This window comes from Phascolarctos cinereus, unplaced genomic scaffold, assembly GCF_003287225.1.
Source record: "Phascolarctos cinereus isolate Bilbo 61053 unplaced genomic scaffold, phaCin_HiC Scaffold_5;HRSCAF=322, whole genome shotgun sequence".
NCBI lineage: Eukaryota > Metazoa > Chordata > Mammalia > Diprotodontia > Phascolarctidae > Phascolarctos > Phascolarctos cinereus.
Window position 1 is genome coordinate 383,589,970 of NW_027555958.1, and position 288,358 is coordinate 383,878,327.

A 288,358-nucleotide genomic window follows, 5' to 3' on the forward strand; every position below is an offset into this window, starting at 1 on the left:
AGTCATCTTAACATGCTGTAGACCTTGGGAGTCAGGCATATGTGGTTACAACTTGGCCAACCCATTTACCGAGCACACCACCCAATGTACACCAGCACCTTTGAGAATAAACAAGTTGTACTTTTCTTAAAACGTCATAAATTTAAACAATTGCTTTCTTTCACAAATTCAGCCTCAAAGGCAATGTATATTGCAGTGACAACCGCAGTCTCAGTAACGTTTTGAACGTGTGTATGGCAGGAGGATCTTGGAACTGTTCCTGTGGATACTAAGGAACTTAGCAGTAACTCAGGACACTAGACATGGAAGAAGATGGCAGTGGCCGCTTGTATTTAGAAAGACCCAAGGCTCCCCCAGCTAGTGCCAGCAATGTTTCCCCTCCCTCTCCCGTTGCCCTTAGGGGATTTCCTTTCCTGTCAAGGCTGCCCTTCATGTTTATTTTAAACAGATTCCACCCTCATAAAAATGTCAGGAGGGGTGGTAGCCCACACAGGGTGATTTGTCCTGAGTCTGCTCCCTGCCAGCAAATGCCCCTGCTCCTGTGATACAGGTCTGCGTGCGCTATCCCTTGTCACCCCAACCCTTTTCCTCTATGGTATTTAACGGTGTCAAGCTAGATTTCCCATTAAAGGTGTTTTAGAAACTGCCAGTGCAGAGCCCCTCTCACTGAAAGAGACACTTGTCTTAGAAATCAAACTAGCTCATTTTTATCTATTAGCTTCATGAGGAGTTTCTTATGACTAGAACCATCGAACCAATGAGCCAAGCTCCTCCATCAAATGTTTCATTTAATGGTGTATTTTATTACAGTTCAGCAACCCAGGAGGCGACATATTTGCGTGGTGTGCGAAACTCCTCTTAAAGGCGGGCAGTAAAACTTTCCACACGTCAACTGCTTGCTCAGTGAATGGGCGTTTCTCATGCTCCGTCAATATCAACTCGGGGCAAGTCAAATGGGAAAAATCAGCGGGCTTCTTCTCACCCCTGATTGCAGTTGTTTTGATGAATTGCTTGGTCCGTATAAAATTAATGACAAAAATGCAATGATGGAGTCCTACCTAGCTTTTTGAGTTCCTACCTTCCCAGAAATGTCCTACAAACCTCATGGAATTGTGCCAAAAAGCTGTTAAAAAAAAAGACCACATTTCTAACCCATTTCAACGGCATTTCAATCCTGAGCTAGATAGTGTGAGTATTATTATGCTCATTTTATAGAAGAGGAAACTGAGACAGAGAGGTTTTGAATAGTTCAGACTCCGACGATCAGAGAGGGACATAAGCCAGTACTTGTATCTATGTCTTCCAAATCCGGTACTCTTTACACTATACCTTCTTGCCTCTCCAGTTTAATCATAATTTGGAATTAGAATTTTATCTTCCTTATTCTCAGGAGGAGCCTCTATTTAATTAAGGAACCTTCACCTTTGGATTCACTTCTGGGGAAGTAAAAGCTGGGAACTAGACTGTCATCATGCCTTTAATCTAGGAAACCTAAGGCACAGTAAGTAGTCCTAGTGTTTGCCGTTCCTACAACATAGATGTGAATTTTTCTCTCCCCGAAGGGAGGAGACTTTTATTATTCTTATCATTTAGATGCTCTTTGATCTCTCTTTGCTCAACTGTAGAGATTTTTAAGAATACAAAGGATGAAAACCATATTAGATGAAAAAAAGATTGATATGATTTTCTAATTGACTAAGAGGGATGTAAGCCTTTGAAGAAAAGAATCAAAGAAACAAAAATTACTGGCAATTTAATATTTAAGCTGTTTGTTCCCAAAGCCATTCTGATAAAGGAGAAAGAAATGGAGATCCACATTCTGAATGAAGACACCGTGAGCCTTTCCACTTGGGAGAATGGCTTTGGAAAACAGTATTTTTTAAAAAAATGACTCCATAGCCTCAAATTGATTTTTTCCCCCCAGCTACATTTGTTCAAGTTAGTAGCAAGCCAGCCTAGCATTTACAGACTAAGGAATTTAAATAGGTTATTTCTGTTTTCAAGCATAGATTTTTTTTCCTTTCATATCTGGGTTATCTTCACTTAATTATTGGAATGCTGAATATTCTGTCCTAATAATTGAAGGTTCCTGACTTTTATGTAAGTGAAGGGAAGCCTAATGGATACAAGGGAAATTCTTTCAGCCTGGTTTTATTGGTTTTCCCTTTAAATCCATTTGTGAGAAATTATGTTTTTGTAAATAAAATTGTGCCTTCAGTTTCATCTGAATGGAATCAGGTAACCAGATAATTTTATTGGGGCTTAGGAAACACTAATAATGATGTATCCTTGTTCTTAGAAGTTAGGTAATATGAGGCAATGACTTTCTTACCCTAGCAAATATATATGTAATTTTAATAGAATATCTTGAAATAATGTAGTTTTTTTAAAAAAAGTTTTATTGATTCCTTTGTTTTTATACTATAGTAATTTCTAAATACACAGGCAGTTCTGCTATAAAAGACATTCATTGGCCCCAAACTATGGAAAATATGCAATATGAAAGTGTGCTATTCACATTTGCTATGCCAAATGGTGCTATTCAAAATTGTGCTATAAAAACCATGGAGCCCATGGTGTGTATGGGAATTGGGAGCATAATGCTCAAAAACTTCGTCAGTAACACACACACACACCCCTACAAATATAGGAACCTAATAAAGACTATTGAGCAAGTTGGGAAGCTGTAATTTCCAGTTGGAGGACGTGGCAAAAGGGAGTTGGAGAGGGGGTGGTATAGACCAGCCCTCCTATGGCCCTTTACTTTGTTTGTTTGTTCATTTGTTTATTTAACCTATTTACTTATTTATTTACTCATTAGTTTATTTACTTACTCATTTATTTATTTATCCATTCATTCATTTATTTACTTATTCATCTACTTATTTATTCATTCATCCATTCATTTATTTATTTAATCAATTTAGTGAGGCAATTGGGGTTAAGTAACTTGTCCAGGGTCACACAGCTAGTAAATGTTATGTGTCTGAGGCCAGATTTGAACTCAGGTCCTCCTGACTCCAGGGCTGATGCTCTATCCACTAGCTGCCCCCAATATTTTATTTTTACCTTAATTACATGTGAAAACAATTTTTAACATTCACTTTTTTTTTTGAAACTTTCCTCCCCCCCCCTTTTTTGTTTGTTTTTGGGTGAGGCTATTGGAGTTAAGTGACTTGCCCAGGGTCACATAGCTAGTAAGTTTCTGAGGCCTGATTTGGACTCAGTCCTCCTGACTACAGGGCCAGTGCTCTGTGCCACCTAGCTGCCCCTGGCCCTTTACTTTGACAAAGACCTGCAGTTTGCTTGTGGAAGTGAATGTCTGTAAGGTTGCAGCTTGTGAGATACTGTGAAGTGGCACAGTTTTCTCCATTCTCACTGTCTCTTCTGAAGAAATCTCAAAGGAGCAAGTTGAAATTCACGATATGCACAAAATGTTCCTTTCTGTGTCAATCGCTTAGGAACAAATTGATGTTTTTGAAATGTGTTATAGCAAAACTAGCTGTATCTTCTTCCTCCACCATTGAACCCTTTCTAAAATGAAAAATATTGGAGGAAAACTGAACAATACACCGACAGCAGCTTGACAACATAACCTGTATTCCTTATCCGTAGTATTAATGTCAGACCAAGTCAACCAGCATTTATTAAGCACCATCTATGTGCCAGACATTGTGCTAAATGCTGGGTATCACATTCCTCACCTATAGTAAATCACATTTTATTCATATTGAGAGGAGGGAATTGTTTTCCATCTTATGTTCTCTAGGATACAGACTGGTCATTACAATCAATCCAAGTTCAGCTGATTTAGAGTAATTTTCACAGACCTATAACTAGCTGCAGACTTCCAGGAGAGATGATGACCTCTAATGATTCAAGCCTGGCCTAGCTTCTTTGAGAAACACCTAATGACATCAACAAAACTGAAGAGACACAACAGTGAGCTTCTCTGTTTTTCTACTACTGGACCAGGAGATAGTCTAAAGCCTGTGGATGTCCTGGTAGGAGAGCTTAGAAGGGGACTCAGCCTGAAGTCAAAGTGGTCTGTGGTAGTGGGTGGGCCTGACCCCAGCTCCAGGTCTGGCTCTTGGAATAATTTCAACTAGAATTCTAAGAAAGGGCTACTAAGTGGTGCAGTGCATAGACGGCCAGGCCTGGAGTTAGGCCTGAGTTTTCCTGAGTTCGAATCTGGCCTCAGATACTTACTAGTTGTGTGACCCTGCAAGTCATTTAACCCTGTTTGCCTCAGTTTCTTATCTATAAAAAATAAGCTGGCTAAGGAAATGGCAAACTACTCCAGCATCTTTGCCAAGAAAACACCAAATTGAGTCCAAAGTCGGACATGACTGAAATGACTGGACAACAACAACAGAATTCCAGGAAAAAGAAAGGATAGTCAGTCAATAAACATTTATTAAGCTGCTACCATATGCCAGGCACAATGTTAAGCAGTTGAGATACAAAGAAAGGCAAAAAACAGTTTCTGCCCTCAAGGAACTCATAATCTACTGGAGAAAGGCTGCAAGAACTGGAGGAGAGGGAAAGGGGAGAAGGGAAGAAAAAGAAGAAATTTACATGATAATGATATATTTCTCATTATTTATTTATATATTTATTATATTTTATGTATTTATTTTTATTATATTTTACATGTTTCTTATACATTTAAAAGGAATGGCAAGTTGTATATAATAGACTTGCAGTTTCATGTGCAACCATCTCTTTTTTTTTTTATCATACTATGCTATGGAAATGCTTGTTTTATTCCATAAATTAAAAATAAATAAACATTTTTAAAAGGGTATATGGAAAACATGAAGGAAGGGCTGAAACAAGAGATGAAGAATGAAATCAGAACACTTGGAAGAAAATAAACAGCTTGTAACAGAAAGTGTTCCCTATTAATGCAGGTCTTTGGGTTATTTCCAATTGATTCAGTGTATATCTTTGTACATATCTCGTTTGTATATAATTATTTGCATGTTGTCCCTTCCATTAAATTGTGGGCTTCTTGAGGTCAGGGACTATTTTTGCTTTTGTGTTTTCAGCTCTTAGCACAGTGCTTGGTATATGGTAGGCACTTAATAAATGCTTCTTGTCTCATTGACTTGAAAACCTTACCTAAGTAGTGGAGCAAATAAAATTCAGTAATTCAGTGACATTAGAACAAAATGAAAAGGCTGAAAAATTAGAAGAACTCATATACTACCAGAAAACAATTGAATTGGAAAATGGGACAAGGAGAGATAACTTAAGGATCCATTGGACTCCCTGAAAACTCTGGCCAAACAAAAATCCTGGATATCGTGTTTCAAGGATCCTAAAAGAAAACTATTAGAAACAAAGGTTAAAGTAAAAATAAGAAGAATCTATAGGTCATCTAAAAAAAACACCCTAAATTGAACACACTCAGAAGGGTCGTGATCAAAATCTAGAACTTCTAGGTCAAAGAAAAAAAATACTTCAAGCTGCCACAAAGAAAATGATCAACATGTAATTAGCAGAGGCAAAATGAGACCTTTCCCCTTGATCAATGACATCAAGTTGGGGGACATGCCTTGTCCTCCTTGTGACTACCATCACCTTGCCATTGCCAGCTTGCATGTAGCCATCTGCTCCAGGGTCCCATGGCCATAGTCCCCTCCTTCTGGATCCATCTCCCCATATGAGGTTAAGGGACACATACTAAGTTTCCCCTATATATTCTCTGCTCTTGAGCTTTCCTCTTCCTCCCCCAATCAATTATTTGTGTTCCTGGGGGAAAAATTCTCATTAGAACTCCATTAAAAATTATTGCAATATGTATATAGTCTTTTGCTTCATTTTTCACCAGTTCATAGAATGATAAGCACTAAACGATTGCAGCAATCACCTAGTCTAAACTCCTCATTTTGAAGATGAGGAAAGTGAAGCCTAGAGAAGATAAATGATTTGTCATACAGGTGGTGCATCTAGGATTTGAAGCCAGGTTCTATGCCTCTCAAATAAGCTCACTTTCTACTAGCTAATCATTTTATCTACTAATCTACTAGCTAACATTTTTAAAGAAGTGCTTTACAAACATGATCCCATTTTTTTCTCACAACAACTCTGGGAAGCAGATACTCTTCTTATAACCATTCTACAAATGAGAGATTAAGTGACTTGCCCCAGGTCACACAGCAAATAAGTATCTGAGGCAGGATTTGAACTCAGATCTTCCTGACTCCAGATCCAGAACTCCATCCATTGTGCTATCTAGTTGCTTCCTTCCTAGAGGTCTTCCCATATTTCTCTCAATTCCTCATATTGATTATTACTTAGTATATCAATTATATCCACAATTCACAATTTGTTGAGCCATTTTCAATTAGGGGTACCTACTTTGTTTCTTTTAAAAAATTTTTTGGTCTGGGCAATGTTTTAAAGGAATAAGTTACTCATAGGTGTGCCTAGAGGGGATGCCACTTACTTCTGAGCAGAAGGGGACAGTCAATAGAAATGCACAACCGAGGGTAAGCAAACACACCTTGGATGTAATCTAGGCATACGTATGCTTAGCTAATGCTATTTGAGGGCTGTCGGTATGAACCTCCTTTCCCCAACCACTTGTATGAAATAAAGCAGGTGATAAGATTTCTCTGCCTTTTAACAGGTGGAACCTGCCATTGATGAAGAGAGAAGAGCTGCCATATTGGGGGTTGTGGGCATACAACATCTGATGGCAGTGAAGAAAAAAGATACTTACTTAGCATGAGGACAAATAAAATATCTATGTGCCATCTCAACAGAGCTAACTGTGTGAGGGATCGGGCTAAGGAGCCTGCAGCACTAGGGACAGGAAGTTTGGGCTTTGGAACAAGGTACAGAAAGTGTCCAGTGGTGCAACAGAAGTGAGGGTATGATACTGCATTCCCTACTTTGCTAGTGTCTTCCTTTCCTGATGAAAGTAACTCTACATACATAAAGTGGAAAGTTGTTGACAAACGAAAATGTGGAGGCTATGATAGGGCGACTTTCTGGGTGAGTGTACTTTGTCTGTACTTGCATTTCCCCAGTGTAATACTTGGGGTGATCCTAACTGATACTGCCCCCTGGGAGGGTGATTCTGTTGTGATCTGTAAAGTGAAAACACTGGACCTAATAACAATAGCTAGGACTTATATAGTACTTCAGCATTTGCAAAATACTTTATAAATATAATTATATTTTATCTTCATAACCACATAATGATGATGACGATGATGAGCCTCATAATCATAATGTCATTGTTCAGTTAAATGGATTTCAATCTCTTGAAAATTCCTGCTGTCCTTGTATATAGATCCTTTTTGTTCAATTATTTTCAGTCATGTCTGACTCTTCATGAACCCATTTGGGGTTTTCTCGGCAGAGATACTAGACTGGTTTGTCATCTCCTTCTCTAGCTCATTTTACAGATGAGGAAACTGAGGCAAACACGGTTAAGTGACTTGCCCAGGGTCACACAGCTAGTAAGTAGCTGAGGCTGGATTTGAACTCAGGTCCTCCTGACTCTAGGCTCAATGCTCCATCCACTGTGCCACTTAGCTGTCCTCACAACCATAATACATAGATGCTATTATGGTCACTCTTTTACAGATGAGGAAACTGAGTCAGGGGTTAAGTTAATCACTCAGGGTCACACAGCTATTAAGTATCTGATACAAGATTTGAACCCAGATCTTGTATCTGACTCTAGGTCCAGTGCTTATGGTACCTAGCTGCTTAATAAAACATGGATAGTACTAAGACCTTTACTGCCATACAGTAGGAGAAGTACCTAGGAGACACTGTTTTCTCAGGAGCCACCCTCTGTAACAGCTGGGAGTGGAGAAGAACAGGGAAAGATGGTGGTAGGAGGGATGTTCTCTCTCCTCGTCTCAACCTCCCAACTTCCCCGGCTTACTTCAAGTTCCAGCTAAAACCCTTGCTTTTAGAAGAAGCCTTTCCTTCCCTCTGTCGAACATCCCCAGTTTATCCTCATTTGTGCATAGTGGTTGGCATGGTGTCTCCACTACTGTCTCAAAGGGATGGGTGAGCTCCTTGAGGGCAGGCTCTGTCTTTTGCCTTTCTTTTACTCCTCAGTGCTTAGTACAATGCTTGGCACACAACAGGCACTTAATAAATGCGTTTGACTGACTGACAATAGAGAGAAGTGGCAAGATCAGGGTGGTATGTGACCTTCTGCCCCAGCCCTATGGGTGACAACTCCCTGAAGGAAAGGAGCACTGGTATGACATTCTCTCCAAGCCTGCATATTAAACATTCCTTCATTCAGCCAGTACTTAATGTAATTATTTGGGTAAGGCACATGCACAGAAACAAAATTATAGCCTGTTGAGACTAAAATGTGCCTTAAAGTTCAAACCTCTCAATTTAATTGCTAAATTGTTTAGTATGCAGAGAATTTATAGATGGGGAAATTGAGACCCAGAGAGACTGTGAGGTGTCTAATTTCATATATTTAATTATAATTCAAGGGAATACATGATAATCACAAGATGGTTAAAAATGTTAAATGAGCCTAACAGGATGGTGAGATCATTTATGATTGGTGTAATCAAGGAAGGCTTCACATAAAACTTTTGAGTTAAGCCTTATAAACCACAGTTAGGATTTCAACAAGGGCCGGTAGGTGGCGCACTATATAGTGTGTTAGGCCTGGAGTGTGGAAGACTACTCTTCCTGAGTTCAAATTCAACCTTAGACACTTACTAGCTGTGTGGCCCTGGGCAAGTTACTTAACACTATTTGCCTCAATTTCTTCTGGAAAGGGAAAGGGCAAACTACTCCCAGTATCTTTGCCAAAACAAAACAAAACAAAACAAAACCCAAATGGGGTCATAAAGTACTGAACACAAATGAACAAATGCTTTTCTAGTCTAATTCTCTTTAGTGCTGACATAATCAAATCAGTGCTCCCCTTCTAGCATGTTATCTCCATTGGAGGAAAAAAGATTACAGGGAGAGGCTATTGTTAGAGGTAGTCAAAATAATATTATGGCTAAATCCTGCTACTAGTTTACCTCTCTGATGGGAAATGACACCATTTCATTAAATACTCAGCCAGCTGACCAATAACCTTGCCTGGTTAAGCGTCAGATGGCTCCACATTCTGGACTGACCAGGCCCAATTTTTCCTCTTTCTGTTACGACTTACTCTGATTAATTTTCTGCTTATGACATGGCATGTATCTTATCTCAAGACCTTGATTTTGTTGCCATACCATGGTCTAGTTCTCCAAGAACCAGCGGAGGACTCCTTTAGGCAAGAGTTTATGAGAGTTAAATTAGCACTTTAATGGTACCAAGGCTTATTTTGAAAATTTGTTGCTTCTGGGGTACCAGAGGAGTCTCTAATGGCTTAGCTCATATTCAATATCAGCAAGAAATGAGACTTTGGCAAGTCACTGAATGGTTGGCTCAAGGAGGTATGCTTTGCCCTAACAAGGAAACAGTGACACTTAGCTTCTTTGCACTCTGTCCTCCTCATCTTCATATGGAAAGGCATCTCATCATTAGGGAAGGAAATGGTGAAAAGACATGATGACTCATGTGTTCATCAGAAACCCACTGAGACACAGGGGCTTTTTATGCTGTTAGCCAGAAAACAGGGGCCAGTCAGGTCCAGGACTGCTTTATTTCCTTTTAGGAGAAATGAATCCCTGTCTCAGGAGGGAAGGAGGAAAATTGGCCTAACCTATATTACAAGGATGTGCTGGTAGCTACTAGTCCTGTCAAATATCAGTCCTGAAGGGTATTAATTGGTTCTCTCTTTTCTTGGGAAGATTGTTCTGAATACCATGTGCTAGAGTTTTCATCCTCACATTTAAAGTCTTCCAAATTCTGGAGACTTTTGGTCTGCATTAGGATTTAGTCTCATCTAGTCAAAATCCTCCTTTTTGGGGGTTTGTCAGGCAGAAACATAGAATTGGGAGTTTATCTCAGAAACATCCAGAAAAAGGAGAAAGTTGATTATTGGATGCTGCTGTTAACTGTCAGGAAGTTAGAGGTAGAAGGGACCTGAAAACCTATCTAGTCTAACCCTTTCATTTTGCAAAGGAAGAAACTGAGACCTGAAAAAGGGAAATGACTCAAATTGGGAGCCTCATGACACCCCAGACACTTTTATTTTCCTTTTCCATGCTGCCTGTGAGAGCTACATAGAAGGACTGACATTGGGGACTTCTGGGCCAGCTCTATAGAAGCTTACCTGCAGATTCTTGACTTTGCATGGAAAAATCGAATGCTTGATAATTATCATAGTAACAAACACGATGACTAATAGCTGTGAAGTACTTTAAGATTTGCAAAGTGCTTTCCTCAAAAATTAAGCCCAAACTACTGTAGAATATCATGCTGACCTGGACCTGCTTCTGAGTCAGAATTGGAGTGGTTTGTCCTATTTATTCAACAGTCAAATGTTCTGTTGAAATTTTTCTTTGCAACTGGAGTTCTGACCCTGGCTGTTTAAGCCATGGGAAATTAGACCTTTCTGACATACGGACCATACAGTGATTTTTGAATGAGCCTCCGAGCCTCACCTGGACCAGGGTTGCCTTTGTCTCTAGCAGACAAATTACATTGCCTCAGGATACTGGAAGCTAGCTAGGTCCCTTTAGTTCTTTCCCTGTCCTCCACCTGGGAGATAGAACCATAGCATGCATCACTGAATAATTCAGGAAATAGATTCATAGATTGCTAGAGTTAGAAGGGACCTTATTACAACACCCTCATTTTACAGATAAGGAAGCTGTTACAGAGAGGGTAGGTAAGTGACTGGCTGAAAATCACACAGCTAGTTAGTGGCAGAGTTGAGACTCAAACCCAGATATCTGGACTCCTAAACCAGTTTTCTTTCCACTATAACAGATTTAGATCCATTCCTCCCCCAACTCTGAGAGTATAATGATTTATCCAATAATGAAAGATTTACAGTGTAAAGGGCAGGGTATAAAACATCCCAGTCCCAATTAATGTAACTAATAAGATGCTTTATAACCTGATACCTGAGAAAGCTTCATTGAGTTAGATAACCTCTACATCTGTCAAAGGTATAAAATGGGTGTGAATAATTCTTAGACACAAATGAAGAGCAACTTGGTTAATCTAGTTGGGGAAGAGTGAAGTGCTTAGGGCTATTGGGTGAAATCAGATGACAAAATATATTAGAATTAGTTGAAAGAATTAGACGTATCTCTAGATCTATGTATAGCAGAGAAGGAAATTGTCTAGAAGCATTCTAGCAAATGTTTCAGGAATCAAGCTTCAGCGAGGCCCTGGATCTCTTTGAGTCAGTTTCCTCATGTAGTAATGGTTGAACTATCAATCTCATACTGTTGTGTCTTTCTTTGTATCACCAACACTTAGCACAATTCTTGGCGCATTGAATGTACAGATTACATGTTTGTTGAGTGTTTAACTGAATAATTGACTGAATTGCTTCTTTCTCTCTTTCTTTTACTTGTTTCTTTCACTTTAGTCTTTCTCCGATGCCTTTTCATGATGTAGAGGTGCCATTATGTTCTTAATGCTATACTAGTGGAGTACAAGGTTGGGTAGGTCCTACCAAAATGGAAAGGCCCTGGGTATGGGTCAACAATGGAATATGTTCCTGTGATCTAAAGACCAGCCATTTTAAATTCAGAGAGGTTCATTACTAGAAGGTTGACCAAAAGGCAATGATTTTTTTGAACCCAACAATTCATGATGTACTAAGGTGTGGAGGGGTTGTCTTTGAGTGAGGTGTGTGTGTGAAGTTAAGCAATTTATAGTGAAAAGAAACCAAACCAGTCACCCTTCAAAGGTGTAGAGAAGTGAATGATTTGCTCAAGCAAATTCCTTGTTAATATATTGCTTACTAGCTTTACTCAGCAAGTAAGTGACAGAACTATACTCAAACACAGATCTCCTCTTGCCTCTGAGTACAGGGCACTATACTGGACTTCACCTTGTGACCTGTCATAGAATCTTAGAGTTGGAATGATCTTGTTCAACACATACCAGAACAGGAACCTGCTCTAAAACAAGTGGATTAAGACAAAAACAAGCTTCTAGTTGAAGACCTGCAGTGAGTTGGAACTCACTATCTCCTGAAGTGGTCTATTCCACTTTTGGACAGTTTTAGTACCTGTAAAAAGGGCAAGTAGGTGGCTGAGTGAATAGAGCGTGGTGGTTGGAATCAGAAAGACTAATTCTCCATGAGTTCAACCCAGCCTAAGATACTTACTAGCTTTGTGATCCTGGGCAAGACACTCAATCCTGTTTGCCTTAGTTTCCTCATCTGTAAAATGAGCTGGAGAAGGAAATGGTAAGCCAGTCCAATATCTTTGCCAAAACAAACAAACAAACAAACCAACCAAAAAACCAAACCAAGTTGGACACAACTGAACAACAGTACCCTTAAAAGTCTTTTATGATAGCCATGTGCACAAGAAGGACTAATGAGGGTTAGGCTGTAGTATCTTTACATAGCTTCCGAACAGAAATCTCTGATGCTAGCCATGAGAGATGTGGGTTAGGTTATAATAACTTTGGGTAGATTCAGAACAGGTTGAATGACCAGACTCAAAGACTTAGAATGCATTGTAAGAGTCATTAATATTTCAACTTGAAAAGAGGCTTGTACGATAGTAGTGTATCCCTGGAAAAAAAAAATGAGTGTATCCCTGTGCTGTTTGACATTTTAATCAAAGATTTGGATGAAGATACAGATGGCATGCTTATCGGATTTGTGAGTGACACAAAGCTGGGAGGGATATGACATGTTAGATGATAAGAGTCAGGAACCAAACCACATCTCAACAGGCTAAAACAATGAGCCAAACTGAACAAAACAAAATTTAATAGAGATAAACACACAGTCCTTTCAGTTGTGTCTGACTCTGCAACCCTGCTTGGGGTTTTCTTGGCAAAGATACTAGTATGGTTTGCCATTTTCTTTTCCAGCTCATTTTACGGATGAGGGACTGAGACAAACAAGGTTAAGTGACATGCCCAGGACCACCCAGTTAGTAAGTGTCTGAAACTGAATTTGAATTCAGGAAGATGAGTTTTTCTGATTCCAGGCCCATCACGTTATCCAATATGGTGCCATCTAGCTGCCCAGAGACAATCTATGATGTTGTTAATCTTCTCCAAGTTATCAACTTTCAGTTCCTTTCCATGTTGCTTGTTTAACAAGATTTCCAGTCCCATCACTGTCTTGGTTGCTTTGATCTAGATGGTTTCTAGTTTGTCAGCTTCCTTAAATGTGGCAATTGGGATTGAACACTTATTACTGGATCTCACATTGGAAGTAGGCTCCACCCACATGGCCCTTCTCTCTGATTGGTTGGTTCCTCTCAGAATCTCCATTTTAAGTAGGACACTTAGGCCACCCATCTTTATTCCTCCCCAGGTTATTCTCCTGACTCTCATCTTGGACCTTCTCCAACAATGCCCCCTCCCTGCACTGGCTACCTTGCCCCCTTACTTTAATATGTTGTCTTCCCAACCATTAGGATGTAAGCTTCTTGAGGGGAGGGACAGAAGTATCTGATATTAGCTTTCTTTCTGTTTGTGTTTTTATTCCCAGAGCATAGCACTGTGATTGTTACATTAGGAACTTAATAGATGTTTCTTGACAACTACTTTATAATAAAATCAAGATTACACCTGAAAACCCCCTGCATTTTGCCCATTTCAGTGAAGGCACATGACTCTAGTAAGTTCAAAAGAACACAAAATGCCATTTAGGATCTCTAGGCGCTCCTTGAATTACTCTAAAATTCTTCATTTGTGAGAGCAACAATTCGCTTAGCTTGTTTTTCTGTTGCCTTCCTTGTCTTTCCTCTGCTAGGAAGCCCTGTTGTATTTCAGATCCCATTTGGAAAAGTTTTCCGCAGTGCTTAAAAACAGGAAATTGGCATCTAGATGAAGCATAAATCAAAATGTGGATGGAAAACCCCTTCTTTTGACTCTCAAAGTGCCACCTACGTTAAGCAGCATTAAAATAACTCTTAAGATCCCCTGCCAGCTGCTTCCTCTACCTAATGTTAGTACAAGAAGTTAGGGACAGAGTAGCTATGCTGATAAAGATCGAGCAGAAAATTGCATAGTACACCGGAGAGCAGTTCAAAACCTGTGAGTTGACACTTGACTTGGCAGCAAAGCTCACTTCCCAAAGGAGATAACAAAGTGACAAGTTTTAGACTAGAAGGAATTACATTTGTTCTTCACCCAGTTTATACAAAATGCCTTTTCTAAAATCATTGTATTTTGTCAATGTGACAGCCTCATCACACAATCCCTTTGTGTTCCTGTATTGCTTTCAACTAAAACTTTTTGTCATTTTTTAAGGCATTGTCATTCATTCTTCTCTTACCTACCTCACTTTTCTCCTCCTCCTCTCTTCCTTACAAATTCATCTTCTGTCTTCTGTCCTTCCTATTCCCATTTCTTGTGTGTGTGTGTGTGTGTGTGTGTGTGTGCGCGCGCTCTACATTCTGCTTCCCCTGCCTGGAAGTGATTGAGATATTATTTTCCCCAAGCAATCTGCATCCTCCTTTCAATTTTTTTAAGATTAAAAATACTTTGTTGATGATTTTCATTTTTTACTCCACAATCACTTCCTAATATCATGTCCAGAATATTCCTTTATATCAAAGAAACTTTGGTTTAAAAAAAAAAGCCAACCAACAATGACTTTGTCTGATGATATATTTGCAACATTATACACCCATAGTTCACTTATATTTCATACCTATTGTTCACCCCAGCAGAGAGAAATATGTTTCATCATTTGTAGCCAAGATTGGCCATTGCATTAAATATGATTTATTTTAAAATATTTTTGACTTATTTATGTTTAACATTCCTTTTTTAAAAAAATTGAGTTCTAAATGTCTAGCCCCCCCAGAGATGGCAAGCAATATGATGTCAATTATACATGTAGATTATGCAAAGCATATTTCCATATTAGCCATGTTGCAAAAAAAAAAAAGGAAAGAAGAAGAAAGTGAAAAAAGTATGCTTGAATCTATACTCAGAGCTCATCATTTCTCTCTGGAGGTAGAGAGCATTTTTCACCATGGGTCCTTTGGAATTGTCTTGGATTATTGTATTGATCAGAGTGGCCAAGTCTTTCACAGTTGATCATTGTTATGATTTTGCTGTTCCTGTGTACAATGATCTAATTCTGCTCACTTCACTCTGCATCAATTCACGTAAGTATTCCCAGGTTTTTCTGAAACTGCTTCTTTTTCAGTAAAATATGATTTCCAATGTCATCTAATAATAGTCAATACACATTTATTAAGTGCCTACTATGTGCCAGGCACTATGCTAAGCACTTTCAGTGTTATTTACATTATTATAATCATTGTGAATATTGTTCTTTTCATTTTGCTTTTTTTATTGTCCTGAAAAAAGGCAGGTAGATTGAGTGCTAGACATGGAGTCAGCAAAAACTGAGTTTGAATCCTTCCTTAGCCACTTAGCTGTATGAGCCTGGACAAATCATTTAACTTCTGTGTGCCTCAGTTTCTTCGTCTGTTAAAAGAGGGAGTTGGATTCCATGACCTCTAAGGCCATATCTAGTTCCAAGTTTGTGATCTTTTCATGTTTCTCTGAATTCCTCATAGTCATTATTTCTTACTTAGAGTACCATAATGTGGGGTCATTTCATAGACTTCAGGTTGTTCAGCTATTCCCTACTCACTGTGCACCCACTTTGTTTCCTGCCATTTATTACCATACAGATGACTACTATGGCTATTTTGGTTTCTTCCTTTGAGTATACTCCCTCCCTCCCCAAAATTCTTAGCTTAGTAACAAAACTTCCTCAGCAAGGTTACTGCCTCTGATATCCATATTTTAGTGATAAAAATGAATCAGTCCATGTGAGTCTTTACAATATGAGAATTTAAAAAAAAACACCCTGCAAACATCAGAAAACACTCCCCAAACCTGAAAATAAACAAAACACCCCTAAACCAAAATATAGAAAACCAAAGTGATGTTTTCCTTTTGTGTTTGGTTATATGTTAAATGGAGCACATTCCAATTCTAGTACTAGGCTAGTGATAAAGGATTTGGAGAGGCAGCATGGTATTGTGGGAAGAGTATCGGACTTGGCATCATGAGTCCTGTCTTTGACATATACTTACTATGTGACTATGAACAAGTCACTTTACTTCTCTGTTCCTCAGTTTCCTAATCAACATGACTTCAAACATCCATGATTTCACCAGCGTGGATCTTCACTGTACCATCACAGTCACAGAAACTTCTTACTTTAGGAGATGATTTTTGTATTTCCTGAGGCTGAACCATTTGCTATCACACCCCTTAGCTACCCTGTTGACAAGCCTCTTTAAACATGGCAAGGCTGGTCTTTGGACAGCAGACATTCAGTCCACTGTCAGGGTTGTATTCACAGGGTTGTCTTTACCTCTTCTTAAAAAATAGAAATAACTTATTCATACTAATAATAACCTCACTTGGTTGTTGTAGTAAAGTATTTTATAAATCTCAAAGTAGACCTATGCAAATATGAGGTAGGTTATTATCATGTGCCAACAATATGCTCTCCCCACCTGGTGTGGTGGGCTGGAAACATGTGGCTGGCCCAACCCCTATGATAATGATGTTGCCAGGAAGCCTGCTGTTCCTTTTGCTCTTTTTTCATCCCTCCTAGAAGCAGGATGGAGGGGAGGACTGGTTAACTCCCGAGCTAAATGATCATATCTAAATGTCTAGTGTGAAAGACTTACTGGTTTCTACAGACATAAAGGATGACTCATAGCCAGTACTCAAATGATGGTCCAAAAGTGTTATCCACTAAAAAAACTGAATACAAGAAATAATAACAAACTGTTCAGTGAGCACAAGGACGAATTATTTACAGAGCACAAGACCATCAGTTTTGCTATTTGATAGACCTGAACTCTCATCTTGTTGAGCAAGGATGGATCCAGCTGCAATGGATAATGGATTTTGTTGTCTGTTCTGTTTTCTTCTTCTTCGGCTAGGCAATGGGGTTAAGTGACTTGCCCAGGGCCATACAGCTAGTAAGTGTTATGTGTCTGAGGTTGGATTTGAACTCAGGTCCTCCTGAATTGAAGGCTGGTACTCTAACCACTGGGCCACCTAGCCGCCCCTGCCTGTTCTGTTTCGAAAGAAATAAAGTATGGTATGTTTTTCAAAGTGGAAGGAAACATGGCACAAGGAAACATGATACAGACAGCGAACAAGAAGGTGGAGATGGAGTGAAGCAATCCCAATGGAGCTTCTCTCTTCAGGGGCATAACTAAAGCAGAGTTTCACTCCAGGAGTCAAGTTTAGAGGCACCAAGAGCACTTGCAGTCCTTGCTAGGATCCTAGAGCTAGAGAAAGATGGCATTGCAGAAGCCATTTAGACCAGCTTCTTCATATTATAACTGTAACTAGGCTTTGCTGTATGCTCAGACCATCTAAGATGGAGACCCCCATGTGGGAGATAGCAGGGACCTGCCTCTGGGAGAAGACCTCTTGAGTTCTGCTACTATATGGCCTCTTTCCATTGGCTGTGTAGCCAGAAGTGGTCCTGGGATTGGCACAAACACATTCTCAAGGGAGTAGAGGTCCCATTCACCTGAAGGCATGGGCGCCATGCTCTTAGCTGAGTGTAGGGAATGGATCACCTTCCCCCTTCCACCTTTTAAGTCCTACTCCCCTGAGAACTGGGCTTGGGGTTTTGGTCTTTTACTTTTGTCTTTTTCAGTTGTAGGCACAGGCAGGAGAATACGTGGACCTTTCAGTTTGAGCTGTAGCCACCTTGGAGCCAAGATTTGGCCGGATGTTGCTGTTAGCCCAGGGGGGAAGTCTTGAAAATCTACTGTCTTGGGACATACGCCCAGGGGGCTTTGAACTTGGGACATAGTGAGACTGATGCTATGTAGGAACTGAGTTAAACTGTGAACCTAATCCCTTCTGCTCCCCAAGTATAGAGAGGATTATTCCCCCAGGTGCTGGAAGGATGTTTAAATATTTGTTCTTCTTGTACCTTTGAAGCCAATATTTCCTTGTAAAAGCTACTATGACTTAAGTGGTTAATTGGACCTGGAGTGTAGGGGGAAATTGAGAGAATACAATTGGTGGGAGCTTGAGCTATTGGCAGAGATACTAAGCCCCTCTGAGAGTCCCAGAGAATCCTGTGGGAAGGACAAAATGTAGCATACCTAGCCTTCAGACAATGAAGGTCAGAGTAGTCACTGTTACATAAATGAGGAGACAGACCCAGGGAGGGTGCTCCTCACCCAGGTTTACTCAGATGAACATCAGAGCCAGCAGTTGAAAGGCCTTCTAACTCTGAAGTCACCTGTATCACTTTGCTTTAGCTTAAAACAACTGAACTTAGCATATGATTTGAAAGTTTAATTAGGTAAAATATCCCATGTCAGTTCCTCCCCAGAGTGCCGGGCTCACCCTCTTCTCATGCATGAAATCTTCTTCACTTGTGTTTGAAGGAGCATTTCATGCCATTTGTCCTGGGTGCAAAACTTGCTAGCGATGGATTTACCTCACTCACAGTAACTCACAGTAGCATTCAGTTGTTGCAAGGGTGGGTACCCATTTTTCTTTTGGGAGAGGCAATTGGGGTTAAGTGACTTGCCCAGAGTCACACAGTTATTGAGTGCTATGTGCCTGAGGCTGGATTTGAACTCAGGTCCTCCTGACTGCAGGGCCAGTGCTCTATCTCCTGCACTTTCTAGCTGCCCCAAGATACCCATTTTCTTTGAGGCATAGGGTCCCCAGGGAAGCTGAGCATTCTCTTTCCATTCTTCTCCCTCCACTGATGCCATTCCAGCACAACAGGCTATAATCTTGAAGGCTGCATCGTCAAGGGAGGATGGGAGAATGGGGCTGGGGCATTACCTAGGGAACTTGGCTTCCATGCAGTCCACACAATGGTCCTAGGAACATTTGACACTCACACAACACAAAGCCACAAGGCCGGAACAGAGGGGAAATAAAACCTGCTAAGGCAACACTCAGGGGGAATGTAGCACATGTGTTTCCACACTTATTTATAGTAGTGTTACCTTTATTGCTGAAGATTCTTAACATTTTATATACATTTTTTTAGGGGAGGGTGGGATAGGGGATTCCATGGGACAAAATGTTTTCTCTTTTTAAACAGCATTATTTTTGATTTACACAATGCCTAAGAATTTAGCCACATAAAATATTTTTTTCATGTGGCCTTGTGATAGAACAGATAGTATATGACAAATCACACATGTGAATTAACTGAGCTAGAACAAAGCTGGTCTATAGAACTTCCTATGGGTATGATATGGCCAGGCTAATAATAGAGCGAAGAAGGGGGCATACTTACTATATTAAGAAGAGGCACTGTCAAAGGGCCATGTGGACACTGGTCACTCCCCTAAATTCTTACAGTGAGAAGAGGATGTTTGTCTTGTAGACATTCCCAAAGCACTCACAAGTTGGCACCTGCTTAAGCTGTCAAAAGGTTTTTAATGGTCTGTACTCATTAACAATCAGCACCGGGGTTGCAAACCAAGTCCTTTTTAAAAAACACTAGAGCCTCTAAAATTGTACCTGACACCATTGCCTCCTTTCATGGGCTTAGCTGAATGCTGGTTGGACGATGTGAATAGTGATCCTCTGCAGTCGCTCCACTTGGGCTTCCCGAGCTTGTCTATAATAGGTCTGTTTTTGCATTTATGTTTTGCCAGGTGGCATATGGCGAATTGCATCCTCCCTCCCCCTCATCAATCCTCCCCCAATTCAGTGACTTCTTATCAGTTTGTCATGCAATTAATTTCACACTTCTCTCTTAATCACAAGCAGGAAACATCTGTTTCAGAAGTCACAAGTGGAATGATTGACATTGAGCATAGAGTTCTTTCTGCAACCCTGTACCCCCTTTTACACTGTTGAAAACAGAACAGAAGGTGGACGTATGATGCAAAGCAGTGGATGAGTGATCGCCGGTTTAGAGCTCTAAGGGAGCTTAGAGGTCATCTCATCCAACCTCCTTCTTTTACAGAGGAAACAACTGAGGCCCAGAGGGGTTATATTGTACCCAAACTCACAAAAGTAGTAAGAGAAAGAGGCCCAATTTGTTTTTTTGTTTGTTCTTTTGGTTAGGCAATGGGGTTAAGTGACTTGCCCGGGGTCACACAGCTACTAAGTGTTATATGTCTGAGATGGATTTGAACTCAGGTCCTCCTAAATCCAGGGCTGGTGCTCTATCCTCTGTGCCACCTAGCTGTCCCAAAGAGGGCCAATTTGAACCCACGACCTTGAACTCTAAATCCAGTGCCCTGTCTAGCACACTGTGCCCCCCTCCCCAGTTTCTCCCCATTGATCATGTTGTATCTGACTACAGAAATGCAAAATGGTTTCCTCATCTGGTACAAAATGAGAGCTAGTCATTGGAAATAGACAGGAGCATAGGTTTGGGAGAGAATCCAATTGACGTTTTGTTTTATAGAGGGCCTTTCTAATGGTGGGGGAGGGCTGTATTACAAGAAGCCAGGGTAGCTAGGCGGTGCAGTGGAGAGAGTGCCGGGCCTGGAGTCAGGAAGACCTCAAATGAGTTCTGAGTTCAAATCCAGCCTCAGTTACTGAATAGCTGTGTGACCCTGGGCAAGTCACTTAACCCTGTTTGTCTCAGTTTCCTCATCTGTAAAATGAATTGGAGAAGGAAATGGCAAACCACTCCAGGGTCTTTGCCAAGAATACCCCAAATGGGGTCACAAAGAGTTGGAAAATGACTAAACAACAATAATACAAGAAACCAGCACCTGTTCATTTGTTTTCCCAGGTTGATTCTCTCAACTCTTGTTTCTCATACCACGTGGGCTATGTGGTGCGATCTCTATTCTCTGGACACTGCCATCATGACTAAGCTGCCCTCTCCCCCTGGAAGTTCCCTAGGACATCCATCTGTCCCTGCTGCTCCATTCTCCCACTAGTGAGCTCCTTCTAGACCCTCCATTTTGAGGAAGGATTAGCCATCCTTCACTCCTCTTCCAGGTCTGCTTCTGGCTTTCTGAAATTTGTCACCTTGCTTCCCTTTCCCTGCCCCCGTGATACCCTACCTATTCATTTCCTTTTTATGTGTCATCTTCTCTCATCAGAACTTTAACATCTTGAGAGCAGGGGGTGGTCGCTCCTTTTGCTTGTATCTGTATCCCCTGTGTTTAGCACCACACCCGGCACATGGAAGACACTTCATAAATAAGTGATTGTTGGCAGGATTAACACTATCAGGATATCTAGGTTATAGTTCTAATCCTACCATTTATTAGCTATGTGATTTTAATCAAGATATCCTACCTCTCTCTTTTTCTAATTAAACAATTTATTTATTTATTTATGTTTAGTTTTCAACATTCACTTCTGTAAAATTTTGAGTTTTAAGCCTCCCCCTTCCCCAAGATGGTGTACAATCTGATAGTATCCTACCTCTCTTGTCTTAGTTTCCTCCTTTGTAAATGAGGCAAGCAAGACTATATTTCTAAGGTTGCTTCCATTTCTATCCATAGCATCTCCCATAGGTAACATGAGGACATCATTGGGTGGCTCAATAGGGGGCAGAATACTAGGTAGTGCAGTGGATGGAGCACCGGCCCTGGAGTCAGGAGGACCTGAGTTCAAATCTGGCCTTAGACACATAACACTTACTAGCTGTGTGACTCTGGGCAAGTCACTTAATCCCAATTGCCTCACCAAAAAAAAAAAAAATAGGAGGTGGAATAGATATCTCTAACCTCTTCTTCCCCCGTCCTACTCCAAGGGATAATGAATTCCTGCCAAGAAGAGAACTAGGAGGTTGGGGTGAGAAGCTTGGCCATTCTGTTCTCCTGAGAGAGAAGTGGTACTAGGCTAGAATTATATCTATCTGCTCCCTAAAATGTTCTTAGTTCAGGGGATATAGTTTTCAGGTTCTAGTTAATTTCTGATCACTTTTCTGTAATCCAAAGCTTGATTCCGTTCCCACCAAATACTAATTCCACAATGAACACACGCAGCAAGTAGCAGAGAAACCCATTTATCCAAGTCCAGAGCAACATAGAAATCAGAGAAAGTATACATGTGAGAATATATATCAGACAATCAGATTGAAGGGGTTCCCCCATTGGGAGTAAGGTGTGTGTGTGTGTGTGTGTGTGTGTGTGTGTGTGTGTGTGTGTGTGTGTGTGAGACAGAGAGAGAGAGAGAGAGAGAGAGAGGGAGAGACAGACAGACAGACAGAGACAGAGAGTGAGAGAGACAGAGACAGAGACAGAGAGAGACAGACAGAGACAGAGAGACAGAGACAGAAAGAGAGAGAGAGAGAAACTAAATCTTACCTAAGGGAAAGTAGCCTGAGGTTTCTTTTGGGGATAGGGTGATAACAGAGACTTAGCTCCTCTCATGTCAGCTTCTCCTAGAGTCTTATTTCCCCCTCAGCAACTTGAAATGAAGTTGACATCATCCATTTTTTCTCTGGAGGTCAGATGCTTCCAAAGCCTGAAGAGCTTAGAAGAGACATGAAGAGCTGCTGGAACTCCCTCTTCCTCTCTCTCTCCACAAAGGAGGAGAGAGTCCCATACCAAAGGACTTTGAGATTCAAGTTACATAACATACTATTAGAAGGCATATAAGGCATCACGATATCCTCTTCATGAATAGGCATCCTATAATTTGAACTAATAAATAATAACTAACATTTATATAGTATTCAGTATGTGCCAAGACTTTTATTGATGAGAGAAGAGTCGATTTTCAATTTTTGCAAACGGGCCATTCGAATCTATTCTGGATTTAAAGACCTGGATTTGAGTCCTAGCTCTGCCACTTGTGACCTCTGTGACTTGAGACAAGTTATTCAATTTCTTTGGTTCTCCATTTCCTCGTTTATAAAATAAAGGAATTGGATTAGATCTCCTCTAAGGTCTGTTCTAGCACTAAAATCTATGATTGCTTGCAATATTTACACTGCCAATACTGAGACCTATGCTGCCAACAACTGGAAAAGTAGAATAGCTCAGTATGAACTGTTCTCTGTACCTATATGTATATACACGCACTGGAGATGTATCCTGGTAAATGTTTTATAACTGGTTCTCAAAAAAATATGTATTATGAACTTTTAAGTTGAATCTGTGTCATTAATATTTTCTCCATCACTTTCTTAAATCTAGAAATCAACAAAACAATAAATCAAACCTGATTTAGTTTGCTGATTTCTGAGGTATAAATTGAACAATTAGCCTTTGTGAGCTTGCGCTGGTTCCAGCATATGACTGAAACTCAAACAGAAAAGATTTGGGTGTTATTTCTATGAATCTCTTTGCTCTTCCATTAGTGCATATAATTGAGAGTCAACTATCCTATACTAACTATACTATTTTAACAGTTTTAAAACCCAGGAGTAGGTAATGAATCATATGATTTCAGAGTGGAAAGGAACCTCGGGAGCCAACCAATATACCACTGAGTTATCTGCTAATACGATGAACCTGCTATCTGTGCCCTGATCCAAGTTGTTGATAAAAAAGCTAAACTGTATGGTGCCAAACACAGATCTCAGGGATACTCCAGTGGAGACTTCCTTCTAAATTGACATAGAAGGGGGCAGCTAGATGGCACAGTGGATAGAGCACTAGCCCTGGAGTCAGGAGCACCTCAGTTCAAATCTGGCCTCAGACATGTAACACTTATTAGCTGTGTGACCCTGGGCAAGTCACTTAACCCCATTGCCTAGCCAAAAACCAAACAAACTAAATTGACATAGAAATATTTATTAATAACTACTCTTTTTTATCTGGTCATCCAGACAGTTCTTTCTTTCTTTCTTTCTTTCTTTCTTTCTTTCTTTCTTTCTTTCTTTCTTTCTTTCTTTCTTTCTTTCTTTCTTTCTTTCTTCTTTCTTTCTTTCTTTTTGTATTTAATATAAATTTATTTATTTTTAGTTTTCAACATTTACTTCCAGAAGATTTTGAGTTCCAAATTTTCTTGCCATCTTGCCACTCCCCCCCCCAAGATGGCATGCATTCTGAATATCCCTTCCCCTAGTCTGCCCTCTCTTCTATCTCTCCCCCCATCTTTTATCCCCTTCCCCTTCTATTTTCCTGTAGGGCAGGATAGACTTCTGTACCCCATTTCCTGTATTTCTTATTTCCCAGTTGCATGTGAAAACATTTTTTTTAAACATATGTTTTTAAAACTTTGGTTTCCAAATTTTCTCCCTTCCTCCCTCCCCACCCATCCTCATTGAAAAGGCAAGCAACTCAATATAAGTTATACATGTGCAGTTATGCAAAACACTTCCATAGTAGACATGTTGTGAAAAACTAACTCCATTTCCCTTAATCCTACCATGCCCCTCCCATTTATTCTATTCTTTCTTTTGACCCTGTCCCTCCTCAGAAGTATTTGCTTCTGATTACCCCCTTTCCCAATCTGCCCTCCCCTCTATCATCCCCCTGCTCTCTTGTCCCCTCCCCCCTATTTTCCTGTAGGGTAAGACAGATTTCCATACCCAATTGAATGTGTATGTTATTCCCTCCTTAAGCCAAATCCTATGAGAATAAGATTCACTCATTCCCTCTCACCTTCTGCCGTTTCCCCTCCACTGTAAGAGCCTTTTCTTTTCTGTTTTTTTTGTGAGATAATTTACCCCATTCTACCTCTCCCTTTCTTCTCTCCTAGTATAATCCTCTCTCATTCCTTAATTTTATTCTCCAGATATGACCCCTTAATCTTCAACTCACCCTGTGCCCTCTATCTATCTATCTATCTATCTATCTATCTATCTATCTATCTATCTACATACATATAATTTTTTCCTCCAACTACCCTAATACTGACAAAGGTCTCATGAGTTATAAATATCATCTTTCCATGCAGGAATGTAAACAGTTCAATCTTAATAAGTCTCTTATGATTTCTCTTTCCTGTTTACCTCTTCATGTTCCACTTGAGTCCTGTATTTGAAAGTCAAATTTTCTATTCAGCTCTGGTCTTTTCATCAAGAATGCTTGAAAGTCCTCTATTTCACTGAATGACCATTTTTTCCCCTGAAGGATTATACTCAGTTTTGCTGGGTAGGTGATTCTTGGTTGTAATCCTATCTCCTTTGCCCTCCAGAATATTATATTCCATGCCCTGTGGTCCTTTAATGTAGAAGCTGCTAAATCTTGTGTTATCCTGATTGTGTTTCCACAATACTTGAATTGTTTCTTTCTGGCAGCTTGTAATATTTTCTCCTTGACCTGGGAACTCTGGAATTTGGCTACAATATTCCTAGGAGTTTTCCTTTGGGGATCTCTTTCAGGAGGAGATTGGTGGATTCTTTCAATTTCATTTTGCCCTCTGGTTCTAAAATATCAGGGCAGTTTTCCTTGATAATTTCTTGAAAGATGATGTCTAGGCTCTTTTTTTGATCATGGCTTTCAGATAGTCCAATAATTTTAAATTCTCTCTCCTGGATCTATTTTCCAGGTCAGTTGTTTTTCCAATGAGATATTTCACATTGTTTTCTAATTTTTCATTCTTTTGGATTTGTTTTACAGTGTCTTGATTTCTCATAAAGTCACTAGCTTCCAATTGCTCTATTCTAATTTTTAAGGAAGTATTTTCTTCAGTAATCTTTTGGACTTCCTTTTCCATTTGGCCAATTTTTCTTTTTAGGGCATTCTTCTCCTCATTGGCTTTTTGGACCTCTTTTGCCATTTGGGTTAGGCTATTTTTTAAGGTGTTATTTTCTTCAGTATTTTTTTGGGTCTCCTTTAGCAAGCTGTTGACTTGTTTTTCATGATTTTCTTGCATCACTCTCATTTCTCTTCCCAGTTTTTCCTCTACTTCTCTTCCTTGCTTCTCAAAATCCCTTTTGAGCTCTTCCAAGGCCTGGGACTGATTCATATTTTTCTTAGAGGCTTTGGATGTAGGAGCTTTGACTTTGTTGTCTTCTTCTGGTTGTATGTTTTAATCTTCTTTGTCACCAAAGTAAGATAATATAGTCTGACTCTTTCTGCGTTGCTTGCTCAAGTTCCCGGCCAATTACTTGAGTTTTGAACTCTTTGTTAAGGTAAGAGTCTGCTTCCAGTGTGGAAAGTGTACTGTCCCAAGCTTCAGGGGTTTGTATAGCTGTTTTCAGAGATACTTGTAGGGACCTGTAAATTTTCAGTTCTTGCAAGGTGGTATGATAAGGGGTAAGGTGGTTACGCCTTTCCTGGCCTGTGCTCTGGTCTGTTAGTGACTACAAGCACTCCTTTCTGTCCTGGAACTGTGAGGAAGGTTTCCTGTCCACAAGCCACTACAAGCTCCACCACGCCAGCGATCCTCCTCGCCCCAGGACCACCGCCCAGAACTGTGACCCAGATCCAAGCACAGGCAAAGCAAGAGATTTCTGCCTTAGCACTGGCAAAGAGATCCCTGCAATCCCTCTCTGATCATCCACTGGATTCCCCCTCAGTCTGTGGGCCAGAAGCTCAGGACTCAGCCACCCCCTGCGCCGTGCTCTGTGCTCTGTGCTCTGGAATGGCTCTGAGACCTAGCTCCTCTCTCACCACAGAAACAGACTTTTCCCACTGACCTTCTAAGTTGTCTTTGGCTTTTGTGGGTTGAGAGGTCTGGAAACCACCACAGCTGCCCATGATTCAGTCCTCTGAAGCCTACTCCAGGTTCGCTACGGCCTGCACCCCCACACTGCACTGCGCTCTTCTCACTGCCTGGCATGATATACCTTTCTGATCAATCACCCAGATTGTCTTAGGCTGGAAATTTGCTTCACTCTGTCTTTTTGTGGGTTCTGCTGCTTTAAAATTTGTTTAGAGCCATTTTTTATAGCTATTTGGAGGGGTTTGGGGGAGAGCTCAAGCAAGTCACTGCTTTCATTCTACCACCTTGGCTCCGCCCCCATCTATACAGTTGTAAAGCCATTTTATATTATTGCCAGCACCACATATCTCCATCTTTTCTATCTGATAGCCTGGGAGGTTTGCATCAAATGCTTTGCTAAAACTGAGGCAAGGCATGTCACAGAAACATAGAGTCATAGAATTTCAGAGTTGGAGGGGCATCTTCAACCATCTAGTACAACTTATATGTGAAAAAAAATGACATCCAACAAGCAGTCATTCAGCCTTTGTGTGCAGACCTGCATTAGAGGGGAAGTCAGAGCTTCCTGAAGCAGCTCACTCCTCTCAAAGAAAACTGTAATTCTTAAGAATTTTTTTTTTCTTACATCAAGCCAAAATTTGCCTCTTTTTAGCTTTTATCCATTGTTCCTAGTTTTTCCCTCTGAGGCCAAACAGAATAAGTTTAATCTCTTTCACATAGAAGTCCTTTAAAAACTTGAATGCAGCCATCATATTCCCCATGAGTCTTCTTTCCTCAAGGTTAAATGTCCCAAGTTCCTTCAGTTTTCATTATGACATGACCTTGAGACCCTTCGCCATCCTGGTTGCACTGCTCTGGACTTTCTCCAGTTTACCAATGTCCTTCCTGAAAAGAAATGCTGGGAATTGGACACAATACTGCATGTATGGTCTGACCAGAGCAGAGTAAAATATAGGACTATCTTAACCTCATTCTTGGAAGCTCTATCTCAATGCAAGGCAACGGCTTCTTTTATCAGTTGCATCACAGTGTAGACTCATATTCAGCTAAACTTCCAGCTATTTTTTCCAGACAAACTGCTTTCTAATCATGCCTTTCCTGTCTTGTACTTAGCAAAGTTAATTTATTGAATGCAGGTATAAGAATTGCTAATTTCCCCTTATTAAATTTCATGTGTAGCATCCCTTTGCAAACCCATTTTTTTTTCTCTTTCCGTGCAGGTGGACTACTCAGGGCTTCTTAACGCCTTTTCACTGGTGACCCCTTTTCACATTTTGGCAGAGTTTATTGACATTGCATAGTGTGGAGCGAAGGCATGCACAGAGCAAAGTGTGCATGCCTTGTGTTCAGAACCAAGGCTACGGTGAAGTTGCGTGATGCAACATAGGCAAGTGCTACCAGAAGCAGCCTGGATTCATTATGCATTTGATTTTTAATCAATTTTTGGTCATTTTGCGTTCAGAAACCTTTTATTGTTGCCAAATTTTTCTGACCACATATAGAGTTGCAACCCACAATTTAAGAAGTGCTGGACTATATGATGAGGATATCCTTTTCTGCTGGAGTATCTATTCCTATTGATCTTTAATAAAATGCTTTCTGTTATGCCTCTTTTCTTTGTTTCTTAGACTTCCTCACAGAAGTATGTCTTCCAAATATATATTATTCCTCTTCCCTTTAATTTCCCTCTTCCCCCTTCCTTTTGCATATGGTATACACTTCCAGAGCTATAGTCCTATCATGAGTTTCATCCCTCCATGTCTAGGTGAAATCCATGAGGTATGAATTTGCCTCCTTGTATTAGCACCTCTAGCTTATATTGCTTGTTACTCATATTTTGTGCATTCTTTTTTTTTTTAAAATTATTTAGCTTTTTGGTGAAACAATTGGGGTTAAATGTCATGTGTCTGAGACTGGATTTGAACTCATGTCCTCCTGACTTCAAGGCCAGAGCTCTATCCACTGTGCCACCTAGCTGCCCCTTGTGCATCTTTATAGCCATCTAAAGCTAGTTTTTTAAAAAACTGGCTTTTTAATTACATTTTGTTTCATAAACTTTTGGGTTTTTCTCCCTACATGGCAGCTACGTTTTATTGCATATAGCTTGATGCATATAGATAAGCACTTTTCTTTCTTACCCTTCCTTTTCAGTTTTTGTTTTAAATTAGATTTGTGGCCCTGACTTACCTTTATGACCTTATGTCCAACTTGGATCTCTGCTCATCTGCATTATGGTTAGACTCATCTATTTATTAGTTTCTCCTCCCCAACCCAGGGTTATTTGTCTCTGTGTTTTGATGCAAGTCTTCATTAATAGCAGATCTAAGACCAGAACCTGAATCAATGGATAGTCAGGTCAGTATGCTTTGTGTTTTGGAGGATTTTTTCCCCCCATGGATTGATTTTCTATATTGACATAAAATAATATATTTAGTAGGCAAACAAGTTGACCAGCATTTGAATGACAAAATATATGTATGTGTTTGTCAGTGTTTTCCTTTCTACTGTGTTTCCTTTATAATTTAAAAAAGTATTTTAATTTGTTTCATTTGTACTTTGATCTCCCAATAATGGAACGTAAGGTTCTTGAGGGCAGAAATCATTTCATTTTGCTCTTTATATCATCAGTGCCTAGCATAATAATTGGCACATGGTAGGTACTTAATAAATGTGGATTGACTGGTGGAAAAAATGTGACCTGTTCCTCAAATTGCCTATGTTTCCTGAATTTTCTAACTTATTGCCTTTCTCTTGACTTTATCCTAGGTTTGATGACCTGATCTATCAGTAAGAGTGATTTACAGTACTCACTGACTTTCTGATTGAATTGAATAATTGAGGAAAAAAACCTGCTTTCCTGGAGTACGTCTGGGTAACTGTGCCTGGGGTCATTCCCATACGTGACCTGAACTCACATTGACATGGCCACCATCAACTGCAGCACCTCAAGCCTGGTCTATTGTAATAGCTTCCTGGTTGGTCTCCCTGCCCTGTCTGTCCTCATTCCCTTCTCTCCTCCACTTAGCTACCTAAGTGATCTTAAAGCTAAGGTCTGACCATGTCACACCCTTATTCAATCAACTCCAGTGGTTCCCCATTTAATTAGAATCAAATAAAAACCTCTTTGTTTGGCTTTTAAAGCCCTCTATAACTTTTCTCCTTCCTATTTCCCCAGCCTTTTTACTCCTTACCCCTGTATTCTGTGATCCAGTGACACTGACCTCCTTGCTATTCCTCCAACTGGAAACTCCATCTCCTGACTCCAGGCATCTTCACTGGAACTCTGTCCCTCCTCATCCTCACCTCTTAACTTCCTCGGTTTCTTTCAAATCCTAGCTAAAATTTTACCTTTGGCAAGAAGGCTTTCATGATCCCCCACCATTCTGTTGCCTTCCCTCTGTTGATTTTTTCCAATTTACCTCGTATTTATCTTGTTTATATAGTTATATGTATTTTGTCTCTCCATTAGACCGAAAGACCCGTAAGGACAGGGGCTATCTTTTGCCTCTTTTTGTATCCCTTAGGGCTTAGCACAGTGCCTGACACATAGGTGACACGTAGGTGTTTAAATAAATGTTTGTTGACTGTCTGAAATGGAATCAGCTAACCAAAGGGACTGGCGGGGGTTGTTGGAGTATGGCCCTTGGTTAATAAGCAGGTTTCTCTGCAAACTCTACCTTTCTCCATATCAACTTCAAAAATCTAATTATGCCTCATAATTATTTCAGCAATACCACTGGGCACCGCTAGTTCCTAGCTTTTCTACAGACTAAACCACAAGAAAGGTTTGATGTACCCGTGGATTATTAATACCTAACTTGAGGTAAAACAAATGCTTATGTGAGGTAGTTAAAGTATTGCTAGAATATTTATGTTGAGTGACCAAACTACATACTTCCTGCTCTGAGTTGAGGAAAATTGTTCTTTAGTATTCCAGGAAAATGTCAAGATCACTAAGTATTGTAGCATGTCGACCTGTGCTATGCGGAACAAACTCTCTGTATGTTTCTAATAAAAATATACCTCAGACGTCGCTTCAAACCAAATGTCAAACTTAGTTAAAGGTACAAACCTCTTCAAAGTTATGGGGACATTAACTGTAACAATAAAATGTACATCAGTGTTAGGGATTTTTTTTCCCTTGGGTAATGGGGCTGCTGGATTTGAAAATCTATGTGGGTGTTATTCTGAATGATGGAATTCAGGTGGTTTGGTTTGTTAAATGACCTTTTGTATTTGTAGCTATTTTAGAGTGGTTAGACAGCAGAAAAAGACTGGATTGGAATCCCCTCCCCCATCATTACTTCTTAATTTATAAAAACAGTTTCATATACTCTTTCAAGTAAGAGAATTAGGCATCAGGCATTGAATTTGGTCTAGGGTTATTTGAGTCCAGTGGAGGAAAGTAGCCATGCTGCCTTTTGCAAGAAAGACCTCTACTTGAGCTTTTTCTCCTCTACTTAAACACAAATTTGGATGCAATTTTATGAATGACTGTAGATATACAATAAAGGAAAAGGTTTGGATTTTTTCTGTAATTTACTATAGACATATGTTTTTTCTTCTACTCCTTACCAAGACTATAGTAGTTGTGATGCAATTAGAACTGTTAAGAAGGAATTCCAGCACCTGGAGTCAATTTCACTGGAAGATTAGGTGTCAAAGATATGACCCTTCCTTGGCACGTGATTATTTGAGGTAATCTAGAGACAGAGGTTATGGGAGTGGTAGTCTGGGGTAGACAGCTGGGTGGTGGAGTAGATAGAGTTCTAAGCCTGGAATACGGAAGATGAGTTCAAGTCTACCCTCAGGTATTTACTAGTGATGTCACCCTGGGCAAGTCATTTAATCTCAATCTGCCTTAGTTTCCTCATCTGTAAAATGGGGATAATAATAGCACCTACCTCCAGGGTTGTTGTTAGGGTCAAATGAAATGACAACATGTAAAATGCTTTTCAGATTTTAAAAATGCTATATAGATGCTAGTTATTATTGTTATTAATGTGCAATGGTAGTAGAGAGAGGGTTTGAAATGTACTGTGTTATGGGAATCCTTGTTCTATTCCATAAATTAAAAATAAAACTATAAAAAAGAAAGAAAGTGGAAGGGAAGAAGTTTGCTAACTTCTTTTCTTAACCTGTGTCGGGGGGTGCAAGAGAAAGAGCAGTTAGTTTTGGAGAAGGTTTCAAGAGATGCAGTATCTTCAGGTGAAAAGCAAGTTTCAATGAGCAGCAGAAGATAGAAAGAATGAGTGAAGGAAATTGTGTGCTTAGAGATGATACCACGAGTATTACATAAATATTAGGTGCTATGATTAAGTATTAAAAAACTCTATTGTGAAATAATATTTTCACACATGAGCCTGCCAATATAGAGGATAGGATCTCACTTTGAAGGTCTATTGAAATTGATGACAGAGGCCAAAAATAACCCCAAACAATTAGATGATAGTTTCTCCTTTCCCAGAATCACAGTGGCAGAAATGAGAGTTGGAAAGGATCTTATTGGACATCTAATCCATCCCTTATGTCAAAGGATTTTTTTTCTTGGTGAGGCAATTGGGGTTAAGTGACTTGCCCAGGGTCACACAGCTAGTAAGTGTCAAGTGTCTGAGGTCACATTTGAACCCAGGTCTTTTGACTCCAAGGCCAGAGCTCTATCCACTGCGCCACCTAGCCGCCCCCAAAAGAATTTCTACCGTTCATACCTGATAAGGGGGTGTTTAGCCTCTAAGGGTAGATTTCTAAGGAGAATGGAGAACCCACTACCTCTCAAGGTAACCCATAATGCTTTCAGCCAGCTCTAATTGTTAAGAAGGTTTTCCTGATATCAAGCCGAAATTATCCTCTTTGTAACTTTTACTCATGGTTCCTGCCTTTAAAAAAAAGGAAGCAAAATTTAGTAAATAAAGGAGTATGGCTTTCTGGGGAGAGATGACTTCAATATACGTGTTCTAGTGAAGCTGAAATTCTTGTTTTTTGTTTTTACAGTGGGCATATACTTTCTATCCTCTAGGTTTGTCTATGTTGTGATAAGAACTCCTTAGAGTGATTTTGGAACTTCTAATAAAAAAAGATATTCCTCACTTCTGGGACTAATAGATAGGAAATCTTGTGTTCTCACTCTGACTAGGTTATAGGGATAACAATTGCTTGGTTAAAATGCTTGTCTTTTTGGGAAAAAGAATTAATGAACCGTTCTATCCTGGGGGAGGTTTGCTGAATTGTATATATGGAATCATGGCACCCCAGAACCTCAGAGTTAGAAGACAATTTCCCAACAGGTGTGTGGGCCCCTTTACAGGTGAACTTTAAGAATGTCTCCACTCTTCCCACTGTGCTGTGTGAACTTTTGGGAGAGTACAAGATTTTTTTGTTGCTGTTTTTCTTACTATGTTATTTCATTAAGTACCTTTATTGTGACTAATTGCATTCTTTGACTGACTGTAGAACAGTAAACACATCAGTGGGGGCTCTTGAGTTATAATTTTAAGGAGTATGGACCCATAGTTACTTTGAATGTAGGGTTTTCATCCCCTGTGGAACCCAATCTGTAAGTGTGATTTGGGGGGGAATCCCCAAAAAGTGCTCCCCTCTTCAAGCCTTTGTTAAGAGTTTTGCCTTCTAAGACAGCCCATTTCATTTTTGTATAGCTCTAATTACTATACCATTTCCCTTTTCATCAAGTCTAAATCTGTTTTTCTGCTACTCCTCCTCATCCTCCTAGTTCTTTCCCCTGGGATTATTAAGGATAAGTCTCTTCTCCTTTCCCATGACAATCCTTTAGATACTTGAAGATAGCAGCCTTAGTCCTCCATTCTCAGGCTTTTTTTCTCTCCCAAACTAAACATCCATTGTAGCTTCAAATAATCCCCATTGAGTACTATTCTGGGGCAGCTCTCCATAGTAATAGTCACCTCTGCCTGGAGCCAATGGGAGAAAAGAGTCAGAGGATTTATAGCACATACTTTATTTATTTTCAATCATAATAAAATTCCAGTATAAATATGTGTGTATTGTATCTGTATATATAATGTGCATTATATATACATATATATTACACATATATATGTTGAACATGGGCAAATTTAGTTTGCCTTAGTTATGTTTTCATATGGGGGTTTCACATAATCATTTCTGTATGTTCTGGGGTTTCTTTTCCTCCCCCTCCTCTCTACCTACTTTCTGCCTTCAGGCTACTGAACAACTGGAACAGAATAGAAACCTGGTACAAAGAGTCTGAGTGAAAGAAGCAAAGAATCATATTCAGGCTTGATGATGTAGGGGAAAACTTACTAATAATGAGGGACATTCCAGGTAGAATGGGTTCCCCCAGAGAATAATGAGTGCATTGCCCCATACTGGAGGTCTTAGAGCAAAGAGTGCCCACTTATTGGTCTTATTCAGGGATGGGTTAGACTCGATGGCCCCTGTGGTTGAATAATCTTCCTTGGAAAATGACTTTAACAATCCTTAGCAACGTTGAAAACCCTGTTAGAACTCTAAGTATGGAAGCCAACCAGCAGGACCCTGTTTTCCTGTTGACTTCCCGTCCTGATGAAGTTGTGCTAGCCTCAGTAAGTGCCTGCTTAGTGTTGTTCGACCAGCAGGAAGTTTACTCTGCTGTCACTCCAATAAAAGTTACTTTCAGGGGAAGCTACCAGCAGTCCGGCGCTCATCTCTGTCATTCCTGGCTGCCCTGATGACTCCTGGGACAAACTAAATAGAATGCTTTGTGCTTCTTTGATGATCGGTTACACAAGAATAAAAAGGTTGTCACCAACAATTAAAAGGGTCTGAGAAACAACTTTGTTATGTTAAAGGTCATCCAGTTTCCTGCTCAGTCATATGAAGAGGGTGAGCTAGGTGATCTCTCTGGTTCTTTCTAGTGTTAAATCCTATTGTCCTATGATCTAAAGCTTAGTAAGCCACTAGAAGGGTAGGGAGGTGCACATGCACGAGCGCGTGCGCGCATGCGTGTCTTTGTGTGTGTGTTACTCTGTTTCCACAGAGCAGCAAATTCTTCAGGAAGCTATGTTGGGTAGGTGCTGGGTCATATGTCCATTCATTTGTCACCTGAAGACCTCATGCCCTGTTTCATGGATGGTTGTTACATTATTGCATTGCACTGAATATTTCATTTCCAGGAGAACATAAGCTCTTTGAGGACAACTTTGTTTTAATCTTTGAATCCCTGGCATCTAACATAATGCCTGGCAAATAGTAGGTGCTTAATAAATGCTTGTAGAATTGGTTTGAATATATCTGACCAAGTTAATAGGTTTTTCCATACAAAAATAGTATCCAGAAAGGGCAATATTTTTTTTCCCTCTTCTTAAATCCTATTCAATTAATTTGATCTTTCAGGTGTCTAATGCAATGAAAGTTTCATAAAAACAATTTTAAAATAATCAGGCTGGGCATATCAATATTTATTGAAATACTGAAAAAAAATTCCATTGGTGTTGAGAAACTCCTGGCAAAGAACTGACATGACAATATGTATTTCACTGATACAGTAAGAGAACTCCAACAAGTAACTAACTGCACACTCTACCCAAGGCAGCTGCAGAACATCTGTAATACAAATATTCAGACATTACAGATTGTCTGTTTACAAACATAGAACAACTATGGTAAACCAGCCAAAGCCCAAACCTTTTCATTTTAGTCTGCTTTTACTAATATGTCCTGTAATTGATAAGGCAGTCATTAAGTAAGTAAATGTCTGGTTACAAAGTGGTTAACAATTAACATTAGAGAAATTGAGTTCACAAACTTTGGCAAGCTGGAGGGATTCTCAGAACCACAGACACTGGCAAACATACATTCTAGTTTACCTGCTTCTGAACTTTCTGTTTCCATCAGGGTGGATACAAAATTTGACTGGTGGCTGTTGTCGCTGTTTTAACAAACCCTTCTGTCACATTCCTCTCTAGTGAGATTGTAGCGCTTTGTATATAGTTTATAACACACTTATATTTGACATTTTTAAAGGTTTTAATATTCAGTGAGGAGCACTGTTAGAAAAAATAGAATTTACAGAATGCAATGCATTTGTCTGAAATAAAGAAACCAAAACAGCTCAAAACAGAAACAATCCATAAACCCCTCACCCATGTTGTACATATATGAGTGGACCCACTTTACAGCTCACTGATAAAACAATTGGTCTCCATATGTGACTGGGTCAACTTGGTATAACTAGAAAAAATTCATTTTTCGTCTCTTGGATATGCCATTTTGCTGAGCTATTTTTCTGGGGTCCTTTGAACTGTTTAGATCAGAATGAGTGGTTTGAATTGGCAGTAGAAATACAGCAAGGAGTCACAGATGTTATACTTTGCTAAGTTTGTACCCTACTCACGGACAAAATATTTGATCTGAGTCATGAAGGTGATGAAATGGACAGCTTTGAATGACTAGAGAAGCAGGGACTGATGTCTTTGGTATACAATGTACAATGCTTGGAAAAGAATTTAAGGTGAAGAGCCCACCTCTCTAAGTTAAGATCACTTGAAACAGAGGAAGCTACAATTCATAAAATTTACAACAGATTTTAAATAAACTACCTTGAAGATTAGGAAGATTTACAGGCATTGAGTCAAGTGACTGATTTTCATTCATTAAGACTCTTGTATGTCCCTGAACTATATATTCTACCAACTTGAAGACATGCTACAGTAAACACATATATTTGGCTTCTTCATTCTTGGCTATATCTTATACAAAGGGGAAACTAAGGAACAATAAATTAGCATCATAATTGTCTACAGTTGAAACTATGATATACAATATAAATAAACTATTTGAGAGCCAGCAATATTTATGAGAAAAAAAAATTAAGGGACTAGGAGGTTTCTTTCTTCTTTTTCTTTTCTTTTTTCTTTTTTTTTTTTTTACAGTTTCAGCAAGTGATTGTGCAGCCAATAATCTTTTAAAAATTAGAGTTTAAATGAGATTACCTTTTGATTTTAGTGTCTCACGACATACAGTAATTAAGAACTGGTAAAAAATAATTACCAATCAGAAAGCGACATCAAGGGAACAACTGCGTTTGTGATGTGTAGTATCACAGTTCCCCCCCACAGGACCTAAAGAATGTAAACACTAGGTTTTCTTTGAATGCAAAAGTAGTAATACTTTATTTTAAACATTTGTTGATCCACACCTGCACAGTTAACTCTTGGGATAGTGAAATAAGGCAAGACTTTCATAACTGTGACTTTACATGTCATAATACTGATATCTTCATTTGGAAAGAGATTGTTTGTAATTGTCTTTCACCAATATTTGTTCTGCAGCAGACTTTGGTCTACTTAGAAATGGCAGTATCACTCTTCTTTTTGTCCTCTTTGTCAAGCTTTTAGTTACTTTCCATAGTCTTCACCTCTCTCACTCCCACCCCCAACACATATTAAAAACAAATTCCTTCTTTCCCACCTTTTGGCAATGTTCAATTGCTATGAGACTAAATGATTTGATTTCCACTGGCTTTGTGTGTTAGCTTGAACAACCTAGAAATGCTCTTTGAAACCCAAGCACAGATTTTATTTTAACAATTTTTTTTAATGAACTACAAACATGATACTGAAAAGACTGATGTGCTCTAACAAGCCATTTGGCACAAAAACTTTGTGGATACCAGCACGTGGTGATGTCCAGATGCCGCATCACCACTACAGCAGCAGAAATGGGTCTCCTTAAAGCTTTAGCTTTGGACCAGTTGAAAAGCATGTGAAAGCATGTTTTCCTGTATCATGCTGACATGACCAGAAGAGGGATACTGCCTCCATTTTTTTAACAACATGTACACGTGACAAAACAAACTTCAGAACATATTAAGAATGGCAAGCTAACTTATTCCTAGACTGTTCATACTAGCGGTTTGCAGGCCTGACAGGTAGGCTTTTTATGATTTGGTGGCATGGCTGTTGCGTGTGTGGCCTTCCACAGGTCTTTGCTTTCCTCCTTCTTTTAAAATAGGTTTCTGCATAGAGAACACATCCATGATCACAGAAGAGAGTAGGTGTTGGGTCCTTGGAAGGATAATGCAAAGGATGCTGCCGGAAGGTACAGCTTGCATCCTTTAGAATCGTTTTTTATTTCAGCTATCTGGTGAAGGAATTCAGTGCACGCAAATCCCCCCCCCCCATTACAATAGCTTAATAGCACAGGTCAATTTGTTCCTAAATTTCTTCATTTAGTGGAGATTAGTTTAAATATACAAGAATTGTTCTGTCCTTTCCCATCTGACATGATGATGTTGTCCACCTGCAAAGTTCATTCAGTTTCAATTGTAGTGTCTTATATTCCTTTGGGGATGTGTAGCATTTGATTCACAGTTTGCAATACAAATACCCTGATACATCAGTTATTTACTATTAAGTATTTGATTATTATACCATTTTCTCAGTGTTTGAAAACCAAGTTTTTAATTAGTGTTGCTTGGAGCAGTTCAGAGTATTTCTTTCTTTTTTTTCAGCTTTTTTTTTTTTGAAAGCAGAAATAAGCTCTTAGGGGGCGGGGGAGAATTATGCTCTCTTTGCATGCAGCATTTCAATGAGGAGGTTATTACATGGCACGTCCCCATTCAGGTGTTTGTAGTAGAGGTATTCTTCAGCCTGCATACTGATGGCCCGGATCTCTGGTAGCCGGAGGAGAAGCTGCCCAAACTTGTCCGTCTGTTGTGGGTAGTTGCACATTGTGTAGTCCAGCAATGCAGCATTCACTTGTTCTTGAACCCCTTCCACCAGCTGGAAGTTCTCAAGGTTTTTGACATCTGGATTAAAAAAAAAAGTCACACCATTTCAATTGCATTTTAATTCCTGTTTACCAAAGCCTTGTGTTCAGTTAATGGGTGTATTTTCCTCCTGACATAAAGCATACTTTACATGCTGCTGAATATTCAGTAAATCCCACTCACCAGGCTTCTTGGGGGAAAAAGGATCACAAAAGAAGTGGAGCAGAGTATCTTGTTGAAATTCTGCATATACCTCAAATCAATTAGACACCAATGGATTTTGAGCAAGGTCAACTCTTTTCATATCTTACAAAAGGGAAAGGTTTGTGGATTCCTAAAGTAGAGGGACCATAATATATTGCCAGCAAATGAGTCCCCAGAGAAAGACCCATCTTAACCCAGTATATTACACAATTCATATAATTCTGTATTAATTTTTCTGACCCAAGGTGAAATCTGTGGCCAGGGTATGATGTAGTTAATTCTAATAAAAAGTGACAGGGTTCTTGTTTCTGTTTGACATTTTCTAAATGATTCTGAAAGCCTTTGACTTGTCTAACCCATGCTAATGAACCATCTGGTACACTCCAGTGACTGCCAACATAATCTTCCCTACGAGAAACTCTCTAAAATATGTATCTTGGTGACTAATGATCTTTGCAAAATGAAAGCCTTGTCCTTTTGGCAAAATAACAGGACAGGACAGTGCCCTTTAACCTGATACTGGCTTCTCCAGTTCTCTCTGAGCACCTCAGCATTCGTATAGGGAATGTGGGCCCTGGAAGTTCATTTTGCCTTAATCCAAGTGGCCATCTATAGTTGTTTTAGGGCATCTCTGTCTTAGCGGGACACTATAAATATTGAAATAAAAGACAGAGTAAGACTAGCTCACTGAAAATTTCTTTGATGAAACACCACTTCTGTTGTTTATTTATGCAAACAGCACCCCTTGCATCCAGTGTGTATATAGTATGCAAGAGATGTGTAGTTATATACACATGCAAATAAATCCAAACATGCATGTGTGTGAAGTAAGCAGATGCAGGCCCTCTCTCCTTCCAATTACATAAAGATAAATAGGTAAGAGTTAGGGTGATCTGATCCTGAGGCAAGATCAGTGGGGCTCTTGTTGAAAGCTGAAATGCACAAAATCCAATCAACTCTGTTAATGGTTGTCAAAGGAACCATTACTCTCTTGTACATGATTTTGCATTATTTGACATTAAATTCATGTCTGTGTATGTATATATGTGCATTTACTTTTCTCTGTATCCATACACAACAGGGTTGGTTTACAGTTGCTGGAGAAATGTGTCTAGAATGATTTGGGTGTTTATATTTTTAGCTATAATTTTGCATCAATGTGCCCTCCATCCCTCTTCTTCAACTCTCCACCTCAAATTAAAAACAGTGAGGGAATTGAGTATTAAGGTAAATAAACATAAGTAATGTGAGATGCAGAGTTGATGTTTATTTCAAAGCCAGGATGGTAGGATCAAATTTGTTGTCTAAGTGGATTAATGAGATCCTCAAATAATCACTGATGCAAACAAAGTCCACTATTAGGATGACTGCACCTCAGTATGGTATTTAAACTCCACAGACAAGTATCAGAGTGCATTGTCAGGATAAAACCACTGTATTAAATGATCAGATAAGATATGTGAATGGGTTTTGCAGGCCTTAAAGTACACCATAAATGTATTATTCCTACTCATCCTACTTTCAGTTTATCCAGATACACAAAAGTCACTCCTCACTCTACAATGCAATTCTCCAGAAGTAAAGACATAAAACAGTATTTATAATTCTTCAAAATGCCAGGAAGCCTGAAGAATTCTCACACCTATATCCCTTACTAGAGACAAATGCACATAATTATACTCAGCTAACTCCAGCAGACAAAAAAAGATATTGTCAAGATCCAGATGCCTTTCTGATTATGAATGATTCCCTATACCATTTTTTTCTTTCAATTAAATATTTTCTTCTTGATTATATATGAATCCTCAATTCAACACATAATATGAAATTTGTGTACAGTTTTTAAAGACATATTTCATTCTTCATTAATTGCAAAATGAAACCTCTCACGCATTCTAGAATTAGTCATCTTACATTTGGTTCCTCTGTGTAGGCAAGGCTGTAAAGATTTAATTTTTCTAAGTATGTGTGTTTTCAAAGACACACCAGAGTTCTACTTGGCTAGGTACTGTCAAATGTAAGTGATAAAGGAAAAAAAAATACTTGTTAGTATGTTTCTGCTCTAGGTATAATATAAAAACTCTAAACTATGGCTCTCCTTGGGCTCTTGACACTAATATTACAAGCAGGTTCTACAATGCTTATAAAGTCTTGCTTTGCTGATCACTGATATAGGACAGTCACATGGCGTGAGAGTAGAAGGGGTAAATGTGACTTTGAAATCTTGAAATTTCCAGCTGAAGTTCTGATTCCCTTCTCAGAAAAATTCACTCCTCTGCTCTTCACCCATCCTACAGGAGACAGGATTTGACTAACTTTTAAGAACTGTCTGTGGGAGGATATAAAAGAAGACAAGTAATATCAAATGCTACAGTGACTTTGAAATGAGTTACTTTTAATGATGAAGTGAAATAATGGTTTATGTTACAATGAAAGAAGTTCTCACAGGCAAGACAGAAGAATAGTCAAATGGGCGACTTGGGAGGGTGTGGGAATTTGTTCAGCGGAACATGTGAGATAAATGAATAGTGGCCCATTTAAAAGTGAGCATTTGAAACATGTTTTCTTTGACAAATGTAACTCTGAGGATTAGTTGTGCATTTGGGGGAGAGGGGACAGGTTTCATGCCAACCTTAAATTCACACAGAAGAAAACAAAAGGACTCCACTAGTAAATGAACTCTGGGTTTAAAAAATTATTTACTAATAGGCATTTGAAAAATCTATTTTTAAATTTTTGTTTGAATAATGGCTGACAAGCAGATCAGGCCTGGTGATTTTACTTCCAAAGCCTGAGAAAGTATTCAATTTTTCCTTCTTTTGCAATCAATGAGCACTTATTAAGTGTCTAATATTTGTCAGGTACTCTGATTTCACATCATTACTCGAGGAGAAACATGCAATTTCTGTCCACTGAAGCCAAATTCTCTTCAATTCAATTTCCACTGAAATCCTTTTGACCTGAGCTCATGCACAACTGTGTGTCTTCACTCTCAGGCAGTTGCCATGGCTTTTCTGTTACCTATAATAAGAATCATGGAGCTAACTGTACCATACAGGTATGTTGGCTGAATGTACTCTTTGGCTGTTTCTTTCTGTCTCCACAGGTTAAGGAAGTTGGGATTTGAGGCATCCATCCCAAAGTTCAAGCAATCGGGGAAAAGAGAAAAAACACGGCTAGGTCTTGATTCTGAATATTATTTGATTACAAGAGTTAAATTTGTTGGATAACTACTTTTTTCTTAACTTTATCTGGATGGAAATAAGCTCATGCTACATTCAATTAAATGTCTGGAACAGTTCTCATATCATTTGGGAAGAAGAGATATATGACTATTCCTATCTTGTAAGAACAAGATGTAAAAAATTTTCATTTAGGGCTTCTTGGAAAATTCTGTATTTTACATAATAGATCCATTCCTGAAAAGTTGCTTATAAATCAAAATTTCATAAAACAGACTTAAAATGCAATGGGGCAATCTGCTCTACTGATGTCCTCCTTCAAGCCTCATCTTGGGTTGGAGGCGGTTCTGTGTTCTCAAGAGTGATGCACAAGCATCTGCCAATCAATCAATCAATCAATCAGTCAATCAATTGCTATGTAACATGTTGGGAGCCTGAGACGCAAAGACAAAAATCTGCCCTCAAAGAAATCACATTGAATAAGTGGGAATAACACATACACAAATAAGCAAAATAAATACAACCAGGTTCTGATTAGTGCTAATAACCAATCATATTGAAGGTGCATTATTTAAATTTCCAAGATATAGTTTCATTATTTACCATAAATATTATTTACCAAAATGATTTACTGTTATTTACCAAATATATTTATCATATTTTACATAGTTACAACTTCAAATACTGTGAATTTGAATACATAATACCATTTCATGGGATTCATTATTCTCACTAATCAGTACCTGGTTGTACATACAGCTAGGTAATTTTTAGGAGAGGTAATTTTTAGGAGATTAACAGCTATGGGATTAGGAAAAATCTTAGGATGTGGCATTTGAGTGAAATTTTGAAGGAAAGTAGGAATTAATTTGAAGAGGTGGAGATGAGAAGGAAGAGCAACGTATTCCAGACTTGGAGGAAAGCCTTTGCAAAGGCACGAGAAATGGGATGCTGTGATATGTGAGGAACAAACAAGAAAGCCAGTTTGACTCAACCTGAAGGGTATCTGAAGGGGAGTAATGTATAATAAGGACAGCTAGGTGGGGCAGTGGATAGAGTGCCGGGCTGAAGTCAGGAAAACATCTTCCTGAGTTCAAATTTGACCTGAGACACCAGCTATATGACTTCTGGCAAGTCATTTAACCCTGTTTGCCTCAGTTTCCTCATTTATAAAATGAGCTGGAGAAAGAATGGCAAACCACTGCAGTATCTCTGCCAATAAAACCCCAAATGGGATCACAGAGTCAAAAGTGACTGAAAAACAACAGAAAATGTATAATAAAGCTGGAAAGGAAAGTTGGAGTGAAACGATAAAGAATTTTCAACGCCAAATAGAAGACCTTGTCTTTGATTCATAGGGAGCTTTTACAGTTTATTGAGCAGAGAAGCAACATGGAAGAGTTTTGAGCAGTGAGCTCAATCTGTTGCCCCAATTTTGTTGTTGTTCCGTTGTTTCATTTGGGTCCAATTCTTTGTGACCCATTCTTTTTTGAGTTTTCTTGGCAGAAATACTGGAGTGATTTGCCATTTCCTTCTCCAGCTCATTTTACAGATGAGGAAACTGAAGCAAACAGGGTTAAGTGACTTGCCCAGGGTCACACAGATAGTAAGTGTCTGAGGCCAAGTTTGAACTCAGGTCTTCCTGACTCCAGGCCCCATACTCTACCCACTGTGCCACCTAGTTAGCTGCCCTTGCCCAAATTAGTGTAGATAAAATCAGAGAGACTTACCAGCAGACTGACTACAGAGTGATTGATTGTTTTGGCTGTGGCAACTCTAGAACTTCATTCAGTAATAAGCAAATAGCTGTGATCTGTGTTGGTGGAAGGCATAACCACACTAACAAAAGAACAAGTCATGGACGTTTTGAAGAAAGGGACTCCTGTTAGTCAAAAGAATCCTCAAAGTAAACACTTTTGCATGATGAATCATCTCTGTTTACCTGTTTCAAAAAAGTGGATTTTTTTTTGCACATCAGTTTTGAATAAAGCGCTGTATGTACCCTGACATGGCATGCTGGCCAAAATCACTTGGAAATTACATAATTCAGATTCTTTGGGGTGGGTCAGTGTAGAATGGCAACTTGTGTTGGAAAAGTCATGACTTTCAACTCCTATCTAGATGGCATGTAAAACCCTAAAAATATGAGGGGCAAAGTGCCACCCCACAGATATCATCTCTAGTGAAGTGGTTTCCAATATAGTTTTTTTAAGCTGTTCGCTTCGTCTCCCCTAGAATCTAACAACTCTTTAAGCCTGCATGCTGTTGGAATTATCATTAACATACAAATCACAATAATATTGCACTTACATAACATTTGCAAAGCAACACATATTATCTCATTTATAACTCACAACAACCGTGGGAGATAGGTGCTGTTTTATCTCCATTTAACAAAAGGGAAACTGATGTAGAAAGAGATGACATGACTTGCCCAGGATTACATCAGTGAGTATCTGAGTCAGGATTTCAATCCAGATTTCCCCCTCTCTAGAACTGCTAACAGGACGCGATTGGATGTACCCCCTTTTGTAGAAGCTGAAAATGCTAATGATTTCCTTTAAATTGTCCATATTCCAAATCAAATCCCTGTGGCATTAACCTTTTAATGGTTTCTGAGATCCTTGGGAACCATAACTAATCTAGAAAAGGATTCCGGCAGGAGGAGAAATTCTCAAAGGAACTGACAATGAATTGTTTGAGAAAACAAAAGCATAAATTCTGGAAAACTAATTACATAGTGGTGATTCCTTAGAAAAATAAATTTAAGGGCTGACGAGCATTCAGTGTGCAGTTTCCATTTGGTACTGTGGTGTATCACATCTGGCTTGGGGAATGAGACTCATGATCACGAGAAGCAGTGATTTATTGATTTTTACAGGACCCAAATCCTCCCAAGCCTGCATGGAAGGTTTTTTTTTTCTCTCCAGCATCACAAGTCTCTTGCACTTAGGGCTTTGCACATTCCTTTGAATTTTATGTATGCTCTATTTAATACAAATTGAAAGCATAGATTGTTGAACTATAGCATTACACATTCGGAGTTATAAAGGTTAGAAATTGTCCATAAGTAGAAATAGGCACCCACACACCAATCTCTACAGCCTTTAAATTTTGATAACTAGAAAGAGCATTTTGTGTTGCTACTCTAGGTAACAATTCCTTATCATCTATTCTACTTTATTCACTCAGGGACTAATTACCAACTTTTTACATGAAACAGCCTTACTATGAGCTCACAGTGGGGCACGCAGATTTTTCCATCCTTATTGGAGAGTAAACCCTTAGGTCTTCTTGAATATATTACGTGTTTTACAAGGCATTGCACTAGCTCTTCTGTCATGCATGGAATTTATGTTCTCTCTGAAGATGAAGACACTTTTTTTTTTGGCTCCAGAGGGGTCAGTAGCAGCATTTTTCTTGCTGGCACAGCCTGTAAATATGCCCATTCAATGCTCTTTTTTTTTTTTTCCGGTTGGAACCTCTGCGTTGAAACAAGGACCTTTAGCCTGAAACTTCTCAGAGTCTCAGCTGAAAAAGATAGATTCATAATTCATTTATACATATATGTGTGTGTATATATACACACATATATGCATATACACAAATTTTCCGAAAGCGCAATATCTTGCTTTGCCCACCTAAAAAGTGCGTTTCATAGAATCATGAGATGTCAAGTTTCAAAGGAACTTGCAGAGGCAATCTCATCCAACCTGTACAAACAGAAATCTCTGCATATCCTTTACAAATAGTCAGTCACCATTTTGAAGAGTTCCAGGTAAGAGGAGTCCATTACCCCCCCCAAGGCAGCCCAATTCTTTTGGACAGCTATAATTGTTAGAACTCCTCCTATCCCCCAACATTGAGAATAAACCTGTCTCTCTTCCATCACTGCTTCTTGTTTTACCATGTGGAACCAAGCAAAAGAAGTCTAATCCTGTTTCCTCTTGACAGCCCTTGAGATACTTGAAGATCGCTATTATATTCTCCTCCAGTCTTCTCTTATCCTGATGAAACTTCACTGATTCATTATGATTTACAGACCTCTCATCACCCTGGTCACCGTCCTCCGGGGATGCCCTAGTTTTTCAACTTTTCAGTCTTTCTCAAATGAGGAGTTCAGCAATGAATACAACATCCTAGGTATGGTCCCACCAGGGTAGAGTATGGTAGGACCAGTCAACAAGCATTTATTAAGCACCTACTACATGCAAGGTATTACGCTAAATGTTGGGGATACAAAGAAAGGCAAATGAGAGTCTCTGCTCTCAAGGAGCTCACAGTCCGATGGAGGAGACAATATGCAAACAATTACATAGAAACAAGATCATACAGAATAAAATGGAATTAATCCACAAAGGGAAAACACTAGAATTAAAGACCATTAACTTCTCTCATTCTGGATATTACATTTCTATGAATACAGTCCAAGGTTGTGTTGAAAATAAGCTCTATAATGTATAAAGACAGTGAAGCTTTTTTTTCTTCGTGAGACTTTCAGAAGAATAAGATATGACAAATAGTAATTTGTCCCCAGAGAAGGCTCACTGATTTGACAACTCCTGAAGTGGGAGAGAAATGCCATGACATCGCTGTAAGGACCTGGATACTAATGTTAAAGAGTGGTTGTTCTGAATAAATTATGTAAATACTTTCCAGGGAAGTAATTTTTCCTTTCTTTTTTTTCATGCGTGTGTTGTGTGTGTGTGTGTGTGTGTGTGTGTGTGTGTGTGTGCTGAGTAATGTTAGTTCTATACTCTTGAAGTGTTCCTTTTTCTTCTTTTTCTTTTTTGGGGGTGGTGGTGGTGTATTGAAATGTGATTTCATTGGCATAGGGAACTCCTAGTATAAAAGTTTGTCTATCTTTCTACCAATGCTGACTTCAGAAATTTATATATAACTTATTATTTTATTTGCCTGAGGGCACTAAGAGGTTAGATGATTTGCCTAGGGTCACACAATGAGAGTGTGGTGCAGTGAATAGAGCACTGGCTTTTGACTCAGGAAGACTAATCTTCCTGAGTTCACATCTGACCTCAGATGCTTATTAGTTGTGTGACCCTGGACAAGTCATTTAACCCCATTTGCCTCAGTTTTCTCATCTGTAAAATGAACCAGAGAAGGCAATGGCCAATCACTCCATTATCTTTGCCAAGAAAACCCCAAATGAGGTCACAAGGAGTTGGATGTGACTGACACAATTGAATAACAACAGCCACAGCGATATAATGAGCATATGTCTGAGGCAAGACTTGAATCCAGGCTTTTCTGAGGTCAAGACTATCTCTCTATTCACTTCACTGTTTTTCCCTTGCTAGTCTAGCTCCATATAGCTATTTCCAATCAAATCAAAGTAATTTCAGATAGTCTTTAATGATTAGGGCAAAGCACATACATGTGCTTACATACATGGATTATTCCTTCATTCACAGCAAATCTTCACACTCAGGGCTTCAAATATTCATGTATAATGTCCTTTGGATTAAAAATTCTGCTGTAAATCATTTGTGTGTTACCTATGATCCAGTTCTTCCAAGAACACTTTCTATTATTGGGAGGACCAAAGTATTATATTAATAGAAGATTACATGATTAAAGGATTATATTATTAATAGAAGATTACATGATTATAATCATATATTTGGATTCCCAGGGAAGTTGAGAGCTCTTAATTCATATTGGTAACTGTGGTGCTATGTTGTAGAATTTGTTGTATGTTGAGGGTTTTTTCTTTTTTTTTGATTTAGTTGCCCAGTGCTCATCTCACTGCCTAGTCCACATTAGCCCTTTAACAAATGCTCATTGGTTGATTGGTTGATTGTTTGTGGTTTTGACCTCCAATTCCATTGGTAAAGGGAACTGCCAACCTGAAAACTATCTGCCGATGTTCAGAGAAGACTCACCAATCGAGCTGTCGGTCGATGAGCACATGTTACTGGTCAGGCGCTGCCCTGGTCACTTGGTGCGCAAGGACAAAAACGAATAGTCTCTGCCCTCGAGAAACTTACATTTCACGCGGGGAGATAACGTGCACACATGTAAGTGTACACGAAATGAATCTGTAGCTCAGAATTTCAGAGCGCCATCTGTTGTCCACGGGCACTCAGCTAGTGTGTGTCTGAGGTAAGACTAGATCCCAGGTCTGACTGAGGACGAGGGGGACCTACTATCCACTAGGCCTGCTACCTCTCATGGTGTGTTGACTGTGTATGATCATGAAAGGTAAATGCAAGTATTTGAACCTATTTTATTCCACATAGACATGAAATTCTCAAGGTACAAGGTGCATTATTTTTGAAGCTTAGAGTCATAGATGGCATAGCTTTCCCTGAACTAATTTTCACGTAAAAGGAAAATAAGAATTTAATTGCTAAGCGGTAAAAAGGATGAAAAAATTCTTACAACTTAATCAGGGCAGACAAAATCTAAGCTAACTTTCTTAAACTATTTAAGAAATCTCTACTTGAATGCTGCTACATTATCTCCTATTGAGTATACGCTATGGGAAATAAAACTTCATACCATCTTTTCTAGATTATAGATGCTGTACACACACACACACACACACACACACACACACACACACACACACACACACACAGTTTTTGAAATCCAAACCAGTTGATGTTGATGGTTACTGACTAAATCTAGAATTAATAACAATAATTACAATTATAACGCAACTTTACATAGTGTCCAAAAGTCTGAGGGCAGTTTTAAACTATTAAAACTATTTAAGCTATTAAAACTGCCCTCAGACTTTTGGGACACCCTCTATAACACTTTCACTCATGACAACCCTGTGAGCTAGGCAGGTGAGTAATATTATCCCCATTTCACAGATAAAATAACTATGCTCAGAGATGTTACAGTACTTGCCCATGGTCACACGGTAAGTGTCAGAGTCAGAATTTGGATGAAAAATCTTGCATTCTTTCCATTACATCATGGTATTTCTCTAAAAATGTAACTCATTCTGTGCTTTAAGCCTTAGAAAGTGCTTTCTTCATAACAACTTTGTGAAGTAGATAGTAAATATACTACTTCACAAATAAGAACATTTAGTTTTCAGGGGGCTAAGAGAATTGCGCAGGTTTCCATGTCTTACAAGTGGGGTGAGCCCGGACTCAAATCTAGTGTTACTGTGACTTCGCTGTGGTGCTTCCCTTCATGAATAACATTTATCAAGTATTTTTTTGGTAGGCTTGAATGTGGAATAAGATTGGGTACAAATTTTTATCCTTGTTTCCATTCTGACTTTAGTTAATATCAAGCTAATGTCAACATTATCTAGCCCTAGATGATGAGTCAGGTTTGAACTTTAGCTCAGATCCATCCACAAAATGACATGTACAGTGAATTTAATATTTTAAGGACTGGTGATTTTGTTAGAGGCATTTCTTTAACTAAAGCTGTTAAAGGGTCCTCTAAGTTTTCACAAATTACATCTGGGAATTGCTGTGTCTAAAAAAACCATCACTGTGTGATGAGCCTCTCCATACTTAGCTCAGCTGGTCTTAGGACTACAAACATTTGGTCTAGTTCTAGGGGGGTGCCTGAAGCCTTTCCAGATTGGTAGCACCTGCCAAAGCTCACACTCCTATTGGCAAAACCTTTGAGAACTCAGTGTTGTAGCTACTCCCTAATGAGGTATAAAAATGGGACTTTAGGGGAGGCTGTATAATGTTTACATAGAGAGAAAGCATGGTATAGTGGGGAGAGCACGAGTCTTGAAGGCAGGAAGCTCTGGTTTTGAATTCCATCTCTGACGCAATCAGTTTCTTGAAAGAATGGACAGTTCATTTTTGTCTGTGTATTTCCTGTGCCTAGAACACAGTTGTAGCTTAATTAATGCTTGTGATTGGTCATGTGACTTTGGATAAGTTACAGAACCACTGTGAACCTCAGTTTCCTCATCTGTAAGATGGAAAAATTGTGGCATCTTTCTCATAAAGCTATTAGGAGGATCTATCCAGATATGCAAATCTTAAAGTATAATATATATACATGTACACTTATTACATACATCCATATATTATACATGTGTGCACGTACATATCTATATACACACATACATATATACACATATGTGTGTGTGTATATATATATATATATATATATATATATATATATATATATATATATATATATATATATATATATATATGTGTGTGTGTGTGTATGTGTGTTTGTTGTTTGGTAGTTTCAGTTGTGTCCAATTCTTCTTGACCCCATTTTTAGGGTTTTCTTGGCAAAGATACTGCAGTGATTTGTCATTTCCTTCTCCAGCTCATTTGGCAGATGAGGAAACTGAGGCAGACAAGGTTAAGTGACTTGCCCAGGGTCATGAAGCTAGTAAGCATCTGAGGACATATTTGAAGTCAGGAAGATGAGTCTTCCTAATTCCAAGCCCAGTAGACTATCCACTGTGTCACACACACACACACACACACACACACACACACACACACACACCCCTCTCCTAGATTATTGCCTTGTTGTAGTGGAGAGACTTGCATAGATCAATGAAATTATGAGCTATGCCCTGCAGGATTACCCAAGACAGACAGGTTATCGTGGAGAGTTCTGACGAAAGGTGATCGACTGGTGAAGGAGATGACACTCTCCAGTATCTTTGCCAAGAAAATCCCATGGACAGTGTGACTTTTGGACACAGTGGAGGACAGAAGGGCCTGGCATGCTATGGTCCACGGAGTCCTGAAGAGTTGGACACGACTGAATGACTAAACAACAACAATGTGTGTGTGTATATGTGTGTGTGTGTGTGTGTGTGTGTGTGTGTGTGTGTGTATGTACGTTGTCTTGGAAGAAAATTACTTTCTTGCAGCATGTGCTCCTTGGGTAGAAGAATATTTCTGTAGGTGATTTCGTAAGTATTAGTGGGAGAGAGAACTTAATGTTGTAATATCTAACAAGAATGCCTGATTCAATCACAAAAAATATTTGAGATGATAAGGTCACCTTCCAAGCTTCAATTCATATGTATGTGTGTGTGTATATGTATACACACACACACACACACACACACGTATATATTACTAATTTGGGGGACAACTTTTTCCATGTCACAATGATACAGAATACAAAATACTGCAGATTCCTACAGTGTTATATCAGTATTTGAGCCCAAATCAAGGAATGTCCCTCAAGGTAGCATGTGTTAGAGCACTGAACTGAGAGTCAGAAAAACACTTCATCTTATTTCTCATTTTCCTTCTCTGTAAAATGAGAAGACTGAAGAACGTTGCTAAGATCCCTTCCTAATTTGCCATTCTGTACCTATGGTGGGACTGTGAATGGAAGGAGGAGAGGAATGGCAGAAATGATGGTCTGTAGATGTAAAGGAATGGTACTATTGTGCCATAAGAAATGCTAAACACAAGGCATTTAGAAAAACCTAGGAAAACATACATGAACTGATGCAGAGCAAAGATATCAGACTTAGGGAAGCTAGAGAACCAAAGCCTATAATAATTCAAATGAGAACCACATTAAAAGAGGATAAAAACTCAGATCAAATGCTATGCTTAATATCTGTTCCAACTGGCAGATGTCACAGCATTTTTCCATCCTTTTGGTAAAGAGGTATTGGTTGGCTAATATGGAATATTACTTATGCTGTCATGGTTGCTACATCGGATGGTTTTGTTTTAATGATGGTTTGCTTTTTTCTTATTGTTATAAGAGAGAGTACCAGGAGAAGGGGATTATTTGGAAGTGATAGTGGCATAAAAAGCTAAAATGCACTAATAAGAAAAAAGAGAAAGTAAAAATCCAAATCCAAATCAATGCCTGCATTGCAATAATATTAAGAAATAGTTGTACTACTCTGTGATCCTGCACCCTTAGGCTCTATGACTTTTTATGCCCACAAGTATCCACTCCTGTTTTTGCTGATGTATAAATTACCTGAATTCTTTTAAGTGTCCATTTTGTTTACACTAAAAATTACATTGCTTTTTTGCTATGTTTTGTTTTCTTTATGGTCACAGTTGATCTTGCCATTGGCCATTGCAATTTGGCAAGTGAATTAATTGCATTCCTGTGTAGTCTGAACTCCCCACACTTAGAATTCTAGTAAGTATATGAAGGAAGCATGCAGACCCTTCAAAGGGAGCCCCACATTTATCATGGAAGGCTGAATTTAATCACTGGTGAAAACCTTTAAGGGTCATACTCTGCTGTGTTCCATATCTTTTCAGTGAATGAACAGGATATACTATTGGAATCTCAAAATCCAGAATATAAGTACTTAAATATTTTGACAATAGAATCTTAGTCTTGGTTTGTTTCTATTAAGTAGTAGGAATTTGTAGCTTGATACACATGACTTCTTCCCAATTAACTCAAGTTTTTATTTTTTTCCCTCTCCTATGTTTCTCTTTCCTATCAACTCCACGTCTGATTCTATTTTGGTTGAACAGGGGTTTGTTTTGAAACAGAATGAATGCCGAACCCCTGCTGTGTGTTGTTCTTTGTTGGCAGGGCTATCCAAACAGGAATTAGGGCTGTGTGTTGTCATCATAACCCTGAGCGTGTGTGTGTGTGTGTGTGTGTGTGTGTGTGTGTGTGTGTGTGTGTCTTGCTAAAATGCTTCCAATTCTGCATGCACAGGAATCATTTTTCTTCAATATTTTCTGAATGATCGATACTTGGCCAACTCATAGACAACAGAGTCCCATCTACTATAGGTTGCCTAACAGTTGGCTTGCATTAAGGTCAGGAAATAATTTGTTCACTTGGATGCAACCATTAACACACATCTCCAAATACAGACCTCCCAATAATGGCTATTCTCTTTTAAGAAATCCTGATTATTTCATTTATGAATATTAGTGCTAAAATAAGAACTTTATAGTCATAAATGGTGTTATTCAAAATTTCAAGACAAGATGTCCAGGACCTAATCCTTAAAGTTTTCCACCAGAAAAGCTCTTAATGAAAATCAGTGGGAAATTTGTCTATGCAAAATCAACTGGGTCAGTCAGTCAACATTTATTAAGTGCCTACTTCATGCCAGGCACTGTGCTAAGTGCTAGGGATACAAAGAAAGGCAAAAGATAGTTCCCGAACTCAAGAGACTAAAGGAAGAGACAATACATAAACTACTATGTACAAACAAGATATATTCAGGATAGACTGGAGATAATAACTGAGGGTAGGCACTAGCATTAAGGGGAATCAGCAAAGGCTTCTTGTAGAACATAGGAGGGATTTTAGCTGAGACTAAATACCAAACTGGAGATGAGAAGGGAGAGAATTTCAGGCATGGGTGACAGCCATTGAAAATATCGGAAGTTGGAAATGAAGGGTCTTATATAAATATTTTTTGAACTAGATAAGTTAGGTCTGAATTCCATGGCAGTTTCCAAACATCTACTGAACACAGATTTTCATTTTTAGTTTGCATTAGTTTACAATGTAAAAGAAAAGGCAGATTCCCAAAATTTTGTAAACACTGAATTCTCTCTCCTCCCCTCCCCATTTCTGACATTTTTATAGATTATTCACTATATTATTCACTTCAGTTTAATTCTAGGCAAGTCACTTAACCTCTCATTATTCTTAGACAGCTCATTAATACTAAAAATTGAATAGAAAGATGCTGACTTGCATTGGTAGAGGAAGTTTCCTTACCACAGAGTTCCCTATACTAAAGAAATCACACATCCAGTTATTTTGGTTTAGTCAAGAACTAAGATGTGACTGAAAAAACCAAAACCAGAAACAAAAGCAACTAACAACTTGGTTAAATGCTACATAGGATAAAAGAGAAAAATAGGCATCAATTTTTTTCTTCACTAAAAAACTGTCAAGTATGGGAGGAAACACTGGAAATAGGGTAAATAATTTAGAAAAGAACAAGTCAGAATCTAGCTAGCCCAAACAAAAGAAATTGGTTATTATTCACACATGGGTAACAATTTCTGGTGAAAAATAAAACATGAAAACAGCCTAGCTGTGCCATAACCCAGAGAAATAATAACCAATGAGCTTGTTTTGTGACTCATGTCAGTTTTAAAGTACAGTGTTACCAAAACATCTGCTTGCCTCTTGGTTTCTTTCTCACCAATGTACCCCTGCTCCCATTTGAAACAAGGTAAATTTTTTTTTACTATAGTTATTAAAAATCACCAGCATGAAAAACTCACAACTTTACTGACAAACCTTTTAGTGAATTTTCCCCCAGGTCTTATTTTGAGTGGAAAAATTCTGTGTTTTCATTCAGATTTGGATTTTTGAATTTGAACTAGGGTGTCAGTGAGTCAACAAGCATTTATGGTGTGCCTACAATTTGCTAGGTGCTGGGGATACAAAGAAAGGCAAAAGACAGTCCTGGCTCTCAAGGAGCCCCAAGACTAATTGGGAGACAACATAAAAACAACTATGTATGAAAAAGTTATATACAAGATAAATTGGTGAAAACTAGTGGAGGGAATGTACTAATCTTCTGGTTCCATGGGGCCTCATATAAAGGACATCCTGGAAAAAGAAATTTGAATCCAAACGTTTCTGTAAAGGGCAGCACCCAGCCCTCAAGTACTTTATGATCTAATTGGGAAAAAGGGAAGTGTATTCTAAATGACAATAAGGAGTTAACGTAACAGTTCAAGATCATAATAGCTGTCTGGGACAGTTCTGGAATAAAGGGGAAAAAACCTTAGAAAATGAATTTGCATGGTAGTTATTCATTTATGAGATTGATTCTGCTTCTTTCTTATACATCTGGGCAGTTTCTGCCAGCACATTGCAGCTTTTAACACATCTGGTGTCTGCCTTCCTCTTCACAAATGGACAGTTTTGGTATTTAAATAAGGGAGGAATTTGTCATTCAGGGATTATACAGAATGAAGCTAATTTTCCATGGTGAAAAGACACTTTGCTGCCTTCAAAAAATATTTCCCATTCTTTCCAATACCCTGTCTGTGAAAACAAATCCAACCCAACCATACTTTTATCTATAGTTTGTTTGTGAGCTAAGTACTTGTAGGGTTTTCCAGAAACCTTTCCTTATTCTCCCACTTATCAGTTATCTTTCCTTCTTGAAATTTCCTTCTGTTACTTTGTAAATATACTTCAGATTTACTCACTCACATAAATGTTGCATCCCCCAGTAGAACTCCCAATATCCATAGTAAGCACTTAATAAATGAATTATCTTCTCTTTGAGATGTGTCTTTACATAAAAAATCCATTTCCAGACATAGAGTTTAACCTTTTTATAGCTATACTATGAGCAGAAAAGGTTATTTCAGCTATAGCAAAGTTTATGAATTCAAAACGATGATTGTATTCTTTGAGCAAGTACAGTATGTGGAAAGGAGAATTAAGGGACAACTTTGGCTTGGTCAACAGATGTTCAATCTGGTCTCTGAACTTTGAAAAAATAATTTCATAACTGAATTTCAAATATAATTGCTTTCCTTTGTAATCCTACGTATTTTATTTTATTAACTTAAAAACATTATTCTGGTAAGGCTATATAGGTTTCACCAGACTGCCAAGTAGGTCCATGATACAAAAAAAGGAGAAGAACCCTTGATTCTAGTGGAAGTTTTTCTTATCTCTTGCTGCAAACATACATAATAAAAGCTTTGTAACATATTTGATTAAGGACAGCTATAGAATATTTCATCTATGGGAGGTATATATCTATACTCTGCCATATGTATAGGGTCCTACCTGAGATTAAAAGCCTTCAGCTAGGGCCATGTTAAGAGTTATTTACCCTTCTCTCATCATTACCCTTGGACACTACTGATCACCTTCTCCTCCTCGATATTTTCTTCTCTCTGGGTTTCTGGGACACCATTATCTTCTGGTTCTCCTCCTACCTATCTGATTGCTCCTTCTCTGTCTCCTTTGCTGGGTTCTCCTTCAGAATATGCCCTCTAACTGTAGATGTCTTATAGAGTTCTGTCCTGGGCCATCTTCTCTTCTCCCTCTATACTACTTGGTGATCTCATCAACTTCTGTCTATGCTGATGATTGCCAAATCTACCTATCCTGCCCCAACTTCTGGGCTAACCTCTGACTGCACATCTCCAATAGCCTTCCAGATATCTCAGAGATGTTCAGTAGACATTTGGTAGACATCTTAAACTACATATGTCCGAAACAGAAGTCATTATCATTTCCCCTACCCTCCCCCCACCTACTCATTACTGTTTAGGCGACACCATGCTCTCAGTCTCAAAACCTAGGAGTTATCTTTGACTCCTAATTGACTCTCACCCCAGATCCAACTTCAATCTCTTGGTAATGCCTGTTGATTTCACCTTTTCAACATCTTTCAAATATACTCTTTTCTCTGCTCTGACATTGCTGTTGCTCTGGTATAGGCCCTCATCACCTCATGCCTAGATTGTTGGGATAGCCTGCTGGTGGGTCTGTCTGCCTCAAGTCTCTTCCCACTCCAAACCAGTTTCCAAAGTGCAGTGCAGGTCTGGCCATGTCACCCCAACAAACTCCAGTGACTCCTTATTGACCTAAGGATCAAGTATAGAACCCTCTGTTTGGCTTTCAAAGCCTCTTATAACCTAGCCCCCTCCCACCTTTCCAGTCTTCTTATACCTTACTCCCTGACATGCACTCTTCAATTCAGTGACACTGATCTCTTGGCTGTTCCTCCAACAAGACACTCCATCTTTCTACTCCAAGTATTTCTTTTGACTGTCCCTCATGCCTGGAATGCTCCTTTCTATCTCAGCCTATTGGATTCTCTGGCTTCCTTTAAGACCCAGCTAAAGTTCCGTTTTCAACAGGAAGCCTTTCCTAACTCCTCTTAATTCTGGTGCCTTCCCTTTTAATTATTTCCTATTTATCCTGTATATAACTTGTTTGTATATATTTGTTTTTTGTTACCTCCCACATTAGATTGTGAGCTCCCTAAGGGCAGAGAATGTCTTTTATCTCTTTTTGTATCTCTGGCACACAGTAGGCACTTAATAAATGTTTGTTGATTGCTTTGTTGATTGATTGATCTACATAACTGTAAGATCCAACAACTTCAGCCTGAGAGAAAGCTGGATATTTTGACCGAGAGTTTGGAGAAGGAGAGAAAGGAGGTGAGGATGAGACTAAGGAAGCTATTGATACTGATGGGGTGTTTCAAGTTCTAGAAATAGGGAACCTCTAAGAGTAGGACCTACAATTCCCCTAGCATTTTATTGGAGGCAATATTTTTAGGACTGGGCCTTTTAAACCATTAAGAGTAAGAAATTGTATCATTTTAAAATTTGCTTCCTTGGTGCTTGGCACTGTGCCTGACATATAATAGGTGCTAATAAATATTTATTGATTGAGTTTCTAAAATATAAAGAGATTTGCTTTGGAAAGTAGTTTTAGACTGTTGATAAAAGATGTCCAGCATCAACAGCAGTCAACAATAGTGCCCACCACTACCTCATTATTTTGTCTTTAATTTATAGATATCTAATTTTGATTTACCTATGTACATGTTGTCATCCCCTCTCCTCCCACTCCCTGGAGCATGTAAGCTCCCTGAGGGCAGGGATTATTTTGCTTTTGTCTACCTCTAGCACCTTGGACAGTGCCTGTTACAAAGAAGGTGCATAAATGCTTGTTGAATGAATAAATGGCTATTAAATGGATAGGTATGTGAAATTAAAGCTAAAAGGGACCTTAGAGATCATCTTCTCTGATCCCTTTATTTTACATATGAAGAAACAGATCTAGGGAAGTTGAATGTATTCCTTAAAGTCTATTGATAGAGTTGGAAATATTCCATAATCAGGTCCTAATTTACTTTTCCCATCTCATATTATCCTCTTATATAAACCTTATTCTTTAATAAAGTTCTGCTTTAAAGGCAGCAAGATTCAGTGAAAGAAAGTATTGGATTTGTAGTCAGAGGACTTGGGTTCAAATTCAGATTTTGCCACTTAATAGCTATGTAATCTTGGGCAAGTTACCATCTCTCTAGACCTCAGTTTTCTCATCTGTAAATATTAGGGTGTTGGATGAGATCACTTGTAAAGTTGCTTCCAGTTTAAGTCTATGATCCATCTCGCTCCCACAACAGCCCTTTTCTAACTCTTCCCTCATTCTCTTCGCTCTCTCCAGAATATCCTTTCACTTCCTTTTGGCTCATCTAAGTTTTATACATTCATCAAAATCCAGCACAGAGCTCACCTTTTAAAGAATAAAAGCCTTCCCTGGCTACCTCAGTCATGATGTCTTGTCTTTCCAATGACATTCTAAGCTCTCTGAGGACAGGGATTGTGTCTTATACTTTATATATTGCTCAACATGCACCAGAGTACCATTGACTTGTCAGGAGCTCAATAAATACTTGTTAATTCATTTGATTTACTTACTTGTACTGGGCTCCCATAAAAGTGAGGCACCATATCCTATTGGCTCATCTACCTCTCATATTGCTTCTTTTCTGTCTCCCTTGCTAGCTCTCAATCTTCTACATGACACCTTAAGGAGAAAATTCCCCAAACTTCAGTCCTCCACTCATTTTTCTCTCTCTACTTCTTCCCTTGCAATCTCTTTCACTCCTGTAGGGTGATAAACTCTCTATGCAGATAAATTAAAAATCTATGTGTTTTGCCTTGGCCACTCTCCTGAGTTCTGGATTTGTATCTCTTACTATTTATAGCATACCTCTACCCACCTTTCCCATCAGCATCTCAAAATCAAAATGACCTAAACCAAGCTTATTATCTTTTTCTCCAAACCTGCTCCTTGTCTTGATCTCACTATTTCTGCTAGTGGTACAACCATTCACTCATTCTTCCATGTTCAGATTTTTTGGTGTTATCTTTAACTTTCATCTTCCTCATTTTTCATATCCAAGTTGTTACCAAACCCTATTGATCCTGCCTTCTATCCCACATCCATGCCCTATCCTCTTCCTACTATTAACACACTAAAACAAGTTATCATTACTATTTGCCCAGACAGTCACAATGGGTCTTCCTACTTCTGCTTCTCCACATGCAAACCATCTTTCACACTGCTGCCAAATTTATCTTCCTTATGTACAGATTCCTTTTTACCTAAACTGTGCTTTGCCCCCCTGCTGCTTGTTTAATTCCTGCTCATCCTTTAAAATCCAAGCTAAATGTCACCATTTCCTCTTGGGAGTTGATCATGATCTCCCTTAGATATCATGCAAATCATATATTGCCCCAACATTCATCTATCAAACAATAATGAAAACTGCAAAAAAAACAAAAACAAAAACAAAAAAAATGCATGTTATTTTGAATTAGTCATTTATACATGCTTGTGTACCTGTTATCTGAAGACCAGCCTAGCTGATTTCACAGAGCCTCATAGCCAGATTTGCCAGAGGGTGACAATTTTTGGCCACAGCAAATCAGGATGACCCACAAGCATTTGAACTCTACTATGCTGATATTAGAGAGAAAACTCACGTTGAAGAAACTAAAGATCCTTGAAGTATTGAAGGAAGAAATTATTTGTATAGGGTATCCCAGAAGTCTTAGTGCTGCTTTGAACTTTAATAGCCATATATGCCCTGTGTACGTGCCATTTGACTCTCCTAAAATATAAGCAAAACGAAGGCAGTGATGGAATGTGCTTTATCCAAACTTTTTATCTTACCAACAGTTGTATGGCATATGTGAGAGTTAATTAATTTATGTTGAATTGGATAGCAAAGGGAACTTAAGATGGCTAACATGATATCATGTTTAGTTGGAGTAAAGAAGACTTGAGTTCAAATCTGACTCCAGCCCCTTTGTAGTGATATGCATGTGAGCCCCTCAGAATCTCAGTTTACTTACCTATAAAATGGCCATACTAATGCTTGCTATGAACACCTCACAGGGCTGCTGTGAGAAAAGCACTGTGTAAATTGGAAAGCGCCATGCAAACGTGAGCACTTACTATTATTCCCACCCAGCCCAAAGTGTAATGGGACAAAATAACCCAGCAACTATAGGTTTTCAACAGTGGAAAGATTGGCATTGGAATCAAGGCTGAATAACATCAGATAAGCGAGGAGAAAAAAAAATAGCAGGTGGCATGTTTTTCTGTGAAAAGTTGGATTTGATATCCCAAAGCAGTAATTTTGCCATTTCTGTTTTGGTCTCTCTTCCAACTGATGCCTCTTCCTGGCAATGCATCAAATGACACATGCATTGGCATCATTCCATTGTATATATATTGTTCAAATCAGTGATTTGTTTCCCAGAATCCCTAGTGATGAGATTAGGGAGGGAAGGCCGTGCTAAGGTTTCAGAACTGTGGATTGAAGCAAATCATATGTTGCCCCAACATCCATCTATCAAACAATAGTGAAAACTGCAAAAAACCCCCAAAAAACAACCCCCCCAAAAAAATCGCATGAAGAAAGAAAGGAGAAAATAAATTCCTTTGCTAGTATATGGATGGAATATTTTCAGTCAGGAATAGATGGCCTAAAAGGATGTAGGATGTAGGAATAATTTCCTGGTCTCCCCCCTCCCCCCTCCAATCTTTAAATAGATTGCCGTTTAAAGCAGAAATAATAAGAGCAAATACAAATGGTTCTTGGTGGACTAGGTGGCATATAAAGTTTCAAGTTCAGCTGCCGGGAAAAGCCGAAAAGCCTCTGGAGGAGTGAGCCATATCCAAAGACCATCTGTCTCTACAGAATATGAAAAATCCACATTCATAAAAAAACACAATAAAACAGTTCTGTCCCAGAGAAAAACTGCCCGATCCATTCTTGTAGTCACTTCACAAAACATTTTTTTTTGAAACCCAAGTTTGCTTTTGATTTCTATTCAAGAACTTTTGCGGTTTCTGCAAAGTTTTCTTATTCTATTAGAATAAGATAGGGGTTCAGTTTGTTCAGGTGGCAAGTCCAGACTATGAATAAACCAACGTTATCATATGAAAGAGAATTAAACAGGCAGATCCAAGTGGGGATATATTAAGCCAAATTTAAGCTCCAGTTGTTGAATTTAGCCTGTACTAGGTGTCTGGTTTGCCTCAGGATAAATTCAGCTTTCCAGCTAATCGAATGAGGAAAACTGCCTCAGGTATGATAAAATTTACAAGAGAGCTCTGTCGAGCAGTTCTTGTTAAAAATATTAGCTTAAAGGCATTCTTATGGTCTTTGGGATAAAGACTGTATTTGCATTTAATTATTCTTTTTCAAACTTTTATGAATTTGGATAAAATATTAGCTTAGCCAATTAAATTGTTATTTTTCTTTGTGCATAACTGCTGACTTCAGCTTCCCTTACTCATATTTGGAATTCTCTGAGTTTCTTGCTGAAATTCTAAGTAACTTCTTATCAGAAGAAAAGATAGTAAGAATCTATGCTTAATCGAAAAGATGTGATTCTTAGAATAGGGTAAGAGTCACTATAACATGTCTACATTTTTTCAGCCTTCTTCAAATTTTAAGCCTCCACAGATACAGTCTTCTGAATATTTCTGCCAACATAATCAATACTCCTTCATAATTCAGCATTTTAAAGAAACCTCTTCCTTTAAATTGTGCATGTTAGTCCACAGTCTGTAATGCAGTTAGGATTGCCAACAGCAGCTTCCTGTTTCTGGAATTGGTTTTTCCATGGAAGGGTGGGTGAATGGGCTGTTCTTCATCCCTAAGGTTTTATAGCATGGAGAATACTAGCTGGTGCCCATAGCCCATGAAGGAGAATGGTAAAGTTCCTTTTGGGAAAAAATTAACATGAGTCCAAAGAATATAAAAATATATTTTTCCTTCCCTCCTTCCTCCTTCCTTCCTTCCTTCCTTCCTTCCTTCCTTCCTTCCTTCCTTCCTTCCTTCCTTCCTTCCTTCCTCTCTTTCTTTCTTTCTTTCTTTCTTTCTTTCTTTCTTCTTTCTTTCTTCTTTCTTTCTTTCTTTCTTTCTTTCTTTCTTTCCTTCCTTCCTTCCTTCCTTCCTTCCTTCCTTCCTTCCTTCCTTCCTTCCTTCCTTCCTTCCTTCCTTCCTTCCTTCCTTCCGCAGATGACAAATGAGGTTGACATAGACAGATTCACATGCTTATGTTCTATTGGCACATTTATGAGCCCATTTCTGGCATGGAAGAAAATCCTTTTGGCTTGGCTGTTGAGTGCCCTGATACCCTCTTTTCTCTAGTAGCTGATTGGACAGTCCATATCATATGATTTCCAGGCAAATTCACCCTTCTGGTAGCAAATACAGTCAAGTTTCCAGAGAGGAAGGTTCAACATTACAGGATGTGCAAACATCCCCAAGAAAATCCTTGCTTCTCTCTCCTCCCCCTACCCCAATAACTGTTGAAGAATGCAGTGATGGAAGAATTCCTTGGCAATTGGGTGGCTCAGTATTGGACCTGCTTTCCCAAAGTGTATGGTATGAAGGAAATCATCTGTTGTACCAACATCTTTATATTCAATGATAATGATAACTGCAGAAAACTTGCATGGACTAGGAAAGGAGAAAAGCTTCCTGGCTAGATTAACAGTGGATTAACTAAAATGAAAGTAGTTGTTGTCCTAGGTTCTAGGTCTTATCCCAGCCAAATAACAGAGAAGTTTTAGTGATGGGCACAGGTATTTAGCAGTATTGACTGAATTCAATTTGACAAGCATTTGCTAAATATTCCATAGCCAATTTTAAATCAGAATATGAAGCTATCTTAGAGTAGTAGAAAAAAAATATTGATAAATTAAAAATAAACAAACCACAAACTGGCCAGGCTAAAGAAGAGAAGATGGGCAAGAAGTGTTGTCTTCAGTGCAGTAGGAACAAAGCAGTTGCTCTCTAGGGCCTTTTCCAGCTCTGATATTCTAGGATCATGTGAATAAATAAATAGTGAGGAAAATTCACAAAAATACCTCACTAATTAGGATTCTACTGACCAGAAATTTGTGATTATTTGGATATGGTTTTTTTGATTGGGAGTATGAAATAATTTTTCTTCTAGAAACTTTTCTTTACTAAAGAAGGGGAATTCTAGTCTAAAATCAGTGGGTTTTAAAAACTGAGGACCCAGGAAATTAGGAATTCCTTTCATATTCCTTCAACCTCTGAGACCAAGGAGTAATAGTAGTGGTAGTAGAAGCAACAGCAGGAGCAGCAGCAGTAGCAGTAGTAACTATCATTTTATATAGCACTTTAAGGTTTGCAAAATACTTTACAAATATTTTTTCATTTTATCTTCATAATAACCCTGGGAGATAGGTGCTACCTCCATTGTATAGGAAGCTAAAGCAGACAGAGGTCAAATGCCTTGTCCAAGGGTCACATGGCTAGTAAATGTCTAAGGTCAGATATGAACTCAGATCTTTTTGACTCCAGATCCAATATTCTATCCACTGTGCTACCTGGTTACCTCATAATGTCTATAGGAGCAAATATAAAATCATCTGTTTGGCTCTTACACTTTTATAACTTGGTTCCTTCTGGTCTCCACTCTCTGTACTGAATCCTGTAATCAGTAACACTGTTCGCCTAGTTTTTCTTGCATACAAGTCTCCTTTTCCCAACTGTGAACATTTCACTGACTGTCCACCATGCCTGGGACTCTCTGCCTCCTCATCTCTACCTCCTGTCTTTCCTGGCTTTCTTCACACTCAGCTGAAATCTCATCTTCTGCAAGACTTTCTCAGTCTTCCTTAATCTTAACACCTTCCCTCTGAGATAATCTCCAATTTATTCTTGTTTACATAACTTGTTTACATGTGGTTATTTGCATGTTGTCTCCCTTATTCAATAGCGAGTTGTTTTTGTTTTGTTTTTTGCTTTTCTTCATAGCCTTAGTGCTTGGTACAATGCCTGGCACACAGTAGGTGCTTAATAAATACTAGTTATCTGACTACCTAACATTAGTAGTCTCCCACCTTTGCATAGAGGGGAAGGATGTTATCTTTTGTTTGGGTTGGCTTGGTCATTGTAATTCTATAGCATTCAGTTTTGTCTTTTGTTCTTTATTTTTATGTTATCTGAGTCATTCTGCATATTATTTTCTTGGTTTTTCTTACTTTACTCAGACTCAGTTTGTGTCTTCCCATTCATCTTTAAATTCTTCATATATGGCATTTGTATAGCAATATTCCATTCCATTCAGGTGCCAAAATATGTTAAGCCATTCCTAAACCAATGGGCATCTCTCTTGGTTCCAGTTTGCTCTCCAGAAAAATGCTAAAATGAAGGTAGTAGATTTTTTTTTGTATTTACAGTATATGATTATAAATTGCAAAGGCAGTGCCACACATTAGAGAGCTCTCCAGATTTGGCTTCAGGAAGAACTGAGTTCAAATCCTACCTCCAATTTTTCCTGACTGAATTACTTTGGGCAAGTTTTGCTTTTCTGTCTCTTTAGAACTTATCTCCTAAGTTGTGGATGCATTACCACCTCCTTTGGCAGAAGAGAGTGGAAGAAGGGAAAAAAGTCATTAGCCAAAGAGGGAAGTTAGTTCATTAGTTATTATGGCAATGTTCAAGATGATAACTTTTTAATCAAAAAATAAAAGATACAGATTTTCAGATGTTCTTTAATGGTCCTAATGAAATATTCCAAAATGGGGGGAGTTTCTCACCCTGATACTGATGATATGACAGATCCTTTTCCAAATGTGACATGCAATTTTTTTGTTACTAATAATTTCTAAGTAATAATACCTCATGTTTTTTATACTTTTTATGTTTTCTAGGAATATTCACATATTTTTAGATTAGTTCTTACAAGACCCCTGTGAAATAGGTAAGAACAGTATTATTCTCTCCATTTTAGTGATAAGAAAGTGGAGACCTAAGCATTTACCCAAGGTTACACACTAATATTAGTGTCAGAGGTGGGACTAGTTATCCAGGCTTCCTGATTAAATCTGTTGTCATTTCCCCTCTACTACATGGCTATTTTATCATTTTTTACTCATTATTGTTCTTTGTGTTTTTACAATATGTTCTGTACTTGAATAGTATAATTGTATTTCTTTAAAACATTTTTATAACTTATAATTTTCACTGTCAAAATGGCCTGGATTATTCTGAATAAGGCAAGTTTGTTGCACTCAGTTTAGTCACATTTACTCTAGTAGTAACATAATGTATGCATTTTTATGCAGATATATTTGAAAGAATGCTGAATTAGAAGCAAGGAGACCTGCTTTCTTGTCTAACTGTCCTTGAACCTGGCATTAATCACTTGGGTTCTCAGTTTCTTCCTAAAATGAAAGGATTTCAACAAGATACTCTCCAAAGTCCCTTAAGCATCTGGTATGTTATAATCCTATGACGGAATAAGTTTTATGTATGGGTTTCCCCCGCCCCCGCCCCAAGACAAAGGACTTTATTATCTTGTAGAGTATGGAAAAGCGCCATTGAAGGGCAAAGTAGAATTTCTATTAGTTATGACATCATTTCCCTTATCTTATAGAAAATTCTGCTTGGTTAAGATGAGGTTAGAGTGAAAGAAATCATTTGATTGTCCAATACTTGCTTTAAGAAAAAAAAAGGAAAGAAAATAAATGACAGGTCCTAGGATTGGGGGGAAGGGAAAGATGTGGAAGCAAAGAGAAATTCATTGGTGAAAACTGATTATCTAATGAGGTCATTAAAGCGAAGTTCTTATCAATTTTTGGACATAATTTAAATTAATAATTCATCCAATTGCCTAGGGACATGTATTTTTATGTGAAAGACAGCAAATCCATAGCACCAATTTGTTTTGTGTTCATTTGAACATGTGGTAGAACAAATATCATGAACAGTCAATCTTTAACTGTGTGCATATTGTATCCCCAAAACTATCTTTATTTTTGTACCCACAGCTATTTTTTTTAAGGCTAAGCTATGTTATACAAAAAAAAAAGGTATTTCCCATGGGATGGTATTAATTTTCACTGGATTCCAAGTCAGGAAGACCTGGGTTTAAGCCCATCTCCATTTAATCTCTCTCAGTTTTATCATCTATAAAATGGGAATAATAACATTTTGTTGTGAGGAAAATGCTTTGTAAATCATAGCAGGCTATAAACATGAGTTATTGTCATGTTTCAAAGTTTCATACACAATGCAGTTGATTGGCACAGTGGATGGAGAGCTGGATCTGGAGTCAGGAAGACCTGAGTTCAAATCTTGCCTCAGACTCTAATGTGATACTGGGCAGGTCATTTAACTTCTTCCAGACTCAGTTTCTTTATCTGTCAAATGGGGATAAAAACATCACCTATCTGGATGTTGTGACAATCAACTGAGATAATATTTGTAAATCACTCTAGAAACCTTAAGGTGTGAAATAAATGCTAGCCATTGTTGTCATACATAAGTTATGAAATAGCATAAGCAACTCAGGTTATATGAAATTTTATATTAGGAAATAAAATACATAGAATGAAAGAGAGAATTGCATGGTGGCCTTGGAGTCAAGAAGGACTGGGTTCAAACTCTGTGTTTGGCAAATAATAACAATGTGACCCTGGAACATCAGAGAACACTGGCTCTGGAGCCCATGGCCCTGTGTTCAAAATCTACCTAAATACTTAATCTCCTTAGACCTCAGTTTTCCTATGTATAAAATGAAAGATTGGACCAGATGGCCCCAGAGGCTCCTTCCAGCTCTGGTGATATTATGATCTACGACTGTAATGCAGGTACTTAACCACTCGACATCCCAGGCAGGGCTACAACTCCTAAATGTCTGATGAGTTGGTGATCTCCGTCTGTTGCAGGGTATTCCATAAAAGGGTTCCGCATTCAAATTACAGGTCATTCAGTTAATAAATATATATTAAGTACCTACTATTTGTCAGGCATTCTGCTAAGTGCTGCAGAAACAATAGCATTTGTTTAATGCTTTTTAAGATTTTCGATTGGGGTTGTTCAGTCGTGTCCAACTCTTTGTAACCCCATTTAGGGTTTTCTTGGCAAAGATACTGGAGAGGTTTGCCATTTCCTTCTCCAGCTCATTTTATAGATGAGGAAACTGAGGCAAACAGGGTTAAGTGGCTTGCCTAAGGTCACACAGCTAGTAAGTATCTGAGGCCAGATTTGAACTCAAAGCCTCCTGACTCCAAACCTGGCCCTCTATACACTGCACCATCTAGATACCCATAAGGTTTGCAAAGTGGTTTACTAACATTATCTCATTTGATTCTCACAACAATTTTGGGTGGTAGATGTTATTATTATCCCCATTTTACAGATGAGAAAGCTGAGGAAGAAGAGGTTAAGTGACTTGTTAAGCGTGAGACAGTTGGTAAGTGTCAGAGGCAAGATTTACATTCAGGTTTTCCTGCTGCCAATTCTATCGTAGAGTAGAGTATTGTACACACTGTGGTGTGTAGCTGCGACTGAGGTTGAGACAAAAGAAATAGATTGAATATTCTTACACTTAGCAATTACCAATTAAATTTCAAGAAAGCTTGGTGGCCTTTTCTGTGGTCTCACAGTCAACTCTGGGTTATCCAGTGCATGAATTATCCAGGTCTACTTATTCTCCTTCCTCCTGAACAATCTCAAATCATACAAAGCTCTGTCCCACCACCTGAAAAGTGGCACTTCAAGAACAGTTTCTATTCTTGCGAAAAGCAAAATTTGTGGTACGTTTGTGTGCATGTGATGTCTCCTGATTGCTATCTAAAACACATTCACTTTGAAAAGAGGCATTTTCTCTTAGTGTCCTATTTCCATCAGGTCCTGAATTTTGTCATTGGGAATTCCCACTTTGCTTGCAAATGTTTCAGTAGCTTGCCAGAGTTCCTGGGATTGAGTGAGGGATGGGTTGTTCTGGAGATCGCCCAAAGGTATTATAACTGCTCTGGGGATTCCTTCACCCTCCATGAAGCTCTTGGGAATCTTTACCCTGAAATATGTGGACAGAGCTCAGAAGACAAGCAGCTGGCTGGGGTTTGAGGGCAAAGACACAGTAGGCAGATGCCCTTTTTATTCTCCAAGTGGACACTAGATTAAATTTTGTGGTTGTCTGTTGGAAGTGTCTCAGTTAACCATCATTTATTAAGGGCCTACTATGTGTCTGGCACTGTGCTAAGTGTAAAACACTGGCATAAACAAGGATGGTACCAGATGGGTCTCAGATTTAATGTGTGTCACAGTTCAAAGAGTCCCCAAATCAAAATTGCAAGCCTGCACCCGAACAAGGATTCTTTCTCAGTCGGTGAGTCAACTAACATTTATTAAGTGTCTACTAGGTGCCAGGGACTATGCTAAGTGCTGGGAACATAAAGAAAGGCAAAAACAGTTCCTGTTCTAAAGGAGATCACAGTCTAATGGGGAGACAACATATAAACAATGTGTAAATAAGATATAAAGAGGATAAGTTACAGATAAGCTCAAGGTGGGGAAAGGAACCAGTATTAAAGAGGCCTGGAACAGCTTCTTGCAAAAGGTGAGACTTTAGCTGAGTCTTGAAGGAAGTCAGGGAAGTCATGAGATGGATTAGGAGGGAGAGTTCCAGGAATGGGGCATAGTCAGTGAAAACTGTAAAGAGCTGGGAGATGGAGCCAAGTGTCACTGGAGAGTACCTAGGGCTGGGTAAAGTATGAGAAGACTGGAGAGGCAGAAAGGGACACCGTTATGAAAGGCTGTAAGAGCCAAACAGAAGAATTTATATTTGATGCCACCTCATAGCTAGCTGGGCAACTAGGTGGCATAGTGGATAGAGTGCTGGTACTGGAGTCAGGAAGATTCATCTTTATGAGTTCAAATCTGGCCTCAGACACTTACTACTTGTGTGACCCTGGACAAGTTACTTAAAACCTTTTTGCCTCAGTTTCCTTATCTGCAAAACGACCTGGAGAAGGAAATGGCAAACCACTCCAGAATCTTTGCAAAGAAAACCCTCAATTGCGGTCATGAAGAGTTGGACATGACTGAAAAATGGCTGAACAACACACAGCACCCACCTCACAGTAAAACCTGAAGCTTGGTAAAATTGTGCTCTTTTTCCCAGAGGTATGAGGTGTTTGATGTAGCAACATGCAATCAAATTTCAGTGGAGCTGGTCAATGAGTGGACTCATGATTTAGGACCATAGTGTAGGTAGAGAATGTTGATTCATTAGAATTCCAAAGTGAATACTGGAGGGATAAAGAGAATTTCCTGCTATTCCCCTGGAATGATTGCTACTGCCTATCAAACTAGGGAAAGGAAGGAGGGAGGTCACTGATGGGTCACCAAAAGGAAACATCTTTTTTCTGACTTTCAAAGTGGCTCCCGATTGATAAGATATGCATGCAGAATAATGCGTGTATGGGCAAGATAATGGCAGAAACAGGTTTTGCTCTGAGGTATGCTAATGGGACTGTTTTGTCATATATTTGTGCTCCCATAATGAAATATGTTACTTGGTTGAATGAATGCACAGCTATGCTGACTTTTAAAAAACAAAAACAAAAACAAAAAACCAGAAAAACCTCAGTTCTGGAGAATGGCTAGGATTGCTAGGATTGCCAGAGATGACAAGCATAACCCAGCTGTTGGGTGTCTGCTGTCCTAATTACCTCAGAGAGCACTCATGAGGGTCAATGACTTGCAGAGTGGACCCTCTCACCCCTGCCATGCCTCCTGGCATGCAGACTTCTGAGGAAGAGTGGATAGCTAGTTCCTTGCAAAGTTGTTGCCTTCATAAATGTAGCATGAGTAAATGCTGCTATCAGTGGGAAGTCCAGCATAGGAAATAACACCATCTGTGACGTAAAGACTAGACACAGTAACTCCCAGGCTTAGCCGCTGCCTCAGCACATTTCAGAGTGGATACAAATGTTCAGGGACCCTGCAGAACAACTTTTCTGAGAGGCAATAATACAGAAAGCATTTCAGTGTAATTTTCATTAGTGTAAATATGAAGATACAGAAGAGAGATTATTCAAACCAAACCAAACCAAACAAGTCTCAAACCCAATTAGCAATGAAGCAACTTAAATAATTCACATTGATTCATTTATAATTCCATCTGTGGGAAAATGCCCTGAAAACAATTGTTATTAAAAGCAATAGAAAAAAGAGAGCTATCTGTTCAAAGGTTTTCACAGCAGTGTTTTGTGTCATTCCTAAAAGGCCTGGCAGCAACCTAAAATGTTCAGTAAGAGAGGAATAGTTAAACAATATAGCCCATTTATATAATGGAATGTTATAATGTAATTAAGATGGAAAAAATGAATTTAAAGAAATCTAAAGCAAAAACCTCTATAAAGCAATGTCAAACCAAAAAAACAGAAACAGGATAGAGTGCACACTAACAATGACCACAGTGAGAGGAAAAGTGAATGAATTTGAATTGAATTGAATTGAAATTTGATATTGAATTGAATGAGAAGGGATGGATTAAGACTCCTGATGGAGATTTGGAGCAGTCAACTGAAAAGTGGTTATATCTTATACATCATAATTAGCTTATATGTAAATAGTTACTAAGCAAGTTTTTTTGGTGATGCTGATATTCAATATTTAGTTTCAAGTAAAAAATTTTGAGCCATACTTCACCTCGATCCCATATCTTTCCCCTTTTCTCTTTGTATGGGGAGTTGTAGGGTTTTGGATTTTTCCTTTATTTTATTTTTTTTATTTCCTGGATTTTGATTTTTTATTTATATGGGGAATTCCCTCCATCTATGCAGATGGGCAACTTATCTATAATTTCTGGTTTTAGAGAGTAGCATGGGGCACTGAGAAGTAAAGTGACTGGTTCAGGGTCACATAGCCAGCTAGTGTGAGGGGTAGGATTTGAACCCAAACCTTCCTGACCCTAAGACCACTGTCACACTGTCTCTTTCATATCACAATGTATATCTCAAACAATCTTTTTCTTTCAGTACTTTAGTTTTATTGTTTTTTTTTTTAAAGTTACCAGGGACCCAAATGTCATGTAACTAGTCATCTGAAGATAGACTTGCCCATGCCAACTATATTTGATTTGCCACTCTTTGCCAGTCTCCTACACATGTGTGAAACATACATGAGCATGCATATAGAATGTCAACTTAGAACAATTCACTTTTCCTGCAGAGTATGTTTCATGAGTAGAAAAAAAAACTACTTGATAAGAACTTCTTACAAATTCATGAAAGGAAGGCAATATTTAAAGTACTCATTTGCTAGGCTATCTGGATCAAATCACAGGAAATAGTCAAGACAATAAAGGCACTTCTCAAGTGTCAACTAAAGACATTGCCATATAATTTTACTAATTTTGAGGACTAGTTTTTTCTATTCATACATGATTCACCAAACAAAATGCTATCAGTTATTGACACTTATAATTATGCATAATCTTTACTAGTATTTTAGCTCAAATTGAGATAGAGGCAAAGACCAAACTAGAGATATGAAAGGTAGTCAGCAGCTGGGGGCATGACATGCAGAGTGGTGCATGAGGATGGCTTCTTAATGAGATTTTTAAATCACAACATAATTTTTGAATGCACATATTTTTAATGCCAGAACATTATAATTTCTTTGACAAATCTGTATTTATTTTGTGATAAATCAAGTTGCATCTAGTGGTTTCCAGTGAAGCTGTGAATAGAACCTCCTGTGCATAGAAAAATGTAGGAGGATGTGAGGTCTGTAAAGGAAGGGACTGTTTCATTTCTGTCTTTGTATTGTCTTTGTAGTTCTAGTGCCTCGTACAGTGCTAGGCATGTAGGGGCTAAATAAATACTTATTGAATGAATGAATAAGTGGAATTTCAATTTTCAAATGGGGAGTTAGAATTCTCAGACTTTGCCTAGGGTGCACCGATGCCTTGTTTCTACTCTGTGTAGAGGCAGAGTGGGACTATCATGGGACACTGACTCAGAATACTTGAGGTGTAATTCCAGCTGGCTGCCATTTTTGTGGCTGGGGTTAAGTCATTTAACTGTTATGCATTCATTTTAGTTTTTTGTAAAGTAGGAGTGGAAGGTCTTGATGAAAAATTCTTAACCTTTTTTGTGTTATGGACCTCTTTGGCAGCCTATGGACTCCTCAAATAATATTTTTAAATGAATTAAATACAATACAGAGGACTACAAAGGCAGCCAATTATACTGAAATGCAATTATCTACATATATTTTAAAAGTTTATAGACCTCAGCTTAAGAATCCCTGGGTTAGATGATCTCTAAGGCCCTTTTAAGTGTCTCGATGACTATCACTACTTTCTTCAATTCATCTGCCCATCTATGCTCTCATTGACACAAGGTATATAATATTCTACTGTCACTGTATATTGTGGGCCTTTCATTATTCAGTTTGTAGGCAATTATTAAGTGCCTGCTGTACGCAGGTGTTCACTCCCTCATAGACACACAAATTATAGAGACAGGCTTTTGAAAACCAACTCCTCTGCTGGGGAGCTATCTGAATTTATGGCAAACTTGTTGTTACTGGATTTTCCCATTCATTTGATCCTAAAGTGCTTGGAACAACTCAGCTGGAAAGCCCCATAATGTGTATAACATCCTGTCCTGCGTCTTCCTGTCACAGACGAGTTTGCAGTGCACACTATAGCATGCAAAGAAAGCCCTGGGATGCCGAGGAATGCTGAGAGTGATGCAAGAGGACATATTTCCAAAAGCAGCCCTGGGGAAGCCAGGAGCATTCTGTATTGTGGCTCATTGAGGCCAGAGAAAGATTGTTTATCTTGGGGAAAATCAGTTGGGCTTTCCTGGTAAGGTGAAAGCTTTTTTAAATTTTTTTTGGCTTAAAGTGTAATGTACCAAGATGAGTGAGATAGAGAACAGATATATAATATTGTCATATAAATAATGTAGATTCTAGAATGACCATTAAAAAACTCCCAAATGCAAACCATTTTATTTAGTTCTATGATATAGCAAGAAGAAAATCATCATAACAAAAAAGAACCAGATGTAAAATCTCCCCTTCCCCCCCCAATTCTTAATGAACACACAATTATCCTGGAAAATATTCCTTAGTAAATATCAGAACAATTTTAAACCATGTAGCCAATTTAATCACTATAAATGACATTTTTTAATCTTACTGCTAGTATTCATTATTCAGAGCCTGCTAATTACAAGGGCTAATCAGATCCTTACCTTTATGACCAGATCCTGATTGGCTGAGGTCATTAAAGAACTTCCTTTTGATTGTAGAATTGCATAATCAAAGTTCACCTGATGAAAATTTCACATTTTCCTCTAAGGTGTGTCTGGTTTGGGATGACTGATTTTTTCACGTAGATCTACTCCTACAGAGCAAATCTTTTAGAATGTTTATCACTAAACATATTACCTATTCTGAATGACCATCATAATGGCATTATGCCAAAAGGGTAATTCCAAATGCTTACATGGTTTTGAGACATGTGGATCCATGGGGGAGAGGAGAGGGGAGAAAGTTAGGAAAAAGAGAAAATGTAAGAAAAGAAAAAAGGCGGGTAAAAGGTAGAATAAACAAAATGGATAGAAAACTTGAGAAACAGATCTACGAAAATGCTTTCAGTCTCCAATGAATTAAACCAAATGCCTCTGACTCCGACTGTATCATGTTTTCAAATGGTTCTTTTTGAGATTTTTATTTGATGGGGGGCAGTTTTCTAACGTGAGTCTAGTTTTTATCTCCCTTCCTAATATCCCTCACCCCCACCAAAGTTGAATTTCTCCTTAGGGCTATTTAATATTTGTTAAGAAGCTTTAAAACTAGCTACAGGCAAAAATTCCTAAATTCTAGCTGATCTGTGTCCTCGAATGATTATTTGTGCTTCTCAGATTCATAGTGCCCCCTTTAATGATGGGTGTTTTCACAAATAGGTCAAAACAACAAAAGGTACAAAACCTTTCTATGGATTGCTGCTGTCAGAGAAAAATCTACTAAATACTTAGCTGGGCATACAAACAAATGGCACTGACTGCATATGTCCCTAGATCATTGAGAATGTGGATGCTTAAGATCAGTTCCTCACCTTAACCCTGCTCAAAAATACCATAGAGCCTATAAAAACCTTATTAAGATTTGCTTTGGAATCGTCATATCCATTTTGTACAAATTGCTACTGAAACATAAGAGAATTCCAGGGGCCTTGACCATATCCGAGACTATCTGCTCATACATTTTGTTTTTCAGCGTTCTTGATTTACATTCACTAATTGGTCGCTAATGCATTCCCAAAGGCGAATAAAGAGATTTATTGCTTAAGAACCAGACCTCTTTCCAAGGGCTGTTTTGTCAGGGAATTCAACTTTGTACACACACATACACATGCATACACACGCGCACACACACAAATATATGTATATATGATATATGTGTACAACCATATGTATATACACACGTGTGCACATAAATATGTATGCACATACGTATGTGTGTGTGTATACACACATGCAGGGCTGCATCTGAGTCAGATAAGGCTTTGGCAATATGACATTATATTGAACGGACTCTTTTGTCTTCCTTGCTATCGCTTATCTGGGTATTTTAACACACAGGTTATTGCACCGTTTACCTTAATCAGTGGGAGATTTCTGTTTATGGACTGGCTTAAGTGAACATTAACACAGGCAACCCTCACTGCCCTAGTCCAGTTGATCTTAGCAAAATGATTGCAAAACAGAGCACACAAGGATGGCTTTGAAAATGCCAGTTTGACTTTGGAAAATGACTAAGGAAATCAGAGGAGGAAGCCCTTGGCTCTATTAACAGCACAGCCTGGGAAAAACTTTTTCAATGCATAAAAATATTTTTTTCTTGGGGCGTACTCTACTTGAGATGAATTTAAAAGAAATGAAAAGAAAAAAGAACAACAAGAAAAAAATAGGAAAAAAAATCTAAAAAATTGGCATTGAAAATTCTGCCATCTTTTCTCCAGACTAAAATAACTGGTAAAATTTCTTGGTTGCCTTATGTTGGTGACTATTTAATGGCAAGGCCCCTCATTCCCTTGCAGCATGGTCTCTTTACTTTATGTACACAGTAATGAAAGCTCACTATTGATTTTTCTGTAGCTGCTTGTAACTATTATAGTTGATACATCAATAGAAAAGGAAAGCACAATGTTTCATGGGAGGCAGAAAATCAGAAAATACATGATGCTGTGACAGTAAATCATGGCATAATCTTAGGAATTGATAGATGGTTACTGCTAAGTTGAAACCCATGGCTTTCTCTGAAAAGACTGCCCTATAATCGCACAATATGTCCTAACAGACTGATTGCCCATAATAGTGCTAAAGGACACAGCACAATGTTTCATCTTCTAAGTAAGGTTTTTGGCATTTTAGCTTGCTGGTTTGCTGTTAGGGGAATCTGTCTCTCTCTCTCTCTCTTTCTCTCTCTCTCTCTCTCTCTCTCTCTCTCTCCCCCTCCCCTCTCCTATTCTCTGTATCTCTTTGTATCTCTCTCCCCCTCCCTCCCTCTCTCTCCTCTTATCTGTGACTTTCTGTCTCTGTTGCTCTGTCTCTCTCCCCCTCCTCCTCTCTGTTTCTCTTTGTCTCTCAATCTCTGTCTCTGTCTGTCTGTCTCTTCTTTCCTTTCTTCTCCAGTCATCTTACCATTTCTTCTTTGGAGCAGAACTGTTACAGAATTCAAGAGGGCTCAATGCTTGTAGGCTATTTTCTGAAAGCAATACATGATAAAAGTGAGCTGCCATTAATCCTAAACTCCCAGGAACCTCCAGTGAAAAGCAACAAAACCCTTGGGGGATTGAGTTATTATGGTGTTGATAAAAATATTTTAGTTATTTAGGTAGGAAAAAACAAATAGATTGATTGTTTCCCCCCCCACCCCCCACTGGCCAATTTTGAATCCGATGATGCCAAGAAGAGATTGGGAATCCTCTAACTTTGATTCAATTTAATTAAACAAAAATTATGAACACTTGCTAGGTGCCAGGCACTGTGCTCAGTACTGGGATAAAAAAGCAAAAACAAAAACAAAGCCCAAATTAAAGTGGTGCCTGCCCTCAGGGAACTTGTAATCTACTATGGAAGAAATTATTGGTCATAGTTTGACGCGAATAGGACTGTGCCTGCCAAATAGTCTGTGTGGTAGGAATATTTACATCCCACATGTCTAAAGAATGAACTTTTACCAAAAATAATTTTAGCATCTCATTCCTCTCCTCATTAACTAGTTTCATTATAGTTATGTGAATGGTTAAGACTACCATGCCATCAAAGTCTTTATGTTGGTGTGTCTATATACACACCTAGCTCAACACTTATAGGACAGTTACGAAGACAGGACATTTATGCAATTACAACAATATGGCATTTTTTATCTTCAAAACATTGTATAAGCATCATCCAGACAGTCCATTAAATAGTAAAATTTAAAGCATTGTAGCTTCTCCCTAAAATTGATTATCAAGGATGCATATTCTTAAGTTATATGAAGAATCAGTGGAGAATAATAGAATTTTATCACTCAAAGTACAGGCACTTTAAATAAAATGTTTCTAGAGTTTCTTCTCTTCCTCTTCTTCCTCCTCCTCCTCCTCCTCCCGCTATAAAATTAGTGATGAGCATAAATGTGATTTTCTTGTTTACTCCTTGTACGTAGGAGCACAATTCCACCTTTCCTTTCTCTGCCTCAACTACATATCAAGTTTGAGAGGCAGTGTTGGGGTAGACACCAGTGTGATATGCTCTGTAAATATAATACGCACACATATATAAACTGATTTATTTGGTGTGTCTTGATAAGGAGAATCGCCTTGAAGTGTCTTCTGAGGAACAAGGATAGATTAAGACCCATCCAGGATGGTGAAGAATCTTGATTTTATGCCAAATGAATGTCAGTTAAATGGAATGGAGATGTTTAGCTTGAAGAAGAGACTGAGGCTAGGCATGATAATTGTCTTCTAGTATCAGAAGGGTTGCCAAGTCGGAGAAAGATAATACTTGTTCTTTTTTTGACATGGAGGGCAAAAGTAGTATCAATGTATAAAAAATTGCCAAGGAAGATTTAGGCTTGTGCCAGGAAAAGCTTCCTAACAATTAGAAGTATCCTAAAGAGGAGTGGACCCTTCAAGAAGGAGTGGATTCTTCTTCATTGTAAGTTTTCAAATAGGGCCTTGACTTCTACTCATTGGGCATGTTTATAAAGAAGATTCTTTTTCTGGCATGGATTAGACAAGGTTGCCCTGTGGTCCCTTACGACTCTAAAGTTCTGTAATAATCAATATATAACTGGTTTTGTGGTAGACATTTTTTCCCTCAGTTTAGTTGATGTGGGGTGTTCTCTATGAATAAACTCCTATCAATGCAGATCAGCAACTGTTTGGTGATTTATAGTCTTGGAAACTTGCTGAGTGCTTAAGTGACTCATCCAGGGTCACACTGCCTGTAGGTATGGTGGGATTTAAACTGAAGTCTTTCTGACTCTATGGGTGGATCTCTGTTTTCTACATTAGGCATTTGGGCACTTGGGGGAGAGATGTAAAAAAAATCTGAGACATTCTTTCTGTGAAAGATTTTAAAATGTATGTGTAGATGTCATCATGGTGTGTGTAACCTGCCAAGGTATGTGACCTTCTCAGAACCTACTTCTGGATGTCCCTACTTCCAAATGAATAGTTAAAATGGAAATGAATTGCTACTTTGGGCTAGCCCTCCATAAGATCATAAAGTTAGAAGGGCCTGAGACATTTTCCAGTCTAACTTCTTTATCTCACAGATGAAAAAACCTGGACCCAGAATGATGAAGTGAATTGTCTACGTTGACAAAGGGAGAGAGTAGCAGAGTTAGGATTAAGTCCAGATCTCCTTTCCACTGCCTCTTGCTACCTCCCCACTGTCTACCCCTTTCTATTGTAGGCAGGCACCATGAAACATGGCTTTATCTGATGTAGCCCACTTGTATCCTGCTGGGGAAATAAGAAGGTGTGTAGATTAGCCTGGTGTGCCCAAATTAGGAAGTGAAGTGTGTTTATTTTGAGCTAAAACATCAAGCATAAGAATGTAGAATGAAAATGGTAATATCAAAACTCACTGGTGGCAGCTAGTGGTACAGTAGTAGATAAAGCACTGGCCCTGAAGTCAGCAGGACCTGAGTTCAAATCCTTCCTCAGACACTAGCTGTGTGACCCTGGGCAATTCACTTAACCCTGAGTTCCTTAAACAACAGTAACAACCACACCAGGGCCTGAAGGTCAGGGCTTTATAGGGAATCACTGTGGAAAATTCTGATGACAAAGCAGTTTTTTTGATCATGTACATACACATGTACAGTGATGATTACTTCAAATAGGAAAGATAGTATACAGCAACATTTTAGACATTAGCCAATGAGTAAAATTACAATAGAATCTGCCCTCTCCCCCACCTTCAGAAGAAGAGATCTACTTCATTTATTTGATTACTACTGTAGTAGAAGCTCCTTGAAGTGGAGATTAATTTACTTGTGTATCTCTCCCAAGGCCTACAATGGCTCCAGTTGTGTGTGTAGTGGTTACTCAGTAATGACTGTTAAATGAATGCGTGAATTACTGTGTCCATCAGACATTCAGAGACAGATAGGTGACACAGTGGATAGAGTACCAGGCCTGGAGTCAGGAAAACCTGAGGTCAAATCAGGCCTCAGACACTTACTAGCTGTGTGACCTTGGACAAGTCACTTACCCTGTTTACCTCAGTTTCCTCAGCTGTAAAATGAGCTGGAAAAGGAAACCACTCCAGTATCTGTGCCAAGAAAACTCCAAATGGGGTCATGGAGAGTTGGACACAACTGAAAAATGACTGAACAACAAACAGAAAAAGGCAACAACATGGTACCCTTTACATTCGACTTCCAGTTTCTATAAGTTGAAAAGCCAATTTTGATTTTATTGATTAGATGATACTTTTAGCATTCACAAATTCTAAATAAGAAGAATAATGTGACTTTCACATGCAACTGACCAATAGCTATTGTTACCCAGTTTATTTGTAGTTTCCCATTAGAACCTGCTCCTGCTTTAGTGAGCCAAATTCACTTGCCCTGTTTTCCATTCATATTTTTTCTTTATGTTCTATGCCATAACAGAGAATGTGCAGAATCAGCCCTCCAGATCCCAGATCTATGTCTTAGAGGAAGCATAGTATCATGGAGAGAGTGCTGGATTAGAGTCTGAATCCTGCTGATATACTTACTAAGTTATACAACCAGACAAGTCACTAAATCTCTATGAGCATCAATTTTCTCCTATGTAAAATGAGGATAATAATAGTGTGGACCTTAGAGGTGGGTGTTGTGTGGATCAAATGATTTAATGTATGTAAAGTACAGTATATTGAAGCAGCTAAATAGCTCAGTGGATAGAGCACTGGGCCTGGAATCAGGAAGACCTGAGTTCAAATCTAGCTTTAGACACTTACTAGCTGTGTGACCCTGGGCAAGTCATTTGACCTCTGTTTGCCTTAATCCACTGGAGAAGGAAATGGTAAACCACTTTAATACTTTTGCCAAGAGACCTTCATGGACAATATGGAACATGGAGTCATGAAAAGTCAGACTCATTACTGAAGAAGAAGAAGAACAACAAAGTACAGTATAAATGTGAACTATTATAATAGGAATTCAACATGTATTTGTTGGTTTGACTTCCTTTAAAAAACACTTAGAATCTCACCATTAGAAAATGGGATTTTAATTCATTAGGAATCAACTGGGAAAACGAAGAGGACAAAGTTAAGGAATGTCAGATAGTCTCAGGACTGCACACTAAGCAGTATTTACTCAGCTTGGTAAAATCACAGTTGTGTTTCTGTGAATGAAACATTACCTCATGCCTGTCCACATAGACACTTTCTGTGGCACTAAATGAGCTTGGAAAAAGAGTGTCCATTGAAAGAGATCAAGATTTTAAATGTATAATCTATTTATTCATTTATTTCTCTTTGTGATGGTATGGATGGACCATAACTAATCAGGAATTAACTCTACATATGTGCACAGATGTATATAGGATATTATGTATTCCTAAAAAGTTTACAGGTTTAGAGACAGAGCTGGAAGAGATCTTAGGGATCATGAAATCCAGAAGCCTCATTTTACAGATGAGGAAACTGAGGCTTAAATGACTTGCTAAGTTTGTATAGCTGATAAGGTACAGAACTAGGATTTAAACCAATGGCCTCTATCTCAAGATTCAGAGCTGTTTGGGATGATTTCAGAAAAACCTGGAAAGACATCCATGAACTAATACAAAGTGAAGTGAGCAGAACTAGGAGAATATTGTACACAGTAACAGCAATACTGTACGATGATCAACTGTGAATGACTTAGCTATTCTCAGAAACACAATGATCCAAGATAATTCCAAGGGACTCATGATGAAAAATGCTGTCCACCTCCAGAGAAGGAGCTGATGGCATCTGAATACAGGCCAAAGTATACTATATTTCTCTTTCTTTCCCTCCCTCCCTCCCTTCTTTCCTACCTTCCTTCCTTTCTCCCTTCCTTCCTTCCTCCTTCCTTCCTTCCTTCCTTCCTTCCTTCCTTCCTTCCTTCCTTCCTTCCTTCCCTTCTGTTCCCCCCCCCCCCAAAAATGACTGATATGGAAATGTTTTACATGATTGCACATGTATAACCTATAGCAGATTGTTTACCACCTCAGGGAGGGAAGGATAGAATTTGGAACTCAAAGGAGGGATAGAATTTGGAACTCAAAACGTTAAAAAACCCCAGTGAATGTTAAAAATTATTTTTATATGTAATTGGGGGAAAATAAAATATTATTTAAAAATTCAGAGCTCTTTCTATCACACAATATGTTCTCCAGAGAAATCAAATTATAAGAAGTTAAACTAAAGCTAGAGGGAGGCTCAGAGGCCATCTTACCGGGGTCATACATGAAGAGCTAGAAGGGGCCTCAGAGGTCATCTAGTCCAACTCTGTCATTCTACACATGAGAAAAGGGAAGCCTCTAGAAGTGAAGCAATTTGCTCAAGGTCGCCTAGATAAGCCTGTACCCCAGGAGTTTATTCTATTTTTTACAGGAATCCTATGCTAGATCATCATGTAAAATGAATGCCAGACCTACATTTTCCATTTTGGCAAAAATAAAAAAGTCATTTGTTTAAAGTGGAATGTACCTGTAAGAAGTGTGTTCCTGAGAAGCTGTTGGTAAGTTGAATATACATATGGCTAATTAAACCTTGGATGCTTGAGGAATGAAAGGAGCCCTAGAAGAATCTTGCTGCAGAACAGTTATACTCCTTTTGCTATTTGTTTGTTTCAAAGGCTTCATTCAGTCAGTCCACACTATGTGTCATACACTAAGCTAAGTGATGGAGGTATAAAAAGACAAAAATAGTCCCTGCCTTCAAGAAGTTCTCAGTCTACTAAAGGAGACAATATGTAAATAACTATGCATGTATGAGATCTATACAGAATAGACAGACGGTCATTTGAGAGGGGAAGGCACTAGCAGCTAGGGGGATTAGGAGAAACCTTTTACAGAAGGTGAGATTGGACTTGAGTCTTAAAGGAAGTCACAGAAGTTGAATTGGAGGTAAGGAGAAAAAGCATTTCTGGCATGGGGGAGAGACAGCGCTTTATTTTATTTTATTTTTTTAAAATTCTGCTTTTCTGAAACCAGGGCTGGGTTAGGGCTGGGAGTCATATTCTTTCAGGGTATATACATGGTATCACAGAAGTATCAGTGCGTTTTAAGTTATTAAAGCCAACAGGGAAAATCTTAGCTCTTTACCTTAAAGCTATTTCATCTTAAAGTTGCACTAGGACTTTTGGGACAGCCTGAATCCATTACTCCCCATCCATTCAAGTCCTACTCTGATGCCTCATTTCAGGATGGAAGTGACCTCATAATTCTCAAAGACTTTTCAGGGGAGCACAAATTTGGACAGGTTTCACCCAGGTGGAAAGATTTAGAGTATGGGTCCAGTGACGGACTCTGTCAATCCTCTGAGGACCACTCTGGAAAAATTCAGAGTGGATCACCAGTTTATTGGCGGGATGGGTTTTTCAGCATGATGAGGATCAAATCAAATGAGATAACATATAAAGACAGAGGTTAAGTGACTTGCCCTGTGTCACACTGCCAGCATGTATCTGAGGTTGGATTTGAGCTCAGAGCTTCTTGGCTCTAGATCCAGCTCTCTAACCACTGAGCTACCTAGTTGCTTACTGCCTACTGCCACAACCATTCCTTATGTTTTCAGCAGAGACAAGAGGAAGCATGGCATAGTGGATAGAGAGTTGTCCTTTAAGCAAAGAAGACTTTGATCTAGCTTGATTAAATTGCATCATAGCTGAAATCCACAAGACCCTTTTCATGTTATGTACTATAGGACTATATCTCAAAAGAGGAATTGCCTGACCATTGTTCCTATTAGATTGCAAGTTCCTTGAGGGCAGGTACTATGTGTTATCTTTCATTGTCTTTTCTAAAGTCAAGCCTTCCACACAGAGGGCAAATGATGAATGTTTGGCAAACTGAATTGGTCATAGACAGACCTTTGGCTTTCTGACTTCATGAATGTGGAAGGTTAAGTCCAAGAGTATGAGAATAATAATAACTAACATTTGCACAGCACTCTAAGGTTTGCAAAGCATTTTACAAATATTATCTTATTTTATCCTCACAACAATCTTGGGAGGTAAGTGCTATTATTTTTATTATCTCATTTTAGAGATGGGGAAACTGAGGCAGGCAATAGTTGAGTGACTTGCCCAGGGTCACACAGCTAAGTGTCAGAGGCTGGTTTTGAACTCAGGTCTTCCTGACTCCAGGTGCAGTAGCCTTCCATCTAGCTGACGTAGTAATGACTGCCATAGTAATGACCTCTCCTCTTCCCATTCTTTACAGTCTCAGAACTTAAAGTTTCATTTGCTGTTGCTTCCTCTTTATGAGAATTATATTGCTAAACATTCTGTGCAAGATATCGGTTCAGATGGCTAGGAGATTACATGCATTTGGGTGATTCTGAGAGAGCAATGATCTTTCATAACCATGGTTGCTGTCAGCAAAATCAGGATGAGGAATTTGTTTGTGCACTCCAGGTGTGGAGGTGGGATCCTAAATATTCTGGGCCACATTCTTGACAATTTGGCCTCTCCAGTTTTGCAGTCTTGCTATAAGCCTTATCACAAAACAAATAGCTGCAAGCCACGTCAAACAAGATTTTCTGGCATTTATAATGAGTTGTGGCATTTTTTGCCTGCATGCTGTGCCCTAGGCTGCTGCCAATTTTGTCTGTCTCCACTTAGTTCTAAGTTTTGTTGCCCATGAGGCCCTCGTTAGGACAACACAGGGTGAATTGAATAGTGCCTGTGGCCTTGTTTACTAGGGGAGTATTATAAAGGGGGAGCTAAACACCAAATCCACCTGTTGAGATGGTAGAGCAGTGGATTCACTGATGTTCTCTTTCCAGGTTCAATGATTGCTATAGTTCTTATACTTTCTCTCTCTCTCTCTCTCTCTCTCTCTCTCTCTCTCTCTCTCTCTCTCTCTCTCTCTCTCTCTCTCTCTCTGTCCCCCATCTGTTTCTCTGTCTCTGTTTCTATCTCTCTGTCTCTATACCTCTGTCTCTCTGTCTGTCTATCTGTGTCTCTACACACGCAGACATACAGACACCCCCCCACGTGTGTGTGTCTGTGTCTGTGTGTGTGTGGGGAGAGAGAGAGAGAGAGAGAGAGAGAGAGAGAGAGAGAGAGAGAAGAGAGAGACAGAGAGAGAGAGAGAGAGAGAGATGGCCAAATTGAGCTTGAAATGAAAAGTTTTTAAAAAGCCCATCCTTTGAAGGGTTTTGTGTATGTGTGCGTGTGGCAATGTCTTTTATATTTCTTGATTGGAGGGTTTTTAGATTTAATTGAGAGTATTTAAACTGAAAGGTGAGAGATCCAATTACACTAATCCATATCACTGGAGTAAAGGAAATCCATTTGGGCTCTTAATTTAGTGTTGGAGGACTTAGTTGTCACTAACGAGATGTGCTGTGTTGAGCAAGACAATTTAAATGGTGGAAAAAAATGACAAGGAGATGAGGGTGATTTTGAGCCCCAAAGAGAATGATGAGAACCTTGGGAGCAAGTGAACATTCCATCATAAGGAGATTGAAGTGAAGGTTTGTGCTGTCATCCATTGTAGATTTGAGAAGAGCTGATTTTACAGTATTTAGAGGAAGGGTAGGTAGGATCCAATGGGCTAATATTTTTCAGGACCAAGAGGGATGGGTAGCTCTCAAGAATGAAATTCTAGACACAAACAAGGGATTTCAATGAAGAGGAAAAGAGGTAGCAGCCTGAAGAGATTCATGTGTGTGTTCAGGGAACTCACTAACCAAGTAAGATTTTTAAAAGTCACATAGGAAAGATGGAAGCAAAGGTAAGTACTTAAGAATGAATAGAAAAAGGGGCAGCTAGATGATGCATTGGATAGACTGCCAGCCCTGGAGTCAGAAGCATCTGAGTTCAAATTCAGCCTCAGACACTTACTAGCTGTGTGACCTTGGGCAAATCACTTAACTCTGATTGTCTTTCAAAAAAAAAAAGAATAGAAAAGAGTAGCCCTATTCTGTAATAATAACGTTAACAGGACTAAAGTCCAGAATGAGCCGGGGCTGGTGATGAAAGCTAGGGACAACAAAAAAGGAATTCCAGCGCAAGAGATAGAGGACTATGGCTCAGGTAGATAGGATGGTAAGAACCAATGAAGGTTGAATTACATTTATTTTGTTTCTATTTTTCTTCTTCTAAGGAGAATGATCTTTAGAATGGGAAGGAATAAACAAAAAACAGTTAACAGAGTAGAAACTCAAGATCAGTGAGATTACACAGTGGAATTTAACTGCCCTCAATGAGTTCAAGTCACTAGGCTTTTATAAACTATAAGCTTTGGTCCTGAAAGAACTGTCTGATGTAATTGCTGAGCACCTGCTGGTGATCTTTGAAGAAGAACTTGAAGAATGGAAAAGACATCACAGATTGTCTTGACTTTTAAAAAAGTTAAAAGAGTGTAGCATTTGAAGTATAGGCTAAAATTCTAGAATGTATTGTTAAAGGGATGGTTGATGATCTTTTTAAAAGGCAAGCAGCAGTCACTCAGAGCCAACAGAACTTCACCAAGGGCTAGTCACACCATAGCCTCCTTTCCTTTCATTTTTCTTGACAGTGTAACTAGACTGGTGAAGCAGTGCTGTGTAGAGGCTAGAGAGTTGGTCAGAGTCAGGAAAACAGGGGTTCAAGCCCTGCCTCTAAAACACACTAGCTGTATGATCCTGAACAAATCGCTCAGTGCCACAGGCAAATTTATAAGACTGGCAGGGGGCAGCTAGGTGGCACAGTGAATAGAGCACCAGACCTAGAGTCAGAAGGAAGTCAGTTCAAATATTAGCTGTGTGACCCTGGGCAAGTCATTTAACCCCAATTGCCTCCAAAAAAAAAAAAAAGACTTGCAGAACAGGTCCTGATCTGCCTTTGGTAGAGGGAGTCCCTTTCCTACTAATGCCATTGTGGCCTGGTCCAACTTGACTGGTAGATTATAGAAATGCTATAGACAGCATATTTAGAGTTCAGCAAATCACTTGGCGGAGTCTTTTATGCAATCCTTGTGAAGAAGATACAGAGATAAGGGTTAGATGATAATATGGCTTAGGGGATTCAGAACTGGTAGAATTATCATACTCAAAGACTATCCACTAATGAGGTCAGCATGAAGTAGGAGGGATGTCCCTAGTGGAGTGCCTCAGGGATCTGTTCTTGGATTTGTGATGATCAACATTCTTATCAATGACTTCCAACTGGGAAAGATAAAGAAACATGTTGAATGACAGTCCAGTGGAGCCAACAGGAGTGAGACAGCCTAGAACAATGGGCCAAATTGAGTGGAATAAAATCTAATAAGGATAGAAAGTGCTGTGCTCATGTTAAAGGAAAATCAACTGTATGAGTATAAGATAGGGGAGAAATGGCTATAAAATGGTTATTTTATAAGTCTAGGGTCTTAACAGACGGAAAGCTCAATACAAGCAGTGTGAACTGTCAACTAAAAGGGTTAAAGTGAACAATGGAAAGGAGGAAACAAACATTTATTGAGCACCTACTGCATGCTAGGTACTATGTTAAGCACTTTATGGATGTTATCTCATTTGATCCTCACAACAACCTTAGGAGTTAGGCACTACTAATATCCCTGTTTTATAGATGAGGAAACTGAGGCAGAGAGAGGTTAAGTGACTTGCCCAAGGCCACACAGCTAGTAAGTGTCTGAGGCCAGATTTGAACTCAGCTCTTCACAGCTCCAGGCCCAGTGCTTTACCCACTGTGTCATCTAGCTGCCTGTGGTATATGGAGACCAGTTGAAAGAACTAGGAATGTTCGAATTGTGGTTAAAAAGATTTTGAGGAAACATAGTAATTCTCTTCAAGTATATTAAGAGATGTCATGTGAAAGAGGGATTGAGTTTGTTCTCATTGGCCACAGATGATAGACTGAGAACGCTGGATGGACGGGGCAAAGACAGAGAATACGACTCAATATGTATGGTAAAATGCTACAAGGACAGTTATCCCTCAAGTAGTCCAGAAGGCCCCAGGAGGTGGTGGGTCCTGCATTACTAGAGGCTTTCAAGCTGATTGACATTTGTCTTTTTTTTCCTTTTGGTGAGGCAATAGAGGTTAAGTGACTTGCCAAGGGTCACACAGCTAGTAAGTGTCAAGTATCTGAAGCTGGATTTGAACTTAGGTCTTCTTGACTCCAAAGCCAGAACTCTATCTACTGTGCCCCATGATGAACACTTGTCAAACATATCACAGAAGGGGTTATTGGTCAGGATTAGGTGACTTCTTTCCTCTCTTAGGATGTTAGACTCTGTGCTTCTTTGATTTGGGGACTTTCCCTCTTTGGGCATCGCTGTAAGAGCCAAGCATTGCTGTGGCTCCAGGTCATCTGCATCTGGGCAAGGTAAGGACGTATAAGAATGCCATGGAAGTGAGGCATCCTGGGTAGATTATGTAAGGACAGGTTGGTTCTTGCATCTTGGAGTGAGAGCTACTCTCACTGGTCTGGTTAGCTTAGGGCTCCTGGCTGTGCTATTAAGACCAAATTCAAACACAATATGGCTGTCATGTACTGAGCCGTAGGGATGAGGATGAAGTCAGCCCTTAATTACCCCTGGCATATCATGCCATCCTTTATTCTATCCCACATTTGTATATTTGTATGTCATGGTATATGGTACATGACATACCAATCATGGTATGTCATGATTCTGAGTGGTGGAAATGGGGACAGGAAGCATTCTCTGTGTGTGTGTGTGTGTGTGTGTGTGTGTGTGTGTGTGTGTGTGATATTGGAGGGGGAAAGAGGAAAAAATAGGAAAAGAGTAAAAATTAAATAGTGAAGTTACCACACATCACTTTGCAGTCTTTAAAATTTCCTGCTGTATTTCATTTACCAGAGTGTTACAGTGGAAAGGAAACTTGTATTTTACTTTGTATATTTTTTGTATTCTCCTATATGTGTAGATGTTGTTTCTCCTGATAGAATATAAGCTCCTTGAGGGAGAGGCTGTTTGAGTTTTGACTTTGTGTTCTCAAGCACCTAGCCTAGTGCCTGGTACATAGCAGGTGCTAAATAATTGTTTCTTGATTGATTGATTGGTATTCAGGGAATCAGGAGGCCTGGTGACTAATTCTGTTTCTGCCACTAACTTGTTTCATGACCGTGGCCAAGTCACTTCCCCTCTAGTCCCATTTTTTTCATCTCTCAAATTAACTGGACTGTATTAAATGATTTTAATGAAGTGGCTAGAGTGCTGGCCCTGGAGTCAGGAAGATTCCTCTTGTGAGTTCAAATCCAGCCCCAGACACTTACTAACTCAGTGACCCTGGGCCATAGGGTTAAGTCACCTAACCTTGTTTGCTCAGTTTCCTCATCTGTACAATGAGCTGGAGAAGGAAATGGCAAACTGCTTCAGTATCTTTGCCTAGAAAACCCCAAACAGCTTCACGAAGAGTTGGACATAAATGAAACGACTCATTAATAACAGCAACAACAACAGTTCTTACCTTAGACATTCAAAAAATTGTCTCAAGAAGCCCGATATTCCTGAGGCCCAGAGCTAAAGAAACCCAGACTGTGTCAACTGAGCAATGACTTAGAGACCTCCTTATTCAAACAGCAGTCCATAGCCCCAAATTGGGTGTGTTATATTTTAAGTAAAGCAGAAGGAAATGACTCAGAGGTGAGTTGTTGATTTGGTGGCTTATGGGAGAGAGCTCTTTGGAGTCTGAAGCTCACTAACTGGTGGGATCTGAGTGGACCAAATTCTCTAAGCAACTGCTTCTACGAAGCCCTGAGTCACATTACATCGAGTCAGGGCTAAGACAATCATTTGATTTTAAGACCTTGGCAATATGACCATCCCCCAATGCAGTTAAAGATTTCTACCTAGGTGAAGCCTGACATTACCACTTCATTTTGCTTTTTCCTTATCTCAGGTCATCCCTGAAAAATCACCTCTTCTAAGTAGCAGCCCTTAGGAAAATGACAATATTAGTATAATGTGAGTAAATATATTTGGAATAACCTATCATTTAAAAATATGCTTAAATGAATGCTATTTAAGCAATTATCTTCCAGTGCTACCAGATAACAAATGATATTCACTTCTTCCCTGGCTGTAAATACATATTGATTAAGTTTAAGCTCAGAACTTCAAAATGAATTATTTGTGGTCATTGTTAAACTGCTTTGCTCCCTGGAAAACAAAACACAACAAAACAAGGTCCATATAACACCTATTATACCACATTTAATTAAGACAAGCATCAACTTTATGTGCCATTACTTGCTCCTGCCAAATCTCTGTGGTGTAAATATTGAGCAGTGGCATCACTTGAATGCTAATCAATCCTTTCTGAATTTCAAATGATTACATAAATTTTACGAAATACTTATTTGCCAGCATTATTCTCAGTTGCATACATTAGTGAGACATTAATATGAAGATATGTGCATTTATTTGACAAGTGTATGGTAAGTATTTTTCTAAATTAGAAAATTGTCTATGGGGCGTGAAAAGCTGGGATAGAATGTTGATGGTACAAAGAACTCCAGGCTATTGCTTTTGCTTGTCTAATTTCACCAGGTACAATTTGACAAAGGCATCTGGGTAAAAGTATGAAGTGAATATATTATATTATTACCCAGATTTTCAAGGGGCTATCCTGAAGCATGTCAATGTTAATGTAGACAAAGATTTAACTATGTATATACGTAATTATGTTATGTTATGTATGTACATATGTATGTAGGCAACATGGTATAGTGGAGAGTTCCAGTCTTGGAGTTGGGAAGACCTGAGTTCTAATCTCTCCTCTAACACAGCTCTGTGAAGCCAGGTAAATTATTTAACCTATTAATGACTCAGGAAATTGTCTAAGGTTAGAAATTACAGAAAAGTTCCCAAACTGTATCTATTCACCACACCACTGAAATCCCAGTTCTGGAGAGGTATATACAATTTCTATTTCTATATATGTACAAATATATAAGAACATACAAATATACATATATGCCCACACATCTATATTCCACATATAATATACCTAGTACATATATATAGGTGATATACAGATACAGGTACACATATAATATGCATATATAATATAAAGATGATAGAGACAGACCGATGATAGGTAGACAGGTAGATAGATAGATAGAGATGTGTGTATAGCATCATAAAAGACCATACAGTATAGATTTAGAACTGGATGCTACCTCAGTGCTTAATTAGTCCAGACAAGTTAAACTTATAGAAATTGGTCTCTGGGGCCTATATTGACTTAGAAAAAACACAAATTAACATTATCTGGGCAGCTAGGTGATTCAGTGAATAGAGTGTCAAGTCTAGAGTCAGAAAGACTCATCTTCCTGAGTTCAAATCTGGCATCAGACACTTACTAGCTGTGTGATCCTGGGCAAGTCACGTGACCCTGTTAGACTCAGTTTCCTCATCTGTGAAATGAGCTGGAGAAGGAAATGGCAAATCACTCCAGTATTTTTGCCAAATGGGGTCATAAAGAGTTGGACATGACTGAAACAGCTAAACAACAATATTGTATTGTGTTTTTAATTTGTTTTGTTAAACATTTTCCAATTTATATTCTACCAGTTTCTAACAGCACTTAGGAATTTTGCAGTATACTGGGAGTTAGAAACCTCTGATAGTCTGTCTACTTAATCGTATGCTGAAGAAACTTGGGACCTATGAAGGTTTAATTGACTTGCCCAAGTTGAGTGACAGAATTTGGCTTAGAATTTGTATTTAAACCCAGGTTTTCTGTCTTGAAATCCAACTTCTCTCTACTCCCCATTCCTCATTGATTTTTCGGATTTGAACCCACCAGGTTTCCTCTAGATAAATTTTTGCCTTTTCTTATTATCTCTGAATTTTCCTTGGACACCCTACCCCAAGATAACCTGAGAAGGGATAATAGATATGAAATTAGTGGATTCTCCTCTGATTCTACAATGAAAGAAATCTTCCATTTAGACTCTGACATCATGCCATTCCACAAAAGTCATTTGATTCAAATTGAAGTTAGTATCCAGAACATCCGTATTGTGCTATATAAATTTTTAAAAAATCTTTCAGAAGATTACGTTGTACTCAAGAATTCATTCTGAGAGGGAGTCAGGATGTGGGAACTGGAATTGTGTTTTCTATTGCTAATTTGGCCATTAACTTACATTATCCATTTATTCATGCATTTGTTTACTCATTTATTTATTTGCTTCTTCATTCATTCACTCTTTTTTTTTTTTCTGGACCTGTGATATAATCCATGTCAGGAAGTTCTGTTGTAGAAAATCCTTCCACCTATGCAGATCAGCAACTTTTCTGTAAATCATTAATTTTAAAGAGCTAGTGGGACACTGAGTCCTTAAATGGCTTGTATCTATGATCATACAGTTAATATATATCATTCAGGACTTCAACCCATATTTTCCTGACCACTCTATCCACTATACTGTACTCACTTTCCTCTGGCTGAAATAACTTACTTTATTAACTATGGGAAACCACAAACTCTTTGGACTTTGTTTTCCTGATCTATCATATATAGTTGCCCAAACAAACAAAACCCTTCAAAAACAGATTGCCATCCCTTTTGGCTCTCATGTTCCTGCCTTGGTATCCCTTATGGCCTGGAACTCTTTTTAAAAAATTATTGGAAAGGTATCTATTTATATGAGAATAATGGAGAAAATGGGGGCAGCTAGGTGGCACAGGGAATAGAGCACTAGGCTTAGAATCAGGAAGATTTATCTTCCTGAGTTCAAATTCAGCTTTGAACACTTACTAGCTATGTGACCCTGGGCAAATCACCTAACCTTGTTTGCCTCAGTTTCCTCATCTGTAAAAACAAGCTGGAGAAGGAAATGGAAAACTACTCCAATATCCTTGCCAAGAAAACCCCAAATTGGGTCATGAAGAGTCTGACATGACTGAAAAATAACAACAATGAAGAAAACTGAAGTCAACAATTTACTGAGTTCCATTTTGGAAACACACCCCCATGAAAAACCTGAAATCTGTGACTCTCTTGCATTCATCTTCCATGATAGCATTCCTCTGGCTGAACTGAGGGGAGGGGGGATTGCTCCTCTCAAGGAGCTGGTAACATTTGAATTAATTAAACATCAATTTCAATAAGTAATTGCAGAGGTGCTATGTGGGTGGGGTGCAATGCACTACTATACCTCATTTCCAGAGCTTCCTTGCCTAGAAAGCTCAGAGTATAGTTGCTCCTTTTATAGTTTGATGGTTAGGCGGAAGAATAAATGTCCTAATAATTTTTGTTTCAGAGTAGTGTTGGTATCTGATTATTGAAAAAAACAAATTAGCTGTTGCAATAGCTCCTAGGTGATCTCTCTGCCTCCGGTCACTCCTCTCTCTAACCCATCTTCCATACTATTGCCAAAATGATATTCCTAAAGCAAAGGTCTAACCATGTTACTTCCCAGTCAATAATCCCTATTACCTCCAGGGTCCAAAGTAAACTCCTCTGGTTGGTATTCAAATCACTTTATGATCTGGCTCCAGCCCATCTTTCTGGTCTTATTGCACATTACTCCTCTTTCACATTTCCTGTGGTCCAGCTAAACTTGGCTACTTGATATTCCACACATCGCTCACCTCTGTGCCTTTGCATAGGCCGCATACCACACCTGGAACTCCTTTCTCAATTGCACTTCTTGATATACCAAGTTTCCTTTAAAGCTCTGCTCAAGTATGTGAGTTCTTTTCCTGATTCAGAGGAAGCTAGGATTCTATTAGAATCTGAGGATTCTGAGGAACTGTTAGCAACTCTCCTAACCATACTCACTCCCCATGACCTTGTTTTTTTTAACCTTGTACTTTATTTTACAGCTACTTTCTATATATCTGTCTGTCTGTCTATCTATCTATCTATCTATCTATCTATCTATCTATCTGTCTGTCTGTCTGTCTGTCTGTCTGTCAGTCTGTCTGTCAGTCTGTCTGTCTCAGTCTATCTACCTGTCTGTCTATCTATCTGTCTGTCTGCCTATCTGTCTGCCTGTCTATCTGTCAGTCTGTCTATCTACCTGTCTGTCTATCTATCTGTCTGTCTGCCTATCTGTCTGCCTGTCTGTCAGTCTGTCTATCTACCTGTCTGTCTGTCTATCTGTCTGCCTGCCTGTCTGCCTGCCTGCCTGTCTGTCTATCTATCTATCTATCTATCTATCTATCTATCTATCTATCTATCTATCTATCTATCTATCTATCTATCTACCTATCTGTGTTTACATCGTTTCCATCTATAGAATGTGAGCTCCCTGTGGGTAAAGACTGTCTCATTTTTGTCTTGGCATTGCTAACATCTATGTGCCTTGCACATAGTAGGCACTCAGCAAATGCTTATTGATTGGTTGATTGCTTGAGGGAAGATCAGGTCTCACATGATTCTCGATGTGATTAGTTACGAGTTTCCTAAGGGACAGGGAGCAGAATCATGAAACAAGAAACTGGAAGAAGCCAATTGATAAGACTAAGTGTCTTCTGCAGAAACCATGCAAACCTAAATGGAAGGTTGAATATACCCTTCCTGGCACATCCTTTCCTTAAAAAAAAAAAAGCCAGAGGGAATCCCACTTGTCTCACCAGGTGACTCCACGGTCTGTTTGAAGAACCCAGTTTTCTTTTTTGCTTTGTTTAAGTAAGAGCCTGCTGTTTGCTGTGCATAATGATTAAATGTTTACCATTTCAACAAGTCCCTGTTGTCTCATGTTAAGTGAGATGTGGGATCAATAGTTGCTCTGCAATTATTTGCCCATTGATAAAGCCTTCATTTTTCAAATGAAATACATTCATCTGTGTCCTGACAGTGATAAGAGACGAGCTCTGGTCAGAGGCTGCTTGTGTTATGGCGTTAAGCTCCCCCAACAGATGAGCGACTGAACATGGGTCAAGTGATGTCTAACTTTCTTCCTATTGGCATTTCACTTTACAAACTGTTCTGATGGAAACTTGATAAAGCTTTCTTGGTGAGTCCTGATAATGGGAGCCAGCAGGACAAATGGAATATTCTGGTAATGGGAGAGCAGTGCCTGCCTGCATTTTCTTGTAAACATGCAGGCCAGAGAGCTACTGGGCAACACTGACATAAAGAAAAGATCAATCATATTCAGAAACCAAAAATTATTGGAAAGATCAAGCCCAGCTGTTTGCTTCCTTATTCAAAGGATTGCTCAGCTTGTTAATTGCCTGATGAGCAAAATATAAATTTATTTGCTTAATTTTTAATTATAGGTTTTATATACCAATGAGAGATCAGTCACCTCACAGCTCCCACTAGTTTTTCAGTCATGTCTGACTCTTCATGGCCCCATTTGGGGTTTTCTTGAAAAAGTGGTTTTGTCATTTCCTTCTCCAGCTCATTTTATAGATGAGGAAACTGAGGCAAGCAGAGTTAAGTGACTTGCCTAGGGTCACACAGGTGGTAATTGTCTGAGGCTGTATTGGAACTGAATCTTTCTGATTCCAGGCCTGATACTCTATCCACTTCACCACCTACCTGCCCTATGTTTTCCTCACAACGATCCAATAAAGTAGTAGAATGCTAGGCTTGGAGTCAGGAGCACTCTGGTTCCAATCCTGTCTCTGACACTCTCTAAGCATGTAACCAAGGGGAAATCGCTTAATCTTTCTGAGCCTCAGTTTCCTTATCTGTAAAGCGGGAATAATAATAATGCCTATAGGGCCTATCTCACAATATTATTGTAAGGCTCAAATCATATAAGGGATGCAAAATGCTTGGCAAATCTTGAAGGGCTTGGTAAAGGTCAGTTATTATTATGATTAGTAGTATTTGTTTTGAATATATTTTACCTAAACTAATATATATATAATATATATATATGTACATATATACATGTTGTTTCTTGTGATAGAACATAAACTCCTTAAAAGCAGGATCATTTTGTTTTTGTCTTTGTATCCTTAGTTCCTAGAAAAGTACCTGACACATGATAGGCACTTCATTTAATTAATGCTTATTGGTTGATAGGAGTAGTTTTTGTTGTTCAGTTGTTTTCAGTCTTGTCTAACTCTTTGTGATCCCATTTGGAGTTTTCTTGGCAAAGATACTGGAGTGGTTTGCCATTTCCTTTTCCAGATCATTTTACAAATGAGGAAACTGAGGCAAATGGGGGGGGAAGTGACTTGCCCAGGGTCACACAGCTAGTAAGTGTCTGAGGCTGAATTTGAACTCAGGAGGATGAGTTTTCTTGACTCCAGGCCCAGTTCTCCAGCCACTGTGGCACCTAGCTGCTCTTAGTAGCAGCAGAAGAGTGTCATCATTCCCTTTCTATAGATAAGGAAGCTGATACTCAGATATGGCTTTCTTAGACTGACAAAATTAGTAGGTGGTGGAGCCAGAGCAACAGTATATACTTTTTTGAATCTACGTCTAGGGTTCTTTCAGCTATTTCCACTCTCTGGGCCTCAGTTTCCTCACCTGCTAAATTAAGGGTTGGCCTAGTCCTAGAGGATTTCTGTAGCCCTTTGCAATTCTAACATTCTGCAACTCTAAATTTTAATAGCACAACTTCTGGAATATCTACAAAAGCCAAGAGGATGGAAAATTAGGCAATGATTACGTGCATGAAATTGGTGCAGACTAGAAATTAATGTAAATTCATCCTTGAAATGTTTCCTGAAGGTAGGTTTGAATTTTTTTTCCAACCTAAAGTTTTGAGCAGTTGAACTCATTTCATTTTGCTTCTACAAAAATAGCCTTAGTGTTTATGCACTAATTGTCAGACATTCATTAGTGATTCAGACAGCATCCTGAAGAGGACAGCATGGTATGGCCTAATTGAAAGACCATTGCTCTGAGAGTCAGCATGCCCAGGTTTTACTTCTGTCTCTCTCACTAGCTAGCTGTGGGACCTGGTACAGGTCCCTTCATTCTCTGATACTCAGATTTTCTTATCTGCAAAATGAGGGACTCAGGCTAGGTGAACTCTAAGCTCCTTTTTAGATCAAAAAGTCAGCAATTCTGGGAAGGCATATATAAATTAATATGTGATAGGTTATTTATGAGAGGCATGTTTAGGGTACATACCTAATCATTTGAGGTTGATTATTCTACCTTTTCCCAGCACATATCCCCTGATGCCACTCTCAGAGAAAAAATAGCAGGTTGGAGGACCATTGGTCTAATGCAATAATAATAATAATAACAACAATAACTAGCATGTGTGTAGCACTTATTATGTGCCAGGCACTGAGCTAAGTGCTTTATAATTATGATCTCATTTGATCCGCACAGCAACTCTGTGAGGTAGGGGCTATGATTATCCTCATTTTACAGATGAAGAAACTGAGGCAAACAAGATCACACAGCTAGTGAGCATCAGGGGCTGGATTTGCATCCTCCTGATTCCAGATCTGGCGTTCTATCCACCACACCATCTAGCTTTTATGGTTTGTCAAATGTTCTTAGGGAAAAAATGTTCTTGGGAGATAGGCAAATAAAAATGATGATGATTACCATTTTGTATGCCTGGCCCACAGCAGGTGTTCAGTACATGCTTATTTATTGGTTGATTGAAGGAGGATTAGGTACTTGGCTCACATTCCCCTCTGTGTGTTAGCAATTGTATTCCCAAGGCAGGAAAGTGAAAGAGGAGGCGGGGCTACAAAGCATGAGACCAAAAAGCCAGGCTATATTGTGATTTCCCATATGCCACTTACAGAATGCAGAGTCTCTGAGTAAAAAGGTATGTCCAACAACCTCTACAACTTTCCTGAAAAGTGATCAGCCAGCCAGCCTCTGTTTAAAGACCTCCAGTGCTGGGAAACTCACCACCTCTCTTCCATTCTTGAAGAAGCTCTAATTATTAGAAAGATTTTCCCCTGCGTCTAGCTGAAATCTGCCACTACAACTGCTAACCATTATTCCAAGTATTGTCTTCTAGGTCAAGCAGAATAAAGCCAATCTCTTTTCTATATATTTTTTGCAAACTCGAAGACAGTTACCATGCCTCCTCTATGTCTTACCTCCTTCAGGTCAAACATATCTAGTTTCTTCAGTTGATCCTCAATATGGCATGGTCTCTGTCCCCTCATTATCCTGGTTGCCCCTCATATTCCTCTTTACCTGGTTGATGCCCTCCCTAAAACATGGTATTCCTAATTGAACACAAAAATCCAGATGTGACATGACTAGGGTGCTGTCTCCGGACCCACCTCTCTAAATTTAGCCTAAAATTGGGTTAGCTTTTGTGGCTTCAGTGTCTCACTGCTAGACTTTTAAAGTCAACCAAATCCTTCAAATATGTTTCATGGGGACTGTTGTCCAGTCATGCTTCCTTCATATTGGACATTGGTGGTTGATTTTTTGAACCCATGTAAAATTTTATGTTTAGCCTTATTATATCTCATCTTATTCAATTTGGCTTATTGCTCCATCCAGCTGAAATCTATTCTTGGCTTGTACAATGTCATCTAACATATTCTTCCTGGCACTGTCACCTGAAAATTCAGTGTTGGCCTTCTGTGCCTTCATCCAATAATCTTAAATCTTCGTGGGATAATTTCATCCATCACTGTGCTTCCAAGCAAGATTTGACCTAAGGCATTCCAGGCAGACAGGTTTGTTTTTTTTCCCTTAACATTCTCTCTGGAAGAGAATCCCACAACTTTCCACCATAATCTATTTTGTTGGCATTTAACAATGCTTTCTGTTGCAACTCTAAAAGTAACCTAAATCCGTCCAGGAAAATTTCATTTCTTTCTTTAAGGAAAAAGGAAACTAGCAAGTGACTATTCTCTTATATAACAAACCCTTTCATAGTCTGGACCATTATCCCATGCTTTATACAGTAAAATAATGACAATTACTTAAATTGGAATTTTGCATTTTCTAGACATTACTTTCCTTAGGCTGTTATAGATTTTCACTTTGTTTTTTCCTCTAGATGTGTCTCTAGCTCTTTCTCTCTGTCTCTCTTTTTTCTCTCTCACAACATGAAACAGGGAAGGAAACTGAAAAAAAAATGTGGCTGTCATGAAGGGGAAAGCCAGATTTTGTCCTGTGTCTACTTTCTGGTGTGACTCTGGGGTATGTCCATTTACCTCTCTAAGCTTCAGTTTCCCCATCTGTAAAAGAAGGAGAAAGGACTAAATGAGATCATCTAAGGTCCCTTCTAGCTCTAGCATTCTGTGATTCTGAGAAGAAATCAAAAGACAGGAAAGTTAAATGGGTTATACATTGTTGGGTATTTATATATTGGGATTACACATTGTCAGGGTGGACTGATGATAGAGTCATAGAACTGGAGCTGAGAAGGACCTTAGAAACAATCTAAGTAATTAGTTTTTACTTAGGTTCAGTTATCGTGTCCGACTCTTCGAGACCCCATTTGAGGTTTTCTCAGCGGAGGTACTGGAGTGGTTTGCCATTTCCTTCTCCAGCTCATTTTACAGATGAGCAAACTGAGGCAAACAAGGTTAAGTGATTTGCCCAGAGTCATACAGCTAGCAAGTGTCTGAGGCTGGATTTGAACCCGTGTCTTCTTGACTCCAGGTCTGGTACTCTACCTACTGTGCCACAGAGCTGCCCCAAGTAATAGTTATTCCAAATCTTTGTGAACTCCTTTGCTTCCAGATATGTGATTTTATTTGTAGGCAGCTACTGGTATAGAAACTCCTACCCTGTTTTCCTGCTGGAGGTATTGGAGATTTGCCCAGTGGCATTGAGAGTTTAGGGTTCTGGAATGAGTATATTGTAAGAGGCAGACCTGGAATTCAGGTCTTCTTGACTCTCAGGTTCACCATCTGCTTGGCAGCACTCCCTCTCAATTGACTGCTTATATTTATAAAATATTTGGGGAATTTTCTGGACTTATGGCTTCAAAAAACAAAACTTTATACTTTTAGGCCCATTTTCTGGAAGATTACAATACTTTATATCACTTGTACTCATGTTTGACTGTATGACAGATTGCTTTGGAATGTGTTGACAATTAGCCGGTCTAATTTAGCTCTGTTTTCTAATTGCCAGCTTCAATTAAACTTCATCTTCATGGCCATATAGATTTTATGTTGAGAAATCTTCCAGTCATTCTGTTCAAAACTTTAGGGGAAAAAAATTCATGAGGCAATTTCTGGGATGTGAGGTGTAGGTAGGAATGTGTCTTTACTTCAGCTCTATGACTATAATTTTAACGCTTGCTCCCAGCAGGAAAAATTACACTGTAATTTGAAAACATTTTTAGATTTGGAGTCTATTCAGATTTCACTTGGTAGGGTTGAATTGCTAAAAAGTAAGGTAAGCCTGAGATTAATAGGATATCTTTTAGCCTTTGATTTGATTTTGCTGCCATATAAGCACATTTTATTTTATTTATATACATATCACACACACACATAGTCCTGCTTGGTGGCTCAGTGGATAGAGCACTGGGTCTGGAGTCAGGAAGACCAGAGTTCAAATCTGGTCTCAGACACTAGCTGTGTGACCCTGGGCAAGTCACTTAACCCTGTTTGCCTCAGTTTCCTCATCTGTAAAGTGAGCTGGAGAAGGAAATGGCAAGCCAATCTAATATCTCTGCCAAGAAAACTCCAAATGAGGTCACGAAGATATGACTGAAACGGCTCAACAACAAAAAACATACATGTCCCAAATATACGTACAGGAATGTAGTAAGGATTCTGTGATTTCATTATCATGGTGTACTGCAGGGCAAGAGTCAATGGGCTTTGGAATAAGAGGATCTGAATTCTAATCTTGCCTCTTTCCTGCAATAAGTCACTGCATGACTTTGAGCAAGGCACATTTAGTCATTCTGGGCCTTTGTTTCCTCACCTGAAAATGAGGGGGGATGGAATAGTTAGCCTCTAAGGTACCTGGCAATAAATAGGGGCAGCTAGGGGGTGCAGTGGATAGAGCACTAGATCTGGAGTCAGGAAGATCTGAGTCCAAATACAGTTCAGACATTTACTTGCTGTATGACTTTGGGCAAGTCGCTTAACTCCATTTGACTGGGTTCATCATCTGTAAAATGGGGACATACTGGGGAAGAAAATGGAAAACCACTCCAGTATCTTTGCCAAGAAAACTCCACGGACAAAAGTCCGGGTGGAGTCAGACGTGACCAAACCACTGAACAACAACAGGTACCAGGTAGCTCCAAAGCTAAGGTCCTAGGGAGTTGATTAAGGCATATAGAAATGACTTGTTTAGGCTCCCATAGAAACATAATGAAAACCCTGACCCTCAAGTCTCATACTCTACTGATTATTCCACACTGCTTCATGTCAGTGCATATACTCACACACATCCATACCCATAACTCCTCCCATTCCCACAGAGTTATATTATTTTAAAACTTTAGTTACAAAGTTAACTTGTTAAGTTATATGGAGGATGTCATTGAAGAAAGGTAGGAGGGAGAAAAGATCTGTTGATCACATGGCAAGATAACCAATGGACAGCCCAATTACTCCAGTGATATACTTTCAATGTCAAAAGAATGGAAGGAATGAGTGAATCCCCTGTGGAAAACCAGTGGGAAGATCATCACATCTAGAACTGGACGAGACCTCAGACGCCATTGGGTCCAACTCCTTTATGTTACAATTGAGAAAATGGGAGACACAGAGTTTAAAGGACTTGACCAGGGTGACACAAAGCAGATGAAAATGTGGAAATGGAACCCAAGTCTTTCACTGCTGTATGCACTACACAGTGTTGCTTCTCATGGACAAGAGGATCAGCAGGCACAGGTGGGTAGCAATCTACACTATTGAAGAGAATACTTGTACCTGTGAGATCAGAGATCTCCTGGAGGATTGGAAAGTTACCATGGCACATGTTTTTCTCCTCAGTAACTTGCTAAAGAGCCCCCCACCTCCAACATGCCGGCTAATTGTTCTCTTTCCTAATAATTACTTTTGAAAATTTATCAACGCATTCAGGGAGTCACCAGCTACTTTTATTCACGGTTTTGCCTCCTTTAAAAACACTTTCTTTGGGATGGGGCTGAATCCATAGCCGGAGCTGAGGGTCTTCACTTCTTAGCACAAAGGGTTATTAGAAGAGGATATGGATCGTCCTCTAAAGTTGATTAAGACTTTCTAGTAGTGCCCCAACCTAACCATTCATTGTGATGTAAATAGGGGTGAGAGGATCTGGGTTAAAATCCTAGCTGCGCCACCCACTGTTTGTGCAAATGTGAACAAATCCCAGCTCTTAGATCTTAATCTCTTTGATCCGCCTCTGTAAAAGGAGGAGCCTGGAAACGATCTAAGGTCCCTTCCAGCTCTTAATCAACAATGATCTTAACTGATAGCTATCCTACATGCTAAATGGAAGCCCATCTCAGATACTAGTTAGCAGTGTGGCCCTGGGCAAGTCACTTAACCACCATTTACCTTCAGTTTCTCGTCTGTAAAATGGGTATAATAATGGCACCTAATTCACAGGGTTGTTGTGAGAAACAAATGCTATATTTGTAAAGCATTTAGTGCAATACCTTACTTCTTGTTCAGTCACGTCCAACTCTTTGTGACCTCATTTGGGATTTTGTCGGCAAAGATACTGAAGTGATTTGTCATTTCCTTCTCCAGTTCATTTTCCAGTTGAGGCAACTGAAGCAAACAGGGTTGGGTGACTTGCCTAAAGTCATACAGCTAGTAAGTGTCTGAAGCTGGATTTGAACTCAGGTTTTCCTGACTCCAGGCAAGATACTCTATCCAGTGCACCACCTAGCTAGTGCCATATAGTAGGTGCTATACACACACACACACACACACACACACACACACACACATATTATTATTATTATTACTTAACCTGTCTGAGTGTCAATTTCCTCATCTGTAAAATAGAGACAATTATAGCACCTAACAAGTTGTGAGGTTTAAAAGTGCTTTGTGATCCTTAAAGTGTTACATATGTGCCAGCTATTATTATTAATGATGTTATTGTTCAACTAAGAAGGAATTATACAATACATAGGATTTAGAATTTGTTGTAAATTAATATAATAATAATGACAATAATAAGAGCTGGCATTTATGTAATGCTTTAAGGTTGCCAAAATACTTTACACTCAGTATCTCATTTGTTCCTCTCAACAACCGCTCTAGGTACGGGCCATTATTATGCCCATAATAGAGATGAGGAACTTGAGGCTCTGAAAGTTCATGTGACTCACTCATGGCCCCACAGTTAGTAAGTAACAGAGACTGGAACTGAACACATCTTCCTCACTCCAGGCTCAGCACTGGAGCCACTACGGCATCTGTTACTTTAGTACTTTTGCCAATTTACTTCCTGGGATCAGCGAATTCCTAACAAAGTTAATTCTTAAAGTTAAAGCGTAGACCAAACTGTAATCTCCTCTGTTCAGTTTTTAAAGCCCTTCACAATCTGGGTCCAACCTATCTTTCTAGCCTCATCAGACATTGCTCCACCTTCCCACACTCTGTGGTCCAACCAAGCTGGCTTTCCCTCTATTCTCACGTACCACTCCTCTGCACAGGTTGTCCTCTATGCCTAGAACATGCTTTTTCCTCACCTCTGCCTAAAAGAATCCATCTCTGAAATCATCACCTTCTACACCAAACCTTTCCTAGTCCCATCAATTGTGATCCCCTCCCTCCAAACTACTTTGTATTGAACTACTTTGGATTTATTCTCTATATCTTGAATATGGACCCCTTGTCCCCCTTGATAGAGTGTAAACTCTTTGCAAGCAGAGATTTTTTCTGTTTTGTGTGTTTGTACCCCTAGTACCTAGCCTAATGCTTGACACATAGTGGGTGCTTAATCAGCCTGTATCAGTTAGCATTTTACCACTTTTTTTAGTTGTGCAAATTGAGTCTAAATAGTTCATCTTGTTTAACAATTAATTTTTCTAGGTGTTTGAGATTTAGAATAAGAGTTCTTAACCAGGATACATTTTAATGGGTCATGGGTTTGGATAGGATTTTTTTTTTTTTTACATTTTAGTTTTCACTACCCTCTAACTGAAAAGTAGCATTTCTTTCAGTTAATATTGTTCTAACAAGGAAGCATATAGGCTTCACCAGACTGCCAAAAGGCTGCCACACACACCAAGGATTGAGAGCACCTGTCCCAGAGTCAATGTGGTCATATGGAATTTGGAATCAGTGGACCTAGATTTGATGTTACTTTTGTTGCCTGTATGATCTTGGACCAAGGCATCCTCCCTCTCTGCATTTTATTTTCCTTGTCTATGAATTGAAGGAGTTGAGCTTAATGACCACAAGGTCTCTTCCAGCCCTAAATCTTTGACTCATTTCTTTGGTGGAACAAAATGACCCCCAACTCCTCTATTTTTATCTGGGATAGAAATTATTTTTAACCGTCTTCTTGATCCCTGGCCTCTGGCATTTGATAATTTCTCTTTTTTTTTGGCAGAAATCTATTCCCTTATTATATCTGGTTTGGTTTCAGCTTGACTTCAGGTTTCTAGGCCCGCATGCTCAAAATCTAGGCATCATCCTTGCCTTCTTCTGCTCCTTCTACCCTCCCATTGAAACAGCTGATAAGCCTCATTGTTTCTGTCTTTGCATTCCCACAGCTGCTATGTGAATAGTCAAATCCCTTCAGACCTCTACAAAGGCAATAGTATCCTGACTCTCACCTCCAATCCACTCTCCTAATCCACTCTCCTAATCCACTCTTCATACCACTTCGAGGTTAATCTTTCTTATATCCAATTCTGATCCTGTCCATCTATTGTTGAAATTATTAACCGACTTTCTCCGCAGTATAAGAAAGGGGCTTCCTCCTCTCCAAATATAGCCCAGACTCCTTAGCCTGTCATTCAAAGTCCTCCAAAATTCTGCTATCCTATGGTAGCCATCTTGGGCAAATAAAAATTGTCTTCAAGAGTCCGAAGGGCCCATATATGGAAGAGGGATTAGACTTGAACTGTTTGGATTCAGAGGGCAGAATTAGAAGTTATGAGTAGAAGGTTCAGAGGGACAGATTTGGGCTCAATCTATGGGAAAACTTCCTAACAATTAGAACTATCCAAGATGGAATTGGACTCCTTTGAGAGGTAGTAGAATCCCTATCATGGAATGTCTTCAGATGAAGGCAAACCAATTGTTGGAGATGTTGGTAGATGTAGGTTGTTGCCTCTAGATAGTCTCTGAGGTCTTCCTATTCGGAGATTTTGTGACACCCTTCTAATCTTATCTCAGATTCTTTCCCCACCTCCAAGTATTCTGTGGTTCCTTGAAACTAGACTACTTTCTGTTCAACACACACTGCTTATCCTTTCCCACCTCCACGCCTCATCTCATGCCATTCACTAGTCCTGGGATGTCTTCCCCCAAAACTGCACCTGTCAATGACCCCCCATGTCATTCAAGATCCAGTTCAAATTCCAATTCAGTCTGAATTGATCCTTCTTCATTTGGAACAACTCATAGTAGTCAAGGTAGTACTTTGTACTTCTTACATGTACTTTTCAGATACTTTAAAAAAAATATTAGGAGCACCACGGCATAGGGTCAAGAATGGATGGGTTCATATTCTGAGATAGATCTTTTCTAGTTGGGCAGCCTTGGGCAGATTACTTAGCTGATTTGTGCCTTGGTTTTCCTATCTATAGAATGGATGTTGGAATTGATAGCATTATATCCCCTTCTAGATTTAACTTGGTGATCCTATAATTATGGTTAATTGGGTATTCGTTATCTATTTTATACTTGAGTGTAAACTCATTGAGCTCAGGGGCAGTTTCTTATTTGTTTTTGTGTCTCCTTTTGTACCTACTATAGTGTTCTAGACATAGTGGGTGTCTAATAGATATTTGTTGAATTAAATTTAGCTCTGAAGCCAGAGGTTAATTTTCATTTTAGCCAGGCACTTGAAAGGCTGAAGAAGTCAACAACAGTGCCTACTATGTGTATGTACTGTAGTAAGTGCTGGCAAAAAACAAACAAATATGTCCCTGCTTTCAAAGTACCTGCTCATAGTCATAAGACAGAGGGGGAAGGCAATGTGAAAAATAAGTACGTACAAATGATATAAACAGGATAAAATGGAGATAATCATAGTGGGTAGGCACTAGCATTAAGGGGGATCAGGAAAGACTTCTAGTTGAAGATGAGATTTTAGCTGGGAGTTGAAGGAAGTCAAGGAAGACAGAACAATGGAAATAAGGAAGGAGAGAATTCCAAGCTAGTGAAAGTAGGGTATCTCATTTGAAGAACAACAGAGACCAGTATCACAGGACTGTAAGTGGATAGGTGTAAGGTGTAAGAAGACTGGAAAAGAGGAAACAGCCAGGTCATGGAGGGCTTTAAAGGCCAGAGGAATTTATATTTGACCATGGAGGTAATAGAGAGTCACTGAAGTTGATTGAGTAGGTACACTTGTGCTTTAGGAAGATCAATTTGGCAGCTGAGTGGAGTTGCCTTAGCCATTGTGTGTTCAGGTAAAGTGACTTCTTAGCTGGCACATTTTAAACTTGGTACTCTGAATACTTAGAATATATTAATTTTCCTTATGAGGCAGGCTTGATCACATAATGCCATATTTGGGATACTGTGTTTCTAAACTGGCAAGCTGTCTTCTGTTCTGCATTTGCTCTGTAGGAGCTCCTGTCGATAGGAATTCACCCTCTCTCTGGAATGACCATGATGTTGCTTGGGGATAATGATACTATTTCCTTCTTCCTCCAACTGCAGTCATTTCTGTCCTCATGATTCATTTTGGCTTTTGTTAGTGGTAGACAACATAGCACATTCACCATAACATTTTAGCCTGCTCTGGAGCCATTGATTTTAGGGAGCCAATGCAACTCCTTACTTAGAAAATCTTTTCATTTCCTAAGTTATCAATGGGGTTGTTCCAGTTAGGTTATTAAATATTTAGGCACAGTCTATAGGCAGTTTAATTTGAAATAAAAAACCTATCAAGTATATAGCCTATGTCTCTGTACAGTATTGCATAACCCAGCACTGTCTCAAGAAACTGGATAGTTTATGATGAGGGAAGTGTTCTTGCAACAGCCAAATAAACTGTCACATATCTTGGGATGCAGAGCCAGATCCATTTTTACTGAGTTAACTTTAAGGTTTCCAAGGACATCGTCCCATTTGGGATTTTAAAAGTTCTGCAAATTTAAATGCAAAACATAGTTCTAGATGTCTATTTTTTTCCCCTAGCCTTTTTATTTTAACCTGAGAAATCCATTTCATTTCTAGGTTCAGTTCAAAGCATCCCACATCACTTCAAATCTGTCTTTTCTCATTCAGACACAGGGAAATCAGTGTTTTCTTGGTGGGCCCTTGCCATTTGGTTGATTTCTACTTCACTATTGTGGTCCTGATGGTGCTGTCCTAGTGATGAATTTCTGGGTATGCATTTCCCCCCCTTTGCTCTCAGAAACATGTTGTGATAATTAAATAGTTCATTTGCTAACATCCTAATTTGAAGAGTCTAACACCTGCAAGACAGAAACTATGAGTATCTCTTCAGGAGTCAGGAGAGCTGAACTCAGCAATTTCCCACATGTGGATGTTACCGGTATTCTAATTCCTTGCTATAGCCTTTCAGCTGAGAACAACTGTCGAGCTTTTTCATTTCCCTACTAAATCAGGGAGCCAACACTGCAGACTACACAGAAGCTTCCTATAAAGTTTTTCATTGATTTAAAAATAGAGAAAGAGAGCTCTTTTTTTTAAAGCCCTCTTGTTCTTTTCAGCAATCTCTTGTAATTTCTGTTCACCAGTATCTTAGCTCTTAAGTGACTGTTTTTATTTAGTTTCCCCTTGCCTTTCATTTTCCTCTAAAATGAATCAAAAGCATTTTTATTGAAAAATTATTTGGAATATTTTACCATTAGGTTGCCAATGCTTTGCTACTTTGAAAAGCAAATTTTGGCTGAAACCTCTGCTTGCTTTTGCTCTAAAAGGTCTGTGTGTGTATGAGGTGGGGGGTGGGGATGGGGAAGGAGGAGTCTGTGCTTAAACAAAAAAGAGATGATTAGGCTCTATCTGCACTGGTAGCCTGGTGACTTGAAAGTTAATGTATCTCTATAAATGTCAGAAAGTACCAGAGAATAACTTAGACACTGGGGAAAATCTGGCTCAATATTTTCAAGAAGACAATGTGTGAGTTTACAGAAGGTTTGCTCCCCATCCCTGTTTCCAAATAATAAAAGAGAGTGAGATAATTATGTAACATGAATCAGACCACTCAATAGAAAGATTAAAGTGATGCAAACCAAAGCTGGCTCATAGCAAATGTGAACATTTTCAAACGAAATTCAGTTATTCAGCTAATTTAAAATACCATTGAAGTGAGATGAATCTTTTTAAATATTTTATCACTGAGTTGTTATAATGTTCCTTCTACAGATATTACTACATCACCATCTAATTACTGATAAAATATACCAGAATTAAAAAAACCCAACAACCCAGAAATCTTGCCATATACAAACTTGGGTTAATTTGTGAGATAACATCATGCTACTTGAGAAAATTTTCTAAAACCTCTGTGTCTGAAGAGAAGATATAACTTCAAAAGCTGAGATTTCTTAGTGTTTTGTGTTCAATTACATTAAATGGAATCTAGTCTAGAATCTTTGAACAATATAGTTGATCAGTAAAGTTCTTTCTATTTTTTTTAACATTTCTATTTGCTGTGCTTTATCATAGTTTCCAAACTATGAAACTCTACCACTTTTTTCTTTCTTTCTTTCTTTTTTTTTTTTTTTTAACACTGACTACATGTGAAAAATTAACTCTGGTTATATTATTTCAAACTATTCCTTTAATTAGCAACAGTTGTGTTGTACTGTCAAGGAGAATTTAAGAAATTTAAGGACCCAATTTGGGAAGCAGGCACATCTGTTTTACTTTGCAATTTAAACATTTCATTATTGTTTTATTTCGCTGTATATGAATTCACAACTATCCTCTAACTGAAAACTAAAGAAAAAACACATGTTGGTAAATCTGATTTCTGCATATTTTTTCTTTCAAGGGAAGTCTCCTCCCTCAGCTGTCTGCCAATAAGTAATAAATGCATTTGGCAAAAAGTTTATTTAAGTTGGCTTTATTAAGCTAACAAAATGCAAAAATCAAGCAAGGGACAGGCAGAAAATGTGTTCCTTTGAAGTCAGTAAAATCCATCTCCTTAATCCTTTATTTAAAAAAAAAAGTCCTGACAATGGTAATTTTTCTTGACTGATTTACTGAGGACTTCGAGTTAAGCAATTTGAATTGTATAGGTATCTTTCCTCTTCAAAGCCCTTCCTATAATATTAACAACAATGACAAAAAACGACAACAACACTACATAGAGATGTGGTTCTTTCCTCGCTAGTTTCATGACAAACGTTCTTCCTATGGGCAAGTGTTCACGTTTCTTTATGAATGTTGTCTATAGCTAACTTAGGTAGCTCCACCAACATTGATTCAGCTTTGTAAAATAGGCTTTTTATTTCTATCTACTTCTCAGAGAGGCAGCATGGTGGACTAGATATTGGTCTGGCCTTGGAGTCAAGACTTGCTGCTGACACGTTAACTGTGGGACGCAGGGCAGCCACTTAACTTCTCTTTGCCTCAGGCAACTCTCTAAATTACATTTGAGTTACCAATTTAATCTGCAGAAAAGAAGGGAGTTGCCATACTGGGAGTTTTCTATGTCAGTAACAATGTCATATTTTGCCCCTGTCCCCGGCTCTTCCTTCCCCAAACCACAGATATACTTGGATCCAAACCGAAAGCAGAGTGCTGAAAAGGTGGTCATAGAAACCCTTCCTCTGACGGAGGGGTACTGAAACTCATGACTGCAGACCGTGCTTCTTTTTCTTAGAGACTTTCACCTATACCCCTCAATGATCTTAATGAGTACTATTTTTACTTGTGGAAAAAACAATCCAGGACTCTATCCTAATATCCCTTTATCCATACCCTGACAATATATCCACTGAAGCTTATGGAATTGTAAACTCCGGGAGGACAGGGACTTTCGGTTTTGTCTTTATATCCCCCGATCCTTACATAATACCTTGCATATGGTAAGTGCTTAGTATCTGTTGAATTGAATTGATACCCAAGGTGATTATTGATCACATATAAATATTGTTGTAAATCAGCATTTGAAGAATCAAAGGAAAAACTTTTTTTAAAGTATAGTAATCTCTTCCCCCAAGCTCCAAAACCAGGAAAACACTGCGCATCCAGTTCAAAATACACGTAATGAGATTCCTTACCTAAACTAAAGAGCACTAAGAATTTCAGACACACAAACTCTCGTAGATCAAACTGCAGAGAACGAAGCTTGGCCACTAGTTCCTGGGCATGGCTCATCAGGTTGTTGAGGGTGGCTCCAGCTTGAGATGCAATTACAGAATAATCCACCTGCAAAAAAGAACCACATTGGAATGTTACAAGAACCAGAAAGGGACAAACCAAAAGCCAAAGAATACAAACAATTTCAGCAAATGGAAGCAATAATGGCAATGTTTTTCCATAGAATGAGTTTGATTCTACGGACTGTAATGCATTGTATCCCACCCCTCCAAAGTATCTCTTTTATTCTAGAAATGGAAGGCAATTTTATATATAGACATATGTCTACAGAGACATATATCTCTATATACATATAGATGCATATTTATACATATAGAGATATAGATGTGTCTACATAGACACATCTACATACACACATAGATATTTGTATATATCTATACATATAGAGATAAAGATATGTGTCCATATAGACATCAATCTACTTAGATATATATCTATATATATTTGTACTATCCATCTAAAATGCTTAGCAACTATGGTTAAATATCACTGTCACACAGGGAGAGAAAATATTTTTAATGTAATTTGTTTGGGAAGTACCATGTTTATTAGGAAAAAAAGAACAAACCTCACAAAATTGAGCAAAACTACCAAAGTGATATTTTTTTCAGGGTGATGTTTTTGTAGTTTTCTCCCAAGAGAGTAATAACCTCACTTTTAAGAAATGTTTTTCTGTGCCTTGAAAAAGCTTCCATGATTCATTAGAAAAGAAAAAAATCTGTCAGGCACCAATTTTATATTATTCATGGGAACATTGGAGCTTCAATTTATAATAATAAGTTAAGATGTTTGGATGGATGTCAAGAACAGTATTGGCCTTACTGCTCGATTATACCATAATGGGAAAGCCCAGTTGGTACCTGAATCTCCCATCCTCCTCCTCTTGGAGAGCTCTCAGGCAACGGGCTACTCTTTCAGGTGCATTTAATATTTGCAGCAGCAGCAAATTTGTCTGGGAGGCAAGTCCTCATCTGCCACTCACCAAGAGCAGACTGTATTAAATTTTTATATTTATTGACATTTCATTACCATAATTGACTGCTCTTGGTTCTCTTGTAGAAGGCACAGGGCTGCCTCCTAAGCAGGAGAACTGTTCCCTTGAGTAGGATTTGCAATTAAAAATAAGGCAGAATGGATTTTTTTTTATTGTGTAAATATGATGAGTTGAATTTTCAGCTTTAACTAGAGAATACCAAATGTACAAGAAACCTTTTTCAAGAGTGAGAAAAATTATGAGTCAGTGGAAAGACGACCCCCAAAGGTGTCAATCAGTTTATATAAAGTCAACTGTGCATGAAAAAGCCTTAGTTAATGTCTACTCTGTCAAGGCTTTCCCATTAAGCATGTTGCTGTCCTTTCTACTTTCTACTTGTTGGTGGGCTGATAGTTGTCCCTACAATTCAAATCTTTAAAGCCCTCAGAGATGATATAACCTTTATTTCAGAATATGGGACTGGAAAAGGGTCATAACACTTGCGACTTGGGTACCAAGCTGGAAACAGGGCTGGCAAGTGGCCAGGGTGTGATGTGTGGTGTTATTATTGTTGTTGTCATTATGATTATTCCAGTGCTTGGGCTCCACCAATCAGGAAGGCCGGTTCTCTGCCTGTCCTTAAACAGCAGTTAGGGAGCGGCTCATGACAGTTCATACCCAGGTGAACCTTGTACTAATGTGGGGGTCAGGGGAAGCCCTAGTCATGTCTGTACTCTGACTGGGCTTTAAATTCTATTACAAAAGTACATAGGCCAACTTGTTCTGCATAAAGAGAGACCAGAGCATAAGAGATTTCCCTGGAAACACTTCCCAAAGAAATTATTATTGACTAAGATCACCATCTGAGAACTTTCTCAGAAGAAGAATACAGGAGATTTTACTATCAACTGGGCTTTCCCATTATGGTAGATGGAGCACATAGAACTAGCTAGAAATGAGGAGTTGTTGGACCTCTACTATCAGTTTTAATTTCAAACGAAATAGCATACATATTAGTATTATTATATATTACAGCTTATACTTGTGAAAACTACATCTGTGTCTTGAGGATATTAATCTACTTCTAAAGCATGAGAATGGTTTTACTTTCTTCATCATTATGAATTTAAAAAATAACACAGAATTAAATGTTATCACTGCCATTTGGAAAGCATGTTAACTCTTCCTAATAAGCATGCAAATACTTGGATATAATACTTTAGAATGCATTTAAAGTGTTATAAAGTATGCATAATATTTTCAGGCAGCTAGGGAACATAGTGATAGAATGCTGGACTTTGAATCAGGAAGACCTAAGTTTGAATCGTGCCTTAGGCATGAATCTCATGACCTTGGGTAAGTCACTTAACCATTCTTAGCCTGTTTCCTCATTTGCAAAATGAGGGTAATCATAGCACCTAACTCACAGGGTTGTTATGACGATCAATAGACATGACATATGTAAAATGCTTTGCAAAACTTAAAGAGCTATGTAAATATTAGGGATAGGGACTGGAAATGATTTCATTGATATAAGACACTCTGGGATGAGGAAGCTCCTTTTATCAATACAGATGCTACTTATAGTCTTAGAATAGAGTCCTTGACCCCTATTTTTTGACTCTTAATTTTGTGTTGTTTTTTGGGCCATGGAGCCCTTTGGAAATCTGGTGAAGCCTTTGGACCCCTTCTCAGAATGATATTTTTAAAAACATAAAATAAAACATGTAGGATTATAAAAAACAATTGTGTTGTAATATAGGTATTAAAATATTTTTATAAAACAAGTTTATGGACCCCAGATTAATAACCTCTAACATGGTTACCTAGAAAACTGAGAGCTTAAGTGATTAGGTCAGACATGAACCCAGGTCTTGGTGGCTCCAAGGCTGCTTCTCATATAAATGTTAGCTATTATTATTACTATTGTTTTTGGTTATCTAGTTTTGAGTCTTATGTTTTTAAAAGGAATTGTGTGAGATTCTATACAATGATGAAACCAAATAATTGAATTTTGAAACATAAGAAATCTCAAAATATTATAACTGAAAAATATTTGCAAGTATTTCCTAGGATTTAAAAAGATGTAATCACTCAATCAAGCAGTATTTATTAAGTGCCTACTATGTGCTAAATATTATGTAAGTCATGGGGATTAGAAACACAAAAATATAATAGTTATTGCCCTCAAGGAAATAGCATGTATGTATATCAGCAAATATAGAATATATGCAAAGTCAATGTCTGGTCATTTTTTGGGGGGTGTTGGTAAAGGCATCAACTACAGGGAATCAGGAAAAGCCTTACATAGGAGATGGTGTTTGAATTGAGCTTTGAAAGAAATTAGATCTTCTGAGAGACTGAAGGTGAAAAAGGTGTGCATTTCAGGCCTGGGGAATAGCATATAGAAAGGTATGGAGATAGGAGATAAAATATCATGTATGAGGAACAACAGTGAGTAAAATGGACCTTAATAAATCTATTTATCTATCTATCTATCTATCTATCTATCTATCTATCTATCTATCTATCTATCTATCAATCTATCTATCTCATGCTTATTTGGAAGAGTGGTGGCACAGTGGATAGAGCTCCCAGATTAGAGTCAGGAAGACTTATCTTCCCAAGTTCAAATTTGACCTTAGACATTTATTAACTGTGACCCTGGGCAAGTCACTTAACCCTGTTTGCCTCAATTTCCCCCTCTGCAAAATGAGCTAGAGAAGGAAATGGCAAGCCACTCCAATATCTCTGCCAAGAAAACTCCAAATGGAGTCACAAAGAATCAGGCACGGGGCAGCTAGGTGGCACAGTGGATAGAGCACTGGCCCTGGATTCAGGAGGACCTGAGTTCAAATGTGACCTCAGACACATAACATTTACTAGCTGTGTGACCCTGGGCAAGTCAGTTAACCCTACTGCCTAACCCCCCCCCAAAAAAAAAAAGAATCGGGCACAACTGAAACAACTGAACAATAACAATGTGCTTTCAACATGGCTGTGATAATACAAAATAATAGAATTTGAGGTTTGGAAGAAGCCTCAATGACCATCTAGTCCAATTTAGTTGTAATTAAAAAAATTGTATAGCTGCAAAGAAAATGTGACTGTTCACAAATTTCTCAGTATATCTGAAACACTTTACATTTTGTTACAAACATAATTAAATTTTCTTTGTTTGGACTCTGAGTTTTTGCTCATTTCAGGGTCAGTTGGATTTGTTTTTTATGTACTTAGTAAAATTAATTGATTGCTCTCTTATACATGATCTTTTTGTCACTACAGTGTGGAAAGATATTGAAGAAACACTTTAAATTGCTGTCCCTTTCAAATAAATTTCTATCACTGGGAATAAGAAAACCACTTCAGCTAAATCATCTTTTGTTCTAAGGACTAAAATTTGGATGACTTGTACATTCTCCAGTGTCTGTCACTTTAACATGATACACAATAATAGAAGATAATGAATAAGTTGCCAGTAGACCCTTCCCTTAGGATGGATCTTACTATGTTGTTAATTAGCTAAAATATGCAAACATTAAAACTGATAACACTTCAAAGTGCTATAGAGTATTTGCATTGTAGATGCCATAATGTATTTTGTTAAACATTTGTAAAGCTTAATGCTTATACATGTTTCAGTTACTATTATTATTATCATTGTTGTTATTATTGTCTTTTTTCATATTTTTAATGGGATCTAGATAGAAACCATCCTAGTTCAAGCTGCCATCCTGCTATTATTATCATTATCATTAACAATAATAGTTACTTAGAAAAAGAAGCCGCCTCATCTGAAGAGAAAGGAATTGTTATTTGAGGAAACTTGTTGTATCAGTTCTCATTAGATCATGTTCACTATTGTAGAATTCACAAAATTTTGTCAGGAAGGGGCTTTAGAGGTCATCTACTTCACTGATTATCATAATTTAGGACATTGTATTGGATGATCTGCTGTGGTTACTTTAACAGAAAATTCTGTGAGGAAAAAGATTATTCTCTTAATGTTCATGAAAATGTGTGTTATTTTCACTGTATCTATTTTTCATTCATTCACTCCATAAAGCTTTTATTCAGTACCTACTATGTGCCAGAAAGGTCATGAAGTTACAAAGACAAAGAAAGAAAGAAAGAAAAAGAAAGAAAGAAAAAGAAAGTCTCAGTCTTCATGGAGATTGCATTCTGTTAGAACATCTTTCCATTATAAAACTACAGCGATAGATTTTTGGACAACTATTCCCCTAGTGGTGATGGGGCCATCAAAGTGAATTGGGGTGGGGGGAAGTTGGCAGTTGTTCACTGGTTAAGCTCTGCTCTGGAAATGAGCTAAGTCCAGTACTGTCCTTTGGACAAGAAAGAAGAATGTAGTGGGAGGTCCAAAATGAGTGAGCTTTGAATGAGAGAGAGAAGGCAGCTTTATCTTGTCTACTGGAAGAGAGGAGGTAATAGAGACAAGAATCCATGAATGTTGGAGGCTTCCAGGAAGCATTGTGTAAGAGTGAACAATCCTGGGGGCAGGATGCTTAATCAACCCAATCAATACTTATTAAACACCTGCTATCTGCCAGACACTGTCATAGGCACTGGATGTACTAAGACAAAAATGAAACAGTTCCTTCCCCCAATTAACTTATATTCTACTGGGGAGACAAAACAACGATAAATGTGTACAAAATATAGAGAAATGAATAAAAAGGGAAGGGGACAGAAGAACAGAGGATCAAGAAAGACTTCATGAAGAAGATGGTGTTTGGACTGAGTTTTGGAACAAATAAGGGGTTATAAGAGGTAAACATGAGGAGGAAGTGCATTCCAGTCATGGGGAAACAGTCTAAGCAAACAAAGGCAGAGAGATGGAGTATGATATGTGAGGATAATTTGGCTGGATTATAGAATGTGGGAAAAAGAGTAATATTTAACAAAGTTGGAAAAGTAAGTTGGGGCCAGGATATGAGTTTATGTTTGATTGGTCTACAGGTATTAGAGAGCTATTCAATTATTATCTTTATCATTAACAATAATAATTATTTGGAAAAAGAAGTCATCTCTAGGATGGGAGTGGGGTGGGAGAGATGAAAAAAAGAAAATTATGTGATAGCTTTATTATATATTTAAAAGGAATAGATAATTATATATAGGAGATTTTCAGTTTCATGTACAATCATCTTTTTTCTATTCTACTATGCTATGAAAATGCCTGTTTTATTTCTTAAGTTTAGGATAAAATAACATTTTTTAGAAAGAAAAGGAAGTCACTTCATCTGGAGAGAAAGGAACTGTTATTTGGGGGTAATCTGATGCATTAATTATGGTTTGATTGAGTAGAGAATAACGTGGTCAGACTTTTGTTTCAGGGAAACCTTTTTAGTAGCTATGTGGAGGTATGTGGAGAATGATCTGAAGAGATTGGAGGTGGTGAGACCAATGAGGAGGCTACAGCAATAGTCTAGGTTAGAAGTGCTAAGGGCTTGAAATGGGCTGGTGGCCATGTGAGGGAAGGAGAGAGAAGCAAGAAAGATCACAGAGGTAGAAATGAGAAGATCTGATAATGAAATGGATATATTGGAGTGAGGGAGGATGAGGAGTCAAGGATAATGCTGAAACAGCAAATCTTAGTGACTGGAAGGATGGTGATACTCTTGACAGAAATAGGAAAACTGGGAAGAAGGGTGGGTTTGGGGGATAAGATGATGAGTTCTGTTTTGGACATAATGAGCTTGGTCCTGGAAAAAACAAAGCATCCACCATACTTAGCTGTGGTGTCAACCTGAATAACCCCAGACTGGCATCTTGAATGGAGCCATTGGACTAACAGTCAAACCAGCCAAAACTGGGATAAGGAAGGGGAAGACAGGCTGTACATCATTCAAACCATTCTTTGGCTAGACTTTCAATTGGAAAAGAAATTTTGTGCTCTGCACATCCTTCTTTTTGATGCTTCTATATCTTGCATTTTGTTTTCCCCTAGTAAATTCCTCTGCAAAGATTCCAAATTTGTTTCAGCTGAAACACAGGAAAGAGAATTATACCTAAAAAACAATTTTGGTGCTCAGGGGCCAACTGTGGTGGTAACAGCTCTCCCAGTCCTTCAAATGGAAGAGGTAGAGAGGTGAAAACCCAAGAGAGTAGGATGGGACTTGGATGAACAATTCCTTTCAGTGCTAAAAGGATGAGAAGGCAGTGAGAATGGTTCTCTCACAATATCTTAGCAAGAAAGAGTTAGAAATTAACTTTGATTCTAACTTTAGGTTAAAATGTACACATTTAGAGCAAAAGGAGATAAATGATCTTCAAGGTATTTTATTTTATAGCTCTGGTAATATCCTAGGGAAAAGTATACTGGGATAACATCAGTGTGACAATTTTTAAATAAAGTACTTTACACCCAACCAGTTAGAGAATTTAAAGAGAAAAACCAAAAAGTCAATTAATCTAACTTTGCTCTTCATAAGTCCCAAACTTTTGGACTAGAAGAATTTCCCACTTCTCTAGGAAGTCATAGAATTAGAGCATTTAGTTTTACAGCAGGGATGAACAACAACAAAAAAACCCCCAACAACATTTATTAAGCACTTATGGTGTTTCAAGAACTTTAAATGATTTTTTAAAGATGACTTAGTGTGACCCTTTCACTTCTCAGATGAGAAAATTGAGGCCCAGAGATGTTAAGGGATTTGCCCAAGGTCACACAGATTAAATGTTGGAGCCAGTATTTGAACCTACAATAGCTCCTCTGGCTCCAGGCACATTCTACAGTATCTTTATCCCATGAAAGAAACAGCATTATGTAATTTTTAGTCAGAAGTCTTCTGTCACAAAACTGGCTATCAATAACTTTGGGGGTAGCCACTTAACTAATTTGAGCTCTGGTTTCTCATCTGTGAAATGAGGGGATTGGGGTGGACGAACTGATGGTCCCTTCCAACTTTGAATTCTACAATCCCAAGTCCAGCACTGGTTGTGGTGACTTTAAATCACTAGGTGAAAGGCTGAACATTTTCTCTGAAGCATTCCAATTTCACTTCTCATTTCAGCCATGGGGGTTGTGGACATGGTTGCTTAAGGTAATCATCTTTGAGGATGCCTCAAGTCCTGGGATCATAAGATCATAGGTTTAGAGCTGGAAGAGAGCCTTGAAGTCATCTGGTCCAATGCCTTTATTTTACAGGTGAGGCTCCTGAGGCCCAGAGAGTTAAGGGATTTGCCCAGGGTCAGACAGGTCTTTAGTGGCAGATAGCACTGGAGGTTCCCTCTATGGCAATGCCTTTTCTGTGACCCAATTCATTAACACTGGCACAAAGATTCACTGTTACTGGCTGTAGCTTGGCTAGCCCATAAAATATTAGCCTCAGGCATACACAGTAAAAACACATTTTTGTTTAGATCATGGCAAAAGAAGATGGCTTTTTATAAGGCTGATTTATTGCATATGGTCTTCATAGTTGGTAGCTCATCCCAGCCTCAAATGGGGATAATATATGCCTTTCTACTTTGGTTAAGACACAACAATTTTATTTATCGAGGAATGACCTTGCAGTAGTTCGTAGGAAGGAACAGAGATCTGATTTCATATTAGCATTAGAACATTCTGTAAAAGGATCTAGAGGCCAGAATCTCATCTTGTGAAGCCTGAAGTTGATATTTCTTTTTGAATTACATATCAGATGAGAACTTGACCTTACAGTTTATCTGACTTTATTTTCTCACCAAGACTACATGAATTGTGTTTGGGCTGAAGAGTACATTAAATACTGCTAGGTATCAAGAGACAAATTTAGGACCCCATGGATGTGCCAAGAAATGTCTAGAGATCATTGGCCAATTTTTATTCTTAATACATGTTCCTCTGCTAAGATCTTCCTAGGATGTCTTACTGTGGTACAATGGTGACTCTGGGTACCCAGAATTCTCCAAGGCCATGGAAGTGAAATGCAAGCTATGACTGGTTCTTCCAAGCCAGAGAGACTTTGTATATAGTCTCACAGCAGTCCATGCCTTTAAGTCCATAGCTAAGGCTCTGGAAGGTCTTACCAAGCTAGAAAGTTTTGGGATATACTCGGGATAGACTGATTACTTACTAAGAACCAGTCAGCTAAATTCAGAGAGGCTCATCTCTGGAAAGCTGGCCATTGACTGACGATTTTTAAAAAATAATCATAGCTAACATTTATATAGCCCTTTAAGGTTTGCAAAGTACTGCACATGTTATTTTATCCTGACAATGGCCCTGGAAGGTAGGTGTTATTATTAATCTCATTTTAGAGATGAGGAAACTGACACAAATAGAGGTTAAGTGACTTACCTAGGATTATATAGCTAGTAAATATGTGGGGCTATATTTGACCTCAGGTTTTCTTGACTTTAGGTCCAGTGTTTGATCTATTGTAAGTCCTAACTGCCTGGAAGGCTTACACATGAGGCCTCTTCTGATTCTCCCAGATGCTAGTGTCTTCTCTCAAAAAGCTATTTTGTACTTATGGATTTATTTGGTGTATATATTTAATATACTTAAGTATGGGCCTTTTTTCTCTCTTTCTCTACAGCAAGAGTTCTCAACTTGGGCATCTGTGAACTTAATCCTACGTAATTTATTTTACGGATTTAAAAAAAAAGTTTTCTGAGAAGGGGTCCCCATAGGCTTCACCAGAATGCCAATGGAGTCCATGATGCGAAAAGGTGAAGAACCCCTGCCCTATACAATGCACGCTCCTTAAGAGCTGGGACTGGTTCTTTTTTTTTTTTTTTGTCTTTCTATCCCCAGGGTCTAGCACAGTGCCTGTGAACACAGTAGGTGCTTAAGAAAAATGCTTGTTGATTGGTTGAGGAAGCATCTAGAATGGTAATAAAATCATGGATCTTGTGTGTTCTGTGTCATCACTAATATCTAATATAAAGTTCATATTCTCAAGAAAATTAAAAAGAAGAATTTCCACCTTATTTTAGAAGTTATCACAGATCATATGGAAGAATATTACAAAAAACTTGAAACATCTGAAATGCATGGCTTGGCTGCTTATTTATTATAATATAGGCTAATACAAGGAGCTGGATTTTGTTAATATTTTTTCTCTGTCTTAAAGAGGAGAACAAACAGAATGTTAGGGTTACTTAATATTGCTTTATTTTGAAATCCTGCCTATTTTGAAATCCCTCTTTGATTCTAGTGGGGAAAGTAACATAGACATAAAATAGTCTTTTGTAGCTTCATTGCCTCAATTCAGAGGAAAAAGAAGAAGCATGGAGGTACAAAGAAAGATGTGGCTAAGAGGATTTTGTCCAAACCATTTTATCCAAGAAAAGGAGTGATCTGGGCAATGATTGCCTGAGATGTCCTAAGTCGAAATGTGTAATCACTGATGATTTCTAGGTACTTATGTCAAGGCCTAGTCCTCCACTGGGAATAGGTGTACAGTGAGTACATCTGTTTGTGAATAAAAGTACATCCTTATAGAAGGGAAATAATCTGGTCTCTTTCTTTGCTTACTGATAACAATAGCTGCTATCTGCATAGGACTTTAAGGTTTGCAAAGTACTTTTGCATATGATCTTATCTGATACTCACTGGGAGATAGATGCTATTATCTCCATTTTACAGTTGAGGAAACTGAGGCAAATAAACTAAGTGACTTGCCCAGGGTCACCTATCTAGTAAATGTCTGAGGTAGAATTTGAACTCGGTTCTGGTCTTCTAGGCTCTAAGTTCAGCATTTTATCCATTGTGACACCTCACTGCCTATTCAATAATAGTAATAGTATCAGTTCAGACTGGTAAAGCACTCTAAGGTTTTCCCAACAGTTAAATACAATGACACCTTTGGTGCTCCGGTTCCACAATACAAATCCAGCAATTTCTACGAAATGATGGGATGATTTGGAGACGTGATTAGAGATGATTGGGTTCAATGTCAGCAGACTTGGGCTTGAGTCCTATCTTTATTACTCCTTAGCTCTATGACCTGGGCCCTAATGCTTACTATCTACTTGAGACGGAACAAGCTGCTTCAGCTGCTTTGGCCTCAGTTTTCTCATCATGATGAGATTAGATCAGGTGACTGCAGAAGTTGCTTTGATCTCCAGAACTATGATTCTATGCTCAAATCATTTGACCTAAGACTTTTGCATAAGGCAGCTGAGTGACACAGTGGATATAATGCCAGGCCAAGAGTCAGGAAACATCTTCTTCCTGAGTTCAAATCTGGCCTCAGACACCTACTAGCTGTATGACCCTGGGCAAGTCACTTCACCTTGTTTGCCTCAGTTTCCTCATCTGTGAAGTGAGCTGGAGAAGGAATGGCAGGCTACTCCAGTGTCTTTGTCAAGAAAACCCCAAATGGGATCGCGAAGAGGTGGACATGACTGAAAACAGCTGAACAACAAGACTGTGGCATCATTTGCAAAATAGTACTTACATGATCTCCCTCACAGAAAGGGGAAATAAAACATACATCCTTGACTTGAAATCACTCTGATTTTAGGTAAGAAAGGGAATTAATGCACATGATAGTTTTATTTTTGGCGCTTTGGTTTTTAGTCCTTGGGAAGAGAAGATACAGAGGCAGAGAAGGAAGGTTGGGTCAGATTATTTTATTCAACTCAGTTCACTCAGAAAAATGAATAGTCTAGTTAATAATTTCCCTGAGTAACCTAAATAATATCTAATTGCAGTCAGTTATTACTGTGATGTCATTGGACGCTCAGTTAGCAACAAGAAGTGAGAAGTTTTGTTGGGTGAATGTATCTTTACCCAGTGTATAATCAAACTATTTTGTAGTGTTATTCACCCCAGAAAAATATTAAAAAATTGTGTTATCTCTTCTTTTATGGACAAGGTATCAGGGTAGCTGGTCCACCTAGCAGTGGAATAAGAAAAAATCTGGTAACCCAAAGGGGAATTAATGAAGTTTTGTTTTGAGTTTGAGAATTGGGTGTTGCCTGTGGTATAGTCTGATGCTATAACTAGGCAATATGGGAACCTGAAATAATTTGCAATTAATTGCTAGCATTTATATAGCACTTTAAGGTTTAAGTAACAGAGTGAAATCCAATCTTTACTCTTGGCTTTGAAATTTAGACAGATGAAAAGTGCACTCATTCAACTATTTTATTTTGAAATGGTAATTTCTTTTGCTGAGGGGGAGCACTTAGTGCTAAAATAAAATGAGAAAAATAGAATATTTCTAAAGGATGGGGATGGGAGTACTTTGAGAGAGATTTACAAGAAGTCCATTTTTATTTCTGAAACTCAAACTGGAAAGAAATCAAATTAATTTGTTTGCTGAGTCTTGCTCTCCTAACGCTGTGTCTAGTTTAGATGGTCCTATGCGTAGTCATTAGACTCTCAGGTTGGGTACTTTTTGCCAAAGAATTGAATCCTGGGACTCAATGCAATTTCTTTCAGTTCAACAAGTCTTTAACCAGTGCCTATTAAGTACAGGTGTTAGGTTCTAGGGATACAGACACACAAAAGAATGAACACATTTCCTGTCCTCTCAGAACTTACATTCTACTGTGGGATACCACACCGAAGCAGATAAGTAAATACAAGATAATCTGAGAAACGAGAAAACACTAACACTTAGGAGGAGCAAGAAAGATTTCTTGGAGGAGATGGCCTTGAATAAAGTTAAGGTTTCTATTAGACAGAGATGAAGAGAGAGAACATTCTAGGCCTGGGGGCCAGCCTCTACACAGGCATGGAGTTGGGGAGTTAGCATGCCTGGTTCAGGGAACACCAAGTGGGCCAGTTTGGCTAAATTGTATATTATGTGAGAGGAGCAACAGGAAACAAACCTTCCAAGGCAGAGACTAGAGCCAGATTCCAAAAGGCTCTAAGTGCCAAGCTAAGAATTTTGTATTTAATTTCAGAGGTAACAGGGAGTCATTGAAACTTCCTGAGCTAGAGATTTAGGCTTTGAGATTATTTTGGTAGTTGCTTAGAGGACAGAATAGAGAGAAAATGATGCAGGGAGCTTAATTAGGAGTTTATTACAATGATGCAGATGGGAGGCGACAAGAGACTGAACTAGGCTGGTGGCCTTGTGAATGAAGAGAAGGGAATGGATGTAAAAAACGGATAGATAGAATAGAGGTTGACTTGACAGTACTAGTTGAACTGATGGATATGGGTATTGGGGGTTGAATTGGTTGGCTATGCTGGTGGGGTGAATGAAAGGAAATAGCTAAAGATTTGAGGCTGCAAATCTGGATGAAGAGAAGGATGGTGATACCCACAAAAGAAATAGAGAGATCTGGGTGAGGGGCTGGTTGGAATTCATGAAGGGAAAGAAGGTAATGAGTTCTGTTCAAGTTTTGTTGACTTTGAGATGCCAATGCCACATTCAGGCAGAGGTTTCTAGGAGGTATTTAATTGTGTAAGATAGGTGTTCAGGAGAAAAAAGTTAGGCTGGATACTAGATTTGGGAGCTCAGTAAGAAGAGAGAGAGAGAGAGAGAGAGAGAGAGAGAGAGAGAGAGAGAGAGAGAGAGAGAGACAGACAGAGAGAGAGAGAGAGAGAGAGACAGAGAGAGAGAGAGAGAGACAGAGAGAGAGAGACAGAGAGAGAGAGAGAGAGAGAAGAAAAGGGTCCAAAACAAAGTCCACAAATAGGGATTTGTTGATTGATTGATTAGGGGATGGCAGATGGATGATAACCCAGAAAATGAGGCAGAAGAAACTAGAAGACAGATGGCAGGGGTGGGGAGAACCAGGAGAGAGCAGCAGCATGAAAACTGAGTTTGAAGAGGACATATCTTGAGCTGAATGTCGAGGAGGAATGGGTGGTCGGTAGTGTCAAAAGCTGCAGAGAGGTCGAGTAAGGACTGACGGAAGGAATAAGCATTTATTAAGCACCTACTACATATCAGGCACTGTGCTAAGCACTTTACAAATATTTCATTTGATCTGGGAAAAGGTCATTGGAGTTAGTAATTAAGAGATCATTGGTAACTTTAGAGAAAGCAATTTCAGCCATGCGGTAGGGTCGGAAGCTAGATCACACGTGACTGAAATGTGATTATGAGGTGAGAAGCAATATGTTTATTTTTCGATGAGTTTGGCTGAGAAAGGGAGGAAAAATACATGGTAATTGGCATGATCCAGTGCCTTTTAAGAATGGGGCAGACCTAAGTGTGTTTGTAGGCACAAAGGAAGGACTAGTTGATAAGAAGACATTGAAGATAAGAAAGTGGATGCGGAGTTTGAATGGGCTTGGAGAGGGTGGTGAGGAGATGGTGGGAAAGGCAAGCTCTTGGAGGAGAAGGCACAGAACAGAGACTCAGAAAGCATATCAGTTACACTGGAGATTCAAGAAATTATCCAGAGAACCAGATTTATGAAAGATGCTAAAACAAGGACCGAAGAATACTTTTTAAGCTGTCTGCTATGAAACTTGATAGTATAGGGCAAATGAATATTGCCTGGTTTTCTACTACTCTAATTATTAATTTAGGAAAATTTTGATTTCTGTATCATAATACAGGTAATATGGAGGTATAAAACTGTCTCTTATGTTCTAATATATACTGTATTGGTTGCCAGCACTTAAGCATCTGTTGTCTTAGAAGCATTGTATCCCAATGGCTAAGGAGAGAATATAATAACTACAGAATAAGCCAGTGCACTCAAAAGGTGGGATCCAGTGGAATAAAATAAAGTTTCTTGGACATTCATTTCAATATTCCAGCCAATAACAGAATATAGCATCAAAAAGCCTGGGTTGTACATAGGGTTTTAATTTCACAAAGTAAGAGAGTTGCAGGCAGCGAGGTGGTACAATGGATGGAGCTCCAGTGGACCTGGGGCCATGAAGACTCAAGTTTAAATCTGGTCTCCGACACTTACTAGCTATGTGACCCTGGAAAAGTCACTTAATCATGGAGTGCCTCAGTTTCCCTCATCTGTAAAAGGGGGATAATAATAGCACCTACTTCCCATCTTTGTTGTGAGGTTAAAATGAGATATTTATAAAGTGTTTTGTAAACTTTAAAGTAGTAAATAAATGGTAGGTATGAATTACCTTGTCAACGTAGGAAGTGTACAAATTTTATTCTTAGCTCAATTTCAAATAGATCAAGAAGTGTGAAAGGCTTTTAATCTCATTTTCTACTAATTCCTGACATGAACTTTGAGTGCTGGTCAAGTCAGTTCTCTGACTCCATGGCCAGACCTATCTTTGCACCCGCCACCATTCTTTCCATCTGCAATGCTCTTCCTGTTCTCCCCCACCTTTCCAATATCCATTTTTTCAGGGCTCAGTTCAAGGCTGACCTTTTCCCTAGAGTCTTCCCTGAACAAAAGCTCTAGAGGACCTCTCTCTCTCTCTCTGTCTTTTTTTTTTTTTTGGCTAGGCAATGGGGTCAAGTGACTTGCCTAGGGTCACACAGCTAGTAAGTGTTATGTGTCCGAGGCCGGATTTGAACTCAGGTCCTTCTGAATTCAAGGCCGGTGCTCTATCCACTGCACCACCTAGGTGCCCCTACCTCTATCCTCTCTTAATTCCATTTCTATTTATAACCACATCCACATAATTTTGCACTTTTTAATAGAGTGATGAAGGAAAAGTAGAGTCAAGAACATCACCAAAAAATACTGCACGCTCGAGAAAGAAAATTGGCTGGTCATGTGGCAGGAGTGAGGGCTAACCAGTGTGTCTCACTTATATCCCCAGAATGTTAAAAGCACCTGAGGAGGGCCCCTAGCACACTGGGAGAAACTCTTTTGTGAAGTTTTGAGAGGATATGGACATGAGGTGCCCAGGATGGGAAGACGAGGATAAGTCGCAATCTATATTACTGGAAGGAATGCCCACATCAGTGAGATCTCAGATAACATTTGGGAAACAATGTTTAAATTTAACTAAGGATGTTTCTACAATGAAATTGTTGTTTCCCCAGGAGCAAGGACCATCATTTCAGATTTTTCTGTTTCTCCCAAAGCACCTCCCATAAGGCAGGGCTCTCAATAGGTGCTCAATGAATATATGTTGATAGATTGATTTCCTTTCTTTAGTTGGGAGGTTGTTCCATAAGGTAAGAGTCACTGGCATATATGGTACCTATACTTGGCTCACCTCCCTTTTCCAGATTTCTGCTCAGTTGCATCAGAACATACCTTTGGTATGTTCCATGTGGTGGATGGGAAAGGGACCAGCTGCACACAATTTTAAAGGCCACAGTTTCCTGTGAGAAAGATAACCTTAAAGAATTGCTCAATAGGAATATTATTTAATTTTCCCCTACTGCTCTCTTTGATTTATTGTTGTTGCTGAATGGTTATTCAGTTGTGTCTGACTCTCCATGACCCCATTTGGGGCTTCTTGGCAGTGATACTGGAGTGGTCTGCCATTTCCTTCTCCAGCTCATTTTACAGATGAGGAAACTGAGGCCAACAGGGTTAAGTGACTTACCCAGGGTCACACAGCTAGTAAGTTGCTGAGGCTAGATTTGAACTCAGGGAGATGAGTCTTCTGGACTCCAGGCCCAGCACTCTATCCAATGCACCACCTAGCTGCCCCTTTGGGTTAGACTCCCTTCCATTACTTTGAAACTGAACTATGTCTGGATGTATGAGAGAAAGACAATCTACCTCCACATAAATATGACCGGGGCTGAAGGGTTTAAATATAGGAATCTGGATATCTCTGCATATATTTAATTTGCTACTTTCTGGAGATTGCTCCTAAGGGACTACATTATATTACTTGGCTTAAGCAATGTTGGCTTATCATGACATCTTTTGTGAGACTCAGCCTCAGTTTTCCTTCTTTAATCTCTCCCTCATTTGATTCATATTTGCTATACCCTTTCTTCTGATCTATGAATCATAATACTTTCATTGCAAAGCTCAAAGTGCTATATAAATGGGAATTATTATTGTTAGTATTATTATTAAAGTAACTTAATTATGTTGAAAACAGTGTTTAAGATATAGGAGACCCATGCATCTAAGTTTATGTAGATCTGAAATAAAGAGCTATTTCCATAATTACATATCTGCCTTATTTAAATCTTGGTTTCTGAATCATGATTCTTCCTCTATCATTTTCTTGCAGCTTCTAAGACATTCCCCCTCCTCCAGAACTTTGAGTTGTTTCTTATTGTTTTCAGGGTAAAATGCAAACTCCTTGGCCTGGCATTCAAGGCCCTCCATGATTTAACTCCTACTTACCTTCACAGCAGGTTTCTTTTAAAAATTACTTTACTTATTAAAATTTTAATTTATGAGATAAAACAAACATTTCCATTACATAGTGTAATTGAGAAAGATGATTGCATGTGAAACTGCAAATCTATTATATACAACTTGCTATTCCTTTTAAATATATAATAAAGTTATATAAATCTTTTTTTCTTCCATAACCTTGCATGTGTGTGTGTGACCTTTGGCAGTCAGCCTGTGGACCCCTTTTCAGAATAATGTTTATAAGTGTATAAAATAAAATACATAGGATTACAAAGGAAACCAATTATATTGAAATATACTTATCAAAATATTTTTTAAAAGCAATCCTATGGACTCTGGCTAAGAAGCCCTACTTTTACATAAGTGTATCACTCTCCTTCGTGTACTCTAAGTTGCAGCCAAACTGTGTTACTAGCATTTGCCTTAACTTAGCACTCCAATTTCGGCCCTTGCGCATTTACACAAGCCATCGACCACAGCTGGAGTGTATGCGCTCTTCATCTGGACCTTTGGGAAGTCTTCTCTTCCTTTAAGGCTTATCTCAGGTGCCATCTGTCTCATGAAGCCTTTCCTGATTCCCCCAACTGCTGATGCTTGTTTCCTTCTGAGATTATGGTGTATTATATAGTTTTCTATATATATCAGAAAACAGATCAAGAGCTGGGAGAGACCTTGAACATCATTTTGTCCAACCCTTTCATTTTACAGATGAAATAACTGAGACTCAGGGGTGAAACGCCTTGCTCATAGGCAGTAAGTGACAGGTTCAAGTTCAGGGTCTCTGCCTAAATCCAACAATCTTCCCCTGGATCTCTCTGTCTCTCTGTCTCTGTCTCTGTGTGTGTGTCTCTCTCTGTCTTTGTCTCTCTCTCTCTCTCTCTCTCTCTCTCTCTCTCTCTCTTCTCTCTCTCTCTCTCTGTCTCTCTGTCTCTCTGTCTCTCTCTCTCTCTGTCTCTCTGTCTCTCTCTCTCTCTCTCTCTGTCTCTCTCTCTCTCTCTCACACACACACACACACATACACACACGAACGTGTGCCTGCACAAAGGATGTTGGGCTCCCGACCTTCCCTTCCCTTCTTCTTCCAATAAAATGTAAGTCCCTTGAGGAGAGGGATTATTTATTTTGTATTCTCAGTGCTTGCATGTGGTAGGTGCTTAATAAATACATGCTGAATTAATCTGGATCTTGAGAACTAGTGACAGGACCCTTTCCACTTTCTGGCTGTGGCTATCAACCATGCTTTCCTAAGTGGCGTGTTGGGAGGCATCCCAACCGAACGGCACACATGTGGTTACAAGCTTGCACAAGCATACTCCTCTTGCAAAAGTGACGCCTCAAAGAGGAAGGTTTCTGCAATGTACTTACTGGGGCTCAAGGATGTAACAAGCAAGAATGCAAGTCCTTTCTGAGACCCAGAAGTACAGTCCTAGAGCTAGCTTTTAATTCTTTTTTTTTGGTTAGGTAATGGGGTTAAGTGACTTGCCCAGGGTCACACAGCTAGCAAGTGTTGTGTCTGAGGCCAGATTTGAATTCAGGTCCTCCTGAATCCAAGGCTGGTGCTCTATCCACTGTGCCACCTAGCTGTCCCCTGGCTTTTAATTTTGGCTTCAACGATCTTCCCAACTCTGACTCTACCCCAACTCTTGAGAGTAGACCTTTCACTTTATCTTGCCAGGAGTCTAGCTTGTAACCCACTTCCTGGGCACTAGCTCCAAGTCAACCCATAGGTTGCAAGGACCACTCACACCCTTTCAGGTCCTTGTTAGTTGCTAAATGTCAGTTCCTTGAGGGCAGAGACCATCTTGCCACCTTGCATTTGTATTCACAGTGCTTAGTTCTTATTTTCCTTCTTTCCCTCTTCCTCCCTTCCTTCCTTTCTCTTCCTTCCCTCCTTCCTTCCCTCCTTCCTTCCCTCCTTCCTTCCCTCCTTCCTTCCCTCCTTCCTTCCCTCCTTCCTTCCCTCCTTCCTTCCCTCCTTCCTTCCCTCCTTCCTTCCCTCCTTTCTTTCTTTCTTTCTTTCTTTCTTTCTTTCTTTCTTTCTTTCTTTCTTTCTTTCTTTCTTTCTTTCTTTCTTTCTTTCTTTCTTTCTTTCTTTCTTTCTTTCTTTTTCTTTCTTTCTTTCCTTCTTTCCTTCTTTCCTTCTTTCCTTTTCTTTCTTCTTTCTTTCTTCTTTCTTTCTTTCTTTCTCTTTCTTCTTTCTTCTTTCTTCTTCTTTCTCTTCTTTCTTTCTTCTTTCTCTCTTTTCTTCTTTTCTTCTTTCTTCTTTTCTCCTTTCTCTTTCTCTTTTCTTTCTTTTTCCTTTCTTTCTTTCTTCTTTCTTCTTTTTTCTTTCTTTTTCTTTCTTTCCTCTCTCACTTCTCTGCACTTTCACTGTCTTTTCTCTTCCCCTCTCTGTTCTCTCTCTCTCTCCTTCTCTCTCTCTCTCTCTCTCTCTCTCTCTCTCTCTCTCTCTCTCTCTTCTCTCTCTCCCCCTCCCTCCTTCCTTCCCTCCTTCCTACTATTTGCCAGGCACTGTGCTAAGTGCTGGGGATACAAAGAAAGGTAAAAGACAGTTCCTGCTCTCAAGAAGCTCACAATAATGCTATTATCTATCATTCATCTTTCTCTATCATCTCTCTGTCTCTCTTTGTCTCTATCTATCTATCTATCTATCTATCTATCTATCTCTATCTATCTATCTATCATCTATCTGTCTGTCTGTCTATTTCTCATCTATCTAGCTGTCAATTTACCTACACATCTATTGATTATCTATCTGTCCATCCAACCAAGAAGCAGAACTCCTTGAAATAGCCTTCCCATAACTTCTAATCATCACAGCATACACCAGGTCAGAAAAAGGAGAGTGCTTATGATTATGTTTGCTCTTTGGAAGTTTATCTGTAATCATCAGACTAGGAACAGAGTACACAAAGTCATCTTTTTAAATTGTGTGGAGCCAGTCTCTCCATTTTGAAGCACAGGAGTGCTTCTGACTGAGTTAGATTCCGGCCATTCTGAACATGCTTAATAAAAAGACACTTTCCCCCTTCAGTGCCTCTACACTCACTTGTTGCCCAGTAACCAGGAAGATTGAGCCTTCCTTTCCATGTACCACTTGTCGGTAAATGTGATCAAGAATTAGGAGTTCACTCCAGCAGTTCTGAAGCAGCTTCATTTGGTCATCAACCTGTAAAAGAAACAGAAGGAATTTCACTATATGTACATATACAATATCTATTTTTTGTGCATAAGTCTCGGTTTAGAGGAAAGTGGGCTTGCTTAGGTGATTTAAGGATAGCACTGCACAGATATGCAGACCTTAACCAAGCAGACCATTGTTTTTCAAAACAAAAGCTCAGGCCATGTATAAATACTTAAAGTACTTATGATCAATGAACTTCTAAGAAAAGGCAATCCATCAGAGTTGTAGGTAGAACATTAATAGAGCTATTAAGGTCTGCTCATCGAAGGTTTGGGCATCTTAGATTGTGAAATAGTGAGTGATCCACAGGCACCATTATAATAATGCTAAGTAGCCCATGTTTGTATACCTGAAGGTTAATTTATTGAACGATCATTGAAAGAAGTAAATATTTTGTTCTATCAGGCAGCCAAATGGGGAGAATTTTTTTTGATCCAGTGGAATCATCGGTTCAGGGAACTCTCAGTGTGGAAACTCCTTACACAGATACATATTGGCAACTCCTCAGCAACTTTAATTTTTAGTGATTTGCCTGAGGCATTGAGCAATGAAGTGATTTGCCCATGATTACACAGCTAGTTATGTCAGAGGCAGAACTCAACCCAGGTCTTCCAGGCTTTTCTCCTTTATGTCCTATGTCTCGTTGACTATGGGTGGAATTTATATGCAAGAAAATTAGAGAGTTTGTGTGGTACAGTGAGAAGGTTACTAGATTTGGAGTCCTGAATTCAAATGTTATTTGTGAAATTCAAATGGGATAATACATACAAAGCACTGTATAAATGTTACTAATTTTTCTTAAAATTTTTTGCTTATCTCAAATACAATACCCTAATGCTAAATATATGTACACACACATCAATAAAAGTTAGTCTATTTTTTTGATCTGTCTCTCTCTGTCTCTGACTTTCCTCTCTCTCCTCTCCTTTCTCTTTTGTCCCCCCATCTGTCTATCTCTATCTTTCCTTCCCAGCTAAGTCCTTGGAGTCATAAAACTAAATTTGGATGGAAAGAGATATTTCCTCTTGCCTCCCTCTTTCTTCTGGGTTTCCAATCTACAAGCTAATTTGATATTAAGCATAGCTAACATTCAGATTGTACTTTAAGGTTTGTAAAGTGCTTTACAAATATTACTGATATGGGATGTAGGTGCTATTAATATCCCTGTTTTGCAGATGAGGAAACTAAGGCAAATAGAGGTCAAGTGACTTGCCTAGGGTCACACAGCTAGCAAATGTCTGAGGCAGGATTCAAACTCGTATCTTCCTGATTCCAAATCCAGTACTCTCTCCACTGTGCCTCCCAGCTAATGCTGAGAGGTAAATACCCACCTTTTAGGGTAGTGATTTCCAGTGCTCATGTTCTGAAGGATCAAGATGTCTCTACTCCTTATCCCAAGGGAGTGTTAAGATTTCTCAAAGCATTATTTATTTAAATCATTTAAACACACACAAATTTAGAGAAACTCTGGGTGCAGCTGCTTAAGAAGAGGATTCTACTTAGTTTTAATGGTCAATTTGCAGTGAGAGGGCCTGGGTTCAAATGCAAGCTGTGCTACCAAACTACCTGCCTGGCCTTGAACAAGGTACTTGACTAGTGTGGCCTCAATTTCATCCTCCATAAAATGAGGGATTAAGACTAGTTCTTCTGTTGATTATTTCCTCTTTGTCCTGTATATAGGCTGTATATAGCTTGCTTTGAATATATTTGTTCGCATGTTGTCTCCTCTGTTAGACTGTAACCTCCTTGAGGACAGGGACTGTCTTTTGGCTCTTTTTGTATACCCAGCACTTACCACAGTAGGCACTTACTAAGAGCACATTAAAGCATATTAAGCATGCAGTAGGTGCTTAATAAATGTTCACTGAATTAAATGGAAATAAATTGAATTGAACCTCTAATGTCCCTTCTAGCTCTAAATGTACAGATGGAATGCTATACTTTGGGAGGTTGAAGCTGATATCTCAAGGAACCTTAGCTATTTTTAAAGCACTGTGGCCAATTCTATAACCATTAGTTCAAGGTAGGCCCATGGAAGTTTGGGTGGCATCATGACCTTCTTACCATATGTCAATAGTCAAGCCTGGTACAAAGCCTGAGAAAAATTAAAATGAGGATGTTTGGGGACTTGGTAACGAGGGACAAAGAGGGGCCAGCCATTCCCAAGCCCATCCTAATTCAACAAATTACAAGCAGGTGGGTGAGGACTGTTATATACCACCCTCTCCTTTAGCCCCATGCCGATACCCTAAAGATGTCATTGACTGCCCAGGGCTGTGTTTTGTAGTTACACAGAGTTTCCTAGTACAAAATCACTGCATTTGGAGTGAGATCTCCAAAGCCTCATGCAGGATTACACTTCCAAGTCTGCAGCAGCTCATTTAGGCACTCCTTAGATGTTCCTTAAAATAACTACTAAGAGGTAAAGGCCACACTTCTGATCATCTCAATGTCATAGCCATGGGGCATAATTCCAGGAAACAACTATCTCAAGTGCATGTGTGTGTATGTGTGTGTGTGTGTGTGTGTGTGTGTGTGTGTGTGTGTGTGTGTGTGACTTCCATACAAAGTTTTGATTTTCTGCAGTTCATCACATTACTATTCCAGCAAATAGGCTTACCATAAAGTTATTAACCTGTAGTAGTTAGTATAGACACACGATGTTATACCTTCACCGTGATTAATTACTTCTAACAAAAGAATTATGTATTATTGAGCAGATTATTCCTAATAATTTATCAGGTGAATTAATTTATTTCTAATAAAATAATTACTAGCATTTCTATAGTATTTTAAGTTTTACAAAGTGCTTTACAAATATTTCATTTGATCTTCATAACAACCTTAGGAGGAAGGTGCTATTATTATCCCCTTTTTATACATGAGAAGACTGAGGCTAAGAGAGGGTAAGGGCTTAGGGTTGCACAGTTAGTCGGTGTGTGAGGCAGGATCTGAACTCAGGTCATCCTGACTACAGGATGAATGTACTAAGTCCTATGCCACACTACCCTGTGCCATCTTAGAGTTATGTTGTTCTTTTGTCTGAGGAGTTCAAAATATTGTACCAATGCTGTTTCACAAAGACTCACAACAGAGGCATTTATTACTCCAATTTTACAGATGGAAGAATTAAGGAAGGAAGGAATAGCAAAATGAAAAAAAAAACTTGTAGCCCTAGAGGGAAAGTTAAAGTTGCAGCTTTCCATCTAAATTTTGTATCCTCTGTTTTCATAAAAAAAATGGGACCAGGAAGATGTACAGAAAAATACCTTTTCAAACACAAGCCCATATAAAATTGTAAAATCAGAAATCTGACTCCCTTTATCATTCTTCGCACTTGTTAGAGAAAACCTCTTTAAGCAGATGTATTTTATACCCAATATGAAGGAAAAAAGGGGGCAGGGGACGGGGGCAGGGTCTGCAAAACAACGGCTTTGCTCCTAGCTCCTGTTTGTGTTTTCTTTCTTTAGCTATTGCCATGACAACTGAAGCCTAATACACCTGGACCACATGATTCAGCACTTCATCATCTAGTGTTTCATGAGTTCTAGTCTTATCTTGACTCTGACCCCTATTTACAGATCGTAAGCTCTCTGAGACCAGAGACTATGCCTTTGATTCCATAGCGCCGGGTCCACAGCTGATGACAGGATTAATAGTTATAATTGACATTTGTTTGTTGTGAACCAAACCTGTGATTTCATGGGCATAAAGAGCCTTTTTTAACCAATGCAGATCAGCAGCTACTGAGCAACTTTTAGTGTTAGAGCTGTCTGGGGCACTAAGATGTTGTCAATCAGTCGATCAATCAATATTTATTAAGCACCTAGTATGGCAATGTATGCCATACTACAGCTGGCATACTAGGCAATGTTCAAAAAGAGGTAGAAGACAGCCCCTGCCCTCACAGAGTTTACAACCTAAGACTTGCCAGGTTCACACAGTCAGTCCATGTCAGAGATGAGACTTGACTCAGGTCTTGCCAATTTCTAGGCTAGTTGTCTACACCCTGCAACATGACCACCTCTCAGTATTGATTTCAAAGATCTTGAATTACTAAATGGATGTAGTTTTTACACTTCCCAGGGACATTTTCTTTTCTTCTTCTTCTTCTTCTTCTTCTTCTTCTTCTTCTTCTTCTTCTTCTTCTTCTTCTTCTCTTCTTCTTCTTCTTCTTCTTCTTCTTCTCCTTCTTCTCCTCCTCCTCCTCCTCCTCGTTCTTCTTCTTCTTCTTCTTCTTCTTCTTCTTCTCTTCTTTCTCCTCCTCCTCCCTTCTTCTTCTCTTCTTCTTCTTCTTCTTCTTCTTCTTCTTCTTCTTCTTCTCCTTCTCCTCCTCCTCCTCCTCCTCTCCTCCTCTTCTTCTTCTTCTTTTTCTTCTTCTCTTCTTCTTCTCTCTTCTTCTCCTCCTTCTCCTCCTCCTCCTCCTCCTCCTCCTCCTTCTTCTTTTTCTTCTTCTTCTTCTTCTACTTCTCCTTCTCTCCTCCTCCTCCTCCTCCTCCTCCTCCTCCTCCCTCCTCCTCCTCCTCCTCCTCCTCCTCCTCCTCCTCCTCCTCCTCCTCCTCCTCCTCCCTTCTTCTTCTTCTTCTTCTTCTTCTTCTTCTTCTTCTTCTTCTTCTTCTTCTTCTTCTTCTTCTTCTTCTTCTCTTCTTCTTCTTCTTCTTCTTCTTCTTCTTCCTCTTCTTTTTTGAGGCAATCAGGGTTAAGTGACTTGCCCAGAACACACAGCTAGTAAGTATCTGAGGCTTGATTCTAAATCAGGCCCTCCTGATTCTAGGGCTGGCACTCTATCCATTGTACCACCTAGCTAACTACTGGAGTCTATTGAATGGGATGGATGCTGTGGTCAGACCTGTGCCTTAGGAATATCTATTTGAAAACTGAGTGGAGAACAAATTGGAGTTGGGAGAAGCTTGAGTCAGGGAGACTAACCAGCAGACCCTGGCAATAGTTCAGGTGTGACGTGATGAGAACGTACAGCTGGGTGGTGGTAGCGTCAGAGGAGAGAAGAGGGAATATATGAGAGATATTATAATAAAATTAGAAACAATAGGACTTGACAACTGGTTGGAAATGGGGGGGATTTTCCTGAAGAATTTGTGGTTTGACCATTTTCATAAATGATTGATTACTTGACATGTTGCAATATCAAGGAAGTCAACGGCGGCTTCATTGCCAGCTCTGTTCACGTCTGAGGGGAGCATATACTTTATGCTTGTCTGTCATAGCCATGAGTAAGAGGAAAGGGTTACTATGTTGTCAGTTCTTCATTATCTGTAGATAAGAAGTTTGGGCATTCTCAAGATAATTTTCATTAAGAAAATAAGTGAGAAAAAAGGTAAACAATGTACTTATGTTGGCCAGATTATCAGTGTATAAATACTGTCAATAAAATGACCTTGGGTGGCATTTGGGGGGGTGGGGATGGCAGTGGGGATGGAGAATTCAGAGGTGGGGTGGGGAGGTTGGGAAAATCATTTTAATTGTGCAGTGAAGACTCTCACCAGTTGGCTGCACCATCCTATATAACCCTGCATTATCAGCTATGATAAAGGAAGGACTTTATCTCAGAAATGCTGTTAGTCATCTGAGAAACTCTTTGTATTGATGTGATAGCTGAGAGTCTAAAGTCATACAAGAGGCAGATTGTTGTGAGACACAACTTCCCACAACTCAGAATTGTTAATCATTATCCACTTTTGCTTTCTCAGAAGAACAGTGAATTTAGTAAACACCAAAATGAAGAAAAATGTGTATATCTCTCCTAGGCAGACTTCATCCTTATCAACACACCTCATTGTTCTTTTCTCACACCCCAGCTTTTAATAAATGCTTGAAATAACTGAGACTTTATGTCAGTTTTACTCATGCAAAGGTGTTTTAAAATCAATCTACTTAGAATCATGGTGATTCCTGGGCTTCGAGGATTGTACACTTAGGGAAGCATTTGGCTGGTTGTGACTGGCATTTTCCTAGGATGATACAGCTGGAGTTGTAATGGGTTTCAGGGACCAGCTAGTCCAACTTCCTCATTTTGCAAATGAGGAAATTTGAGGCCCATGGGGGTTAAGTGATTTGCTCCTCCTTACCTAGCATCGGAGTCAAGACTTGAATCCAGCTCCTCTGAGTCTATTGTGACACATTGTCACCATTTTCAAGTTTTAAACTCTCCAGCTGCACAAAACTAAAAGTCATGTTAGTGTTTCATTTTGATGAACAGTATGGCTATGACTTCGGCTTTAAGTTAGGCACTAATTACCTAGTCACTGTATCTTTTGTTAGTAAATAAGATTTAAGAAGATATTTAATGACCAAGCCAGAAATGTCCTTTAATGATTAAGGTTGAATTGATTTCTATTAACTTCGAATAATTTGAACCCTGAATAATCAAAACTCAGGATGGCAATAATACCAGGCACTTTTTTAAGAAATTCATTTCATTCTCTTTTTCTAAACATATTTACGATCCCTTGGAGAATCAAAAATAGAATAAAATTTTTGAAAATGCACCTACTATGTGGAAATCATTAAGAACAGGAGGCGTGCAATTACCCAGATCTATGACTGCTATTAAAAAAGAGTTGGATGGTTATCTACAACCTCCACAATAAACTGCTACAAAGTCCAAGAAAATGATTTAACATTAGCAATGATTAAACCAGCTCCAAAAACAGGACCGCATGAGAGAATGAACAGCCAGTAAAACTCCCTTCTTGATTGATGCAATACGCAAAAGATTTACAAATGAGAAGTTCTTGACTGGCTCGAGATAAGCAGCAAAGATGCTGATGGACTTCATAATTGGGTTACTGTTATTTCATAATGCAATAAACTGTCTTGATTATCATGTGTCACCAGGAAAACAGGGGCAGCATGGCTTATTTCTTTTTTTTAATTGAGTACTGAGGTGTACTCTGGGGCGAGCTCTTTCAGCATGGGTAGGGCGATGCGGGGATAGGGAGATTAGAGGTGTTTGGGGCCTTTCCCCATTTTCACCAATGTACTAGAAGTTAAGGCTTCATTACCTCATGTCTTGATTACTGCAATAGTTTTCCTTCCTCCCATTTTCTCTTTCTCCATTCTAGTTACAGAGGCTGGAATCAACTTCCTTAAATATTTCTTCACATATATATGTGTATATATATTATATATATCTATAAAATTATTTCTTCATATATAAACTTCATCAAGTCCTTCAAAACCTCTCGCTGATTGAGTCTACCCTGTCTCATGGACCTCCCTTTTCATTACTAATAAGTATTTGTTAAGCAGCTACTAGGTACTAGACACTACCTGAGCTCTGGGGATATAAAGAAAGGCAAAAGCCTACCTCTGCTCCCAAGAAACTCACCATCTAATCGGGGAGACAGTGGGAAAACAGCTATGTTCAAACAGACTATAGACAGCATAAAGTAGAGATAATCTAGAGGGAAGGCACTAGTATTAATACTAGGAAAGGTTTCTTATAGAAGGTGGGACTCCTTCAGAAAAGAGGATCAATTTCCTGTACCTTGCACATGACTGTCCAGTGCAAACACCATCTCCCCTTTTTAGAATGTACTTCCTGTTCAGCTGTGCCAATGACGTTCACCATCCCCCTTTCCCAAGAACCTATCTTCAATTAGGGTTCTACACTGTGAGTATTCAGCAAATGCTCCTGAGACAATGATTAACTAATGGGGTGATCTTGCATCAGACTCAGTTCCCATGCCAAGGCACCATAGGGCCATAGATTTAGAGCTGAAAGGAATGTCAGAGGCCAGCTGGTCTACCCTGACCATTTTACAGATGGTTTGACACCAAAGGCAAGAGAGTGGTCACGAAATCACCCAACCGTGCACACGAAGTGTGTATGTATATGTATATATACGTATATGGCATATGTATGTAAACCATATTAGTAATGCTCCACCTATTTTGTAGTCAGACTTCTGATAATCTTACTTCTCAATTATATTATATGTACTCACACATTTATACCATCCATCCATAGCTATACATACATAGGTGTATGTGTGTATATGTATATGTGTATATATGTATACGTATATATACAATGTGTATGTATATTTGTCCTAAGTCCCCAGCTAAAATCCCACTTTCTACAGGAAGCTTTTCCTGATAATACTTCTAGTACCTTCCCTCTGTTTATTGCTTCCTATTTATTGTATATATATTGTTTGTACAGAGTAGTTTTATGTTCTCTCCCCCATTAGATTTGTTTTTTAGGCAATCAGGGCTAAGCGACTTGCCCAGGGTCCCACAGCTAGTAAGTGTCAGGCTTGATTTGAACTCAAGTCCTCCTGACTACATGGCCGGTGTTCAATCCACTGCACCACCTAGCTTCCCCATGCAGGTAGTATGAGAAAAGACATGTTTGTTGGTCATCCCACTGCCCAGTGGATTTACTAGCACAAGGCTGAAGGTGCCTATATTTATTCAACAAACATTTATTAAACACTGGCTTCGACTGTCCTTAAATACATATGTGAAGAGGTAACTTCCCTATTCAGTCAACTCCAGCGTCTTCTTATTACCTCTAGGATCAACTATAAACTCTTCTATTTAGCTTTCAAAGCATTTCACAGCCTTATCCCAACCTATAATTCCAGCCTCAGTGGATGTTAGTGTTTCTGTCTCTTTCTGTGTCTTTGTGTCTCTGTTTTTGTCTCTCTCTGTCTCTGTCTCTCTCCTCTGGTCTCTCTGTCTCTGTCTTTCTTCTCTCTCTCTGTCTCTGTCTCTGTCACTCTCTGTCTTTCTCTGTCTCTTTGTCTCTGTGCCTCTTTCTCTCTGACTCTCTCCTCTGTCTCTCTGTCTCTGTCTTTCTTCTCTCTCTCTGTCTCTGTCACTCTCTGTCTTTCTGTCTCTTTGTCTCTGTCTCTGTCTCTCTCTCTGTTTCTCTGTCTCTCTGTCTCTTTCTCTTCTCTCTCCTCTGTCTCTGTCTCTGTCACTCTCTGTCTTTCTCTGTCTCTTTGTCTCTGTGCCTCTTTCTCTCTGACTCTCCTCTGTCTCTCTGTCTCTGTCTTTCTTCTCTCTCTCTGTCTCTGTCACTCTCTGTCTCTGTCTCTCTCTCTGTTTCTCTGTCTCTCTGTCTCTTTCTCTTCTCTCTCCTCTGTCTCTGTCTCTGTCACTCTCTGTCTTTCTCTGTCTCTTTGTGCCTCTTTCTCTCTGTCTCTCTCCTCTGTCTCTCTGTCTCTGTCTTTCTTCTGTCTCTCTGTCTCTGTCACTCTCTGTCTTTCTCTGTCTCTTTATCTCTCTCTGTCTCTCTCTCTGTTTCTGTCTCTCTGTCTCTTTCTCTTCTCTCTCCTTTGTCTCTGTCACTCTCTGTCTTTCTCTGTCTCTTTGTCTCTGTGCCTCTTTCTCTCTGTCTCTCTCCTCTGTCTCTCTGTCTCTGTCTTTCTTCTCTCTCTCTCTCTCTCTGTCACTCTCTGTCTTTCTCTGTCTCTTTGTCTCTGTGCCTCTTTCTGTCTCTCTCCTCTGGTCTTTCTGTCTCTGTCTTTCTTCTCTCTCTCTGTCTCTGTCTCTTTTTCTTCTCTCTTCTCTGTCTGTCTCTGTCACTCTCTGTCTTTCTCTGTCTCTTTGTCTCTGTGCCTCTTTCTCTCTGTCTCTCTCCTCTGGTCTCTCTGTCTCTGTCTTTCTTCTCTCTCTCTGTCTCTGTCACTCTCTGTCTTTCTCTGTCTCTTTCACTCTATGTCTTTCTCTGTCTCTTTGTCTCTCTCTCTGTTTCTGTCTCTCTGTCTCTCTTCTCTCTCCTCTGTCTCGGTCTCTATCACTCTCTGTCTTTCTCTGTCTCTTTGTCTCTGTCCCTCTCTTGCTCTCTGTTTCTCTGTCTCTCTCTCCCTCTCTCCTAGCCAACCTGGCCTTCTCTCTATTCCTCACTTAGCTCCATGTTTTTACATTACCTTTTCACCATGACTGGGATGGATATATTCTCTCCTTATTGAATCCCTCTGTTACTTCAAGAGGAGTCTCAAAGATCAGCTTGTATATGAAGCCTTTCCTGATGCCCCCAGATACTTTGCATTTGTTCCCTTAATATGTAATCTGTACATGCTCACAAATGTACTTGCTGTCCCCATTAAAACATCAGCTCTTTCTAAGCACTGTTTCCTTCATTGTATTGGTGTCCTCAGTTCCTAACATGACGCTTGGCCCACATTAGGTGCTTAATAAATGTTGATTGATTAGGCTTGTCCTGTTTGTCCCCATAGGTCAGAACTAGAAGTAATGGGTAAAAGCTATAAGAGGCAAATTCACACTTGATGTTAGAGAAAAAATAACTTAAGAATTAGAGCTGTCTATAAGAAGACTAGGGGCAGCTAGATGGCTCAGCAAAGAGTTGGGCCTGGAGTCGAGAAGACCTGAGTTCAAATCCAGCCTCAGACACTTACTAGCTGGGTAGCCCTGGGCAAATCACTCAATCTCTTAATTCACTGGAGAAGGAAATGGCAAACCACTCCAGTATCTTTGCCAAGAAAAACACATGGAAGTATGGTCTACTGGGTCATGAGAATCAGACATGGCTGAGCAACACCAAGAATGAGAAGACTGGGGTGCCTTGGGAGGTAGTACAGGTCTTCAGACAAAGCCAGTGTGACCACTCGGAGATGTGTCACGTAGTGGTTGGATTTTCGGGAACAAGTTGGACTACATGGTGGTCGAGTTCCTTTCCTAACTTTGAAATTCTATCTTTTTTTTTTTTTCATTTTGTGAGAATGAAATCAGCACTTACAGCTGGGAAACAGGAGGAGGACAGGAAATCAATGAAGAGAAAGTAAGAAGGAATGATGAGCCAAAGGAGGAAACTGAGAGGAGGGGTTAGATGAGCACTGGAAGGAAAGGAAAATAAAGGATGCTAGCTCAAGGTTCAAGGGAAAGGGTTTACTTGTATTTTGGAATAGGAGAGACCCAAGCATCTGTGCAGGCAGGAGGGAAGGAGCCTACAGAGAGCGAGATACTGAAGATGAGAAAGGAAGTGAATGATCAAGAGAACAGGTTCTGGAAGGATACAGGAGGGGATAGGATCAAGGGCGGGAGAAGAGGGGTTACCTTGACAGAGATGAGGGGCAATTCATCCTCTGGGAAGAAGGTGGGCATAGGAGAAGACATATGGTACAAGGAGAGTGGGAACAAGCATTTATTTTTGACAAATATTACCTCATTTGATCCTCACAACAACCTTGGGAGGTAGGTGCTTTCATCCTCATTTTACAGATGGGGAAACCGAGGCAATTAGCAATTTAGTGACTTGGCCAGGATCACACAGCTAGTAAGTGTCTGAGGCCAGATTTGAATTCAAGTCTTCCTGTCTCTATACACTTTATCACCTAGCTGCCATAGGGAGAATGAAAGATTAAAAACGTCAAGATGAATGGCCTCAGTCTTTTGAGTAAAATAGAATGTGACGTTATTTGATGAGAATGAGGGATTGAGGGAGGAGTTGTGCGCTAAAAGAGAGAGCAGAAAATGAATGAACAAATGAAATGAATGAGTGAATGAATGAACCCTGCTGTCATTTATTATCACAGGGTTCAATGTGCCTTTTTTGTTGTTCAGTCATTTCAGTCATATCTGACTCTTCGTGACCCCATTTGAGGTTTTCTTGGCAAAGATACTTGAGTGGTCTGCCATTTCCTTTTCCAGCTCATTTTACAGATGAGGAAACTGAGGCAAACTGGATTAAGTGACTTGTCCAGGGTCACACAGCTAGTAAGTGTCTGAGGCTGGATTTGAATTCAAGAAGATAAATCTCCCTGACTCCAAACCCAGTGCTCTATCTACTGTGCCACCTAGCTGCCCCCCAATGTGCCATACATACCTCTAATATTGGAAATTGAATTCCCCAGTGTGAATCGTTATTCCACTTAAATCTGCTCCCATGATTCACAATACCTCTCACAACACTTTTGCTAATTTCTGCTAATAAAAAAAAAACAGCTTCAAAAGTAGCAAATATAATGTAGAGTTAGGTAACTGCCTTTATCTAGGATTTCAAGCCGTATTAGAAATATAGCACCTATTTTAGACTTCTGATCATCTCAGTCCTCCAGCTCTGTAAGGGAACAGGTTCTCTCTGTGGTAAATAGCTAGCACAAAGCCCATGTACTATGTTCTCTAGATAGGGAGAGCCCCCTCAGACCACCGTGGAGATGACTGTGCTTAAAGGAAGGCAGCACCTTAGACTACCAGGTGACTGATTATACCTAACAGAAGAATTCTAAAAAGCGGAGGAAGCCTTCTACTTGTTTTCTGGTTCTTTAGCTTTGTAATCTGGCAGCATTTAGAATCGAGAAAAAAATGTCCTGTATACAAAAGTAAGTTCTGAGGGTGTTACTGTATAACAGCCCAGTAGAATGGGGGCAGCTAGGTGGCGCAGTGTACAGAGTGCCAGGCAAGTCTAGAGTTCATCTTCCTGAGTTCAAATCCAGCCTCAGACACTTACTAAGTGACTCTGGGGAGGTCACTTAACCATTTTGCCTCAGTTTCCTCATCGGTAAAATGAGCTGGAGAAGGAAATGGTAAATCACTTCAGTATCTCTGCCAAGAAAACCCCAAATTGAATCATAAAGAGTCTGAAATGACTCAAAAGCCACAGAACAAGTGATCCTTTTAATAGTGATCCTGAAAGGGGGTAGCCAGGTTGCATGGTGTATCCACCAGCACCAGCCCTGGATTCAGGAGGACCTGAGTTCAAATCTGGCTTCAGACACATAACACTTACTAGCTGTGTGACCCTGGGCAAGTCACTTAACCCCATTGCCTAACCAAAAATAAAATAAAATTAAATTAAATTAAAAAAATGACTTGAATCATCAGGAAAAAGGTTATGGGATGGAATTCAATGGTTCACGTATTGTCTGTTTCTCATGAAACTAGATGCTGTATATGAGGTCAGACTCGTGGTCCATTGAACTCAATATTTTATCTCTGATGGAGACAGCAAGGAATGGTTTGTAAGAAAGCAAGTTTGCCTTCTCCGATAAAGAGGACAACACCCAACCAGCACGATGGCAGCCCAATATTCTTTGGTCTTTATCCTTGATACTTTGAAGTTTCTAGCTGGGGAGGCAAACTTGCTCTCTTTTGAGCTATTCCAGTTCTGCTGTGTGAGATGTTTTGGGGAATACCAGACAGGAAGTGACAAGCAGTATCCCTCTCATCAGCATCTCCTCTCCATCCTCCACACCATTGCCAAAGATATCTCTAAAGCACAGCTCTAACCACTCCTTTATCTTTAAAACTTGTTTGCCTCAGTTTCTCATCTATAAAATGGTCTGGAGAAAGAAATAGCAAACCACTCCTGTATTTTTGCCAAGAAAAACCCAAACTGGATCACAGAGTCTGGCCTTTAGGACTGAGCTCAAACTTCCCTGTTTGGTACTTAAAGCCTTTCACAACCTGATTCCAACCTACTTTCCCGGGCATATTACACAGTGCTCCCCTTCATGAACCCTCTGAATCTTCTCGCTGTTTCTCACATTTAACATTCCACCTTCTTTCTCTGTGTCTTTTCAAACACTGTCCCTCAAGCCTGGGTGTACCCTCTTCATCTAGACTTCTTATAAACCCCAATCCAGCTTAAGTACCATCTTCTACAGGAGGAAGGAAAGGAAGAAAACAAGTATTCATTAAGTTTATTATATGCCAGGCACTGTGCTAAGTGCTTTATAAGTATCACCTCATTTGTATGTGATCCTCACAACAGCTTTATTATTATTCCCATTTTACAGCTGAGGAAACTGAAGAAGATAGAAGTGAAGTGATTTGCTGGTAAATGACAGATAGTAATTGTCTAAGGCTAGATTTGAACTCAGGTCTTCTTGACTCTAGACCTAGGACTCTATTCACTGTGCTACCTAATGGCCTCTAGCATCTGAGGTTTTTCCTGATCCCTACAGTTGCTTATGCCTCCCCCTGAGATCACCTTGTAATTATTTTTTACATTTGTATATACTTATGGGTGTGTGTGGTGTTTCCCCTTTTAAAATGTAAGCTTCTTGGGGACCAGGGCTGTTTTATTTTTGTCCTTGTCATTTTAGCTGGCACAGAACAGGTGTTTGATAAATGCTTATCGATTGATTGATTGCAGTTTAGCAGGCTAAGTGATGTGATTTCAACAACTAGATGCCTCCTAAGTTCTATGGTATATGAATTCCAGAGGAATATGTTTTTTTTCCAAGCTCAGGAAGCCACATAGTGAGAATGCAGTGGTCTCTGGCTGCCAGATAACCCCAACCCTCTGTCCCCAGCCCAGATACATGGTGCTGATGGAGAAGAGGGTTATCTCTTCTGGGGAAAGGGAACTTAATATTACCTAATTTTACTCCATGCTATGAAGCATGGTGCCTCCAGAAATGGGTAGAGTACACTCACTCTTTGGCCAACTTTGCTTCTCTGCTCATCAGAGACAATCAAAAATTCTTCTAAGGTATCTAGTTCATTAGATCAGAGAACCACAGAATGGGAAAGCTGGAGGAGACTTTAGTAGTCATCTAGTGTAATAATGCCTTGGAGGAGACAAGAAAAACCCAAGCTTCACAAATCCATTTTGCGGATTTCTTGTTTTCCTAGAATGTTTTATTTTTATGGTAGCAGCTCCTGCTTTGCAGGCATGTTGCAAGGATCAAAGGAGCACTCTGAAAACTTTAAAGCTCAATTTCAATGTTAGTCATTACTATTGTTTTATAGGAATATGCAAGAAAGTAGGCAGAATGGGATAGTTGGATTTAGAGCATCTGGGGTACCAGAAAAGGCTCACTCTAGGAGGTGATTCTTGAGTTAACTTTTGAAAGATTATGAAAGATCTGTTCTCAGGGCCAACCAACAAATGTTTTATTGAGTGCCTATTATGTGTAATTACAGAACTATAAAGGAAAGATCTTAATATCACCAATAACCACGATGGTGTGGTTACTGATCTAGAGCCAGACATCCTGGAGAATGAAGGCAAGTAGGCCTTAGGGAGCATTGCTAACAATAAGGCTAGTGGAGGTGATGGAATTCCAGCCAAGCTACTTAAAACCCTAAAAGATGATGCTGTTAAAGTGCTTCACTCAATATGCCAGTAAATTTGGAAAACCCAACAGTAGCCACTGGATTGGAAAAGATCAGTTTACATCCCAATCCTAAAGAAGGGCAATGCCAAGGAATGTTCAGATTACTGAAAAAAATTGTGCTCATTTTACATGCTAGCAAGGTTATGCTTAGATTCTGTAAGCTAGGTTTCAGCGATATGTGAACCAAGAATTACCAGAAGAGCAGGCACTGGTTTTTTGAGGAGGCAGAGGAACTAGAGACCAAATTGCCAACATTCTCTGGATTATGAAGAAAGCAAAGGAGGTCCAGAAGAACACCTCCTTCTGCTTCACTGACTACTCTAATCCCGGTTGACTGTGAGCATCACAACAAAATGTGGCAAGTGTTCAAAGAGATGGGAGTACCGGATCATTTTACTTGTTCCCTGTATGTGGGTCAAGAAGCAACAGTTAGACTTGAACATGGAACAACTGATTGGCTTAAGATTGGAAAAGGAGTACAGCAAGGCTTGTATATTGTCACCTTATTTATTTAACATATATGCAGAGTATATCATGCAAAATGTCAGGCTGGATGAATCAAAAGCTGAAATTAAGGTTCCTGGGAGCAATAGCAATAATATCAGATATGCAGATTATACTGCTGTGATGGCAGAAATTTAAAAGGAATTAAGAAGCATCTTGATAAGAGTGGAAGAGGAGAGCATACAAGCTGACTTGAAGCTTAACAACAACAACAACAACCACCACCACAACCACCAAAACTAAGATCATGGCAATTGGTCCCATCACTTTATGGCAAACAGAAGGAGAGGAAATGGAAGCACTGTCAGATTTCATATTTTTGGGCTCAAAAATCACTGCAGACGGTGACTGCAACAATGAAATTAAAAGATGCTTGTTCCTGGGAAGGAAAGCTATGGCAAATCTGGACAGCATACTAAAAAACAGAGATATCACCTTTGCTGACAAAGGTGCATTTAGATAAAGCTTTGGTTTTTTCAGTGGTAATGTACAGCTGTGAGAGCTGGACTATAAAGAAAGCTGACTGCTGTAGAACCAACTCTTTTGAATGGTGGTGCTGGAGAAGACTTTTGAGAGTCCTTTGGACAGCAAGGAGATTAAATCAGTCAATACTTAAAGAAATGAATTCAGACTATTCATTGAAAGGTCAAATACTGAAGCTGAAGCTTAAATACTTTGGACACATAATGAAAAGAGAGGACTCACTGGAAAAGACCCTGATGTTGAGAAAGATTAAAGGCAAAAGGAGAAGGGGATAGCAGAGTATGAGATAGATAGTATCATGGAAGCAATAAGCATGAGCTTGGACAGACTTTGGGAGATAGTGGAGGACAGAAAGGTCTGCTGTGCTGTGTCCATAGGGTCATGAAGAGTTGGACATTACTGAACGACTGAACAGCATTATGCATAATAGTAATTACTAATACAGCTCACTGTATTAGTCCTTTGAAGAGATGCAAAGAAATTTAAGACAGTCTCTCCCTTCATTTGGGCATATAAGATGCATATGCATAAAAAGATGACTAATAATACAAGACATCATATAACAAATACCAAAGTGCAAAGAAGAAAACATTAGACCATGAAGAAGGCAGATGAAATGAAAGAGAGGTAACATTTTAAGAGATTTTCCAGTGCTCCCTCTTACTGGTATTGTTCCATTTCACACTACTTCCTATTTCCTGCACTCTAATTTAGAAATCTCCTATGTATAATTAAAGCCAGGCTGTCACCTCTCTGACCAGGCAGATGTTAAGTAAGCAACAAAGACAAAACACTCAAGTATGATGTGTTTTGAGTCACTTGGAATGTCAGAAATGGTGCCTGGAGATGTAATTATTATGTGAATTGGTAACAGGATAATGGGGTTAGACTTAGAATTCACCCTCTTCAGGCATAGTCTCAATAGCATTTGGGCCATCAGCCACCTAAGTCTGCTCTTTGTACAAAGGATCGGTAATTAAGCCATAAATTAAGGCATATCTTGGCTTATACCTTGTGAAATGAACACACCTGATTGAAGTCCTAAGTATGGTAGGGTGAAGGGGAGAAAGGTAAGAAATAGCATAAGAAAGGTTCTACAGATTATACTCAGGGGTTCCCTTGAGGCCTGAATGCAAATTCTTCCTCTGTAGATTAAATTTCTGAGCCAGAAGAAGAATTTTCAGGGACTAAAATGTCCTTGGGTCCATGTAGGCTGATTGCTCCCCAGGCATTCAGCCAAAGAGGGGAGGAAAGAAGTCAAGTAGCCTAAATATTATTCACCAAAAATACAACAGAAATTAGGGACAGAGGTAAAGAAGAGGTCCCTAGGGTCTTTCCAATGATGGGAATTCTCCCAACACAATGGCTCCTGGGAGAATTCCTTAATAGATTTCTTCACTGATGTGGAGTTGACATACTCTTCCTTACCCACATGTTAAATTAGCTCATAAAAGCACAAAGCTATCTGTTCCCTTGGCTTCTTGCCTTAGAGAACCTAGATACTCATTCCCAGAAGTTGACAGAGGCCCTCTCCTCCCAACCCCCAAAGTGAGAAACTAGGTAATTCTAGGAATCAAAGCCCTGGGACATGCAAAGTTCAGCCAAATAATTTTTTCCCTGCACTACAAATTCCATGACATCACAGACCATGTCTCTGTATAAGAACTTCAGTCACAAGCAAGATCATTTTCCACTGAATCTGGAATGCTTGGTGCAAATAGTCATGGACAGAGACATTCACCCCATGGTGTAGGCATGGGGCTTTCTCCTTCTCTCCTCTTTATTAAGATTGAGGGAAACCCTACAATCCTGACAGGAGTACTCAGACAAGTTCTGGGAATATTAAAGGAAATTATGTGGCTGAAGGTCAAGGAATATCGTAATCTCTGAGAATTAGAGTTGCAGGTCACCCAAAGTCAGAGGCTCCTGGCAAATGTGAGTAAGTAGGCTGTCACGTATTAGCAGTGAGGGGCTGAGTTACGCAGAAGGGAAGTACACAGAAGTAGGGGAATAATTTACATGATGGTCACTATAATATGAAAGCGAAGGAAAACTGAAGACTTCAGATCTCTGATTAATGTAATATCAAATTGTGACTTCACAGGAGTGATAGTGAATGAACCATGCCTCCCAGATGGCAAAGAGGTGGTGGGCTACAGGTGTGGAATAAGGCATGCACCTTCAGACACAGCCAAATTGTTGACTTGTTTTGTTTGACTGTACTCATTTATTATAAGGGAAGATTCTTCTGTAGGGGCATGGAGGAGTCATTGGAATGTGACAGGGATGCCAAGAAAAAAAAAAGAAAAGAGAACCTCAATAAAACACCTTTTAAAAGAATTGTGTAGGTAAAGCAGCATAAACGCTGTCATCAGAGAGATGTATTGACTGGAAAAAGAAGTGAGTCAATTATGGAATGAGAGTAAGGTACAACTGATTGAAGGTCCATGTGCTCCATTGGTATCTGTGCCATACTGAAATTTAGGGGAAGGTCCCCAGCATGTTGCATGGTCTGTCTGAGGAGGATTTATAGGAGAAAGGAAGAAAGAGGGAGAAAAAGAGGAAGAAGAAAGGTAAGGAGAGTGAGTGAGTGAGAGAGTGAGTGAGTGAGAGAGAGAGGCAGAGAGAGAGAGGAGAGAGAGAGAGAGAGAGAGAGAGAGAGAGAGAGAGAGAGAGAGAGAGAAACAGAGAGACAGAGAGACAGAGAGACAGAGAGAGAGAGTGAGTTATGGGCTGGTTGGGACTCCACATGATCTGGACTGTGGTGTTCTGGAGAGATGGGGATGGTGAAGCGAAAGTAAGATAGGTGAGGTAGTGTGCATCCCCTAGATGATAAACACTCTCCTCTAATGGGGTGAGGAGAGATGTGGAGAAAAGGAAGAATGGATCTTTCTGGGCAACTAGGATCAGATTGAAGAAAAACCTAGTGAAAGAGATTGCCCTGTAGAAGGCTGCACTCATATTTTAAACAGAGAATAAATCAATCAGTGAGCATTTATGAAGTGTTTATTCTGTGCCAGGTATTGTACTAAGTTCTGGAGATGTAAAGACAACAATGAAACAGTCTCTGAACACAAGGAACTTATGTTCTATTGGGGGAAACAACACGTACGCATTTAAGTAAAAAGTAATGTCTACAAAATAATCAAAGTATTTATTAAGTGCTTACTGTATATGCCAGGTACTGTGCTAAACCTTGGGATACAAATAAAAAGGGAAAATAGTTCCTGCCTTAAAGGAGTCTACATTTAAATGTGCACATATATAGTAAATACAAGATGCATATAAAGTCGATGCAAGGTAACCCACCAGTGGCTGGGGGTGTGTGAGGAGGAATGACTGCTACTGTGGGAAGCAGCATGTTTTAGTGAGTAGGACCACCAAATCTTAGTCTCTTCCCTGTAGCTATCCCCTTAGGACCACCAAGTCTTACTACCTTGTTCACCACTTGACAATTGAACCTTTCCTCTAAACGTTGTCTCTCCTGATTAGAGTGTGAAGAGCTTGAGAGCAGGGACAATCTCACTATTTTATTTATAGCCCCAGAGCTTAGCAAAGTTCTTGGCATGTAGTAAGCATTTAATAAATGCTTGCTTATTCATGTATTCATTCATTCAATCATTCACTCATTTATTCATTCATTCATAGGAAGTTGTCCTTTGAGTCAGGAAGATCTGGATTCAAATTTCACTTCTGGCCCATACTGACTCTATGACCTTGGGCAGGTCACAATCTTTTGATGCCTCCAGACAATTCTCTTAAGACTAAGTTTCAGCTGCCAGTCTGTATTGGTAGAAGGAGTTTCCTCACTGGGGGTTGCCCACAACAAGGTAATCACAGGTCCAGACAAAGTAAATAAATTACTCTAATACAATAGCAACAACAACAAAAAACCCCAAAGGATTTTTCTTTGAAGATATTTAGCAAATGAGTACCACTGATTCAACTCTAGGAGGAACTTCAGACTAACACATCTGTATCACTTTTCTATTGTCAATTTTTATGAAGTAAATTTAACTCAACATGTGATTGCTTATACCATTATGGTTACAGCACAATTAACAAATATCTGTGGAACTATCCTACTCCATCTTTGTTTACCAGATAAGGGTTGGGTGGTATAATAGAAAGATCCTTGAGCCAGGGGCCAGGAGCTAGAGAGACAGACAGACAGACAGACAGACAGACAGACACACACACACACACACACACACACACACACACAGAGAGAGAGAGAGAGAGAGAGGAGAAGGAGGAGAGAGAGAGAGAGAGAGAGAGACAGAGACACAGAGACAGAGACAGAGAGAGAGACAGAGAGAGACAGAGACAGAGACAGAGACAGAGACAGAGAGTGAGTTATGGGCTGGTTGGGACTCCACATGATCTGGACTGTGGTGTTCTGGAGAGATGGGGATGGTGAAGCGAAAGTAAAATAGGTGAGGTAGTGTGCATTCCCTAGATGATAAACACTCTCCTCTAATGGGGTGAGGAGAGATGTGGAGAAAAGGAAGAATGGATCTTTCTGGGCAACTAGGATCAGATTGAAGAAAAGCCTAGTGAAATAGAATAAGCCTTCCTTCCCTTATCTATAAAATAACTAGATGATATCTAAGGTTCCTTCCAGCTCTAACATCTTATACTATTACAACATAATGCACATTTAAAGAAATGTTAATTAATCACCTACTATGTGCAAAGCATTCTAATAGGTGCTTGGTGCAAATGAAATTAGTTCAGAACATGAGCTTGAGGAGGAGGGAGAAAGGAGGTGGAAGGGCATGATATGTACAAACATGTCTAGAGAAAGCACTAAGAAAAATTTTTGGAGGGAAGAGATCACTTTCATCTGCTTAAAGAAAAGAAGGCTTCGTGGAAGAGGTGGTACTTGATAGGATCATAGGCACAGCACGGTTAGGGACTTTAGAGGTGATCTAGCCCACCCCCTCAGTCACCAGTGATGTGAAGTGATCTGCTCAAAGTCACACAGAGGGAGAGCTCTGATTTAAAGTTGGGTCTTCTTGACTGCAAATCTTGTACCCTTTCCAACACTCTCTGCTGCCTCCCAAGTAAAAGGTTCAAGCCAGAGTTGTTTTGGAGACAGTTTCAACTGGCTTCCAAGAGAAAATTGTTAAATTTTCAGTGTGAGCATTTGCACTTTTGAACTTGTCCAAAGCTATGGATCAGGACTGGATTGTTTTGTTGATTGTTTAGTTTTAAGAACTTGATGGGAAAAATGTAAATAATACAGATTAAACTTAAAAGTGTGCTGCGGGCACATGGTTTTTAGAAGAGTCAGTTGTTAAACATTGGCCAGTACTCCACTGGTTCAAGCCTTCTGCTTTTCTCCCCTCAGCCTTCAAAGTTAATGGTTGAAGATATGGTTAAGAGGAAGAAAATGGGTTAGATGTGATACTAGCTTTCCAATACTACCCTCCTAACTCAAAGGCAAATCTGCATAACTTAGCTGTTGTCTTTCTTCTGGGGTAAGAGCTGGGCAGTAACTTTTATGAGCTCCGTGTTAATTTCTGTTTCCTATCTTTCTAGATATTTAATTTTTTTATTCTTAATAGATAAAATAAATAAAATAAAATAAATTCTGATATTTCCTCAATTTAAAATTAACAAGATGGGCCTAAAAATCCCACAGGAAAAAGCAAATTAAAACTAAATCACCAATGGCTAAAGCTACCCTGCTGCCCACACTACAACATGTACCTGCATGGGCAGTCCATTCACTGAGTTACTCCATCAACACATTTATCTGGAATGGGTATTGCTGATGGACAAGGAGCAGGACCCATAATTAATCAGGGGAAAGAGAGGGTCTATATAGCATTGGGAAATTCAATTGCACAGCATTTGCAATGATCCCAAGCTGCATGCTAACATACAAAACCAACTTTTAAACATGAGTATTCTTACAGAGATGCTAACTGAAATAAAATACCACAATGTTAAAAGAATCAAAACTATGGGTATCCCGAAAGGTAAAGGAAAGACATGTGGTGGGCATAAACAGGTGGTAACACTTTACCAAGGATGAATTGAGTGCAAGGAGTGGCATAAACTATAGCTAGCCTCATGACACTCTGAGGGAGTCCTCCAAATTCTGTAATTGAAAGTCCTTAGGTAACACAGACTGTATTCAGTACCTTGTCAAAAATCAGTTCTCTAAGACTGAAATTCTCTCCAGTGTATGACATACTAAGAGCTTTACAAATGCTTGTCAAATTATATTGAATGGAATATATCAAGAACAAGAGATAACAGACAGACAGCCCAAGCGTTGGCCTCTACAGAATATTAAAAAACAAAAAGACCTGGTAGAACACCATTAGCACATTGAGTAAGATCATCTTTGGAGGATTTATGGGGAAATAAACGTAAGAGTTGTATAGGATGAGAAGGCACGGATGGGTAGTATTCTGTATAGCTGGAGGTGATAAAATCATAGTCCCATTGCAATATTGAAGTAAACAGTTCTTTACACCTCTATCTGGTATGCATTTGAATGAAATAGGGGTAGAAAGCGCAGAACCAAATCTGGCATGAATGTTTCACTTGAAACATGACTACATGTGTTTCAGCAAAAGAGCTGTAGAGTGAACTGCCAGGCATTTTATCTCATTTCCCCATTGACTTCCATCATAAAGAGGAAGAACCTAGGATAGGTGGGGTTGGAAGAATATGTTGGGAGTGTGATATTATGGGGATAGAAATTGGTAGTGATGCAGAAGGGTTAATGACCTTTTTTCAAAAAATCACTTTGTCTCGTGTTTCAGGTGATTCAAATGTGATTTAGAACAAATGACTAATTTCAGGTGTTTGCCTATTACACAAGGCATGGATTAGTCTTCGCATAGCTACTGACTACATTGGAAAAGTACCTAGTATTTTCAGGAAAAAGATTTTCCACATAAACAAGAAGTTCTTCTGAGGGAGACAGCTCTTCAGAGAAAGACTGGTATGATTCCCTGCTTATTTACATACACCCTAATTATTCAGAGACATAGCTTCCCATGTACAATGTGACATTGTCTAGTGGATTATGTGTACACAGGGCTGGTGGTGGAACCTTTTGATTGAACTGGGACATTCAAACAAACTGATTCAGAAACCAAGGTATCTGATTAATATTTACACTGAGTTGGTCACTGGTTTTGATGTCTTTTAGATCCAGTCAAAGAAAAGAGTTACTACTACATATCACTTATAAAACAATTTCCCCACAGCACAGCCATTTGTACAACTGCCTCCACTGCACACAAAAAGTTAAGAAAGCAGTGTTAGGAGGCTGGTGGAGACGTGATAATTTTGGGAATCAACTGGTGAGTCATCTCAAGGACTCCAAGAAATGGGGACAAAATATAAAAAATAAGGGCTCCTCAACTGAATTTATCATATGGTTTATACATAGTAATGATGAGAAATTCTAGCACAGAGTAAAAAGCTACATTTCTCTAATCAATCAGTCAATCAATATGCAAGCAGTTGTTAAGTACCTACCATATATTAGGTGCTTTTCTAGGCATTGGAGTTACAAAGACAAAAAAAAAGTCCCTGCCCAAAGGAGCTTTCATTCTATGTGGGATGACAGCATGTAAACAAATATTAGTAATATTTTCCATATTTTTTTTGTGACTGACTAATCAGGGATTCTCTCCAACCCAAATTCTCAAGGCTGCTATAATTTTATTTATTTATTTGCTTTTTGGTGAGCTAATTGGGGTTACATGACTTGCCCAGGGTCACACAGCTAGTGAATCTCAAGTGTCTGAGGCTGGATTTGAACTCAGGACCTTATGACTCCAAGGCCAGAGCTCTATCCACTGTGCCACCTAGCTGCCCCAAAGGCTATCATTTTAATTGAGACAGCTAGGTGGCACAGTGGGTAGAGCACCAGGGCCTAGAGTCAGGAAGACTCAGGAAGACTGAGTTCATATGTGGCTTCAGACACTTACTACTCTGTGACCCTGAACAAGTCAATTCACTCTGTTGCCTCAGTTTCCTCACCTATAAAATGAGCTGGAGAAGGAAATAGCAAACCACTCCAGTATTTTTGTCAAGAAAACCCCAAAATGGAATCATGAAGAGTCAGACACAACTGAACAATATCATTTTAACTGAAGGTCAATTTCATGTATTTTCTTGGTTGCTGTATCCTTCATTAGATTGTGAGCTTTTGAGGGCAGGCTCTTTCTTTTGCCTTTCTTTGTATTGCCATTGCTTAGCATGGTCTGGTACATAGTAGGAACTTAATAAATGCTCATTAACTGACTGACAATAACCAAGTAAGTGTCTACTGACATCAACATTATTTTATTAGTGATTGAGAATTTTGGTCTTATAGAATATATAAAGAAATTCACTCGGGGCTACCTAAAGACTTACATTACAGAATTTTGAGGATTCCTTCAAAGAGTTATTAAAATTAAAAAAAAAAGAATTGGTTTCCTGCTTCATTAACCAATCAATCAATCAATATTTGTTAAGTGCTTACTATGTGCCAGGCACTATCCTAAGTACTGGGGATAGAAAAAGAGGCAAAAGAAAGTCTTTGCCCTGAAGGAGTTCCCAATCTAATGGGGGAGACAATAAGCAAGCAAATATGTATAAACAGTTTGTATATTGGATAAATGGGAAATGATTGAGAGGGAAGGCCTTAGACTTAAGAGAGGTTGAAAAAGGCTTTCTGTAGAAGGTGTTACTTGAACTGAGTTCTGAGGAAAATTAGTGATTCCAAGAGGCAAAAACAAGGAATAAGTTTGTTCCAGGATTGCCAGTGCAAAAGTATAGATATGAGAAATGAATGGAGTGTCATGTATGAAGAACAGTTAAAAGGTCAGTTTGACTGCGTGGCAGAGTATGTGGAGAATAATATGAAATAAAAGTGGAAAGGTAGGTTGGGGCCAAATTGTGAAGGACTTTAAATGTCATACAAATGAGTTAATATTTAGTCCTAGAGGTAATAGGGAACCACTGAAATGTGTTAATTGGGAGAGTGAAATGGTTAGATCTGTGCTTTAAGAAACTCACTTGGGAAGCTGTGTGGAGGATGGAGAAAAGTGGAGTGAGATGTGAAGTAGGGAGACCAGTTAGGAGTTGATTGCAATAGTCCAGGGAAGAAGTGATGAGGGTCTGAACTATAGCAGTATCAGTGTAGATAGAAGGAAGGGAATGGATACTAGAGGTGTTATGGAGGTAGAGACATAAGACTTGACAACTGATTGGATATGTGGGCTGCGATGACATCGAGGTTGTGAATTTGAGTGACTGAAAAGATGGTGATGCCCTTGACAGAAACAGGGAAGTTCTGAAGTGGAGTGGGTTTGGGGACAAGATGCCTGTGGTCCAGACATCCAGTTTGAAATGCCTAATATAGAGCTAGTGATCAGAATTGGAGCTCTGGAGAGAGATTAGGGCTGGATAGGTAGACCTGGGGGTCATATGAACAGAGATGGTAATTAATCCCATGAAATTCTGATTAGATGAGGGAGGGAGAGACAGACAGGCAGAGAGAGACAGAGAGACAGAAAGGAAGAGAGAAAAAAGGAGAAAAAGAGAGGAAAGAGAAAAAGGGAAAAGAAGAGAGAAGGAGAGAGAGAAGAGAGGAAGAGAGAGGAGAAAGAAAAAGAGAGAGGAAAGTAGAAGAGAGTATGCAAATTAGGTTCTGAACCTTTGTTTCATATATTCATCTATCGGTCTGGTGAAGCCTATGGACCAATGCTTTATCAGAATGATGTTTTTAAATGCATAAACTAAAGTATATATATTACAAAGGAAGCCAATGATACTGAAATACTGTTGTCAAAATAGTGAAATAAAAGTTCACAGACCCCACATTAAGAACTCTGAGTATAGAGAGAAAAGAGAAGAGGGACCAGAGTAGAGCCTTGGGGTACATATGTAGTTGGGGAGCATGATAGGATAAATGAGCCAACAAAGGAGATTGAGGTGTGATCAGATAGGTGGGTAGGAGTAGAACCAAGGTTGATGTAGAAGAGTAAGCAGTTTTTGAAAACACCCAGGGAGGATGGAGTATCCAGGAAAGGATGGTCAACAGTTGGCAAAGGATAACTAAGAACAACATGTCCTACAATTTGGGATTAGTGGAACCTTCTACTAGATGCCAGGCTCTATCTTATATCAGGTGACTTTCTTCATGTTCTTCTTTATCTTTGAGCATTCTTTTTTTTATTATTTTATTTTATTTTTATTCATTTTCTTTTTTCTTTGAGCATTCTTTAAGAGTTTGATAAACTCTTACCCTCGTTTATAAATCCAACTCCTGTCCTAAATCAAAATTCTGTCTTTTTTGTTGAAAGTTAATTGTTTTTGCATTTTACATTTAACTCATATTTTAACTCAATAGTTTCATATGACATAGATGCATCTTAGACATACCCAAGTATTGAGAGAATTGGGCTTAACTCAAAATGTCAAATTTCACCAAAGTGTATGGTGCATATTTCATTCTGTTTACCAGGGCAGAATTTGCTTTGTAAACTAGAATAAATGGAATCTAAGGATAATGGTGTAGAGTTTGAGTGAAATTGAAGTTGTTCTGCTTTGATAATGTGGAATCTACTTGGGTTCCCCATTCCCTAACAACCCTATGGTACTCACTTTGAGATTCATGTCTATTAGGTAAAGAATCAGTAGTTTTACTTATTGGATGGAAGTGTGTGTGGCACTATGTCATCCTAGCATTCAAAATCCATTAATCTGTTACTATAAATTAAACACTAACTCCTTAACTTGATATTCAAAGCCCTTCACAGTCTGGCTGCAATCTACCAATCCAATCTTATCTTATCTGGCATTTATCTTAGCTAATAATATTCTTACTCACATAATGAGAATCATAGAAGTGCACAAGAGCAGGGATGGGGAACCTGCAGCCTTGAGACTGCATGTGGCCCTCTAGGTCCTCAGGTGTGGCCCTTTGACTGAATCCAAACTTCACAGAACAAATCACCTTAATAAAAGGACTTGTTCTGGAAAACTTGGGCTCAGTCAAAAGGCCGCACCCAAAGACGAGTTGGACTAGATCCTGAACAAGATTACTTTCTATAACATCATTGACAAGTGGTCTCTGGCCTTGGCTTAAAGACCTTGAAGGAGGAAGGGAAGAAAATCAGCATTTATATAGCAAGGTACTCTGCTTAAGTGCTTTTTACCAATATCATCTCATTTGATCCTCACAACAACTCTATGAGGTAGGTACTGTTATTATCCCCATTTTACAGTTGCATAGACTGAGGTAAACAAAGATTAAGTGACTTGCTTAGGGTCCCCAAGCTAGATTCCAGGCCCAGTGCTCTATCCGCTCTACCACCCAGCTGCCTCTATCAAATTTGAGGGATGGGTCACATCCCAGCCCACTCTACTTTGGCATAATTTGAATTATTTGGATGTTTTTTCCATATAGCAAAAGCATAAATTTGTATCATCCTCCTCTCTATATTCTTAACTCTGCCTTCTGGGGACAATTAAATCCCGCTTCCTCACGAAAATCCTTTAAATTCTTGAAAATGGCTATTATTTGCCCCTAAATTTCCTGTTTCTTCATACTCAGTTTCTTCAACCTGTTCCCATATGACACAATTTCAAGTCTCTTCATTATCCTGGCCACCATCTTGTGAGTATTCTATGGATTATCAATGTCCTTCTCAAACATGGCGCCCAGAGCTGAAAACGTGACATTCCACATGTAGTCTCACCAGAGCAGAATACAGTAGGATGATCACCTCTCTTGTCCTCAAGACTATGCTTCTCTTAATGTTGCCTACAATTGCTTCAGCTTTTGGAGCCAACATACTGTCATATGGTTGACTCATATTAAACTTGCAGTCCATAAAATCCCCAGATTCTTAGGAACTCATAGGTCAGTGAGATCAGTTTTACAAAGGCATTTCCAGGATTCTTGGGTGAAGATTATGCTATACTGGGCAACCACATGAGTGAGACCCACTGAGGCAGGACTCCTGCCCAGATCTAGGGGATGAGTTCAAAGTAACAGCTCAGCAGTGATGAGTTTCCCTAAATAGACTAGAAAGGTCCTATATTACATGAGGCAGGTAAGCAGAGCTTCTTGCCTGTCTTCTGGGGCTGGTAGGACTTCGTTGTAAACAACAGGCCAGATTTGAGACTCTTGTTAATTACTTTCATATGCTTTTCATGAATGCGAAAGGGAAAGATTGCCTGGTTCATTCAGACTTTTCCCTTCTGCCCCCCCACCCCATCCACTGGGAACTGGGCAATTGGATAGACATTAGGCCAAAGGTCTTTCTCCCTCTCTTTCCTTGTCTCTCTATCTCTCTTTCTCCCCTTTTACCTCTCTGTCTCTGTCTGTCTGTCTCTGTCTCTCCCTCTCCTCTCTTTCTGTCTCTCTGTCTCTGTCTTTGTCTTTCACCAAAATACTCATTCACTAGCATTCCATTTGACAGCACAGAGCAACTGGTCTACCCAGTGCACACTGACAGAGGGGATGACTAGCAAAGAAATACAGTTAAGTGAACAATATAAACCCATTTGCCATGTGTGACCATGAATGCATCATTCTGCCACTGTAATACACCACCTCTCTGCTGAGGGAGACATATTTTACCATCAGTTCTCTGAAACCATGACTGTTTTAATTTTTTTCTTTTTATCTTCAGCACTTAACATATAGTAAACACTTAATAAATGCTTTCTGATTGATTGATAAGGCAAGCCTTTGCAGAGCTAATGCATATAACCCTCCAGACAGGGCTCAAGAAAAACAAAGAAAGACTTTATTGTTAGAACTGAGAGGGCTCTTAATGTACAATAGTAGAACTATATGGGACCTTAGAACACAGAATGCTAAAATCCAGAATGTTTGGAAGTAAAACATAGAATGTCAGAGCAGTAAGGGACTCTGGATCATACGATGCTAGAATGGTATAGCCCTGGACTCTAGAGCAAAGCATGTTAGAATTGGAAGGTATTCAATATTTCTCACAAACTGGTCTGTTCACTGTCACCCAACATCTGCTTTTCTATATTTATACCTTTGCTCCCCCTTTCTCCTATTCTTAGAATAGACTTCTCCAATCCACCTATTCCTCAAGGCCTACCTTCAATATCTTCTCTTTAATTAAATCTTCTCTGATCCTCCTAGCTGGAAGTAGTCTCTCATCTGATCTCATGTACTTGTATCCCTCTAGGTATTTACCATACTCTAATCTGTATTATATTGACTGTATGCATGCCTTATCTACAGCACTTTAGACTGTAAGCAACTTGAGGGTAGAGGCTGCCATCTTGTTTATTTTTGTGTGTCTTAAAAAGCCTAGAATAAAAGTAAGGGCTTAATAAATGTTCATTGAATGAATGATTGTGGGAATGAAATTTAACTCTGGAAATACATAAATTATGAAAGTAGAAAATATACTTTTGGTACATACATATTTTTGCATTTACCTCATTTTTAGATTTCATTTTGCCAATTACTTTAGATAAAGAATGAATAAGGGTCACATAAACATCTTATGAGTTGAGTTTACTGAGCTACAGCATTCCTCAATATTTATGCAATTAAACTAACATACAGGAATCGGAGCTAACCCTGCAACAGGAGAAGGTACCCCATGACCCCCTTTCTACAGCTGGAGGGGATCACTGCTACACAGACAGCTTTTAATTAATAAGTGAACCATGTTTTAAAGACATGAATACATATTCCATTAAACCAAGGTCATTGCTTACATTTATGAATATCTAGAAAACTTTTGAAAGAAAAGAAATAATTCTAATATGGAGGTAGGAGGAATTTCTTGTAAATTATTTCTTGTAAAGGCATTTTATTTTAAATAATTGAGAGACAATTATGCAGTTCTGACTCCCTGCTACTCTGACAGGGCATAGAAAGCGGTAAAAATGAAAAAGTGAGAACATTCACTTCTACTGTTATGGGTGGCACCCCTGATAGAATCCTCAGGGTCAGAAACCCATCCATCTCCTTTCACACTTGAGCTAATGAGTTCAAGAAGGGAAGTGCCAATGAGCTATCAGATCAATATGGTGAAGTATGGAGATTGATCCTATCCCAGAGTGAGTGCATTAACAGATTCACCAGTGTGACCTTTGCCCGGCAGTACAAATTATGCCCTACCACAAACCACATTCCTGAATGAAGACCTTAGCTTCTCGCTTGCTTTTTAATAAAACTTCTCTCTGGCAGGCTGATCTCCAAAGATGACAAATGAATCGAATGGGTGGTGTATTTTGTTTGCTGTCTAGAAGATCCTGTTCTTTAGAAACTGCTTTATGACTGAAATGTACGGCCAGGATAGCTATGTAAGAGATCCCCTTGAAGAGGTGCTAAACAAGTTTCTTAGCAGTGAGAATTGCTGATAGGTTCACTTAATTTTTCCCTCTGGAGTCTGGAGTACTATATGCAACAATGCAGTGGAATAGCATGGAAGCTAGCCAGCCATTATCTACACAAATATGTACCATACATAGGTGCCTATGGAACATAACATTGAATGAATGCTTTTATACCACCATCTTGTGACCATGGCCAACCCCGTTTGGGAGGGGTGTTCTCAGCTGTAATCTAGCAGCTCCGTGCTTGCAATCTGAGGAAAGCCTTTCTGTTGTTTGGTTATTTGCTCATGGCCAACTCTTCGTGACCTCATGGACTCCACTATTGTATTCCAATACATGTCTATACACTCTAATACTGTTCATGGGATTTTCTTGGCAAGGATATTGAAATGGTTTGCCATGCCCTTCTCCAGCTCATTTTACAGATGAGAAAACTGAGGCAAACAGACTTAAATGATTTGCTCAAGCTCATACAGCTAGTAAGTATGTGAGGCCACATTTGAACTCAGGTCCTCCTGATTTCAGGCCTGGCGCTCTCTCTACTGAGCCACCTAACTTACCTTTGTGCTTTTAATACAATTCTGTCCTGCTCATAGCAATAAGAAAGCACTTAAGGCTCACAAAATAAGCTCCTTACAACTGACTTATCTGTTTGCTTGACTGTAAAGATGTTATATTGACCTGTTATTGGCTTTGCGCCTCTTTATTTAAGGAGTAAACAACCAGTTCTGATTCTATAGAGCAGTGATAAGCCCATGTTCTCAGAGACAGACCATGGCTGTACAGACGCTGCCACTGCTGCTCTTAGAAAATAACTGGTCTGGAACAACCTTCTGTGACATATGAGAAATATGCAATGGAAGCTTTTATAAGCCAAGTGCACAAGCACTTATTAAGTGCAGACTATGTACTCAGTATTACCCTAAGTGCTGGGAAGGGATCCTTATCTTGGGATCATTAACCCAGGGCTGGAAGGAACATAGCTCTAGTACTGGTTGGGACCTTAGAGCCCAACCCCCTTTTATAAAGATGAGAAAATTGAGGTCCAGAGGTTAAATGACTTGCCTAAGTGGTCAATAGTAGAGATGAAATGTGAACCCAGAAGCTCTAATTACAACTCCAGAACTCTTTTCAATGCACATTTAACTGTCAGACACTTACTAGCTGTGTGACTGTGGGCAAGTCACTTACTCTTTGCCTCAGTTTCCTCATCTACAAAATGAGCTGGAGAAGGAAATGGCAAACCACTCCAGTATCTTTGCCAAGAAAACTCCAAATGGGGTCACAAAAGAGTTGGATAGAACTCGAAATAGCATTTTTTAGCTTCTTGGGTTCACCTCTAGAACTGCCTGAAGCATCCTTGTGATTGCAGACATCCTATATGAGTTTCTTTTATTTTTTTGGGGGGGGTTAGGTTTGTGCTTCTTTTTCTTCATTAAAGGTGAGTAGGGTGGGTCTTACCCACAGGTAGAAAGGCTAGTGTGATTTTGGTAGCTTTAGGAAGGCCTTCCTATCCCATCTCCTCTGCTCCAAAACACGTGCTTAATGTTAAAAATTCCACCTAGGAAAACTTTTCTTTAACTATGAGCCCAATTAAAATTCATGCTTTCACCATGTGAATTTCAATTCATTTAATTCAGCTGACATTTATTAAGTAAGTACCTATTGTATATACAGAGCAGTGGGTTGCATGCTCTGGGAATAAAAAGTTAAGACAGAAAAATGCACATGTCATCTAATAGAGAGAAATCACATGTAATCAAGATAAAACCTGTCTTCTGTCTCTTACTGACTGTGTGCTTTTGAATGAGATACTTCATGTCTCTGAGCTTTTAAATGAGGAGTTTGTACTAGTTCTTCTCTGAAGCGTCTTCTAGCTATGAAATAACACATGATAAAGGAATGTGAGATGTGAATAAAATTTTGAGGAAGGAGGAGGTGGATATAGGTTTTGGGGTGGGGAGATGGAGTAAGGGTTAGAGTTAGTTATTAAAATTAATTATTAAATTAATTTATTATTGTTAAAAAATTCAGCTATCTTTTTGTGCTGAACACTGTGTTGGGGGATGCATGACAGAAATGAATGTCCCTCCCCCTAGTAGCTTTTATGATATCAGTGAGGACCATATGTACACACACACACACACATACACACACACACACATACACATACATGCACAGACTTATAATGCATATAAGTAAGTATATAAATGCAAGATAAATTTGAGAGGAATGTAGTAGCAGTTGGAGAGTTCAAAAAAGATCTCTACGTACAAGGCGCATTTAGAGCAGCTAGGTGGCACAGTGGATAGAGTGCTGACCCTGGAGTCAGGAGGACCTGAGTTCAAATCTAGCCTCAGACACTAGTTGTGTGTGTCCCTTGGGCAAGTCACTTAGCCCTGTTTGCCTTAGTTTCCTCATCTGTAAAACAAGCTGGAGAAGGAATTGGCCAGCCACTCGAGTATCTTTGCCACAAAAAGACCCAAATAGGTTCACAAAGAGTTGGGCATAATTGAATAAAAACAACAATACATGTGCATTTGAGTTGAGATTTGAAGGAAACAAGGATTTTAAGAGGCAGTGATTAGGAAAGAACTCATTCTAGCCACTGGTGGGGGACAACTTTTATAAAGGGACATGGGAATTGGAGTGTCATGTTCATGTTAGAGCTAGCAAGAAGACCAGTTTGACTGGACCATAGAGTGCACAGGGGAGGTACATTGTATGAAAAGAATGGAAAGGTAAAATTGCAGCCATGTAGTGAATGCCAGAGAAGTTTGTAATTGAACCTAGAGGTAATAAAGAACCACTGAATAGTGGAATGACATATTCTGACCTACAAACTCTTATTAGTTATTTATGTTTTAATGTGTATGAGTTTTAGATTGCTCAGGACAACTTTTTTATGTAAAACATCTCCATATTAGTCATTTTGTTCAAAAAGACTCAAATAAAAGAAAAAAAATGAAAGAAAGAAAGTGAAAAATACCATGCTTCAGTCTGTATTCAAACAATATCAGCTCTTTCTCTGGAGGTGGATAGCATGCTCCATCATTAGTCCTCTGGGATTGTCTTGGATCATTATGTTGCTGAGACTAGCTAAGTCATTTACAATTCTTCATTGAATAATATTGTTGTTACAGTGTACAACATTTTCCAGGTTCTGTTCACTTCACTATGCATCAGTTCATGTAAGTCTTTCTAGGTTTTTGTTAAATTATTCTGCCTGTCATTTCTTATAGCACAATAATATACCATTACAATCATATACTACAGCTTGTTTAGCCATTCTCCAATTGATGGGCATCTCTTCAATATCTAATTCTAAGCCACCACAAAAAGAGCTTCTGTAAGTATTTTTGTACAAATAGGTAATTTTCCCATTTTTTGAATATCTTTGGGATATATATCTAGCAGTGGTATTGTTGGATCAAAGGTTATGCACAGTTTTATAGCCCTTTAGGCATAGTTCCAAATTGCTCTCCAGAATGCCTACAACAGTTCACAACTCCACCAATAGTGCATTAGTGTCCCAGTTTTCCCACATTCCTGCCAACATCCAACATAGGTGTGATAGGTGTGAGCTGGTAGAGTTGTTTTAAGGTGCATTTCTCTAATGAATAGTGATTTAGAGCATTTTTTCATGTGACTATAGATAGCTTTGATTTCTTTGTCTAAAACCTGCCTGTTCATATCCTTTGATCATTTATCAATTGGGGAATGACTTGCATTTTTATAAATTTGACTCAGTTCTCTATATGTTTGAGAAATGAGACCTGTATCAGAAGTACTTCTTGCAAAATCCACTCCCCCCCAGTTTTCTCCTTTCCTTATAATTTGGGGTGCATTGGTTTTGTTGGTGCAAAAACTTTTACATTTTATATAGTTAAAATTATCTATTTTACATTTTGTAATGTATCTCCTTTGGTCCTAAATTCTTCCCTTAACCATAAATCTGACAGATTAACTAGTCTATGCTCTCTTAATTTGTTTATGGTATCATCCTTTAGATGTAAATCACGCACTCATTTTGACCTTATCTTGCTTTACAACGTGAGATGTTGGTTTATACCTAGTTTCTGCCATACTGTTTTCCAGTTTTCCCAGCAGTTTTTGTCAAATAATGAGTTCTTGTTGTAAAAACTTGGGTTTATCATATACTAGATTACTATGGTCATTGCTATTACTATGTTGATTACTATTACTATGATGTAATCTGTAGCTAATCTATTCCACTGATCCAGCACTCTATTTCTTAGCCAGTACCAGATTGCTTTGATAATTACCGCTTTATAACACAGTTTGATATCTAGTATGGCTAGACCACATTCTTTTGCATTTTTTTATTGATTCCCTTGATATCCTTGAGCCTTTGTTCTTCCAGATGAATTTTGTTATTTTTTCTAGTTTTATAAAACAATTTTTGATAGTTTGATTGGTATGGCACTGAATAAATAGATTAATTTAGGTAGAATTGTTATTTTTATTATATTGGCTTGGCCTACCCACAAATAATTAACATTTTTCTAATTGTTTAGATCTAACTTTATTTGTGTGAAAAGTGTTTTATAGTTGTATTCATATAGTTCCTGAGTTTGTCTTGGCAGGTAGATGCTCAAGTATTTTATATTGTCTATGATTATTTTAAAAGGAATTTATCTGTCTCTTACTGCTGGACTTTCTTGGTAATATATAGAAATGCTGATGATTTATGTGGGTATATTTTGTATTCTGCAACTTTTCTAAAATTGATAATAATTTCAAGCAGTTTTTTAAATTGCTTCTTTAGGATTTTCTAAGTACAACGTCATTCATCCACAAGGAGTGATAGTTTTGTTTCGTCATTGCCTATTCTAATTCCTTTAATTTCTTTTTCTTTTTTTATCACTATAGCTAACATTTCTAGTACAATATTAAATAATAGAGGTGATAATGGGCATCCTTGCTTCACTCCTGATTGTATTGGGAAGGCTTCTAGCTTATCCCTATTAGAGATAATGCTTGCCAATGGGTTTAGACAGGACAGTTCTTAATAGGTAAGTAGAAAGAGGATACTAACCTACTCTGGAGGGAGGAGGGGACTCAGAACTGGGAAGAAGGCTTTTGGGTTTTTTGCCTATTTCACAGTTTTGCCTAGGGTCAGAGAGCACCTCCAGAGTGGAGCCTTGCTCTCATTAGCTCTGTTGGATTTTCCTCTTATTTTAATTAATCCAGCAATTACAGTAAGCCTTTTGTACTTATGAGAACAAGGTTCAAAAGCAGTAATGGGGATCTCCACATCTGGCTCATGGTTTAAAATGAGCATCCTGAATCACAAAGCCTACACTTTGGCCTTTAAGAACCAGACAACCTGTTCCAAGTTTTTCATCGAAACTCAAGCCCTTTCTTTGGTTAAAAAAAAAAAAGCTACTCACGATCTGGCCCTTTAACTAGTTCTTGGTAAACAGTGGAAGCAATGCCTACGTAGAAAATTATCTGAATAGAAAACATGGCTTTTAAAAAATAAGCAGATTCCAATTTTTCTCCATTTTATTCTTCCATTCTGTGTTTTATGGATACAACATATTCAAATGCTGCATTTTTTTGTCATAGCAAAATGCTTATTATTCAGCATATAATTGAATCAGTGAATTAGAGGGAGGTTGCTACAAAAGGATTAATGCATTTTTAATGAAACTGCATGATATAACTTCTGTTATTCACCAAGAATAATGGAAGATCTATGAGGTTAGCATAGATAAGAGGTTTGTAGCCTATCTGAAAGCCTACATAATGGAGCTCATTTAACTGAAATCTAGAACACCATCCTTAGAGTTCCCATCTAGTTTTAAAATCTACTGTTGATTCATATGACTTCTACCATTGCTGATATCTGTTCATCTCCTCAGCTACTAGATGTAAAAGTGTGTTAGAAATATATTTGCCCCTTAATAACAACAATTCTCTTTTCTGTAAATACCACTGCATCAGAAAAGCGCGCTAACCCTAGAGACAGTCATAAAACATTTCTGTGAAATGTGCAGAAACTCTTTAGCTATTTCATACAGGAGAAATGGTGAGAACTTAGATTCGAGGGTAATGGGAAGATCTCATCCCATAGCTCCTCTAATCCTCAATTATAATAATTGACTAAATGAGAAATTCTTTTCACTAAGTACTTACTTTTAAGTAATAAATACTTCAAAAAAATAACAGCCACTTTATGCTAATAGAACAAAAATTTATGAATTAAACTCTATAAATATCAGGAAATTTGGATCCAAACTTGCCTTACAGATGACTAACAGCCTTTGGTTATTTGGTGACATAGCATAAAGACGTGAGACAGCCTTGCTATCCAGGGAGTCTACATAACATACTAAAGCATCCCCATTACTATAGCCTTGTAAGTTGATCCATCTACCACTTAGACTGACAAATTCCAGGAGAAGAAAAGCATGAAGTAGAATTATCAAATTAATAAAACAATTCCCATTTTTCTATACAAGGTGTCAGCTTCTGCCTGAGAAAAGACAGCTGGAATCCACGTATTAGGAAAAACATTAATTGATTAGCTATGAAGACCCATAAGAAGTAGAAATGTTCTATTTATTTCTCTGGTGTGTCCTTTTTTCTACAGGCTGTATGTTGTGATTTCTAGAATATCTATGGTCTCACCAGGAGAGGTGCTGTGATGTAGTGACCCAAGAGCAGGCCTTGGAATCAGGAAGGATTTGATTTAGGTTCTAATTCTGGCACGTACCAGTTGAACGATCATGAACGTGTCCCTTAACCCCTCATCATTTCCAAGCAATGCAATAAGATTACAAATTATAGATGAATTGTTGATCTGTGTAGGTGGAGGAAGTGAGTTCACCATACTGATGAATCCCCACCCAAAAAAAAAGGAGTCACCAAACTCCCTACTGATGATGATGAGATATTAGAGCCTACTTTCTCACTTACACTGTAATTTTCGGAAAGCGGACAACAATGCCTTAACTGAGAAAATGGTGATTTTTCACTCCAGGCTACATTAGATATTATAGAATCATGAATCCAGAATTGGGAAGGACCGCAGGAACCATCTAACCCAAATCCTTCTTTGTAAAGATTAGGAAGTTGAAGCCCAGGAGGTTGAGTGACTTGTTTATTATTAGTCATTACACAGTCTCCAAAAGTTTCTTCTGGATTAAGGATGTCTGAAAAACACTCATGTCCAAAGGAAATATCATTGAGAAAGTTTATAGGGTACCAAAACAACAGCCAGAAGGGATCTTAGAAACCATCTCAGATCCATTACCTTATTTTTTTGGTAATTTTTCAGTCATGTCCAACTCTTCATCACCCCATTTGGGGTTTTCTTGGCAAAGATACTAGAGTGGTTTTTCTTTTCCTTCTCCAGCTCATCTTACAGACGAGGAAACTGAGACAAACAGGGTTAAGTGACTTGGCCAGCCAGGGTCACATAGTTAATAAGCCATTATTATCTTGATACCCATATTTGAACCCAGGTCCTAGAATTACTGAGTCAGCCTTCTTTCAACTCTATCCATATGCTGCCTCCCAACGAAGTTCAGCATAAAAAGAGTTTGTGTTAAAAATGACTGAACTCCAGCAAGAAAAAATTTGAAATGCTCTCAGATAACTATTGTAGCTTTTTTTCATGTGCAAATATATGAATAAATGTAAAAGCACTGTAGACTGACAGCAAGTGTTTTGAGGGCTTATATTGAAAAGCCAACAACTAATTATAAAAGCCTGTCTTGACTAATCAATTATTCAGATGAACATTAGATGCCTATTATATACACAAACATGGGAATTATACCTCCCTTAAGTAACTTACTAAAATCCCAAACCCAAAACATAATAATTTGAAATATGAAGACATCGTGGCCTTATTATTTGGCATCTTTCTTTCTAAATAAAGAAGTGATCTTTGGATGGCATATGTGACTTCGGGGACAGTCAGATGAAGCTCTTTGACCTGAGGTTGCGCCCAACTTTATTATTTGTTTCATACTTTAAAACTGTTAATATTAATTGATAATGAACTAAATGTTGGCAAAGTATCGTGACTGTGAAAATTTAATTAAATACTCTTCTTTCGATTTATAATTGTGATGCACTTTCTCAGGATTTCTGTGTTTCAATTTTGCACAAAAACAAAAAAAGTCATATATAAACACTGTTTTTCAGCTAAGGAATATAAACATGTAAGTACTTAAAACATACAAGCCTTAAAAAAGACATATATGAAGCATCAACCTTGTTTGTAATTTTCTCCTTTCCTTATTCAGCATTCCTCATGGTTGAAAACTAAGGTGTTAGGTTTGGGGGTATGTGTGTGTGGAAATTATTTAATGAACACTCAGTCCCCTTAGCAAGAGTTTTCCCCTTGCATAGAGAAAAGACCAAGCTCTTAAATCCTAGCCATCGAGAAACCAGAAATAGATGTGGCCAGACACCTGCTGACAAACAGTGACAAATCCCACTGACACTGCGGTGACCTCCAGTTAGTCGAGATTTAATTAAGGGGCATAATTAAGTCAGTGGAACAGAACACTAATGAGTGTTTTTTTTTAATACGGGTAATTACACATAAGAATACAAAGTAAGACGAAGATCTAAATATATCATTAAAATGAGCAGTATAGAATGACGAACAGAGCCCTAAGTAAGCTTCTTTCTTTTCCTCGAAGAATGCATGTTGGAACAGCCAGCCCCAGATAATATACTGGCAGGTTTCTGTTTGCATCACGCTGGGAACATTTGTTATTCTAATTTTACAACGATAAGCAACCATCTATACTGAGACCCTGTTTTCAATGTGGATCCCATGGCTTTGAAGTCTTGGCTGGGGAATGGGGGTAAAATTTTGTCTGACTCTAAATGAGCAATTAAGGAGTTCATTGCAGGTATGAAGTGCCCTGTGGCTCCAGTCTAAGAAGGTGCCAGTCCGAGCTCCAAGCTCAGATGGCCCTGCCACCCTGGTAGTATTCAGCGATTCAGACTGTTTTTGTACCGGAGAGGTTGTGTGCAGTTCTTTGATTTGATTTGGCTCTGGGCAGTACTAGAGCCTGGTGGGTTGGGATCTACTGAATAGGAAATGAAACATATCCCCAAAGGAAGGTTAAAAATGAACTGAACTGAACTAAGTAACTTCAAATGTGAAAAGGAGGCCAACTGGCCAGAAGAATAAAGAGAAACAATTATATTATGTTCTGAGATTGGAAAGAAGGCCTATGTGGCTCGGGATCTGCCTGCCTGTAGGGATTATTCTATCTACAGTACTCCCAGCTGTGAGTTGTAGCTCATGACAGCTTTTTATCCATTATCAAAGCAACAAGTAGAAAAGCAGCCCCTCCTAGCTGCTAACACTCCCCATTCCACTCTCTCTGTAGAATTTCTGATTCGGAGTCTTTCCTTTAAACAAGTCCTTGCGTTTCTTCTTACTGTTCCTCTAGGTACTCAACATGTTCCCCAGGTCCGTAGCCTTCTGATAGGACATGTGTTTTGTAAGACCCTCAAAAGAAATGAAAAACAGAAACAAAAACAAAGCAACAACCAAAAAACCAAAACCACCATACATCGTTACAATTTCGTGTCATTTTAATGGGGACCAATGGCCCAATGTTGCTGAACTTAACAGCAACGATTTATACGGAGTGCCAGAAAAGTTTGGCCTGGATAACCTGGTGTAAAAGTTTATTGTGGGAGTAGAGATAGATATAAGCAATTTTTTTGTGTGTGTGCAGGAATGCCTCTCCTCAAAATCAAATTCACATTCATCTTCATGATTTGTTTGTCCAAAGTTCACTTCTCATACACTAAAGCTAATTTTTTTTTTGTAAAAAGAAGACTCAGATCTAATCTAAAATCAATTGCTTTCTTCTTTGATAACTGTGGAAAATCCCCCCACGTAAAAAGCATCCTTTTAAAAACAAACATGAAAAATAAAAGATATACAAATAAAATTTCAACTTTTTTTTGGAAGGAACGCAAAGGACTCATGAACCTCAGTACAAAAAAAAATTGAAAACAAAATTAAACTCTATCTTCAATTATCAGAAAAATAAATATGATCTTATAAAAAACCCAGCATAATACTTATAAGGAATAATATGTTCAGATTATATATATATAATATACATATGTGTATATGCATGTATGTGTATGTATGTGTGTGTGGATAGAGAGAGACAGAGAAAGAAAGAGAGAGAGAAAGATTATTTAGAGATGATCCTTTGTCCAAGATTGGTTATGGTATACAACTTATCCCTAACATATACATATATATATATATTCACACATATATACATATATGCATGCACATACACATACACAGTGCAATTATACACACATGTACACCATACATGCACACATGTACATGCTCAGTGTACACATGACACATTATGCAGGCGTACTCATAAATGTACATGTGTATATATTCAAAAGTGTACATGTGTATATATTCACATTCATATTGTATGTGCACATATACTTAAGTATATATGTAGCCAAAAGAAAATAATTGGTACCTAAGTGCTCTGAATTAAAATATGTTGGGGTTCCATGTGTTTTAAAGTACAGCTTGGTGCAGTAGGAAGAATAATGAAATTGGAGTCAGAGAAACTGGATTCAAATCTAGTTTTTCCATGTACTACCTATATGACTTTGGGAAAACATCTTCACTTCTTCAGGGCTCAATTTCCTACTCTGTCAAATAAGAGGGTGGGATAATATGGCCTCTTAGGTGTCTTCTAGACCTACTATGATCCTCTGCCTCTAAGGTCCCCTTTGCCAGCCAGTGGTGTGTTGGTAAATGTTTAACAACCAGCTGTCCAAGGGGTGGGGGTGGGTGGGAATATATTCATGACACATTTTTAAGTTTAATTTGCATTTTCAATATTTTCTCCATCACTTTTCAAAGTCTAGATAATAAAAAAACCTTTAAATAGAGCCCATTTGTAATGTTTGCCATCTCCTGAGGTGTAAATGCTCACACTGAAAATCTGATGTACAAGATTTGTTTAAAGTTCTTGTAAGCCAGCTTGAGCTGAGTCCAGCACACCTCTGCTTCCAGCTTGCAGACTATGATTCCATGATCCTTATGAGGCTAGTTGGCAACTAAGCAACCTCAGAGGTGTAGACCACCTCTCTATGCATAGTTAATTCAACCTTTATGATGATCTTGGTTCAGCCCTAACAACTGGTCATTTCACTTAGACATGTTTGGACAAGGCACTTCCCTTCAAATACTTTAAATGGTAATGGTTCATGTCAACTTGGACATATCCTTTGAGCAACTGTTAAAATGTACAAACACATTTCAATAAATTCAATGCTCCCAACTAAACAGTGTCAAGATTTTGTGGCAATATTTTTGGTAGGAAAGTCACTTATTGATACCCATGTATCTCTTCCCCTTCCCTTCCTCCTCCCATATGTTTCTGAAAACAGGAAGAAATAATGTTAAGACCATTTGCTCAGAACCAAGAAAAAAGTTAACTCTTTATAATGACATTGGTACAAAGCTTATTCATATTTTTTTCTTGTATAAGAACTTCTGATATGCAAATGACTTGATGTGAGACTGAGTTCAGCTCACCACCCTGACACACATAGGTTTGATTCCCCACATCCCTTCTACCTTTTTTTTTCTTTGCAAGGCCACCCTTATCAAGTTCTGTATGAATGAACAGAAATGTCTTTCATCCCCCACTTGCCTCATGGTTCAAAAGGAACTACAAAAATAGCAGCAACAGAAATCCAACAGCCTGCCAGAGGGCTTGCACACGTCCCATTCTTAAAGGCATGTGAAAGGTTGGGGAGCTCAGCAAAATTTTTATGTACGGGAGCAGGCCCAAGGAAAACTCACACGCCATAACCAATTGTGGACAGAGGATCATCTATCAGCAGACAAATGCAGGAACTCCAGAATGTCTCTCCTCAAATGAAATAATATATCTTTGAAAGCCAATGCCCGTTTTAGGCCCGAGGCCCATATATCAACCCTGAGAGGCTTGTGGATACGCTCCAAGGCCATTAACCTTCCACCTGTTTCCCCTTGTCCTTCAGGATGAGACCCTGCCCTTGATTTTACTCCCTTCCCCTGTTCATCTTCCGACAGAGTGTAAATGTAAAGCAGAGGGCCTGTGAAATAATTCAAAGGCAATGGACCAGGGACATGGTTACAAATCTCTGCCACTGGCACTGTGACTTATGCCGGCAGTTTGTCACACATGAGCCAGATGACCTCTGTGACATAACAGAGAAAAATATCGCTTGAGATCAAAAGATGAGATTCCGAGCACTCCGAAGTAACTGTGCTGTACAAAGTAAGGTGTTGTGGCATCTGAGGAGCCTCTCTGACACCCCTGAGCAGATTTGTTCAAGGAAAATTCAAAAGGTCATATTGGGTACCCTCTAACTGAAATCATTTCTGTCCGGTAGAATTGGAGGCTTTCCTGTAACATCAGGATTGGAATTTCTGTTTCCTCTATAAGGTCTCTCGCTCCATGTGAAAATCAGGAATAGACGGCATAAATCTACCCAACTGAAGTTTAATAAGCAAAAATCAGCAGCGTTTGAAAGAGGTAATAGTAAGCAGATGGGAAATTTTGCCATTTAAGGACTTCAAAAATTCCATGGTTATTAAGATAGGAAGTACGTTTCACTGAATCTCTGATAAGATTGCTATACCAAGTAAGTAGATGGCAGTTTAGTCCAATGGTTCTTCAGGACTCTTACCGCTTGTTGGAATTGAATGCACCTAATAAGTTAAAGAAACTTAACAAGAATATCAAAGGAAATGAAAATAAATGAAGGTTCTGATTAATTAATGCATGTAAATTCCCTTTGAAGAGCAGAATGCACTGAAATAGTCAAGCACAACTATTATTAAAAGAGCTGTCAAATTACATACGGAGACATAATTTTTAAGCTAGGACCAATACTGCTGGGAAGTTAGCAATCTGGATTTTATTTTATTTTTTAAAACATTCCAATTTGAAATAAATTTCTAATTTGGATTAATTATCCAAATGGCACTCTCCTCCTGGCTTCTTCCTGCTGCTTTTTACATTTAACATTTCTCCATTGGGTGCAGAGCAAAGGATGAGGCCTAATATAATGCCCAGTCGGGCCCAACAACTTGTTGGGATGAATGTTTAATGCCTCCTTTTTCATTAAGTTTTCAGAGCTTGTCTTGACGTCACAAGACTCCCAAATACTGCAAGAGCTGGAATGGCACCTTTGCTGATCCTTACTCTCAGGTCAACTAAGTCCAAGTTACTTGAACCTCCCCACCCTTGGAGTGCAGAGGATTCTGCTAAGTAGATGCACTTGTACTGTGTCACTGACAAACATTGTACTGGCCTTTCTCTGGTCCGCTATTTCCTTCTTCAGGTGCACGGACACTCAGTCATTAAGAGCAGATTTGATTGTATTCGAAAGCATTTTTACTAATGTTCACAGTCCTAACAGGTGAATAAAACAAGACAGATTTGAAAAAGACTCCACAGCAACAACAGAAAGTTTTGATGTTGACTTTTGGAGTCATTTAAAAATGCCAAGCCTTGGGTTAAATACAGACTCAAATCTTACAAAGTCCAAAGTAACACTGAAGACACTTAAAGCACCTAAAAGCTGAAGTTCTAAAGTAAAACTGGAACAACAGATTTTTAAAACTACAAGAGACTTTATAGAGCATTTAATCTAATCTGCTAATTTAACCAAAGAGAAAATGGTACTTCAGAGAGATTAAGTGATCTGCCCAAGGTCACACAGCTAACTAGAACTAAGGGTTTTTGATTGGCAAAATGTGACCACTCCTTCTACCTTTTAAAACACATACATGTATTCCTATGACCTAAAATACTTTCCCCTGCTAGTTTAGGACCAATGATTATGAGTATATTTCCTAAAGTATGAAATGGGGATGATAAGAGCACCTACCTGCCAGTGTTGTCATGGGGATCAAATGAGATAATATTTGTAAAGCACTTAGCAAAGTCTGGCAAACAGTGGGCGCCATATAAATGTTAGCTGCTATCAATTGTAGCAGTAGTATGTTTGTTGTTTGTTTCTATCTAAAAACAAGTGTCTTGAAAAAACAAACAAATCAAAACCAGAGGGACTTGATGTCTCGATGCTAAACTATTTGGAGCTGCTGCTTTCGAGAATTTCTGTTCTGAAATGAAACTGAATTCCCTCCAAACTCAATGTACCCAGCTCTGGCTATATTTTCTTCTTTGGGGAAAAAAAGGTGTTTTCATCAATGCATGTGAAGTGTTGGGCTCGATTTTTAAATGGCTTTGATGTAGCTATCGTATTGTTAAGTATATTTTAAGATTATCTAAAAAATTAATGTTTAATTTATGCAGACAAATCCATCATCTCTTCCGGTAAGTATGGGTTAGTGCATGCACTTTTGTAATATTCATGACAATTTCAAATGAAGATGATCCAGGGCAGTCTATGACCAATAGATGGTTTTCTAGTCAATGTTTGACCATTTGGGATGTTCTTTACTTCCTCACAAATTACTTAAAAAATTACCAAGAAAAAGGGACGCCATCATTCTTTCAAATGGAAATTCTGTGCATATTGTATGACAAAGATAATTAATAACCTTGAAAAATGAAGATGGCTCTGAGTTCCCTGATAATAATAAATAAGACATTTAACGTTTTCAATAAGCTGTATATGATAGTTGTGGGGGTGAAGGAAGAAGGAGGAAGTACATAAGGGAGAAAGCCCTGGAGAGTTGCTAAATTATCAGTTTGTTTCAAATTTGAATAATTTAATCTCCTCACATCATGTCATTTAAAGCAAATAAAAAGACAGGTACAAAGCAAATTAAAAAAAAAATCCTTCTGGGCATGAATCACTCCTTACATTCTTTTCCATCCACAAACAATTTCAGTTGGGAAAAGTGCCACATAGTATCGACAGTGACAACAAATTGCATTGTCCCGTGAACATCTGTTTCCGACTCCCACACTGATATTGCAGGTTGGGCACTTAGGAGCGAGTTAGTCTTCACAAACTGCTGTGTTATAAAGGAACTGGAAACTATTGGGACACTGGGGCTTTATTATTGGAACACAGGAAAACTTTATCATCATGCTGGGAAGTTCTGTATCTTTTGAAATATTGAAACCGGGGTTATGTTAGCACATTAAACCACATGGAGCTACTTCTGAAGCAAAAAAAAAAAACAACAAAAAACAGCAAAGAAACCCCAAACCCTCCCCCTCCACAACCCACCAAACCTGCTCCTTATCTAACACATCCTTGAGCTCACAAAGCTGTCCCACTCACCCTTGACCAAAAGCTATTCTGACGTTTTAAGATGCGATGTAGTCAGTCAACAATCAACATGCATGTATTAAGTGCCTGCTGTGTGCCAGGTGCTATGTTAAACTCTGATCCAGTGTGTAGGTGTCTTGTGTGAGACATAGAGAACAGTATATCAACGATATTCCTGGCAAAGATGGTGAACAAATTCTATTGCTACTTTTTAAAAATCAAATGAAACTCGAAAGGCTTTTATGTATGAAGTTTTTGTTTGATTTTATTTTTAATCTTCCTACTGTCTTGAGAGGCCTATCTTTCCTGGAAGCACTGTCACTGAGCTGTTCCTAATTGGAGGTTCTTAAATCCTTGTTGATTGATGGATTGATTGGTGCAGAAGGCTAACTCTTGACTAAATGAGTCTTCATCGTCGGTCAGAAATATTAAGAGAAGGGAAAGATTTTCTATAAGAGAAGCATATAGGTTGGAGATGAATGAAGGCAGAGAACAAGAAACGTTTTGGAATATAGAGCTATAGACCTATGGCTATTTGAACTTGCAGAACATCATAACTAGTCTGAAAATCAGTAGGATAAATTTTGTAATATATTTTAAATCTTTTCTGTGAGCAAGATAGTTGAAATAGGTAAAGGTGGACGTAAAAAAGTGTTCATCCTGGAAATCCTAGGTGGCACAGTAGAGTGCCATGCCTGAAGTCAAGAACTAGTGTTCTTCCTGAGTTCAAATCTGGCCTTAGACACTTATGAGCTGTGTGATCTTGGGCAAATCACTTAACCCTGTTTTCCTCGCTTTCCTCATCTGTAAAATGAGCTGGAGAAGGAAATGGCAAACCATTCCAGTATCTTTGCCAAGAAAACCCCAAATGGGGTTGCAAGGAGTTGGATGTAACTGAAAAAACAACTGACAAAATTTGTTTACTGTCCAAGCAAGAAGGAAGACAAATCATGTTGCTTTTCATTTTTGCTACTAAAAATGGAACAGTTACAGGTGATGGAAATAATGAGTGGAGATAGAGAATGAGCAAAGAAGACTTAAACATCACATTTTTTAAAAAAAAAGCATTTTTAAGCCAATAGAGGAATATGGTTTTTCAGGCTTATTGTATATTATTTTCTTTTGCACACCAGATGGCTAACTGATGTCCCAGAACTCAGAATTCTATCTCCTGTCTCTGCACCTTCGCATGGACAGTCCTCCATGTCCAGAATGGCCACGTACCTCTTAGAAGCTTTAGCTTCCTACGAGGCTCCATTTAGGAGCAATCTTCTGTAAAAAGCATTTCCTGATCCTTTTAGTTATTACTGAATTCTCCCTGCTCCTCACCTTGTCATGTATATACTTAACTGCCGGCATGTTGGATTCCCCAACAGAATGTAAGCCCCTTGAGGTCAGGGACTGGTTTACATTTTGGTTTTGTTGCCCCAGTATTTAGCAGAGTGCCTTGATGTTGTAGGCACTTAATACATATTTGTTGGATGGGATTCTATGGGACATTAAATGAAACACCGATTTTTGACATGCTTGTATTGCTGAACATGAGCAGAAGAAAGAAATGATGGACCTATTTTGTCTGTATGGGGGAAGGAAGGTAGTTTCTTGCCTTCTTTAACCTGTGGAATTTAGCTCATTTCCTCCAAAAAGGGAAGAAGGTATACTCAATCTGTAGTTCAGTGATTTCTATTTCCTTGAATTCAATAATCTCTTTGTTTCAAAATGTAGCATCATCATAATATGACATTTTGAAAAGTTGCAAAATATTTTCTCATAATGATCCAACTGATCATTACTACACTCAAAAATATAAATATTTGGGGATATAATTCAAAGTCTCTTTTTTTATACAAGTTTGGTTCATGTCAATAATATCTAACATCATTCAAAGTGTTAAATTGTGTCTTAGAATAGTTCCCAGGTAACTATTCATTATAAGAGCATCTATTAATAACTTTGGAGCCAAGAGCAATTTCGATGTGTGGAGAGGAGATATCCCAGAATGCCACCCTCTGGTGAGGAGACAAAGATGCCAGCACACTTTTGAAGAGGCTGCTGTAAGATGTAGAGGGAAGGCACAGAGGCGCTTATCTCTGGGGTGGCCCTGGTGGGAGCAGAAGCATACTATCTGGTGACTTCCTATTTTAACTAATTATTCATGCTAACTAAGTGTTAAACTTGGCTACCTCTAAGCTGCAGAAGTCTAAGTGCTGCTAGAGCCTCTAAATTTTTGTACCCTGGGACAGAGCTCTTGTCATTTTGCCTTAGTTATAACCCTGCTCAATATATTGAATTTTTTTTTAAATTAAGAAGTGATCAACAAAGAGGTGACAGATCCTTCTAAATCAGCAGTACCATTGGGCAAAATAGAAATAGTATAAAGAGAACTGACATTTTTCTTATTTAATAATGTTTTAATTTACATAATGCCTTAGACATTTTTTAGACAATTCTTTTGAATATGTTGTCCTAAAAATGAGTCTTTAAAAGATACCCTCAGCTAAAATTTGTTTGCATTGACAATAAAGGGTTTTGTACTAGATAATAAAAAGCATGGGAAATCTGTTCAGGGAGAAGAAAGAGATGAAATTTTGACATCTTGGATATGATGCAGAAAGTATCATTCTCAAAGAACTTTGATATTTGTATTTTTTACTCCATTCTTGCAAAAATGCAATGACCCAGCATCTGGAGATGCTAAGAGATTTGTCCATGGTCATCCACCTAGTTATTAGTTACTTTGGGACTAGAACCCACATCTCCTGACTACCAGTCCAATGTCCTTCCCGATATACCATACCACTTCCTATGAGTGTGTTTACATGTGTAAATATAGATGTATAACAGTTCTTGAATTAATATTCATAAATACTATCTGACAATGCTCAAATAAGTTCACAAAGAAGGGCTAGTATTCAGTGCTGATTTTAGCAAGGAAGTGAAGATAAAATTCTTCATCACATCTTGTGTCACTCAGAGGAAATATCAGCCTGCCAATTTAACAAACATGGCAGGGAAAGAATTTTCTTGGCAAACACACAGTGTGGAAATGTCCTTTTAAAAACCAATTAACCCTCCAAAGTCATGAGCTTGTTAGAAACATTTCCTATGCCATGGACTATCAAGCTCACCAAGATGCTTTCTCCCCCCTCCCCCTTCTATTTATGGATACCTTCCTTTGTTCATACTCTCTAATAATAGTGCCATAGCTGGGGGGATATTTATAGTCTTAAAAGAAGGCTGACTCTCTGAACACTTGATTCATGTATATTTCCTGTGTTTATTGTTACCTTAACTTTTTCGGTAATTAAAAATGTTCATCCAAGATTTTATTTAGAAACAAATTAGCTGCAAATAGCATTTCTTTTAATACCTGAAAGCCTATATTTAGATTCAATAAAATATTTTACTCCTGTTTCCGGATAAACTAAAAAAGGATCTCAGTGGGGAATTAATCTTTTGTCTTCCTTCCAAATATAAAATGAAAGCTAGTTGTAAAGTGTTGCTCTAACATTTAGTTTAGTACGTTTAGTTAAAGAAGAATCTTTGGAACTGAATGGCAGTTCATTCATTTCAGTTGGATCAGTTTTGCCTTCAGACCTTAAAGCAAAGCTATTGTTAAGTGGGTCATTTTGCACATCTATATTATGACTAACAGACTATGGTCCAAATTAGTAAAATAGAAAAGGCATTTGGTTACCTATACATTGAGGTATTTGGGGTCAAAGAAGAAATATTGTATGCATTAGGGGCTAAAAGGAAATGTTAAAGATGGAATTCCTGCTTCTGGGGGAGGGAAGGTCAGTTTGGACTAACAAGCCTCTGTCTAAGCTTCCTTCCAGTTCTGTAATTCCGGAGAAGCTCTTCAGTGGCCTGGCCTGGGAATTCCCTTTGAAGTCAGTGGGGATTTCCCATATGAAGATGAACTGGAGACTGAGGAACCAAACACTACATTTGCCTTATACTGCTGCTTCTCTTGGTCTTGAGTGGGTTAGGACATACCCATTTTTGTGCATTTCCTTCAGAACACAAAAACAAATTCACACAAAGACAAATCAATCTCTGTGTCATATCCAATGCAACAACAATTCATATCCTTCTGCCTACTTGAACAGATATCCCACACTCTGCGTAATGTGGTATGAGATCCTTTACTGTCAATGCAAACAAATGGTAGCTTGGGGTATCTTTTAAAGACTTGTTATTTTTAGGACAATATATAGAAAAGAATTATCTGAAAAAGTGTTATGACAGGCTAAGTCGCCAAGCAGTGAAGTGAGCCATAATGTAGGCAGTGCTCATTCCTCTAGATACTCTGAATATCAGCTCTGTTTTCATTAATGGTACCTACTGTACAACCTTAAGACCTCCTAGAATGGAAGTAATTAGATTTTTTGAAAAATCAGAAATGTGGTCTACTTAGAGAAACAATCAGTGGACAAGTATCAATTAATTAGAACATTCAGTCCCAAAAGCTCTCTTTTGATAAAAATATTTTTTACTACTCTGCTCTTAAAACTGATAGAGCTAGGAAATTCAGCAAAAGCAGGAATAATTATGTGACAATTTACCCACCATTTCTCAGTATAGGATAATTTAACTACTGGATCTGTCCCACACTTGAATTTAATGGAACAATGGATTTTGGACACAGTTGTTATTTTAAGTGCTCCTACATTAGGTTTTGCTTAATGTTTTGTTTTAATAAAGTTAAAGCTAAATGTCCTTTATTCCTAAAACTTTTGGGAAATACTGCATTTAGGTTGCAGGAGATATAAACTAATTTTTGGCATATTATATATTCTCTACCTCATGAAATGAAGTGATGCAAGGCTCAAAGCCATGATGAATAGAGGACCAAAACCATGTGAACTCATTCTGTGGATATGCTTCTCTTTTTCTGAAGATTTAAAAAAAAAATTATTTTTTCTATTGACATTCTATTTGAAAATTCCTTAGGCTTTAGGAGAGTTTTTTTTTCACTTAATACATTTTGGTTCTTATTGCAGGTCAGATTTAAGTTTAATTCATTAATTTCTTTCTTTCTTTCCAACGATGACAAAATGTATTTGAACATATATTCCCACTCAATTTCTGAACCTCACTAATCCCCTAAAATATTGGGATCTAGAGTTGGGAAGACAGTATGAGCTAGAAGAGTTTTGAGATTTTAGGTGAGGAGAGCAAACTTTAGAGGAAGCATACTTGAATGACTTACTAATTGAATAAAGCATTTATTAAATGCTTGCTGTGTACAAAGCACTATACTTTATTACGATTATAAATTTCCAGCTGAAAGAGACCTTTGAGATCATCTAATACAAGCCCCTCTTTTTACAGATGAGGAAACTAAGGCATGGGAAAATTAAGTGATTTACTTGAGGTCAGAAAAATAGTAACCAATCTAGCTGGGATTTGAAAGTAAGTCCCTATTCTTCAAATTTATTGCATCATACCAGGTATATTTAATAAATTCAGTAAATTCATTAGAAATAAGAATTAGAAACTAAAATGTCCTTCCCCTATGGGAAGAAATTTGTATGCCTGATTTCTCATTCCTCATTAGATCTTTTATTTGGATTAATTGTGGAATAAACCCAGTTGCCAACGGGGTAGATTTAGTAATCTTCCTGTGCCCATCTTGTACCATGAAAAGGGTGAGCAAAATTGAAATAATTGAAATGATAATAATAATAACACCAGATAATTCCTTTTAGAAAGTCAGTTTCATGGAACCTTGAAATGCACTTTAAATGGAAAACCAAATATACAATATTTTGTTCTGGTAGAAAGAACATTGGATTTTGAGTAAGAAGATCTAGGTCTGAATCATTGCTCTGCTATGGTCTGACCTTGGGCAAATCATCTAATCCCTGTTAGCCTCAGCTTCCTCCTCTGTAAAATGAAGGACTTAGATTCTAAGGTCCTTTTCAACTTGAAATCCAATTTTGTAAGTCATATTGGAAAACTGAAATGCAATTCTCACCTTTCAAAAAATTGCTGCCACTGGTGCCAATAGACATTTGGAGAATTTCTTAGATCTCTCACTCCATTCATTTTAGTTTGAGCAGCTATGTGTCCCAGATGAAACTTTGCTTTCCTCATTCATAAAGAATTAGCTGCAATATATCCTCAAAAAACAAAAACCTGTAGCTTAACAGAGTATATGTATGTGTGTATACATGTGTGTATATGTATGAATGTGTGTGTGTGTGTGTGTGTGTGTGTGTGTGTGCTTTTACTTCAGTCTTCTGATTGATCTTCTTAGCTAGAGGACAATATAGCTGTTTTAAAGCAACACATTGCTTCAATTTCATATCCCATGTAGTCATCTACACAAACCATCTGCCTGCCATGGAGCGTCTTCCTCTTCTTACCCCCTCCCTTTTATCTCCCTCAAATAGAACTGCCTTTCCCCATGTGTTGTCTGCCCCCGTTAGAATGTAAGATCCTTGAGGTCAGGGATTTTTTGAAAAAATTGTATCTCCAGTACTGAATACAATTTCTGGCACATAGTGAAAAATTAATAAATGTCATTTATTCATTCATTTGTTCATTCATCCTACTATTCTGTTTACCCTTAATGCACCTTCATGTCTATGACCTCAATCCATTACCTCCCTCCTTCAATTCCTCATTTTGAAAGTACAAGACCAAAGAAAATTTTACCCCAAATTCAGATTCCCCATGAAAATAGAATGTATATATTTGATTTCTCTCTCATTTGACCTCCTGCCCAATTCTTATCGAATCCACTTCTTCCTAAGAGAAAGTAACTGGGAAATGGGCTGCATTTGTTCACCATAACTTGAAATCAGAGCGAAGTGCTGAATAGTTAACTTTCCAGGAAGCATCTTCCCTGGTTTGTGGAATGAGTAACAGTTGTCCAAGGCTGTCAGATTCCTTCAGCCATCTCTAGTGCCTGCCATCAAATCCAGTTGCAGTTCAGTCTATAGATGACCTCTTAAAAGACATGTGCATGGAGTTGTCTCCTAATTAGAGATGATGTTTTAAATTCTACTCCAAAGTGATTATGTAAGAGGATTTTTTTTCAAAACAGATTTTGAAATTCAGAATGATATGAATGGATGGTAGGCAACCAGACATTCAATGTTCATTTAGCCAACATTCCCCATGAGTGAACCTAGTTGGACATATCATAATTAAATTTCAATGAGGGGAAGAGGCATTGAACCTTTTACTATAGTTTCATACTGTTTCCTTAGAGAACCTTCACATCTTTTTTTACACAATGTAGCCCACATTAAGACTGCTATGAGGTAAAGTCATGGCTTTGATAATGGATCATAGCATCACTGATTTAGAGCTGGAAGGGTCCTTAGAAGTCATCTGGTCCAGCGCTCTTAATTGTATAGATGAGCCGACTAAAGCTCTAGATCACACAAGTAAACCACAGAACCTATATTTGAGCTCACATCCTCTGACTTTGAATTCAGAATTCTTTCCATTACACCATATTGCCTTTTAATAATGTTTTAATAATTTTTGATTTGATGATTTTTTCATTGAACTAGGAGAATTCATGAACCTTATCTGGATTTAAATGGAAGGTCAAGCTCCTTCTGTCCAGTAGTTTGGTGCTTACATTAGAACTTTCATCATGGAAGATAGAGGGAAGCAGACCTAGCTGGATCCCATCAGAGAGGATCTTTCTAACTGAGAGAAAGAAGAAAGACAGAGGTAAGCTGAGCCACACTGATTAGGAGATTGGAGAAAAGCTTCCTTAAGTCTGATGCCCCCCAAAATATGTTAAATCTGGCCTGGAGGAAATGATTAACTTAGTCCACAAGTCTGTAACCTAGATATTATCCTCAACCTTACATTCAATGAAAAACCATTTTGAGGAAATTAAAACAAACTCATTGTTGCTGTACCTTAGTGCCACTTTTAATCAATAAATATCTATATTATCGTTTGTCCTTCCTTCTCGAAGAGAACCATGACATCAAAAACCTAATGCCATGACTTGCAAGTGAATTGTATTTAAGTAAGGGAGGGCTGAGCAAGGTCACCAGCCTCACTTTCTCCTCTGGAGCCAGGAAGACTTGAGATGGCCCTGGATGCAGTGGAAGACCTTGGCCTTTTTAAGCTAAGGTCTTTCCCAGGTCTCACTTTGACTTAGGTAACATCCATTCAGTGATGTATCTATACCTCACATATTGTATATGCGTGTATGTGTGTATGTGTGTGTGTGTGTGTGTGTGTGTGTATGCTATAAATAATGTGATCTGAACTTGTACTTATAGTAACCCACCCAGAAAGACTCATACCACCCTTTGGGGGTGGGACAAAAACAAAACAAACAACAACCTTTAACTTGTTCTCCAACACAGCCTTATGGATAAGGGGAACAGGTCTGGGGCAGGAGAGGGACAGGGCTAGATCACCACACAGCAGAAAGATTTAGACCTAAATTTGAATCCTAGCTCTGCCACTAACACTGCAACATTGTAAATGTCATTGGACCTCTTCAGCCCTCAGTTTCCTTTTCTGCAAAATGAGGACTTCTGACTAGATGCCTCTGAAGTCCCTTCCAGCTAGAAATCTATGATGCTATGTTCTTCTTCTTGCTCTTGCAAGTTGATAGAGAGATTCAATAAAAATAATTTGCAGGTTTCAAAGCAAGGCCTTGGGGAAATAATTAAAGGAGCCATTTTGGCTTTTTTTTTAGCCTAGAAAGAAGATTGGGGCTGAGACAGAGTCTCTCAGGCTGGTCCCATGCAGAGCTGGTGACTCAAACAATATTCTAAAAATCTTTTATTGGGGAGGGAAGTCACCTACTCATGTGACATGGGAAAAAAGTGTTTTCAGCAATAATGTCCTCCTCTATGTTGAAAGTTCAATTAATTCAATGCCTTTTTGTTCAAGCTGTGATCTGCTCTGATCTGCTCTGATCTGTGGGGTTTGTGGAAGCTGTCTGAGGCCAATAGAGTTTTTCTTTTTTTTTTTGGTTAGGCAATGGCTTTAAGTGACTGACCCAGGGTCACACAGCTAGTAAGTGTTATGTGTCTGTGGCCGGATTTGAACTCAGGTCCTCCTGAATCTAAGGCCGGTGGTCTATCCGCTGCATCACCTAGCTGCCCCGAGTTTTCTTTTCAAAGAGCTGCCCTCATAGAGTCTGCTATGTCTTTTAACCAGTTTCAGCTATTAGTCAATCAGTTGAGATGCTGTGGAGAGAGTGTTGGGTTCAGGGTCAGAGGTCCTGGGTTCAAATCTTCCTCTGCCACTTGCAACATTTGTGACCTTGGGCAAATCATTAAAGCTCTGTAGGCCTCAGTTTCCACATTTGTAAAATGTGGCAGTTGTACTGGCTGGCTTCTGAAGTCTCTTTCAACTTTAAACTCTTGCTCATATGAAATAAAACTCATCCCAATATATCATCTCTGATACAATATCAGTGCTAAGTTAATAAAACTGGGCATCCTCTATTTTGAAATCAGGATAGCAGGACTACAAATTTTCATTGCAAAGCATTTGACATGTTTGATCCTATTCTAACCATCAGGGCATCAACACAGATCATGGCACCGCCATGTTTTTCTCTAGCTGCATGTACACAGAGCAGCCCCTGTACGTTTCCCTCCCTCTTTTCTCAAGCAGAAATCAATTAAAATATATAATAGTATGTTAACTGGCTAATATGATGGTTAACATTAAGGGGACTCTTGAGCCTCCATGTTTTCAGCAGCCGAGCTGTTCTTTTATTCTTGCCGTAAGATCTATAATTGAAAGAATACTGTGAGAGATGCCTTTCATCAGCTCTCCAAGTTACATTTCCTGCTTTGATAACTGTAGAAGGAAAATCTAAGGCTCTTCAAGCTACCCAATTACATTTGATTAGTTAGTCAAAATAATATAACAGCCTTTCATCACCCAAAGGAAAACTTTTTGAAGTAGTCTGCAGCTAATATTTTCTCACAAACAGTAATCTAAATCATTATTTTACAAGACGAAGTTTGGTATTTATTAAATTTTTGGATCTTTTTAAAAATAAGCAATAAGTACAATTCACCATAACCTTTAGATTAAAAAAAATGATTGTTAGGGCAAGAAGTGTGTTATAAAGAATCTCACTCACTTGGAGGGGAGGTGATTTCAGAGGAGACAGGATACAATGGTCAAAATAAAAGAGGTCTTAGAATGAGCCAACATTTCAGAGAAGTGGTATCTAAAAACAGGATATGCATTTACAAATCTGTTACTTAAATGGCATGTATGCACAAAGAAGTCTGCTTTGGCAAGTTAGTTAGAAACCAAATCCTGTTTGTGTATCCACTGGTTTTCTAGCAAATAAGTGTGTGAGGGTATGTAAAGTGATGAAGAGCAGGTAAGAAGATATTTAATGCATCTTTTTAAGACTGTTCAGGATATTTGGATTGTGGTATTTAGAGAAGACTAAGGATGAGGCCTGGGTCCTAGGTGTGGCTCTGCCACTATTTAGCCTTGTGACTTTGGACAAGTCACTTCACAGTTCAAGGCTTCATCTATAAGATGAAAGAGATGGACAACATGACCTCTGAGGTTCTTTCCCATTCTCAAAAGTCTCTGCTTTGCTTGGTGCTGCTTAAAAATAAAGTCAAGAGTTGGGATCTGCTTTTAATCTCAGTTTTTGGAGAAAAAAACTTGAGAAACTGAAATATGCGTGATCTAACAACTTTAGATTCACGGTTCAGTGGGCTACATATGCACAACCTTTACCACTGAGGATTTTGTCTCCTTTAAGTCTTGTGCATCTTAATTCAATCCAATTCAACCAGCATTTGTTGAGAGCCTTACTATCTATTTCGTTCACATGAAAAATGTGTTTCTGATTTAAATGGCACAATAATACTGCTCTCCCAGATAAAATATTTGTGTAAACAACCTATCTAGAAATGTGAGAGTCAATCCACAGGAGGGGGTCTTGATGCAGAAGAATTTTTTGGAAAATACTTAAACATAGGAGGATGATGGAAAACTGTTTACATCTATCCTCTTAAAGTGAAGGGGAAAGAAAAAAAAGAAATCACATTGCTGGGCTAAGGATACTAATTTGAGGTTAAATTCTGCCCTTGCATACTCTAATTGCACAATGGAGGAAAGACTTTAGCACTATTGGCCAATGGTTCCATCATATGTCATGTAAGGAAGAGCAATCCTATAGAATCAATGTTGGCTTTTGGTCAAAATGTTAATCCTCTCTGTTAAGCAATCCCAGCTACATTACCAAATATTCCAGATAACATAATTTTTTAAGCTTTTTTTTCTGCAAGAAATATGCATTCCCTGTATAAGATATACAACCGGATGGCAGAGGATTCATTTTTCACCTCCCTGATAAAATTTCAACAGTCTTTATTAGTCTACATATGATTTCTGAAACATACAGAAACTTGGTCCCTCAAGTTGAGAACATGACATTTTAAAATAATCCCACGTAGAAACTGAAAACAAAAGAGATACCCAACGATCAACTGGGGAATGGCTACACTAATTGTGATACATAAATGTAATGGAACATGACGACTTCATAGAAACCTGGCAAAATGTACATGAAATGATACAAGTGAACTAAGCGGAACCAGGAAAACAATTTACATGGTGCGTGCAGCAGTGTAAATGATAAGAACAAAATAAAATAAAAAATGATCCCTGTCTAATTGCAGTGATCAAACTGGCCCTGAAGAAGAGAGGGAGAAATGCACTCCCCACCTTTCCTCTCTGAGGCAGGGGACTCTATGGTACACTTCATGTAGTGTCAGAATATTTCAATGTAGTTGTTATTTTTGCTGAAATGCCTCCCCCTGTTATTCTTTGTTAAAAAAAATTGGTTCTCTGGGGAAGGGGTGGGGGGGTGTATTTGGAAATGAAAGTGATGTAAAAACAAAAGATATCGAGAAAATGAAGAAGAACAAGAAAATCATACTATGAGGGAAAATTAAAGCGAGGACTCCCAAGAAAGAATGAGTTGATGAGTTGAGTCATGTCTGCCCTTAGAACTGAAGCTTGCAAAGCCAATATTCCATGGAAAACTTGCTCCCATGATGAGTTTGGAGCAAAAAAGAAAAAAAGAAAAAAAAGAAATGGGTTAGAGGGCTTGGTTTGAAATTCTTTATGTGCTCAAGCTACATAGACCACATACAGATATAGATGGAAAAAATCTGCTACAACAAAACTACCCTTCCCTCCACTCCTCTTCCCAACCCTTCTGGTCCCCTTCTCCATCTCCACTCTTCAAATTGGTGCCACTAAATAAATGATCACATATAAGTAGATTTACACACCATTCTAGTATTGGCATACTATGCAATGGAGGAATGAAACCTAATGGCATTTAAAAATGAAACACATGTCCAATACTCTGTTTCATTTCCCACTCTTTCTAATCTCAATCCCCATTAGATTGTCATTTTCAGCATTTGAAGCATCCGGTCCCATTCAACCTCATTTTAATTCAAAACCCCCAAAATCCTGAACCAGGTGTCAATGATTTCTTGGGCTCTGGGGCTACACAAAACAATGTGTCTGGATGTGGGAAAGGAGAATAGAAAAGAAATAGGAAGAAGAGAAGAGAAAGGAAAGGAGGAGAAAGAGAGAAAAAGGAAAGAAAAAGCTCTTTCAGTGCTAGAAGGGCAGCTCAGGAGTCTAGCAGATCTATGCCATTGACACATCCTAACTTGTGACTTATAGGCAAGGCACCAACTCAATGGAAAGAACACTGAATTTGGAGTCACTGGACATGAGTTTGAATTCCACTTTGAAACCAGAAAGTTTCATCTGGACATAACAATAGTACTCTGGAGGAATCACATGACAGGTACTCTGGGATTTTAGGCAAGCGACATAAACTCTTTGGACTTCAGGTTCCTCATTTGTCGAGCAAGGGGGTTGGGTTAGTTGACTTCTTGAGTTCCTTTTAGTTCTGGGGCTACGAACAGGTATCGTAGAGAACTCTAGATGAGTTGTTGATCTGCATGAGTGGAGAACATTCTCACCCTGGGTGTTCCCTGAATTTGTGAAACCATAGGTCTGGAGAAGAAAAAAATGGGTAGTGGGGAGGAAATCAGGTGGCAAAATGCCACAATGCATTACCTCAAGACCCCATCAATAGCACTGGCAATATAGATGGTGGATATTGCTACCCACAGCCTAGAAAATTAAAGGCATTGGAAGGAGCAGAAAATTAGACCTTAAATAAGACACCTTGAGATAGAACAAATTGTCCTTTTAGGTGATAGAGAGTCATTGTTCTCGAGGATGGGAGGTGTCCTCAGGTAAAGACTTAAATGGGCTCTAGTTTGAAGCAGGCTTAAATGCCCAATCTCTGGAGCCATTGTGCAAATGGATTTTGAGCCCCCATAGACCTATATGATCAACTTCTTAAGCTGCTGAAAAATAGGTCAGAACAGTCATTCTTTACTTATAGCGGCTTAAACAAAAAGAAAGAAAAAAAAGAGAGAGAGAAGTCCTGCTTTGCCTTTTCATTCAGAGGCCAAAGTCCCACTTAAAGCGTGCTAAGGGATGTCACATATATGAGTCACAGATTTGGGATTCCACCCACCCTCTTATTGATTGACTGGTTTTGAAAGCTGGTTTAGAGCACAATTGAGTTGCTTCCATCAGGAGGAAGACTTGGGGAGTTTTTACTCCTGAAAACTCACCACCTCTAACAAGTAATACCATTGTTCAAGCTTCACCCAGGAGGGAAAGCCCAGGAACCACAGCTTGCTGATCTATCTCAGCAAGAAGGTGTATGTGAGGTGGCAAGCACTGTTTCCATCCCACAACCTTTCGTAACTAGGGCTACACCTACCCCTAAAACAAAATTTCAAACTTTTTAGCAGCTGAATAAAAGCATTAAGATATGATAGGTTTGGAGGTGGGGGACCTGAGTTTGATTCTAGGCTCTAGTGCTTAATACCTGTCTGACTTTAGGCAACTGATTTTGCTTCTGTGTTTGAAGTGAGAGACCGAGTCTCGGTGATCTCCACAGTTCAGGCTAGCTTTAATCTGATGGTCTTATACCTCCTCATTATGTTATTTGGGGGTTGGCATAAAGAAGGGAAGAAATATTTATAATGTGTCTACTGTGTGACAAACCCTGTTCTTAACACTTGTTACAAATATTACCTTATTTGATCCCTACAACAACCCTGGGAGGTAGGTGCTGTTATCATCCCTGGTTTACAGTTTGAGGAAGCTGAGGCAACAGAGGTTAAGTGACTTTCCCAGGACCACTCAGTTAGTATATAAGTCAGGATTTGAAGTCAGGTTATAATGACTCTAGTTCCACTTAGCTGGCTCAGGGGAAGAGCAGAGACAGAATAGCTGTTACTACTGATAACGTCCAGATTAAGCTTTTGGGAAGTGATTTATTGAGACAGATTAGGTGGATAGGTCAAGAAGACCTGAGTTCAAATCCAGCCAAGGAGACAGAGAAGCTGTATGACTTTGGACAATTCCTTTATCTTCTGTCTGCCTCAATTCCCACATCTGTAAAATGGGGATGATAATAATAGAGCCTATTGTCAGGATAAAATAAGACACTATTTGTAAAACCCTTTACAAACCTTAAGATACCATATGAATGCTTATTATTCTTCTTTCTGTGTGGCCCAGAACTCCCTGTAAAGTCTTTTTCCTACAATCCAACAGTTCCAGGAAACTTCTTTTATTACTATCTCCTCTGAAGGCATTTTAATCAACAGAGCCCATGGCCCTAACTATAAGGAACAGACTGTTGGAATTATAATGGATTTAGAGTTGGAAGGAAAACCTTAGAGGTTTTCAAATCCAACCCCATATTTTATATATAAGGAAACTGAGGCCCAGAGAGTTTAAGTGATTTGCTTAGGCTCAAAGTGTCAGAGGCAGGATATGAGTCTGCTTCTTCTTTACTCCAAGTCTGATGTTCTGCCCCTCTGTGAGCACCATGGGATAGAGACCAACTTCTGTTTGAGGACAATGGGGTATCCCTGCGCTCCTCTCTCTCACCCACGGAGGACACCTGAGCCCTGGGGTAGATTAATTCCAGCTCGGTTCTGTGCTTCTTCTCACTTTGTTTCCCCTTTCAGCCTGAGCTATCCTCCTAAACGGGTTCAGGAGTTGGAGCTAGTTACTAACTAGCTGTGAACAGGAGAATGAACAGACAGACCAGTACTAACTAGTCACCTATCTGCAACCAGTTAGTCAAGGACCTTGTAATGCTGGCAAGATGGCTCTGACTGGTTTGTGTCTTTATGCACATGTAGCTTCAAGTCTGGACAGTGGCAGGCTGATCTTTGTCCGAAAGGTGCCTTTTATACTCCAAAGGACACACTCCTGGTTTGGGCTGCTCCTTCTCAGCCCCAGGAGAGGACAGAGGAACAGCCTTAGCAAGAGGCGGCTTTGCTGGTCCTGAGTCTTTTCACCCAGGCCCTGGGTGTGGCCATTATGCTCGCCATAACTCCAGGAGATAATGAAGAGATTAATAGGAACCGGAAGCATCTCACAACATGAACAAGCAAACACAGTGGGAGGTTAGGTTCCTAAAGGCCAACACTCCCACTAAATATCCTGGATTCTCATGCAGGATATGTTCACACGGACAGTTGGCTGATAGAGTCGCATGTTGTGCTATTGAATCTGATGGAAGTGAATTTCAGAATATGTAAACTGGAGGTTTTTTTTTAAATCAAGTTTTCTGTATATTGCTAACTGACCACTTTTGAAAGCTAATTACTGCATGGCCCTCATGTAGCAGAAAAGATACCTATCGGAATCATATCAAAGGATAGTACTTCCTCTGACACTTACAAGCCATGTAATCTTGTACAAATCACTTAATCAACCAATCAGTAAACAAGGATTTATTAAGTGCCCATCATTGTGTATATATTAAAGGCCTACTCTATGCTAGGCACTGCTGAGGCCAAGAGCTCTTACCCTTTTTGTGATATGGTGAATGTTTTCTCAGGATGTTTTTAAAATAAAATAAAATACATGGGATTACAAAGAAGCAAAAAATCAAGGTGTGTTATTTTTCCCATCTAAGTTCCCAGACTCTCAGAAATCTACCCATGAAGCTCTCCAGTATAAGCACTGGAGACACAAATACAGTGAATGAAACATCTCTGATTTTCAGGTTCCTCAGTTGTAAAATGGGAATGAAAATATTTACTTTACCTACTTCATTGGCTTGTTGTAAGGAAAATTATTTTTAAAACCCTAAAGGGCTACAAAACTCTGAACTATTAATATTTAAGAGTATCAAACTTTCTTTTTTTTAAACAAAGCATAAGATTACCCATGTGGTACAGTGAAAAGATCACAGGCCCTGGAATCAGAAGGCCTCAGTTCAAATTCTTATTCTGATGATTACTACCTGTGTGACCTTGGGCAAGTCATGAACCCTTGCTGGGCCTCTGAATCCTCATCTGTAAAATGAGGGGGTTGGACCCAATGACCTTTGAGCTTCTTCAAACTCTGGAGCTATGAATCTATGGCTCTTTTTCTAGTTTATGGTGTCCTGGATAAAGTTGTCAAATGAACAAAAAAACTAAATTTCAAATATAGATTTTTAACTTGAAAAATCTTTAAATATATATTGGTTACCCACAGAACAGAAGAAACCAATGTGGATTAAGAATTTTGAGATGCCTTCTTTAGAATAGACCGTATTCCTTTCAAAGGACTGATTTGAAGAACTGGTTCATTCAACACACTGTGGACAAGGAAAGACTAATGGGGATGGTAACTTTTGCTTATGAGCAGTAGTCCACATGAGTAAGTGATATTAATTTTCAAGGTCTACTATTCCAGCTCTCCCTACTCTGACAACCTAGTCTCTAAATCCAGGTGAAGAAAAACAAAAAGCAATCACAAACAAAACCAAACAAGCAAAGCTCTTGTTTTTCTCTCTGACACAGGAGAGGCTACCTGAGGAAGTAGTTGATGCCCCTTCGCTGACAGACAGTTCATTTGACAACTTTATCTGGGAAACCATTCTTGAAGAGGACCAATGTCATAAGGAGGGTGATGTCTTGATTTGCAATTGAATTGGTTTTAAGTGAGGCAGGGCTGTGCAAAGTCATCAGAGTCCAGTGGCAAGACATAAGTAAAAAGATTGGAGAAGGCCCCCTACAAGTCTGATATTCTATGATTCTGAGAAATTTAATTTGCATTCAGAAACAATATTACTCCTGACTTTAAAAGTGGTTTTTCAATGTTTTCTTCCTTCTTACAGCCTCCTTATTGGAATACTTTATTTTGTAATCAGGGAAATAAAAACCTAGGCAGGGGTGTGTGTGTGTGTGTGTGTGTGTGTGTGTGTGTGTGTGAGATTTGGGGAGGTGTCATTCAGGATTAACTGTAGGGTACAAAATGAATTGGTAAGAAGCCTGTGGTTAGAACTTACAAGTCTCAAGGACCAGCCTCATAGTGAATGAAAGAATGAAAGAAAAAGTCCAATAGAATCAGGTGCAGTCTTAGATATTATGCACATGCTCTCCTTTACCACACTTTTTAAGAAAGGAATGCTTAAACAAATTTACCACAGAATCAAACTTAGATTGGATCAGATTCCATAGGTTCTCAGATTGGTGAGGCAGTATGGTGTAGACAGAATATAAAGATTACTGGATTTAGAATCAGAAGGTCTGGTTGTAAATCCCATTTATATTAAACCATATACTAGTCCTTTGACAATGGGTACACTTAGATTCTCTTCATGTCACTATCCTCATCTGTCAAGTGATGTTAATAATACTTATAATACTTCACAGAACTATTATGAGAAAAACCCTTTGTAAACTGTAAAGTGTCTTGGCAGTTGTGAGTTTTTATCACTGAGGATTGAAGAAAGGTATCAAAAATAGTTTTTCAGGCCATTGAAATCTGCCTGGAGATAGTTTTGGAGACTGATTACAGGAAAATTAAGCTTTTCCTATTAAAAAACTTCTCTGCTTTGTAGAGATTTGATTTTGGAAGTTGCCAAGTTCCTATTCCATAAACTTTTAAAGTAACTCGAAAAATCTATTTTCCCCCCACAGAAAAGCTAGTTAAGAATTCATAGCAAAATTATTTTAGATTCACTGCTATTGCATGGGTCAGGGTCATTAATCTTAGGAAGGATTTTACATCTCTATCCTCAGAATCCTCTTAGGGCTGTGTATCACTTTGACTCAGTGATATCACTACCAGGAATAGACCCTAAAGGGATAAATGAAAGAGGGAAAAGTCCTATATGGACAAAACATATTTACAGCAGCATTTTTTTTGTTTTAACAAAAAGTAAAAAACAAAGGAAGTGTCCATTATCTGGGGAGTGGCTGAACAAATAATGGGGATAGGCATGTAATGGAATATAATTGTGCCAATGATACAAAAATTCAGAAAAATCAGATTTTTATGAACTGATATGGAGTGAAATGATCAGGACCAGGAGATCAGTTTACATGATGACCACATGTTAATACTGTAACTGAAAAAAACCCTTACAAACAAATGGTGAAAGACTTAGGGACTCAGATCAATGCAATGCCCAATCATGGCTCTGGATGACTGATGATGAATCATTCTTTCCATTTCTTGGCAGAGCAATGATCGACTAAAGGTTCAGAATGAAACAAATGTGTGGGTTTGTTTTGTTTGAGTATACTTATTGTTATAAAAGAGGACTTTCTATAGTAGCAAGGGAATTTTGGGAGGAAATGGGGAAGAATCATAGAGCGATTTTTTCTTAAAAAAGAGAAAGGAGTGTTGATGAAAACATTCAAAAATATATAGAAGGGATCAAGAAGTTCAGAAGGAGTTATTGTTGGAACTATATAAAAATGTAGTATATGCCTTAAAAAACCAAACTGTATGTCATAGTCATGGTTTTGCCCCCCAGTTCTGTTCTTTGTGTAAGGAAATGTTTATGTTGCTGTTGTTAATATCATCATCATCATCATCATCATCCTCATCCTCATCCTTTTAGGATATCTAGTCTCTAGATGTTCACCCTATATTCATTAGCTGCTCTAGATTTCCTATTCTTATTTTCTTGCCTAGGAGAACTGCCCACACCCAAAGTTGGAGAGAAATAATTGGAAGCTAATTTACTATCCTTTGGATCCATAAATATAAGTTTTTCTTCATGGAAGGAAGTCTTGTATTTGCCTTTCATTTCCAAAGACAGAATGAAAAACTGAAAACCAGAGGCCGCTATGGGACACGTATTGCTTCTAAATGACTGGAAGGAACTACCACTAGCCAGAAGATGCCATCTCAAAATTATTTGTAAGGCTTTGGTTAAAGTGAAATTTTTTAAAAAGTTCACTATTGGCCAGCCTAGTGCCTTTTTACTATTATCTATTCTCTGTATATTTTCTATTTTTTTTTAATCCACCCCGATTTCTTTTTAGGACGGAATGGGAGATATATATGAATTCGTGCATCCTAAATGTAGCATCAGGGGTTAAGAATCTGCCATAGTATCTACAAGGTAGAATAAAAAATAACTTTTACCCTCTTAAAAATTATTGAAGACCCCCCTCCTCTTTAACAGCTTTTGTTTATGTTGGCTATCTATCTATCTATCTATCTATCTATCTATCTATCTATCTATCTATCTATCTATCTATCTAATCCATTGTCCTTCCTTCCTTTTTCCTTCCTTCCTTACCATTTTAGAAATTAAAATATCTTGTTATTATGAAAATCATTTTGATCTTGAGTCTCCCCCCAGAAAATATCAGGAGCACCAATGGGGCCCATGGCCCACTGTTTTAGAAAATCAATAATTTCCAGGATATTAATGTTTTGATGCTTCATAAAGTTTTTCAATGCATGCCATTTAGTCAGTTATTCATCTACTGCTCTGAATGGTACATTGGTGTTCCCAAAGATTCCTTGTAGTTTTCTGTAGTTTTCTGAACTCTCCTGATCAATTACTCCAAAGTGGTAGACCTTGAGTGCCCCAGAAACCCTGGGAAAACCTCTCTCACTAATTACTAGTAATGTTATTATTACAGGATTGAGATATTATTGGTAGCCTGGAGATTTCTTCAGAGGCCAACACTTGCCTTTTTGGAGTTGAAGGGCACAAAGTATTCTTTGTCCTCTACAAATGTCTGTCTGCCCATCACTGTGGCACCTGTGAGTCTGTTTTCAATGTAAGTGATTTCAGGAGGGAAGACTTCATCTTTCAGCTATAGTAGACACCCATGTCTTTTTTAAAAATTGAAGTGATGCTAGTTAATGACTTGTGCCTATAAGAATAAGAGACCTTATATATAGTCTAGTGGAAGGAGCACTAGATTTGGCAAATGAAGACCTTTTAAATCCTAGCTTTACTATTTATTCCCTGTATGACTTCTGGTAAATCACTTAATGCAGTTAAGCAAATACTGATTAAATACTTACCATTGTTCAGATCATTATGGTAGGCACTGATGACACAAAGATAAAAACCTGAAATAATCCCTGCCCTCCAGGAGCTTATATTCTGGGGAAATTTAGTCCTCTTTGATTTCAGCTTCTCTAATTGTAAAAATGAAAGAACTGAACTAATTTATTTCTAATGTCTTGTCTACCTCTAAATCCAGTTAATTTCCTGCTACAGATGTCTTGTTACCCACTTTGCAAATCTCATCAGCCCATCAACATTTTTCAGTAGTTCCCTAGAATCTGTTCTTTCCCATACATGAGGAAGTCTCAGTGGGAAAGTGGGCAAGTGCTTTATCCTCAGGTTAAGAACCCCTGGTCTAGTCCGAGCTCCTAAGGAAACTAAGACCCAGGTGAAAGAGCTTCCATGGAAAGCATCATTTCCCTTTGTCCAAGCTCCTCCATAGTGTCTAGTCCACAAAGGTGATTATCACTAATATCAGAAGCTGAGCAGGATAAGGGTTTTCCTTCTCATTGAGTTCTTTGAGAGTAGGGACTTTCTTTTGCCTTTCTTTTTATCCCCAGAGCTGAACACAGTGCCTGGCACATAGTAGGTGCTTAATGGATATTTAATGACTTTTGTCAACTACTGAAAAGATTTAAAACACCTCCTGAATGTCACAAGCTGTGCAGTGACTAGAGTGTTAGAGATGACTGCCCTTCCACAGTGGGCATTAAAAGACAGAGAAATAGAGCTTTCTGGCTTTTTAGATTACTGACCAGTTCAACTGGAGACTTAGTAGTCCCTCCTGGACCACCTTCTTGTCAGTAACCTACCCATATTTTTTCAGCCTCATGTTTCAAGGTAAGGTACAATTAGAAGTGCAATTATGTAGTTAAATAAAGATCCTTAGGTAAGCAAATAACACAAGAGATTAAACATTTACGATACACCAATCCATTAAAAGACTAAAACCTGAATCAAATAGAGTAGCACTGGGCATTTTACACGTTTTCACATGGGTAAAATGTCATCCAATGACTATAAACATACCGTTGGAATCTACTCCCCAAGCAAACGCTTTACTAACCAAATGTCTAGGTAAACAGGTAGTAAATACCTATTAGACACAACTGACAAGTGGTATGTTTTGCATTCTTTGGAATGTAAATACAACTGCCTCAAGGTGTTGGCCTTTTTTTTTAAGTTAAAAGCAAGCTTATAAAGAAACTAAGAAATATACACCACATTTCAAAAGAAGAGTAATAATAATATTAATAGCTTACATGTATATAGACTGAAATGTTTGCAAAGCACTTCACATACATTATTTCTTTTGATGAATAATAGAATAGATCCCATAGACTTTCTGGCATTGATGCTACTGGGTTAGTGTAATAAATCAATGAAAGTTTAATTGAGTTATACAGTAAAAACCCATTATCACGCAGTTCATTATTACTATAGATATCTTGGGTCAAATCTTCTTCCTCAATGTGGCATATAATAAAAGTCTCCTATAAAGCTATATGACAATGATACCATTTCTGTCCCCGATGTCACTATTGTAATAGGTTCTTACTCTAGAAAACATACATGAAAACAACATAAAATGTATTATCAATGCCAGAAACTTCTTATTATGGCCAAAAGCAGTTATTCCTTTCCTTGCAGGGAATAATTGATAACAGCTCATGACCTACCTTGAGTTCTCGGAAGAATATGCTACTTCTGGCCCACTCAACAATGGAGAAGAGAGTTTGGTCGGCCATTTTGCACATCAGCCCAAACGTATTGAGCTTTTCATGTTTGCTTCTGTTGGCTTGCTCTTGCTGCAAGTAGGCCATAATTTTGGCTTGGACTTGTGGCTCATCTGGCTCACATTTCAAAAGTTCCAAGATCAGATGTGGGATACTTGCCGGTGAGCTTGTCTGGTAACAACTGTCCATGTATGAATAACCCATTATTGACTCTGGAGAACTAGTATAAGGATCAGGATACTCAGACTTGATAGCTCGACTTGGAAAGTGGCCATAGGTTTGGTAACCTTGCAGGCTTCCATGGGGTGGCATTGTCATGCTAATGGGAGAGGTTACAAAGGGACTTCGGTCATAGTCTGTAGGAGGCAAGGCAGTGTGGTTCAGAGGTAGGCCTTTTGAAACAGAGTGGATGTTCTGGATGGCGGAGGATATCGTCAGGTCAGTGGGCATTGCTTGGATCACCTGAGTCATGGCTTCCAGTTTAAGTCCATTGGCTCGGATAAGAGCTTTTTTCTGTTGCTTCAGGGCCCTGTCTCTCTTGTACATTGGTCCAAATTTATTTCTTCCCCCTCGCATTCGGTCGGCCCTTACAGCTGTTGGTCAAAAAAAAAAGAAAAGAAAAGGAAGAAAAGAAAAGAAAGAAGGAAGTAGGAGTATAAATAAAGTGCAAACCAATAGCATTCTTCAGTTCAAAAAACACTGTTCGGAAATGTTGGAAATTGACCAAAACTGGTTTTTTTTTGTGTGTGCGGTTGTTTTCATCACAATAGCTGCAGGATTCCAAAAAAGTCATGTCTTTTTTATTTATGAATTCTTTCCTGCAAATGTGTTTTGTCATCAGAAAAATATTTTGGACATGTTGGGTTATATTAACCCTTCAGTGGACTTGGGGAGTGGGGTATGCTTCATACCTGTCACTAAATAAAAAGGACTTTCTGTATTACTCTTTGACTGTTTTATTAGGAATGAATGTTAGTGTTTCTGGGCTAGAGTGCCATGTTGACTTAGGATTCTGTTCATAGACCCAAACTGCATAAAAGTTTTTAAAAAATAACTTATTCAGTGACACATTCCTAACTTAAGCTATGATTACTTTCAATAGGACATCTTTTCCTTGTGGAATCATCACGGCCCTTTCATAAGAAAAGTGTTAGGGACTTGCTACTTTGGGGAAATAATTTTCATCTCTCTTTGAAGAGAATTTGTCATATTACCATTTCCAAGAGAGAATGAGAGGCAATTTGGAACTTTCTGGTGTTATTAACATTAGAAATAGTGAAAACAAATTTAGTTCAACAACTGTGCGAGAAGTACCATTTTGCTGGGTTTTGTTATAGGGACATTTTCCACCATGGTCTATAAAGGGAGAGTCATAGCACTGTTGACCTTGAAAAGGACCTTAGAGATCTCTGAGTTGTAGGATCACAGGGTCTTAGACGTGAAGCTTGAAAGATACCTTAGGTATCACCTAGCCCTACCTCTCACTTTACAGATAAAGAAAGTAAAGGCCAGAGGGGTTAAGTTACTTGTCTAAGGTCACACAACTAAGTAAGCAGCAGACCTGGGATCCTTATCAGTTTACCAATGAGGAAACTGTAATCCTAAGTGACTTCCTTAAGATCATACAGCTATTTAATAACACTATTAACAATCACAGGCTTTCTAACTCCCAAATCCAGTGTCGTTTGCAACACAAGAAGATATTTCTCATGCTTATTTTTGTGCCTAATATATCAGTCAGTAGTTATTATCAAGCTCACACAAGCCAATGACAGTTAGATAGAAAACAGTACCCTCTGACGGCTTGTTGGCATAGGGTTAGCGCTAGAAGAGATGTTAGAAATTATCTAGTACTACTATTTCTTTTCCCAGGTAAGGACATATTAAGTGGATTGCCCCAAATCATAGAGGTTAGTCCGTGACAAAACTGGGATTTGAACCCAGGTCCTTCTAACTAGAGTTGAAATTTCTGGAGACTAATTTTTTGAGCTTTTTAGCCTAGAGATTAGTGTAACATTAAAACTGTAATATAAATTGTGGGTATTCATTATAAAGCACATAGTCACAAAGACCTTTGTACTTTATAAAATTTAAAAATCTGTGTTTTGCAAATATCCCAAACTGCAGGTCAGTATTAGGGAAATATATACACTAAAAGGCTTTTAAAAGTGAAAAAGCCTACTCTCAGAAAAAAAAAAGAAAGAAATCTAACCTATTATCCTTTGTCATTAAAAAAATTAAACTTAATTGAATATTGCCACTATGATTGGGAGAACAAAATGTATCATTTAAGAAAAATGAAGGAAAGTGATGTAACTTTGGATTGCAGAAACTATAAGTTTGGACATATGAACAAGAATGTATTTTGGGTTATATCAATGAAAAATGAAATGACCTTAGTTATTGACTGTCACTTCTATGCTAAGGACAAATTATGCTTTCTGAGTGAAAATTTTCCCCATCTCATACAGTAATTTAACTATTTTAAAATTAATATGACAAAGTACAGCCTCATGCTTTTTTTTTATTACCCTTCATAGAGGATTTCAGTATTTTGAACATAATAAAGTGGTACCCCCAAATTAAAAAAAGCTTTCTTGATATCATCTTAGCAATGACACTGATAACTAAGTGAAATAGCAATTTCCAACTTTTTAGAAGGAATAAAGTGGAAATTCAGTGGGAGTTGTTGGGATCTCTTTAAGCATTTGTACAAGACCTGAGTTTTTAAATAAAAGAAGAATAATAAACAAATTGGTGATTTTTGGACAAATAAACAAATGAGCATTTGATATCAAGTACTACATGCATATATTGGTGGGTCACCAACCCACTGACCATCCTGAGTTTATAAGCTATATATTTAAGCCATGGACACCTTGTAGATCAGAGAGTGGAAAACAAACATGGCAATAATCTATGGGCTCCAAATTATTTGCAGCAATCCCAGAGCACACTCACTTTACATCCTCATACTTGGTATGTAAAAAAAAAATCACAGTATACATCTTTCAATACCAAATTTAGAGAGAAGACTGAAGAATCATTCTCTTTCTTGTCAAACCAACACTACCCATTTAAGACAACATGATTTTCCACTTAGATTTCTTTTAAAATTCATAAAAGAATTAAAGAAAATCCTTCAGTGAACTTACACCAACTCTGATTTTTCTTACGTAGACTCAGAAAATAGCTCAAGAAAAACACATGGGAAAGATATCACATGAGAAATTACTGTTCACAGTTAATGACTCTTTAGTAATTACTTTGAGGCTCATGTCTATACATACATACATACATATATATATATATATAAAACCAAATGACAGTTCTAATCACACATACAAATACGGACTCAAACCAAGACAACTAAAAGACATAAAAATCTGTGATGGATTTTTTTTTAATTCTGAATTTCTATTTGTCCTATATTGATCTTTTGATTAGATCTCTTCTTATCTGGCCTGACCTTTTGTGCAGTGTTAAATAACCTGCCCTCTCCTTCTCCTAATAAATATATTTAAGTTGGTTGCTGTTTGTTTGTTTGTTTTTCCACTAGGATTTAACCACTTTTTATTGATACACAACTGGAACTTATGACTAGGTAACTGATGGCAGTCAAAACAAAAAAAAAAATGACATTTTATGTGATGGACCTTAGAGCCACAGGCTGAGAAAATATAGTGAACAAGATAGTTCTTTCTTAAAGTTAAAATGTTGCAGGATTTGAGGAGGCAGTATAATCTTCGGAAGAGTCTTACCTTCTAACTTCATTCCGACACTTAGGCATTTTTGAAATCGACAGTAAGGGCATCGTTTTCTCTGTGTTTTGTCAATTTGGCAGTTCTGATTTTCTATGCATGTGTACCTTTTGTTATTTTGGACTGTTCGCTTAAAAAACCCCTACAAAAGGGAGAAAACAGTGAAACATATAACTCAAGCACCAGGCTTCTCGGTTGGTGATTTCCTTAAAATAAAACATCAAATCTTTTTCATTACCCCATTTGAGTCCTGATGTGGTTCTGTGGTTTATTTTACATTTAAGCAGGATAGACCCTCCAAAAAAGTGCCAGGCTATAACTCAGATTTTCTGGCAACAGGGCAGTAGTATTGTAGATTTACGTCAAATCTTGGCTGGAGACTATTCTTTTCCTAATAGTCTGAAAGTAAAACACCCTATATTGACCACTATTTTCTGTGTATGTGTGTTTAAATTATGTCCTTTGGTCTGTTCTTAATATTTGTATTTCATATCTAGATATTCTTTGGGGATTGTGTCATTTTAAAATAATCTGATACAAATTAAGTAATAAATGGTCACAAAATGCAATGAAAATAGAATAGTGTGGAACCTCAGATCTTTCATAAACTCCAAAGTTAGCAACTGCGAGAGTTAAAGAATAATAAAGGGAAGTTATAACTCTAATGAAATATATTCAAACATGGGAACTCTTTGTTTTTTTTTCTTAAGGATAAAATGGTTTTAAAAAAAGCAAACATGTTCCATAAGAAAACAGAAGTTTGGATACTTGTAGTGTTTTGCCTATTTTGCTTTACTTTTTGGTTCAGAGGAATTAGGAATCAATTAGATTTGTAGTTTCTTAACAGATCTGCAAGAAGCTTTCTAGGTTCATCCTGTTAATCATATAAGGAAACTCCATCTTGCTGTGATGTAGGCAATGAAGAAGTTTACATGATGCACATTTAAACAGTTATATAGATTTTTCCACATTAAAAATGCACTAATGAAAAAGAGCTATCATTTCATTTAGAAGGTTTAAAGGTCTGCACTTCATAAAATACCATTGCCTTAATTGAAATAAGTTATAGGTGACATGTTATGAAACTAATCATATTGTTATAGTCTCATTTATTACGCTTTGCTTCTTTGCCATACATTTCCAAATAAATACTTGTGTTTCCGTTAAGGGATAAATGAGAATGAAACCATGGAAATGTAAATGGATAATTTTTTGTTGATGGCTAAAAAATAATATCAGCCCTGAACACTGACAATGAGATAAAATAAAATGTGTTTGAGAAATATATTCATCTTTTCTTTGAAGAAAAACAGTGCTCTAAATATTTACTAATCACTTGAAATCAATAGTTAAGGCTGTTGGAAATGGAGATCTTTCTCCAGTCACATCACTTTGAACAATAAAATATTTCAAAGAATTTAAGATGGCAAAGGCAATTTGGGGCAGCATGGGTTTTCTTTGCTTTATGATATTTTTCTAAGAATCTCCCCAAGAAGTGACCTCCCTTAATTAAAAAAAAATTAGCCTAAAGAATCCAAAGCCATTTAATGGCACATTTGTTTTTTGTTCTGAACTTTCAAAAATTTCTAGTTATCAATGTGTACCAAACCTTGCAGCTTTCACAGGTGAGAAGTCCATAGTGGTACCCAGAAACTTTATCTCCACAAACTGGACAAAGTTCTTCAAGATCCTCATCATAAGAGTAATTCACCATTTTAAATTGAGACACTGCAAGAGGCAAGAAATACAGACATGTACATATGCATACAGAGACATATCTCACTATACACCCCATTAATTCATCAGTGCCAGGAGTTTGGATTTTTGTAGTCAGAAACATCTCAGGGATTGTTGGGTGACAGACCCTTCAGAGACCCTATACCATTGAAGAAACTTTTTACATAACTTCTGTTGGATTGAGTTAAAAGAAAAAAAAACATATTGAAAGTAAAACAACAAGCAGCTTGTGGAACTAGGGAAGGTAGACTTTGTTTTAATTTGTAAAGTTATCTTTAAAAGTGTTAAAATCATCTTGGCACAAAATTTGAATTACTCTATAGAGGACCACAAATTAGAGAAGAAAGAGTAACTTAAAATTAACCCTTTAAGCGTCTTTCAAAGCACTCTGACAAAGACCAACTCCAAAATGTCACTTCTTGAAGGGTGGTGGTGGTATTTCCCCTTCTTCCTCCCAACACAACCCTTCCAGCAGACTGGCTTCCCTTAAGCGTCTGTTATGATAATAACACGGGACTGCACCAATTAATCTACCACACAATTTCATTCCTCTCCTGGCGGTTCTAGTCACAGTGCTGCAGGTTTAAAATACTGTACTGTAACCTAAAACCCTGGAAATTTGATTCTGAGTAGCAGCCCTTCTTTAACAAAAGCCTGACACTCCCTGGGCTCAGATCTGCTAGATTAATCGAAACATCCAAGTTTCCTTATCGACAGGGCTCCTGTGCTGTATGTACACTTTCATCTTCCCACGGTGGAAAATCTCCTGTGAAAAGGAAAAAAAAAGTGGAGGAGAGAAAAGGAGGGAGGAGAGGGAAGGGGACCCGAAGAAATAAAACAGAAAGAGGGGGAAGGTACACACTAGGGTTTGGTTTCGGGGTGAAGTATTGAAGCCCGGTAATGAATTTCACATGTTTCCGATAATCATTGCAAAACATAAACACCTTTAGATTTCCATGGTCAAGTTAAACACTAGTGAGTTCCCAAAGACGCGCCGGCCAACCATACCTGGATCAAGTAACCAACTTCTATGGAGAAAGGACGGCGAATGCCTCGCTGTAACTAAAAAGATGTATAAAATGTAAACAGGAAGGTCAGCAGTTAGAAGACACTGAAAAATATATACCTGATCCAACCACCCCGTCTAATTATATTCATTCACAAGAGGCGGCTGCCGTCTTCCAAGGGGGGAAATTGCTGCCTTTAAGCAACTTGGAGAAACCTCGGAGCGCGAAAAGGAGCTGGGAAAAGTGGTTAAAGGCAATTGCCCTGCCCAGCTCTGCCGGTACCCACTCCTGGAGACCCTCCTCTTTCACTTCCGAAATAAAGGCGAGCTCTTCTCTAGCTCATCCCTCTCTTCAGTCCCACGTTCCTCCCCTGCCCTGCTCGGCCCCTGCCGACCTGCTTCGAAAACAGCGCCCGAGCTAAGTTTGTTTTAAGTTAATCAATGGCATTTTGCAGCCAGGCGGGGGTGGGAAGGGAAACGGACGCCGGGGCAGCAGCAGAAGTCTCGTTTGATTTGTTTACCCGTTAAAGGGGAAAAATGTTTTCTCCCCAACGCCTCCCTCCCTTCCAATGACCCACAACGCACAGTACACTCCACTAACTACCTGTCCCATTTGCCGTCATCTCAGCAATGACAAGCAAAGTCCTCTTTGCCTGTGGATTTTGGGGGCCCCTCGGATCTGGGGCAGCTGGTAAAAGTCCCAAGTCTCCAGAGCAGAATGTGATCTCTTAAAAGTTGGAGCACGCAGCAGCAACAGCAACAGCAGCAACAGCGAAAGTCGAGGATCGCTTCGAAAATGTCCTCGACGGACCCCCGGAGATGCGGAGGACTTGGGGAAGATCTCTAGTCCCAATATTGCTTCTGAATGAAATTTACGCCTTGCTGAGAGGAGAAATGTTTCGCGGTGCTGGCGACGAGGTTGTAAGGCTCAAGGAAAAGCAGAGAGAGAAATAAAGGTTCTTCAGGTCTTATGGAGAGCCTATGGAGCGTCCCGGGGGGCTGTCATTCAGGCTCCCCCACTTCTATCGCCCAGCCCTCGGGCTTGGAGAACGTGTGTCGCAAGGCTAGAGGTTGGAGACTTGTTTGTTTATGAGCAAATCGCTCCCTATGATTCTTGATTTTGTTTTCATGGGACTTTTGGAACAGAAAAAAAAAAAGAACAAAAAACAAACAAAAAACAAAAAACCGAAGTGGACTTCACGTTAAAGTGTCCCCTGTCCCCCGAATCCTCGCCCAACAGATCGGAGGAGGCTCAGAGAATGCCGAACTGCTTTCCAATCAGATGCTCCTACTTTCGAGGACAGGGCATGAAGAAGATGGGGGGGGGGGGCGTACTTCTCAAGCTTCGGGAAAAAGCCAAAGCCAGATCAGGGAGGAGTATGGGCGCAGGAGGGAGGGAGAGAGAGGAGGACCCACTTTTCAGAACTTCCCAGTGACCTAGATGGAGAGGGTCACCGTACCCTGATCAGACTAGTTTAATAACTTGGGCAAACAGAACCCATACAATGTCACGCTTCCTCTCCAGCTCCAGAGTCCTCCTGCAGCTCTAGAGAAAAAGAGGGATGTTGCGTGAGAAGTGAGGGACTAAGGCTGGAAACTAAGAAACTGAGTGGGGGGGCAGAGAAGTTGGGTATACCGGGAGCCGAGTTAATCGAGCCCTCTTCCTTAGTGGATCTTTTTCCAATGGAGGAAACAATCTTTTCCCTTTGGATTTCTCTTTTAATCACTGAACAGGCACCTGCCTGCTACCTGGTTCGGTTGTGACTCGGAGCATCGAGGACAGCTAGGAACGAAAATTTCTCTTCCCAACACGATTTTCTCTCCCACCAAGGATGGGGGTTTGATAGAATAAATAACACAGAAAGGAGGCCTCCCCCACCCCAGTCTGGGGTTTGAACCCACAACCGAGTCCTTTGAGAAGTGGGAGTCGGTGGGAGACCAACCTTTTCTCAGCTCGTTCACAGGGTAGGGATCGTCCTACTTTTAGGAACAACTATTGAAAAAGCTGTCCTGTCTCGAATAACTTGCTTAAAAAGTTATTTTCTTTCTTTTTTTCTCTCTCTCTTCCTTCTTTACTTTTTTTTTAAATGGCAACTAACACCTCGTCCTCTAAAAATACAAAACGTCTAGGAAACACATAATCCATAGTATGAATGAGTAACTTTTCCTACTCAGACTTGGGAGTTTGAGACAGCCACAAAAAATACAAGCCCATTCTTAACTCAAGTACTTTAAAGGAAGAGAATTTAAATGGAGATCTTCCTTCAATTTTACCCTCTTGATCTACAGCCCCTCATCATTTATGGGGCTTTCGCCACTTGTGGCCAACTGGGCCTCTGGGGCAACCCATTACGATGCTCAGGAGTTGGTCTTGGAAGAGATCTTAGGTCTAAAAGGAGTCAGTCACCATTTCCCAGAAATGAACTGGGAAAAACCCTAATAATAACTGCTTTAAGGGGCTGGCTGAAGGACTCTCTTTAACCTCCCACTCCTTCAGTCACCCCTCCCTAGCTAACTTCATACTCGGGGTGGGCCTTCACCAGAAGTGTAGTCCCTATGAGCCTAGAGGGGACGAAGTCCTTCTGTATGTTGGCCCTTAACTATATGCGCTTTCACTCCTGGTCCCTTTTTAAGTACGCAAAAGGGGGATGGCAGGAAGTATTCCGAGATCACAGGCCAGGCAAACACCACATCCTGAGCGGTGGAGGCGGTGAAGATGGAAGAGCACCGGTGACTTTTCCTCGCATTGTTCCCTCCCACTCCAGCCAGTCTGCGCTCCCCCACCGCAGGGCAACTGCGATAAACTTCTAAGCTGCTTTAATGCAAGCCAGATCTGGAGCTGCTATTTAGGAGTGCGGTGAAAATATAGCCAGTGGAATTTATTTGTTTTCTTGTTAGCAATCAAGAGCCAGAGAAACAAATGGGACTTACATATTCCCAATACTCTGATTGAACTAAGTGCATCAGGCTAATCCGCCGGCCTTCCCACCCCCATCCCTTCTCTTTGCGCTGGGTTGTGTCCGGGAGGGGGTGCCCTTCTGGTCCCTTTAGCCCTTCTGATGGCTTTGAAGTTGGCCAAACACAGTCCTAGATCCCAGAACTTTTAGCCTGGTAGCCTCTAAGCCAAACCCTTCGTTGGCGGTCCTTCCTTTTTTTCTGGGCAATTTCCTTAGGCAGAATTCTCCCTTTTTCCATTGCTTCCCTCACCTGAAGTCAGAAAACTCTGGAAGTCAAAGTAAAGTTCTAACAATTTCTCCAGGCTAAGAACGTGCTCACACTTCTAAGAAGAGCTTCACTTGTTTGGGTCACTACTATCATCACTATTATTAATGTTATTGTTTAAAGTTCTGACCAGCCCTAAGTCTCCCGGCCGAGGATCGCAGCATCTCCAGTTAATTAGGAGAAGTAATTAGTCCTAGCTCGGGAAACCTCCACCCTGAATTGTTCAGAAGTCATAAACTTTTATGAAGGTACCTGGGGAAGGGGATGGCCCGGGATCCAGACCAGCTCGCAGCCTGCGCCCCAGTCGGTCAGCCACAATGCCTGGCGAGCTAGAAGGCAGCCAGCCAGTCCGATCCTCACCGGGGAGCCAGAGCCCGGGAACGAGGGAAGAAGGAAAAGAGGGAAGGCGCCGACCGGTGCCGCCTTACCTTGCATGTTTTCCGGCATTTGCCCCTGTTCCCCATGCGATCGCGCGAGTCCTAGGGCTTCCGTCTCCACTTTGGGTAGCATGACAAGACGGCTGCGGGCAGAGATGTGGGGTCCGTGTCTGTCTGGAAGCCCAGCACCTGGACACGGGCAGCACAGATTCAACTCGAGCGAATAGGAGAAAGGGGGCGATCGGAGAGGGATCACCCACTCCTTCCCCTCCCCTTTCCTCCTCCTCCGGCCTCGGCTGTTCCCCGCCTCCGGCCTCTGAGACCTCTCCTGCCCTGTGCTGTCCGGTCCTGCCCTGCCCTTTTATGTACGTTCTGTCCTACTCCTCTGCTCCCGCTCTGCCCTGGAGCTGAGAATAAGGGGAGCGCAGGTCAAGGGGCTAGACGGAGAGCACAGAGCCCGGACACTGCTGACTGGGTTTGCCTAGAGCGGCAACAGCAATTACTACAGCTGCCCGGAGGATTGATACACGCGGAGCTTCCAATCCGGGAGCTCTTTGCCGCGGCTGCTGCTGCTGCTGCGGCGGCTGCTGGCTGCTGCTGCCGTTTACTACTGCTGCTCCTGGACAGGGTCTTCCCTTGACTCCTTTCCCTCTTCTCCCTCCCTCCCACCTTCCCTCATGCTCAGGATCAGCAGGGGTCTCTCTCTCTCTCTCTCTCTCTCTCTCTCTCTCTCTCTCTCTCTCTCTCTCTCTCTCTCTCTCTCTCTCTCCCTCCCTCCCACTTCACTCTGCCCCTTCTCTGACTCTTTCTCTCTCTCTCTAAGAAGTGTTGAGTTCTGAAGTTCGTATCTGGTTTTCTTGCCTTATTTATTCCTCTAGCAGACAGCAGCACTTTTCAGCCCAGCGGTGCTGGTGTAGGGAGGGAAAGAGGGAGATGGGAAGGAGGGAGGTAAGTTCTGGGAACAGAGGGAAATGGTTCGAGGAAGAGGTGAAAAGGTGGGAATTGGAGTGGGGATGGTGGTTGGGGACTCCAGGGTTCTGACACCACCACTTTAACCAATGAGGAAGAGCTGCACACAGTAATTTTCTCTGATGCCCCAACCTTTCATGCCTCCACCCTCAAGGTAGCTGCTAAACCATTCCGAGATCCTATTGCTAGTTACGAGGTAACCTCTGTCTAAGGAGTTTACTGGAATCAAAGAAAGTGATCTATATTTGGTCGTAGGGAATAAGGAAAAAGCACTGGCTTGGAGGTGGGGTGGACCGAGGTGGAGAAATACCCATTTAAAAGAAGTAAAGAGGACTAGGGGATTGAATTCCTTCCGGGAGGGGGGGTGTCACTGTTCGAAGGTCTCACTTGCTTCATAACCTGTTCTCCTCCTGGCCTCTCCAGTCATATGGCAAGAATGGCTCTCCGACTGTGCAAGACCCCAAAGGTCACCTCTGAGGACGACACATGACAGGCTAACAAGGTGAAAACCAACATTTGCCAGGGTGGTGGTGGTGGTAGTGGTGGTGATGGCAATAAACCATGTTTTCGCACCTTTGCTCTTTTTACGTCTGAGCTTCCTTGGGGGTTATCCCTTTTTTTTCTTCCTTTTTGACATGGCCCTCGAGCCTTCAGATTTCGCATATTTTGTCAACATTTTTTCTTCTTCCATAAAAGACACAAAGATCAATCTGGGCTTTCAGTTTTTATGCTGGTGCCTCTGTCTCTTTGGGGGACGGATCTGCATGAGGTCCAGCGTTTTAAAGAAGTTTTAAAGACCATCTGCTACGCAATAGCATCAGCCACCGCCTCGGCATTCAGTGAGTGGCGATCTCTTCAAAGTTCTCAGACCTCATCCCAACAAGATGAAAACATTCTTTCCAACATTCTGCGTGCATTCCAAATGCCTCATATTCAGGATCTGCGACTGTGATCCCATAATTATTACAGCTCATCTCAATACACTGGGAAGAATTTGAATCTCAAAAGATCCGAAACTGAGTCTATTTGAATGGACTGGGATTATGCATTCAAGACCCCACTGTCCACTAGTTAGGGTAACATTAAAAGAAAAATATTGGAATCAGTGCTCTGCATAATCTGCATCTTTATATTGAATGGAGTAGGTCCAACTGCTTACTCACTCCCCTTCTCCATCTGACAACTTTCATTTTTCTTTTCAAAGTTTTCTGAAGCCACATGATTATATAGTGTTTTTTTAGCCGAGTTGTCAGATTTCAAAGAAAAAAATTAAATACACAGATTTCTGATTATTATTGTTATTGTTATTAAATTATGATTTCGAAGGACAGTGACTTTTAAGTACCTCAGACCTTCAAAATTGTATTTACAACTTGGTGTAATGAACAGTCTGGATTTGGAGGACATGAGGTTCAAATCCGAGTTTTGCTACATACTCCCCGTGTGGCCATGGACAAGCAGTTTAACCTTTCTGAGCCTCAGTTTCCACATCTGTAAAATGGAATTAGGTTACATGAACACTGAAGTTCCTTATAGGTTTAAATCTAAACGACCCAGATGATATTAAACTGTCCCTCCCCCAAAACAAACAAAAAAAGCAACATCTTCATATTTTAATTTGAGTAATGCTTAGTCACCAATGGCTTTGACCTATCCTGCTATGGTTGGATTGTGGTCTCCTCCCAAACTTCGAAGATTAATTAATATTTCTTAAAGCCCATAAAGTGTCCTTTATTGCAATTCAGAAAGCCTCCCTAAATCAGTTAAGTGCCCTTTTCCAAACTGTCACCACCAGCTTCTCTGATGGAGAGAAGATTATGCCCTGAAGCACTTATATCGACTAGCATCGGGTGTCCTCCAGATCCAAGTTCTCAGAGGATTAGAGGAGAGTTCAGGGTTTAGGGACAGTTGGGGAATGGTGGAGATGGGGGCGGGGAGATCTTTTAGGGCTACAGGGATTACTGGGTTATGACCTCACTAGTAACAAGCCTGATCCATCTGCGGGCTTTTTGATCGCCAACCAGCCAGAGAGCTCACGCTCAGAAAACTCCAACTTCTGAGTTTGGGGGAAAACAAAATCAAAAACAAAATAAAACTGTTTTGGGGTTTATCACTAGCTTCCGCAGTTCAGTCACTCCCCAACCCCTAATCCCATCCCAGCCCACTCCCTGGACACCTAGAACCTTCATTCCCAACAGCACATTAGGTGGTGAGAATGAGTGGTAATTATTATGGTAGTTAACAGACACGGGTCCATAATTTTACAATAATGAAACTTCCTAGGCGGTAAACGAGACCCCTCTCTGTCCTTCACACCAAACCGTGTCGCGAGATGCACTTTCCAGGACCCATGGGAGGTAGAGCACGAGAACTCACAGTAACATCAGGGAGAGGACCGCCACTACCTCTCGCTTTTCGGCTCACTGAGAGGCTCCTGGAAGTTGACTTAGTTTACTATCCCTAGCTCCAGAGAGGCCCCAGGTGCGGAGAGCTTTTTCAGGAGGCAGAGCCTAGAAGGACCTAGTCATGGAAATCCGAGGCCAAGGGAACCAACCCCCTGAGTTCAGCAGATCTCTCGCTGACGGTCTGGCCGTCTATCTTGTTCTTTCAGACCAGCCTCTCCTTTCACCACAAAACATGTTCTTGGGGCTTCTTCAGACAACCCAGTCGCGCTTCAGGCTAGAAGCAGACCAACCGTGGCTGTCTTCTCAAGAAGCCCGGCAGGCCGGGGAAAAGCAGAGAAGAGCCCTTCCCCCCGCCTCCTTAAAACCTGCTCCTATTGAGGGGGACCGCTGCACCACCTCAAGGTGAGACTCGCCAACTACCTAACTCCGTCCACTTTGTTGTAGCCACGGGGTTTACCTTTAAATATCATATCGAACCAGAATAGTACACATATTGGGTCGCAGCTTAAGTGTGCCACTCTCCCCACCCCACCCCTCCTTCCAGGTCAAGTCCTTAGGAAGTAAGTTTCACCGCACCTGCCTTCACTTTTCACTCTCTTTGGAGATGCGTTTCCCTTCCCCACCCCACCTCCACCCCACCCCCCAATCTAATTTCAGATTACTTCTAGTCTTTTCGGACAGATACCGTGAGAAATTCTGCTAATATTTAGCCCTATTGATGACCATTAGGAGCTAATAGTTGGAGGGGGGAAGGGGGCGCCGAGCGGGAAAACTAAACCCATATGGAGACAGAGAGGTGGGAATGATGGACGGATGATCAGTCCAAGTCAGACGGGCCAATTTCACAAAAATATAAGCCCCCCTCCACTTTCTAGGTGTAGGGTGCGAACAGACGACAGTTTCCCATTAGAGTTGGAGTTGGCAAAACTCCTCCCCTACCCTGGGGGTGACTGGGCTCTGGTTTCTGGGGATAATTTAACTTGGAGCTCCTCAAAGCCCTTCCCAAGAAGCAGGTACCTTAAGCAACCCTTGGAGGAAGCTCCAATTTAATTACCATCTCACTCTCGTTTCTTCCAGGCCTCTCTGTCAACTTCTAGCAAAGTGCTCCCCCCACTCCCTTCCGCCCATCCTCCCTCCTTACAATCAAGACTTCTCTCCTGAGTTCACCCGTCTTGGTTCTGACTTTGTCTTGGATGTCCTTGATTGACGGTTCCAATTATAAAAGATGATGGCTTGGGGAGGCTCCCATAGCCTTGATTAGCCCTAAGAGCACGGTCCTAGAATATTTTATCCATCCATGGGGCTCCAATGCATGTGTGTGCTTCCATTAACACCAAAGGCAGGGAAGCCAAGGAGACCTATTTTGCGCCCCCACCCCCCCCTCCACCCCACAGTATACACTTGCATTGCCTCATTTCCCCTCACCCACTTTCCCGTTTCTTCTCTAGCTGCCCCTCCCCCCCAGCTTTCCCTCCCTAATTATCTCTCCAACCTTTCGCTTCCTCAGCGCCACACTCCAGAGAGGGCACTGAGAACAGCCAGTACTTGACATGACAAGTGAAGGGTCGCGCAACCCTGAGGACTTATAGCCTGGTGCAGGCTGGGCAGGGCAGTGAAATGTCAAGATTTTCAAGAATGGTTCTAGTTTCCCGGCTTCTAGTGCGCAAGCGACGCTTTACAGGCTCTGTCAGTTTCCCTGGGCTTTCAGCTCTGCTTGAGCGCTGTGGAGAAAGAAGGCAGAGGAACCCCGGGCTCAGGTTCCCTGGGAAAGCTAAGCTGGTTCTTGCTTAACTAGAAAGTCTCTACTTTTGTTCTAGCAAACTTATTTTCCAAGGAATCATCCCACAGCATCTACTCTCCCCTTCTCCGTGTTACTCGCCAGTTGTGGCCAATTAGAACTATTAGGAAAGCCAGGAGAGTTCATTCTTTCTCGCTATGTATCTGGTGTCTGCTCAACTTTCACAGCGCTAGGAGCAGCAGAGACTGTATAAACATTAGCACACGAGGAGACCGCACAAGTCCGAGGCGGGGAGAACAGAAAACTTAGCGGTCGTTTCTAGTTTTCACTTCCACCTCCTACCCACCCCCAAGCCCCCAGCTACCCCTTAGCTTTGCGTCCCACCAAGGTACGTATCTGAAAGCGTTCAATAAAGAACCCCAGAAAACTCCTGACTTCCTTTGGAAAATGGAGATATCGATACACAACCACCCACGTTTCTCATGAAGAAAGCTCTTGGCAAAACTTAAGGGCGCTATATTTATGTGTTATTATGATGATTGTTAACAATATTTCCCTTGAATGGGTCCCAAACCACCTTCCCTGTCCCACTGCTTTTCCTGTTCTTGTTTCAGGGAGGGACTATACATTTCAGTACTACTGTACATTTTTACTAAACAGCATTTGCAATCCCAGGGGCTTCTGACAGAAAGCCTCTCCACTCAACTTGAGCACATTTCTCCTCCTTTTCTGAAAAAAAAAAAGAAAAAGGAAAAGAAAAAGAAAACCACGTTGCACCTCGCTTTGTAAATAGTCATGTTTCTTTAGAAGTCCGGTGTCAGAGGGCACACCTTGTTATCCCAACAAGTTGTTGTTGTCCCAGCAAGTCTTTTATACTAAATCTGTAATGTACAGTTAACAATTTAAAAATCTTCTATGACTGTAACTGAAATATAAAATGTAGAGTTGAAGCAGTTAATTGGACACTTTAGGTAAAAGCAAAGCAAAACAAAACAAAACCGAAACCACCCCCACTCCCAAATAGTCCTGCCATTATTGGGTTATCTTGGTGTCAATCACCCTAATTGCCTGACACACATCTACCTTCCTGCAGAATTATTGAATTTTCCTTTTTCTTTTGCTAGTGTAGACCCACTGTCCAAGTTCTGGGACACTGTACTTACTTTCTCTATCAGTGCATTTTGCAGAGGACTTTGAGATCTAGGCCTCTCTTGCTAAGTCTAGAAAAATTCTCTTCAGGTGGTGGGAAGAAATGAGCTCCTACAGGTACTGTAATTGTAAATGGGTGTGTGAGTCATCTTCAACCAAAAGTAAGAGTGACTAGGCTTATGTGTCTTCCAATCCATCTACAACCAACCACAGAACACTTAGTTACATTTTGCTCAACCATAAGTGAATGTTATCTCAATCAGAGAGGCTACTAGGAGCTGTGAAGTTGCTGGGGAAAAATACGTACATACATACATACATACATATGTGTGTATACACACACTCACAATTCCAAAGAGCTTAATGATAAACAAACAAACAAATATGTAATTGCGGTAAAATAAGCTTCCTATTGACCATTAAGGACAGTAACCAAGCCTTAACACCATGCTGCCATCCGGTGTTAGATGTGTAGACTCACCTAGATTGGGAGCTCATAGAAGGCCTGGCAATTCAAGCTTCTGTATCCTACCCATTGCACCCACCACACCATAGGCATTCAATAAAGGGTTGTAGATTGAAGATATACTCTGAAGGTTTCCACTTCCATCAAGATCTAAGACCAAGGATTGCCTGTACTTGGTGTTGATGTGGATCCACCAATCCCATCTTTGTTAATGGAAGAGAATTATAAAGGACTATTGGACCTGGAGGTGGTAGAGAACTTCAACTTTTAGATGTTAGATGTTGCTCAGATTAGCTGCTGAAGTTGCCTCTAACTGAAATCATTACTATGGAAGCCTTTTAAAGAGGCATCCAAGCTGCATATTCCATCACCCCCTTCAACTTCCCAACTTATTGAAAAATGTAACTATCTTGTTGGGTTTTTTTTTGGCAGTATGTTCTGGGTTCTGTCCATTTTAGTAATGAGAAGGTAGGTAATCAACTGGTACAATGTCTAAAAGAATTCACTGGCTTTCTCAATGATCCTTTCCCTCACGTGGCTTGCACAAGGTTCTTTATGATTCCCTGTCTACTGATCTTTCCAGCAGAGTACCCATTCACAGTAAGGTTATTTGAGTCAAATTCTAGAAGGGATGTGCGTGTGAGTTAGTCCACACTGAGTCTGCAGAAGGAAGATGGAACATACACAGATCCAGAGTTAGCAAAGCAGAATCCAAATGAATGAACTACAAAGCCTTAGCCTGGGCATGGAATCAGCACCTTTCCACACTGTAGGCAAAAATAGCATGGAGATGCACATACATACATACACCCACACACATCCACACACCCACCCACCCACCCCCCCCCACGCACATTTATACACATACATTTATGCTTGTTCTAAGATTATCCCCTTTCACAGCTTCTCCCTCCCCCTAGTGTTCCGACCCCCTTCTGCTCAGCAACTGATGTCCTTATGACGACCTCCTTCATCTTCCCCTTTCCTCCCCTCCCTTTCTAATCCCCGTCCATCTCCCTTTTCTTAAACTCGGTAGCTCATTTTGAGTAATTCTGCTGCCATCTGCGCTCCATAGAAGTTTTGTAACGATTAGATGCCTCGCCTTTCGTCGCATTTCCCTTTCAGCACCTTGTCTGTCAGTCTCCCTCCTTCTCTTGGTTGTCATTGGAGACCATACAGCTTGCAGTATCTTAACGTTCATCCTTCTGCCCCACCAGCCTTGGGAATATTTCTAGAGAAACCTAGCAGCAAGAGGCAAGCAGTGCCTCTACAACACATTTCCCTTAGTAAGAATGGCTAGTTCTTTGCGTTGCTTGGTAATCGAGACCTAGCGCTCCCTCCTCCCTTCCCCCGCCCCGACCCCTGCACTACTTTTCCTTTTCTCTCCCCTTCTTCCTTCGATTTGACTCCTGCCCCACTATCCTCGGAAAGGGCATCAGTTATTCAATTGACAAAAGTAGGGGAAACCAAAATAGTATCTCTAAATATCTTACCGAAGCCCCATATTCTTGTACCTAGTGTCATTCCCTGGCTCACTAGCTCTCCTTCCTCTCCTGAAAAGGGGGCGTGGGTGGAACAACCAACCCCAAACCCCCAAAACCTTAAATACCAGCAAAAGCTCTCAGGAAACTCTTATTACTTATGTTAAAGAGAAGTTTAACGCTATTACTTGGGGAGAGAGGGGGAGAATTATCAATACTCAACTTATAATTGCGACGGGACGCAAGTCCTTACTTGGGTTTGTCATACTCAAACACTCATTACGATTCTTCTGAGAAGATCTCCGTACATCTCCACCACCAAAATTGCCACCTGAACTGTCATTTCTTGTTGGAAACCTCTCTCTCTCTCTCTGTCTTTGTCTCCCTCTGTCTGTCTGTCTCTGTCACAGTGACTCAGTCAAGCCTTCTCGGTCTGTCAGTTTGTGTCTCTCTTCCCTTGCTCCCCAAAAGAATTAAAGAAGAAAGGTTCCCAACACAGCACGTTTTCAGAGTAATTGTTCAATAAAGCAATATTCTATTCATCCCAGTCCCTCAATTTCTCAAGTTAATGGTGGACATACTCCTGCTTTCCAGCCTTTTCTCCTCAAGCCTAAACGTCCCTAATTCTAGGGATTCTCAGAAGAGTGGGAGAAAATTTCTAAGCAAAGCTCAGCCTTGCGGGGGTGGTCAAATAACAGCCAGATAGATGTCCTGAGCTGGACTCGGTTGTGGAAGGAGGGAAGAGAGATACCAGACTCCTCCGCTCCAAGCTAAAGAAAGTAGCGATTGTGGGCTTGGGGACCGAGGGGAGGAGTGTGTGTGTGTGTGTGTGTGTGTGTGATTCTTTACAGCCCATCTCTTCCAGCAGCTCTGCTCATGTTTAAGGGAAATCAAAGTTAGTATTAGACACTGTCTGAGAGAAGAGACCAAGCAAAGTAGAAACGAACTGGCCACTTGTTTCTCCCTCTCTCCTGGCCTTGAAGAACGCGGTACTCTGCCCCTTCCTCCCCACTCCCCTTCCCAGTACTAAGTTCTTTTTATGAGCAATCCATTACAATCAGTAATTTGCTGTTCTCCCCAAAGGGATTTGGAGAGCCCAGAGGAGGCAAGGGAGGAAGAGGACGAAGGAAGAGAGAGAGAGAGAGAGAGAGAGAGAGAGAGAGAGAAGGGGAGAGAGAGAGAGAGAGAGAGAGAGAGAGAGAGAGAGAGAGAGAAGGGGAGAGAGAGAGAGAGAGAAGGAGAGAGGGAGAGGGATAAGAAGAGAGGGAGAGGGAGAGGGAGAAGGAGAGAGAGACACACACAGAGAGACAGAGAGAGACAGAGAGAGAGAGAGCAAACTGTTAAGTTCCTCTCTACTGCTGAGATGCAGGCTGCAGCAGTCTCACAACGGAACCAATGCCACCCTTGGGTAACCAGCGTTCTTAGCTGTTGTACAAAAGACGCTAGGCCAGGGTTAGGATGACCGCTTGCATATCTCACTTTGCACTGACTGACATGTTCTTCCAAAGGCCAAGATATTCACAGAGTTTGATAAACTTTTTCTTGGCACTGGATTCCAGTAAGATGCTTTTGAACAGTGTATGGGAGCATATTTGGGGGAAAGGTACAGAGAATTAACATTAAATGTGAAGTGTCACACATTCTTTACATCTTACATTCATATATAATTGAGTGTAAATAAATGCATGTGAGAGAATGCATGGTGTACTGTGGAATACATTATTTACAAAAATATTTAATGTAATGTACAAGTAAAATAGAATGCATAGCACATGTTGAGCTCTACAGAAATACTTGATTGACTCTATACATTCCCTCAGGAACATAGACACCTGTATACATATCAATTGGCTAAAGAATGCTTGCTGAGGGGCAGCTAGGTGGCACAGTGGATAGAGCATGGGCCTCAGAGTCAGGAGGACCTGAGTTCAAATCCAGCCTCAGACACTTAACACTAACTAGCTGAGTGACTCTGAGCAAGTCACTTTTAACTCCATTGCCTAACAAAACAAAAATGCTTGCTGAATCACAGAAAAGACTCTTAGATATCCTGACAAATCAGCTTCAGGCTTATAGTATCCCCAGGGAATCATGAAATATTGGAACTGGAAGGCACTTTAGAAGTCATCCACACCAGAATATTCATTTTACAAATGGGGAAACTGAGATCCAGAAAGGGGAAGCAACTTGGTCTAGTTAGTGGCAGAGCTGGGATGAGAACCATGGTTTCCTGTCTCTCAGCCTATGTTCTTCAACCAGGTGGAACGAGTATACTTTGAACATATACTTTCCAATTCTAATTCCACTTTCTTTCACCACCATGAACATCTCTAGAGGACACCCCTCAACATTATCCCTTTGTATAAATATCTAATCATGTATGGTTACATATCTATACATTTCAATCCGTATCTGAGTGTTTATAATGTCTATGGTAAAAGCTTGGAGTACAAAGCCTTTGACAATGGTACATGTCTCATCACCTTGCCCTCAATCCCTCTCTGGATTTTGCTTTGGCTCTAAGCAACTAGGGCACACTGTCAAACTTCTGAAAATTGCATAAATGATGTCTTTGGAACCAGACAGACCTAGGCAAGTAACTAGAGGGGCTTAATCCTTTTTTTTTTTTTTTGAAAGGGAATGCTCTGGCTACCTCCTTTCTCCTCTAAAGGCTGTCAGCTCAGACCAGCTTAGAACTTTCTATATAAATCTTCAGTTTGATGTAGCTCAGTGCTGGACACATAGTAGGTACTTAATAAGTGACTGCTGACTTGCTGACTTGGCTGCAAACTAGCTGCCACTAGAGGTCTTTGGGTAGAACTGGAACACAACCTAGTATGACTGCAATGGGAGTAGAGTAGGGGAGGAGGTGTGAATGTTCTGAAAAGGAATGGCACCCCAAAAGAGGCCCCTGGTTCTGGGAAACTAGCTGTGGAATTCTATCTCCCAACTAGGTGTGACGCCAGGAAGTGCTAGGACAGGTTTAAGGTGTCAGAGTGTCAGGGAGAATGGGCACTGGTTGGGGTGATGAATGAGTACCGACTTACGAACTCAGTCAGGATAACCCCCAGAGGCACAGCCAGCTTGAGAAGCCTGAGACTCAACCTCTCTTCTTCCCAGATCCTTTGATGGAGGAGGAAATGATAGCACTGGATCCTGGGCCGAGGGATTCTTAGCTTTTTAGCCATTTCTAAAGTGGCTTGGAGCAGTCTGTGTAAAATTCTCTATCTTTATCTCCATTTTTACCTCTGTCTCTATATGTCTCTGTGTCTCAGTGAGAGGGATACAGGGGAGGGGTGAGGGGAAGTGGTGTTCTCCATTGGCCTCAGAGAGAAGGAAAAATTTTCTTCCCTCTATGTCTTCCTCCATCCCACCCCTCGCACCCCACAAACTTCTCCAAATCAGGTCAATGACCATTTTTCCTCCTCCTCCAGCTAGAAAAGAACTTTTAAGGCTGAGATCTCAACAAAGGAAAGCAGCACATGGGAGCAGCTCAGTGGTCCTGCCCTCCTTCCCTCCTGGCCCCAGACTTAGAGTTTGAGGGAGCAAATCACTACCATTCACTGTCATGCCTCTCTGAAGGATGAGGTATGAATGAGGTGGTACCCGTGCATTGGGAGTACCTGTGCGTTGGTAGTGTGGGGAGAGCCAGGAAACTGTATTTAGATCTCTTGGGATCTGTTGGTCAAATACATTCATAATATGATTGCCTGTTTCCCCCGACTGAGGGCTTCTCTTTTTACTTCTAGCCCTTAGCTGGAGCACCATAAAAATACTAATTGTTATTGCTGCAAGTAGCATGGTTCAGACATGGTTCAGACACAGTCCTGAGGCTATGCTCTGTCTTGGGGCCTAAAGCCAGAGTTAGAGATATAGTCTAAGTGCACTCGAGCTCTCTTTGTATACCATGCCAACATCTCTCTAGAGTTTTTTCTCCCAGTGATTCAACAACCCTAAATGGAATAAATAACTAGAAGGGGTTCCAGATGGAAGAAACTATGTACTACAGGAAGGTTTTGTCTGATGAAAATGAGTAATGTTCTGTGGTTCTGTGTCTCTTTCAACTTCCTTCTCCACGTATTTGTCTTTTTTCCCCTCCCTTCCTTCCCTTTCTCCCTTCCTTCCCTCTCTCCCTTCCTTCCCTTTCTCCCTTCCTTCCCTCTCTCCCTTCCTTCCTTCCTTCCTTCCTTCCTTCCTTCCTTCCTTCCTTCCTTCCTTCCTTCCTTCCTTCCTTCCACAAATCTATCAAGTCTGTGTTGCACTATGCATGCCTCTTTTGGCTTTTCTTTTTCCTGAGGACAGCACATTTTGGTAACCATTTCCTCAATCGGTATGTTTTAGGGTGTTGTTAGCTCTTCAAAAATCAGAGCACTCAATGCATTCAGCCTGCCATAGTAAGGGGAAAGTAATAAAAAGAAGACTTTTTAATTTCCCTTCTTGTTACCAAAGAACTCAAACTTTGGAAAGCCCATGACAGGTGACTAAAAACTCCAGAGAGAAACGACAATCTGAAAGTCCAGGGCGGTACAATGTATGCAGCTAGAATGGAACACTCATCCTAGAACTAATGCTCAAAAGTCAGGGAGGAACAGCCAACATGCCAATCAGCCCAGCCTCCAAATGACTTCCTCTTAGTTCTTTGATTGTGGGACTAACTTGCCTTAAATAGCATATCTGTGACTGTTCATTTTTCACATTCAGTCAAGCCTAGATTGAACAGGGCTACATGTTTCTAAGACACAAGTACACTACAAGCTTTAATCAATGTGTCAGAATGCCATGACACCAACACTGCATCATAGAAGAAATCCTGCAAAGCTCATAAGTACTATTAAAAAAAAATCCACCATCTGATAATCACTCCAAATGGCTAGTTTCAAACACCGATAATCACTCCAAATGGCTAGTTTCAAACACCTGCCTCTTTTCAAACTTAGTATTTACTAAAACAATTTTTGAAGGACAGTAATATGAGTGGAGGTGACATGCTATGAATTATATTTTTCAACTGCTTTAGACTAGTACATATGACAGATGAAAAACTTCACTTATTCTGGATATGGTGAAAGAATTCTCATCTACTGAAATAATTCATTTCTTCCTCTAAAATTCATGAGATACACATGTGCCTCTATATGCTTGTTAACTTCAGGAAGTTCAGCTTTGTAAAAAACAAAACAAAACAAACAACAAAGTGAAAAGCAATGATTTGCAATGGTGAATCACTTGATAAGATTTCATTACATTAAAGCAGATACATCATAACAAGTGAAGTAACTTGTACTTACTGATAGGCGTTAGTCCATGCTTTACCGATTCCTGGATGCCGTCAGTGTCAGAACTAGAAGACATTCTTGTGTATACTGATAGGTCACTGTTGGACTTAAAGCATATACCATTGAGAAAGACAAAGGTGAAGCCTGTCAAATTTTCTGGCCTCGGGGAAGATAGCACAGACTACAGTAACCTTCAGTGAAAGTTAACAAAAAAACCCACCAAAACACACACACACACATACACACACACACACACACACACACACACATACACACACACACACACACATATACATACATACACAAAAAAAAATGTCCAAGAATTCAGAAAATAACAAGCAGGTCTTTTGCTGGACTCTGTACTTTTTTCCAACATTAGTGACCTGCTGTAAACCATGTATCCAGTTTCATGATGGTCTCTAATCAGAGGAATTGAAACTTATGATAGGCTTGGCCCAATCACGTGACTTTGTGCAGGTTGATAAGAGGGCCCTGTTATAAAGTGACAGCAGCAGAGATAAGAACTCCTGGCAGATAAAGGCAGAGAAATGATTAACTCAGAAGGGGAGAGGTGCTATACAGCAGAGAGTGAAAAGTTGTAAAACTGTGGGGTCAGAGGATCACACTTAGTGGACAAGACTCCATCCCAACTTAAATCTAGTAACTATAAATTTAGGCTTGTGACATGGCCCCTGGATGTCATCACTTCTTTGCGTAGAGGCGAGCCGACATGACTGTGGTGTCTTTTGCAAATACACTCTAGATGATAACACTGGCTGACATTAATTTCTTTAGAGATGACTGTGAATATGATTGACATTTTGAATCACTAGGAGAAAGATTTGTGAGTCTATGGTTATTTACTTATTCAGTTTTGGCTGACCAGACCTTTTTTATTGCACCTACTCATTAGACAGAGGGCTAACCTGCCTTGTTTGTGACTTGGTCAATTGGTTAAGAGGACAACCTATTTTTCTCCTCAATAAAGTAAAACTTTTACTTTGAGGTTAAGTATTGCTATGGTGAGAAAATCATGTATGTTGAACACCTCTTACACAATTTTAAAAATTGTTTTTCCTGGCTGGGATCATTGAACAATCAACTTGGTGGCTTTTTACTGAGTTAAATCACTGAGAGAGTATTACTAAAAGAGCCAACAGTGGTTTTGACTTCTTTATTTTCCCCAAATCTGGGTTTTAGATATACATCGAGAAGCTATACTGTTCCTCAAAATCATAAATCTGAATTGCTGTTAAAGAAATGAATGCCTTTTCCAAAATTATGGTATAATTAGTAGTTTCCCAAAGGCGGACAAAACTGTGGAAATGATCTTATCTAACCTTACTTTGCAGATGACAGAAGGGGCTGAGGCCTTTGGAAGTGTATTGACTCGCCTAAGATCACGGAGCTAGCGTTAGTATTTCACATTTATATACATCCAGTTCCCAGCCCAGACCTTTTTCAAATATAACAAGTCACCTCTTGGGAGGCAGCAGTAGCAGACCCCTAGTCACACAAAGCATTGTCCAGTTGGGCTGTCTATACTCTTCCTTTTCTCATACTGTTCATAGGACGAAGAAGGGATATCCTCTAACCTATAGCCACCTATTTCCATTAGCAGATTCCTAGTTTGCTATTATAACCACACTTGTTAACAAAAACTTTTCTGACAAAAAGGATCCTGGGCCTAGATGATGATGGGAAAACTATAACTTCAGCAGCTTAAATTTCAGAGAGATTGAGTCCCCTAGAATTACTTCCAAAGACTCTTGAGCTTTGAGATATGATTTGGCCCTGTGCCCTCTCCAGAACTTGGCTGATCTGGTAAGTGAAGTCTCAAATTCTGATACTTTATTGTACAAATATTGCTTCTTGTCATGATGTCCAGGACAACCACTGACTCCTTGATACTCAGGTGAAGGATGTAGTGGCGATTTTTTTGGAGTTCACAGTCTAGTGCACTACTCACTGAGCTTACTTTGATGTGAAAGTGAGGGATCCCTCTTATCCTCCTCTGAGGTACTGGCAGCTCTTGAATGGCCAGTGGACCCTAGAGGGTCAAGACAAGTCAACAAGCATTTATTAAGTGCTTACTATGTTCCAGGAACTGTGCTAAGCACTAGGAGTACAGAGAAAATAAAAACAAAAAACCCAGAAAACCAATGTATTCCCTACACTCAAAGAGTTCAGAGTCTGATTGGGGAAACAATATGAAAATAATTACGTATAAGCAAGATATATATATATATATATATACATATATATATATATATATATGTATATATATACGTATATATATATATACGTATATATATATACGTATATATATACGTATATATATATATATACGTATATATATATACGTATATATATACGTATATATATATATATACGTATATATATATACGTATATATATACGTATATATATATATATATGTATATATATATGTATGTATATATATATATATATATATATATATATATATATATATATATACAGGATAAACGGAGATAATCAACAGAGGAATGACACAGGCACTAATAGGGGTTAGGAAAGACTTCTTGTAGAAGGTGGGTCCCCATTTGTTATGGCCAATGGTTTCACACTTTGTCTTTATATCCCATATTTCATCAGGCAATCTAAAGAAATCTTGGTGCTCCTCAAAGCATGCTATTACCCATATTTATAAATGATTGTGCAGAGGTATAAGGAGTAAAAGTAGCCTAGGAAATGATCCACATGTGCCTTAGGTAAGACATGAGAATTGTCAAGTTCCCCCTTGCCCCACCTTTTGAGCTACTGTCTACCAGAGGCTTTAGGCCTCATTAGAACACATGGGACTGGATATTATCTAGTGAGATAATATTTGTAAAATGATTTGAAAACCTGAGGACATTAAATAAATGCTTGTTGTTGTTATGAATTGTTTTTCAGTTATGTTTGTCTCTTCATGACCCCATGTGAGGTTTTTTTTGGGGGGGGGCAGAGATATTGGAGTGGTTTGCTATTTCCTTCCCCAGCTCAGATGAGGAAACCGAGGCAAACAGATTTAAGTAATTTGCCTAGGGTCACACAGTAGAAAATGTCTAAGGCCAGGTTTGAACTCATGAAGATGAGTCTTTCTGGTCCCAAACCTGGTGATCTAGTCACTGCATCATCTAGTTGACCTATATAAATGTTAGCATCATTACCATCATCAAAATCATCATCATTATTGACGTTACAAAATAAATATCTTTACATCATGGAGAGTGGGATTGTCTGGCATAAAGACATATGTATAAATAAAAAGTACTACTTTAGGGTCAGCTAGGTGGCTCAGTGGATAGAGCTCTGACCTTGGAGTCAGGAGGACCTGAGTTCAAATCTATCCTCATACACTTGCTACTTACTAGCTGTGTGACCCTGGGCAAGGCACTTAACCCCGATTGACTCACCAAGAAAAAAGTACTACTTTAAAATGTCGCTTGTTGTTCGCTTTCCCCTGAATATTATGCCCTAACTCACTATCTATGTTATAATCCCTGGTTCTGGCCATATTGACTATAGAACCACACAGTAAATCAGAGGAAGAGAAAATACATCCCTGTTATTTCACCACTCACCTAGTGCAGTATTTGAGTGGGCTGTTCACCTTTTTGCCTTGTTCAAGTTGTGAAGATGTCAGTCTGGGCATCCCCTAGCTGGCTACCAGATGTTTAGCTTCTTACAGTGATTTGCTTTTATCACAATAAGACCCTTCTAGACAAATAAGACCCTTTAAATCATTGGCAGGACCTTCACACTGAAGTATGAGACAAACTTATGTGCGCATTCAGAACATATGGCCTTCCACAGTTTCATGGAGTGGAAGATGCTTCTGAAGCCAGAAAGGTTACTGCTTAGGGAGGCCTTGCTTAGTTAGAAAATCTTAGACTACCTTTCTCAATTTGTTAATGAGGACAATATGGTATAGAACAAAGAGCCATCGTGGCCTCATCAAGAATAAGTTACATCATACTGAGCTCATTTCCCTTTTTGACAGGATTACTAAATTAACAATGAAGTGAATGGGGTGGATATAGTTTGTTTGAATTTTAGCAAAGCTTTTGATAAAGTATCTTTTACAATTTTCTTTTGGAGAAGATGGAGAGATATGGATTAGACAACAATATAGCCAATGGATTCAGAGTTGGTTGGATGGCTGGACTCAAAGAGTAGTTGTTAATTGTTCCATGTCAGTCTGCCAGGAAGTCTCCAGTTCAGTGTCCCAAGGATCTAGACATGCCTTGTGCTATTCAGCATTTTTTTTTCAATGACTTAGATCAAGGTATAGATGGTATGCTCATAAGATTTGCAATGTCACAAATCTGGGAGGGATAGTTACCACATGGGAGGACAGAGTAAGGATCTAAAAAATTTTCTTTTTAACAAACTAGAGTACCTAATAAGATGAAATTCAAGAGGGATAAATGTAAAAGTTTTATACTTAGTTACAAAAAATCAACTATACAAACATAAGATGAGGGAAGAACACTGATAATCTGGAGAGTGTTCAAAGAAGGATGACCAGGATGGTGAAGGACCTTGAGTTCATGATGTGTGAGAACTGGATAGAAGAATTGGGTATGTTTATTATGGAGAAAAGGCTTAAGGGGGACAAATGCCCAAAGGACTGTCATTTGGGGAGGGATTAGACTTGTTCTATTTGGCCTAAAAGGGCAGAACTAGGGGTGGAAGTTGCCAAGATGCCAATTGAGATTTGATGCCAGGAAAACAAATGAAACAACCTCCCAATAATTTGTGCTGTCCAAAAGTGGAATGGGCTGCCTCAGGAGGTGGTGGGTTCCCTCTCCTTGGAGGTCCTTAAGCAAAGGCTAGGTAATACCTTGGAATATACTTGAGTAAGCTATAGTGGTATTTCCTTCATGTATGTGTTAAACTAGATAGCTTTTGAGGCTCCTTCTAACTCAAATTCTGTGATTCTGTAACATTGGCTTAGGAGTCAGGGAACCTAGGCTATAGTCCTAACTCTTTCACCAACTTTCTTTGTGACTTTGCATAAGTCACTTAAACTCTCCAAGCCTTGGGTTTCCCTTTTACAAAATGAAAGGATATGATTTCACGACCCTTTTGGCCCGTTCCAGTTCTAGAGTGCTAAGGACTTCCTCCATTATATACATTATATATATATTATATTTTTGTATATAGAGAGATATAGATATATATTATACATAATATATACACATATATATTAGAGAGAGAAAAAAGAGAGAGAGACAAACACACACACACACACAGAACATTTAAGAGAAGTGGGACAGTTAAGAAAATCAGATGTGACAAGGATGCAAATAAATGCAATATAAGGTAAGTTGTGATAGGAGCAAAGGAGACATCTAGGGATCTAGTCAGTGCGTAATAGAAAAATCTGAGACAGGAGAGAACACTCTCAGCTGGGGTGGTGATGGCATAGAAAAAGGAATCAGGAAGTCTCTGTGGAAGTGGCACTTCATGGAATCATAGAACTATAAAGTTGTTAGAGGCCAAAAAGATCATGAAGTTAGCTCTTTTCATTTTGCAAACGGGAAACTCAGGCTCAGAGGATTTAACTGGCTTGTCCAAGATCATATAGCAAGTTAATGATGGAATTGAGACTAGAGTCTAGGTTCCTTGACTCCTTTTTAGAAATGCCTCAAGGTCTCTATCTATCTATCTATCTATCTATCTATCTATCTATCTATCTATCTATCTATCTATCACCTATCTATCTGTCTGTCTATATTGTTTGCATATATAGGTGTATATGCACATGTGTATATATATATATTATATATATATAAATACACATATATGTGTGGGTGTGTATGTATATAGGTATATAGGTATAGATGTGTGTGTGTATATATATATATATATATATATATATATATATATATATATATATATATATACATATATACACACACACACATACACTTACACACACACACATACATATTTGTTTGTATCCCCAGCTTAATAAATACTTGTTGGCCTCCTTGACGATTATGGATTTTGCCTTCTAGAAGAAGTCCATTGGTGATCAATTTTTTAAGTGTGACTTACAGTTCCACCTTTTTCCTCCCTACTCCTTTTCCTTATTCTGTTTCCTTGAGCCAAAGTTACTTGACTATTTAAAGCATTTTGGTTTAAAGAAGATAATTTAATAAATAGTTTCACACTTTAAGAACACATTATTTTAATTTGAATGCTAGGAGATTTACTATTAATAGCTAATATTTATATAGGTCCTTAAGATTCACAAAGCACATTTCATATATTAGCTTATTTGACCATCACAGAAATCCTGTTGTTATTATCCCATTTTAGGGATTAAGAAACTGAGGCTGACAGGTTAAGTCACTTGCCAAGGATGACACAGCTAGCAAGTAACTGATGCAGACCACAATCTCCCTATACTTTAGGAGGTGACTTAATGAGATGCAAGGGTCAAAAAGAAAAAAAGATGGGTAACCAAGATTGTGGTGATAAAGCTCTGTGGCCTTAGTTAGGTCAGTTCTCAAATGACAGACATGTAGTCAGTTATTTGGTAGATATTTGAAGCCCTTCCAGTTTGGTAGCACTTGCCAGAACTTATATTTTATTGGCAGAACCCAACGTCACCTTTATGCTATGACAAAGTATTTAGGACTCTAAGAATGTTTACAAGAAACATTTAAAAATCATATAAAACTGCAAGCATGATACATTTACTCTTATGTAAATGATTGTGCCTAAGCCAACATAGGTTGGATTGCATCCATACTTGTAAAAATGGAAAAGCTAAGAAACTTGAAGGGATGTTTAATCTTGTAGGCTGGTTCAATTACAGATGGACTTTGCTTTGTGAAATAGACAAAATGTGAAAAGTTGCTTTTATTTATTTGACAAGCCAGATCTAATGTCAACAGAAGTCTTTATTCAAAGGAACTCAGAGAAGGATTTTTTTTTGTTGTTGTTGTAAAGCAAAAATTCATCATGCAACATGAATTGGTCTTTTCTATAAGTTCATGTTTTTGTCTTTGGTATTCTCTCTCTCTCTCTCTGTCTCTCTCTGTCTCTGTCTCTGTCTCTGTCTCTCTGTCTCTGTCTCTCTGTCTCTCTCTGTCTCTCTGTCTCTCTCTGTCTCTCTGTCTCTCTCTCTCTGTCTCTCTCTGTCTCTCTCTGTCTCTCTCTCTCTCTCTCTCTCTCTCTCTCTCTCTCTCTCTCTCTCTCTCTCTCTCTCTCTCTCTCTCTTTCTGTAGGGGCTATGGTAGAATGAATGCTTTCTTCCCTTGAGAATCTTGTCCCTGGGCCCTTAGGAAAGGGTTGGAAAACAGGAAATGTAGCAATTTTTTTTTCTGTAGCTAGAAACTTTTCCCTGTCTCATCACGGTCAGTATCACAGTTCCATTGCTCCCTTGTTTGGAACATGTAAAAGAATTCTCAGAACATGTGGGAGAGGGATGCAAACTATAGACATCCATGATTTGGGCTGCCAGTCTGGCTTGTCATTCCTTCTTTGAAACAAGTGTCAAGATTATTTTAAAACTCACCTCCCTCCGCTTTGGATACATTGTCATCTGGGTGAAAGACGGATTGCTGGACAAACAGCGTTTTATTCATTTTCTTCAGGGAGGCATAGCTGGGACACTCAAGGACATTTGGTAACATCCTGGTAAAGGCGACTTCTGTAAATCAACAGGTTTAGAACTGAGTTACAGTATTGCCAAAACAAATATTGTGCTCCAGGCCAAAGGGCTAAGACTAAAGACAGAACAACAAAAATAACAAACAAACAAACAAACAAAAGTAGCTGATGTTTTCATTATGACTGCTTGGGTTCTTATAACCTAGATCCTGTCAAATGTTCAAGCAGAGCTCTAATGAGGCCAAGGTCATGATTTTGATCCTTGTGGTGGTATGCTTTGAATAGCAAAATCTTCTATTGCCTCAATTCCTTGGAACATCCTCTAGCCCTGGTAAGTTTTTCATAATGTGTGCCATTGGTTAGAAAGAAGGACCAGGTGAGGTCCATTTATTTTATAGCTATTAAAGAATAATTGAGAATCATTGAAGTTTAGCATCAGGGAATTTTCTGAAATCGTAGTTTGGGAACCTGGAATTTAAAATGTATGCTGCTATTTACCTTGGTTGAAATTTAATTGATGTTTAAGAAAAGCAGTTATTCCTAAAGAAAACACTGGAAAAAGTATTGAAATCAGAGTCAGGGAAGATCTAGACTCAAATCCTGTTCCAGACCCTTACTGGTTGTATGATCCTGGTTACTTGGTCATTACCATCTCTGAACTTCTGTGTCCTGAAGTCTATAAAATGGGAATAATAATTCACACAGTTCTACCTTAAAGAGCTTTTGTGAGGAGTACGTGGGATAATGTATGTAAAGCCAGCTTTATAAACTTTGAAAGCTATTGAAATGAATGAATGATAAAGCATTTATTAACCACTTCGTGTATATAAAGCACTGTGCTAAGTGCTGGGGTTACAAATAGAAAGATGAAGGCAGTGTATGCTCTCAAGGAGGTCACAGAGACTATATATAGGAGGTTTCTACTGCAAGTCAGATGGTCTAGGTTGCAGAAGCAGATGCTAATGCATCTTCTTTACTGTCATTTCCACTGACAAAATCTTACCCATTTATGATGTGCCATTTGATAGTTCCAAGGACTTTGGTAGTAAGAACTTTCTTTTTTGGATTTCAGTAGCTGTGGTTGTTAGGAATATTCTATTTTTTATCAACCTCTAAGGGATCACCAGACCTAATGCGGCATTAAAAGATAGTGACAATGATACCCCTTTTAACTAAAAGCGTGCATTTTATTGATTTCCTGGTATTCCATTTTATGCAGAATTCAATACATATAAACTTATTGACAAATAGTTTATTATCTTAAAATCAAATTACAAGTTCATTCTTCATGTCAATTCATATGTTTCTATAAATGTATACTCAGAGTGACAGCAGGGCTAATGCAGGGGAAGGAGACTTGGAGGTAGGAGGCCCAGGTTTTAGTCCTGGCTCTGTTCCTTGTCATTTCAGGCAAGTCTTTTAAGCTCTCAAGCTTTAAAGCCTCAGTGTCTTTATCTGTAAAATGAAGTTACTAATAGTTGCACTATTACCTCATAGGGTTGTTATGGGCAGTATTTTATAAATGCTATATTTATTTAAATTATTTATCCACATTGGTTGGTTGTTATTCTTTGTTCTTGAAGAGGACCAAAATGACACCACTATGTTAGAGTCAAGTTACAGTGTGTCCAACTGTCCATGCGAACCTTCGGGGTAGATTCTCTAAATTTGTGCATCATGTATTTCTGTTGAGCTACTTCAATTCTGCTTTGCTCGTTGATTCTTTTCCGATGAGGACACGCCATGCTGGACAGTCCTGTGCCAGTGTCTCCCACGTCATGTAATCATTCCAAAGTTCTTAAGAGATGCTTTTGAGAGTGTCCTTGTGCCACTTTTTCTGACCACCATGTGACCGCTTGCCTTGTATGAGTTCTCTGTAAAATACATATGTAAATCCATGTATATATGTAGTGTGTTTCTATCTATCTATCTATCTATCTGTCTATCTATCTATCTATCTATCTATCTATCTATCTATCTATCTATCTATCTATCTATCTAGTCCAGTATTCCTTTGACTACTGCTTTGTATTTTGGCTTCTTTTTCTTCTTCTTCTTTTGTGAGGCATTTGGGGTTAAGTGACTTGCCTAGAGTAACACAGCTAATAGGTATCAAGTGATCAAGTGTCTGAAGCTGGATTTGAACTCAGGTCTTCCTGACTCCAGAGCCACTGCTCTAACTACTGTGCCACCTAGCTGCCCCTTGTTTTTTTGCTTCTGACATGTTTCTATCATTCTTTATGCTTCCCCTTTACTCTGTATCACCCACATACAGATTCATAACTCTCATGGACTTCAGCAGTCATTTACTCTAACTCCCTCATTTGACAGATGAGGAAACTGAGTCCTAAAGATATGAAATGATTTTGCCCAAATTCAAATAGGTGGTGAATAGCAGAATCTGGATTGATACCCAGGTGCTCTGACTCTAAAATTGCCAATTTTCCCACTATGCCATGCTGCCGCATGGACATTTTAATTTTTAAAAAGTTTCAATGTCCTATAATCTGAGCTGGGTGTGGTGGTGTACATCAATAACGTCTGGGACCGGGGAAACTGAAGCTAGCAGACCTCTTGACCTTAGGAGTTCTGAGCTGCAATGGACTGAGTCAATCAGGTGTTCATGTTAAGTTCAGCATCAGTATGGTGAATCCCTAGAATTGGGGCACACCAGGATGCCCAAGGAGGAGCGAGCTGGCCCAGAAATGGAAGCTTTGTGCTAATCAGAGTGGGACTGGATCAAGAAAAACTTCTATATTTCTAGCCTGGTTAGATAGACAGACCCAATCTATATATATGTGCAAATATATCTATATATGTATGTCTATAAGTATACATATAGAAATATAACTATACATTATATTTTGTGTATAACATGACACACTTTATATATAATATAATACAACACAATATTATACAATATAATATAATATAATATAATATAATATAATATAATATAATATAATATAATATAATATAATATAATATAATATAATATAATATAATATAATATAATATAATATAATATAAATATTTGTTTATCCTCCATTTTCAAAGAGGACCAATGATATCATGGATAATGTCTTGACTGGCACATGAATTGGATTTAAGTGAGGCAGAGCTGCACAAAGTCATCAGCCTCACTCTGTCTTCCAGAGTCATCAAAGTTCAGCGGCAGGACAAAAGTCCAGATGACTGATGATGGCCCAGGATGCAGTGGATGACCGTGGCACCTTTGATGTCTGCCTTTATGGCCGTTGGAACAAAGTGTTCTCATCCACCCATTCCTCCTGGAAAAGTCTTCACACGCTTGGGGTAGATGTTCCCCTAACTCACTGACAGGTTTGACCTCTATCAGTTACCCTCAATGTGGTTTAGCTCTTCTGCTGAGACGGTTTACCAGGATGTGGCCGCTGCACATGCTATAGCTTTTTAGAGCCACAAGTGAGAGTTTGGATGCATCAGGTGGCTACAATTTGCAAAAGTGGATGAGCAGCCCTGAAAAGGGCTCAGCAAGCCCTCACAACAGTGGCACTGTTCCTTCTGGAACACCCCATACACCCCTATAATATACTATAAATGTGAACATGACACATATATAATATACACACATACAATTTGGAAAGAAAGTCCTATACACATATACACACATACACACATACATGTATAATCTGGAAGGAGAGTTCCATCTATTCATGCTCTGAAAAGAATGTGTGTATATATGTGCACACACGAACACATACATATATGTATATGCATGAACATGTACACACATGTGTGTACACACGTGAACACATACATGTGTTTGTATATTCTAGAAAGAGAAGTCCATAAAATAGCATGTAGGGGAACTAATATGTTAATGGTATGAGGGAGGACATATGGAGAAAATATGTGGAAAAGTTAAGAGGATATGTGAAGAATACATGTCCCCATCCCTTATTCCTAGACTTTCTGTGGCTATTCTCTGCCTGGAACATGCTCTTCCTTGACTCCAGACATTCAGTGGAAAATCATTCACCTTGGGCTCCAGTTTGGATGGTTGGAGTCTGGGCGCCCTCTGGAAGGCAGAGGTAGGAGCAACACCTGTAAAACCCAGTATAACATGCAGCTTGGGGTCAGGATGGAGGTTAGTGTCCTACCACTTGGATGAATCCTGTTCAAGGTAGAATGCTTTCAAAATCTCATGTCGAAGCCAAACTAAATGTGGTACAATGCTGGAATTGTGCCACTGAAAATGGTATCTTCTTGGACTAGGGAGGGTTTGGTAGAGTTGAGTAACTCTTTATTCTGCTATGATTTTTTTTTCAGTTCAACTGCCATTGCTGTCTCGTTTAGACCTTTAATCACTAATGCTAAATACATTATTTGCCTTTTATTATTTATTTTGAAGTTTATTGATATTTTATCATTAAAATAACTTTTTAAAAATTAAATATGTGATTGTAAATTGTTTGCTGCATTCTGTGGTGTGATTTTCTTAAGGCCATTTTCCTCCCCTTATGGAAGACAGCTTCAGTTTTTTAATGGAGCTGTGCTTTAGGAATAGTAGAGAGAAATTTACTCAGCAGGAAACTTTTTAGGAGTGGATTTATTTTTTGTCAAGTGAGGTACACTTATATGTGTTTAAATACAAATGCATTTATGCATTAAATGCACATGCATTTAAATAGTCAAGCATAATATGCCTTAGGATCATTTAATTGACTTCATGAGAAACAGAATAGGGTAGTAAATAGAGAGCTGGCCTTGAAGTCAGAATGGCCTGGATTAAAGTCCTATCTCAGATAATACTATAAAGACCCTGGGCAAGTCACTTGCCCTCAGTGCCCCAGGCAACTTGACAAGACTATATTTTGCAAATCATTGCAGATCTGCTTTGATGGAGGGAATTTCTTCACTGGAAGCTTTCTACATGGATAAAATCACAGATTCCAGTAAAAAAAAATGATATCAAATAATGTTTTTTCCCATCGTGGAGCAGCTGTAATGCTTTAATAGTTAACTTTATGTTATTATTTTTATGCCAGTTGACATATTTTTAAATGATCTAAGTTCATTTGATCACAAATAAAATACAATATTGGGAAATGATGGTGGGGATGAAATGAATGTATGGTTGGGATGGTGGGATATTATTGGATTTTCCACATTGGAATTTTGGAAGATATTTATTGTCCCCTTCTATTCACTGCTAGCTTAGTCACAAATGCTATTGCACACATTGTAGAAAGCTTAATATGATTCACGTACTTCCTGAAAAAGAGACCATATAATTTAATAGCATTATAAAATGATTTGCTTTTATTCCCTTCCTTTTTCTATATGGTTAATGAAACATATAACAGCACAAAGATTGAATTTCAAGCTATGCCACCTGCTTCTGATCAGACTGCAGAAATGGTTAAAGAAAAGTAAAAAAAAAAAAAAAGGAATATTAACATTCCTAGGCTGGGTTATACACCAGAATCTTTAAAACATTTTTATTTACTGTTTGCCACCTTCTTATTCACTCCAATCCAATTTATTGGCATGCTGAAGTAACATTTTATTAATGAGTGGCTGGCCTTTAGAGGCTTATCTGACAGAGTAATTTAATGGAAATGGTCACTTAGAACTTGACTTTGTGAGAAAAGAACAGATTTTTTTGAAAGAGGGAATGGAGTAACTTTCACATGTGGTACAAATAACAGGTGCTTGGAACTCAGCCTCTGCAGACACGTAACAAGCAATCACAACCAAGTCGAGGAAAGATACACATTCAACAGGAAAAGATGGGTTTACAGTGTTGGGTTCTCTCAGGAAGACTCAGCCTTTCGCTTGATCAATATCAGCACTTTCCATTCTAGTGTTCTGTTTTCATACTGCCTACTCTCTAGCCTACCATACACCACAAAGTATACTTACAGTCACTCACACGTACAAGATTATGCTTTTATAATGACAAAATACTATCTGTTTACTGATTCCTGAAAGAATTGTAAATGTTTGACAGATGACTAATGACTCTAAGGCATCTTTGCCAAAATCTAAAAGGCATACAATGATATCCTGTGAATGCATATCCCACGATACTGTTCAAGTTCAGTTAATGAGTTACAGCCACTGTAAACTTCCTGAATTCTTCCATGAGACTTGGTAGTCCAAAATACTGGTTAGAAATTACATTCACATAAAATTAGATTTTGGGTCAGCTATTTCCCACATGAGAAGAACATGGCAGAATGGATAGAGAACTGGCCCTGGAGTCAGGAAGACCAGAAATCAAATACCCCTTTAGACAATGATTGGCTTAGTGACCCTAAACTCAATTGCCCTCAGGCAGCTCTTTAAGACTGTGCGTTGCAGACCAGGCACTAATTTGCATTGGTAGAGGGAAAGTCTATCTTTCCCCCCTCTAAAATCACACGTAAAACTTGTTATATATATGTATAGGACATTGATAAGCAAGCCAGTTGTCTACTTTTTGGTCTAATGATCTTTTTCAAAGCCCATGTTCTCCTGGTGGTGCCCATGGTTGTGAATCACTCACCTCAAAAGAATCAAAATGGCAGGAGCCCCAAGGGCATTGGAAAGACATTTGATGAGCATAAATAGATTGCCACTTCTTACCTATAATCTGTTGGGTCTACCTGTGAAACAGTGAAAAAGATCATCAAGGCCAAGAGTGGAGAAGAAAGTGGGCCGGTTGGGTAGCTAGAGGAATGAGTGACAGCCTGATAGCCTGGGTATTACAGCTGTATCTGATGAATTATTAGCAGCACAAAGTGGTAGAACACATGTTGAACTTGGAGTCTGGACAGACCTGGGATCAGGCCCCATCTGTTGAACCTGTATGATCCTAAGTAAGTCCCTTAATCTCCATGTGCTAAAAACAAAATCAAAATGAAACAACAAAAACAATCTTAAATCTTAAACCAAACTACAATCCTACTTCACAGAAATGTTATAAAGAAAAGAGGGACAGGAACTGAACCCATGATTTTATGGGAACTCCCAGGTAAGGAAACTCTCTACCAATGTTGTTTAGCAACTTAAAATTCAGTGACTTGCCTAGGGTCACACAGTCAAGATATAACAGAGGCTGTACTTGAACTTTGTTTTTCCTGGCTTTGAGGCCAGCTCTCTTTCCACTACCCAACACTGCATTACAGTCATCCTACACATTCTCCTCATCCTCCTCTCATAGGAACCTTGGACTTTGCCCTTGGGAAAGGTGAGCTTTTGCCTTTGTTTTCCAGAAACTAAGCCTTTATCTCACTTCCCAGAAATTTCACACCAGGCAGCTTAGCCAGAGTAGTGAGTGAGCTCCATGACCCTCAATTTCTCCCTCCCCTATTTCTAGCTCTCCTTTGTGTGTTCTCTTCCCCTAATAGAATGTAAGCTTTCTGAGGGCAGTCTTGCTTGTTTGTATATGTATCCTCGGTACTTAGCATGCTGCCTGGTGCATTGTAAACACATAAAAATGCTTTATCACTCATTCATTGAGGTTGGAAAGGGAGTACTTTGTGAGTCTTAAAGCCTTATACTAGGAAAATAGCAATCCTAATCAAAGTATCAGGGGGAAGACTTCTAGAATATTAGGTAGATTCACAATATTAATAATAGCTATATATAGCATTTTTAAGGTTTGTAAAGCATTTCACACATGTTAATTCAATTGATTCTCACAACAATCCTGGAAGGTAAGTGCCATTATTATCCCTATTTTACAGATAAGGAAACTGAGGCAGGAAGGGAGATTAAGTGACTTGCCTAGGGTCACAGAGCAAGTTGAGTGTCTGAGGCCTGTTTGAACTCAGGTCTTCCTGACTCCAAGTCTTTTGTCCTACTGGAAAGACATGAAATAGAATTGCCTTGGATTCAGGTAAGAGGATTCACACCACTGAAATCATTAACCGTAACTGAAACATTGAAGGTCATAGTTTGATGGCCTATTTTGATCAATTTCTTCAGTAGTAGAGGAAATTATCTAATAGTGGTCACCCACCTTTCCTCCTTCAAGTTTTGGTCTCTTCATCTGTTGATCGAGGGGGTTGGATTGTATGATCTCTAAGGTCACTTTCACCTCAGGAACTAGGGGATCTTATGTCAAAATGTCAAACTCTAGGTCTAGGGCAGTAATGACTGAGCCACATTAAAATGTAATGGGAAAATGTTTATTAAAATAAATATAAATATAACATAAATAATGCTAATTTGTAGCTTTCTAAATCAAAATGCGGCCTGAAGGGATCTGTTCCCAATGAAGTTTGATACCACTGTCTTATATGACTGAATATCAGACTCGATCAAAGATTGCATTCTTATTTTTCACCTGTTGAATTTTTTTCTCTAATGTCAACTAGAGATGGTGGCATAGCAGGTTTTGAAGAGAACTGGCAAAGTAAAGATTTCTACTCATTCTTCTTCATAATTGTGAGAAATATAGCACCTGGCAGGAAGATAAGTGACTTTTACATGGCACAATTATAGCCAGGTAAATATTACTCACTTTTTATGGCACTAATTATTAAACAGATCCTTAGTCCGACAATCAGCAATTGAAATGTTTAAGACTCTCTTCATATGTATGCTTGGGCTGACCTCTCCTATTTGCCTGAAAATATAATCTTTGGCCCTCATCTGTAATATTGGGTGGCAGTTACCCTTAGAACAAAAGCAAGGAAATACAAACCATTTTGCCCCCTGAAGCCTTTTAGATCAATGAGACATCTGCCTAAAACCCTGAGACAGCTGATAAACCCGATAAACCAGCGCATGTTTGTGAATGAACTATTTAAAAAAATCAGAGCACACAGTGTCAGAGGCATTTTCCTATGAGTCATGCAGTCATTAATTGTTATGCTCATAATTGTGGGATGGAATTCAGAAGTCACAAATTTTCAAGGTCAGGTTCTCATGAAACTGAATGCTACAAACACTACCTGCTTCTCATCTTATCTTTTGGTAGACCATCAGGAATTGTGTATACTTGCAGAGTGGCATATGAAATGGAGGGTCCACTGAACTGGAGTCAAACATCTATGAACTATGTGACCCTGGGCAAGTCACTTAATGCTCTAGAGACTCTGATTCTTCATCTGTAAAATAAAGGCAATAATATTTTTAGCACTTACCTTACAGGATTCTTTTGAGAATCAAAGATTTTGCATATAAAGTACACTCTGCAAATGCTAAAATTTTATATAGATTTTGAGTTATTAGCGAACTTTTACTCTCTATCTGAGGTATTTGTGGGAAACTGCATAAAACTTAATGCAGAGATAATATCATGCTTAATAACATGAATGTCACATTTTAGCTCTTTCCATAGTGTTTAAAGTTCTAGCCCCGCCCCCCCCATAATTTTCCATTACACTGATCTGTGATTTATCTAAATATCAATCTACACAAAATCACAGAACATAGAATCATAGAATGCCAGGACTGGAAAGTGCTTGAAAGAACATTTTTTCTCAGCCTCTGATTTTACAGAGGAAACTGGGGTGAAAAGTTTCGAACAAAGTCATATAGCTGGTTAAGGGTAAACCTGAGACTAGAATCCAGGTCTCCCAATCTGTAATCCAATTCAATTACGTGTTTTATTTGAATTTCAAAACATCATTCTGAGCAGGGGTCCATAGATTTCACCGGGTTGCCAAAAGGGGCCCATGATGCAAAATAGGTTAAGAACTGCTGGTCTAAAAAGATGAGGATTAAATAATTAATGCTATTAAAAAAACCAAACAAACCAGGAGGTTTCAAGGAAACCAAATAAAGCTGAGAATGCCAACTGGAAAAGAAGTCTATTAAAAGGAAGACTTAAGCTTTGAGATTGAGGGCACCCCAGCATTCTGACTGTAGTTTCAGGGAAATGTCACAGGGCAGGCTAAACTGATAGTGGAATTGCATCAGAAGGTTTTGATCACCATACATGTTCCTTGGCCCTGATTCTGTAGTTGGTAGTCCTGAATTCTGAATCAGATCCACTATTTTTAGAGGCTTATCACAACCTTGTAAGCCCTTGGACAACTTCCCATTGCTGATAACATCCAGGCTCAGCTTCTTGCAGGGACTTAATTGATCTCAGAGAGAATTGATGAGTAAAATTTTCTTATTTTTCAGCTAGGTTAATAATGTGCATTACCTTCTGAATGTGCTTTACTTTCTGTCTCTCAGTTTAATTCCAGAAGAAAGTAACTGCTGATGGCTAGTGTTTGTCCCAACCTCATTGTCATGTGTAGAATTCAGCATATACATAATAAGAGCCTAATAATCTCCTTTTCTTAGTAATGCCTATGGCAAATATTAGACCAGTAATGAGGGAAGGGTGTCTGATAGGTCACCTGACTTCTTATGAGTTTGAGAACTGTAATATCAAAATAAAAAAGTGAACTATATTTCCAAATATGTAGCAAATGCAATCTAATAATATCTCTCAAATTTGACTCTTTATGGGAAGACAAGTTCCACAATTTGTGAAATAGTAGATGACAACAGCAAAAACAAAGGATTTGGGAATATAAAAAAAATTAAATCAATGTTAAGAAGTTCTTCAAATTACAAAGTAAAAGAACAAACATTATCTTTGTCTTTTTTTTTTTAGGAGTTAGGGGGGTTCCTACTCTTATATGTTGATGATTTCTATCTCCCAGATACTCTCTTCCCATCAAGTCCTAGGTTTGCACTTTTCTTCTCTCCTTTTCAACAGCTGTTAATTGCATTGTAGTAGGCACAATAGGATTTGAAAAATTCAAGTGGATGCTAGAAAGCCTATAATCTAAGACAGAGGCTAGACACAGAGCTGATACAATATGAAAATCGCACACACACACACACACACATATAAAACATGTGTGATACATTTACATAAGTATGAAATCCCAGTGTCAGGCCCTATCCCTGTTCCTTAGAGTCATCCACATAGTAAGGAAGATCTGAGTTCTGTCCTACCCCTAATATACTGGCTGTTAGTGACTTGAGCAGGTCTAAGACAATAAGATGCAGAATAAGTACTTCATCTACATTGGTAAGAGTTTATCACAAGCTCCAACAGAAATAAAATCTCAGGTGTAGTAAAATAAATAAAATCGTTTATTTCTTTCAGCAGGTGAGTATACACATACGTGTATGCCTAAAAGCAAAAGTTCCTGTGTTTCTAAAACTGAACAACCATAAAGGCACATTCATAAACTTCCATGTTCTTGGGCTATGGATTTGAGAGGACCTGAGTTTGAGTCCTATCTCCCATACTCTCTGGGTGACCTTGAACCTCAGTGTCCTCTTCTATAAAATGAGGGGGTTGGACTAGAAGATCTAAAAGTGGTCCCTCCCACCTCTGGAATCTTTGATTTCATTAGAATATAAGTTCCTTGTGGGCAGGGCTAATTTTCACTTTCTATTTGCATCCCCAGGGCTTATTGAAATACCCAGAACACAATCAGGGTTTGTTTATTCATTGATTGTTGCAGAATCCTCTGATCAACTAGAAAATTTCATAGAATTAAAGAATTTAAGAGTTGGAGGTGACACCCACAGTCCTTTAGTCCAATTCTTTTCTTCCTCTTATATTTATTTATGTATCTGTTGTTTCCCAAATAAGACTTCAACTCCTTGGGGGCTGGAACTGTTTTGTTTTTGTCTTTGTATTACCAGTGTCTAGCATAGTGGCTGTCACACAGTTGGCACTTAAGCAGTATTTGTGGATTGATTGATGTCCCCAAAGTTATCTGGCCTGAGCCCCTATGCCTAGGGGCAGTTAAGTTTTGGTCAATAAGTCCTGGGCCTGGAATCAGGAAGATGACTTCAAATCCAGCCTCAAAATCTTTATAGCTATATGACCCTGGGCAAAGCCATTTTACCTGCCTGCCTCAGTTTCCTCAATAGTAAAATGGGGATAATAATAGCACCAGTCTCATAGGGTTGTAAGGATCACATAAGATAATATCTGTAAGGTGTTTATCACAATACCTAGTATGGAACAGGCATTTAATAAATGCTTATTACATTTAATCCTCTTACATGTTTAAAGGGAGATGTGCGCAAAAAAAAATGTATAAGTTGCTGACATCCATTCCCTTTCCTTCATTCCCCACAAAAATAAGCAAGTGAGCAAGTAGGCAGATAAATAAATACTTAAATAAAACTGAGGATGAAATTTTCCCAAAGTCAGTTGCTATTCCCTGGGTCCTGACAGATAACAATTACCAAATATCCTAACATATCCATTCCCAGCTGCATCTTGGTGGTTATTTGAGCATGTGCCTTCTTCTGGATGTTTTTTTTTTTGGTTGGGCAATTGGGGTTAAGTGACTTGTCCAGAGTCACGCAGCTAGTGAGTGTTATGTGTCTGAGGCTGGACTTGAACTCAGGGCCTCCTGACTCCAGGGCCAGTGCTGTACCTATTGCGCCACCTAGCTGCCCCCTGGATTTTTCAAATAAGTGATAATTTTGGACATGTTTTATTCAATGCTTAGTCCTCTTTGTGAAATCAGCTATATCTTCTTTACAGTAGAGTTAGGAGCACAGGTCAGATATAGGCTTGATAGAGATATCAAAGGTGTTTATAATGGTGATATCTGCACACTAAGAATAAGTGTTTAAAATAGAAGTGTGTGAACTTGACTTTGTTGCAGGAAATGTGCGCCTGCAAAGTTGGGTGTAAATCAGATTTGACATGTTAAACCCTGGTCAGAAGGGAACCTGTGATCAGTCCTTTTGTAAGGGCTAGAATCCCTTTGTAATGCAGGTATCCAAACTTTAATAGATCTGTTTGTGAAATGTGCAAGTTTTGATATGAAAGAGTTGCGTACCTAAGACTGGGATAGGTATGTAGGGGACACAAAGATATACAATCACAGAATGTTAGAATTGGAAACTTTCTAGATTACCTAGTCCAAGTCCCTCTTTATATAGAACTGGAAATTTAGGCACACAGATTTGTTCAGGATTACATAGCTAGTCAGGGTTAAATTCTAAGACTAGAATCTGGTTCTTGTGACTCCCAGCTAGTTTAGTTGTGAACCCAACCCTTGCTCTAGGAGAGCTTTCAGTTTAGGTGAGAAGGGATTATTTTGCTTGATGTTTTAAAGTCAGACAATAAGAGATTTAAGTAATGGTTCAAGGCAACAATGAAAGAGATAGAATATTATCTAAAAGCAGTATGTGACTAAGTGTCTAAACGGATTGTGCAACAATCATTACTATAGGATTTCAGAAGAAGGAGAGATTACTGACTGTGAACTGCTGTGTTCCAAGAAGGTTTCACAGGGAGAGGTGTGGTTTGGGCTGGCTCTTGAAAAATGAATAGCACTGGAATAAGCAAAGAGAAGGGAGTGAGGCAGGAAGGACATTTCATAGAAGGGAGCTTGGCCAAGGAAAAGATGGAAGCTTGTTTATAAGTTGCTGGCTAAGTTAATGAATGAAACTTGTAAAGCACAAGGCATGTTTTGGGGATGGTGCATCACCAGAAGTTCCTTGTAACCTAATTAAATATTCTCTCTCTCTCTCTCTCTCTCTCTCTCTCTCTCTCTCTCTCTCTCTCTCTCTCTCTCTCCCTCTCCCTCTCCCTCTCCCTCTCCCTCTCCCTCTCCCTCTCCCTCTCTCTTTTTCCCTCTCCCTCTTCCTTCCCTGTTGATTTATCTATTGATTTATCTATCTATGTTGTGTATGAGGAATAGCAAGGAGGCCAGTGTTATTGGATACTTGGTGCCCTACGAGGTAAGAAGGCATAAGGTGTAAGTAAGTAGGAAGTGAGGTGTAAGAATACTGGAAATATAGGGAAGACTCAGTTAATAAAAGGCTTTAAAAGTCAGGCAAGATTTTGTACTTGATCATAGCTATGTACTTCCCACTCCCCTCCACTCCCAGTTAAACAACATGTAGGTTTAAGTGAGTTAAGTGCTCAGTGGTGGTCAATTGCAATGAATATTTCAATAGATTTCTAGAAAGGACTGTCCACTGCAGTGAAGTGCGGCAAGGTTTGTCAGAGCTTAGAAAGAAAAGCTAGGAGGGAAAGAGCTTTAGGAGATGCCCATACATGTGCAAAGTCATAGGGGATTATAAGAAGATCTTTTCTGGAAGAACAGAGTCCTAAGCAATTTGGCAACAAGCTAGATGCTCCTGGTTTTATCTTATTTGACTTCAGGAACAACAATGTCAAACGTGAGGCCAAATTGGGGATCCACGGTACTTTGTACTAAACCTTAAGCCTCAGTTGGCCTACTGTCATTGTTCTGAGAATTGTTTGTGAAGAATTTTGAATTACTACAATGATCTGACTCAGTCCTAAAGTCACTAAAAGGTACAAAAGCCCCATTGTGTTGATAACTTTTTGAAGGATTGTGAGAGAAACCTTATGATTACATGAACAGTTTTCTAAATGATTGATTAATAGTGTTCAAATTGTATACCAAAGTTCCTTGAAGACTAAAAACAGCCTAAAAATATTGCCACACTGCCTGAGAGCCGAAATGGCTTATATTTAACTTTCCAACAAATATATATATATATGTCATAGAAAAATATGAGGTCTGAACTCAAAGATATGGAAGAGGACTGAGAAATCGACTGATAATTTAGAGGTTGTGAGTTTGAATTCTACCTTTGCTTCTGACTATAGAAGCCTCAACTTTTCTTTAACATTAAAAAAAATCCTGGTAACAGCTCTCAATTTGTGAGTTGAATAATGAATGCAAAAATGATTCCAAAATGCTTTCTTACAAACATGCTAAATGTTTCCTATTACCAAAGCAAAAGTTACACTTTGCAACTCCCATGATATTTTTCCTCAGGTTGTTTTTCTAATCAGCATTTAGTAATTAACATCTAATTATTACATCTGTAATCTAAATAAATATTCTTTATTCCCTTGAAGAATCTCAAACTGAGTTACAGGCAGACCTGAATATAACTTGAGCCTCAGTTTCCCCGTTATTATTTTTAAGAGCCATATGAAAGTTTATCCCATTTGTTTGTAAATGGAATTAAAAAAAAAAGGCAATGACCTATCAATCTTACACATAAATTCTTTACCACAAACTGTTCTTTTCAATAGCTAATAAGTCAGCCTGCCTTTTTTTCTTCTTTTCCCTCCATAAACAAGTGGAACAAATTTTAATCTGACTATTAAAAATAGCTGGAAAATTATACATATATATATGTATACACACACACACATACACACACACACATATATATATATATAATATACACACATTCCACCTTCCTGCACACTCACATGCATGCACACTTATATTTATATTATATATGCATATATATGTATTGTGTACACATGTTTTTTCTCTCCCTCCTCTCTCTCTTTCTCCCTTCCCTCCCTCTCTTCCTTCTCTCTCTCTCTCTCTCTCTCTCTCTCTCTCTCTCTCTCTCTCTCTCTCTCTCTCTCTCTCTCCTTTCCCTTTCTCTCTCTCCCCTTCCCACCCCCCTCCCATCTCTGTCCCCTTTTATGATTTAGTATAGGAGTTTTAACCCTTGGGTTCAAGAATTTTGTGGATAAATTTCAGGGAGTGTGGATTTTGGATGAAAAAACTACAAATTTATTTCTATATAACTGGTTTCCTTTGTAATTTTGTGTGTTTTATGCATTTGAAAATATTATTCTGAGAACAGTTTTAGAGGTTCACCAGACTGCCCACGGGGTCCAAGACACAAAAACTTAAGAGATTCTGAATTATTCCATGCCTTTGAGTCCCAGCTCTTTTGTGTGGATCTTTAGTAAATCCTCTTTCACCCAATTTGCCTCCTTACATCTCAGTTTTCTCATCTGTAAAATGAGTAAATTAGACTTCATGACCTCTAAAGCTGTCCTCCAGTTCTACATCTCTGAACCTATGAGGCTGTTAAATGAACCTTTAGTGTGAAAACTCCTTTCACAGATACGGATTGGTGACTCTGAGCACTTAGAATCTGAGAGTTGCTTAGGGGTCTCTGAGAGGTAAATGACTTGCCTAAGATCACACAGCTAATATGTGAACTCAGGTCTTTTGAAACATAGAAGGTGCTAAATAAGTGCTCTTCAATGAAGGAACCAACCCTCTGTCTACCTTGCTATGGTATGCTTTAAGTTGCTAGATAAACACACATTGCAATATTTTATTTTTATCCCTTGGGAAGTTAGAGTTTATTTTAAAAAAATCTTTATTTTCCCTTTTTCATTTTGGTTTTCTGAGGAAAGAGATTTTTTCATTACTGAACAATCAGGTTGAATTGTGGTGCTAGTTTAAATAATTTAGACACATTTTTTCAGGTAAATTCAACATGTCTCTGAAGTTGAGGAATTTTCTCCTTACCTTGCCAAACTTTAAACACTTTTGTTCCAATTAGCTACACTCCTGCCCTCCCTTCCCCCACATTGTGAGGAAAGGACAAATATTATTACCTGAACTTAATGTGATGGAAGAGTCCAGGCACGAGTGGTTAAGTTGCCAGAGTTACAGTAACAAATCAACGGTGGAGCTGAGATTGAACATCTCATAAACCCAAAAGAAAATTGTTTTGCTCAACCACCCTTCTGGTCCTTGGATGGGCTTTGTGGATGTGTGTGTGGGGTGGCCTTCCCACTCCATGGAAAACATAGTGGCCTGAAATTGATTTGGCTGGCTTTGTATGCTCAAACTTGACATAGTGCTCTTTCTTTTCTAAAGGAAGTAGTTTTTGATGTATGAAATCCAGCAGTAGACTATTTTCTAATTTTTTCTTTCTTTTTTGATTATTTTTCTTTTTTTTCAACTAGCAAGTATTTAAAAATTAATCTGTTCCTTCCACTTTACCTTTTTTTGTGCCTTTTTGTCTTTTTCCTCTGCAAAAAAAGTAACAAAAACAAATTTACATCTGACTATTAAATTTTTCAATTAAGCAATTTAAAAAAAGCCCCAAATATAAAGCCTTCAATACATAACTGCATAGCCTGGCAAACCAAATTCTCACATTAGCCACGTTTGAAAATGTCTCTTTCTGTATTCTGGTCATTAGGTGAGTTGTATGTTTCATAGTAATTCAGATTTGTAGTCTATCATTGCATTGATCAGGACTCTAAAATCTTTTAAGGTTTTTTTTTTTCTATAATGTTCTCATCATTTTAGAAAAAATTTTCCTAGTTGTGTTCACTTCACTTTGCATCAGTTCACAGAGATCTATCCAGTCTCCTCTGAAATTATCCACTTCATCATTTCTTACAATTTCATTTCATTCATATACCACAATTTATTTAGCCTTTCCTCAGTTGGAGGATGCTCCTTTAGTTTCTAATTTTTGGTTAACATGGAAAAAGTTACTATAAATATTTTTGTACATAGAGATTCTTTTCCTACTTCTTTGAGGGCATAGTCTTAGTAGTGGTATAGTTTGATAACTTACTGGGAATAGTTCCAAATTGTTTTTCAGAGAGGCTGGACTAATTCACAGATCCATCAACAATGAAGTAGTATACCTATTTTCCTACAGTTCCTCCAACATTTGTTATTTTCTTCTTTTGTAATTTTTGCCATTCTGATAGATGTGAGGTAGAACCTTAAATTAAAATGCATTGATTTGCATTTCTCTAATTAATACTGATCTGGAGCATTTCCCCCCATGATTATTGATAGCTTGGACTTCTTTCTTTGAAAACTGCCTGTTCATATCTTTTGACTTTTTATCTGTTGAGAAATAGCTCTTAATCTTAATATTTGAATCAGTTTTGGATATATAATCATCATCAACAGGGGTGTATGTTGTTACAAAGATTTCTTCCCTGTTACCTGTTTCTCTTTTAATATTTACTATGTTAGATTTTTTTGTGTATAAAAACTTAAATTTTATATAACCAAAAATTTCCATTTAATATTGAGTAATCCTTTTTTTTTTAAAAATCATTTGTTTAGTCATGAACTTTTTACCATGTCTCTTTCTTAAAGATATGAAAGTCATTTTCCCCCTGGGTTCTCTAATTTGTTTATGATGCAACCTTTGATATTGAGGTCACGTATCCATTTGGAGTTTTTCTCGGTGGATGGTGTGAAATATTGATTTAATCTACATTTCTTTCAGATTGTGATCCAGTTTTCCTAGAAGTTTTCATCAAATAATTCTTCACCCAGCAATTGGCCTCTTTTGGTCTTATGCTACTTTGTTTTCTTCTATATATTGTCTACCTAATCTCTTTTTTTCTGGACCAGTAGCAAATTATTTTAATGATTTGAAGTGCAATTTGAGATCTGGTATTGATAGAATCCCTTCTTTCCTACTTTACTCCCCCCCCCCATTACCCTTCGAATTTTTGACCTTTTGTTACTCCATATGAATTTCATTATTATTTTTTCTAGGTCTACAGATATTCTTTTGGGAATTTGGTATAGCACTCAACAAGTAAATTAATTTAGGTGGTCTTGTATATTGGCTTGAATTATCCACAAGCAATTAACATTTCTCCAATCGTTTTGGTCTCTTTTTATTTCTGCAAAGAAGATTTTATACTTAGCTTAATATAGACCCTGAGCAAATCTTGGTAAGTAGACTAGGACACACTTTATGCCTTTGGCAGTTGTTTTGTAGAGCATTTCTCATTCTAGCTCTTTCTGTTGGGTTTTGTTGATTACATATAGGAATGCCATGTGGATTTATCTTATATCCTGTAATTTTTTGGTTATCATTTCAAATAACTTTTAGTTTATTCTTTGGGATCCTCTAAATACACCATTACATCATATGCAAAAAAAGCAATAATTTTACTTTCTTGGTGCCTATGTTTATTACCTCAATATCTTTTTCTTATCCTATTACTACAGTTAACCGCTTTTAATACAACGTGAAATAGTAGTGGTGATGATGGATATCTTTGAATTACTCCTGGTCTTATTAGAAAGGCCTTAAACTTTTCTCAATTAACAAGTTTGCTTTTGGATTTAGATAAATACTATTTATTATATTAAGGAAATGTCCATTTATTACTATGCTTTTTAGAGTTTTAAAGAGAAAATAGGTGTGGAATTTCTCTCTTTTCAATATCTATTGATATAATCATGTGATTTCATTATTTACATTATTAACATGGTTTATCACATATATAGTCTTCCTTATGTTGAACCAACTTTGTATTCTTTCTACAAATACAACTTGGTCATAGTATAAAATCTCTTGATCAATTGTCATTAATATTTTATGTTATAAGAGATGTGTTGTGTTAAAAAAATGAACCTGGAGTGACTAGGTACCAAGGTCCAAATTCCGTCCTTGCCACTTCATAGTTATGTGACAGTGGGCAAGTTACTAAGTGTTTCAGAGTCTCAGTCTCTTTGCCTATAAAATGGGGATTGAAATAGTTATCCCATGGGGTTTTGTTGTGAGAACTAAATGAAATTATATTTGTGTACATTATAAAACTTAAAGTTACAATAAATGTCAGATATATTACAATATTTTATGTAAAATTTTTGCTTCAATATCCATTAGAGGTATTGATCTGCAGTTTTCTTTCTTTGTTTTATCTCTTCCTGGTTCCTTATATCTTCTAAAGGGCAAAAATGCACTATTTTTTTCCCCCAAAGCTGCTACATTTAAAAGCCAATTTCTGCAACAGTTGTAGATTCAACAATTCAACTCATTTCTTTCAAGGAATGATAGATAACTTTAAGCTTTCAGGAAAGGCAGTGTTATAGCTCTCAGCCCCAAAATCATTTTAAGAGACCATATTAGCAAGTCATTGCATTTGATTGTGTTATTGATAAGGGTTTTCTTCTTTCATTAATTACATTACTAAAAGAAACCACGGGCCAGACAAAGTCAATGTTTACAATTAGTTTCTGCACAGAGCATCATTAACATCAGCTTTGGAAGGTACTTTTGACATCATCTAGTCTAACTACTTTTTATTTCCTTTCGTATCTGCTCCTGGACCTGAGGTCACTGTGGCCACTACAGGCAGGTCAGTGCTGAAGCCTATTTCTCTGAGTACTAAAGGATTTTGGTATCTTTCTCCCTTAAAGGGAAAACTCTGATTGTTAGTACATTATTCAATTTTCCATGTTACAAATTGTCCCAGAAGTTTTGTTTTAATTTAATTAAATGGGGAGACATAAATCTAGGTATTTTGAAGCCCCAGTTAGGGGGAATAAATGGATATCTTGGGAAAGATGAAAATATATGTTATACTCATATCTTTTAGTGCTTTTTCCAGATCTAAAGTCACTTTGATAGTTTAGGAACACAAAGAATTATGTATAATGCTCATGTTTGGCATATTTAGAGGTGTGAAGACCTGGAAAAGTTTGGGCAAAAAACAACCCATCTCTCTCTACCATCCCACATGTCAAGCTCTGGTTATGTGATATCTCAATATTTTTCAGATCATTTATATTATGTAGCTATTTTTTTTGGGGGGGACATTTTAATTGGAAAAATAGCATAGGATTACCAAAACCCTTAACACTTATGGGAAATTATTATTGATTTAATTATGCGTTTCTCTTTTCACTAAAAACCGAACAAAAAGTAAAATGCAACAATATAATAGAGGAAGATAAATGATGTTGAGTCCCTTCCAGCTCTATAACTACACTCCTATAATTCTATCACCCTTAGAGACCAGTGAGCCACAGGTCAAATCCGATTACAATAACAATGTCCTTGTAGAAAAATTTAAGAGTTCCCAGACAATGGCTTCCTTATTTCAAGCAGCATATTTATAGGATGGAATGGAAGAGCATTTACTAAGCACTGACTGTGTGCCAAGCACTGGGAATAGAAACAAAAAAGAGAGAGAATGCCTGCTTTTGAAGAACTCACATTCTAATTGGGGGAGACGACATAGATAGAAGAATTCAGCCACAGAGTGGCTGGAAAGGCCCAGTAGTCCTTACTTAAGTAAAGCAGCAAGGTAGGCAAAAAGGCCCAGGGGCCTATAGAGTTCATTGCTGAGAAGGGAGGATCACAATGGTATCTGGAAGGGCAGGATTCAGGGTGGGGCTATTGAGGAAGGTTCCAAGGTCTTATGATCTCCTTCATGCAGTGCCATGTGGTGGTCACTTGACTTGGGGACGTGGATTAAGTGTAAAAAGTCAGTCAGATCAATTTCAGGCTGCAGTGTTTTCTGTGTCTTACCTGGGTAGCCTTTTATTATTTTCCCATGATAGAATATTGTTCAGTTGTTTCAGTTTTGTCTGACTCTTCGCGACACCATTTGGGATTTTCTAGCAAAGATGCTGGAGTGGTTTACCCTTTACCTCTCCAGCTCATTTTATAAATGAGGAAATGGAAGCAAACAGGGTCAAGTGACTTGCCCAGGGTCATACAGCTAATGTGTGAGGTTGGATTTGAATTTACCTCTTCCTGATTCTCCTTCTGGTGTGCTATAGCCCCAAAGATAATTTAACCAGAGAGGCAGCATGGCTTAGTATAAAACATTAGATCTGGAGTCCTGGGGCAGAGGTTCAAATCCTTACTCTACCACTTCTGTGTGACCTCGAGAAAGCCCCATCAGCTCTCGTGACCTCAACTTGCTTATCTGTAAAATAAAGATGTTGGTCAAGATAATGTCTAAGGTCCATCTTATTCTAAATCCATGATCTCATGCCTCTTGAAACTTGATTTGACCTACATTACTGGTATACTAGATTTACCAATTTCATTGCGCAAGTATTTGTTAAGTGCTTATCATTTCCAGAGCACTATGCTAAGCACTGTAGGATCTATCAAAGAACCACAGACCCCTCTCCCCACCCTTAAGGAGTTTACAATAGGGTTTTGAAGAGGGTTTTAAAAAAAATGACCAAGTTGTCATTGAGTTGGATATCTCCTCTAACTTTGCAGATTTCAACCTCTTCATATCTTCTCATGCTCCATGATTCTTGTCCTTGTCCTCCATTAAGTCTTCACAGAGGAACTGCCCAAAGTACTGGAAGCATTTCCTCTAGTCTGTAAATATACATACATAAGAGACAGGGGCTGTATTGGAGAGAGAGCAGGTGTTGGAGCCAGGCAGACCTGGGGTGAAGAACTGGGCTGAAATTCCACCTCTGGTATATACTGTCTGTTGTCTTGGAAAGTGACTTAAACTCTCAGTTATCTAGGCAATGCTCTAAGACTATAAATTGCAACATTAGTAGAATGAGTTTCTTCATCTGGGAGCTCCCTCTACCAATGAATTCAGGGGCCCAGTCCTGATTCTCCTTTGCAAATTTGACAACTATCAACCAAAACAAATATTTTCTAGTTCCTCATTTGCAAAATGAGGGGGTTGGTCCCTTCGAGCTCTAAAGCCATAATTATATGATTTCAAAATACGAAGGTGTGTGTGTGTGTGAGAGAGACAGAGACAGAGAGAGAGAAAGAGACACAGAGAGAGAGAGACAGAGAGAGAGACACAGAGAGCACTATAAGAAATGATGACTTTTACTAGCTGTGTGACCCTGGGCAAGTCACTTAACCCCCAATGCCTAGCAAAAAATAACCCCCCCCAAAAAAAGAAATGATGACTTTCTATCTGCTTAAAAAAAAAGAAGTACGTATCTATTAAATTGGATACATCAGGTTCTTTTGAGATTTTGTGGGCACCAGTGCAAACTTCAGCTGTCCATCTCTCATCCCTGTCTCTCGTTATGCCATTGGTTATTACTTCTTTTTCTAGTAGTACATGTCCTTCAAGATATCTTTATCCTATCTTTCCCTGGAAGTTGCTGATATATTTTTGGTCAAGGCAGCTAGGTGACATATTACATAGAACTCAAAGTCAGGAAGACTGGAGTTCAAATCCTGCCTGAAACATTTTAGCTATGTGACCCTGGGCAAGTCACTTAACCTTTCTATGCCTCAGGTTCTTCATGGCTGAACAAGTTGTGATGTATGGATGTGATGGAATACTACTGTGGTGTAAAAAAAAATGATGAGCTCAATGATCTTAGAAAGGCATGGAAAGACTTTCATAAAATAATGAAGGGCAAAATGAGCAGAACCAAGAAAATGTTGTATACAGTAACAGCAATATTGTTTTAAGAATGGCTTTGAGCAACTAAGTCATTTTGACTATCATAAATATATAAATTAAAAATAAAGGACATATGAAGAAAGATGCTATCTGCATCCATAGAAAGAACTGATATATAGAAGTACATATAGAATAATTTTACATATATACCTATTTGTGTCTAAGGGTAGCCATCTCTAGGGTAGGGGTGGAGAGGGAGGAAAAAAATTTACACGATAACTTTGTTGTATATTTGGAGGGAATAGCAAGTTGTACATGGTGGATTTGCTATTTCATATGCAATCATCTTTTTTATTGCACTATTATGGAAATGCTTGTTTTGTAAACTGAAAATAAAATGACATTTAAAAAATGGAGTTATTCGCAGTGCCTACCTAGCAGGGTTGCTGTGAAGACCAAATGAGATAATAAATAGAAAGTACTTTGAAAATACTAAATTATTGCTGCTGCTGCTGCTGCTGCTGTTGTTAGAATCAGGTAGGGATCAATGAAAGTATTGTACAACATTCCATATTCTGTTAAGCTTGCTTTGCTCCTCCTTTTACGTTCTGGATCTAGTTCATCATTCATCTACCATGCCTATCTAAGAGGTATGTGCTGACAGACTGACTACCTCAAAGGGCTGTCCATGCAACTGAATCTCACCATTTGGGCAATAAACTTGCATCATCCACTTGGGTTTTCTGGTGTGGGTTGCTAAACTGTGACTATTTTGAGTCATTTAGAACTAAGATTGAAATCCTAAACTTTTTTTTCCTTTCAGGTTGCAAACATCAAATAAATGAACCTCAGGATTGGCGCCTGCTCTCAAATTTAAGCTGAAGTAGAAGTCCTATCTAATTTCAAAATCTGTAAGGACAGTTTATATTTCTCAGTTAGACTGGGATGTTGTTAAATAAATGTTGTGTTTGAAATTTGAAGCCGGAAAATTATAGTTTCCTTATCTACATGCATCTAAAATACTCTTGATTTTTTTCACAGTCTTGGACATTTTGAAATTCATTTGAGAGCTTCTGCCCAGGGCCTTGGCAAATTGCCCCTGTGAACACATTTTATCTGCCAGACAGTAGCATGGAAAACAGGGGATGAGTGGGACAAATGAATACAAGTGATTTGGATTGTCAGTCTCAAAATGGGAAAAATTATTTTCCTCTGTTCCTTTTGTAAGCAATTAATTTCATTTTAGTTTAGTCCAATTTCATAAACATTTAACGAATGTTTTCTACTATGTGCCAGGTACCATTCTAAGTACTAGGGGGATACAGATGATAAGAAAAGAGTCTCTCCCTGCCTTTAAAGTGCAAATGCTTACATTCCCAAAAGGTCTTGTTAATTTTTCTTATTATTTCTTAGTATTCTTTGTTTATTTGCAGAAAGGTAAGGCATATAATTGATTGGAATAGAATTGGTAAAAGATAAAGCCCGACTCCTCATATTTTGTTGATACTTTGGACTTATCACTTAAGATCACTGTGAATGAAACATAATAATAATAATAATAATAATATTGATAGTAATGATAAGAGTTGACATTTATAGCATGCTTTATTTATATCATGCATTATTTCCCTGAACCTCACAATAACCTTGTCAGTTAAGTACTAGAGGGATTATCATTCCCATTATATGTAATATAGACATGCATATATATATATATATATGTATATATATGTACACATATACATATATACACACACATGTGTCTGTCTGTGTGTGTGTATGTGTGTACTTCTGCTCACATAAGAAACTGAAGCTCAGAGAATTCCAGTGACTTGCCCATTGTCATCTAGTTAATGAGCATCAGAGACAGGATTTGAATTTAAGCCTTCCTGAATCCGAAGGCCAGCACTTTATCCATTTATGCTTTTTTTTTTTGGTTAGGCAATGGGGTTAAGTGACTTGCCCAGGGTCACACAGCTAGTAAGTGTCAAGTGTCTGATGCTGGATTTGAACTCAGGTCTTCCTGACTCCAGGGTTGGTGCTCTATCCACTGTGCCACCTAGTTGCCCCCACTTTATCTATTTACGATGATCTCTTTCAAAGGCACCATTCCATTTTTATAGAGAATGATATGGATCCTTTCCTTGGCTCATATGGGGAGTTTTGCCCTCAAATTATTCTCGTCTTATAATAGCATTAATGGTATTGATATATAGAAGAGACTTTAGAGGTCCAGAGTCTGATATTCTTTTGAATATATGAGGAAACTGAGGCTTAGAGAATAGATTTGCCCAAGGTCATCCAGGTAGACCTGGCTTTGATTCCTTATCCAGTGGTCTTTTCACTACGTCACATTGTTGCCTGCTAATAACTATGCTCCTATGTCCTTTTTAATTTCAATTTTTGATGTATACATATGCTGGAACAATGTGTGCTCTCTGTGGGAGTTATCTTTTTTTTTTTTTTAAATAAAGGAGACACATTGTTTGTTTCTCTGTGTTTGATAGACATGTTGTAATAAGGTCCTGAACTGCTCGCCATCTCTTTATGTACCTTCTGTCTAAAGGCTTGTAACCATTATGACCTATATTCATGGTACCACAAACAACAGGCTTAACCATTAACTTTCAAGCTACCTCTAAATGAATTCTTTTTATATGTTGTGTATTATATAGGGCTTGAATGGTTGGGAGGGGGAGAAAAAGAAAAAAGAAATCAGGTTGAACCAGGTTATTAAGGATAGGAAACTCATGACTTAGGATACCCCTATAATGAACAGATAATTTGCCTTGACCTCACCATGTCAGATAACACTGCTTGGCTAACATTCCATTGCTCTAGAAAGATATAACACTTTAATAGAATTGGCATGGTTGAGAATACAATAAAAATGTGGTAACCTCTAGTACTTACTGAGCAAAATCCTCCAGTGGTTCCCTTATGCAGTGCCAATGAATGCACTAGTAGACTAATAAATATTTCAGTTTCTGTATATTTATATGAAATACGACTTCATCTTGGCTCTTGAAAAAATTGTGGGATGCAAAATGCATACATTCTTCCCCTGTCTCCTCTCAGTTGATGCAAAGGAAAGGGCTCCATATAAACACTACCTATGACAGAGCTATGCATTGTGGTTTCATGATTTGCTATAATATGCCATTTTTCAGCTTAAAAAACAACAGTGTAACACCATACAGGAAAGTACATTGAACTCCAAGAAGGGTTATTATCACCTATTCAATCTCAGTAATACTTGGGTATTTAATTAATTCCAATCGTTTTGTCTGCCCACATGTTATTCTATTGAAGAAATGAAACTGACTTTGGGATAGATAATCCATGGAATGCTATTAGTAATATTGGGATACCATTTGGAAAATTCCATTTTCAATCTTTTGCTTTTCTATCAGTAAGCTGGAAGAATTTAGTTCCTTCTCTAGTTTCATTGATTCAACTGATCATTTTTTTCTAAACATTTCAAAAGTTCTTTTCATTGTTTCATCTCAATCTTTGACTTCATTGCCTGAGTCACAGGGAATTTCCCAATTCCATTGCTGTTATGGTAAAATGCTTAATTGATTCACAAATTCTCCAACACACACACACACACACACACACACACATATATGTACATATATATGCATATATATGTACATATATATGAGACTAAAATGTTTGAACAGATTTAACATTTTTAAAGGGATAAAAAAATACAGCACCTTACCAAAATCTTTAAGATCTGTGTAATTAGCACATAATTGAAGAAAACCAAAGCAATGCAAATTTACTTCCATTTATATTTGATATTTGTTTAAAAATACACAAAAAAAGCAACAAAAAAAGGAATGGGATGAATATGTAAGAAGCTGATAGCTCAAGACTACATATGTCACAAGGCAGCAGCACATACTTAATTTCCAAATGAACTATGCAGACAAGGTAGTCGAGGAACTCTTTGGTGAGATTTATTAGAAAATTTGCCAAGTGAATTGTTGTCTTTACACTATTTAAAAATTTAAAAAAATATATTAATCTGTTATTTTTTGTTTGGAAGTGTTTTTGTATACTTGCTTTTTTTTAAAAAAAAGTTTCAAATATAAACAGGGTGCAAAGTTGCATTACCTCGGTATGCCTTAATTATGTGCTAATTTTGAAGATTTAGAAAGTTGCTAAAAGATGCCAGTTATAGCAGGTTTTTCCTCTTAAAAATTTTAGTAATTTATTACAAAATATTAAACACCGACATGACACCTTTTGTGTTTTGTCACTTGAATACTCGAAATTCTAATAATTAAATGCCACCACTTTTCATTCATCCCCTATTAGTCTCTGACAAGATCAAATGAGAATACTTATAAAATACTTAGCACAGTACCTGGCACATAGTAGGAACTATATAAATGCTTATTCCCTCCCTCCTTCCTCTTTGTCCATACATTGCCATTGACTTTTCCTTTTATCCATCCAAATAAATATATATTATCTTCTGCTTCTGCTCTGTCATTTTTCAGTATTTCATGAACGACTTTCTAGAATCCATCATATTGTTCATAATTATCAATATGATTTGCTTTTTAATGTTCAATAACATTAATATACCACCATAGTGCTTTCTGTTTTTTTTTCTTCTTTCAAATAGTGCTGCAACAAAAATTTCTGAAGAGGTAGTATTTTTTTTCCCAAATAATATTTTTATGATGTAATGCCAGCAGTAGAATTATTGGGTTAAACGATAGGCTTATTTTGGCAACTGTTGCTATATACTATTATGTATGTAACAAAAAGATTTTTTTTTCCAAAAAGATTCTACAAGTTTGCAATTTCATCAACGGTGAATGAGTGTACCCATTTCTCTATAAGTCTATCAGTTTTGATAGTTTTGATGCTTTAAACTTATTTTTCTTAGTACCTTGTAAGCTCTTTGGTGGTGGGGACTGCAGCTTGTGCTCCTTTGCATCTCCTCCCATGCAAAATGCTTTGCATGCAATATGTGCTGCACAAATATTTGTTGATTTGATTGCTAGTTCTACAAATAAGAAGTAATATTTCTAACCTAACATTACTTTTTCCTCTACACAGCCCTGGGTCCAGCTCTTATCACCTCTTCTCTAGATTATTGTAATAGTCTCCTAATTGGTTTCCCTGTCTTCAGTCTTTTTGCTCTCTAATATGAAGGATGCTTGATGTAGTTATCACACCAATCTTTCTGAAGCACAGATACAACAATGTCACTTCTCTGCACATAAACCTTCTCTGGCTTCCTATTGTCTGAGGATAAAATAAAAACTCAGCCTGGTATTTAAAGCCTTCTACAATTGGGCTGCAACCTATCTTTTAAGCCTTATTTCACAAACTGGACTATATTAGCCACATTCTGAGGATTCCATCTCTCACCTCTGTGCATTCTTGAAGGCCATCCCCAGTGCCTGGAATGCATTCCTTCTTCATCTGGGTATTTTAGAATCCTTATATGCTTGCACAGATGTGGTACATTGTGTATAATGTCAGATTTCTTTTTGAAACTGCTTTAACTGATTTTATCTCTCCTTTCTCTTTTTATTTTTATTTTTAAAAATATTTGCTATTAGGGGTAGCTCTCTGAGAGGGGGAGGGGGAAAGATTCAGGAGGAAATCTCTGCAATGTGAAAACAAAAGATATTGATAAAAGTATTTTAAAAAATAAATGTTTATTGGTTTGATTTGAATGCCTGTGTAACTTTGGACAGAGCATCTTACCTCTTTGAGCCTCAATTTCCTTTTCTGTAAAATGAGGATTTGGGGATAAATTGATTTTCAAGATTCCTTTCTGGGGTTCTAGATCCTAGGAATCAAGTAATTAACATCTACTTATGTGCACACAGTGCTAGGTGCTGGAAATGAGAAAAGCAAAAATTTCTGCCCTTAACAAGCTTATATTCTATTAGAAGAAACAACGCCTATGTAAATAAATACAGAATAGATACAAAGTAAGCACAAGGTAATTTGGAACAGGAGGCCCTAGTGGCTGGGTAGACAAGGAAACTTGAACTGAGTTTGAAGGAAGGTAGAGAGTCTCTGAGGCGGAGATGAGGAGGGAAGGCATTCCATTCATGGAGGACAGCTGGTGCAAAGGCCTGGAGGTGGGTGTTCGTGTGCCAGTTTGGGGGAACACAACGAGTTTGGTGATTTTGTTTAGACCGTATAGGGAATAAAGGGGAGGAATGTGTTAGAGGCCCAGAAAGATAGGTGAAGGCAAGTTGAGAGGAACTTTAAATGCCAGAGAGTCTGAACTTTATCTACTTCATAGTTTGGGAAAGGGCAGTTTTTGGCTCCTTGGATATAAACACCCCGTGTTAGATCAGGGACACTCACATTATCATCAAGTGGAAGCAGGTGGTATGAGGAAATTAGATCCTTCAGGGAAATATTCATGGGCAAAAGAATCAACCTTAACCACCCGGATTATTTGGAAGCAGCAGTAAAGGAAAAAGTGATTGGTTTTCATTGCTGTCCTTAGGGTTCGCTGAGAAGAGATGTCTATTAATATCTATGAAGAGCAGTATCTTTAAATAGCAAACACCCAGATATCTCAGGTGATCTAGAATGGTCTACTATGAATGCTTGAATGCAGGAGAGTGATCTCCTATAGTACTGGAGGCATTAGGGTATCATTGGTGCCAAATTTGTGAACTCTGAAGGCCTACCTACCAGATTAAAATATAATTGGGGAATCTTTAAGAAAAATAAATAAAAACGCGATAAGACATAGATAATATTCATTTGTGTTTTTCTAAGTCACTCTGTGGCTACAGGGATCTGTTCGTATTTGAGTTTGACACAACTGGATAGAGCATAGAATACTGGGTTTAGAGTCAGGAAAAACTGGGTTCAAATCCTGTCTTTGACATTATACAGGAACCATAGGCAAAATATCTAATCTGTATGTGCCATATGAAACTTGTTGGGATTTATCTACTAAGTCATAGACTGTGATCTATGTTAATGAAAGGAGTTCCCTTACCAAGAGTTCACCAGACACATACTTCTTAAATTCCTACAGTATACATGAGAAATGGTGTAGTGGATAGAATGCTGGACCTTGACTCAGGAAGACCTGAGTTTGAATTTATACTCAGGCACTTATTTACTAGCTGTGGACCTTGGGCAAGTCACTTAATTTCAATCTGCCTCAATTTCCTTAACTGTAAAATAAGGATAATAATACCACCTACCTCCCAGGATTGTTGTAAGGATAAAATGAGATAATATTCGTAAAATATTTTGCAAATGTTAAAGCACTATATAAATGCTAGCTACTACTACTACTACTACTACTACTACTACTACTACTACTACTACTACTACTACTACTGCTACTACTGCTACTACTACTACTACTACTACTACTACTACTACTACTACTACTACTACATGATGAATTAAATATACAAAGCAATGTAGAAAGCACCACCAAATGGACCCATGTAGAGCCAGTCAAGTACTGAGAGCAAGGATTAACAACAGATGGACAGCCCATGAGCTACCTTAGTGACTATATGATGTCAAAATATCTGGAGAAAGACCATAGGGTAGATAGATGATCTTTGTTATTATGGCAGTACACAGACTTCGGATTGTACAGAATGAGAGTGTGTAGGTGAGCTGCAATGTGTTCTGAAAGTAAGAGTGGGTAAGTACTGCTTCTCAGGATACATCATTTCCCTCAGAGCCTCAGAGGCTCAATTACTTTGGAGCTTCTCAGGAACACTGGGTCACAATCTTAAGCTGGTGGGTCAAAATTTCCACCATGAAAAAAGCATAAATGATTCCATGGGACTTCTTCATTAGATAAACTTGAAATTATTCTATAAACATACCTAGGTTAAGAAATCTCTTCCCCTAGTAATAGTCCCCTTCCTTAGAGGAGTGCTGTATACATGAATTGATATTTGAATAGCCCTTTGAGGTTACTGGAACAAAGTGGTGTCATGGACTTCCAGGAATCTTTCATTGTCTATGGAAAGGACACAGTTTTTAAGAATCCTGATATCTGAGTTTTGTGTTACAAAGCACTTGTGAGTAGCTGAGAAGACTTTAGTTTCATTTGAGAGCTATAAACCTTATCTTGGTAAATAAAATAAAACTGGCTAATGATCACCAACCACATTTTCTTTTTTCCAAAGGATGGGCTTGAAAAAGGGAGGATAGAATTATTCAGTGACACTGAAAGAGCTTTTAGGCCAAAAACAACTTTATATAAATAAATGCAAATTCCCCTTATTATACAAACACACCTTTCTCAGCTCAGTTCCTTTGGGGTGCTTGTTTTATCCACATTGATGGAACTCTATAAGGGATTGTGCCTGATGGAAAGTTGTTTGCATAAAGACAGTTAAAAATTACTTTTCTTTTGGGATGACCAGGGAGAAATTCTTCATTAATGAACTTGAAGTCAAATCAATTTCAGGGACGAGTACTAGTGCTAATTAAGGCTGAAAAGTTTTTCATTGCTGACTTCTCTGGGACCTAATTTAGGTAGTGGGGTGAACTAGTGGAAAGACCAAATAATTCTATTGGCCTGGTTTGTTGCTGACCGTCTTGTTATATTCTAAGTGGCAAAATGGGTGCTTTCAGATTATGACTATGTAGGAATGGTGTGTTGACAAGCTGGTTGATTGGAGTTGACTAAATTTTATAGTCCTGCTCCAGTTCAAGAAAAGCTTTACCTACTTTTCTTTATTGGAAGTGCCATTGACTTCAATTAGTGTAAATCAATCAACAAAATGTTTGCTGAATGCTTGAGAGGTGAATAAAGAGTTGGTCTTAGAAAGTATGAAAGACCTGAGTTCAAATACCACCTCCTGCATGTACTGGCTTGGTAACCCTGGACATGTTACTTAACTTCTCCATATTCTACTCAACTTTAAGACTGTAATTTGCAGAGAAAATGTCAACCTGTATTGGCAGAGGGAGTTTCCTATCAGGGAGTTCCCTACAGTAGAAGTGTCAAACATGGCAGCCATGTGTGGCCTATAAAACTCCTGATTGTGGCTCAATCAGATTAAAATGCAGTTCCTATTTGATTTTAATGTATTGACATATTAATAAAAAAAGAAGTATATGAACATGTGGGGTTTAATTTAGCAGCCTCCATTTCTATCTCAGTTTGAGTCCACTGTCCTATACTGATAAAGTGACAGGTCTACTCCCTGTCCCTTATCCCTGAATAGTTTTGTGCCATTTGCTATAGGGACACAGTGCTTGGCTGAAAAGAATTGAGAGATCAATTTGGAAACTAGATAAGAAATGCATGTGAAAAGTTAAATAACAAAAAAGTACCAATAGTTTGCAGAATAAGAGTTCTGAGTTAGAGAAAGGCTTATTATTGGGATCAAATAAATATGATAAACTTTGTAAACCTTTAAGGGTTCTGCAAATGTCTATAATAATTTTATCTTATTCAATAAATCAACTCAATTTGAATATTTAGATTGATCAAATATAATCATATCATTCTTCCTTACCCTTTTTCTCTGCTCCCCCCACTCCGTTATCTTGGGTAGGTTCCATAAAGATTTTATCTGGGTGAGTAAGTATTATGATCTCTGTTTAAAAAATTGTGCTCAATTTTTTATTAGAGAAGAACTGGTACATAATCTCTGTTAATGCAAGGGGACAACTGAGTAACTTAGAGACTTAGGAAGATACCTGGGGCATTGAGAGATTAAGTGACTTACCTATTGTCCCAAAGCTACCACAGGTCAGAGGCTGGGCTGGAACCCAGGGCTTCTTGACTCCAAGCCCATGGCTTTAGCCCCGATGCCTCAATTTCTGAGCCTATATGCCATAGTTAAATAGAACTAAAGATTAAAAAAATTTAAAAATTAAAATTCTTGAAATAAAAATTTAAAACATACACCAAAATGAGGAAAATAAAGAGTCTAAAGTATTTATCCCTGCCCTCCCCTTAGCACTCTAAAATCTAATTTCTGTTTCCCAAGACCTCTTTCTCACTGATTTCAGGACCAGAAAGTTTCATATCTACTACATTGCTCTTGGTGATGCCATCTCTTGAATTTGGTTTAAAATAGATCACTCTATGTATTTCAATGAGAGGCAGTGTGACATTACGGATAGAGAGCTGTCCTTAGTGCCAAGAAGGCTGGTGTTCAAGTCCCCCTTTTGGGCTGTGTGATCCTGGACAAGTCATTTAACCTTTTAGAGCTCTGGAGAACTCTCAGAACATGTGCTGATCTGCACTGGTAGAGGCAGTGTCCTGTCCCCATGATATCACAGGTCTGATCCTCTTTACCTCTGTTCCCTCCCCAAAATCCTTTAATCACTTTACCATCAAATGCTTTTTGTGAAGTAATTACAAGGACTGGTATTTTATTTTATAGAACATTATACAACCACAGCCCCCGAATAATGGAGCTGACTGTATTACATTGGCAAAGATAGAATAAATACCTATTCTCTGTATTGCCAGCATCTGCATCCATAGGGCTACAATGCATTTGTAGGGTCTGTAGACCTCATGATGTAGAAGAGCCATAACCCTGGTTTCAGGATGAAATTTCAATTACATATTTCAGAGAGCTAACAAGGACTCCAGAAGTGGCAAAGGAATAAATTCAGATATTTTGTCTATCTGTCCTCTATCATATAATTCTCCTATCTCATATTTCTCATAAACATTTTGACATTCTGTTGGGTTTACTCAAATCTCTTCCATGTGGAAGAGTAAAACTGACAACTAGCTATTTTGCCCAGCTCAGAGTATTGAAAATTAAAACGCTGATTAAAAAAATTATAGTATACATTTCTGAACTGGGTCACACAGACACATACCCTATTTTGAGTCTACAATGTTTATGATAAAAGTGAGAATGAGTTCTCATGAAATGGGGTGAGGGAGCTGTAATCACCAGCTGCCTAAATTATTAGCTTTTTGTTTATAGAGTCTACACTCTTCTGGGAATGTCCCATAACCATGAAATGTACTTAACTTAAAAAGCCAGCACATATGCTGCAAGCTTGCTCTCTCCAGGACTTGGATCAGAGAAGGCCGTTGAGGGCGTTACATCTCCCATGGTCCAAATCGAATCTACTTTCCTGAAATGGGCTTGACACATTGTTTTCAGATGGTTTCCCTGTTGGCCATGTGGACATGGAGCCTGAAATGCTTTTCTTTGGTCAAATAACAGGCCTTTTGGAATATCAGGGTCTGATAAACCAGAGAGTCCTCTGTGAGATATGTATTCTGAGAAGAATGTGAACACCTCTTTATGCTTCTCTTAATGATAATAAACTCTCCAGATATCTCAAAATGCTTTATGACACTTTGAGGAGTGAGAAAGTCCATTACACTGGGCAATTAAAAATCTCTAATGAGGTAGAAAGCCAGATTGCAAGGGTTTGAAAAGTAAAAGTATAGGAAATAAAGGTGATGAGAATAGGCAGATTTTTCCAGGACTTTGGCTCTGCAAGCGAGGAGAGGTATAGCACAATTGTGGGATTATAGGAAGGATAGGGTCAAAAAGGGTGCTCTATCTTGCCCCAGTTTAGTAGGTAATTGCTCAGTCTCCCACTTCACTGAGGCTAAATCAACATTAGCAAGAAATAAAAAAACTAAGTAAATGATCCCATCAATTCAGTTGTTCTCCCTCCCCAAATAATAATTTGGCCACAAATACTTAAATATGTCAGGTTTTTTAAATCATGAGTTGTCCAAAGAATTGTCCCCATTCTTTGACTTTATTTTATTCATGTGGGCCTGTTTTTATCACTGGTAGTCATTTCTCCAATGACCACTCATTATCCTTCTTGACCTCTCTGTTGAATTTCACATAGTTGATCACTCTTTTTTTTTCCTCATGTTCTTTCCTCTTTAGATATTTATGATCTGGCTCATCCTTGATTTCCCTCCTGTCTGACCCTCTTCAGCATTGTTTGCTGGATCATTACACATGTCCTTCCCTGCTAACTATGGGTATAGCCCAAGACCACTTTAGACTCTCTCTCTCTCTCTCTCTCTCTCTCTCTCTCTCTCTCTCTCTCTCTCTCTCTCTCTCCTTCCTCTCTGTCTCTGTCTCTGTCTTTCTTTCTGTCTGTCTCTTTATATCTTTCTCTCTTTCTGACTTCACCAGATTCCTTGAATTACTTATCATTTCTATGCAGAACTCTGCCATATCTATATATCGAACTCTCTTATCTTTCCTTAGAACCAGCTTTATGCCACCAACTAGCTATTGGACACTTTGAACTGATTGACCTGTAGTCATTGCAATGTCAGTAGTTCAAAATAGAATTTAGTATCTTTGACCTCAGATCTACCCATTTTCCTAACTTACCCATTTCTGTTGAAGGCACCACCAGCCTTTTAATCATCCGGTTGCATGATCTTGGAGTTATCCTCTACTTCTCATTCTCTCTTCTCTATCATACCCAAGCAGTTCTCAGCTTTTGGCTATTCTGCTTCCACACATTTCTCTTATGGTTGTATGCTACTCGCATGGCCACCACCTTAGTTGGGGCCCTGATCAGCACTCACTTAGGCTATTGAAATAGCCTTCTAATTGAATTTCCTGGTTCGAGTCTAAGTCTGATCCCAGCTTCCAAACCATACTTTACACACCTACTAAAGTGATCTTCCTGAAGCACAAGCGTGACTATGTCACTATCCTGCTTATTAAGTTCTAGAGATACTTTATTACCAAAAGGATCAAGCGGAAACTCTACTGTTTGGCATTGAAAGCCTGCCATGACTGGGGGCCCAGCCTAGCTTTCCTTATCACACTTTATTACTCTTCTTCTACACAGCCTGCAGACCGTGTGTGGCCCACTCACTCCTGAGAGTGGCCAAATCAGATTAAAATGGAATTAGCAAATGTTTGACAAAAAAAAAAATACAATAAAACATGGGTAATATTACAATTTAAAACTAAGTCATTATGTAGCTGACAGGGGTTTAGTGGCCTCAGTTTCTATTTAAGTTTGATACCATTAGTGTATTGGACAAAGAGCTGCTTTGGAAGCCAGGAAAACCTGCATTTAAGTCCCATGCATACTGGCTGTGTGACCCTGGGAGAATCACTAACCTCTCAATGCTCTGGGGAACTTGCTTAGACTGTAATTGGCAGAGATGGTACCTACCTGCATTGGTTAAAAAGAGTTTCCTCAGCTGGGAGTTACCTATACTAATTAAATCACAGATCTAGTTCTAGCACTAGTGCCCTTCATATGCTCTCCGGTCCAGGCAAACTGGCCTTCTTGCTGCTCCTAACCAGCAGCATTCCATTCTGCAGCCTCATGTCCTGTGCTTGCAATGCACTCCCACCTCATCTACCCTTTAAGAGCCCCTAGTCAAGGCTGAGCTCAAGTGCCACCTACTAAGTGAAGTGCTTCTTTCTTGATTGTCCAATTGCTGGTCTCTCCTTCTCTGAAATCACCTTGTATTTGTGTTATTTACTTCTATCTACACATTGTATCTTCCTTCCTCTCCCTTAGAATGTAAGCTCCTTGAAGGCAAGGGCCATTTTGATTTGGTTTCTGTTTCTGGTACCCAGCACAGTGCCTGGCACATAGTAGGTATTTAACAAAGGAATGCTAGGTGATTTATTGGTTAATATAAAGCTAAAAACATTTGGTCACTTGCCCTGTTTTATTTGGTGTTTGCTAAGTTCAGAATAAAAAATCAGGAAGGAAGCAAAGGAGAGGAATGAGGCAGGGAGAAAGGAAGGAAGGGAAGGAAAGAAGGGAAGGGACAGGAAGAGAAGTGAAGGAAAGGAAAAGGAAGAGAAGGTATAAGGGAGGCAGAGGGAGGAAGGGAAGAAGAACAATTCTCTATTTTTATCATTCTGCTTCACCATTCAAATATAATTCAGTGCTTAGATTAACAAAAGTAAAGATTCAGCACTTTTCTAGGAAGGGTTTGGAAGTTAGTGTCTCCGGTGGGATTTGAACTCAGATCTTCCTGAAGAGATAATAATAGCACCTATTTCACAGAGTTGTTGTAAGGATCAAATGAGTTAATGTAATATTCATTGGAAACCTCAAAGCATTATATAAAGAGTATTCTTTTTATTTTTATATTTTATATATTTGTATTATATTTATATTATTTATATATTATATATAATAAATGAATATCAACATAATTAAATAATATTTATTATTTATAGATTACATAAACATATCTATATTATATAAAATTTATATAGATTTTATATTATATATTATATATTATTTTTATTGAAAATAGACAAGACCTCAGACTTATGGTGAAATAAGTCTGAGGAAGTAGGGAGACATTGTTATTATTTTGTTAAAATAAATATTCATTTAAAAAAACCTTTAGTTTGGAATTTATGATTTTATGCATATATTTTGATTATATTTGAATGTTTTTAATGTTTATTGAATTTATAACAAAATAATATCATTAAAAGTTTTATTAGCATCTTTTCAACATCACAGTTATTTCCCAATATGACCTTTCCTTCAGTCTCTCCCTTATAATAATAAAAAACCCCAAACAAACAGTTTAAGTGATGCAGTTACCATTATCCATCAGAACTTCTCTCACTTGGCATTGGTATTCTGTCACAACCTAGCCCCTTCTCCAGAGAAGGGAGTCATGTTTCATCATCTGGAATCAGTTGTATTCATTGCATTCAATATAAATTCAATTGTCTTTTAGCGTTCTTTTAATTTATATTATTATATTCATTATGTGTATGTTTTATTTTCTTTACTTGGCATCAATTCATGCAAGTCCTTCCATATTTCCTTGAATCCCTTGTATTTGTTGTTAATAGTAATGTTCCAATACATTCATGTGTTATAATTTGTTCAGTCATTTCCCTAATTTGATGGACACTCACTTTGTTTCCAGATTTTTGTTACCACAAAAGAATTTTTATTCATGTTTTAGTATATATGGAACCTTTTCCTCTGTCTTCGACTTCCTGGGAGTACATGCCTAGTAGTGGGATTGAATGTCAAAGGATATGAATAATCAGCCCCTGCTGCAGTATATAGCACATAGCAGAACTGCTTATTGATAAGAATTGAATTCCAAATTGTTTTCTAGGACAGATGAATCAATTTCCATATGTATAAGTGATACGTTAGTGTGGTTATCTCCCTGCAACCTTTCCAACACTATATCTGTCTTTCAGAACAATTTGTTTGATGTGAGGTGAAAGGTCAGAGTTGTTTGAATTTTAATATTTCTTACAAATAATTTGGAACAATTTTGAATCTGATTGTTGATGGTTTGCAATTCTTCCTTTGAAACATTCATATTTTGACCATTTTTCTCAATTATATATTTGTATCAATTCATTATACATTTTGAATATTAGGATTTTTTCTTTTGAGATATTTGAAGGAAAAACTTTTTCCCACTCAATGCTTTCTCTTTTTATTATAGTTACATTTATTTTGTTCACAAAAAGCTTTTAAATTTTATACAATCATTATTTTTTTGTTGTTGTTGATATTCTTTCTCCTTTGTTAGATCATAAAATTTCCCTCTAACTATATATCTGTACTTGTTTTCCTCTTTTTTTCACCTATGATGTGACCTTTTGTATTCTGATTATTTATCTATATGGAGCCATTGTGTCACAGTGTATACTGGGGTGTCTACAGAGACAAATGTAGTAGATTTTAAACCATACTGGATTGTTCTTTGGTCACACTTTTCATCAACTTTCAGTTTTATTTGTGCTCCACCTCTAGTTTCTGTTTTTGCCATAGCAGAGTTTAATCTACAACCTGGGTTTTTCCTGACCCTTAATATACTTCTTTTCTACCCCATCAGTTGATCTGCGCTCAGGGAATGGAAACTAACGAACTTAAGTCATATGGGATTTCAAAGATAAACCTGTTGTTAAAAAGTGAAATAACAAAACCAAATAGAAATTATTTTTGTATATCTGCTAATTTGGATAATCCTTGTCCATTGATTCCCTCTGGGCTATTGTTCAGGGCAACCAAGAATTAGATTTAAATGTCATAACAAAAATGGAATGAGTTGTCTCTGGAGGAGGCAAGGGACAGGGGTGGAGTCCTCCTTATTAGAGCTCCTTACTAGAAGGTTGGGCAACCACTTTGTTATGTTAAAGAGGAAATTCCTATTTAGGCATAGGTTAGACAAGGGGGCTCCTGAAGGTTCTTACAACTCTGGGATTCTGTGATGGCACACAAATCTGCCTCTTTTATTATATAAAAGATAAAGGGACAACATGCAAATGTCATATTTTTTCTTGATATTCAGTTGCTACTTTGAAGATAAATCAGTATAATGTTTAATGCTTTGGTTAAGTGCCAAGGAGGTCCATGCTGAGGAGACACAATGTTAAGGGGATTGTGGGATTGATTTTCAACACATCTGAAAAGGGGGAGGTTATCAGATGCTTGGAAAAAATCATGAATATTATTACCATGTAAAAATGCAATTAAGAAATAACAATGTATGTTGATTCATATGTCTACTTTCTCAACTTCACAAAGTCTTTGTGACAATGATCTATCTACATGTTATATCATGTCATTCATTTGTTCATCCATCCATCCATCCATCCATCCATCCATTCATTCATTCATTCTTCACTTCCAGGCCATCTATTCAGTCATTATGCTGTCCAGACCATATACCACTTCCTGGAAGACTTAATCTTTTCCTACCTGTAAGTTCCATCCTAGGTCCCTGCTGTGCTGATTGGAAGTTGCCTCTACAAAAAGGACCAACTCCTTTTGTTTTCACTGCATACACATACTGCCTCCCCTACCCCCAAGTTCTAGAGATATAATATAATTAGCTCTTTCATTGTCTCTGGAACAGGTTTATCAATCTACTTCCCTATGGCTTCACTCACCATCCTTATTTTCCAAACTAAAATAACCCTCCCTGGCTACCATTCTCCAAATGCGTGGTCTCCTTCTATGAGAAAGTATGGACTCCCTTTGTTTTTGTATTTATATCCCCAGAGTTTAGCAGAGTGTTTGACACACAGTTGGTACTTAATGATAAATAATTAATACGAATTATTAAAATACTACCACATAATTTCATTATCTATTATATCAAGTTAATATAATGAATACTGGTATTAAATAAAATAATTGCTATTTCATTTACTCATTCATTCACTCAACAAGTATTTATAAAGCACCTAATATGTGCCAGGTACTGTGTAAGGCCATGGAATACAAAGGTAAAAAATAACAGTCCTGCCTTCAAGTACCCAAACTACATTGAGGGTAGGGAAGAGGTCAATATGCTCATAGAATATTATATAAAAGTACTTACAAAATAGTTTCTAGGGGGAGGGTATTGGCAATGGGAGGATCCACTGAAGGGTAGGTTTTTTGCAGGAGGTTGAGTTTGAGCTAAGTTTTGAAGGAGACAATAGAATCTCCAAGGCATAGGTAAGAAGGGAGTGTGGTCCTTGATGAAGGTATAGGAAGGGAAGGCTTTTGCAAATGATTTTCTATAGCAACCTACTCTTTTATAGTCATGCAATTGACTGAAAAGTACAGAAAATACGAGATTCCATTATACTTAATGTTATTTGAAGCATTTGATTTAGTAATGATAATAGCTAATAACTAGAATTAATATAGTGCTTTAAGGTTTACAAATTTCTTTACATATGTTATTTCATTTGATCTCCATAAAATTCCCTGAGCTAGGTGCTGCTATCTCCATTTTCCAGATGAGGAAACCGAGACTGAGAGGTTAAGTGACTTGCCCAGGGTCAAACTGTTAGTGTCTGAGAGGCAGCAGGTCTTTCTGACTCCAACACCTTCACTCTGTCCATTGCGCTACTTAGCTGCCTCCAACAACAGAGCAAAATGCTATTTAAAAACTCTTCTCCAAAAAGGTGTCTAATATGTTGTTGTTTAGTCATTTCAGTTGTGTCCAACTCTTCATGACGCCATTTGGAGTTTTCTTGGCAAAGATATCTGAAGTGGTTTGTCATTTCCTTCTCCAGTTCATTTTACAGATGAGGAAACTGAGGCAAACAGGTTGAAGTGATTGACCCAGGGTCACACAACTAGTAATTATCTAAGGCTAGATTTAACTTCAGGTCTTCCTGACTCCAGGCCAGGTGCTCTGTCTACTGTGTCATCTAGCTTCCCCTACAATACGTATGTTAAAATCATTCAGAAGTTCTTGAAAGATGCAACAATGGAGTTAACTTCTTTGATGACCCTCTGATTACTGATATCAAGTGAAGCATAAAAAAATGGCATACTTGCCACTTTGTTGGAGGATGTTCAGAAGAGAGTCCAAATGGAAGAGAGATTCCCTATAGATGGTGAAATTCCTCGGATTGTCCTGTTTGCAGGTGGCGCTGCGCTAATTCCATCAATTCAAATCAAGAATAACCTCTCTGGAACCTTCTAAATCCAATTCATAATCACCCAAAATGTTTGCTCCAAATTATCCATGTAGGAATAAAGAAATGGGTGAAAAATGCTCATTGTTCAAACGGTTACATGGAATTGGACGGCTATCTTTTGGATCTGGCCCATCAGTGCATGTATGTTGGACAGGCACTGAAAAGAAATAATGAACAGGAAGCTGAATAGAGTTGGTGTAAGGGAGCAGATTGAATTGTCTTTGGAAAACTAGAAAGCACTTTAAATTACCCCCCACCCCCACTTCTCCCTCAAACAAAAGCAGACTTCAGGCCCAGTGTACTAGCCACCTTGCTGCCTAGAAGTCTCTGAAAATGACTAAAACAAAGTTATATACAAAATTAGGCACTCTTGGGTTGGAGCATGTTAATTGGTTTGTAAAGATTATAAGAATCCTTGACATGGTATTAATCAATTACCAATTATTATTATTAGGTGTTTATCATGCCTAGGTACCACTATAGTGCCACTAGGTACTATGTTACATACATAGATAATTAAATTCCACAGTTTTTCGCTTAAGGTCTTGAAAATGGAAAGCCCTAACCCAGACATGTACTTAGAACATTTTCCTTCCCTAGTTCCATAGGAGAAATTCATAACTGAGTTTCCCTGAAATGTTTGTGGCAGGTTTGATTCCCTGTGGTTCCCATAAATTTGACACAATTGGTATTGGGTACCATTAAGTCTGATTCTAAATTTCCAAGAAGTGAGCCAAATATTCACACCCAAGTTGTTGAAAACAAAAATTCTGGTGATTGCTTCCCATTACAGCTAGAGACATATGTTCATCCTAGTGAGTATGTTAAACTGATACCCACTGAAATGCCAGACTCTGTGAAATCCGGCTTTGGTAGCCTTTTAGGTGATTAGGTTTTATTAGCATCTTGTTGCAGATATTTTGGCTTCCTTACTCTTTATACAAAATACATTAAAAGACTAGAAATGCTGGGTTGTGAGCCGATCCAATCTGCTTTTTGTGTATATGTGCTATAACTGGGTTCTAAATAAGCAAACAAAAGTAATCAGCTGAAGAGGCTTTCTACTTATTTAATTTGGTGATGTGACTATTTCTCAAAATACTTCTGGAAGGTCCTCTTTAGGAATCATCTTCAGGGCCTGATTAGGGAACGAGATATGCATTTATTAAGTGCCTACTATGTGCTAGGCCTTGTGCTAAGCACTTTACAAATATCATCTTGGGAAGTAGATGCTACTGTTATGTCCATTTTACAGTTGAGGAAACTGAGGTAGACAGAAGGTAAGTGACTTGCCCAGGGTCACATAGGTAGTACGTATTTGAGGCCAAATTTGAACTCAAGTCTTCCTGAGTCTAGGCCTATAGATGTATTGTGTATGGATGACACGTGCAGCTAGGTGGCATAGTGGATAGAGTGCTGGGCCTGAAGTCAGGAAGATATCTTCCTAACGTCAAATCTGGCTTCAGACACTTACTACCTGTGTGACCCTGGGCAAATCAGTTAACCCTGTTTGCCTCCATTCCTGGAGAAGGAAATGGAAAACCACTCCAGTATCTTTGCCAAGAAAACCCCAAACAAGGTCACATTGGACATGACTGAAATGACTGAATAAAAAATAGATGATAGGGACAGCAAGGTGGCACAGTGGATAGAGCACCAGCCCTGGAGTCAGGAAGATCTGAGTTCAAATCCAGCTTTAGACACTTGACGCTTACTAGATGTGTGACCCTGGGTAAGTCACTTAACTCCATTGCCTAGCAAAAAAGATCAATGATATAAAATATTCTCAGTAGTGATATATCCTTTGAGGGTAAATTTGGTTTTGGTGAATAGCCTAAGAGTAATGGCTAGTATTTATGTAGCACTTTGAGGTTTGCCAAGAGCTTTCCATGTATTATCTTCTCACAACAACGCTTGGAAGTAGGTGCTATTATTCTCTCAACTTTACATATGAGGCACTGAGGTTTAGAAAGTTCAGGTAATTTGCTCAGGGTCACACGGGCAGTCAGGATGTGGGACAGGATTTGAACTCAGATCTTTCTGACTCCAAATACAGTGCTCTGTACCGTCTGGCTGCCTAAAGCCCCTGTGTGCCACATTTAACGAATAAAGTACTGGGCAATAGGACTTGGAGTGCTTCGATAGATCTTTGATGAAAGTGAAGAGTGAGTCAATAAACCTTTATCAAGTGCCTTCTATGTGCCAGGCACTGTGCTAAATGTTGGAGATACAAAGAAAGACAAAAAACAGTCCCAACCCTCAAGGAGCTCACAATCTAATGAGGGAAGACAACACATAAAAGGAAGCTGAAAAGGGAGACAGGAGGGTCCCCAGGGATGGGGCAGATGAAAGTCCAGAGGACAGCATCTGGGTAGGAAATGGCCCTGGGTGTCCTTAAATGGAGGATCTGGGAGGAGATCTCCACTGTCGATACTTCATCCTCTTCAATCAGACAGAAGGGTAGGGGGTACTGAGGAAGTGGGAGTCTCAGAGTTGGTGTAATTTGTAGGACGATGAAACACTGGAGGGCATGAGGCGTTCAACCAAGTGGGAAACGATAATGTCATCAATGTTTATGGTTTTTTTTTTTTTGGTGAGGTAGTCGGGGATTAAGTGACTTGCCCAAGGTCACACAGCTAATGTTTGTTTTCTCCATTGGTACAGATTGTAAGGCTTTAAGCTTGGTGCTGTTGAAAGACTCTGCTGAGGAACAACCTAGCAGACTATAGGGAGGCTTACCACCTGTAGCTTAGCCACTAAGTGATGAAATCTTTGTGACAATGCCTTCGCTGTCCCTTCTCAACCCCAAAAAGGGTTTTCATTGAAAAAAATAATAACTATCTAAAACAAATAAGGTCAGCTAGGTAGTGCAGCAGAGTGCTGGGGCATGAGTCAGGAAGACTCATCTTCATGAGTTCAAATTTAACCTCAGACACTTACTAGTTGTGTGACCCTGAGTAAGTCACTTCACCCTATTTGCTTTGATTTCCTCTTCTGTAAAATGAGCTGGAGAGGGAAATGGCAAACCACTTCAATTATCTTTGCCCAATGGGGTCATGAGGAGTTGGACATGACTGGAACAACAAAACAAACAAATAACATAGTTTTGAACTGGAAACAATCTCGGAGACCATCTAGTCCCACTCCCACTTTTTACAGATGAGAAAACTATAAGTGAAGTTAAGTGTAAGTAAGTAACTAAGAAGTGTTTTATCCAAGGTCATACAGGTAATAAGTGATAGAGAAAGGATTCGAATCCAAGTCTTCTGATACCAAATCTATCATCCTTTCTACTTTACCATGCTGCCTCTTACCATGCAGAAATTGATTTTATAATATGATTATCAGTCAACCAACAATTATTTAGCACCTACTGTGTGCACAGAGTATCAAGAGAAAGGGAAACCAACCAACTGAACAGTCCATGCTCTCAATAAGCTGACAATCTGTTGGGGAAGACAGCATGCAAACAACTCTGCAAAAGCAAGGCATTTTTAGGCTAAATTAGAGATAATCTTAGAGGGAGGGTACTAATTTTCAGAATTGGGAAAGGCTTCTTGAAGAAGGTAGTATTTCAGATAAGACTTGAAGAAAGTCAAGGAAGCCAGGAGGTAAAGATGAGGAGGGAAAGAATTCCAGGCCTGAAGGACAGCCAAAGAAAATGCTCAAATTCTATGAAAAAGCACCAGGTGGAGAATCAAGAGACTTAAATTTCAGTTTTGTTACATAATGATCCTTCCAAAGATGGAGGCACCAAAAAGGGGAATTCCATTCTGGACTAATTCTCATAAATAAGGAGAGTTGGTTGTTAGGGAAGAAACAATGTGAATCTTGGAGTAAGTGTCCATGCCTTCCTAGAGTTCGTGATAGGGGAGGAGAGTAAATTTGGGCCAAGTTGGACATGTGTCCTAGAATTTTGGAGAGAGAAAAGTATAAGCAAGATCCTGTGGACCAGTGATGTCCAATTCAAATGCAAAGGGGGCTACTAAACCATATGAAAGGAACCCTGTAGGTTGTATGTTAACTTAGAAAACTGCATGTTAACATTACATTTGTTCTATTGCATTTTAATTTATTTTGTTAAATATTTCCCGTGTTTGACACCTCTGCTATGGATATCAATTCATGAAAGAATGGGCAGATGTGATGCTGAGCCTCTGAAAATAATCTTTGAAGAATTGTGTGGAATAAAAGAAATACTGCAGGATGGGAGAATATTAACACCAGAAGGACCAGACACATCAATTGAAACAAAATTATAATTTTACTTTGAAATAAAAATTTCCATCCCACTATTTCTATTTTCCCTGCCTTGTGGATAAAAGAAAAATGTTCTGTCAATTGACAGGGCTTGGTGTTTTGAGGTATTTTAAAATTCTGATCCTTCTACTGTTAATCATCTCAATTTTCAAAATAGGGAAGCAAGGAAAGTTTGGAAATTCCAGTACCAGTGAGATTGATTTCAGTTTGTGGTAAAATTCTAGGAGGTGTTATTAAAGTGGCAATTAAGAGATTGTAGAAAAGGGAGCAGAAATCCACAAGAGGCCGGCATGGTTTTGTGAAGAAAAGTTCATACCCAACTAATTTCATTCTTTTGAACAATATTACTAGGAGTGCCCTAGCTAGAGTTGACCTAATATTGCAACATTTGACCCAATCTCTCATATTTTATCAGATAAATTGTAGAATGGGCTAGTACAATAGGTGGATGTGCATGACTGGATACAAAGAGTAGTCATTAATATTGGATGTTAACTTGGATGGAGATTTCTGGTTGAGCTTTCCAGGGACCTGGACTTTCAAATATTTTTATCCAGACTTAGATAAAGATATAAGTGTCATGGTCATTCAGTTTTCAGATGCTGGAAAGCTGAGAGGCATAGCTAGCATGTTGGATGACAGAATTAGGGTCCAAAAAGAGCTTCATAGATTAGAATGTTGGGCCAAATCTGATGAGACAAAATTTAATAATGACAAATTTAAAGCCCTACACTTGGGTTAAAAAAATCCACAGCACAAATACAAGATGGATATGACTCCATAGCAGTGTTAGAAAATCTTTTTTTTTTTTTAATGGGCTAAAAGCTCAATATCAGTCAACAGTGTGATATGGCAGTCAACAAAATGAATGTTTTCTTAAAGCATTAAGGAAGGTTTTGTATCCTTGACTACGAAGGAGGTGTCCTTTTGTATTTTATACTCATCATAGCTCATCTGGGGTATTAGGCTCAGTTTTGGATGCCACATTTTAGGAAGGATATTGATAAGCTTCAGAATGACCAAAGAAGGATAATCAGTAGGAGAAAGGGCCTCAAGACTATGCCATTTGAGAATCAGTTGAAGGTTGGGGATGTTTACCTTGGAGAAGAGAAGAATCATGGGGATTATGATATCTCTTTTCAAGTATTTGAAGGACTGTTGTGTAGAAGAAAGAGTTCTGCTTGGTCCCAAAGGGCAAAATTAAGAGGAATGTGTGATAATTAAGGTGACAAATTTAGCCTCAATAAGTCTAATATAGATATAAAACATATAAACATATGCATGTGTATATATACATATATATATATATGTATATATATATATATATATATATATATTCTACAGATTGGATAGATCTAAAAGTAAAATGGACCCCCTCATGTCACAGAGAATCTTCAACTTCCCATTTACTTTGGTAATATAGTAACTAATCTCATAAATTTGTCTATTATTCTATCCTTTTTGATGTTACCAAACTTAACAACTCATGGCTTCCAGCTATCTGAATAAGGAATAGCTCTTCCCTGTCCCACCTATCTTTCACTACAGTAATATTCTCTTGGTGGATCATGGGATCAATGGGGAAACTTTATGTCATAGAATAGGGCAGGACCCTCTTGATTCAATACTGTGGATCCTGAGGAAGGAGAGATGGATTTCTGCTCATTTAAGAGGGGTCAAAACTTCCTCTTTCCAAATGGAATCCAAGGACAAAGATGTAGGGAGCATTGCATCCCATTCCAGGAAGTGAGCTGAGGAGCTAAAATGACTAGTAGCATGTTACTTTTTTTGACTGGAAGTAGTGGACAGGGTCTCTGCTTTTTGGCCTTTGACCTTGCTTCTTTTTTCTCTGTGTCTGTCCTTCTCTCTGTGCCTCTCTTCTCTTTCCTCTTTTTCCTCTCTCTCCCTCTCTTCTCTTGTCTTCTCTCTCTCCCTCCCTCTCTCTGTCTCTCTCTGTCTCCCTCTGTCTCTGTCTCTGTCTCTCTCATATTCTTGACTACTGAAGGAATAGAAGCCTTGAGACTCCATGCTGACTTCCCACCCCCCACCCTCACCTCTTCCCAGGTGATTGGTGAAAACAGAGCAACCTCTGGACCATCTTCAAAATCTCTTTCTTTCCAAGCTCTGGGCTTCTATCTCTCCTAGACTTGTTTGCTCTATCTCTCTTTGTGTCTCTCTCACTGTCAATACCTGTGTCTCACTGGCTTTCCCTGGCTTTCACTGTGTCTATCTCTCTGTCTTTCTTTTTTATCTCCATTTCTCTTTATTTCTGTGTCTCTCTCACTGTCTCTTTCTGTCTCATGCTTTCTCTCTCTCTACGTTTCTAGGTTTCTTTCTGTAACTCTATCTCTGCTAGGAAATCCCACATGGAAGAATGATAAGCTATGTTGTTGGTTATCCTTTGTTCTCGAGGAGGACAACTGTGTGTAAGAAAGTTAATCCAATGCAACCAATTCCCTTTCCAGGAAAAATGGTGTGCCTTGTATTTCTAGGATTATTGCTATTATCTATTTTTATTATGTAGAAGTTTGTATTGATAGATTTGTATGCTGTTAAGCTAATGATTTCCATGATGATCCTTCTGCTTGGTTGTTCCTCTTATACTAGATTGGCACATTTGTTGCTGAACCATACATTTCCCTTTAGTCTGTATCCTGATGATACCAACTAAATACCTCCTTTTTTTAGAACAATGCCATCAAGATACTTTGTAAAAGACAGCTTTCCAGGGGCACTAAGACAAAAGACTAAAGATCCCAGGAGCTCTGGCACTCCAGCATATTTAGAAGCATATTTAGAAGACTCAACAGCTGGTGAAAGTTCAGAGGTTTCCTCTTTCCCCCAGGACCTAGTACTATTTAGGAGGAAATGGATTCCCCCCATCCCCACATCAGAGGTCTTTCAACTCCATGACCACTTATTGTGCACAGTTTAAAGGGAATTTTTGTTCAGGTACAGTTTATACTTGTTAGTCTCTGAGATCTCTTCCAATTTTCAGATTCTGTGATGTAGTTCAACCTCTTCCTTTTACAGGCAAGTAAATGGAGGTTTTGAGAGATTAAGTGATTTGCCTGAGGTCCTATTGGCAGTATAGAATAGAGTCAGGATTGGAACTGGTGTTCTCTGGCTCTAAATTAGGTGTTCTTTCCCCTAAATTATTCCATTATAGTCATTGGTAGATAGAAAGAAAAAACAGAATGTTTTAGGTAAAAGAAAGATTATTTCTCAAATAGTGCATTCATATAATGTGGTTTGGATGGGACCTTAGAAAATTTGGCTATTTCTTTTGAAAGTGTTCATTTTCTAAGAATGCTATTATAGCTATCCCCATAATAGTAAGATGGAAAATATGAGTGGCCTGCATATAGTAGTGGTGTTATGTACCCCAAATATTTTTCCTATATATATATTAAGCCGAATACAGCTCACTAATTTTTATATTTTATTTACTATTCATTTACTGGGGATGTCAAAATCACCTTATGTAGGTAACTTTAAAGAGTGCAAAAAATCATATAGACATCATGTATTTAGTCAAGAGAGATATCTATGAGGGATGTGTAGACAAAACATACTACTATACATTTATTATTATATTCCAATTAGACAGTCTCTACATTAGAAGGGATAATATAATTCAATCTCTACCACTAATCAGTTGGATAACCTTGGGCAAATCACTTCACACAACCCAGAATTTCTTTGTTTTAGAATGTAAGCATCCTGAGGGAAGCTATTTTCTTCTTTGTATACTTAGCATTTATCACAGTACTTGACACACAGTAAGCACTTAATAAATGTTTATTGATTGGTTGATGTATATACTGTTTGCCCCATTAAAATGTAAACTTCTTCAGTTAGGAACTGATTTTTTTTTTTTTGCTTTTTCTTTGCATCCTCTATGCTTAGCACAATGCCTGAAAAATAGTAAATTCATAATAACTGCTTATTGGTTGACTGATTCTAGCTCCAAAATTTTTTGGTCTATAAGGAGAGGAAACTTCTTTAATGAGGGTTGAGATACTTTGATACTTTAAGAGATAAATGATTTCCCTTCCAATTCTGAAACAGATTTTAATTCCTGTGCAGCAGAATAGATAGTCTTTTGGAGTTGCTATGGCTCTTCCAAAGTTCATCTCCTGCTGGCCAAACATTGGGTGATAGGCTAGACTTGACCAGGGACTACACATTTCCTGGCCTGTATTCAAAGTTTTTCCTCTAGAGCTCATGCGATCATGGATTAACCTCTGATAATTTATAATCACTTATGATAAGCAATCCAAGATAGTCCTTTCCAGATTCAAAGGTGTTTTGTACAGTGGTCTGTAACTCATAGGCTTTCTTGTGCCATCTGATCATCTGGCCTCTAGAAATTGGTCTAAGAACTTTGGGGTAAACTCCTTCTATTCTCTGTACATTTGGATATTTTAAATGCCCATCAAAAGCAGCACTTTTAAATATCACATAGTATAACCTTCCAATTTCCATTTCACCCCAGATGTGAGTTAACTTTATGGTAACCAGCTATTCAGAATGAAAGACTAAAATGAGATGTTTGGAATTTAAGAATGCTGTATCCAAGAAGGCTATATTTGGACCACAAAATGATCAAGGATAAAAATGCCTGTGCTTAACAAACTTTTATTTCTTAATACTTCTTCCTAGAAAGCCTTGAAAATACTGAGAAACATTAAACAAATTCTATTTCCCCCAGAAATGAGATACTTTGTATGTCTATAATTGAGAAAGCCTTGAAGTTGTCTTTGTATGATGAAAACGAGCAGGAAGATTGATAAAAGACGATGATAGGCGCCACATGTCACTATTTCATGTGTAGCCTGGTCCCTCATTTTCCTCACAACATGAGTACTTCCTCCATGCAAACACTTGAATGGATTAATGGTGGCAATAGGAAACTCACTGTCGATGAATTTTCATCTTTCATGAATCCCTGTTCACCATCGTAGGGAGATAAGTTTTTACTGATTATTTGTAATTATATGGTGGTATAATTTGTGAAGTAAATTAAAGTTGTAAATTATAATCATGAATTCCTTTGTTGCTAATTTCCAGAACCACTTTTTTGACATTTAGCCTATGCTGCCTGGTATTATTATATATTTTTTTAAGAATGCATCCCTACTTCTCAACTTGAGTGCAAGCATCTCAAAGACATGGATTTTGTCATATCTGTTTGTACCCTAATACCTAAGCATAATAACTTACACATAGGCATACTGTCAAGGATAAAGAGATGATGATGATGATGATAGCAATGATTTTAAATATACATTTGCTTTGATTTAAACCCTTTTGATTGACTTTTAGGTTTAATCCAGACAGAACAAAGCTAAGGTCAGGCTTAGCAATTTGCCAGTGAATATGGATAGTGACTTTGGTTAATTCAGTCCTCAGTGTCAGAGTTCTGACCTTCAAGTGTTTGGGGCTTTTATATTTAATCCTTGGATTCCTGAGATTCAGAATCTAAATGGTATTTCTTGTGAGAAGATCTCTCTCTATGTCAGAGAAATACTTTAGTCAACTTTTGATTATTACAAGAGCACTTTTCATCCTGTGGGACACCCAAACCATATTTTTGCTCATGGGCTAGCTTTCCATTGACACCCTGAATATTTACAAAGACCCTTTATCCTGCTCTCAGTCAGCATGGGTTCAGTGAATACAAGGTCATTTTAATAACTCCAGTGAAACTAGTCAGAAAGGCAAATTTGTTGCAAAACATATAAATATGTATACACATGTATACGTGCAAATATATACATACCTCTCTATCTCTCTGTCTATCTATTTATGGTATAAATATGGAGTAATTGATGAAGCCTCCAATTCACACACAAAAATCATGCACACAGACATACTGAAGCCTTCCTATTATCATCTCTTAAGGGGCTGTACAATAGACTTACTCTATGGTCCTTTCAGTACTTCACTTTCTTGACAGCAACTGAAGCCTACAATGTTTTAAGACATTTCAGGAAATGGTAAGTAAGACAGAGACTTACTTGTGTCCCAAGGACACAGTGAGGTTACTTTGTAGTAGGGGGAGGATTACCTATATATACATACACATATATACACATGCATACATACAGAGTCTCATTAGCCTACTCCTGAGCTGTCTTTGAGCTTTGGAGTCAATATCCCATCTTCCAAGCACAATTCTAGTTGATAGTTAGTGGGGGGTGATACTCCCCTCTTTTTTTAACTTAGCCAAAAATTATTCTAGCCAAATGCATCTATGTATGTAGATACAGACTGTGTTTCAAACCTCATAACCTCTTTTCCCAAGAGCAGCATTTCTTTTTGAGCATATGTTGAGTGAAATTCTTTGGTACCGACCAATTATTTCATTTGAGATCCTCTTTCATCTCATCCTCACTGAGTGGCTAAGGGTATCTATTTCTCCTCATAATCATCCTCTTAGAACCCTTTTCATATGACATTATTGAACATTAGAGCTGGAAGGGGCCTTTGAGATTTTTACAGATGAGAGAGTTAGAATGCAGAGAGATTAAGCCTCCCCAAATGTGAAGTCAATCCTTAGATTTTTGATCTTGTGGACCCCTAAAAATCATCCTGGGCTGGAAGACATCACCTGAAACAAACTCCAGGATACACAATTTGAGAAGAAAGAATTAAGAAACCACTTGTTTTGAGCTAAAATTTCATAATTGAAGTTCTGTATTTGGTATGCCCACTTTCCTCCCCCCACCACTTTCTAATTTCTCATAGAAAAGAGTATAAAGTAAATGTGTGTGTGTGTGTGTGTGTGTGTGTGTGTGTGTGTGTGTGTGTATCCAGGCACTCTGTTAAATTCTTTACAGTTTTTATCTAATTTAATAATAATATCTATCATTTACATAGTGCTTACTACATGCCAGTCACTGTGCTAAGCACTTTACAGTTATTTCATTTAATTCTCACAACTATGGGAGGTAGGTGCTATTATCCCCATTTTACAAGTGAGAAAAAGGAGGCAAATGGGTTAAGTGACTTGCCCAGGATCACACAGCCAGTGTCTGAGGCTGAAATTTGAGCTCAGTTCTTCCTGACTCCAAGCCCAAGTCTCTATATATTACACCTAGGAGAGGATAAGATTGTAGATTTAGAGCTGGTAAGGACCTGAAGGGTCCAACTATCTAGTCCAACTCTTTCATTTTATAGATGAAGAAAGTGAGATTCCCAAAGGGGAAATGACTCTCCTAAGGTCATGCAAGCAGATGCAGTGGATCCAAAAAGAGAGCCCATATCTTCTGATATTCTTGTTACTGCACTATACCATTACACAAGAGAGTAGGGGGAGAGAGAAAAGCTTTGGAAATTCTTAGTGGCAGAGCCAAGGTAGATGAGGAACCTCAGATGGAGAGGAGGGAGGGGAAAGCTGTGCATAGGAATAGCCTCTATTCCACAGAGCTGCTAATACCAGAAATGGAGACTTAATAAAGAACATTTCAATAAGAAAGGAAAGACGATCTCTGGGTTGAGGTACAAACCAAAATTTATGAGAAGTGACTAAGATCAAAGCTTGTCTGTGTAAGCCCAGAACTTGAGGGATTGGGACACAGGCTATATAAATAAGTAAATAAATTAAATAAATGAAGTCATCTTTATATATATATATATATATATATATATATATATATATATATATATATATATGTATATATATATATATATATATATATATATATATATATATATAACTTATGTTGCAATTATTTTTTAAATGAAGTGTTTCTTGATAATAAAGATGGAAATGTTGGGAAGCTGCCTTTTACCATTGATATTGACTAGCCCTTGTTCACACACTGAAGGAAAAATACCAAAGTCAGTTTCAGGGAGGATATGGGAAGGAGCACAGGGAAATATTCAAAGGTAACTTTAATGGTGACTTGGCTTTTTATAAGGAGATAATAAGAGAATGTCAGTGTAATTCCAGAACTGAGTAATTTTTTTTGTTAATGGCAGAAAATAATAATAGTAATAATAATAATAACTCATATTTATATAGAACTTAGTATGTGCAGTTTATGTCTATTGGTTATTTCCAAAGAATAATGATGTAATGCCTTGTTTTCTCAGCAATATACTGCCTGTTAATCAATGGCATGGATGAATTGCAAAGATTAAACTAAACTATGATCCACTCCTCACTCCTCCAACCCCCAATGCCTTCCCATTTCCCAAACAAGTATAGAAATGAGTCCTCTCCTTACCACATCCAAACAGGAAGACTAACGTTGTGTATCATTCCTGCCAGGAAGTGCCCAAAGTTATTGTGACAGGATTGTGTTTTGAGCAATTGTTGGCGATTTGTTTCTGAGCACACAAAGAGAGGAATAAATCTGTCACCCTGAAAAATCAGGTTGTGACCTAAAGGAGGGAGCAGAATGTGGCTTTATGTAAAAAAAAGTGACCTGCTGGGGAGGGTCATTTATCATTTGAACAAAATTGCTGGCCCTCTTCTAGCTGACCAGGAAGAAAGGCTGTGGTAAGCAAAGTCAAGAGATGCAAGCATCCGAATATTTTTAACTGATCAATATTTTCAGGATTTGTAAGCAGCCTAAATAAAATCTGTTGGAGTCCAGAGAAAGCATGAGACTCCCCCTTTTCTCCCCCCTCCATTTATAAAAGGAAAGACCAAGAACTTTAATGATACTGTTGAAAAAAAAAACAATTACAATCAAGGATTCACCACAGAATGAGAGCAAGTATTCCCCAGAGGACTTTATATCTGTAACTTGCTGAATGACAGTGAAGGTCAAATGCCCATGTCTCATTTGCTGCTCTTCTATGACTGAATGGAAGGATGTGACTTCATTAGGTGTTGGAATTCCCCACCTATGACTTAGTAGGATCATAGTTTGAAAAAAAAATACATTTTGTTGATTTGTTGGTACTGTTTTTCTTCATAACATGGTCATTTCAAATTCTCTCCCCACCCCCACTCCAGAATGACCATTCCTCCTTTGTGACAAAGAAAAACAATTAGGCAAAAAACATATATTCATATATTCAGAGCTGAAAGAGATCTTAGAAATTATTTAGTTCAACTACCTCATTTTACAGATAAAGAAATAGAGGCTCAGAGAGCTTAACCTACTTGCTCAAGGTTATACAGTTTACTCTAGTAGGTAAAGCCCTAGTAGTTGCCTGAAACATATAGAGGTAAGAGGCAGGAGATGAAACTCAGTTCTTCCTGATTCCAAGCCTAGTACCCTAGCCACGATGGAATGAATAGAGTAGACATTTATTAAATGTGTACTATGTGCCAGGCACTGTGCTAAGTGCTTTACAGAGATTATCTCATTTGATTTTCACAACAGCCCTGGGATGTAAGTGCTATTATTATCCCCATTTTACAGCTGAGGAAACTGAGGCAGAGAGCAGGTAAGTGACTTGCCCAGGATTACACAGCTACTAAGTGTCTAAGGCTGAATTTGAACTCTGGTCTTCTTGAGTTCACCACTTGCTGGGTGGGGCAGTGGATATAGTGCCAGGCCAGGAGTCAGGAAGACACATTTTCCTGAGTTCAAATCTGGCCTCACACTAGCTGTGTGACTCTGGGGAAATCACTTAACCCCATTTGCCTGTTTCTTTGTCTGTAAAATGAGCTGAAGAATCAAACGGTAAACTACTCCAATAGCTTTGCCAAGAAAACCCCAAATAGGTCATGAAGAGTTGGACAGGACTGAAAAACACAATTCCCAACTCTAGGCTCAGCTCTCTACCCACTGTGCTACCTAGCTGACCCTCTGATTCATGCCGCCTCTGCAGTGTTTGATATGCCGAGGCAGCTAGATGTGGAAGTGGATGGAGGGCCCAGCTTGGAGTCAGAAAGACTTGAGTTCAAATCTGGTCACTTACTTAGCTGTGTGACTGTGGGCAAGTCACTTAATCTCTATTTGCCTCAAAACAGAGATCTACTTCAAAATAGGGATAATAATAACACCTACCTCCTTCGGGTTTTGTTGTTTTTGTTTTTTTCCTCTGAGGGTTATTGTGAGGGGATAAAAGCTGTTGAGAGCTTAGCACAGTGCCTGGCATATAGTAGAAGCTATATAAATGTTAGCTATTATCATTATCCAATAAGCCAGTCACCCAATTGAGTTAGTTTAACTTAGTATATGAGGTTTTGCCTGTGTTTCTTGAAATCCTGAGCCTTATCAACATGCAATGACCTAGAAACAGCTCACATACTAGTCTTAACATGCCACTAATTAGTTCACTGTGTGAACTTAGCCAAGTCATTTTCTCTCTGGGCTTCAGTTTGCTAATGTGTAAAATGAGGGAGACTGAGCTAAATGATCTTCAAGGTCCCTTTCAGTGCCAAGATTCTGCGATGTTATAAATATAGGGTTATATGGAGTTGATTAATCCTAAAGTATTTGATCTCTTTTAGGTCCTCATTCACATTAGATACTTTTCTTTTGCTTTTATTAGACTGTCCCCCCGCAAAAAAAAAACCCACCCCACAGACAAGTAATGTCATCTAAGCATCAGTAAAATAAAGATTAAGGCGAAATGAGGTTGTTGATTGGAAATTCCAACTAGTGCCTTTGATAGTTCTTCTGTCTTTGAGCACCTCCCACTGGCCCCAGCAGCTCCAAGGTCTTCTAGAACTTCTGGCTGATGTTGGTGCCTTCAGCAGCCTTTTCAGCACCTTAAATAGTCATGGTAAATGACGTAAGTGATTTGGAAAGAAAACGTGAAGTTTTCACCATGTGTCAGTATTTTTATTGGCTCCTCCATATTACAAACAACATAATAAGCCTGAGCTTTGGATATTATGAAGCTCAGATTTTATCTCTGGATTCTGCTGACATGTATAAATATGATAAATCCAGTTTTATGAGACCATAAGTTCTTAATAAAATTGAAGCCTACATAAAGCATACCGTTTCTGAGTAGTTATACCGATCACCTCTCATCCACCAGGGCTGCATAATGCTCCTAATTCTTACTTCCCCAGTCTGCAAATTCAATAGTTCTTCCAACAAACTTGGCAGGCTCATCCTACTTCCCAGAAGAGATTTAGCGGCCATGAGTTCACATAGTATAAAGACTTCATTACTTTTATTATCTCTCTTTGCAGCATGTTGGCATTATTGAATAATTGAAACTAAACTATAGGTGTCAGAAATATAAATGTACCAAAATACAGTGTGGCTTTAATTCTATTTATTTTCTTTTCTTACTGAAGAAATCTTGGAAGAGCAGTGGTCTCCTACTGTGAAACTTGTTGCCTACTGTAAATTGTTTTCTATTTGAGTATTCATATACATATATAAATGCTGCTAGAATATATATACACACTTTCCATGTACTTTTAGTATACACCATATGTGTATATAAATTATGTAGGAATCCAGAAAAGCTATCACTGTCAGTCAATCAATAAGAATTTGTTAGAGGTCTGCTATGTGCCAGGCACTGTGCTAAGCAATGGCCAGAATATAACACAAAACCCAGAATATTTTTGTTGTTGCTGAGAGATAGGCATTATGGAGGCAAGTATGTGGACCAGGAAGATAATGGGGAATGCTTGCTGTCTTCCCTTAGCTTTTGTTCTTGTTTGTATTAGTTTTATACCAATTCAGGAGGATTTTGAAAGTAAGGTGGACTTCATAGCTCCAGCTCCCAAATGGCTTGTGCAGATTATTATTTTTTGGTAGTGTCCAAAACACATTTTAGGGAAACAATTCATATCACAGGTCAAAAAGAAGTTACAAGGAATTTTCTTACTCTTAAATTAGGTAGTTATCCTGAATCAGGGATATCAAATAAACACCAGACAGAGGAAAACAAAAGAATAGACTTAATCTTAGCCTGAAGGCATGCTGACTATTCTTTTTTTTTTTTTTTTAGGAGGGCTATGGTTACAGTTAATAATGGTGACTCATAGCCGCAGTGACTCTGTACTAACAGAGCTCCAACTGCCCTTGTCAGGGAAAGGCTTTTTGTTGTCACACTTTAGTAGATGGAAACAGAGAACCAGTAGATGGTCCTGAAGAGCTGAAGATGAGTAGATGCAGCTTCAAAAGACAGCAACTCAGTGACCAGAGACACCCAAACAGCAGAGATGTGACAGAACATAATGAGCACAACATAATGTCACTACAAAGCATGTTGTTAAAGATGGAGTTGCTCTGGCTATATATGCCTCTTCACGTGTGTTCTTTGACTTCATATGTTACCAGCATGCGCCCTCTCTACATATGTATGTACATTTCTTCTCTGTATATCCTCCAGGTCTGTTATTCTGTGTGTGTGTGTGTGTGTGTGTTTGTGTGTGTGTGTGTGTGTGCACGTGCTCTTTCTCACTGGTGGATTAATTTGGTAAATAACCTATATACATGGATATAATTTTTTTTTTTGGCTTCTTTTGCTGTTTAATAGAATGTCTCCTATTTGGAACTAATGTGCCCTCTTGTTGGACAATAAAAGTAAACACATTGTTGGGGGCTCATGAGCTATTTATTCTCTGTGGATGCTAACCCACAGAATACCTTGCAACTGAGGTGGCTTTTCTGGAGGCTTTATGTATGAGAAGGGTGATCTAGGTGCACATGTGCATCAAACATATTGTAAGCTAAGAAAAATCTCCAGAGAACTTTAACTGTAGACTTCTTTTAACTATGCTTGACTTTGGGAAAGCTTTTTAATCTCTTTGTATCTCAGTCTGTCATTTATCATCTATAAAGTAGAAATAGAAAAAATGAAACACCTTTCAGGTTTTTTAAATAAATAGGAAAGCCACTGGACATTTTAAAAACAGGAATGCCATTGAAGTTCTGGCTACTCCACTGACTAGTTGTGTAACCTTGAATAAATTAATTCCTCTCTCTAGGCATATTTTCTCATCTGCAAAAAAAAAAAGGGTTGGATTATATGATCTCTATGGCTATCCATGGGGATAAAGGGAAATAAATGACCATTTGAGAGCACTGAGGTGACTGATACTAATGGTTCATTCAATAAACCCAAACAGGTATCTCTAAAGCAACAAAAGTTGCCACATCAATCCGTTCTGAGCAAATACATTTTTAATGGCTTTTTAGTTTAGGGAGATAATAAACTATCTCCCAATCTGAACATCTAGGAAAGGCACACCTTCATTCTCTTCACTGCCTCCCCCCACATTTTGTGTTCTTCATTATGTCATCATTACCATAATCAAAACCAAAAATAATGATAACAGTAATAATTGGACAGATCAGCAGCTCCTGGATGGATAATGAATAATTTTAGGTAAGGGCTTCAGAAGAACTCTGTTTTAGAGGTTTACATACTAAACACATTCGGTTTTATTTATGAAAACTGGAAATTCTAAAGCATGTGCAGCAACATCAGCAACAATTTATTAAACAATTTATTAAACATGTTGCATATAGATCACTGGGAAAGAATAAAAAAAAATAGATAAAACATTGTTTCTGCCCTCAAGGGACTTTCATTCTATTAGGAGAATAAGATGTCGATATAGATATTGCCAATGATACATAGTATTATCTGACAATTGCATCAGAGACCCATGGAATAAAAGATTGAACCATCTAAATTCTTCCAACCAAAGAAAGCACAGTGGACTTCTTTGAATTCCTACATGTTAAAATCCTCCAGGTTCCCCCTTCTTTTGTCAAGTCCTCCTTGACTTTTTTCCACAATGGTCTTTTCATTTTTCTCTAGACAATTCATATATGGCAAAAATTGATCTCCTTGAGAGCAAGAACCACAATGAAATATTTCTTCCATATTCCCCCACACCATGACATAAGGCTGGGTACTGAGTTACCCCTTGTTCTAATTTTCTGCGTCTTTCTAACATTCTATGATTCTAGCATTCTATGATGTGCCCACCTCAGGTGCCAGCCTGTCCTGACCTCTTATTTGAAAGTGATCCCTTGTTTCTCAAATGATTTCCAGCACTTTGCATTAGTCATTGCAAGATCTTCCCTCATTCTCAGTGACATCATAGTTCTGTGTGGGTGAATTCAGCAGTTCCTTGAAAAAAGTCTGTTATATCAGTTTTTTAATCTTCAGCTTTTAGTACAATACCTTAAACACAATAGGTAATGAATATATATATTATTGAATTAGATTATAGCATATTAGATTGCCTGAATTGGTTATAGATTTTGATTTATTCCAAAATTTGATTCAGATCCTTTTCTATTCTTTGTCAATATGTTGAGAGTTTATGATTTCCTTGTTGTGGAAAAGTCCTTCTACCAAGGCAGATTGCAACCATTCTAAAATTTATTAGGTATATTTCAGACAATTCTTAGAGACTCAAAGGAATTAAGTTTTGGGGCCAAGTTCTACAATCTTCTACATCTTTTAGTTGTTTAATTCATTAGTTTGATTTTGAATAGGTAATTTACATACAATGGATTAAATAATGAAATAACAACAGGGTAAAGACTATTATGGTTGTCCTACATTTTATAGCCATAACTATATTGTGTTATAATCTAGTTGGCTTTCAGGCAGTTAACAACAGCAGCTATTCATAGACAAAATGATTATCTATGGGGTCCCTGTGCTAAGAGGATTTTAATTTGGCCAGAGGAAAAGGAGATGAGGGATTACAGTGTGAGATGAGGTTTAGAAGGAAGCTGGAGTGGTATGAGCCTACTTTTCTGTCTATTGTTATCTCATTTATGGAAAAAAAAATTTTAATATTAACCTGATTTTGAATTGACTTCTTCCTTGCAGTTAGGGAGCTGGGATGGGGTGGGATTATGAATCATGATGCAACCACCTGATCACAGGCAGGTGGGTAGAACAGGTATCTGGGTCCAGTCTTTACTGGCTGTAGGAGTTCACTATTATTACAATTGTGCTAATGAATTGGGAAGCAAAAGAGATCCATTGGGAGCACTGGTCTGAACTGGACAAGAAAAGGGAAATC

The 288,358-nt window shown here is 38.7% G+C and overlaps 1 protein-coding gene and 1 long non-coding RNA gene across 5 annotated transcripts; one reads left to right on the forward strand and one right to left on the reverse strand.

The window, feature by feature from the left end:
- Window positions 1-15,028: 15,028 nt before the first annotated feature.
- On the forward strand, window positions 15,029-29,747 carry LOC144457818 (uncharacterized). Its single transcript, XR_013487341.1, has 2 exons — window positions 15,029-15,209; window positions 29,374-29,747. It is a non-coding gene; the product is annotated as an uncharacterized LOC144457818 (long non-coding RNA).
- A 5,271-nt stretch (window positions 29,748-35,018) lies between these two features.
- Window positions 35,019-220,582, reverse strand: NR5A2 (nuclear receptor subfamily 5 group A member 2). 4 transcript variants are annotated; one of them, XM_021003097.2, is made up of 7 exons: window positions 220,229-220,582; window positions 202,000-202,118; window positions 200,391-200,532; window positions 196,573-197,222; window positions 128,696-128,815; window positions 108,395-108,542; window positions 35,019-38,389 (listed from the first exon to the last, which is right to left on the reverse strand). In XM_021003097.2, the coding sequence occupies exons 1-7, from the start codon at window positions 220,290-220,292 to the stop codon at window positions 38,142-38,144; spliced, it is 1,491 nt and encodes a 496-aa protein (XP_020858756.1). In that variant the 5' UTR covers window positions 220,293-220,582; the 3' UTR covers window positions 35,019-38,141. The 4 variants fall into 4 exon arrangements, with proteins under 4 accessions (XP_020858756.1, XP_020858761.1, XP_020858757.1 ...); XM_021003102.2 differs by lacking the exon at window positions 220,229-220,582 and adding an exon at window positions 206,784-207,045; XM_021003098.2 differs by lacking the exon at window positions 220,229-220,582 and adding an exon at window positions 203,738-205,700.
- Window positions 220,583-288,358: the final 67,776 nt, after the last annotated feature.

What these genes read in the sequence shown, in the direction of transcription:
- NR5A2 (XM_021003102.2), bottom strand. Translation starts at nt 206,865, where the DNA reads ATGCTACCCAAAGTGGAGACGGAAGCCCTAGGACTCGCGCGATCGCAT. An exon ending in TGTCGGAATGAAGTTAGAAG is followed by an intron (nt 197,223 to 200,390) that starts GTAAGACTCTTC and finishes TTTGACCAACAG; the next exon opens with CTGTAAGGGCCGACCGAATG. An exon ending in TCCTGGTTACTGGGCAACAA is followed by an intron (nt 108,543 to 128,695) that starts GTGAGTGTAGAG and finishes TCTTTTTTGCAG; the next exon opens with GTGGATTATTCTGTAATTGC.